Source organism: Mustela nivalis, assembly GCF_964662115.1.
Source record: "Mustela nivalis genome assembly, chromosome: 13".
NCBI classification, from domain to species: Eukaryota; Metazoa; Chordata; class Mammalia; order Carnivora; family Mustelidae; genus Mustela; species Mustela nivalis.
Genome location: NC_139032.1, coordinates 7,753,311 through 8,041,668, shown reverse-complemented (window position 1 = coordinate 8,041,668; position 288,358 = coordinate 7,753,311). Strand labels below are relative to the sequence as shown.

Here is a 288,358-nt window from a genome sequence, read left to right as displayed (position 1 = left end):
AACAAGTATTGCCTGGGTCCCTGTTCTCTGTTCTGGGTCCTTTCTAACACGGAGTAAGGCAGACAAGGGTCTGGTCCAGGGAAGATCACATTCTCCTGGGAAAATTGATGGCAAACCAGTCAACGAGCAAGAGCTATAAAAGAAAGAAACCAGGGCATGTAACCAGCAGTGACCAAAGCCGGGGGTCAGTATTTGATAAGGAAGGCCCCTGTGGGGAGACCATGTTTGGGTTGAGGTGCGAATTGCAAGAAAGGAAGGGAAAGGCTTCCAGAAAGACTAAGCAGTACGTTCAAAGACCCAGGGTCTGGACACCCGGGGTGCCTCCAGAATGGGAAGGTCACAGTGACAAGGTCAAGACAGGGATTCTGATCAGGGAATCAGGTTCACAGGTTGACCACGTAAAGACTTGCGTGGCCCCATGAAGAGCAGCGTCTCATTTTAAAGATCACGGGGAACAAGAGCAGAGGGCATGAGTTTCTTTGTTTATTTATTTTTTTAAAAAAGATTTTGTTTCTTTATTTGACAGAGAGAGAGATCACAAGTAAGCAGAGAGGCAGGCAGAGAGAGAGAGGGGGAAGCAGGCTCCCCACTGAGCAGAGAGCCCGATGTGGGGCTCGATCCCAGGACTCTGAGATCATGACCTGAGCCGAAGGCAGAGGCTTAACCCCCTGAGCCACCCAGGCGCCCCAAGCTGCTTTATTTCTTAAGCAGATTTTCAGCGGATGGAATAGTTAGTGATCTCGCTTACGAAGTTATCGGAGATGAGATCAAGTGTAAGAGCCAGAGGTAAATATTGGAGGCTCAGGGCCGGCTTGGTCTCGGTGGCAACTACTCCGTTCTGCCCCACGGAAGCAGCCATAACTGACACGAGAACCGAAGGAGTGTTGCTGGATTCCACTAGAAGTTTTTTTCTAACAAAACAGGAGGTGGGCCAGATTTGACCCAAGGGGACAGCTTGCAGACAGCTAGATTGGGTGATGGGAAAGGCAGCTGAGCGCCCCCAGTTGGGAGGTGGCTTCTGTTCTGTGGGAGCTGAGAATTCTAAGACACAAGGCCACGGGCACTGAAAGGGGAGGGGGCAGCACGACGTCAGCCACACAGCTTTTATGTGTCCTGATTTTGCAAGGGCTGGTCCAGTGAGAGCATGTGTGTGCACCTGTCCATGGTCCAGGTGACGGCCTGGCGTGGTTGGTTTCATGAAATCCGAAACTTAATAATTCTGGAGTCTTCTTTAAAGGGAATAAACATAAAATTACAAATACAAAATTAGGGACAGCGCCCTGAAAAGAAAAAACCCAAAAAACAAAAAACCTGTGCGAGCGACAGGCCCTGAAGCTTGTGCTTCTTTAGCTTCAGGGCAAATCCACCTCGCCTGTTTTTATCCCCTGAGCTCTTAGCAACAATCGAAGCCTCATTATTTTAAGTCAGATTGTTTCCAAAAAAGCCTCCTTTAGTGACATCTGGTGCATGACGAATATACTTTGAAACACTCAGAATCCTAAAGATGAAAGAGCTCCCTGCTTTGGGTCTACTGGGGGGTCCTGCTGTGTCCGAACAGTCGCTATGGGGTGCAGGTGCACCTGCCCAGCCCTGTCCTTGTCCTCAAGGACACACACAGCGGCAACTCGGCGCACCACGCTGCTGGCTTGGGAGGCTGACGTCCTCCTTCCGTCTTTCCTCCTGTATTTCCAAGACTGATCCTGGAAACGCAAAGAGTATATGCTGGTGCTTTAGGAAATGAAAGGAAACCCGTTAGGGACTAGATTTCTTCCATATCCAAGGATTTCACGTGTGAGACTCAGTGCCTTCTCTTGATTCCATGAATCTTTATCAGGAAAATACTTTGATCGATGCCTGTAGTGGGAATGAAGCCTCCAGCACACCCAAGTTGGAGTGCAACGGCCCTGTGGGGGTGGGGGATGGGTGCAGTTTGCCCGATGGCTGACGAGAGGGACAAGGCCCACGTGTTGAGTGGAAGGCAATGTCCAGTGGAAGGACATTTCTCTGCAAGTGTTCTCCCTCTGAAAGCCACTCTATCCTTTCCCGATCACACAACCTGACACTTGAATCCACAGAAGGAAAGGGAGGAAGACAGGAAGAGAGGAGGAGGCAGAGAGGACACGGTGTTCTCCATGTGCCTGGATTCCTTTGGAGAAGGGAGAAGTAGCCGGGCTCCCCAGCTGGAACGTGGAGGAGGGCCTTGGAGGCGCCTGAAGGGTAAACAAAGCAGGTAAGGAAAATGGAAGCCATGGAAACTTCCAGAAAATGGGGAAAGCTTTAGATGGCCACACAAGTCCTGGGGTGCAAGTTGGTTCCAAAGGTAGCCACGTCCATGAAGTATGGAGGGGCTCCACCTCCGGCTTTAGTGACCACAGGCGTGGCGTGCGTCCCGTGGAGTCGCTGTGCGGAGTGGCAGCCCCTAGCAGCCCAGAATGCTCTCCAGGGCACAGGAGTAACCCCTGGAGACCCTTGGAGCTCTTGGGGGACTTGGCAAGGGGTCGAGTGTCTTGTGAATAGGTGCATCCTTGCAAATCCATGAGAGTAGGTATAAATGTACTGTGGCCTCACTAGAGACCTCAGGAGAATGCTCTTAGGGACATTTTGGGGCTGCTGTAGGTTACGTTTTTGTCTCCTGCTCTTGACTATGAAGTCACTGAGGTCAGGAACCGTGGTCTCATCCATTTTTATAATTCTTCCCGTCCCTAAGCACTCTTAGTCCTTCCTTCCCAGGGCCGAGCACGGCTCCTGGCCTGTACGGTGTTCGCTCCATGATTAAATGTGTAATGAACACACGAATAAAGAATGCGCTAATAAAACACTCTCACGCAGAAGCCCACGTTGGCCCACATCACCCTTCATACCTGAGCAACTCCACCTTCCTCCCTGGGCTTTTGGTCCCTATCTGTCTGCCACGAGAGAAATTAATGGTACTATCTTTGCATCGCTCAGACTGACATTCAGAATTCCAGAATGGCGGGGCTGGAAAGGGCCTCCCACTTGGAGTCCAAAGCTTTCCATGAGGTCTGAGCTCCTTAAAAGAAAACCCGAGGCCAAGTTCAGTAAACTTCCATTCCTCTGAAATCCAAACAGCCAGGAAACGCCAGTGACTAGAATCTTTTATAAAGGCTAAGCCGTATTTTTATCTTTAAGACATTTTTTTATCTTTAATTTTATCTTTTTTTTTTTAATTTTTTTTTTTTTTATTTGACAGAGAGAAATCACAAGTAGATGGAGAGGCAGGCAGAGAGAGAGAGAGGGAAGCAGGCTCCCTGCTGAGCAGAGAGCCCGATGCGGGACTCGATCCCAGGACCCTGAGATCATGACCTGAGCCGAAGGCAGCGGCTTAACCCACTGAGCCACCCAGGTGCCCCTTTAATTTTATCTTTTTATCTCCTGCGTGCAAAGGTCTTAATGGGATGTTAAATCCTTTATCTTATGTTACCCCACCGAATTTTCACTCTCTTTTTAGCTCACGCGTGCCCCCATTTTATAAAGATGACATTACTAGCCCTGAACCCTTTGGCTGGCCCAGGGAGCCAGGGTTCAAGGCTGTCTGCAGAGTCTACGTTTAGAGCGCTGTCCACCACGCGGTGGGAAGCTTACCTTTCCGTGCACAACCAGTAATGGGCGAGCTGGTGCGCAGTATCTCCCCGATGAGAAACACAGCGGCCAGCTTCTCTCCGACAGCCCCAGTGCTATGCGGTAAAACGAGGCACAAGTCCCCACCGCGAGTCCACTGATTTCTCCTGCCTTGTGACAGGCTCTGAATCCTGTGTTAATCTCGGGTAAGAAGCATGCTTTTGTTCCCCACGGCCGCTGTAAGAAGTTACCACAAACTTAGAGTCTGGGAAGTGTGGAAGTTCTGGAAGCCGAAAGTCTGAAAGTGAGTCTTAAAATCAAGGTGTCCGCGGGACTCATTCCTTTTGGAATCTCCAAGGGGAGTCCATTCCTTTCCCTTTGGACTTCCGGAGGCTGTTAGCGTTCCTAAGCTCGTGGCCCCATCTCACCGATCTCGGTGCCCAGCCCCGCATTGCCTCCTCCGGCCTCTGGTGTGTCCCGCGTCCTTTCATAGTGGCCCCTGGACGACGGGGTAATCCAGGATCATCTTCCCAGTGCAAGGTACTTACTGGAGCCACACCTGCCACGGGCCTTTTGCCACTTTCACAGAAGGTTCTGAGGATTAGCCCCCAGCCATCGCCGGGGGACAAGGAGAATTGCGTTGTCCCCACATACCGGGCTCTGTATTTTCAGAATAAAGATTTCAAAATGTTTCCTAAGGGATTTCTCTGGGACGAGAATGGGAGGGCTATGTGCACGAGGCCTGCACTGCCCGCAAGGGGAACCAGGGATCTAGCATCTGGGGTGTGGATGTCCTCGCACACCTGTCCCTCCGAGTCTCCGAGTTTGGAGCAGAGGTGCTAATAGCAGACGGTGTCCGCCCACAGGGACCGCATTCCTGAGTCCTGGCCATTGGGGAGTGCCAGCTGTCCGTATCTATGCGGTATGATCAGACACGGAGATCTGTTAGGTCCGTTATTAAACGAAACGAGACTGAGACAAAGTGAAATTATTTAAAGCTTTATTTTATGATAAGTATTAGAAGTTAGACTGATCGGCCAGGGGAATGAGATTGAAACAAAGCTAAAGTTATGCCAAGCTTCATTCTATGCCAAGCACTAGAAGTCAGACCTGACCGGCCAGGGCCATCTCCAAAGAGAGCGACCACCCCCAGCTTATAGGCTCAAAATTGACTGACTGACCCATCAGGGCTACCTCCGAAGAGGGCGATCCCTCCGCATCTTACAGACTACCTTTTAGAGAGCAAATGCCTGGCCACACACAGGTGGCCAATGAGACTGTAACACACAGAGAAAGTTGCACAGTCATGTTAGGTCACACCCAGGTGGCCAGTTGAATTACAGTTTACCCTATAGTAGCTGTTTGAAATCACTTGTTATTCTGGTCAGAGTTGGCGCTCAAGGTTGGAGCCCAAAAGGTGGAGTTTACATTCTTTGGTGGTTAGGGAGACAGTATACAGTGTACTTTTACTGATTGGAGGTCTCCACCTGGCCTGACTCGTCCTTGCATTCTGGGCTCTGTTATCAGGAACTGGCTGACCGTATTTTACCGGTTTCCCAGACTTGCTTCTAAGTAAGTTCATGGGGGGGCGGGCAGGGTCAGTTTAAGTTTTACTGCACAAACAACAAATGGCTTTTTAACCAAGATGGAGTCGCTCTGGCTAAATAGGTCCTTACAGTATCAACCTGGGTGGGGCAGAATTGGGGTCTCAGCTTAAGAACTTTGGCCATCCCTGCCCTAGGATTTGAATCTGAGCACGTCCAGGGGGCCGGGGTCGGAGGGCTGACCTACCAGGGGCTTCTCTGCCTGCAGAACCCAGGAGCCCACTGGACAAGGTTCAGCCCAATGGTGGCTGGAAACTGTGGGAGCCGCATGCTCGGAACATCAGAAGTGGAACAGCTTTGGGGGACAGGAGCCACATCTGTCACTCTGATCACTCCCTGCACCAGCCCCATGGACTCGAGGCCAATGAAATTAACCCGTGAGGACAAGCTAAAATCCTGGGGACGTCCCGAACACAGGGAGGCCTTCACAGACGGGGCAGCCGGGGTGCTTGCGGGTTCCGGCTGCAGAAGGAAGCGGCTCGGGCACCCTTTGTAATGGCCTGAGCTGGCAGTTAGTGGGAGAAGGAACAACCGTGAGACCCACCTTAGGATTCCCCCTAGGACTAGTGGAGGGATGAAGGGCTTTGACGGTGAGCCGAGGCCCCTGGAATTTTGAGTTGCACAAAGGCAGAGAACCCCTGAGGCAAAATGACGTTTGAAAATATTAATGGCAGTCTTCATTTCCCTGCTGCTGTCTGCTCCCCCACCGCGCCGTGCCGTTCTCTGTTTCAAGCCAAGTTTAAGGTGTTCCTTGCCAAGGAGAGTTACTGCAAAAACAGGAGGGGAAAAAAAAAAAAAAAAAGCTTGGAGTTCCAAAAGCCTAGCCTTGAGGGGACTTAAGGCATAAACAATAGATTTGGGCTAATTAATACCTGGTAAGTTAAGGGGAGGCATCTTACCTCTAGAGTAGCTCCTGATTCCTGGAATTTATGGGGGAGGGTGGGAGGAAGATGGATGCATTGGGCTGCCCCGTCACTAGCCTGGGGGTGTGGGAGAACCTCCAGTTCTTTGGGAAAGCTCAAGAACAAAGAGACTTTGCCCCTCCCTGCCCTGAGTAGCAGCTGAGGGCAAAAGGCCAGGCCCCAGAAAAGTGGCCGCCTGTGTGCTATGTTGAGGTTCCTGGGGTCTCACACAGCCTCGCCGGTGCTGGGGTCCCCGAATGGCCCCTGCCGCCCAGGGAAGCTTAGCTGTAGCTGACGCCCCCCAGGGAAGCTTAGCCATAGCTGACAGAGCTGCACCCAGAGGCCTTTCTGTGGGGCTGAGGGGCGGCCCAGTGACTGCTGTGACGGGAACCCGAACGTCTCAGCAGATGTCGGCCCAGAGACGACGCTCCTTCCCCGGGATCCCGTTCACCCCTCTCTCCCGCTCCCCCAGGGCCTCAGGGAAAAGGAAACTCCCCCAATAGACCATGGTGGACTTTATACTCTTCTAGCAGAAAGGGGACTCGAAATAAATCAGATGATGTGGTAGAAAAATAAAGAACATCACATGGAGCGCGCATGTGAATTAAGGACTGAACTTGGCCTTCTCTCCTTAACTGTGGATTCCTGTACTGGTGGCCCTGAAGTCTCTGGCTTAGGCAAGGGTCATCTTGACAAGGCGAAAGTTTCAGTCCCTCGTGTAGGGAAGTGGGTTTTTCCTGGGAGATGTCCTCTCTCCGATTACCAGCGCTCCGTGCTGCTCTCCCGTGTGAAGTTCCTCTCCCCGAGGGTCTGAGAATCTCACATACAATTTCATTTTTTACTTACCTATTGTATTGTTCATGATAGGGAAGAAATCAGAGAGGAAGAAATCTGCTTCCTTTCCTGATGACAGGGGTGGGGGGCGGAGGGTGGTCAGAGAAGATTCTGTACTATTGTGCATCTTGTAAATTTAACGATTTGGAGCTGCCTTGGGATAATCTGGGTCAGAGGTCATCTGTGCTGTTTGACGTCTCGGAAAATAGGTTAAAGCAACAGAGGCTGTTTAGAGAAAGCTTAGGTTAGTTTTTGAAGGCCTTGTGTGAAATTTTGCACATACCTCAGATAAAAGAGAATAGTGGACTGCGTTCCCACATTCCCACCGCCCAGATTTGATAAACATTCTGCCAATCTGAAAATACACTTTTTAAAAAAAAGATTTTATTTATTTATTTAACACAGAGAGACACAGTGAGAGAGGGACCAGAGGCAGGGGGAGTGGGAGAGAGAGAAGCAGGCTCCCCACTGAGCAGGGATCCTGATGCGGGGCTCGATCCCAGGACCTCGGAATCATGACTTCAGCCGAGGGCAGATGCTTAACGACTGAGCCACCCAGGCACCCCTGAAAATATATTTTTTTAAAAAACAGGAAACATTTCATTTTAAAAGTGAGGCAATGCTGGCCCAGGGGACACAGGTCACTGACCTGCTCACTTAGCTGAAGTAAGTAAACTTGTGCACTGATCAGTATTCAGTAGCGCTAATATTCCGCAGCTCAGCCATCCGGGGAAATGGGAGGTGGTCCACTAGGCTTGAGTTGGCGTCACTCCTCTGAGAAGCCTCAGGGTTAAAGCTGGTCACGTACACGGCAGCCCAGGGTGGGCGCTCAGCTCAGCTCAGGCAGGGAGGCCCCTGCGAGGCAGCATTTAAGGGACCTCCACGTCAAGGTCATGTGTGCACACAGCGGCTCAGCCTCTCACTCACCTCCTACCCCTTCCCCGGGGCTGCCGTTGGTGTGCTCCGACTCTGTTCTGACTCATGTTAACGCCAGCAACTGCAGACTTGCTTCCAAAAGGCCTTCCTCATGGGCTCACGCTCCTCTGAGCGCTGAGGGAGAGCGGGGCCTTGTCCCTCAGATGCCTTCAACGCTTGTTAATTCACCGGACGCCCCTTGTCCCCCGTGAGCCAGAAACAGGGCTGGCCGCTGGGAGGCGGGTGAATCGAGAGTCTTGCCCCTGAGGGCACCTTAGCCTGGAAGGGGCTTTCTGAGGGGTTCGTCTGTCTACTTCGGCGTGGAGTGGTGGGTTCCAACCAGGCTTCAGTTAAACCCAGGGACCGCCTGTGGCTGAACGGCTAAGGCTGTCTTTAGTCTGACTCTGGAGGATGCTAGATGGGCAGTCGCGGCTTCTCATCCCCGTATGGTTTCCCCACAGGTGTTCTCGCTTGATTCTCGAAGCCATTCTATGAGGTGGGTCTTTAGTGACAGTATCTCTTTAGAACTACAGAAATAGTGCTTAGCCGTAGTCCTTAGCTAATTCTCTAGAAATTCAGCAGCAATAAGTTCCTGTTGTGATTTGAACCCTTGTGCCTTGTGCCTTATGGTAAATTCTCTCAGAACACACCCACACACCCAGGCAGGGGGTTTTTTAAGTGCATAAGCAGTTCTTTGCTTTAAGAAGTAAGGATGACTCTGTGTGGGTCGAGATGGGTAAGTTATGCTAGAGTAACAACCACAAGGCAAAGGGCCCTCTAGGTGACAGAGGAAGGTTGAGAGCTTGGGGGTTTGGGAGGGACGTGCTATAAACAGCTCCCAGGGCAGTGAAAGGGCCCTGAGGCCAGCTCACAGACACCCCCACCTCCCAGCCTACCCCTCTGCTCTTCCCTAGCTGCCGTCAGGGTCAGGAAGGCAGCCTCATCCATGTGCTTTCGAAAGCCTGCGTGTCCCCTGAGTCATCTCTGCTTCCTTTCCTGATGACAGAGAGCTTGTGTGACAGCCTCGGAAGCCTCAGAGAAAGGCTCCCACCCGGCCCCTCTGGTCTCCCTGCAGAGCTGATTTCAGCCGCTCAGCAGGACCTGGGCAGAAGGAGGGCCGAACGGGAAGTGTCTTTCCAGGACAGGAAGGACATCGGGCTTTCAGATCTGAAAGTGAATCCAGTTCCCTCCTAGTGTCACTACTGAGCCCTGAGTAGGGGGTCACAGTCTAGGTCTTCCTTGGGCTGGGTGTGTGAGAAGGTCCGCATGTTCACCACGGGCGTCAAGCCCAGGTGTTTGCTGGCTCTGGGTGACACTGGACACGAAGCCACAGGAGCAGCCAGTGGACCTGGAGGGTCCACAATTCTAATGCGTCCCATGTTGACCGCACTGTCTGGCGTGCCCTAGGGGTTAAAAACACATAGATATTCTGTAACTTTTTGTTTGTTTTTGTTTTCATTATGTTTAGTTAGTCAGAATATAGCACATCATTAGTTTTTGATGTAGGGTTCAGTGATTCATTGGTGGCACGGAACACCCCGTGCTCATCACCACAGATGCCCTCCGTAGTGCCCATGCCCCAGTCACCCCATCCCTCCTGCCCTGCCGCCTCTGTAGCCCTCAGATTGCTCCCCACAGTCCAGAGCCTCTCACGGGTTGTCTCCCTCTGATTTCTTCTCGTTCGGTTTTCCCTCCCTTCCTCCGTAGTCCTCCGTGCTATTCCTTATGTTCCACATACGCGTGAGATCATGTGATAATTGCCTTTCTCTACTTGTCTTATTTCACTTGGCAGAATCCCCTCCAGTTCCATCCACGCCGATGCAAAAGTTGGACATTCATCCTTTCTGATGGCTGCGTAATATTCCATTGTGTACGTGGACCACATCTTCTTTATCCATTCCTCTGTTGAAGGGCATCTCAGCTTCAGGAATCCTATACATTTAAAAATGTATCACAGTGGCACGCCTGGGTGGCTCAGTGGGTTAAAGCCTCTGCCTTTGGCTCAGGTCATGATCCCAGGGTCCTGGGATTGAGCTCCGAATCAGGTTCTCTGCTCAGCAGGGAGCCTGCTTCCCTTCCTCTCTCTCTGCCTGCCTCTCTGCCTGCTTGTGATCTCTGTCTGTCAAATAAATAAAATCTTTAAAAAAATGTATCACAGATATGCACATTGTACATAAATTAAAAAAAAATTCTAACTATTTATTTATTTATTTTAGAGACAGAGAGTGTGAGAGTGCATGAGCAAGACAGCAAGCTTGGGGAGGCCCGGAAGGAGAGGGAGAGGCGAATCCTCAAGCAGACTCCCCACTGAGCACAGAGCCCGACGTGGGGCTCATTCCCAGGGCACTGAGATCAGGAGTCAGTCGTCCAACCGAGAGCCACCCAGGGCCCCCTGCATGTTTAAAATGACAATATTTACTGCTATTTTTGTTATCTTATGATATTTTTTCATTTTACTTTAACATGCAGAAGCCTTAAAATTGGAAATTGGCCTTTGATGGCATCAGAATGTTTTGCCCAGACATCTTACTTTTGTAGGAGACCTGGTCCCAAGAATAGGGTATTGTTTCATAAGCTACTGATTTACTCAGGTTCTAGACTCCATGCACCTTCCCCAAGCCACATCAAGACATCACTTCTATGCTGTGTCTGCCACCGCAGACTGACTTTGAGGCATTTGAGGAAACTGTCTGAGTTTTTATGACTCTAAAAATTGTTCGTGGCTCCGAATCATATGTCACCAAGGAAATGCAAATGACAACAAGATACCACCGCACGCCTAGCAGAATGGCCAAAATCCAGAACACTGCCAGCACCCAATGCTGGAGACGATGTGGAGCATCAGACATTCTCATCTGGAGCCCGTTTGGAACCCAGTTTGGCACCCTCTCATGCAACGAAGCATACTCTTACCATACGACCCAGCCATCGTGCTCTTTGGTAGCCACCCAAAGGAGGTGAAAACTTAGGTCCACACAAAAACTTGCCTCTGAATGTTGGTAGCAGCTTGATACACGCTGCCAAAATGTGGAAGCAACCAGGACATGGGTGAATCGATCCATAAACTGTGGTCCGTCCAGACGACGGGGTATGGATGACTCAGTGCCAGAAACAATGAGGTATCACGCCATGGGAAGACACGGAGGGTCCTTACCCGCGTATTACTAAGTGAAAGAAGCCGATTTGGAAATGCTCCCTGCTGTAGGATTCCAACTCCGATATGGTGGAAGAGATAGAAACTTTGGTGACTGCCGGGGGTGGAGGGGACGGGCAGAGAGCAGGCAGGATACCGAGGATTTTGAGGGCAGTGACGATACTCTGTGATATTATAATGCCAGAGGTACATCATTACATCTGTCCAGACCCTCAGAACATACGACACCAAGAGTGACCCATTACATATGCTCTGGACCGTGGGGGTTGGGGATGCATGCCCGTAGGTTCACCTGGGGTGAAGAATGCACAGTCTTGGCAGGTGATGCGCGTAATGGGGGAGGCTGAGTATCTGTGCGGGCAGGGATATACAGGGGACCTCTGTACCTCCCTCTCCGTTTTGTTGTTGACCTGAAACTGCTCTTTAAAAAAGTCTTAAAAAGTAAAATGTAAAAAAAAAAAAATCCTATTCATCTCATAGGTGCAGATAATGGACCCAGGATGCCTTTGCATTTAAATTATCTGGATAATTGCCTCAGTTTCCCTATAAATCACAGTAAATAAATCAGTTATAGAAGTGTGTGTATCACCATATATATATATATCACCATATGCTATTTGATAACATGTTCTGATACTTTAGAAATCATACTTAAAATCAACTTCAATTCTTTTTAAACAATGCACTGTAGGCTACAAGGATACGAGCATCTCTCATGCTTTCTCTTACATCCCATCCATTTTCCAGCCAACATCTGCATTGTTGGATTGTTTCACTTTGGAACATGTGCTTTGTTGGTTCAGCTTAGGGTTCGTGGATCTAAACACCAGCCCAGCCACCCTGTGATGAATGCAGGGTCCCTACACGGTAACTGTGCTGGTCCCTGGGGCTGGTCAACAGCGTTTCCCAGCACTTCACGTCTGTCACATTCCATCTTCCCTGGGATGGGTGAGGGGGAGGGTCATGGGTCACTCCAGCTAAGGAATTGTAAGTCTTTGTAAGGTCAGGGCACTCAACTCGTGCTGTAAAATGGGGCTTTCTTCCCTTTGTCTGGAAAACTAGTGACCTTCCAGATTACGGCTGATCTGTCCATTTGGGTCCTGGAATCAGGATGACCCAGAGTTGGGTCATGAGAGAGAAATAAACTTTGGTTATTTAAGCCCCTGGGGTCTTTTTCTTCCCATAGTGTAGCCAAGTCCAACTTGACTGAGAGAGACTAGACTGTACGTCTTAGAGAAAGTGTTTTAAACTAACTAGGTTGGTCTCCAGTCTGACAAGAGGATACCATATTAAATTCTTTTCATATGTTTTTATCTCTATCACAATCAAGAGAATCATATGACAGCACACCAATGCTAACATGGGTACCAATGATCCTATTTCTGTCTACATGAACACATCCCATCAATACACAAAACAAGCATTTTGCTTATTTTATTTATCTATCTATCTATTTATTTATTTATTTTTTAAAGATTTCACCCATTTATTTGACAGAGAGCGATCACAAGTAGGCAGAGAGGCAGGCAGAGAGAGAGAGAGGAGAAAGCAGGCTCCCTGCCGAGCAGAGAGCCCGATGCGGGGCTCAATCCCAGGACCCTGAGATCATGACCTGAGCCGAATTCAGAGGCCTCAACCCACTGAGCCACCCAGGCGTCCCGCATTTTGCTTATTTTAAACTGCATGCCTCAGTTTCCCAAGATAGGATATGAAAAGTTTTATGGGAGAAAGTGAGTCATTTTGAATCTGGGCCCCTCCTCTGTAACCAGAGAAGCAAGTCAACCATCTTACATCAACTTTGGCTTATAAGAAGAGCAGATTTTACTGTGCAAAATAATCTCACAGTGTAGGATGAAGTTTGAGGTCTTTCTGGCTGATGACGTCAACTGTCCTCATTCTTAATCAGCTTAAGGAACGTTTTAAGAAGCACATCAGGAATTCGGAAGAAAAGGAGTGTGGAGACTCAGACAGACTTTGGATCGCATTGCCACTCCCGAGCTGACTGCTGTGTGAACTTGGGCAATGGGCATAGTCCTTCTGTCCCTGATCTGACGGCTCTACATGGGATGATAACTTGGCATGGTGGTTAAAAGAGAGAATGCAGATAAAGTGCTCAGCACACAGGGTGTTTAGCAAACAGCGTGTTTAATCAGTGGTGGTAGCTGTTTTTGTTGTGACTGTTATTTGGCAGGTTTGTGAAATGGAAGCAGCTCTAAGGTAGAAAAATCATTTGGAGAGAAGAAAGGAATAGCGCCTCGGTCACATCTAGACCTGCTTGCTATGGAATGATTGAGATATCCAATATCAACATCGGGCTGGGTAACAGCAATACAATTTTCTGCAGTGAAATTGCTTGTTTCAGCCAGAGGGTGGGAAAAAAATAGAATGAAGCTGTGCTTCCTTCTCTGTGGAATCCAGGGCAACATGTACTTTGTCGCAGCCCAAAGGAGAAAGAGGTGGTGTATGGTCAGAGAGGAAAGCCCGCAGAATTCCAAAACAGGTGGCATTCAGGGAGACGTCTGGCCTTCTCGCTTCCCAACTGTAGGAAGTGGAAGAAGATCCTTATTCTCTCTCGGTCTCAGGGCCCCTCAGCTGTGAAATAAGGCAGTAGGCTACTGTTACTACCCAGACAGATGAGATCACTGAGGCACAGAGGCACTAAAACCCCCTTCCAGTAAGTGGTAGGGCAAGACTTTGAGACTGGGAAGTTTCCAGAGCCAGTGCTCTTAACTGTTGCCTCTCGTGATGGCACAGGTTGCTCCAAACATCTCCTGTACAGAAGCTCTTCCAGAATGATCACATCTCTTCTATCAAGCAAAACACATCCTGTCCCCCACAAGTTCCCCACATCCACCAGGATGCTGTCGAAGGTCATTTCCTTTAAGAAATGTTCTTATATGCCCTGAGTTTCCTCATTTTCCTTTTCTCTTGAGCCCCTAAGGTACTAACCAAGCCTCTGAGGAGATCTATTCCCTACTATAAGGAGCTCAAGTTTTTAAGAGTTAAAATCATTCTAAATATTGAACCCAGAGCACGGGTGTGGTATTATAAATCAGCCCACCCCATTACATTTGGATAAAGACACTCTTAGGCCCAACAACTGAGGTGGCGTTTCCAGTTTGATGTGGCACCTGACAGAAAGTTCTGGGAACTCTGGAATGAGGAGATGCTCATGCTGTTTCAAAAGCTCCCAGGGTGCCCGTGAAGGTGGTGATGAGTTATTTTTGAAATTGTTAGAGCCTGGAAGGAGCCATGACTAATTGGCGGCTCTCCGATGCTTTTGATCGGAGTTCTACCCCCTTAATGTTCACGTCAGAAGCTCTGATTGGCACTTGACTGGATTTATGGAACATAAAGGATCAGTGGCATTGAGAATTAGAGAGTGACAGTGCTTCAGCAGCATGCTTCCAGGACGGGTCTCACGTGCCCAGCATCCCAGATGAAGGGCAGGACAGTAGCTATGGCTCAGAGTTGGTTTGCTTATCCACTCCTTGCTTCACTAGCCTCATAGCCTGGCCAGGATTTAACTGATTTTGCTACGTCCTTAGTGTCTTAGTCTACTCCAGCTGCTGTAAGAAAATATCACAGACCGGGTAGCTTAAACAATAGAATTTTATTTCTTGTGGTCTGGAGGCTGAGAAGCTCAAATCAAGGCACCAGCAGACTCAGGTCCTGGTGAGAGCTCTTTGCCTGGTCTGCCCAGTGGCCTCGTGATGGAGAGAGAGCGAGAAAGAGAGAAAGAGAGAAAGCAGTAGTGTTCGTCCCTCCGTTCTCCAGACACTAGTCCCATCATGGGATCTCCACCTTCTCGGTCTCATCCAAACCCAGTCACCTCCTAAAGGTCCCGCCTCCTAATACCCTCACATTGGGAGTTAGGGTTTCTACCTACGTATTTTGGGGGGATGCAAACACTCCGTCCATCACACTAAGTCCTTATGGATCCTTCTTGAAAATCGGGACCATCAGTGGAATCATGGTGGTTTTCCTCTTTTCCCCTATCTCCTGCTCCGTGAGTTCCGTTCCCATCGCTTCTCTGTCCGGCTCTTGCCCTGAAAGGCCAACCCCAGCAGACTGCTTGCTCTCTGGATTCGAGCTGATTTGGCCAATGAAAAGAGCAGACGGAGGAGGGAGAAAAACAATGCATCTATTCCACCATGATTTCCCAATGTGTGGAAATCTTTCCACATCCATCTCATTCTTTTTAGGGTCAGCGTAATATTCCACTCAATGAGGGACTCAAAATTTACATAGACTCTCCTTCGTTGGTAGGAACTTTTTAGTGGTATTGTTGTATACAAACTATGGTGCAAAGGATACCTGTTAGAAAATTATTTGCACGTATAGGAGAGTATTTCTGCAGAGTGGGACCCTAAAGTAGAATTGTGGGGTCAAGGGGCATATATACATTTAAGACACAACAGATTTGTCAGCATTTACCCACCCATTGACCGTATGCAAGACTGCCAGTTTTCTCAACCCTCATCGTTGCTATATATTGTCAGGTTTTGAATTTCTGCAAATGTGATGGGGATAGAAAAAGACAGCTCATTATAGTTTTAATTTGCATTTCTCTAAATACCAGTAATGCTGAATATTTTTTCATGTGTTTATTGGATTTTTGCTTTTCTTTTGTAAATTGTGTGTTCATATCTCAAGCCCATAAACCGGGGTATTTGTCTTTTTCAAATCGTAGGAGCTCGTTATGGATGTTGGATATACATCTTTTGTTTGTTATAAGTGTTGCAAATATCCCTGTTTGTTGCTTGTCTTTTTAACTTAGTTTATGGTGTCTTTCATCACTTAGAAGTTATGACTTCTTATGTGATCAAATCTATCAGCTGTTTCCTTGTGAGCTGTGAAGTCATTGGGCCTGACTTCTGGAAATCTGGGGCATTATACTAGGGTACCCTCAAGTAGGAGTCTGGATGTTGCCTTGAACTGAGATATCTATGGTTTATTTTTTAACTTTTATACTAATAGTGGTGTATTTTTGCTTGGGGAAAAAAAAAATACGACACAGATGGAAAACCAAGACTGAGGACACTAATGCTTGGTCCTACCAACTCAAAAATATACAAAGAATGGTCTCATAGCTGACAGTCTCATTAAAAACACACATGGAGTTCTCAGTGAATATAAAATTTTAATAAGGAAGACCAAAAGGCCAGTGTGAGTGAAGTGTGGTGTGTGTGTGTGTATGTGTGTGTGTAGACATCTATTTCTTAAAAAGGAAGCCCTTACTGTGTGCCCCGCGGAAGTGCATCGGGGAGCGACTGCTGAAAAATGATCAGCCAGTATAAGATGCTATTATTTATTTTATTATTCTTATTAGAAAGCAGGAAACTGTAGCTCAACGATCATTTTCAAAGGTCAGGCAACTGGTAAGTGGCATAAGCAGAAATGAAACCCAGGTATGCTGCCAAACCTAATGCCTTTCTCATGCTTGTACACAGACGTTTACACAGTCAAGGTGTGGGGGAGGTGTTTGTGCCTGCAAGTGTGTGTGTGTATGTGGGGTGGTGCTTTTTGTTTTGGTCTCTGTGTTTTGTCTGTAGGTGTAATGTGACAGTGTGTGTGTCTCCGTGTTTGTCTAGATGTGTGCATGTGTGTATGGAAAGAAAAAGGCCAGCCTGGAGGCTGGAGACTGGGAAAGTGTTGAGGTCACAGTTAGAGCCCTAAGGCAGCTGTAGGCACAACTCCTTTCTCTTGGGAGGTCCGTCCTTTTCCCTTGAAGCCCATACCTTCACAGAAATGTCCAGCACAGTGTTTGCCCAAATATTTGGCTATCATAGCCTAGCTGACAGACAAAATTGACCACCACAGAGAGGGAACTCTATTTTATCAAATGCATTTGAAGCATGTAGTGTACGATTTTCTTCTCTGTTGATATGCTTAATTTTATTGTTATATTTTTGAATATTAGACTCTCCTGGCATTTCTAAGGGTTTTCACACACTAGATTTCCAAATATTTTAAAAGATTCAAAATAGGGGCACCTGGGTGGCTCAGTTGGCTAAGCGTCTGCCTCTCAGGTCATGATCCCGGAGTCCTGGGATCGAGTCCCACGTCGTGCTGCCTACTCAGCAGGGAGTCTGCTCCTCCCTCTCCCTCTGCTGCTCCCACTGCTTGTGCTCTTTCTCTCTGTCAAATAAATAAAATCTTAAAAAAAAAAAAGATTCAAAATAACAAGGTTTGGCATGGACATTGGAGCATGGGTGTAAGTGGCAAGTCTTTTTAGAGAGCAATTTGACAGGATCGATAGAAATTTTATATTTCTCTTCTGACCTGTCAGTTTCATTTTTCCCCCTTTGTATCTCTGAGAACACATTTTCATGTAAACAAAGAAGCATGTGCAAAGCGGCTCATTATAACATGGTATATAAAGTAAAAAATTGGGGTGGGGTTATGGACATTGGGGAGGGTATGTGCTATGGTGAGTGCTGTGAAGTGTGTAAACCTGGCAATTCGCAGACCTGTACCCCTGGGGATAAAAATATATTATATGGTTATAAAAAATAAAAAAAATTAAAAAATAAACTTTAAAACTTTAAAAAATAATAATAAATAAGTGTTGTTTGTCCAAACAAACAAACAAACAAACAAACAAAACAAATTGAAAGCAACCAAAATACCACTAGGAGGGGAATAAATGAACCACGAAACATCTAAGAAACACTGCTGGCCGTCAGAAAGAATCTGTTAGGTCTGTGCTTGTGTACCAGCTTAGAAACCTCTGACCTGGGGAGCTTAAAATTCAAGTAAGTGGGGCACCTGGGTAGCTCATGTGGTTGAGTGGCTCAGATCATGATCTCAGGGTCCTGGGGCGGAACCTCGCCTCAGGCTCTGTGCTCAGCAAGGAGTCTGCTTGACGATCTCTATCTTTCTCTCTCTCTGTCTGCTCCTCTCCCAACTCATGCTCTCTCTTTCTCTCAAATAAATAAATCTTTAAGAAATAAAAATAAAATTAAAGCAAGCTTCAGAACAAGCACAAAATGACATCACTCATATTTAAGAAAACAAATTTTCCTATGTTCATTATGATATAAACACAAAGAAAATACTTTCAGGCATACCTGTCACACTGGTAATAATGGTTACCACTGGAAGAGTGTCAGGAATGATTGCTATTTATCTGTACAGGTTGCAATAGAAAGAAGCATTTTTTAGCAACTTATTTTTGTATTATGAAGTACTAATGGAAAGTACTAATATATTATTTGTATTTATTTTTTTAAGATTTTATTTATTTATTTTTCAGAGGGAGAGCGAGAGCGAGCACAGGCAGACAGAGTGGAAGGCAGAGTCAGAGGGAGAAGCAGACTCCCCGTGGAGCAAGGAGCCCGATGTGGGACTCGATCCCAGGACGCTGGGATCATGACCTGAGCCGAAGGCAGCTGCTTAACCAACTGAGCCACCCAGGCGTCCCTTATTCGTATTTTTTTTAAAGATTTTATTTATTTATTTGACAGAGAGAGATCACAGGTAGGCAGAGAGGCAGGCAGAGAGAGAGGAGGAAGCAGGCTCCCTGCTGAGCAAAGAGCCCGATTCGGGGCTCGATTCCACGACCCTGGGATCATGACCTGAGCCGAAGGTAGAGGCTTTAACCCACTGAGCCACCCAGGCACCCCTATTTTTTTAATTTTAATTTTTTCAAATTTTGTTTCAGTGTTCCAGAATTCATTGTTTTTGCACCACAACCAGTGCTCCTTGCAGTCATGCCCTCCACAATACCCACCACCAGGCTCACCCCCCCACATCCCCCAAATCCTCAGTTTTTCTCTTAGAGTCCACAGTCTCTCATGGTTCATCTCCCCCTCCAATTTCCCCCAACTCACTTCTCTCCATCTCCCCATGTCCTCCATGTTATTTATTATGGTCCAAAAATAAGGGAAACCATATGATAATTAACTTTCTCTGCTTGACTTATTTCACTCAGTATAATCTCCTCCAGTCCTGTCCATGTTGATACAAAAGTTGGGTATTCATCCTTTCTGATGGAGGCATAATACTTCATAGTGTATGTAAGGTTTTATAGGTGAGATAAACACTACACTAGGCGAGGTAGGCACAAGGTAAGATTTATTAAAGGTGCCTTCCGGCGAGGTTCCGTGGCTCCGGAGAGGAGAGTCAGGGAAGTCGCTCCAGGAGGGGGTCGAGTGGGTCTTTTATATGGGTTAAGATAGGGCATAGGTTCACAGCCATATAAGGTACGGTATTTGGGGATTGGATGGTTGGGGGAGTCCTGATGTTCCGGTTTCTTGCATAGGTATTGGGTTACTTGTGGAGATGTGACCTGGGCATACATCATTATGGCGAGAGAGTCAAGGGTTAGGAAAGGGAGGGGGGGCCTGGAAGATGGAGGCCTGGCGGTCATTTCTATTGTTTCTCCTGCATTCCCAGAGCCACCAACCCAACAGTGTATATGAACCACATCTTCCTTATCCATTCGTCTGTTGAAGGCCATCTTGGTTCTTTTGACAGTTTGGCGCCGTGGCCATTGCTATGAACACTGGGGTACAGATGGCCCTTCTTTTCACGACATCTGTATCTTTGGGGTAAATACCCAGTAGTGCAATTGCAGGGTCATAGGGAAGCTCTATTTTTAATATCTTAAGGAATCTCCGCACTGTTTTCCAAAATGGTTGCACCAACTTGCATTCCCACCAACAGTGTAAGAGGGTTCCCCTTTCTCCACATCCGCTCCAACACACTTTGTTTACTGTCTTGTTAATTTTGGCCATTCTAACTGGTATAAGGTGGTATCTCAATGTGGTTTTGATTTGCATCCACCGATGGCTAACGATGAACATTTTTTCATGTGTCTGTTAGCCATTTGTATGTCTTAATTGGAGAAGTGTCTGTTCATGTCTTCTGCCCATTTTTTGATGTGATTATCTGTTTTATGTGTGTTGAGTTTGAGGAGTTCTTTATAGATCTTGGATATCAGCCCTTTGTAGTGTCATTTGCGAATATCTTCTCTCATTCGTTGGGTTGCCTCTTTGTTTTGTTGACTGTTTCCTTTGCTTTGCAGAAGCTTTTGATCTTGATGAAGTCCCAAAAATTCATTTTTGCTTTCATTTCCTTTGCCTTTGGAGACATATCTTGAAAGAAGTTGCCTGTGGCTGATGTCAAAGAGGTTATTGCCTATGTTCTCCTCTAGGATTCTGATGGATTCTTGCCTCACGTTGAGGTCTTTTATCCATTTCCAATTTATCTTTGTATATGGTGTAAAAGAATGGTCGAGTTTCATTCTTCTACATAGCTGTCCAATTTTCCCAGCACCATTTATTGAAGAGACTGTCTTTTTTCCACTGTGTATTTTCTCCTGCTTTGCCGAGGATTATTTGCCCATAGAGTTGAGGGTCCATATCTGGGCTCTCTACTCTGTTCCACTAGTCTATGTGTCTGTTTTTATGCCAGTACCATGTTGTCTTGGTGATCACAGCTTCGTAGTAAAGGCTTGAAATCAGGCAACATGATGCCCCCAGTTTTGTTTTTCTTTTTCAACATTTCCTTAGCAATTCAGAGTCTCTTCTGATTCCATACAAATTTTAGGATTTTTTGCTCCAGCTCTTTGAAAAATGTCGGTGGAATTTTGATCCGAATGGCATTGAAAGTATAGATTGCTCTAGGCAGTATAGACATTTTAACAATGTTTATTCTTCCAATCCATGAACATGGAATGGTCTTCCATCTTTTTGTGTTTTCTCCAATTTCTTTGATGAATGTTCTGTAGCTCCTTGAGTACAGATCCTTTATCTCTTTGGTTAGGTTTATTCCCAGGTATCTTATGGTTCTTGGTGCTATAGTAAATGGAATCAATTCTCTAATTTCCTTTTCTGTGTTTTCATTATTAGTGTATAAGAAAACTCTAAACTTCCAAAACTGAATCGAGGAAATTAACAACCTGAATAGGCCAATATCTCGCAACGAGATTGAAGCAATGATCAAAAAATCTCCCAAAAAACAAGAGTCCAGGACCTGACAGGTCCCTGGTGGATTCTACCAAACATTCAAAGAGGAAATAATACCTATTCTTCTGAAGCCGTTTCAAAAAATTGAAGCAGAAGGAAAACTCCCAGACTCTTTTTATGAAGCCATCATTACCCTGATCCCCAAACCAGGCAAAGACCCCATCAAAAAGGAGAATTTCAGACCAATATCTCTGATGAATATGGATGCTTAGATTCTCAACAAGATCCTAGCTAATAGGATCCAATAGCACATTAAAAAGATTATCCACCATGACCAGGTGGGATTTATCCCTGGGATGCAAGGGTGGTTCAACATTCACAAATCAATCAATGGGATAGAACAAATCAATAAGAGAAGAGAGAAGAACCATATGGTCCTCCCAATTGATGCAGAAAAAGCATTTGACAGATACAGCATCCATTCCTGATTAAAATGCTTAAAAGTATAGGGATAGAGGGAACATTCCTTAACTTCATCAAATCTATCTATGAAAAACCCACAGCGAATATCATCCTCAACAGGGAAAAGCTGACAGCCTTCCCTTTGAGATCAGGAACATGACAAGGATGCCCACTCTCACCACTCTTGTTCAACATAGTATTAGAAGTCCTAGCAACAGCATTCAGACAACAAAGAGAAATAAAAGGTATCCAAACTGGCAGAGAAGAAGTCAAACTCTCTCTCTTTACAGATGACATAATACTTTACATGGAAAATCCAAGAAACTCCATCCCCAAACTACTAGAACTCATACAATAATTCAGTAATGTGGCAGGATACAAAATCAATGCTCAGAAATCAGTTCCTTTCTTATTTGTATTTTTTTACAATAAAAAGTATTGTAAAATACTTTTTCACACACATATACATGCACACAATAGAAAGTACTAATTTTTTTACAATAGAAAGTACTAATATATTATTTGTATAATTTCAGTTTAATGTGAAAAGTTTTAGATTTACAAAATATACTTTATCTCAAATATTTCATTGCTAATATTAGAAATTGGTTTTGAATCTCAGCATGTGTATCTTAAAAGATAAATTACACATTACTAAGTAGTTGATGTAACATTTGAAATTTATATTGAAAAATTAAATACTGAACTCTCACAATATTATTTTAATCTGCAACATGCAATGTCTAATCTCAAGACAAAAAGTGAATGTATTTTATATTAAGTCAGATAATGGTGCTTTGATAAGAATCTTCTACAGTTTGGATAGCACAAGTAGTAATGAGGTCTAATTTTAGTTCGCAAGATAGTAATTTTAAAAACCAAGATATATTATTCTTTCATAAAATATTAGCTCTGTTGCTAAACTATTCCCTACATACTGGGCATTGTCCCTCAGTATTTCACAGTAATAACCAAGGGGAGAGAAAAAGTAATAACAATATGATTTAATAAACACAGTTTCATATAAAAAACTAACAAACAAGTGGAAATATTTCTTTATAATTTCATTAGAGAAACTAAAATGTGCTCTAGGCAATCAAAAGCTGAAAATTATCTCCTGATACTTTTATTACACTGATCAATAACATATATAACCTTCATGAGAAGCTTTCTTGGTTTCGAGAAAAAAATAAAATAATGATGTAATAAAACCTCACATTTATTTTTATTCTTACGGATGAATTTAACTTTTTTTTTTTTTTTAATATTAGAAAGGAGAAAAAAAAAACTGCCTTGCTTTATGATTGGGAACACCTTTCTCAAGAGAAAAAACTATACCCAACCAGCTAGAACCCTGGCCCTTCTACAGTAACCGAAGCCCAACGGGAAGGAAGGCTCTCTTGAGACAGAGCACAATGTCCTCGTGTCTTCCTGGTTCCCAGTGTGTACCTCCGTCTGTCCTTCCCACTCGATTCTCTCAGCCTGGGACTCCCTTATAACCTCCCCTTTTATGACCCATCATTCAAACACCCAGGGTGGAGCCGGCTTTGTGGTCATCTGCACTCCGTGCTCTGTGCTTGCCATCAGGCTCTTGGCGTCCTGAACCCTTGTATCGTTGGGCTTGTGTTTTGTACAGGAAGCCTGATGGGACCGTGGAGCGCGCGCGTGAGGCAGGCAGCAGGCGTGTCTCCCTCCCTTGTTGCACCATTGGCTCCTGGTGTTCAAGAGGTTTCATGAGCACAGAATTCTGGTGGGCCCAGGATGTAAGACAGTTCAAGGGGAGGTCAAGGTCAGGATGCCATCTCTGCGACCAAGAGAGAAGCCTTGGAGAAGCCACATACTCTGCTCTAACCGGAACTCATTTCAACACAGAAAGACAGCAGTGGTGTCCTGAAACATGGGGACAACGAAGGAATGCTGGCATACCCTTGCTCACGCATGCCACCGTGCCACGGTGCCCACCTGTATCGTATCAACCAACCAGTTGAGCTGAAAATAATTTATGGCATATTGAAAAGCTGAAGGTAGAATGAGGGCGTATCATGAAGCGGAATTAGGGGCGCCTGGGGGCTTAGTCAATGAGCCTCAGACTCTTGATGTCAGCTCAGGTCGTGGTCTTGGGATCCTGAGATTCCGCCCCACATTGGGCTCCGTGCTCAGCGGGGAGTCTCCTTGGGCTTCTCTCCCTCTCTCTCTGTCTCTCCCTCTGCTCTCTCTCCCAATAAGTAAATCCTTCCAAAAAGAAGTGAAATTAAGAGAGTCCTGTTAAGTAACTGTTCTGTGCAGTATTTCCAGTGTCCTGGTAAGAATGGGAAGTGTTCACCTGTATGAGCTCCAAAATATGAGTTGTGTACGTGGGTCGTTCCGCATGGTATTTAGATGCTCTTAAACTTGCATTTAAAACTGGCCATTGGGGCGCCTGGGTGGCTCAGTGGGTTAAGCCGCTGCCTTCGGCTCAGGTCATGATCTCGGGGTCCTGGGATCGAGTCCCACATCGGGCTCTCTGCTCAGCAGGGAGCCTGCTTCCCTCTCTCTCTCTCTGCCTGCCTCTCCATCTACTTGTGATTTCTCTCTGTCAAATAAATAAATAAAATCTTTAAAAAAAAATAAAATAAAATAAAATAAATAAAACTGGCCATTGCACAAGATAAAGATGAATGCTAAAATTCATACACATCATTTAATTTGGGTATTTTTCTTTACCTAGAATGTCATCAAATAGCAAGTAAAAAAAACACCATAACAAGTTGAGAGACTGAGAAAGAAAGGGAAAAGCTTTATATTTTAGTACTATTAGTGTCACGCTTTTCCTAATTTTGGTAAAAAGGACCACAGATTTTCACTGTGCATTGGACCCTGCAAATCATGTAGCTCGCTCTAGTTCAGATGCCTCTTCTGCACGAAAGGTGTCTTTGGTTTCTACCACTGCCCTTTCAAAGTGATTTGTTCCTTGCCTTTCGCTTCCAATTATTTTTGAACTTGTATTTAGCACTCTATTTTGCTCATGCTGTTTGGAATTATGATGTACCTTCCTGGTAGCTACCGCTAGCAAGGTATAATTTCCTCCCAATGTCACCTTTGGGCCACTTACATCAGAATCGTCTGGGAGTGGTTGGGGCTTGGGGGCTCTCCTAACAAGCTCTGCCTCAGATTGAGGGACCACTGGTGTGGGGCACAGGGTCTCCAAGCGTGGTGTGAGGACCAGCAGCACCAGCCTCACCTGGGATCTTATTAGAAACACAAATGAGTGGGCTCCCACATGTGTCTGGGGCAGGGGCCCAGCTCTCTAGAGGGTTCTGCCGTCCAGGGACGACTGATGGAGCAGGCAGGAACACGAGCTCTGGGGCAGCTGCACTGGGGCTTGAACTTGGCTGAATGGACTTTTGAGCAAGTTCCCTCTCCCCAGGATAGGCTGAGAACCTGAAACCAGGGGAGGAAACTTGTAATACTTGCAAAGGCCCTATAAAAAGTTCTCTCTTTGTTTAGAAACCATACTTTCTGCCTTTGATGCTATTGTTGAAGAACAAAGAGAAATCTGATCTGAATGCATTGAGAGGTTTCTCATTAGATATTCACACCCCTCCACCCTTCCACCCCCAGGGTTCCCCCGGGGGGAACAGGAGAAGGAATGGGGCTAGGTCTTGCTGCAGAGCTGACTGTGGGAGGGGAAACCCTCTCAGAGGTCAGCACCCAAGGAACCACAGAGGGAGCTGATCCTGCTCAAAGACACTGAAGCCCCGAGGAAATGTCACATCTGAATGTTGCGTGCACGGCGTTTATTACGAGACAAAACAAACAGTGTGACTCTTCCGACTAAATTTTATCTACCAGAACCCGGGAAATTCTATGTCATTGCGACACAAGAGAAACTATACTTTTACCCAGATTGGAGAGAGAACCCAAATTTTGATAAGCTGTAAGAACTTTTTTCCAGCACTTGATTTAATCAAGTGGTTAAAACTAAAACATAACGAAGAAGAATACAGAAATCCTAAGCTCCGAATGGTCTCTCTATGATTATTTGTTTATGTGTACGGCGGGGTGTTGTGTAATTATAGGTTTATTGTTTTAGTTGGTGATTACCATACCAAAGTAAAATTCCAGTATCGGTAATGTGATATTTGTTTTGCATAACATTAAAATACTAGTGTTGATCCTGGCATTTTTATATTTTTTAATGTATTTAGAGTTCTTGAAATAAAAAGTAAAACCAAATACTTAATATGTAACAATTAAACAATTAAATATACTCTGAACAAGTAAAAATATGAATTTTAAAAGTATGCATATTAAAAATACATTGATACTGGGGCGCCTGAGTGGCTCAGTTGTTAAGTGTCTGTCTTTGGCTCAGGTCGGGCTCCCCCTTCGTGGGAAGCCTGCTTCTCCCTCTCCCACTCCCCCTGCTTGTATGCCCTCTCTTGCTCTCTCTCTTTCTGTGTCAAATAAATGAAAAATCTTAAAAAAAAATAGATATTCCAAAAATCACTTGTTAGCAATACAATTAATACCGCAATGCTCAAAAATGCTATATAAAAAGAAAAACTTTATTATTTTTCTTAAAGATTTTATTTATTTATTTGACAGACAGAGACCACAAGTAGGCAGAGAGAGAGAGAGGAGGAAGCAGGCTCCCTGCAGAGCAGAGAGCCCGACGCGGGGCTCGATCCCAAGACCCCTGGGATCATGACCCGAGCCGAAGGCAGAGGCCTTAACCCACTGAGCCACCCAGGCGCCCCTAAAAAGAAAAACTTAAAAAAAAAAACTTTATCAACCATTATTACTAAAAAGTTAAGCTCACATTAAAAATATACAGCATTGGGCGCCTGGGTGGCTCAGTGGGTTAAAGCCTCTGCCTTCAGCTCAGGTCATGATCTCAGGGTCCTGGGATCGAGTCCCGCATCGGGCTCTCTGCTCAGCAGGGAGCCTGCTTCCTCCTCTCTCTCTCTCTCTGCCTGCCTCTCTGCCTACTGGTGATCTCTGTCTGTCAAATAAATAAATAAAATCTTAAAATATATATATAGTATTTATTTGGAGACCGATCTTTCCAGCTATAGCTACTCTTTGATACTTTGGCAGGGAGGACGGGTAAAGGTAAAGTTAGTTATAAGCTGGTTCCAAATATTTTCCTCTGACTTAACATGCTCACAGAATGTTACCTCTTGTTGACAGCTCTCAGCAGGTATTTTTGGAAAGCTTTTTCTTCTGCAGAAATTGCAACCTTTTTATTGATAACAAGCTATAGCTTCCTCTCAAAGATAGCCCGGCCAGCAAGCCTTTGACTCTTCTGGCTCTTCTGGTCTCATCACGTGTGGGCAGAGTATCTGATGTGGACCCACGTGCATCAGTTTCAGTTTAGTCATGTTTGTTTTGCACTTTCGCAGAAAGCCTTTGAACTAGAGAGTAAGTGATGTTCTTTGCAGTGGAGGCTTGACTTGCCTGATTGTTTTCATTCTCCTCTTGAGGATTACAGAAGCATAGATGAACGCTTTCTAAGTGAGTAGAGCTTTGTTGGATTCGAACCTTTAACGCAGCAAATAACTCTCAGTAGATCTCACGTTGTAAAGACATCATATTTCGGAATTAAATATATATATTATTGCTCCGGGAAAAATACAAGTGTTTCAATACTTCTGAAACAGGCCCTGCCGGTATTTACCTGGATGACACAATGATCACAACACGCTTGCTCACACGCAAACACCGACTCGTTTTTAGTAAAGTTCTGGTTCATTTCACAGTCATTTCATGAAGTTGTAGGTTCAGCATGAGATACGGGAAGAGAGAGCATCTTCTTCTGAAACCAGGAAAGTTCCCATGATGTCCAGCCTCAAAGACAGACTTGATTATGTCACAAACTGAAAACTCCAACGCACCCACTTGGGACTCAGGCACATGCTGGAATGCTCATTACGGCCGCCGCTGGCCTTGGGGCGCCTATGAAGTGTCCCAAAGGCCCATTGCAGGTAAAACACATGGCATGATTCTCCCACCGGCCCACTTGGAGCCCCTATGCCGGCTGAGAAGTGGCCCGGGCCAGCAGAACTCAAATCAGCTCTGCACCCTGAGGAGTCTCAGTTCCACTCCCAGCATGGCTGTCCGGACAGCCAAGGTCAATGTGATTAGGCAACTCTACAGATTGAGTTAGGAGACCCCGTGACTCAGCAATGCTCAGAGAGGGAGAAGACCGAAGGGGAGTTTTGTAAGGGGATCCTGACAGGGCCCGCATCTGTCCCTCTCCCTCCTAAAGCAAACATGAAATTTTAAGAGAAAACCAAACATAGTTCTCCAGACTCCTTTCCTTTTATTTAAATTCCCCCAACCGTGGAACCCGGACAGTTGCCCCCTCCAGCGTGGCCCGATTTTCAGTGGCTCTCTGGCCAATGGCGGACGGGTCCAGCATTGCCTCTTTCCAGAAACTCAGATGAGCTAGGGTAATCTCTGGCAGCTGAGGAACCTGGGGAAGTTGCTTTTTCAGCAGATCAAATCAAAAGCAGATGCAGAGAGCAAGATCATGGCTCAGAGGCCTGGCGATTCTCCATGACCTGCTTTCTCTTGGGAGGCTGGAACCCATCCAGAATCGCACACCTCCCTGCTTCCTGGCAGCTGTGTCTCTGTACGGGATTGTCCAGATTGAACTGTTGGCGTCTTGTGCGTCTAAAAACAGCATGCAGCACAAGGAAAAGAAATTGGAGTCCATTTGAGATGTTCTTTAATGAACATTTGTGTATATTTCTATGTCAGGCATCCTATTAGAAACCAAATAGAATAAAAATCTAAGCATCCAAGAAGCCGCTCCTGCAGAAATGTAAATATTCACACGGCCACGATGTGACCAGCATGTGGCTAACACATGAGAACACAAATGGGAGGCAAGGCTTTAGGACCCACCAAGGAAGGTGACCTGAGCTGGGTCTTAGGAGGTAAGCAGACCTCATCAGGTACTCACAGGAAAAAGCCATCTACATCGGGAAATGGATAAGGACACAGAGAGGGAACCAGAAAGACCATGGTTGTGGCCAGAAATCACCAGGAGGCACCAGGTGGGTGGGTGGACGAGTTAAGCCGGTGAGGCCTGACTTGAAATAAGGTAAGTCTCTCTTACCAAGGGCAAGGGCCAAGCCTGTTCTCTATTTCTAGGAATCACTAGATTCCCAGCCGGGGAGGGCAGGGACAGCTTATGTTTTAGAGAGTTTGGCTAGCCAGTGGCACAGGAGAATGGGAAAAGTGGAGGCAGAGAAGGTAGGCTAGGACACCTTTGAAAAAGGAAAACGGAGGGACATCTGGGTGCCTCGGTTGAGCATCCGACTCTTGGTTTGGGCTCAGGTCGCCATCTCAGGGGTTAAGAGATCGAGTCCCGGGCCAGGTTCCCAGTAAGTGTAGATGCGCTGCCTCTGCCCCTGCCTCGTTCTTAAGTGCACACATGCACACTCTACCTCTCTTGAATCAATTTTATTTTTTTAAGGAAGAGTGGAGATGGGGTGGTGTGCTTAAGGGGGAAGAGTATCAAGGAGGGTATTGTTTGCAGATGGAGGAGATCTGAGCATGTTGTAGGCTGAAGGTGAGCTGCCTTTGGCAGTTGGGCGGCAGATAATACAGGAGAGAACAGAGATAATCCAGAAGGGAGATTCCTGGCCGTGCCTGGCCCAGCACCCGATTCTCTGTGGAGTAGCTGTGCGCTGTGTGTCCGTGTCGGTCGTTTGGTAAAAGAATACACTGTATGCTCATGGTCAGTATAACACAACGCAGTAACATGGACAGAGCCGGAGCCATTTGAGAAATGCCTTCATCTCAAGGTCGACAGAAGGACATCGACTCACATGGCCCAGCAGCAGAGAGTAAAAGGGTGGATTCGACGCGATCATATCATAGAACAGTCAAGTCACCAGGAAACCAAAGTGCTGTGAGGGGGGTAGAGCGAGAGGGCAGGCAGGCAGGAGAGAGCTGAAAATGACAGTCGGGGGGCGGGGCAGAGGATAAACCAGGACTGAAGAGTCCCTGCTTGTGACGGGAGAATCATGACATGGGGTTTTGACCAGTTCACGAGTCCTGGGCTCCCCTAGCGACCCGGAAGGCTGGGAATCAATGCCAGCTGTAGCCATAGCGTAAGAGGCTGGAAATGCATGTGGCCTTTGGGAACGGCGTGCGGCATCTCTGGGTCTCTTGGGTCACCCCACGGTAAGCTGCCTGTCCCTCTTTTCCACTTGGCCGGCCACCACTCATAACTGCAAAGAAGAAGGCCTGGCCCTGAGATCCTTGGCTCCACCAGGATCTGTCTTCACCGTCCATCAATCTCGTCTTGCCTCCTCAATAACGAATAAACACAGCGCTATGTGCACGGGTTGAGCAGTGTTTCCCTCTCCCCAGCGACAGGTGGGGACAGCGACGCGCACAGCTGTCCTCGCTTTCCAGACTCCTCTGGAAAGCGTGTTCAGAGCCCGGCTCAGTGCCGTTCAGATTTTAAGTTACACAAGAGTCACCTGGGAACCCTGCCGGAAACGCGAGCTCGGAGTCCGCAGGTGCGGTGTGTGGAGCCGGGATTCCGGATCTCCAACGAGGCCTCAGCTGATACAGCGCCTGTGGCCCGAGAACCACGGCTCGCGTATAAGGGCCTGGGCGCCGCCCCTCGGTCTGCAGGGCCAGACCCCGGGTAAAATGTCGGAGATGTGGGGCCTGCTCTGCCGCTCGGGAGGCTCGCGGTGAAGCTGTCCTTGGCTCCGTTCAGCGCCCCCGTGGCCTTGGCGACAGTGTTTCTGACCACAGTCATTGGAGCCTGGGCTCGTGGAAGTCGGTAAGTAGGACTTCTCCTTCGTAACTGCACAGAGAAGGCAGGGCGGGCTCGTGGGTTCACCCACTTGGGCAGAGACGAGTAGTCAAGCCCGCAGAGAAATCAGATTTCCAAATGACTTTTGCTTATGACCTGATTTACGTTTTCGCCAAGAATGGGGGACACGAGCTCCTTTCCTGATCCGGCCCTGCCTCCTCGCCGAACTCTGCTTGGGGGGAAGAAACCATACAACTTGAGTAGACTTTCCTGAACTGGCCGAACAGGGCAAGAGACAAGTTTCCTAGAATGTTGACACTTCAGTTCTGCCCAAGGGGGTTCTTTTTATCACCTGCATGTGTCACTTGAGTTTGACAAATAGCAGGAGAGGAGAGACTGGCATCGGAAAGTGCTTATCACGTCGTGCAATGCTACACTTACGCCTGCACAGTGGGCTCTGCTAAGAAGCGAGTTTTATGTCCCGTCCTGTCGTGTCGGTTCCGTTCAGCGCCACAAACAGGCACAGGGTGTCCATGTAGCGGGCGTCACCGGGCTGGGAGCAGAGCACACGGGGCTAAAGAGAAATGGCTGGTGTCACAGGGGACAGTCCCTGCTGTGGGAGACAGGCAAACAGAGGGAGCGCGTCTATGCGGCGTTGTCGGAACAACGGTTAAGGAGTGTGTTGGGGGCACCTGCGAGGTGTCCTTAATCAGCCTGGAGGTCAAGGTAGTGAGCGCCGAGCTTCTCTGAATGGATAAAACCTGACCCGAATTTGGTAGCTTGAGCAGGAAGTCAGTAGGTGAAGAAGCTTTAAAAAGGTGAGTTTTGGATACTGTTCGTTGGCTCTTGCTGGGTTTTCTCTCTGGGCACTCACTACAATAGTCTGCCCCATCCCCTTGAATCTGAGTGTGGCCATACATTGAGCTCGAGCTGATGGAAGGTGAAGCGGACGGCTGAGTGTCCCTTCTGGCTCGGAACTGTAAATGCCAGGGTGTGGCTCGTCATTTCCCCCTTTACGGCTAAGGAAACCAGGGAAACTTACATTCGGATGAAACTTCCTTCGGTCAAGGTTCTTGAATGACCGCAAGGAGCAGAGGTAAATCTCTTTTGAAAGCCATGGAATTTCACTAGTTGGCATGGTAGCACAAGCGAGTCTGTCCCGGCTGACACAGAGGGGCGTTCTGGGCAGGGAATCGGACTGACGAAGGCTCCGAGACCTCGAAGATCTTCCATCTGGGAGTGGGAAGGGTTAGCAACACCCGCGTAGGTGTCAGGGTGGGGGGTATCGGGCAGTGCTTGACCTCCTTGGGGTCAAGCTTGGTTGATGGAAGTAAAAGTCTCACCAGGTGAGCCCTTGAGTTTCCTTTCTAACTGTCGACTTTGACTTTACAACACGGAATGCATGATGGTTCCCTCTGAGAACACTTTTGGCCAAAATCCCGTGTGTGGTTGGATTTCTTGCTCTGGAGAGGCACGGCTTTTTGGTGTAACCTGTGTGAGAGCACTAACCACTGTATGGAACGTTTCTTTTTCTCCAGTAGACCATTTCTGGGTGGCAGTAAAGACTTTAACTGTAATCCCAAGATCCTGTGCAGTGCCCAGTAGTGTTAGAAGTGTTGGGACCAACGAAAACACCCAGCCTCTTCATGGGAACCTCCGCTGATCCTGCCCGCCCCCTGTCTCCCAGTTCATCCAAGCCATGCCTATGGCTAGTTCCCCTTCAGCCTCCCCGCTTGAGGACAGCCAACCCCAGAGCCTTTGGCTCCTGTTGCGTCTCCCAGGCACTGAAGCCCATGTTGCAGGCTACTGAAAAGGTGGTTCTGGGGGGCAGACACTCTGACTGAGCTGTGGAGTGGGCCACCCGCGGTTGGGAAGTCTTTGTATTGCGCAGCCAGTAGGAAGTGCATGGTTCATGTCTTCTGCTGTTAATGACCTTGCAAAGACTTTGTATGAAACAGTCTTGTTTTAAGAAGTTCTACCTGGAAATTTTCTTTTTTTAAAAGAATTATTTATTTATTTGACAGAAATCACAAGGAGGCAGAGAGGCAGGCAGAGAGAGGGGGTAGAAGCAGGCTCCCTGCTGAGCAGAGAGCCTGATGTGGGGCTCGATCCCAGGACCCTGAGATCATGACCTGAGCCGAAGGCAGAGGCCTTAACCCACTGAGCCACCCAGGCGCCCTCTACCTGGAAATTCTTGACATTGCCCTGGGATTTCTAAAATGAGTGTCTAAGTGAAGAATCAGCCCAGAAACAAAACTGAAGTCTGTGACAAGGATTCAGTCAATAGAACCTTGTCCGAAGAACTAAGGGACTTGGGAGAGGACGGGAGGTTGCTGAAGGGTGGCTGGGGAAGCACCCGCCGTTGGAGGGGGAGGGCAGAGGGGGTATGGCTGAGCGTTCCCCGAACCCGGAGCACGGCATGCAGAGCAATTGCATAAATGCTGGGGCTTCAAAATCCCAAAGTACCTCTTGCTGAGGACCTCTTTCCAAGGCCGGAAAAGTGGATTGTGTCCTCTCAGTTGCCAATCGGTCTTTCTGAGGGCATGAGCTCTAGAGTCCTGGCTCGCGTTTCAGTCGGCTGCACAAAGCAGGCCACGGCAAGGAACCCGCCCTATCTGATGCTCTGTGCCATGGTCATGAGCGTATCTGGCCTTGGCCTTTGTTCTCACTGATGGCCCCATGAAGGCCAAGGGGAACTAGGCACCGAGGTCAAGGGGACAAAAAGACAAGTGCTGTGCAGCAGGCAGGTCTGGGATGTGGCTGCTGGTCTGTTGACCCCTCCACGGAGCTATCTGTAAAGCAGGAGCATGGTGACCCTCGTCGCAGTGGTGTGGGAGTGACTGACGGAGGCTGTCACCGCTCCTCACTCCTGACGCTCTTTCCCTGCAGGTTCCCAATGAGACTAGAGTTACAGACCATTATTGGAAGGAGAGTTATAATTTGAAATGTTAATTAGACTCTGCCTCTAAAGTGTTGCACGGTAAACACTCGCAGAAGAGCTCCCTTTTGAACAGAGGAGAAAGATGAAAATTCCATTTTCCTGCCTGGGGTAGGGAGGTGCCACCGGCAGGGAGACTGGCGAGGGGGCTGGGGGCCAAGTTCCGGGGATCGGGCAGGGGATGGGGTTCACGTCCGAGGGTGTGGAGCAGAGTGCACTGGGGGTCGTAGAGCCCTGATGTCCCCAGCCAGCAGCCCGTCGGGTCCACGTGGTACATGGGCGGGGTCATCCCAGGTCCCTGTCTCCGACCCCATGCATCACACAGCGCCGAGGACTGTCCTTCCCCCTTTACTTGACATGGCAGACAAGAACCCAGTGGTAGCGTTTGAAGCCACAAGTGCTCAGGGAGGCTCAGTGGCCTGGATGCTCCCGGAAGATGGGTGTTCAGGGTTGCCATGGTGATATGGGCCTCTGGGACTAGGGCAGCAAAGGAGCTGAGGCTACCGGGCCACAGAGCAATGCAGGGGGAGGGGGACCAGGATGACGAGGCCAGCTTGCTGTGCTGGCCCTGACTGGGGTCCGCGCTGCCTCCATCGTGAGTGACGACTGGGGATGTGGCCGCCAGGAGCCGGAGGACCAGCCAGGGACGCTGCTGGCTTATCCGGCGCAGGGCCTGGGCCTTTCACTGCAGGGTCAGCTTCGAGAAGCTGACGGCTGCGAGGCTGTGGTGGGCCACTTTGAGGGCAAAGGGGAGGTGGAGGAATATTTCTGGGACATCGGAGTTCCTGGGACCAGCGTGAAGCTGGTTTGCTGTTTCAAGAACCCCTTCTCCCTCTGTCCCAGAAAACCCCAGAAGGAAAGACCTTGCTGATGGGTTACGGGCCCATGGATGGCATATCTGTGACCCCCCTGAGTCCCAGGGTGCTCAGGCTACTGAAAATGCCAGAAGAATACATTGGCCAGAACACTGGGCTCAGTACCTACAAGTACCCCATGCAAGACGGTGCCACCCTGCTCTCCAGGAACATCAGGAGGGCCATGAGCGAGGCCAAGACCAGCCCAGAAGACTGGAAGTATGGGTTCCCTAGAGTCTAGGGCATGGCCAGCATGTTCCCTTTCATGCCCTGCAACCTGCAGGTGACCTTGGGCTGCCCCTGAGGCTCAACCCCAATGCCAGGGCGCTGGGCCCATGGCTGGGGCAGCACCAAGGGGACCTTGCTGGGCTCTGACTTGGCCAACTCTCAGCCCCATCTGGGTGGAGGCAAAGTGCAGTTACCTGTTTTTGGGGGGAGAGATCCTTAAATATCATTGTTCTTATGCACACAAAAGAATGATTAAAAATCAACATGCATTATTTATCTCTAACTGGTGTTTGAGAGACGTGGACATCTCCCTCTCCAAGTAGGTTTACCTTTCGTGCCTCTTTTATGTTAATAATTGATAAAACTCTCTGCTCATAGACAAACCTTCAGTACGACTACAGTAAAGGACCCTTCATTTTCCTGCTCTAAAGAATTGGTTTTACTTGGTGTAACTCCCCGGTTTTCCAGCAAAGCCGTAACTTTTGTTCACTTCATACCATGGGCAGAGACCCACAGCACACTCTGCACTTACCAGGTACTCAGTAAATATTAAATTAGTGACCAGTCTTCTACTCCCGAGTATGATCTGCCCTTCGATTGAATCAAAGAGTGCTCAACTCGAATGTTAACACTGAGGCGGGGTTGGGAGGGAAGGAGAGGCTGAAAGCATAGGTTGAGTAATTTTGCCCATCTTCCAAATTGTAGCAAGTCAGAAATGCAAAGTTTCTAAGCAGAGCTGTGAATGTCCTTCGGGATTTGATCGCTGAGATTCCTCTGCTGCGTTTATAATTCCTTTTCTCTCCAAGCAGCTCAGGACCTGATGTGGCTATTGACAATCGGCCATTGGTAGAGAAGTTCCCCGGGAGAAGGCTGAACGGCCTCTGCGAGTAATTGGACCCCATGTCCCCCTTCCAGATTTGCTTGTCTTCATGGTGGCACACGGTCAAGACAGAGGATTCTGGAACTTGGTTGAGACCTGGGCAGCCCTTGCCAGCCCTGGGGGCCTGTCCTGGGGTGGGCCCTGGGTGTCTTAGATGCCCAGGAGAGGGCATGAATGTTCATCTAGTACCAGCTCTGCCCCAGTACCTCCAGCTACTTATTTCCTGTCCTCGTCTCTTGAGCAACCCCATGAGGGAATAATAAGTGTTATCTATTGAGGGTTTACCCTGGGCCCAGCCCAAGAAAGGTCATTATCCCAGCACATTGTTGAAACAACCCAGGAGGTATTATTATATGCATTTCAGAGGTCAAGTGTTTAGGGTTAAATATATTGCCCAAAGTCACAGCTTCTGAGAGGTAGGACCAGAATTTAAAAGCACTTACTCTAATTTCAGAGTTTTTTTATTTATTTTTTTGCTCAGAATAGAAAAGCCTTTTTCTGACTTTATAAGTAATGTATGCTGATGACAAAAAAAAAAAAAAAAAACCAAAAAACCCAACACGGAAATACTCTGAAATACTTAATTTTTGAACAGGTAATCTATTCACCTAAAAAAGCAAGAACTGTTACACGGCATCGCTGTTACTACCCTGTGACTCCTCTGGAAGGGTTTTCAGGCCTGCACCGATCTATTTCTCTTCGCACTCAAGGAAGCCTGTGCACGTGATCTCAGGCCTGGCTCCCCCTTCCCAACTTAACCCTAATTAGTGCTTCTTGACAAATCATAGCGTGAGACTCCCCCCCCCCCCTTTTTTTTTTTAAAGAGTTGCACTGTTTCCACTTTATTTCTAAAAATGAATTCGATAACTAACCAGATCTCCATTAGAGGATTTTTCAGTTTTTTGCTCTTGCACACAGTGTCGAAATAAGCCGTGGGACACGGGAGGGTCTGTTTATCTCCGGGTTCTGGTGTGTCTCTGGGGTGGATTGCTCAATCAAAGGTCAAGGTGGATTCTGCCCACTTGCCCTCCGTGGGTGGGGCCGGTTTGTCCTTGCCCCAGCAGAAGGCATGGTGTCTGTTTCCCCAAAACCTCGCCAATGGTTCTTATCAAGTTTTCAGATTTTGTGTCACTCTGCTAGACGAAAATTGCCGCGTCTGGCTAGTTTGACTTGCTCATCCTGAGACGAAGCTGAGCGTGTCTTCCTGTCGAGAAGGTCCTTACATGTCCTTCCTAGTGATGAACTAGGCCTCCCTTGGGTCCATTTTTTTCTATCGCGTACTCTTTCCTACATAACAGTTGGCCCCGTGATGGGACTTGCAAGTCCTTTTCCTGGCTTCTCTCTTGTCCTTTGACCTGAGCTATGATGTTTTTCTTGTTAAGAAATTGCTTTTTCAGGAGTCCGGTTCACCAGTCTCCGGGAATTTTTGAGTTCTCATTAGATCCTGGTGTTTCAGTTCTCCCCTGTTTCTGTCTAATTGTGACTTCAGGGTTTGCATTATGTCTTCTCTCGATTTGGAAAAAAATCCCAGAGTGGAGGCTGAAGTGAGCCTCTGGTAGATGTCTGGGGAGTAACCAATCCCGTGTCCTTTCGTTGAATCATTTCATGGCTGCGGTGCTTCCTCTATCACCCTTTCAAGTCTGCACATGTGGGTCTGTATAGGTCTTTTGTTTTTGTTTTTTACTTTTATTCTATTCTACCCACCTGTCTATTCACATATTACCGTACTGTTTTAATAACTGAAACTTTTAAATATGTTTGAACATCAAACTTCTTTTTCAGAGTCTTCCTGGTTATTCCGTCTGCTGTTTCCATAGGAAGTTTCGAATCCCATTATGTAACTGTTGATCTTTTTTAAAACTACGCTTGTAGGTATTGGGGTATATATACTGAACTTGCAAATGAGGGTTTGGAAAAGTCACCTCTCAGTCATGGTGTGTTTTCATATTTAAAGTGTTTTTTAGTCTTGAGAAGTATAGTGAAGTTTCTATTCTGTGGCTCCTACATGGTATTATTTTAATGCCTAATTTGGTTGGTATATTCATGTAGCTTTATCTATGTGGTTGTTGCATATATTATATATTATGTACTGCATACATAATATATATGTTGCATACATATTATATATTATATAATTTATACTATAGTATATTTATATTATACATATAGATATAAAGATATATTTATCTGTGTCTATATATTTTATATAATATATACATATTATATATTATATAATGTATACTATAGTATAATCTATACTATATAGTATAGATTATATAAAAAGATTATAGTATAATCTATACCATATAGTATAGTATAATCTGTATTTTAATATAGATTAGTAAATATTATATATTAATATTATATATTATATAATTAGTATATATTAGTATTAATATAGTATAATCTGTACTATAGTATAGATTATAAAATAGATTATAAATTATATGAAAGATTATATATAGGATAATCTATGCTATAGTATAGATTATATATGTATATAATATATATACACACACAGATATAGTATATGTGAAAACTAATGTATCTATTTTATATCCCTAAAGTGTTTATGAATCTCTTCCTGGTTATGGTAGCTTTTCAGTTGTTTTTGGTTTGCCAAATATATAGTCCTCCCAACTGCAAATATTTTTTCATGCTACTTTCCAATTTGTAGAATTAGGATAATAACTTTCTGTTACCTAGTTTTATTGGCCATTACTTTCTCGCACAACATCAAATGCTATTTCCAACTCTGATGGTGATGTTTCTAGTGCTTCCCACTAAGCAGAATGCTAGCTTTGGAATTCTGGTAGGAGGATTTTTTTATCTTGTTAGAGTTATTTATCTAACACTATTGTGATTGCAATTTTTAAAAATTAAGAATGGATATCAAATTTTGTCTGGTTTCACTTAATACTTTGATTTCCTTCTATAATCTCGAGCATGGGGGTTCTGTCACTGACTTTTAAAAAATGGGATTTTTGTCATATACACTTAAATGTAGTTTGTCTTTCTCACTATACGATACTTTGTAGAATTCTTCCCAAGTTACCCTGCTGTGGATCAAGCTCCCAGTTTTAATTGGTGCATAATATTCTGTGGTTTGGATATTTCCCACTTATTCAGCCAGTCCTCTATGGCAGGCGTCCACTTTCACTTCACTGTAAACAGACAGACAGTAATCATCCTTGTAAGTATAGTTTCAAGTGAGGGGCCCTTTAATTTCTAAGGACGATATTCCCAGGGATGGGAGTGCGGAGCTGAAGGTTACGTATAATTTTATTTTAATAGCCACTCTGCTATCTGCTCAAGATCTCAGAGCTAGAGCTGGTATTCAGTGAGGGCTCTCTGACTCCAAATCTCATTAAGCCAGACTGCCGCACACACCAGAACAATCTAAAGCAGATCCTGTAAAATTACAGTGCCTGTCACGAGATTCCCGCTCTTTCGTCTAGTGGATGATATGCCAGCATCAGAAGCCTCAAGGAAGAGAATCCTGACCCCGCAAGCATTTGTCCTTGTGCGGCTTGGGACATTAGATGGGCCTTAGGATTCTATGACCTTAGACAGGGTGATCTCTGTTTTGTCCCTCTGAGGTGTCCCTTTTTTCATCTCAGAAATGGGAATAGTGGTCCCTGATGCAGTTATAAGGTTAGAGCCCATGGCCTCCAGAGCCCATAGCAAGGTTCTGGGATTTTCCTGAAGGGTCATTGAAGCTGAGGCCCAAGCCCAGTCTTTTCTCTGTATGCTTTGAAGTTGTCTAGGCTGGCAGGACAGGGGTAGCAGACAGTGTCGCTGCTGCTCACCCCTTGGACTCTTGGGCCAGGGGCAGCCTTTGGAGTTGTGACCAGTGTGAGAATTTACAGACTCACAGGACCATATGGCACTACCCTCAAGTTCTGGGGTCAGAATTCCAAAATCCATCTCAGCCAGCTAAAGTAAGGGATGGGCAGGACTGCTTCCTTCTGGAGACTCTGGAGGAGGAACTGTGCATTTATCTTTCCCAGCTTCTAGAAGCTGCCTGCATTCTCCAGCTTGTGACTTTCTGCCTCCCTGTTCAGGTGCATTGCTCCAACCTTCGGTAGCATGGACACATCACCTTCCATGCCTCTATGGCCTCTGTATAAGGCTTTATGTCTATCCATCTAAGGATATTTATGGTCCATTGGGCCTGCCCCAATAATCCAGGATAATCTGACCATTTCAGGGTTCATCCCTTTATTTTTTTATTTTTTTTTAAAGATTTTTATTTATTTATTTGACAGAGAGAAATCACAAGTAGTCGGAGAGGCAGGCAGAGAGAGAGAGAGAAGCAGGCTCCCTGCCGAGCAGAGAGCCCGATGCGGGACTCGATCCCAGGACCCTGAGATCATGACCTGAGCCGAAGGCAGCGGCTTAACCCACTGAGCCACCCAGGCGCCCAGGGTTCATCCCTTTAATCACATATATAAAGTCTCATTGCCATACAAAGTACCTGAGTCACAGGCATGGGAGATTGGGACTTGGACATCTCTAGAGGGGTGCATTGCTCTGCCTGGGACAGATGCCACTTACGGAACCCGTAGCACCAGCGCATCCACTTCCTGATCTGTGCAGATTCATCCTGATGCTGGAGGGGACCTGGTTTGTTCATCTACCATTTCTGCTTCCCTAAGCATGTCATTCTGGATAAGCCCCCTTCTCATAGAGCAAAGACAGGATCCCTTTTGTTGTACATGAGATGGGCAAAGCCTACCTTAGACTTGGTCGTTTTGCTCATCATGTTCTCTGGGTGTGTCTCCAAAGAGCCAGCTCTGTAAGGAAGAGTTGGAGGAAACGGTCTGGGGAATGAACCATCTGCCTTAGATCAGGTGTGTCTTCCAGGCTGGGTCTGATTATCTTCCGATGTTGCGATTCCTGGTCTATCTCACCCAGTAGGTTGGTGTGTTCACTCTCTTCTCTTTTTCCTCACCTTGACATTATATTAGTCTGATAGAGTTGCTGTAATAAGACAGCACAGACTGAGGGGTATAAACAACAACAGGTTGTTTTCTTACAGTGCTGGGCGCTCAAAGTCTAAGATCAAGGTGTTGACAGGTTTGGTGTCTCCTGAGATCTCTCTTCTTGGCTCATGGATGGCTGCTTTCTCAGTGTGTCACATCGTGAGACATGAACACTTAGCTCTGTATTTGTGCACCCCTGGTATCTCTCTTTCTATGTGCTTGTCTCCTCTTAGAGGGGTGCTAGTCCGTACTGAAGTAGATCCCAACCTAAAGACCTCATTTTAACTTAATGACTTCTTGAAAAAGGCCTTCTCTCCAAATGCAGTGACACTCGGAATGATTGGGAGTTAAAACTTCAACATCTGGATTTTAGGGGGACACAGTTCAGTCCATAATTAGACAAAGCCAGAGAACATGTTCATTGGGCTAAGCCATTGAGGGTATAGATTAATGCAGTTGGGCATGTCTTAGAATACATTTTGGTTCCTACAAAGATAAACATCATTTTCTTCAAGTAGAAAAGCCACAAGACACGTTGATAGCAGAAGAGTTGAAAGATGCGTAATGGAATAATGGTGGGCGTTCCCAATACTACACCTCCCGTAGGGTAGCTTCATCAGGAGGCCATTTTAGGGTAACTGCATGTGGACAACATTAAGGAAAACTCTGGAAGTTGTTGGATTCTGAAGTAAATGTGTAACCATGAAACTGTTAAAACCCACACACACACACACAAAACACTCAGTGCTCTGCCCTAGATTTCATGCTGTGTCAGATCACATCTTGGGAAGCACTGAATGCTTGATACTATAAGAGGCAAAAGTCTGGAAAGAAGATGGTCCTTCCCCTCAGCTTCTGACGCCAGAAATGACCACACTTCAATCCTGGACAACAGAAGTATTTTCATTTCCAACTCCTTGAAACTGATTAAGGAGCAAGGAGAAAGTGAGAGAAATGAAACAAAGTTCTTAAAATCATAAAGGAAAAGAACTTGGGCTTCAAGAGAGTTTCTAGAAAAACCGAACCAAGGCATAGAGGGATGTGTCTCACGTAATTTCCATAGTGCAGTTAAAACAACCTAGATGTGAAGAACAACAACCTAGGAGCGTGAAGAGCTAAATTTATATAACCTAGATGTGGGCACCTGGGTGGCTCCATCAGATAAGTGTCCAATGCTTGGTTTCGGCTCAGGTCAAGATCTCGGCATGAGATTGAGCCTTGCATCAGGCTCTGCGCTCAGTGTGGAGTCTGCCTGTCCTGCTCCCCTCCACAAAATGTTTCATCCCCCAACCATGCACAAACATGCTTGCTTGTGGGCACCTGGGTGGCTCTCTCTCTCTCTCTCAAAATCTAAAATAATAATAATAATAACCAAGGTGTGCCAGCCAAGTGTAGGCACCTGGAGGATAGGAAGCCCACAGGTGGGATGAGGAGGGTATATGTCCCCTGAAGAACTTTGCAAGTAGACAAAGAGTTACCTAGGGAGGGGCAGGTGTTAGTGTTAGCACCCTGGCCCTTGCTTTACCCCTAGGGAAGAAGGCTCCTGTTTCTTTCCTGGCCTTGGAGCTTGTTTGGGTTGGTGGAGGTGGACATGGGTGCAGGGAGAGAGCCTCAGGGAGAGATCAAAGTATGTAGAGAGAGTAAGGAGCGCAAGAGGAAGCTACATCTCCGCCCTAGCCCTCTGGCACATGGCGAAATCATCTTACAGGCTGATCTTAATTAGAACTCTGTATCTTGAGGAAGCACCTGAATACGATTTCCAAAAACCATCACCTTTTCCGAATGACCTTCTTTTCATGGGCTCTCCCCAAACAAGTTTCCATGCATTTATGATGAGACTAAAGAAACTTCTTATTTTCCTTCCTTCTCCCGGTGAATTTCAGCTTTTCCACGATGTCTTTGGTCTTGTTTCCCGTGGCCCTTCTCCCTGCAGAAGGGTGTATACCTGTGCAGATGTGTAAGAAATGAAGAAAAATTAATCAACTGGCAAGAGGATTGGAGGGCAAGCTGTGAAGGAGCGTGAAGAGCTAAATTTATATAACCTAGAAAAAGACGACTCTGGAGAAACGTGATGAAGTTAGACTTCACAGAAGCAATATAAATGAAGGGAGGGAATTGTTCCTAGTCTCAGAAGATGGCGGGACAGAAGGGCTGGCCCCAAGCCAAGGCCATGCAAGGAGTCCTGATGGATGATGGGGGCTGGAGACCAGAAGGTGCTCCTGATGTGGGAACCAGGACCCCACACTTCCATTGCATGTCCAAAGGACATGGCATCTGGCAATGTCAGATGGTCATCTGGGTGGCTCCCAATGGATGTTTCCCTCCTAGAGCCCCCACAACCACCCCCCCAGTTGGGAAAGGCTCCTGCTCTGCTAGGCCCAGTGGGGTCAGGGAGACCGGATTTTTTTTTTTTTCTTCTTTGTCTCCAATGTGGACAAACTTCCTCTGGAAGTAAGTTTAAGGAACCAAACTTCCCTCCCTAAATACAGAGATAATTGCAAGCGTAACACTCTAGTGACTTGCGTTCCTTTTTATATTCTATCTTGCTCCGTTTAATTTTTGATCAATGACAGCTATTTTAATGCCTGTGAAGTTCTTCGTCTAGCCAAAAAAGGAGGACAACTCTTTTTATTCTGAGCTTGATAGCGTGGATGTCTGCTGACGGATCAAAGGGGTTCAAGGCTGCCGGCGCCTGCACCCGTGGAGGGGTAAATGGAAGGAAGGGGGTCGAGGTTCCACTTATTACTCGGCCATCACATTCGTTATCAATGGTGGCTGGGATACTACGATTTACACGAAGAAATACACGTTGGGTCTTCATCTCAGTTTCTGGCGTAAAGCTCTAAAAAACCTTTGGAATTTCCTGAGTAATAAGAAAAATGGGTTTCTGTGAGGTGGAAGGGGCCGACTTTGGGTGTCCACCTGGGGAGGGAGATGGGTGTCTGGAAGTCCCAACCATGTGATAAAAGGGCTGGAGCTTGTAATCCGAACTCCAGCCCAGGGAGGTGTGAGCGGCTAGAGGTTGAGTCAATAGCCAATGGCCAGTGAATTAACCAGTCGTGCCTATGTAATCGAGCCTCTGCGAAAAACCCAGAAGAACCGAGTTTTGGACGTCTTCCATGTTGGGTGAGGTTGCGTGGGACGAGGTGCTGAGAGAGTAGCAGAGGGCAGGGAAGCTGTGAACTCTTCCTCCTACACCTTGCTCTCTGCGTCTCTTCTACCTGGCAGTTCTTGATTGATCTTTTTCCAATAAACTTTTGATTCAGTAACTGAAACCATTTCTGAGTTCAGTGAGCCATTCTAGCAAACTAGGAAGGGGTCATGGGAACCTCTGGCATAGAGCCCGTCCAGTTGGAGATACAGGTAACGTCATGGACGTGGGATTGGTTGGAGTGGGGGGTCATGGGAACCTCCAATCGAAAGTAGGTTAGCTAGAAGCACAGATAAAACCTTGGCTTATGAAGTAGGTGTAGGGGCTGGGGCACTGTGGCCGGACTAAGCACTTTCCTGTGGAATCTGATGGTGTCTCTGGGTCAAGAGTGTCAGAATTGAGTACTGGATAGTTGGTGCTGTGTGGGGAAGCCGCCCTCAGAGAATTGCTTGCTGGTGTGGGGAATACTCACTAGATTTGGTACCAGAACCTTTTTCATGGCATAACTGAGTACTACAAACTTAGTGACTCAAAACAACTCCGATTACTTTATAGTTTCTGTGGGTCAGGAATCCGAGTGTGGCTTAGCGTGGGTCTTCCGCTGCTGGGTTTCTCCACAGCTGCAATCAAGGGGTTAGCCCAGGATCTTATAGGAGGTTATGACCTAGGTTTGGGTTGGACCACAACAAGGCTTGACTGAGGGCCTCAGGATCCATTTCCAAGTTCATTCAGTGGTTGTTGGCAGGACTCCGTTTCTCATAAGTTGTTGGGCTGAGGACTTGAGTTTCTTGCTGGCTGGTGGTCAGATATCACCCTCCAATGCTTGCTACATTCAACTCTTTACCTTGGCAGCTTGGTTAAAAGTGAATAAGCCAAGAAGTCAAGAGGATGACAGGCCAGCAAGAGCGAGAGTGTGAGGTCGACTAAAGTCAGTCTCGTATAACCTAGTCTGGGAAGTGAGAGCCCGTCATTTTTCCAGCTTTCTGTGTCCTAGAAGGAAGTCCCTAGGTCGAGCTGCCACACGAAGAACATAGATTATACAAGGAGTGGACAGCAGGACGGTAGGAACCATTGGGCACCATTTTAGAAGGCTTTCTAGAGCAGCACTAACCAGATAAGTGACCTTGGGCTTTAGTACCTTACTCTGTTTAATATCCTAATAAAAGGAAGGATTTCAAGGTGGCCTAACCCAATTAGGGTGGCAAATTGAACTGCCTGCCGGAGCCTGGTGGGTCAGGGTCATCTGTAAAATGGGTGCCACGTGAGATGGTGAATACCGGTGAGAGGGGACTCCTGTCCAGCTCTACTTGTTCTGCTCGGTCTGTGTGGGGAAGCCTCAGGGGGGACCTTAAAGGGCCTTTCTTTGTCCAGGGGGCAATCCACATCTCCCATTTGGGCTTTTGATTCAAAATGTTGGACGCTGAGATTATGGCTTTCTCTTGCATTTAAATAACGCTGCGATTGCCTGAGGATCATAGGTTATCACTCAGAGAGAAAGAGAGCCGAGTGAGGACCCTACCGCATACTCTAGAAGTCTCACTAAGACCATTCCAGCACCCAACGAATGTTGTGGTCCATTTGGTCTCTGGAGTGGTTGGTTTTTGCCAAGCTCTGCTGGGTTCCCGAGACGCTGATGGGAAGTCCTGTTGTTCATGGCGTTTATATATTGCTCCTTCAGGCTTACACCTGGCTAGCCGTGTGACCATTATGGAGTTGGCTTATAATAAGACACCAAAACAGCCTTGTACTTTTGATACAGTCTTTTCAGAATTTCTCATTTGATAGCAACCTAGAGATCCGGTTTTAGAAAGGGAATGTGTTCTGTTCTTTTCATCAAGCCTTCACGGGCCCACGTCCAAAGTCCTCCTAGGAACCCCCCAGCTATTACTGAATCACCAAATCCAGGATAAAGAGAGCTTACCTGGAATACATAATTAATTTCACATCTAAGAGACTTACATTCTTTTCCTCCTGTACTACTCAAAACATGTGAAAAACGCACCTTTCTCCTACCCGAAGCTGTTCTAAAACCAGGTGTTATTTACAAAGCTGCTTCTTTGTCATTACATAGCCTATTCCCCCAAAAGAGCATTTGCATATTGAAAATTACACAGGAAATTGCCTGATCTCTCTACTGCGTGTCCGTCAAGGAATCCAAAGTACTGCTTTGCTATGATCCGCGCAGAGGAAAAAAGTGATGTGTATTTATTCATCCGAGAGTCATGTAATCAGTAATTCTTTCTATAAACCCAAAAGGCAGTTCAAACAGCATCTACTCAGATTGGAGACCAATTAAATAATTATCAAAAGCATCAGGAAGACAGCAAGGGCGAGCCTCGGAAGAGCACACGGAATCTGGCAGGGAAACATAATTGCCGTTTTGAATTTTTCCCTTCCTCGCCCTCTATTAAATCATGCTTTCCGTTGACCTCTGCATATCAGATGGACTAGGGCAGCTCATTTTTTTTTTTTAAGGTACCAACCTCCCTGAGCACAAAGGAGCTTCCCGGGATTTTGCAGGCTTAGGAGATAGATGGATTGATTGGATTTTTTCCCCCAGCCTAAGCCGCCAGGCGATTCAAACTGTAAAATTGAGCATTGGGGGCGGGACCGGGTGCCTTCTGCATTCTGGCTGCCTGGGCCTGAGGAGTTCCCGCCTTTGAACTCTGGCCAGCGTTACCTGCCTAGCCAGGCTGATGGCACAGTAATCTCCAGGACCTTTAGGTAGAATGGTAAATATCCTGTTTTCCATGGATTTGTTTCTTCTCCATCATTTTTCTTGGTTCTGTTTCCACCCTGCTCAGAGAAGCAAGGTCAGGAAAAATCTGAACCAGCACCTTCTGAAAACGCACTGGCAGCCGCTGCCTCCAGCCCACGCACCTCGCTGGGGAGCCCGATGGGGCTGCCCCCGAGGGCTGGCCATTATCTCAAAACTCCGCCTCAACGAGGCAGGAGCAAGGCAGTGTGCCGTCATCCCCGGCGTACAAGGCCCCGGCATTCACCCTTGCTGCAGAAACAATAGGTCAGCAAATGGCCCTATTCAGAGTGGGTTTGGAACTCATCCTCTGTGTCCGAAAACGGGAGCTCTCCGGGGTGGCCCCACACAAAGGCTGCAAATGACAAAGGCGCCAAAGCAGATACTGAATAATGGAGTGGGAACAAATAGCATTCCCGGGCTTCGTCTTCTTGTGTGTGTCTCCCCCAAATAGTGCCTCATTCTTTCCACATCATTTTCACTTTCAGCCATTCCTCTTTTTATGTCCGAGGGACGCGTGAGAGGGGCATCTGGGCTGGTTTCCGCTTGGTGTTTTCTGCCCTTGGAACTGCAGCGGGCCTCTTCTGTCGCTTTGCCGAATGGCGACCTATGTCCCTTCGGCCCTGTGTGGCAGAGACGGCTGTATTTTAATGCTGAGTGCAGGTGGCTGGCGGGAAGTTTACAGGACAGTTCAGAATCCAAATGCAGATGATGTGGGCTTGTCAGAGGTGGCCTGGCCCTTGAGCTTGAACACCAAGTCCTTGGTGTATAATTTGCATTAAAATGAGGTCAGCAATGGAGGAGAAAGTCTGTGTATATAAAGACACACCTCTCACCCCTCACCTCTGTACACATGAGAGGGAAGTAAAGCCACCAGCTGGGAGGTCCTGCCTTGTCTGGAAGCCAGGAGGAGTGACACCGGCCTTTCGAATAACCTGCATGCATAGAATAACCCGAGACCTTGTCAACATGCGGACAAATTACTCCCCAACGGGTCATGTAATACTGAATGAAGCCTGCTCTTCGGAGAGACTCACCGTATTATCTTGCCTGATCCTCTTAATTACCATGAGATGGGTTCTTTAATTATCCATTTCTTACTTGAAATGAAGCAGGCACAAATAGCTTGAACTGTTCAAGGACGTAGAGATAAGCCTGGGGGAGCAGGCCTGGGACCCCAGGAAAAGTTGCTCCAAACCTAACAACCAGAGGGCTTCATCAGCTGGATCTAGAAAGCGTTGTGTATTAACAGAAAATTGAGGGACACCTGGGTGGCTCAGTGGGTTAAAGCCTCTGCCTTCAGCTCAGGTCATGATCTCAGGTCCTGGGATTGAGCTCTGCACCGGGCTCTCTGCTTGGCGGGGAACCTGCTTCCCCCTCTTTCTCTGCCTGCTTCTCTACCTACTTGTGATCTCGGTCTGTCAAATAAAGAAAAGAAAATAAAATTGAAAACAAGAGGTAGAACATACAGATTTCTTTTCTTTCTTTCTTTAAAATTTTTAAAAATCCCTCTCTGGTGATAAAAGGCTGGAAGTAGCCATTCAAGGGTTGGTATAACCATGCCCCATCATCAGGGACAGGATTCCTTTGGAACTTGTGTCCTTGTTTTGTGCCTATCTTTAGTCCATGAAGTTCGCTTCATGGTGCAGAAATATTTTTCGGACCTCTACCATTGTATCTAATTCCAGGAAGCAAACGTGTCGTTGGCGGGAACTTAGTCATAGATGCGCACTGAAGTGTACTAGGGAGTATACAAGCTTGAAGCAGGGTATCTTGTCTCTTTGAATAAAACTTAAATTTCATCTTCAAAGAAAGGAAGACGGACTCCTGGAATGTAACCAGCAGAATATGCCAGAGGTCCCAGTCAGCCTTAACTTAAGATTTTGATACAGCAGCCTTGACGTTGTGCCTTCGTCCTGACTGACCACAGTCCATTTGCATCTTCGATTATCTTAGGCACCACGGAGCCTCCTGGGAATACTTCCTACCATGTCTACAGCTGAGCTTCAGACCCAAACCACCTGGCATCCCACTGGTCAGGGCAGGGTTAGGTGTGGAGGACTTCAGAAGCATCTCAGAAAATGGTTAACCTCCTGTGAAACTTCACTAAGAGGATGGAATCTTCCAGTCTGACTGTGAGGTGAGTTCGACTGACTGATGTTTGGCAGCTGCAGGTGAGATCCTCTCTGACCATTCCCTCTGTGGGCTTGTCCACCCTGGAGATGAAGAGGTGTTTGTATACAAAATCAAGTCACTGTTATTAACCTGCATATCATGTCTAGACACAAGCAACTGTTCTGGGAGCTCCCGTGGACTGTACCATGGAGGGAGGAAGGTATTTCTCCTTACTGTTATTTTTAAGTCATTGTTGACTGAATTGTTGATGACCTAATGGCGGCCAGGACGGGTGAGGAGCCAGGGGTGGCAGCCAGACAAGGCAGCATGATGGAGCTTGGAAGGATGGAAAGGAGGGTGATGTTAAGTGATGGATGGTGAATAAGCCTGGATGCTCTTCCAAGTCCGGGGCGGTCGGGTTCTCTTCATGGAAATGGAAATACGGGTCCGAGTATTGGAATAAGGAACCTTCAGATTTAACTGTTCATTCCTCTGTTCATAAGCCGGCGGGATATTTGGGTTATGCTAAGTTCTTAACAGGTTTCAGCTGAGATTTAGGTTTTGTCCAAACACCAGATTCTGAGCCCGGACATCCAACTCGAGTGAAATTAACCTCCCCTCTTCTTCCCTTCTAATTTCCCTGCTCAACTTCATCCAAAGGTTGCCCATAGAGGGAAAAAATAAAGGACTGAAAGAGGAAAGGATGGGGGCAGTGAAAGGGAAAGAAATAAGACAAACTCTTAAAAATCATCATCTTCTGTAGAATCTGGTGAGGACAACAGCAGGAAAAGTCATGGTGCTTATTTTCAAAATGGGTGACTCTGTGGCTTGTATGCTGTTGGGCTGGTAGTGTTGGCACACATTCATTCCTACGTGTCAGTTAGCAATGTTGCAACATGTATTAGGACGTCTAGCCAATCGCATTTCACCTTGAGATGCTGCCATGTCAAGGGTTTGATGGCAGCGAGCACTGTGGATAAAGAGCACTGACTTAGCAGAATGAGGTCCTGACTCTCGGCTCTTGCTCCCATCCGCTAATTCTCTGCGGAAGCAGCACCTCTTCCTATCCTGTTTAGCTCATCAGGACATGGTGAGGATCAGGTAGGAAGATCAGGTGAAAGTGTTGCATAAACTTAGAAGTTTCATGAAAATGTAAGTCACATGTAGCAGAGGCTTGAAGCCCCAGGATAAATGCAGGGAAGCCAGATTCCTTCAATAAAGTGGGACTTCACCAGGTAATCATTTTCGCTGCAGACTGTTGACGAGGGCTATCAGCAGAAAGGGACAGAGTAGGATTTCTCACTAAGCCACGTTCTGAGAGAAATGCAGCATTTGGGGGTAAAGGTGACCATATGGATTTCAGGTCTGACAAAGTGTTCCCCAGATCATGCCCTCTGTCCATCATAGGATGCAGCATTTCAAAGACCCTCCCCTAACCATATTGTACAGGACATCTCTACAACATGCATATACACACACCTAGGTTTCTGATTCTGAGAATGGGAAATTAAGTGGTTTGAACCAAAACTTCAGGCAAAACCATATTTTTAAAAATCTTTGAAGCATTAAACAGCTCATAAGATCTAAAGGAAATGAAACTTTAAAAACCGAGAGCCTGAGACTTGAAACCACTCTTATTTTCTGGTCATTTATAAAAGCTTCCCTCACATCAAAGGGGTCAGAATTTAAGGCTACATCTCTGTTGGACCCCAAAAGGAAAACTCCCAGGGTACGTGTGAACCAGGAGTACCTACCAGAGGATTGGAGGTCCTAATGCCTTGATGCTAGACATCAGGAGAAAGGGGAGACCGTGTCCACGACTTTGTGGCCATAGCCACCCATGCACAGATCTGCTTGAGAGGCAGAGGGGGAGAGCTTACACCGCCAGGTAAATCCATAGGACCTCAAGTCATGAACTTGGTTTAACATGATTGATGACTGATAAAAGTGAAAAGAATCCACTTTAAAAGCAAGCACTGTCCTTCTAGGCCTCAAAAAATTCTCCATAAACCTAAAGGCAATTAACATTACACAATCAGAAATACTCAAAAATTGGGGACTAAGGCTCTGTAAGCGACAATCAGGAAACAGAAAATGAAACAGATCCCAAATGATACTGAAATTGAGACTGTCATTTTAAATATTTCAATTTTAAAATACCGATTATAAAAGGACTATGATCACGATGCATAAATTAGGGGCACCTGGGTGACTCAGTTAGTTAAGTGCTTGACTCTTGATTTGGGCTCAGGTCACTATCTCAGGGTCTCGAGTTTGAGTCCTGTGTTCAGCTCCATGCTGAGCGGAGGGCCTGCCTAAGGTTCTCGCTCTCCCCCTCTGCCTCTCACCCCGCCACTAGTGTGCATTTGCTCTCTCAAAAACAACAACAGGGGCGCCTGGGTGGCTCAGTGGGTTAAAGCCTCTGCCTTCCGCTCAGGGTCATGATCTCAGGGTCCTGGGATCGAGCCCCTTATTGGGCTCTCTACTCAGCAGGGAGCCTGCTTCCCCCTCTCTCTCTGCCTGTCTCTCTGCTTACTGGTGATATTGTCTGTCAAATAAATAAAATCTTAAAAAAACAACAACAACAAAAAACCCTGTATATATCAAAAGATAAACTTTGTAGAAATGACTGTAAAGAATTCTGAGCTACAAAAAGAGACCTATTATGTTAAGAAAAAAAAATACCACACAAATAGACCTTTTACAAATACTTATTGATAGAGTGAACAAAAAATAAACCCTTAATTGATGGGTGAAAAATCAGAGCTGAAAAAAATAGCTGTGAAGTTACCCAGAATGCAGTGGGGGTGGGGGGGAGGAAACTATGAAACCAAGTTAAAAAAAAACATGAAGGACAAAGTGAGAAAATTTAACCTATGCTTCATCCCTTCTAGGAGAAAAGGGATATAGTGTGGTCAGTCAACTCTTAGACCTAACTGGATAATTTCCTTAAATGGTGACACTACTCTGCAGTTTTGCACGGCCTGACAAATCCAAGAATGAGCATAAAAGAATGCTCTACTTAATATGTCCTATAGAAACTGCAGAAATCCAAAGACAAAGAGAAGCTCTTAAATCAACCAGAGCGGGTGGGAATAAATCCTCTTCAAAGGAGCGACATTTAAGGGCAATAATGAAGTTGAAGGTCAGCGCAGTACCTTTAATGAAGAGAGCATCTCTCCAACCTGCAACAATAAACAACAAATGAATCTTTTTTTTTTAAGATTTTATTTATTTATTTGACAGCGATCACAAGTAGGCAGAGAGGCAGGCAGAGAGAGAGAGGAGGAAGCAGGCTCCCTACTGAGCAGAGAGCCTGATGCGGGGCTCGATCCAGGACCCTGGGATCATGACCTGAGCGGAAGGTAGAGGCTTTAACCCACTGAGCCACCCAGGCACCCCAACAAATGAATCTTTGAAGAAGAAGAGTAGTAGAAGTACTTTTAAGCAAATGAAACTGAGGTAGTTTGCCCTTCAAAGACTCTCAGCAGGGGAAATTTTAAAATTGTTTAGTTTTAATGAGGTGTGGTTGACCTAGAATGTGTGCGTTTTAAGGTGCGCAGTGTGTTGGGTTGATAAACTTTTATGTTGCAACTTGGTTACCTCCATAGCCTTGGCTAACGACTTGGTCTTGTCACATCATTACCGTGTCTTTTTTCATGGGAAGAGCATTTAAGGATCGAGTCTCCTGGCAACTTTGAAGTTTAATATACAGTGTTGACTGTTCCTTACGCTGTGCGTGCGATCTCCAGAGCGGACTTACCCCCGCTGTAAGTTCGTGCCCTTCACAACTCCCTAATTCTCCCACTTCCAGCCTCTGGTAATCACCATTTGATTCTTTGTTTTTGTGAATTTAGCCTCGTAGAGGTTTCGCATGTGAAACATCAAACATTATTCATCTTTCTTTGTCGTATTCCACTTGCCATAATGTTTGCAGTTTCCATCTGTGTTGTTGCAAATGGGAGTATATTCTTTCTCGTGATTGCATAATACTCTATTGGTGTTTGCATAAATACCGCATCTTCTTAACTGTTCATTTGCTGTTTGACACGTGTTTCTGTGTCTTGGCTATTATTAATAATGCTGCAATGAACATGGGTATACCGGTAACTCTTTAAGATACCAACTTCAGTTTCTTTATATATATATTTGTGTGTATACACACACACACACACACACACACACACACACACAGGAGTGAGGTTGCTGGGTCACATGGTAGTTCATTTTTAATTTTTTTTTAGGGGCCTACCTTGTTTTTCATAATGGCTATACCTTTTTATTTTGATTTTGATTTTTATTGAAGACTAGGTGACACAGTGTTTCATTAGTTTCAGGTATACAACATACTGATTTGACAATGCTATACTTTATGCTGTGTTCACTGCAAACATAGCTATCCTCTGTCATATACAACACTGTTAGAATACTGTTGACTCTTTCCTATGCTGCACCTTTCATTTCCGTGATTTATTAATTCCGTAACTGTAATTTATTATTTCCGTAACTAATTCCGTAACTGTAAGTCTGTACCTGCCCCTCCCCTTTACCTATTTTGCAACCTCCCCCCCACTGTCAATCGCCAGTTTGTTCTCTGCCTTTTTAGACCTGTATCTGCTTTTTGCTGTTTTTGGGGTTTTCTTCTTTTGCACATCTAAGTAATATTATCCAGTATTTGTGTTCCTTTGTCTGACTTATTTCCCTTAGCATAACTCCCGCGAGGTCCATCTCTGGTGTCACAGATGGCAAGATCGCAGTCTTTTTTATGGCCGAGTAATATTCTGTTTCTGTATGGATATGTACATGTACCACATCTTCTTTGCCCATTTATGCGTTTGTGGACACTTAGGCTGCTCCCACATCTTGGCTGTTGGAAATAGTGCTGCCGTAAATGGGGGGGGTGCCTTATCTTTTCAAATTAGTGGTTTTGTTTTCTACGGGTGAATAGTGGAATTACTGGACTAGATGGTGCTTCTATTTTCTAATTTTTGAGGAACCTCCATACTCTTTTCCATAGTGGCTGCACCATTTTGCATTCCCACCAATAGTAGTGGAGGATTCCTTTTTCTCCACATCCTTGCTAACCTTGTTATTTTTTCTCTTCTCGAGTCTGGCCATTCTGACAGGTGTAAGGTGACATCTCCTTGTGGTTTTGATTTGTATTTCTCTGTCATTAGTGATGTCGAACATCTTTTCATGTGTCTGTTGGCCATCTGGATGTCTTTTTTTGGAAGAACATCTATTCTGGTCCTCTATTTTTTAATCAAATTAGTTTTTGGTGGTGTTGTATAGGTTCTTTATATATATTGGATATTAATCCCTTGTCAGATACATCATTTGCAAATATCTTCTTCCACTCAGTAGGTGGCTTTTTTATTTTGTTGATTTTTTTCTCTTTTGCTGTGCAGAAGCTTTTTGTTGTGATGTTCCCCAACAGTTTGTTTGCTTTTGGTGTCTTTCCCTGGGGAGACCTATCTAGAAAATTGGTTGCTAATGCAAATGTGAAAGAGATGATTGCATGTATTTTCTTCTAGAAGTTTCATGGTTTTAGTCTCATGTGTAGGTCTCTAAAATCTACTTTTGAGTTTATATAAAAGTCCTACAGTCTCATTCTTTTGTATGAAGCTGCCATTTCCCCAGCATCATTTATTGAACAGACTGTCTTTTCCCCATTGTATATTCCTGCCTCTTTAGTGGCAGGTTAATTGACCATATAAACATCAGTTTATTCTGTGCTCTCTATTCTGTTCCACTGATCTGTGTGTCAGGTAGTTTGTACAGTATAGCTTTGTAATGTCGTCTTGAAATATGGGATTGTGATACCTTCAGCTTTGCTCTCTCTCAAGATTGCTTTCACCATTCAGGGTCTTTTGTGGTCTTTTAGTATTTGTTCCAGTTCTGTGAAAAAAAAAATGTTGTTGTTATTTTGATTGAGATTTCATTAGATCTCTAGATCACCTTGGGTAATACGGACTTTTTAAACAACAGTAATTATCCCACTTCATGAACATGGAAAATATTTCCATTAGTTTATGTCATTTTTAATTTCTTTCATCAATGTTTTAAAGTTTTCAGAGCATAGATCTTTCACCTCCTTGGTTAAGTTTATTTCTAGGAATTTTATTCATCTTGGTGCAACTGTAAATGGGATTGTTAATTTCTCTTTTTGCTACTTTGCTATTAGTATACAGAAACAAATTTCTGTGTATTAATTTCATATCCAGCAACTGCATTAATTCATTTATTCTAATCCTATCTTAGGGAACTCTTCGGATTTTTTTTTTCAATGTGTGATATCATGTCATCTGCAAATAGTGACAGTTTAAGTTCTTCCTTACCCATTTGGATGCCTTTCATTTCTTTCTCCTTTCCTAGAGCTGTGGCTAGCACATCAGTACCATTTTGTGTAAAAGTAGAGAGAGTTGTACCATTTACATTTCATCCAAAATGTATAAAGTTTCTCTTGTACCACAATCTCACCAATATTTATCTTGCCTTTTTGATAATAGCTTTACTAACAAGTGTGAAACATTGTCTCCATATGGTTTTGGTTTAGGTTTTCCTGATAATCAGTGATATTGAGCATCTTTCACATACTTCTTTTTCCCCCCACGTTCTTCAAACATGCTTACTGGCCATTAGTATGTCTTCTTCTGGAAGATATTTATTCATGTCCTTTGCCTATTTTTAAAGAAGATTATTTGCTTTTTGCTATTGGATTGTATGTGTTCTTTATATATTTAGATACTAATGTCTTATACGTTTTGTGATTATTTTCCTCCCCTTCCGTGCATTGCTTTTCAGTTTGTTGTTTTCATTGTCACACAGAAGTTCTTTAGTTTAATGTAGTCCCCTTTATTTGTCTTTTTCTTGCCTCTCCTTGGTGTCTTACACAAGAAATAAATCATTGCCAAGACGAATGTCAGGATATTTTTCTTTACATTTTCTTCTTGGAGTTCTGTGGTTTCAGGTTTTACATTGCATTCGTTGATCTGTTTCAAAGTTTTTGTGAATAATGTAAGACAGGAGTCATTTTTATTCTTTTCATTGTAGGCATTTAATTTTCCCAACACCATTTATTGAAGAGACTATCCTTTCCGCATGGTGTGTTCTGGCAACTTTGTCAAAAATCAGTTGACTGGATATGCATGGGTTTATGTTTGGGCTATTTTGTTCCACTGGTCTGATGCGTATGGTGATGCCAGGACAAATACTGTTTTGATTACTGTAGTTTTGTAATATAGCTTGAAATCAGGTAGTCTTCAGGTTCATTTTTCTCCCCTTCGGATCGTTTTTGGCTATTGGGGTCTCTTGTGGTTCCAAAAAAAAGTTTAAGGTTTTTTCTATTTTTATAAAAGTACCATTAGGACTTTGATTGGGATTGCATTGACTCTGTAGATCACTTTTGGTAATGAGGATATTTTCACAATACTATTTTTTTTTTTTTCAGCCGAAGACCATGTGATACCTTTCCAATTATTTGTATCTTCTTCAATGTCTTCCATCAATATCCTCTGGTGTTTAGTATACAGGTCTTAAACCTCTTAGGAACAAACTTAACTAAAGTATTTTATTGATTTTAATTCTTTTGTAAATTGAGTTGTTTTCTTAATTTCTCTTTCAAATTGTTCCTTGTTGCTGTGTAGAAAAGCAACCAATTTGTATATGTTGATTTCTATATCCTGCAATTTTCCTTTTTCTAACAATTTTTTCAGTGGAGAATTTAGAGTTTTCTATATATAAGATTATGTTATTTGCAAACAGATAATTTCACATCATCCTTTCTGATAGAGATGCCTTTTATTTCTGGCTAAGACCTCTACTAATTGTTCTGGCTAAGACCTCTAGTACTGTGGGCAGTAGAAATGGCAAGAGGGGGCATCCTGTCTTGTTTCTGATCTCTGAGAAAGGATTTTACCTTTTCACCATTGAGTATGATGTTAGCTGTGGGCTTGTCATATATGGTCTTTATTATACTGTGGAACATTCCTTCTATACCCAATTTGTTGAGTGTTTTTATCATGGAAGGATGTTGTATTTTGTCAAATGTTTTTATGCATCTGTTGTGATGATCCACATGCTTTTTATCTTTCATCATATCTATCGATGTGACATCACATTTGTTGACTTGTGTACATTGAACCATCCTTGCATCCTAGGGATAAATCTCCATCACGGTGAATGAATGATCCTTTTATTGTGTTGTTAAATACAATTTACTGTTTTCCTGAGAATTTTAGCATCCATGTTAGAAATATTGGCATGTAATTTTCTTTTTTTGCAGTGCCCTTCTCTGGCTTTGATAATAGGATAATGTTGGCCTTAAAAAATTAGTTTTGGAGTGTTTTATCATAAGATTTTTTGGAAGAGTTTGAGGGGAATTGGTATTCATTTTTCCTTAAGTGTTTGGTAGAATACCCCAGTGAAGCCATCTGGTCCTGGACTTCTTTGGGAGGTTCTTGGTTACTAATTCAATTTGCTTATTTATAATTGTTCTTTTCAGATTTTCTATTTCTCTTGACCCCCAGCAAGGATGGGTCAGGGCCACAACCTGGGTCTCTGGGGGTGGGACTCAGAGCAGCAGGGGCTGCCCTGGTAACTGTGGGACTAGTCCCAACCTGGGACCATGGATGAGGCTCAGAGCACTAGTATTTTTAGTCCCATGAATGGTAAGGTGCACCGGTGTCCTGATAGTGAAGGGCAGATCATGGGAGCAAGTGAGGTCCTTGAGGGCAGATCTCATGACAACTATAGTTATAGCCTCAGGAGTGTGTGTAGCTGGTAGAACTCCAGGGTAACTCCATCAGCTGGGGTCATTGTAAACTTCTGTAATAAATGATGTAAACAGCCACAGTGGTGAGGCTTACCGTGTTCTCTTGCTCTGCTTTTCCGCATGGGGTAAATTCCTCTGAGGAGTACCCTCCTGCTGCCCAGCTACCCTTGGCTGGGGGATGGAGTGACCCAGGTAATAGGCTTCCTATATTTTTCATGTTGGTTTGATCTCCACGTGGTTTTTGCTGATCCTTTCTTGTAGTCCAGAGATATTCCTGAGCTAATTCTTTCAGTTTCTAGTAGATTTATTGTTTTCATTTTTTTGTGTGTGGGGGAGACAGACATTGGGATTTCCTAGTCCTCTCCATCCTGCGCAAAAGTTAAACTTCTGACAGAAGGAAATCGATATAACATTTGAAGTGTAAAATGCAAGAAATAAAAAGATAACGCAGAGCAAAGAAATGGTAAAATATATGATAGAACGTAAAGGAGCACAGATTAGATAAAAGAACAAGACTGTGTCTTTAAAATTAAGAAAAAAAAAACAGGTACAAGTAAAATATAAGCAACAATAGCATATGCAGGAAGAGTGAAAAAAAAAACAGGATTTAAATAGTGTAAGTTCTTCACAGATTTTGTGAGTGGAATAGTGGTATTAACCTCAATCGTTAATGTTACCGTTTAATATTTGCAATAATCACATAAAGTGGAGAAGCAGAACATAAAACTGCCATTCTAGCAAATGGAAAAATAAGGAGAATGAGAAAAAAGGAATAAAGGCTGTGAGATTAAAAACTAACTACAGAATAGGCCAAAATAAAATAGAAACCACAAAATAAAATGGAAGACTTAAAACAAGTGCATAAGTAATTACATTAATGTAAGTGAACCAAATTCTCCAGTTAGTAGACAAAGATGGTGGGCTGGATAGAAAATGAAATAACAATAAAATGTAACCATATGTTTATAAGCCGCATACATAAAATAAACAGAGGAAATTAAAGAATATACAAATACTAACCAGTGTAGTTGACTTGGTTTCTTCTGTGTTAAATTTCAAGACAAAAGATACTCATAGAGATAAGTTCTTTCAAAGGGATCAAATCACCAGAAGGCTATTCTCTATTGTTTTAAATGTGTCTTTACATAATAATTTATCTTCAAAATATGTAAAGCAAAAGGTGACAGAATTACAAGAAGAAATAACAATAATCATAGTGAGAGTTTTTTTATTACATCTCTTTTAAGAACTAAAGGAAAAGCAGACCAAAACCTTTGTGATGATATAAAAGATTTAAATAAGATGATTAACAAGTTTGATTGACTAAACTTGATTTACTAAACTTCCACATAACCCTATAGCCAATACATGAAAAATAAAATTCTTTTTGATGTTCACTTTTTTTTTTTTTTGAAGATCTTATTTATTTATTTGAGAGGGAACAAGAGTGTGAGCAAGCGAGGGCGCAGGAGCAGGGGGAGGGGCAAAGGACTAGAGAGAAGCAAAATCCCCACCAAAGAGGGAGTCCCATACCGGGATCAATCTGAGGACCCAGAGATCATGACCTGAGCTGGAGGCAGATGCTTAACTGACTGAGCTACCAGCATCCCATGGAGTACACATGGATTTTACACAAAACTTGACCATGTCCTGGACAAGGGAGTTCTCAACACATTTTTTAAGGATAAAATTATACACACCATGTTCTATGACACATAGTAACTAATTTAGAAATTCATAGCAAGAAGATAATTAAATCCTTATTAATTTATAAATTAAGAATTCTCCTTCCAAATAATCAAAGAACAAATCATAAAAAATGGAAACAGTTCTAATTGAACAACAATAATGGCTTTATTTTGTATCTGTAAGGGGGTAGACCTAGCAGCGTTGGAAATTTATAATGTAAAAAATTTATAATGTAAACACTTAGAAAAAAATTAAGGCTTCAAATTAATGAGATAAGCCTTTATGTGAAAAATATCAGAATAAGAGCTAAATACTCAAGACAGGAATCAAGCTAGATCATAAAGTAACTTAGAAAACATGCAAAATGGAGACTTTACACAGTTGAACACTGATTTTTCTACAGATTAATAAAATTGAGAGACTTCAGGCAAGATTAAGAAAAAGATGTGAATACCACAAGAAATAAAATTGATATTCTACAGGTTTTGCAAACATTTGAAAATGTAATAAGGGAATACTGTAATTAACTTGAATAAACTGGAAAATTTTGATAAAGGGATGAAATCCTTTAAAAATTTATCACAGCAGACTTAAGGAGAGATAGAAAATCTGAACAGTCCTACAACCATTAATTAAAAGGAATCAGAAGTCATAAATCTTCCTCCAAATAAAACCATTGGTGAGTTCTCCCACAAATCTAAGGAAAAAACAATTCTAATTTTACACAAGTTCTTTGGGAGAATAGAAAAAGAAGGAACAGGGGCGCCTGGGTGGCTCAGGGGGTAAAACCTCTGCCTTCAGCTCAGGTCATGATCTCAGGGTTCTGGGATCGAGCCCTGCATCGGCCTCTCTGTTCAGCGGGGGAAGTGGGAGCCTGCTTCCCCCTCTCTGCCTGCCTCTCTGCCTACTTGTGATCTCTCTCTCTCTGTCAAATAAATAAAATCTTAAAAAAAAAAAAAAGAAAAGAAAAGAAAGAAAGAAAAGGAACAGGGGTGTCTGAGTGGCTCAGTCAGTTAAATGTCAGCCTTACACGCAGGGCATGATCTCAGGCCCATAGTACTTGAAGACAATTTCTGTTTTTCCACAGGACCATCTTTCATGTACATAGTGGTCATATACACATGGGTGTGTTTTCTAGGTTATCTCTCTAGTCCCATTAGCATGTCTGTATATCTTCACATCTGATATTAAGTCTTCATTATAAAATAGGTTGTGAAAACCAGTGTTCCCACCTTGTTCTTCTGTAAGTAACGTGGACCAATTGGCTGGAGTGTGAACTGGCACAAACCCTTTGGAAAGTACTTTGGAATGGTCTTTATGATGAATTGAAAATAACATGTGTTAGGATTCAGCACATCTGCTCCACATACACCAACAGTAACTCAGGAGGTGTGGATGGGAATGTCCATCATACCATGACTCACTACATTAAAGTAAGTCAATTTTTCATAAGCCGTTGAAGGAATAAATTGTGTTCTGTCCATACACTGGGAGTATAATTCGATAATGAACAAACTACAGCTAAATGCAACAACACGAATTAGTCTTGCAGATCAATGTTGAGCAAAAGAGCACAAGAAACATCTTGTAGTATGATTCTATTCTTATGAAGTTCAAACCAGGCATCAATGAATTATATACTTCATCAGTATTAAGGTTCTAAAATTATTAGATTTTTTTTTAAAAAATCACGATCCCAAAAGGCAGGGTAGTGGTTACTAATAGGGTTGTGAGTGGGAGAGGTGTAGAGGAGTCTTCCAGAGTCCTGGCAATGCCCTTTTCCTTGACTTAGGGGTTAGCGGACTTGATCTGTAAAGGGGTAGATAGTGATTATTTAAGGATTTATAGGCCAAATGCCTTCTGTCACAACTACTTCACTCCACCATTAGAACCTGCAAGTAGATGCAGACGGTATCTGATAAATCGGGCCTAGAAGAGTTCTAATAAAGCTTTATTTGTTGGCCAACTGAACTTCATTATAAAAAAATGTATTTGAAAAAAATAAATAAAAGGCAGGTTAGATTTGGTCAGTGGGTTCTATTTGCCAACCCTTGTTCTAGAAGGTAGTTTCACAGATGTTTGCTATACATTTCCCTGTTCCACTCTGTTTATGTATTTATGTATTGATTGATTGATTGGTATGTATGTCCTATTTCACAAAAAGAAGGATTCAGACCCAAGAGAGATGTTTGGCTCAGGAGTTCAGCTTTAGGGCTGTGGATCCAGAAAGGCTTACCCGCTTGACAATGTATTGGACCTTGGACAGCGTATCCAGTAATGTACGCCTGTGAGACTAGGGTCATGGTAATAACTACATGATGTGTTTGAGTAGCTGAGATGGTGAGGTTAGGGGTCTAGTAGAGTTGCCAGCATACAGTGGGTGGTCAGTAATTTCTCTTTCACGATCATTAAAGCATTAGCCATGATTACCAAGACTTTAAAGAAGTTCTCATTACTATTTTCAAAAATTATCTCCTAGGGAAGGAATTTATGAAAGAATAGGAACTGTACATAATCTTCTCTATACATAGTATGGAAATCACAAGTAAACATCCCAAGTAAAAATAGTATGCTGCCTACTATTTCTTGGAAAGCACTTTCCCTTAGCACACTTCGGGTGCTCAACAGAGGACTCGTAAAAGATTATTTTTAAATGTGTTCCAAATGTAAATTATAAGAAGAAAAAAATAGTGTGAAGGAAAGAGTTCATTCCAGATTCCTAGACTAGAATGACTGCGCTTTATACTTCAAGGAAGTCTTAATGAAGGAATGAAAACCTGATTTTGTCTGTAAAAGGGTAGATGGAGATTTTCACATTCTAAGTTCTAGAAACTGGGTAAGTTATCCTGCATGACCAAAGAGACTATGCAACTGGAATTAAGCTAAGGGTTTTGAGATGGGGAGATTTTCGTGCATTATCCAGTGTTCTTACTATAACAAAAGCATCCTCAGAGTCCTTAAACGAGAAAGAAGGAGGCAGGCATGTAAGTAAGATTGGAAGTTACAATGCTCTGGCTTTAAAGACATCTAGTGGGGTCACAAGCCAAGGAATGTAGGCCTTGAGATGCTGGAAAAGGCCAAGGCAAGAAGTGGATTCTCCACTAGACCTTAAAGAAAGACAGATCTGCCTCCCTGGAACTTTAGCCTGGAGAACCCATTGCAGACCTCCAACCTCCAGAACTCTAAATCTAAAAACTTGTATTGGTTGAAGCGGCAAAGTTTGTGTAATTTGCTAGAACAGCCCTTGGAACATTAGTACAAGTGTCACGTGGATAGAGGATCTGAGTGAACCAAAGGCCACTCCTTAAAGTCCTTCCATGTATCTTCGTTAAAGAGTTCTAACTTAGTGACGTCCTGGGGTTACAAAGACGAATTGATATGTCCTCAGTCCCCAAAGAGCTTACAGAGCAGTAGCGTTGGAGACGGTCACCCGTGTTTCTGCGTGTCTTGTGAGCAGGGGCATGGGTTGTTTTTGGTCAAGACTTTGTGTAAAGAAAATCTGTCTGTGTGGAGAATAGTGTCGGAAGACAGAATGTCTACACCCAGAGCACGGCTTCAGCGCAGACAGGCTTAGAATCCAGTATACAAAGATTCAAGGTTTTCTAAGCCCATGGTTCCTCTATTAAAAGGCAACCCACTGTGGGTGAAAGTATCATGGGGCCCACTTCGTGTTGCCCGCTGAGGCCTGGGACTCGAAAACCAGCTCGACGAAATGTGGGTGGTCTGCCTGCTGCTATGTCTGTGAGTAATCAGTGGTCCTTTGTCTCTGACCCAGGGGGTTTGTGTTTTCTTGGCATTGATGAAACCAAAATGGGTTAACTTGCTGGATTACAAATAAGGTCAAGTCTCAGACCTTCACAGCTACTGACAAGTAGTAAACAATAACGTACAGATCTCTATGATCACCATGGGTCAGGATCTACTAAGTATATTTATAATGGGAATGGAAAAGGGACGCCATATCTGTCAGATACTAACTACTCTGCTGGTACTTTACAGATGCTAGTTGAGTTTTCACAACGTTCTGTGAGAGACTGACCACCATCTTACTGGCCATCCACATGTCAGATGGGATAACTTAGTTGCTTATGATTCAGATAAAATTCACTCCCCACATCTCAAATGCCTCTCTCACTACATGTCCTTAAGAAAATTCAACGTCCCCAGAAGACTGCAGAGCTGTGGCTCTAAAAGGAAGTGATTTCTCCCTCACCCCATTTGGAAGTGACTGAAAACATGATTGTGGTCACAATTTGGAGTAGGGATATTATTGGCATCTAGTGGCTAGAGGCCAGAAATATTGCTACAGAGCCTACAAGTAAAGTCCCCGCCCCCCAAATAATTATCCAGTTTAGAATGTCAGCGGTGCTGAGGTTAAAAAGCCCTGCCCTTGAGTATAATTGTCTCTGACTCTGGTTTCCTACTTTCATTGGTATCTTTTGCTCTGTTCTTTATCCATTGGTTTCTTAATTCTACCTTGGGATATATATCCAAATGTCCAAGGTCCCACTAGTGAGAAGTTATGGCATATAGGAGAAATTTTACTAAGTATTTGTAGGTCTGGGGAGAGGGCGTAAAATCACATTGCATAGCAGATGAGCTCAATTGCATATAACACAGCCCTATTAAATCCTTTCAGCCACGATACCACTGAGGGTCTGTCCTTATGCAACCACTTTTCCTCTCACCGTCCTGCTGACTCCGGTCATCATATACTCCCCTTCCTAGATCGTTGCAAGGAACTCCAGATTCCTCTCACTCTGTTCTATAGACAGTCATTTAATTCCTGTGAGCTTCTACATTGACATTCACCTCCAGGCCTTCCTGGACCTACACTAGTGGTTTCCAAATGTGAGCAAGGATCAAAGTCCCCCAGGATCTTATCATGATATAACTTGTTGGACCTGGAGTCTGTAGACATGGATGAGAACTGCATTTCTTACATATCCCCAGTTCCCAGGTGGTGAGGCTGTCACTGGTCTGGGAACAATACTTTTAGAACCACTACATATTAAAAAAAAAAAAAAATCCAAACCAAAGAGTCATTGATTTCTGTAGCAGGATGAAGGGCCTACAGAAGCCCTGAGATGAATGTGTTTCCTTTACCTCCTCGGCCCACTTTAGAAAGTCGTGTCATTCTGTATAATATTCTCCATCCTCCTCAGTTACACAGAATTGGCATTTGAGGCTCAGGGAGGTTAAGTAACAATGATCAGGAGACTGACCAGAACCAAGCAAGGTCTGTCTGATTGGGAAGCCCTTGCCTGTGTAAGCAGTAGTCCGAGGGAAGCAAGCAACAGAGCCTCCCTTAGGATCAAGAATAATCTGTTCAGTGGTTTGAGGCAGGCTTTGTAGGGAAAATTCACAAAGATAACCCAGGAATGCACTTAAAGTTAGTTCATATACCAGCAATCATGATGTGAACCCTGACTTCCAGGTTTTATGATGAATAATTCCTTAGGACAAGAATGAGACAGATGCCCTCAGTTGGCTGGCACTTGCCCAGAAGTTCTGAGGTGGTCCCCTGTGACAGCCCATAGATAGACACAGAACATGGGCAAGTGTCATGTGTAGGCTTAGCTGGCCTCCCATGGCTAAAATTCCTCCAAAACCTTTGGGTTTTGAGCATAAGCGACCTTCAAAATGAAGACTGAACAAATCACAGGACCTCAGGACACTATATATCATTTTCAGAGAAAATAGCCTCCTGATGTTTCTCCTACTCGTCCGCCTAAGAAAAACAAAGTTAAGTTTGTTGTTTGGGTCCCTGGAGCAATTCAGCCTAATCCCAGCTGGGAAATAACTCAGGACAGAGTAGTTCTTGGAAAGTACTGCTTTCGAGTCGGTCTGATGTGCTGCTTTGGATTTCTTTCATCTATGGTCTCGACAGGTTTCTACATCAAAGTGATCTCCTATGCAATTCTGACTGCCAAGATAAAAATCAATTCCTGTCATCATGAAAAAGTCTATTTAATTATTAAATGGGCAGAAAGTAAAACAGCACAGAGGTGCTTGATTATCTTACTCAAGGACTAATAACTGATAATTCATACACAGTACAGAATTTCATTCTTTTTGATGAAAGTAGTGTTCTGAAGGTACTTGTTCTACTTGTCCAGGTGCGAGTTTGGATGGGGACTTGATACTTCATGGAGTCAAAATTCTAGAAACAAAGGAGACACGCTGGTTCTCCTAATGCCCGAAATATAAATTATCCAAAACCACAATCACCAATATAAGGTGTTATCTTCTCTGAAGGTTGGTTATAGTCTGGGTTGTTCAGTCAATATGCTGACCCCATGTTTGACCAGCCAGTGCAACCAAAGCAGAGGACTGAAATAAAGATGGTCCCGAGGCAAGAAAGGTCTGAGAAAAGAAGTGGGAAAAATTTTAAAAAAAGAAAGAAAAAAAGAAAAAAGAAAGGCATGGAGTATGAGAAATTTAGAGCTTAGGATAGGGGTGGGATATACTCATTTCCTAGAACTGCTGAATCAAAGTACCACAAGCTTGAAAGCTTGAACAACAGAAATGTATAGTCTTGTGGTTTGGGAGGCTGGAAGTCTGAAATCAAGATGTTAGCAGGGTAGGTTTCCTCAGCTGTGAAGGAAGGTTCTCTTCCATGTCCCTCTCCTAGGAAGTTTCTCTTCCATGTCCCTCTCCTAGCTTCTGGTAGCCTCAGGCATTCCTTGACACAAGAAGATGGTGTTCTTTCTTGTATCCAAGTTTCTGCTTTTATGAAGACACTAGGTCTATTAAATTAAGGCCCACCCTAGTGACCCGATTTTCACTTCATTACCTCTCCTAGACCCTATCTTCGAATAAGGTCACATTCCGAGGCACTGGGGGTTATGTAGTCAGTGTATCTTCTTTGTGGGTGTGAGTGGTGTGGTGGACACAGTTCAACAATTGTGACTAGGAGAAAGGAAGATTGGGAAGAGGCACTCGATGGGGAAAGAGACTGAAAAATGAGCAAGACAAATGGGTGAAATAATGAAGAAAGAGTGATTTCCTTACCAGCTGTGCCATCCAGGTGCTTGGTAACCCCTGGCGAACCACTGACATTTGGGGCCGCTGGTAACCCAGGTCCAGCCATGGTATAGTGTAGAGCCTGGCTTCCCCTTGGGAACTTGGAACTCTATTAAAACAGTAGTGCGAACTCCATTTCCTAGTGGCTTAAGGGACAGGATTCTCATTTTAAAAAGCCAATAATGAAAATGTTATGAAGAATTTTCTAGGACTTGGGTTGTAAAGCTTTTGACCTCTAGAGATTTGGGTTCTGTTCTGCATGTAGGACACAAGGAAACACAGCTAAATGGGATAAATGGTGCCATTCTTCCACCAGTCTAGTCTTCACAAGTGAAAGTATAACCCAGACTGACAGCTCTTCAATATTAATAGGTCCCATCACCTCCGATATGACAGCTAGATAAATTGAAGAGAAATCTCAGATTTCAAATTACTGCTTCCTGGCTCACCAACGTTCAAACACATGACGAACGTGGGGGAAATTCCATAGGAAAAGCATATTTATTTTTAACATGCATTTGAAATTGTTTAAAGGGTTAGAAAGCTGAGAGCCAGAGCTGGAATAGTGGAACTATAGAGCTGGAGAGACTTTCTCTGTAGGTCATATACAAAATGCACAAGAAAGAGCACCTACCAAGAAGCTAGTAAGACTTCTAGATATTTTCCTGCAAAAAACTACATACCATATAGTTATGCAATTCTACTTTGTACAAAGAGAGATCATGCTATGTGAGTTGTTTTCCTATGCCCATTTCAGAAAGTTTGAACAACAGCTAGAATAGAAAGGAGTAGAAACTTACTCACTTAATGTATGTGCCAAGGACAGCTAGTAGGAACACTGGGTATACTTTCCAGCCGTCTTTCTCTAGTCACATATGTTTGGTTTGTTTTAATGTTGGTCCCCTTGACTGCTATCAGCCAGGTACCTCTATCACCCACAAATCTTGATAGATCTGTTAAACCTCAGCGTGGCTTGGGCTCCTTTTTTAAGATCTCTAGATGTGCCCCTTATTCTTGAGAAAAAGGGGTAACTTTCAAACTGACCGTGATCCCAGTGAGGACTTTGGGACCAACCCCTTCTTCCCATTCCTCCAATCTTTCTGCAACCATCGATGGCCTCCCTGAATCCAAGAGCCTTTCAGAGAATGGGGCATTTGCCACCTTTTCATCTCTTAGACTTGTTTAGGTATTTTGTTGGTCTGTCTTTTAATCAGATGAAAGCAAAGAGTATGTAGTTACACTTCCAGGTAGATCAGAAGTAGAATTTCTTGCTGGAAAGTAAGGTGTTGGTTTTTAGTGACATTTCAGAAGCAGATGTCTTTTCAAGCCTCTTTTCACACACCCAGAATTATCTTGAATTTTCCATACCTCATTTCACATGCACCCACACATCCTCATAGGCCCTGCCACTAAAGTGTTTAAGCTACATTAAATAATTCATGTTTATTGCCAGAAAAATGTTGTTTTAAAAAATATTAATTATTTAAAGATTATGAAATAATTTATTACTTAAAATGAATTTTAAAACCCCTTATTTAAACACTCATTATTTTTAATAGAAATCACCCGTAATCCTACTTCCTAGGGATAACCATTGTTAATATTTTGGTATATCCTACAGGATTCTATGCACGTAGACACTTTTTTGTCATAATGCATACGTGCTATCCATTGCTATATAGTTTTTTGTCCTGTATGGGGAATGCTCCCATTTCAATAGAAACTTTAAAATGCATTCAAAAACCCCAACCCTAAACATTAGCATTTCTTTCATCAGTGTATTCCCATCTGGATGAACTTGATTTAGCTGTTTGAGGGAACGCATCTTAGCTATTAGCTAAGACTCTGGAGTTGCCCGTTAAGATTTCAAAGACTTCAGTAGATTTTCCCTTCCATCTCCCAGCCACAGACTCCCAGCTACGAAAATGATATTTCATTTTTGTCTTCTGTGTACTGTTTCCTTGCCCCTTTTACTAGCTAAGCAAAGGGTTTTTTGCCTTTACAGAGGTCCCATTGAACTCCCAGTTCTAAAAGGGACTCTCCCCCTCTTCCTGCAAGGTCACGGAATAATCAGAAGCCGGACTTGGCCTGATTTCTCAGGAGCTGATAAAAGAGAGATGAGACTTCTCATCTTTTATCTACTTCATGCCTCAACAGATTTTCCTGAGCACCTACAAAGTTCAGGCTTCGGTTCAGATGCTGAGCTGCCACAGTTCCCAAGACCCCGACTAGCCTGGTGCCGTCAGTCTGAAAGGCCGCGCTGCTTATCCAGTTGTAAGCGCCTTAAAAACAAGATCAGCATCTGTTCCATCTCGGGGCTGTTCCAGCAGCTCCTAGGAAAGGGCCTTTGCACACTAGTAACTTAATACTGGAGCTATTTGTCAAATGAAGGAACAAAAGTAAATTGCTTCAGAGAGTAAATGAGTTTGGCCACAATCTTTGCAGATTTATTTCCTTGAAAGAGGGCAATCCAGTCCTAGTAAAACATATGAATATCTCTAGGAGGAATAATATAAAAACACCTCTAGCTATTCATAGGTTAGTGGGAATCAATTTTCCAACAATCTTCGAAATTTGAACCAGGACAGGAAAAGGAGGCAACATCCGCTTTGGATCATCGAGGGTTGCTTGGGACAGACGTGGGAGTAGTTTGGGGCCACCGGGGAGTAAAGCATGGTTCCTGGGAGGACCGAAGTGAAGGGTCGGAAAGCTTAGAGGCCAAACGTTTCTTATCTGCCAGTTATATTCTCAAAGAAAAAGGCACCCAACCCGGAGAACAATAGTAAGAGAGCCTGTAACTACGCAAGGAACAAATCCTATACCTTGTCCCATTTGAGATTCAGGAAGCAAAGATAAAATGAGGTCCCTTTCCCTAGTGTCCCACTGCAGAGAAAGATCCTGGCTTGCACACGTGTGTCCTCATACGGATTGACTTTCAGGTTTACGGAAGGTAACCCAGTGGGAAATTATCCTTCAAGCCATATTTAGCTCCGTGAATTTGGGGTTTTGTGAAAGCCGGAATGTTCTCAAACTCAGAAATCTAAGCAGTGGAGGTAAAAACCACAGCTTGGAGATAAGGGGAAATGTGACATCCTTGTAAATAAGTCCCATAATCTCTCCTCATTGAGATCCTGTTTGTTAATCACTCGCGTAAACCTTAATGGAAAGCAGATGCGGAATCAATTTGCAAGAATTGGCGTTCATTATAAAAATCTATAAAGGTATTTTTACTATAGCGACAAAAACACAACGATAGACTCTAAATCTTTTTTTAAAATTTGGAGCAGAATTGGCGTGAGAAAAGAGCGCGGAAAGAACTAGCTAGACCACATTTCATGTAGGATCTGGTAAATTTCCACCCGCCCTCCTGACTTGCCAACTTGGAAGTTGGGTGCCTTAGGTTTTATTTTTCTTTGGGAAGCTTTTGATTGTCTTTGGCCTTGTGACTTAATCTCAGCATCTGGAAGCAAACAAAATAAGGGAAGAAAAAGACCATTTCAAATTTTCTGACAGCACGCGTGCACGTATATGTACACAAACACTGACGGAGAAGACTATGCAAACATTTAATCTTGCACTTATTAAGTTGTCTTAGTATAGTTTAAGTAAGGTATCTATTTAGAGAAACGGACTAACTTTTTAAGATTCAAGTTTAATTACTTCATTTCCCTACTTAAATCTTCTAGGGATCCCCCATTGGCTCTGGATTAACGTTTAGATTCTTGGCGTGTTCTATCCTTTATAATCCACTTGTTAGCCTGTTCGCCCAGGCAACTCCCACCCCCAGCACGCGCCCTGGCTGCCCTTCTTTTCCTGCCGTGAATAGCACCTCCTCTGCAAAGTCTCCCCTGAATTGCCCTATGGGGCCAAGCGCCTCTCCTGTAAATCCCCCCATGACCCTCTCTCCGCATCGTTCTCTTATTTCATAGTCTCAGTCCTCATGTCAGTCCTCAGTAAACTGTGCTCGGAGGGCACAGATGCTGTCTGTATCAGCCCTGTGGTCCTAGGACATAGCCTAACCCAGCGTAAGTTCAAAATAATTTCTTGTTAAAATGAACAGGATCGCACGTATTAAAGCCGTATTGGATGTGGGTGGCTAAAAGCCACTTAAGTGGAATGGAAGTCGGACGACTCTGCCGACGTGGGCAGACGTCCATGTGGACGGGCAACCTGTTGGCATGAAGGAAACCCGCTCTGGAGTTGAGCAGGGCTGGCCACCAGCTGGAAGCAGAACTAAGAGCTTCCATTTCCTTGTGCTTCTTCTCTCGAGTCTGGTCTGGCTCTCGCCCTCTGCTCCCTGTGCCATCTCCCATCTGAGCACACATGCATCCATGGACATGGACATGCCCGCACAGGAATAGTCACCTGACTCCGTGACTAACTCTCTGCTTAAGTGGGGAAAGAATTCAGAGACTGGCTCCTGTGGAAAGCTGGCTCTGGTCAGGGGATGCAGATGTCTCAACACCTTCAAGTGTTGAGCAGTAGATGTGACCATGTGAAGAACATTCAAACCCAGATTAAAAAACAACAACCACAATCTTGGTGGCTCCTTGTATTTCAGTGATTACTTTACTGGTTGGAGATCTCTGTCTTAGCCCCTGGGTAACCTCCTACAGCAGTTCCAGGGAACACTGGCTAAAACCTCAGATCACAAATGACAAGTATTTTTAGTCCAAATGTAGTAACAGAGAAGAATAGACCTTGGCATAAACATAGTTGGAAGGATGTGTCTTCTGCATCTAAAATGACCCTATATGGATGGTGTTGACACAACATGGATGCAGACACACAACACTACTGAGGTCAAGGTGTCTAGGACCATGTTGTAGGTTCACTGGTCCTGGATCTCTATTTTGTTTGTTCTTGGCTCTCCATTTCTGTTCATTTATGGAGGACCAATATGAACCAAGCATGGGCCACATATTGGGCTGGAGAAGCAAACAGACATGATTGCTCTCCTCAAGGACTTACAGGGCAGTAGAGAAAGACAGGTATCTGTATCCAAAAAAAAAAAAAAAAAAAAAAAAAAAAGTGTACTGGAATGTTACAGGGAGTAATGGGGTCTGCAGAAGAGGGTAGTCATTCCTGCCTGGGGGACATCTGAGCAGGTCTCCCCAAAGGGGTAATTCTTGAGTTGAATCTTTGTAGATGATTGAATGGTATTTCCTAGGGAGACAGGAGGCACAGAGAGAGAAACTTTAATATAATTACTTAAGCATGAAACTGGCTTAGAAGAGTGTGGGATTATAAGTAGTTCTGTAGGGTTTGAGAAAGAAAGACAGAAAGACTGGAAAAGCAGGCAGAATCCAGGTTATGGGGGCCTTAGAAATCTGGTTAAAAATTGGAACTCTATTGTGTAAGAAAAAAATAGAGTATTTGAGGGTATAGCAGGATAATTTATTATGATTAACTTGCATTTTCCTTTTATAACTACTCACCACACCCCACTTTTCTTTCCCCAAGTTAGCCTGAGCTTTTCTCTTTGCTTACCCTGGGGCGTTGGCAGGGCTAGAAGGAGAAGCTTCTGGAAGAACAGCATTCTTACTTTTGTATGTATAAACTCATGTCTTGGATGAGATTGTGCTCAGTATCCTGGGTGGGGAGGGAAAGAGTCCCCTCTGGCCGGGAAGGTGATACAGCCTGGACTTCTCTGTTGTTGGCTTCTGGGACTACTCTAGGGAAAAAGAACCTCCATGAAGTACTCTGAATTTCCTGCCAGCTGTAACAATAGGGGCTTAGAATTGGATTGAATTAGATTTTTAAAAATGTGATATTTCTCAAACCACCCAAGTCTGTGAAGTAACATTTATGGAATAAAACCACAAAGGGTTTTAAGAGGGAAAATAACCTCACGAGCCTTGCATGATGGAAGGATAATGTTCGAGAGAATTGATCTAATATCTGTGAACTTTATTGCAATTGGAGAATCCAATTTTTCCATAAACTAGCAAAAAAGGGACAAAGAACAGAAGGTGCACAAAGAAAACAAAACATGATTCTTCTAGAAAAGTCCACCCTTCTCTGATAGAGCAAGCACATCCTAAAGACTGTGCGCAGGAGCAAGAGATCAGAGATGGAGGCCAGCCCTCGGCATGCCCTCAGCAGCTCAGAAAATGCCACCGTCCTGCAGCGCAATTCATTTTAACCTTCAAGTTTTGTGCATCCAGTAAAATGCATTGTGAATTGTTGGTCACAATGTCCAAGCTCTCAGTAAAAGGATGAATAAGTTCTGGTATCTAATGCACAACGTGGTGACTCTAGTGACTAATACTGTATTGTATTCTGGAAAGTTGCTAAGAGAGTAGACCTTGAGTATATTCAGATATTGGCATTACCTGTCAATATCTGAAAACAAAAACAAAACCGAAAGGTATGGGGAGGTGTTGGACATTAACATGATCGTGGTAATCATTTCACAATGTATATCTATAGGAAATCATCACATTCAATGCCCTAAATATATATATATATATATTTAGGGCATTGAATATATATATATATATTTGTCAGTTATAGTTCCATAGAGCTAGAAAAACAAAATTAAAAATAAAGGGTTTTTTAATGTTCATATTTCTTTTTTTTTATTTTATTTTTTCAGTGTTCCAAGATTCATTGTTTATGCATCACACCCAGTGCTCCATGCAATCTGTGCCCTCCTGAATACCCACCACCAGGCTCATCCAACCCCCCACCTCCCTCCGCTCCAAAACCCTCAGTCTGTTTCTCAGAGTCCACAGTCTCTCACGGTTCATCTCTTCCTCTGATTTCACCCAACTCCCTTTTCCTCCAAAAATAAATCTTTGTTTTATACCTACATATATTCATATCTATCAATCTGTATAGCTATGAAAGTTTCAGATGGGATCATAGATCTAAGAAAAGAATCTCAGTATTATTGGGTCCATGTTCTTGCTTTCAGTCATAAAGTATTGTTTCTTTTTTTTTTTTTAAGATTTTATTTATTTATTTGACAGAGATCACAAGTAGGCAGAGAGGCAGGCAGAGCGAAAGGAGGAAGCAGGCTCCCCGCTGAGCAAAGAACCCAATGCGTGCTCGATCCCAGAACCCCGAGATCATGACCTGAGCTGAAGGCAGAGCCTTTAACCCACTGAGCCACCTAGGTGCCCTGTTACTTCTATTTTAGATACAAAAATCTCCAAGTCAAAGATTAAATTCATTCACCGAAGCATTCATTCAATGAAAGTGGCCTGAGCCCCACCGTATTCTAGACGCTCTACTAAGAACTGCCTTGAGGAAGTCTAGGAGGGGAAACCAGTAGGTAAAAATTGATAATATGTAGATAGAGACGTTTGATTAGTCCTCAACACTTGTACATTTCCTTTGGAATGTCTGCCCTCTGCAATGACCCCATTTCTCTGAGAATTCTCCTTTTTCTCTCCTCTCAATATTGATCCTCGGCAGATGTGTTTTGCAACTTAACCCAACACTCTGGTTTTAATTGTGTCTGGTGTGGTTGCTGGACTAGGGCGGAGCGATTCAATTCTCTCCTCAGGGAATTGAGATCTGGCTTGGGAGTGTCTTTGTCTGATCTTGTCTCTCAGGTCAGAGATAGTTTTGGTAAATTATGTATTTCTTTGAATTCCATCAAAACTTTCTAAATTATTCATGCAACGTTTAGAATGACTTACCTTTTTAATATCTGCATCATCTACAGTGATAGACATGTCCATTCTTGATACCGGTAGTTTGTGCCATATTTCTTTTTTTGTCTAGTCTGGTCATGCTAGAGGTTTCTCAATAAGCTTTTCAATAAACAAGTGTTTGGCTTTGTTAATCCTCTCTATTTTGTCTTGTTTCTAGTTCATTAAATTCTGCCTGATCTTTGATTTCCCTCTATGTTCTCTAAGTTTACTTTATGGTTCTTTTTTCTCATGTCTTGAGAGAGATGCTTTGCTCATTAATTTTTAACCTACCTTCTTTTCTACTAGGAGTGTTTAAAGCTATAAATTTCTAAGTGCCGCTGAAATTGCATCCCATATGGCTTGACTATTTTGTTATAGTTAAGTTGAAAATGTTTCTAATATCTGTTCAGATTTCTATGTTGACCTCTGGGCTATTGAGAAGAGGTATTTTTAAATTTCCAAACACGTAGAAAAATTTCTAAGTATCTTTTTGTTACCACTAGCTTTATTGTACTATGGTTAGAAGATATGGTTTTGATCTCTTGAAATTAGTGAAGAGATGTCCAGAATATGACTAATTGTTGTGAATATTCCATGCTTGCTTAGAATAAATGTATATTCTGCAATTCCTAGCACAACATTGTGTAAGTATCCCTCAAGTCAAATTTGTTCATTGTGGTGTTCAAATATTCTGTATACTTATAGCTTTGTTTTTTTTGTTGTTGGTTTGTGTTTTGTTTGTTTCTGTGTCCCATTAGTTCCTGATAGAGGCGTGTTAATATCTCCTAGTATAATTGTGGATTTGCTTATTTCTCCTCAGAAGACTTTTGGTTTTTAATATTTTGATGCTACATTACTATGTACATGTATGTTCTAAAATGTTATATCCTCTTGGAAGATTGAACTTGTGTTATGCAGAGATTCCTAACTCCAGTAATTCTTTTTGCCTTATTTTGGTTTTTGAGTTTATTTTGCCTCATCTTAATATACATATACTTTTCTCTTCTGATTCATGGTAGCATGATAGATCTTTATTCTTTTACTTTTTAACCTTTATCCTTTTATTTGGGGTATCTTATTTTTAAAAAGATGCTTAGATTTTTGTTTTACAAATGTAGTGTGTTGTCTTTTTTTTTTTTTTCTTCGTTTACTTGACAGAGAGAGAGATCACAAGCAAGCAGAGAGGTAGATAGAGAGAGGGGGAAGCAGGTTCCCTGCTGAGCAGAGAGCCCCTTGTGGGTCTTAATCCCAGGACCCTGAGACCATGACCTGAGCCACCCAGGTGCCCCTGTAGTATATTATCTTTTAACTAGAATACTTGATTCATTTATGATACAATTATTCATGTGTTTGGATATTCTGTCATATTTGGCATTGTCTCTGCCATTTTGTTATTTTTGTCTCTATCTCCTTTTTCTTTTGCTTTAAGTATTTTTTTTCTTATTCTCTTTGTCCCTCTATTTGTTTACAAGTTATACACTCTGTCTATTCATTTAATGGTTAACCTACAAATAACATACAGATTGAGCTTCTCAAAGCTATCTTTCACCAATACCATTATAACCTCCCTTACATGTTCTTAGAGTTTTTTTAACTCTATTAACTACTACAATGCTCTGACTGAAATGTCATTTAGAGTCAGTATTTGTTTAGATTTCCCACATATTACTACTTCTTCCCTCCTTGCACCTTAAACATTCTAGTTCAGATCACTTTCTTTATGAGCATGGTATCTCCCCTGCCAGGTAAGTATCAGATCACTTTCTTTTAAATCTAATGACCGTCCTTTAAAATACCCTTTAGTGAAGATCTGGTAGTGGCATGCTTTGCGTGCTTGTTTCTTGAAATAGTGCATAGTCTCATGATTGGAACCTATTTGGATTGGTAGAGAATTCTAGGTTGAACTTGAGTCTTTCTCAACACCTTCAAGGCATCACTCCAGTATATTCTAGCATTCATTTTTACTGTTGAGATATCACCTGTTGGTCTGTTACCATATAATTTTTCTGTGGCAGCTGTTAGATTTTTTTCCTTTGTCTTTACCGTTTTACAGATTTTCTATTCTGTGTCTTTGTATAGATTGCTTTTTGTGTATCCTTCTTGGGATTTATTGGGCTTCATGGGAAAAACAACAAAACTGTATCACTTGTGGAAAGTGTTCTATTTGTTAAACCTTTAAATATTGCCACTACCAAGCTCTTTTTCCTTACCTCCATGAAATCTAATTATATGTATGTATTTATACAATGTGTATGTTAAATATATATTTATAAAAATATTTTAAAGCTTTATTAGAGAGTGTGCATGCACATGTGTGTAGGGGGAGGGGCAAAGAGGGGGGAAGAGAAGAGAGACAGAGAGAGGAGGAGGACTCTCTGCTGAGCAGGGAGCCAGATGTGGGGCTCAGTCTCATGACCCTGAGATCATGAGCTAAGATGAAATCAAGAGTTGACACTTAACCAACTGAGCCACCCAAGTGCCCCAATTATAAATATATATTTTAGAACTTGTTATTCTGCTCTTTAAGTCCTTTAATTCACTTTGATTTTTCCATTTTATATTCGGTGTTGCATAGCATATATATTTTTTGAGAATTCAAGTTCATTAACTGTAGCCAAATTAATTTTCTATAAACTTGACTTTTTAAATTTAAATGATTCTATTTTTCATTTTTAGAATCACTGTGGTTTGAAAACAAGATCTGCTTTTTTATATTCCTCAGTTTCTTGTTTCCTATAGATATTTTAAACTTTGTCTTTTATGATGTAAAAATAGTAGGCCTAATTACAAAAATTCTATTTGTAATAATGCCAGTATCTGAAATACTTGAATTCTTTGGCTGCCGATGTATTTATTCCTGAAAACTTATTTCCCTGTGTGCTTAAAACTCTTTTCTCGGGACACCTGGGTGGCTCAGTTGGTTGGACAACTGCTTTTGGCTCGGGTCATGATCCCAGAGTCCCGGGATTGAGTCCCGCATCGGGCTCCCAGCTCCACGGAGAGTCTGTTTCTCCCTCTGACCTTCTCCTCGCTCATGCTCTCTCTCACTGCCTCTCTCTCAAATAAATAAATAAAATCTTAAAAAAAAAAAAACTTTTCTCTTTGTTGTATATTTTCCTTGGAATGATTGTTTCTGGGAATTCTTTGAGAATTGTGGTAAAGATACAATCCTCTGGACCAAATTTGCTTTTCCTTGGCCATAAATGCACAAGTACAACCAGTTTAGGGTTCCCTTAATAGTATTTTTGAAAGACTAGTGGTCGGTGATGATTTTGGGTTCTCTTGGTGATTTGGGGGTTGCAAATTCACACGAGGTGGTTCATTTGCCGCTGCTCTTCCATTGGAAGTGTAGCCGTGTCGGGGTGGTCCAGCCTTCGGGGAGTTGCTCTTGGACTTGCTACCTTGGGAAAGTCTGGGCTGTATCTTCTACCCCCTATCCATATGATCCCATGAATACTTAGTCCTGTGTTTATGAGATCTGATGAACCACCTCAAGGCAGAGCAATTTGCGTGTTCCTCTTGAATCTACGAGTTCCAACCTTAACTTACATTTAGTACTGATAAAATCTCTTTTTTCCATTTTTTCCCTCTTCGTTTATTTTCAGAAAGTATATTTTCTATATATTAGCATTCATTTTAGTTGTCAGCATTCAAAGCATTAACCCAGATCCCAAGCCAAATGTGTTACCAGTGAGAAAAGTTCCACTTTTACCTTGCAAATCTAATTTAGCTGTTTAGTCCTTGAAGGTCTTTCTTTTTTTTTTTTTTTTAGAATTCCAGGGTGCAATTATTTCCCAAATCATTTCAGATATTTACTATTTATTAATTTGTTACTTGTTACTTTCACTTTGTTGTGGTGGGTGTTCAGTAACGTTTTCACGTTTATTACTACATTCTCTGCTTGATTATGTTAAATATTTTTTCTTTGTCTTTGTTACTGCAGCATAACATAGCTTTTCCTGATTGATTCAAGACTAAATGGTGAAGCTTATTTTTCACTAACTTTTTACACAGCCTAGCACAAGACCTGGCACGTTAAGTGTAAATTGTTGAGTCAGATTTTAAACCTTGTGGTGACAGTGTAAAGAGGGGGTCTCTCTGAGTTTCCATGAGATGTGGTTGGAATCCCCAATGTGTTCCATCCACCTTTCCAGTTGAAGAGAGGGAGAAATATATTTGACTGGGTCATAAATGAAAATCCCTTTGTTTGGTACAAAGCCCATTGGGAAAAGCAATGCAAAGAGTCTTTTTTTTTTTTTTCCTTTGGTGGGTAACCTGCTACTATACACTAGATATTCTGTTGGCCTAGGAGGAATGATGCTAGGTAAGAGAAGAGGCAAGTTTTATCTTTTTGGTTTTTTAGCTCGAAAGGATTAGGAGGCCTCTCTGACTGTTCAATTATGTCCTTGGGAAACACTTGGGCATTCGTTCACTCCGCTCTATTCCCCACAAGTAATCTATCTCAGAAAGAGTGTTTTATTTTCAGAGAATATGAGGCCATTCTTGTTCTATGAAGTAAGATGACTGGATTTACCAGAAGAAAGTCCTATTCTGGTCATACAGGTATTTCATGGTTTGTTTGTTTTTTTTAAGGTGAAAAATCTGCATTATTTATTTCCAGATATAGAGACACTTGAGAGCAGGAGAGGGCACCATTATCAATTACACCAGGATAAATGGTGTGAACACCTTACAAATCACAACCTTCACAAAAGCAAATTTCGTAGCATAGAATCAAAGCATTCCGTGCTTTGTTCCATAAGGAGCCAACTGGCTGAGGGACTGAAGAGCCAAGGGAAGGAAATTTCATCCCTTGATACCTCTGAAACGGGTAACATTTTTCCATTAGCTTGGTTATCATTGAGTTTTTTAACATATAGTCCCGGTGAGGTCTTTGATACATTTGTACAAACTATTTGGCTGGTATGAAAAGCCCACTCTTGCCCAGCATTCCCTTACTTCAAGACCAAGATTAAATGTCACTTCCTCTGGAAAGGCTTCTCTAACATACACTAGATATAGTGAGTCTTTGGCAACTGGTTTTCCCCCATGCAGTGTAAACACTTGGGCATGGCACCTAAAACATTACATTCTAATTCCCCAGTTATGTCTGCTTTCCCCCATGGGCTGCTCAAGGGCAAAAACCCCACAAAAACCAGAATATAACCCAACACATGTCATTTTCTCTTTCTAAGAAAAACTTTTTTGGTCTTAAAGTAACTCCTCAGTAAATTATTGCAAGTGTGAACCCAGAGAACTATTTATTTAGGAACAGATTATGCTTAGAAGGCCTTCCCAGCTTGAACATGAGCTAAAAGAAATAAAAAGGATGAACTAGTTTGCCAGCTGTTTCCTGGTTCGTAAGGGAAGAAATATAGAGTGATTCTGAGCTGGGGATGAGGGACAAACAGAACACCGTTCCTTCATTTTAATTACAGTTGGCTGTGGTGCCATTTAAAGATGGAGCTCACAAGGCTGTACCTTCTAGAAGCTGTGTTTATTCCTTAAGGGAAAACAAAGTATCACAGTAATCTTTAAGGGATTTTTAAAAGACTTTTGTGGTATAGCTTCTAGGTATAAAACTGAGTGCATGCTCCAAGTAGTAATTACAGAAGTTGGAGATACAGAAAAGTCATCTGGTCAACTCTCCCAGCACAGCAGGCATTTTTATTAGGTCCTGTCCCTTCCCAGAAGTAGACAGAACTCTGAGCAGATCCGAGTAAAGGGCTTTGGATGCGTAAGGCAGATACGTGGCTCCTAATGCTAAATGGCCTTTGTGAGGGATCGGGAACTTCCCAATGTTAACTGAGCAGAATTCTCCAAGCCAGGAGTTGAGGCTGAAGCTGAAGCTTGAACTAGTGAGAGGTCATATATATTTAGGCAAAAGAGAGAGCTCCCTATTTTGGGCCAAGAAGTGGTGGGTAAAACATACAAGAGCCTTCTGAAGCTGTTTTGCAAAATGTGAGAGGACAGGGCAGTTCTCACGATCCGAGGTGAGGTCTACCAAGGATAGCGTGGGCGCCGAGACTCGCAGGGTTATTACTTTGGGTTCTAATTCTCGGCTGACATCTGAGTGGGGTAGAAGCATTAAACATCTGTATTTCTTCCCAGGGCTAGAGATTTCCTAGCACTAAGGGGCAGGGAAGCGTCTCAGTGACCGTGGGAGGTGGTGGCCGAAGGAGATGGCACAGGAGGGGTGTCCGACATCTCTCCCTGTGCTGAGTTGGCCTCCACCCCTACCATCTCCTCTCTTCCGTCCACACGTCTGTCCTGGGCCACCATTCAGCTCATGGCACTGTGCCAAGCAGTGCAGCGCTAACAGCAAAAATGGCAGCCTTGACTTTCAGCATCTCCCAGTCTCTGGGGAAGGCAGCTACAAAAGCAGACCATCCTCCTCCACGGCCGTGGGTGTGCTACTGGAAATGTGTACAAGACGTTGTGGGAATATGGAGGAGGGAGTGGCTAATTCTGTATGCTTAATTATGGAGGAATTGAAGTTTGGAGAAGCCTTCACCTCTGGCTCCCCCTTAGAGACCCCAACCCTTTTGGTGTGGTCTATTGGGGTCTCCAATATGTACGTGTTTTTCAGCCCCAGATGCCGTAACAGTACCATATGCAAATACCCTAGACTACATGGTAGAACAATCACTATAGATTCTATTGTTCTTACAAACAACAGAAATTTATTTCTCATAGATCTGTAGGCTGGGGCGTTCAGGATCCTGGCACCAGTAGTTTTGGTTGTTGATAAGGGCTTCCTGGTTCATAGACTGCTCTTTTCCCTGTGTTTTCACAAGGCAAAAGGGGCAGAGCCTATCTCTGTGGTGTCTTGTAGGAGTACACTCGTCTGCCCCAGAGGCCCCACCTTCTAAAACCATCATCTCAGACAGTAACCTTTCAATGTATGCATTTTGAGGGGACACAAACACACTCAGTCAGTGTGTCTGCACTAGTCCAGTTTCACTACCCATGATGCTGACACAACCCCTTTACTGGGCTCAGCTTGTCCAGCCTGTCAGCTCAAACTGTGTTCTCAGTTTGTCCCCTGATTCCCCCATTGGAATGCTCCACTCCTCTCTACTAATCCTGAATCTCATCTGTCCACGATCAGCTTACATCACACCTCTTCCATGAAGCCTTCTTTGATGACTCCAGCCTCTGGTGCTCTCCTCATTCTGGACCCACGGTTTGGAATTCTACTTTGACACTTGGCTTTATCCTGCATTGTGACACCTCTCATGTTGTTCTGTAGCTCTTCTGTTATCGAGTTGAGTAGAAAAGACACATACTGTCTTTTCTACTCAACTATTTGATGCCTTGAGCATCAAATAGTAGAAGACATTATCTAACATTCCATATAAGCTGTAGTGAAGGGTAAGACACTATACTCAGTAAATATTTTTTGAGTGAATGAATGGAAAATGTAGGCATTTTGTCTCTTAGGGGAGATTCAGGATGAAACTTTTTTTTTTTTTTTAATTAAAGTCCCCGGGTTGAATATGAAGAGTCTCCCTTCCCTGTGACTACTAACTGAGCGATGACGTATTTCCCCGAAGGGCGTATACCCATTCATCCATCCATCAAATATTTACTTGGGAGTTTACTGCGAACCACTTCTTCATTCCTCCGAAATGAATGCAGCCCCAGAGCTGAAGTCTAAATGGAAAGGACCAGCACGTAAGTGCAAGCAAAGGAGTAGAGTAGTCTAGAGCTTAGGGAGCCCAATGTAACTCCACACCGTACAGTTCTTAGATCCAAGTGAGGAGCCCTCAACATTGGTCAATTATTGTAGTCCGTGGTGCCCCCTTTTGGCAGCCTTGACCTGATTGCCTTGGGACCTTGGGTATTGGAACATATCTTTACTCCACAGTTTGCAGATGATTTCATTGATACCTTGGTAGGAGGTAGGTTAAGAGTTCTTGATGGAAAGGACGTTTCCTTCAGAGTTCTTAAAGCACCGGCCAGGCATTTGTAGCTCTCAGTGTGTGTAGAGTGGTTGCCGTTTCTGATCTTTCCTATTTTTACATGTGTCCTTTACCTCCCCCCATTGGCTCTAGTTTTTAGGACCCTCTCTTTGTCTCCGGTATCCACGACAGTGTACTTTGACACATTTTATTGTTTTTAAGTCATGACTTTAAATCAATTAAAATTTTGATTTTTAAAAAATACTTAATAGGAAAAAAAAAAATTAAAGGGGCACCCGGATGGAGACGCCTGGGTGGCTCCGTTGGTTCAGCAGCTGCCTTCGGCTCAGGTCATGATCCCAGTGTCCTGGGATCGAGTCCCGCATCAGGCTCCTTGCTCCACAGGGAGCCTGCTTCTCCCTCTGCCACTCTGTCTTCCTGTGCCCTCTCACTCTCTCACTCTCTGACAAATAAATAAACTCTTAAAAAAAAAAAAAGAGGTGGGGGGGCACGTGGGTGGCTCAGTGGGTTAAAACCTCTGCCTTTGGCTTGGGTCATGATCCCAGCGTCCTGGGATCGAGCCCCACATCGGGCTGTCTGCTCAGCACGGAGCCTGCTTCCTCCAATCTCTCTGCCTGCCTCTCTGCCTACTCTTTCTCTGTCAAATAAATAAAATCTTAAAAAAAAAAAATAACAGGCCTTCAGAATTGAGATTCATGTTCTTATTTTGTTCTGTTTTTTGAAGAACTTTCCCCTCCCTTTTTTCTCTTCTCTTTCTGGAATTTGCGTCCGCTAGCGGTCCGACTGGAGCCGCTTCTCTAGTTTTCCACCCCTCCCTTCCCATTTTCCTCCTGTCTCTCTGCTCGTGTCCTACTTGCTGAGGTTTCTTTAACTTTGTCTTCGATCATCTTCCTGGAGGCTTTCTGTTACCTCTTCTCTGATTTTCTACTTCTTGCCTCTTGCTTTGAATGTTTTCTTTTCCTAAATAGCATCTCATGGTTTCCTTCCTTCAAACCGGTCTCTCATTGATTTCTCTAAGAAGACTTGTTAACATTTTCCTGAACGTTTCTTGTAGGCCCTTTCTTTGGTTTAGTTGGGGGTCACTCTCCCATTTTCAGAAGTTGCCCTAAATATGGTCCATCTGTGGCCACGGATATGGTGAGAGGGAGAAGAATGGGTGATCTGTCCGCACAGGTGGGCTGGCGGATGGCAGGCAGCTAGTACGGTAAAGCACCCAGTTAGGGATCCAGTAACTTCCCTGGTGAATTGCATGCAAATATCAGTGGACGTTTTCCCTTAAGCTAGGGTATCCGCAGTCTGAGATAGCAGAAGGAAAGGATGTGGGAATCTTCCCATTCACTGTGTGGTCTAGTGAAGTGCTATGTTTTCAGCAGATCTTCTACTGTTTTCTGTGCCTGATGTGTTCCAGTGCAGAGCGCCTCCTGTTCCTGTCCAAGTCGGCCAGCAGCTCTGAGTTAGGGGCGGGGAAGGTGTCTGGGTGCTGCTTGCTTCTAAGCAGACTGAACGCTCCCAACCCCAGTGTCTTATGAGACCCCCGGGTGCCCCTAAGTCCAGGCCTTTCCAGATTTTTGCAGCTTCAATCAGTTTCTCCCCCCGCAGGTTTTCTGGGTGACGCAGTCACTGTTACCAGTTGCTTTTACTGTCTCCTGCAGTTTTTCAAAATCTGTCCACGGCTGTCATGCCCTGTTCTCTTTTCCTTCATACTTTAGGGACTTTCTTCCTTTTTCTCTTACTATCACTGGGGGGACTTTCCTGGATAGAGTTGAGCTAGACTTGTAATGTGGCATGTAACTGACCACCCTTGTCCTGTCGGTGACACTCAACATTTCTCCTCCTGACTGTCTGGATAGGTCGCACTCACCCTTTTTTTTCCACCCACACCCAGTGCTGTGGGGCGGTGGTGTCTGATTTAGCAAGTAAAAATACAGGATGTCCAGTGGAATTTGAACTACAGATAATCAAATACTGCCTAGAACATACGTAAACTAAAAACAAAATGAAACAATTCATTGTTTTCCTGAAATTCAAATGTACTTGGTCGTCTTCTATTCGATTTGGTAGCCCTGCTAGGAAAGAAGCTTCTCCCTCTGTGCTTTGGCCCTGTAGAACCCAGTCCTTCTGTCTAACCACTTGGCTGACACCCCAGGAACCTTCCTTCTGCTTCCACAGAGACCAGTCCTCGACCTCTGCGTGTTCAGGCCTCCCCTGCCCTCCTGAAACAAGGTAGCTAAAATGTGTTCTTTCTCTCTGTTGCCCATAGTCATCTAAAGGGTCTGGATTTTAGCCTCAGAGCTTGGCAGAATTGCCAAATATTTTTTAACAGAGAAGGGACATGATCAGATTTGGATTAAAAATGATTAAAAAAATAATGCTACAGCTTAGAAGGTGACAAGCCTGAGGAGCAGGGAGACCTTCGGGTCACTGTTGCAGTGAGTAATTGAAGCAAGAAAAATCCGGCCTCCTGAACCGGGGCAGGACACGTGAGCGTGCAGGAGAGAGATGTGGGGAATATTAAGGAGGTGGAAACTGCTGGCCTGGGAAATTGAAAACTGCGGTGACGGAAGGGAGGTGTCGGAGAGACACGTTTGCTGGGTTGCTGGCTTAGGCAAATGATGGGGTGTAGAGCCTTTCAGGAAGAAAAGAAATTCAGGAGAACAGATTTCGGGGAGGAGTTTGCTTTGAATTCTCTCCTAAATGGTTCTCATTTACACAGAGGGGGAGAGGGTTTTCTTCTGGGCATCATGAATGTGTTTGGCCTGGTCCCAAACTCCAGCAAAAAGAAACCACAAGGATGTATCCAGCTAAGGGAAGTCATTTGCAAACCGCCGCTCCTACCCAGGCTGTGAGCTCAGTGGCCAGAGGAAGGCCCCCCATTTCCCAGCTACGAGCAGGAGAGGGACCTTCTCTAGGACGGTCCCAGCCTTCCCACCGGGGGTGACAGCTGTTGGCAACTGTCAGCTCCGCCACATGGGGAAAGAGGCTGTTCTCATTTTGCTCCAGCCCACGGTGACCCCCAGAAATGGTAGGGCTGTTCCGTACTCAGCCGGAGCTCCAGTGACCTATCCTGGACTGAGGCCTGATCACACTGGGCAGTGGGGGTGGGGGTGGACACAGACCTTCTCGTGGGTCCGTTTTCTTACCTTTCAGCATCCTTCGCCTCACCCGCTCTCTGAACTTGCCGAGCCCCTCGAAGACACCCCGTCCCCTTCCTGCACTGCCACCTCTGCCTGGAATTATTGAGTCACGTATCAGCTGCCATCAGCCCGTGTCCCTTCCCGAGGCAGGAGCAATCCTAAGGACTCCTGGGTCATTGTTAATTTCTTTGGCTCACTTGGAACCTTATTATGGAATTGAGTTGGTTGCGAGTTTAGCATTAACTTGAATGCCAGCTCTTGGCCCTGTTCACGGTCCGGGCAATGAAGGCCGTGCTATCTCTGTTAAGCTAATGAGGCAGGGGAAAGCACGGACTGGCAGGTGCGGCCCGTCCTTCATCCCTGGAGTGTCTGCGTTGCCTGGGCAACTTCTCCCACAACTGTAAATGGCAGTGTCTTGCTTTTCAACATTCTTCCCTCCGTGTGTTCATAAATCCGCTGGCCTCTCCTCTTTATTCTCTCAAAGAATGTGTAGAATGAACTTGAACAAATCGTTGTCATTGTAGCAATTCAAGACCTGGCCTCTCTTTCCATTTCTACTGCTGCTGGGTTTTGTTGTTGTTGTTGGGTTTTTTTTTTTTTTTTTTTTTTTTTTTTGGTTTGGTTCTGTTTTCACAAATGAAAGCATGGTTTTGCACGAGAAATTACTAGCCCAAACCAGCACACTGCCATCGGGCCCAGGAAAAGGAAGGTGGCTTGTTGGAGGAGAGATTGTTAAACTTTGGGGCTGGGGGGAGGTGGTGCTGAGATTGCGATTTCCAACTGAATAACTGGATCCCTTGAGAAACAGAGAAAGGGTTTGCTAACCTGCAGCATCATGAATTCAAATAAGCATTCTTGTGTCTCGGTGTGCCTTACTAGATTGTTAAACTCAAGTTGAAGGACAGGGAAATAATAAGTAACAGTAATAGGGGAATAATCCACAGGATAGTTTTTTTGTTGTTGTTTTGTTTTGTTTTTTAATGGAGAGAGTTGGACACAGGACTTGATGGAAACAGCGGGAGACCCTGTTTTGATTCTAAGAAGAAACCGTCATTAGCCATGTGAGCTTGCCGTTGGCTTTAACCGGACTGTTGGGCTGGCAGGAAGGGCTACTAAAGATGGCGAAAGTCCCCGCCACAAGACCTGAGCTCAGACAAGAGAACAAAGGACCAAGCAGGAATCTGAGACCCCCGCCCCGGGCTCCTGTGGACCAATGGGATCCCGATGAGCAGGAGGGATACCCAAATAAGGGAAACTTACCCAAAGACCCCTGAGCTTTCCCCAAGACCCCTTAAAAGCCCCCTCCTCCCTGCCTTGGGCACGACTTCCCCCACTCTGCTTTCCAGAGTTGCGGAACCTCGCCCGAGGGTGCCCACCTCCTCCCGGTGCAACTTTCTCGGCTCCCCTTCACCTGGGCCCTGAAACTTCGCCGGAGAGAACCTTTAATAAACCTTGCCTTACACCCACTTCGCCTGGTGTGTTTATTTCGTCGGAAAACCGTACACGGACCACCTTCCATAAGTAATCACGGATTATAATGAATTAAATGCAGTGTTCACATTCTTAATGCGCACGCACACACACGCTCCAGGGTGGCCTGAAGCTCGCCCGGTGGTTTCCAAGCAGTACCAGTCGGCTGTGGTTAAGAATCTGGTCTCTAGAGTAAAAAGCTGAGAAGCAAGTCCCAGATTTGTAATCTGCTAAAGGATTTGGGAGAAATTATTCAGTCTTGGAGCCTCTGTGTGCTCCTCTGAAAAGTGGGGATGATGGAAAGAGAAGAAGCCAGGAGGTCCTCGGCAGGTGCCTGGCCCAGCCGGCTACCGCGTCATTATTTTGGGGAGACTTGCTCATGTCCCTTGCATTTCTCTGGTTTTGCCCCTGAATTGCAGTAGCGCGGTCCCATTTCCTGTTTGCTCATGGGAAATGCTTCCTACGTCTCTGCCCCCTTGTTTGGTTGTTGCTGGCCAGGCACAAAGCCTCTGGGCTCTGGGTGTGCAGAGGAGGCTTGTTTATTGGCCAGGAGGCTGCAGAGAGGACTCCCCTTGAGGACTGTGTCAGCTAATGAGATCTCTGTTTAACTGTGGCTGTGAGCTCTCCTGGCACTTGGGGGGTGGGGCAGAGCAGAAACACCTTGCACGACAATTAGCTTTTCACAACCATTAGCAATTTGTAGTCATTAGCACCAGTGGAAACGTTGCAAACAACACTCAGGATGCAAATACCACTCCGAGCTGGAACAGGGCTTCTGAGCAGCCTTCAGTTCCCAGCGAGTCCGGGGGGGTGGTCTGAGAGGGTGATGCCCCCTGTTCTCGCCCACACTGGCAAAGGGCTATGTGACCCAAAGTGCCTCTGTCCCTCGCCATCGCACCTCTGAAAACGGCACCACCAAGCTCATGATTCGTTTCCGGGAAGCACAGATCTTTCAGAAGAATAGCCCAGAAGACGTAGTGCATAATAAAGCAATTCGGAATGCTTGCGCAGACCACGGGATCTAAACTGGAATGATGGCATGAATAATTGAAATGCAATCTGAATGAAACCCCAGTGCAGGGCAGTGATATAGCCCCAAAGCTGTGCAGAGCAACACTGCTAAATTGTGGAAACATCCGTACATCTGAAATGCCCCATAGTAGGGTTGGGTTAAATATTTGTGCTATACCTATAAACAGAGTATAATACAGCCTTTCAAAATACTATCCTGGAATTCAAATGGTCGATCAGAGGAAAAAGGCTAGAAAAGAGTATGAACGTATTTTCTTTCCTTATGAGAATGATACACGCCTTCTCAAGTAGGCGGAGTTGTTCTTGGGTGCTGGGAATGATAGTGGATGGGTTTTAATTTTCATTCCGTTGCTGTTGTATTTCATGCTATTTTTCCAAAATAACTACGTATTTGTGAGCCATCCTTTGGAATCGGAGAAAGTAAGAGAAAGAGCCGAGTGAGGAAGGAGGCGCTGCCTGGCTAAGCAGATTTAACAAAATGCAAACATAGGAAGTAAACAGCTTATTGAAATGCAATAGATGGACAGAAAAACTATGCAGATAAGAAGTTCACAGCTTGACTTTTCACAAAGAGTATAAACTCAGCTGCAGAATGAGGCTCAAATACAGTGATGGTCCTGCTGGTTACTTCCCAGCCATGACTCTGGATGGCAAATGCGTGGGGGAGGAGATGAGCTAACAGGGAGTCAGTGGGCCAAGCTGGCGAATAGGAAACCATTGATGGGAACTCTGGGAGGGAAGGTGGTGGGTCTCCTTTTATAGAAGCAGTCACTGAGCTGAAGGGAATAAGCGTAACTTGAATCCCCACGGCTGCTAAGTGGAGAAGCTGAGATTTGTTCCCAGGCAGTCAGGCTCTGGAAGGAGTGCCTCTCCAAGAAGGAAAAATATCCCTGAGCCACTAGCTGCAGGCCGGGGCCTCCCTAAAAGTTCAGTGACTAGACAATAGGAGACAGGGCAGGGAAGGTTTTGCAAGGGAGGCTGGGGAGGCTCCCAGGTTAGGAAAGAGCAATAGAAAAACCAGTTCCTGGCAGTGTCTACAAAGGGTAGACACCAGCAGGGAAATTAGTAAGTCTGTGTGTGTGCACTTAGGGTCCATGTAGAACTAAAAGGTGCCCTTGGGGGCTAATGGACCCAAGATGCTGAGCACAAGAGCTCTGGCCTTGGTCGGAAATCACAGCTGAGTGGGAGAGTGGGGTCCGATTTGTATTATCTCTGCATTTGTTGATTCATAGGGAAGCTGGGCACTACTTATATTCCCCTTCACCTAGAAAAGCACCCTATACCCCCCCCCCCCGATCTTGACCCAGTTATCAGACTTGTTTCCCCTGTGAAATAACCGTTCTGCCTGAACCATGCAGAGGGTGTGTTCTGGGCAAGGGGGCACCTCTGGAGCGTAGATGGTAAATATTGAGAACTTTGGGTGATGACGGCAGAGTCCCCTCCCCAGAGAAACTCAGCTGGGGAAGACCAAGTTGGGAAGGTTTTGTGGACACCATTTTGTCAAAGGCACGTGCTTAGGAATTTGATTTTCTTAATTAATTCAGGGGTAACCCTGAGCGGGGGCTCGCATACTCCATGCTAAACTTAGCCCTGGATATGCTACTTTGTCAATACTTGTAGTTAGGCTGTAACGTGCTGTCTTCTCCCTGCTCCGGTTTTCAAGGACAGGGGTTCTGTAGTCTTTCATCTCTACATCCCCAGCCCAGCATAAAGTGCCTGGCAGGTGAGCGATGGTACTTCCAGATTATGAAACACGTGTCCTACATTTCCTAGGACAATGCCAGTTTAAATACTCTGTTGATGGTGTCTGCTGATTCAAGCTCAGGAACCTTGATTGCCCCTAGAGCCAAGTCCAACCATGGCTGAAGGGAACTGCCGAATTCTCAGGAAATGTTTTCATTAGTAGCCACAAGACCAGTAGTGTTTTGTAGTTCTTCTCAACAAAGAGCTTCTTTCTTTGGCTCCAGTGAAGAATCAGAGACAAACGAAGGAGTCCCTGGCAGGGAAGCAAGAGTCTTATTAAACCTAAAATTGAACTTGAACTTCATGCTTGACCAACTTCAGAAGTTTTTTCATTTTTTATTTGAGTATAGTTGACAGGCAATGCTACATTAGTTTCAGGTGTACAACATAGCGAATCAACACGTTTGTCTCGTGCTGTGCTCCCCACAAGTATGGCTGCCACCTGTCACCATACAACCCAATTATAGTACCACTGGCTTTATTTCCTATGCTCTGCATTTCATCCGCATGACTTACACATTCCATAACTGGAAGCCCATGTCTCCTCCGACTCCCCCACCCTGACGCATTTTGTCTGCCTCTTTATCCAACTCCCCTCTGGCAACCCATCAGTTTATTCTCTGCATTTAGGGGTCTACTTGTGCTTTTTATTTGTTCATTGTTTTGGTTAGATTCCACGGATGAATGAAATCCTATGATATTTGCCTTTCTCTCCGATTTATCTCACTTAGCGTAATGCCCTCTAGGTCCATGTGTGCTGTCGCAATGGGCAAGATCTCTTTTTTTATGGCTGTGCAATATTACGTTGTGTGTGCATGCGAATGGGCATGTGTGGGCATGCACACGTACTTCAGATGTTTTTATCACCTAAACACCTTTTCAACACTTGTTGATCCTTACCAAGGGCCAGGATCATATTCAATGTTAAAAGCACAAAAGTTAGAGAAAGCATCCACAGATATGGAATACAAAAATTGCAACATGAGTTGACCAGTGTTTATATCACATAAAATGTGATTGGTTGCAAGAAGCAGAAAAGAAATAGTGGCTAAAATAATAGAAAATTTTAATCACCTCACAAATTATAAAAGTCAAGAAGACACTGGTTCCAAATTGGTTCAACACTTTAATGATATAATCTAAAACCCGATGTTCCATCTCTTCACTTTTATCCTGTGCCTTTGGCCTGTTGTCTCGTGATCACGAAATGGTTGCTGTAGCCCCAAGTATCCTGTTTCCATGCAATTACATCCAAGTAAAGCAGGAAGGAACTTGCTGTTACTCTTTGTAGAAAACACAAATCTTTGAGAAGAATCCACCCATAGTCCCTTTAGTTTCATTGGTCAGAATTGGGTCACATGCCCACTCCCAAGTCAGTCACGTAGAGAGAGGAATGAGATCGCCATGTTTGGCACAAGCCAATTATGTTTCACTCTCTTAGGCTAAGGGAAGGGTTCCATCTCCTGTGAGCATGTCACCACCCCTTAGAAGTGGGGATTCTATAATGTGAGGAAGATAAAAGAGAAGGTAACCAATTCTCAGGATAGAGCTGTGATAGGTCAACATACCTATTTTCTCTGATTGGTTGACCTGTCTGCAGCTCTGAATCCCTTCCCTAGAGTAAGGCCAACAGTTCAAGGCTACTAGAAAACCATGACCTTTCATCAACACTCCCTGGGTCTGACCACACCAGTGGAGGGAGTAAAATATCCTGGCAGACTGCTCTTTGGCCCAGTCCTTGAGTTCGCCTAACCTTAAGCTTTCATAATCTCTACCAACTTTTTAAAAAGGCAGCTTGTTGATGGGAGTGGGAGCTTGGAATGCTGGAGGGGAAGGGTGAAAGTCGGGTCAACAACGGAGATTGAAGTGCATTTTCTTCCACAGACACAGAGCTCCCTTCAGGACTCTGAACTCCAGTGACTTCTGAGTGGGAAGGAGGGGAAAGCATTGAGAGACCGCCAGGATTAGCCTGGCTACAGATGGAGCTCCAAGTCTGACAGGAAAGATGAGTAGGTTTTCTCCTCCAAGAGCGCCGTGTTCTGTTTTCTACATGTATGTAACAGAGAACTAAGGAGTGGTCTTAAGTTTGGGGAAGAAAGTTAAGTGATTATAAGAGATATTTTTGAAGGGTGTGACTTTGGCCAACACATCCATTGGCCTTGGTTCTGCGAGGCAGCGTAGATTTACTAGTCCTACAACACCACGCAATCCAGTAGGACCCGTAATATGATGTAATGTAATACAGTGTGATCCAGCAAAGCAAAGCAGTACAATATAATAACAATAACTCAAGTTGATTGAGCACTCATTGTGTAATAGACATGATACAATGTACTTTCCCTGCATGACTCCTTAAAATCATATTCACGGTGTGCGTGTTCCATTATGACCCAGAGGTTGGTAACTTGCCCAAAGCCACTTCATGAGATCCTGGACTCAGGACTCCGCGGCCCAGGGCTGTCGGCTTCCAGAACCCTCCTCCTCCTTCTGCCACTTCACTGTCTTCTGCCTCCAGTTTGCCTCTTTCCTACCAGGGTGTGAAGGAATGTTATGGTGACAATGCCAGGTGGTGGCAACAGACAAGATTGAGAGAGTTTAAGTGAAAAATAGCTCATTTGGGCTCTGGATGGGGAACAAATGTTCGGCTGGCTAGAGAAATAAAAGAAATAACACCTAAAAGTTATTTTCATTCTGCCCAAATGTTCGGAGAACAAAATAGTTAAAGGTTTCTTGTTATACACAGTTCAGGAGAGTCAAGAACAGAAGAGGAAATGCTGTACTGATCGGAATTAAATAAACAGATAAACTTTTTTCAGCACAGAAATCATGCAAATGTATGTGTGTGTCTCCACAGTCATTCTCTCCCTAGATGGTCTGTGCATTTACTCATTAACTCAAGCACTCACTTCATTCATTCATTCATTCATTCATTCATCTAGTCATCTGCCTGATGTTTATTTCAACTCCTCCAGGCACCCCTACCAAAAAGGATAATGAATGTTTAAGACTTAAGAAACAAACAAAACCAGAAACAAACAAACAAACAAACATGCAGCCTCCTAATTTAGATGGGATGGAATTGAGAGATGGGGACTTTCCCCTTGAGATCTACTTCCAGCTCTCCATTACTGGGCGTGGATGTCTGCTATGAACAGACTTCCTCCATCCTCTGGCATGACACTGCCCTACTGTAGGGAGTTGCCTGTCCCTGATTTATGATTGGGACACTGTGAAGAACAGAGGACATTAGATACGATGTCTCTCTGTCTGATTAGAGCAAATCCTGGTTCAGGGACCTCCTGTGAGTTTCCATAGGATCTTGAAGACCTCAGTTTCCAGAAACCAATCAACACAGGTTGGTCCCTTTAAAAATTTCCCTCCCACATGTGGAGGGCACTGGGCTATGGGGAAGATGCATGCCTGCGGATTCCCTAATCCCATTCAGGAACTACCCACTGCAACTGGATGGCTGAGAGCCACTTCCCTGATCTTGCCTTTTGGCTTGACTCACAAATCCTGATGAGTGTCTCATCTTTCCGAGCATTTCTCTGTATACTGAAAAACCAACAACCATCATTCTTGACGGCTCTAGAATTGTCCACAACTTTATATGGACCCTTTAGGGTTCCTGTTACACAAAGTTCCCAGAATAAGACACTCCCTCCACCTTTCGCAAACCACCTGGAGCTGTTCCAGATCACAGAAGATGATCTATGTCAAAAATGGCTCACCGTGGTGATGGTAAAAGCCCTAAGCATGTTTCCACATGTGAGGCAGTCCTTCTCTGTAAGGGCTATCCACTTCCAATGATGTTCCAGAAAAAAATGTATACTAGTTTGATGGAAAGGACAGTGCAATGAAATTGAACCCCACCCCAGACACAGACCACCACCACCAAAGCCTGGATATTTGTTCCTGCCCTTGTCTATGCTCACATCTTCTCCACTAAATAAATAGTTCAGACGAAGATAAGGCCTTGGGTCCTGTCAAGCTTGGACAATCTATGGCTTCCCAAGGACTTTGTGTATTTCCTGCTTTGGCAGTTTGCATGCAGAAGTAGACTTCAGAGGCTCAGCACACCCTAATGTTCACTCGAGTGGCGAGTGTATTCAGTCTTGGTGGTACACATCTACCCAGCATCTCCGACTCTCGGAGGACGGGGGGTGGCTGGCATTCTGAGCCTAGTCCTGGGGAATTTGCAGCAGCCACTTTATCAAAGGACTCTCTGATCTCTGTGGGAGCCAGTGTGACCTCTTGGCAGAGGGGAGCCTGGGGAAGAAGGCCCATGAGGGCCGCAGCCTGGGCAGAGTGCTCCGGGAGCCCCCCGTCTCAAGCATCTGTAATAGAGAGAGGGGAACAGTTAGTCCTAGTGCGTTTATTTGCAATCCTAAGTCCTATTTGATCTTAGAAACTTGGAGGGCAGTAGGATCTGGAAGTGCTAATGCCCAGAGGCTATGCACGGTAGTGGAAAGAGAACTGGCTTTGGAGTCAGGAGTTGTTTGATTTTCGGTTCTGCCCTGACCAGCTACGTGACTAGGAGCAGGTCTCCTTACCCCGCTGACTGTGGCTTTACTTGTCTGTGCAATGACCAGAATTAGGTCTTCCCTGGTGTTCTCATAGGGCCGGTCTTGGTTGGTTACTTTTCCTGCACACAGTGTACAACCCCCCAGAGACGTCTCTGTCATGATCTGAGGACAATATTAGGGCAGAATAATGATAAAATTAATAATTAGTTTCTACAGCAAATACAACATTAATAACTATTGTTACCAGCTGTTAAACTCTTCACATGTACCAGACACTCTGTTAAGGACTGTGGAAACATTATTTCATTGCCCGAGGTCATATGGTTGTGGTAAATCTTGTGGCAGGGCCCAACACAGACATCCTGACTTCGGAGCCAAAATCTTAACCCGTGCGTGTTTCATCCCTCGTGACCAACCAGCCAGATTTCTCTGTAGTCCTGGCCTGCAGAAACTGAGAGATGTGCTCTCCACTGACATTAATAAGTGCACAAAACCAGTTAATCAAACTGTGTTGCAAACACAGCAACTTTAGACTATCACATGTTAAAAGACATTTTATGGAGCAGAATTAATAGGAGAAAAATGTACTCCTGTGTTCACGGGTAGTTAGACCATTGCTTCCTGACGCTAGCAAAGCTCTTTCTCAGGCTTGAGCATCTAGCCAGCCATCTACGCTCCCCCCTCATCCCTTCAAGAAATAGTTCACAAGCACCTGTTTTGTTCTAAGCCCCCAAGCAGTGGTCGGAGCCAGTGGTGAATGAGGGTGAATGTGCTCTCCAGGACCATTCCAGAGGAAGATATCGATAAGTATAAATTAGAGCTGTGACAACGGATTTCCTGTGATGGGACAAGGGCAGGGTACTAGGGACAGACAGAAAATACAAAGCTACCACGGTCTGAGATGATCAGGGAAACCTTCCCAGAAAGGGGGACAGCTAAGTGGAGGTAGAGTCGAACTGCTGGGAAGGAGGGAAGGTACAGCCCACATGGAAGTGTCTGGAAGATGGCTGGGAGGCCAGAGAGGTAAGACCCCATCAAGGAGCCAAAGGACATTCAGGATGGCTGAGGAACAGGGTCCAAAGACCAGCAGGTGAGACCCGAAAAGGAGGACCATATATCCTTGGTTTGAACTTCCCTGTAGTCACAGAGAAGCGATTCAAGCTGTGGGGTTGCGAGGGGGGGGGGGGGATGTGGGTCAGAATGTGATTGGTGTGTTTGGAAGGTGAATCTGAACACAGCCTGGAGAATGCTTTGTTCCACAGAGACAGCGAGAGAGGGAGCACAAGCAGGGGGAGTGGGAGAGGGAGAAGCAGGCTTCCCGCCAAGTAGGGAGCCCGATGTGGGGCTCGAGCCCACGATCCTGGGATCTTGATCTGAGCTAGCTGAAGGTGGACGCTTAACACCTGAGCGCCCCCCCCCCCCGCCCCGGCATCCCTGGAGAGTGGTTTAGTAAGAGGCAAAGGATGAGGGCAGCTTACAGAAGATACAGCCCTGCAGAATTTATTTGGAATAATTTAGCTAGAAGATGAAGATGACTCAGCCTGGAGTTCTGGCAGTGGGGACAGGGAGAACTAGATGCTGCAAAGAACGTTTAGTGAGGTGTTGTGACAACGAGGTTCAAGGAAGGTGTGGTGACGCAGGGCGTGGCCTCCGGGTTGCTGTGTGTGTTGCGCGGCGGTCCCTTAGTCCCTGACAATGAGGGCTGATCTGTTCTGGGGTAGGTTGTTTCTGGTTGAGATGAACTGGCTTTGTGTCTCCAGACTTCTGAATCCACATCTCATGCTTCCTGGCATCCCTCATCTCTTCTTTTGCCCCATGTTTTTTTTCATCTTTCTGCATATTAAATGGGGCAGTGTGAGCCTCTGTGTCAAACCCCAGGACTTTCAGTGGCTCATCCAAATAGGAGTTTCCTTCTTGTCCCGTGGGATTCTTTGCAGGCGAGCCAGTGGCTTTCCTCCACATGCGGGTTCAGAAAACAGACCTCCTTCCATGGCGTGGCTTTGCCATTCCCTAGGATCCCAGTGTCCTTAGCATCCATCTAGTAGAGGAGGCAAGAGAGAGTGGAGAAAGTAACCTTGCTGCTTAAAACCGTAATTTTTGTGTCTATAGTGAAAACTGGTCACATTTAGCTTCTACTGGTTGACAGTTGCCGATCATGGGGATGATACAGATATTTCATTGTTCTGGTCTAGACACTGATGGAGGGGGACACCCCTGTAAGATACAAACAAAAGGGAAAGAATGGCTCATGAGCTTTCCATCACAGGTCAAGCCATGACCGTTGTGTTGTCACTGAGCAAAGGGCACCTAACAGAGATGGAAGGTCTGGGTTCAAGTTCTGGCTGCATGGGTAACTTAAAGATGACTTGGGCAAGGCACTTAGCCTCTCTAGACCTCCGTTTTCTCATCACGAAAACACATGGACTGGGCTAGACCTGTGTCGCTCAAAGTTTGTTCTGTAGAACTTTAGCTCCATGAAGTTCTCTGGAGGAAAAAACTTTATTGGTCCAAAAGGTTTGAGAAATCCTGTGAACTTGGAAACTTTCCTGGAGGATAGACACGGCTCATAGACATATTGAAAGGTCTGGGAAGTCCTGTGCTAAGGAACCTCGTTCAGCTTTCTGTACGTTGACGTTTCCTAACTTTGAGACGTGGAATTTTCATATCCAGGTGTTAATTTCTTCACTTAACATTGTACCACTCATCAGCGGGCCTGTAGCACCGAGAGGCTTGGACTGAAGTCGGCAGAATGAGCTCTCTCAGTAACTAAGCCTCCACAAGGTAAAAAGAAGAAGTTGGCAACTGTGCTTAGAAGGCAGGTACCTTTCATGTGTCAAGAATCTATGAGGAAATGGACTCTGCACCATGCCCAAATGTCCCTTTTCTGTCATGGTAGATGTCCTACAAATTCCCAGGGACCAACCCCTGGGCAGTGGAGCTCCTGGATAGAATGAGATTTGGTGCTGCCTGTGAGCCTCTGCCCAGACTCCTCCACTCTTCCACATGGACCCCTCTCCTCTAAACCTATAGTGAAGGTCCTCGATGCTCCGAAGCCCCGCAGATCAAAAAAGGTCTTTGCCACGTGTGGGGTGATGATGATTCTGCAGGGAGATTAGCTTCCTAATCAAGACGGGGCAAGAACAGTGAGCTGGAAATTCCTTCTGGAGCCAGGGCGCTGGTGGAAATGCCGTCCCTTCCTGTCTTGAGTCACGGGAGACTGGGTGATTTGTCTCTCCACCTCTTCACTCTACAACCCACTTTAACTCGCCTGGAGCTGTAGAACTGGTTCCAGAAAGCTGATGGCTTTCCCCTCAAACATCCGTGTTTCTCTTTTTCTAAGGCTGAAGGATTTCTTCAGCAGAAGCTGGTTCTGTAGCAGGCAGATGCTGCCCGCAAGTGTAGGAGAGTTGACTCCTCCAGACCAGTCCCCAACTAAAAGGACATGTGAGCTGGCGCATTCATGCCTCAGTCTCCCTATCCTTCTGTGGGTCAATTTTGAGGTATATCATACATGTCTCTGCTGAGCATGCTCCTGAGATCGGGCCCCCGTTGCCCATCTTAGGCAACCTGTGTTTCATTATTCCTTTTATTGGTTTTCTTCCTTTTGTGTCTTTCTCCAGTTAGTCCCTTATGTTCTTGCTGGAATTACTAGTCAGGTAAACTACCTGAACCCAAGCTCGTATCTCAGAATTTCCTTTGGAGGGACTCTGTAGTAAGAAAAAAACCAAAACCTTTTCATGGGATGCACCTTAGCTGGCTGCTCTAAAATTCAATGGTCACTTATTTGACCACTTGCAGTGACCAAGTCCTGGGTGAGTCCTCATTTTACCAGAAAGACAGAGAAGGGTGGGGGGCATTTTTACCACATTCTGACTTTACCTCTACATCTAAAGAAGTATTTTGGTTCAAGACTAAAAATGGTCTCTACGTCCTGAACCTTTTTTTTTTTTTTTCTTCCAGAGAAGACCAAAGCATTGGGGAATTGTGAGCTGGTTTCTTGGACCTTTTAATACCTTAAAATAGGAATGAACATATTTTATACAAGTTAAACATGTTCAAATTATCTTTTATATCTAACAGCTTTATTGAGCTATAATTCATTTAACCATATGACTCACCTCTCTTTAAAGTACAGAATTCAATGATTTTTAGTATATTCACCAAGTTGTATAATCATAATCAATTTTATTTTTTCTAAGTAGGCTCCAGGACCACTGTGGGGCTCAAACTCAGGATCCTGAGCTAAGAGTTACATACTCTGCTGACTGAGCTGGCCAGGCACCCCCATAGCCAGTTTTAGAACATTTTTATTCTATTTTTTTAAAGATTTTTATGTATTTATTTGTCAGAGAGAGAAAGAGAAAGAGCAAGCACAAGGAGGGGGAGTGGCAGGCAGAGGGAGAAACAGGCTCCCTGCTGAGCAAGGAACTCACTGTGGGACTCAGTCCCAAGACACCGGGACCATGATCTGAGCCAAAGGCTGATGTTTAACCGACTGAGCCACCCAGGTGCCCCAAGAACATTCTTATCATGTATAAAAGAAACTCCATACCCATTAGCAGTCTTCCTGTTTACCCCCAACTCCCCAACCTGCAGCAACCACAAAAGTACTTTCTGTGACTTCAGATTTGCCTGAACTGGACAGTTTGTATAAAGAGAATCACACAATATGTGGTCTTTTGTGACTGGCTTCTTTCATTTGGCAAAATGTTTTCAAGGTTCTTCATGGTGTAGTATGTATAGTACACCATTCTTGTTTGTGGCTGAATAGTATTCCATGGTGTGGTGACACCACATTTCTTCCTTTCATTTATTCATTCATTCATTCATCAGTTTATGGACATTTAGAATCATTCCACTTTTGGGATATTAGGAATGACACTGCCATGAACATTCATGTGCAAGTTATTGTATGAACATGTGCTTTCATTTTTCTTGATGGCATATACATAGGAATCACATTTCTGGGCAATACCACAACTGTTTAACATGTCTACAAAGGGCCACACTATTTTCCAAAAGGACTGTACCGTGCTACGTTCCCCTGAGCAACATATGAAGGTCCTAATTTCATCCACAATTTTTATAACAGCCATCCTTGTGGATATTAAGCGGTGTCTCATTGTAGTTTTGATTTTCATTTCCCTGATGACTAAGGATGTCAAGTATATTCTCATACACTTAGTGATCACTTGCCCAACTTCTTAGGGGAAATGTCTATTCAAATCCTTTGTGTAGTCTTCAACTCTTTTTTAAGAAATTACTGAGTTCTAAGGCTCTTTATCACTTATCAAATATACACCTTGAAAATATTTTCTCTATGGATTGTCCTCTAACTCTCTTAGTGGTAGTCTTCATGGTATAGCACAAATCTTTAAATTTTGGTGAAATCTGATTTATCCGTTTTTGTTGTTGCTTGGTCTTTTAGCTATGGATAACCATTGACTAATCCAAGGTCATAAAAATATCTGCCTATGATTTTTTTCTAAGTGTTTTCTACTTTTACGTGTTTCATTTATGTTGTTACATTTGGTGTGAATTAATTTATATATATATAGATAGATATATATCTATATATATAGTGAGTTTAGAGGGTCCAACTTCATTCTTCAGCTTATGAATATCCAATTGTCCCAAAAACATTTGTTGAAAAGAAAATTCTTTCTTCCACTGAATGTCTTACTACCCTTGTTGAAATAACTGACCATAGGTGTGAGACTAAAATCTCAATTCTCAATTCTATTCACTTGCTCTGTAAGTTTATCTATATACTGGGGTCACACTGTCTTGATTCTTTTAACTTTGTAGTTAATTTGAAAATTGGAAAGTAGAAGTCCTCCAGGTTTATTCCTCTTCAGGGTTGTTTTGGCTATTCAAAGGTCCCTTAAATTTTAGGAACAGCTTGTCAATTTCTATAAAAAAGCCAGTTTGAATTTGACAGGGATTGTGTTGAATCTATATTCCGTTTGAGGAGTATCATTACATTAATAATATTGAATTTTCTGCTGCATGAACACACGGTATTTTAATTTCTTTCAGCAGTATTTTGTAGATTTCAGGGTACAATTTTTGGAGTTATTTTGTGAAACTTACTCCTAAGTATTTTATTCATCTTGATGCTATTGTAAGTGAAATTATTTTCTTAATTGCATTTTTGGATTTATTCCTTACTCTTTATAGAAACACAATTGATTTTTGTGTATTGATCTTAGAGCCTACAACCTCGCTGAACACATTTACTAGTTCTAAGAGTTTTTAGTTGCTTCCTTAGGATTTTCAATATACACGATGATGTCCTCTGTAAACAGAGGTAGCTTTGCTTCTTCATTTACAATCTGATCACTTTTTTTCTCATTTTATTGTCTAATTGTCCTAGCTAGAATTTAACTTATTTCCTGACACTATTACGTTGAAGCGGTATGCGCACTTGTCCTTGTCTTCTTCCTGCTATTAGGGGGGAAGCATTCAGATTTTTTCTTTTAAGGATGATGAAACATGGACTATGTTTGGCTCACCATGAATGAATTGGAAATGCTAGACATGCCTTGGTTTAATGCAGAAGAAGGGATTCCAGGACTTTGAGAGACTAGAATGCTAGAACGGATTTCCGTGTAAGACTTACTCAGCCTCACTGGGAGGGCCCGTAAGCTAGACCTTTCCCCAGTATCGTGAGGAGTAAATGTGTGAGGGGAGCCGAGTGATCACTGTTCTCTGTACGCCTGACCTCCCAGTGGACACTCTGGTCACCAACTGGAGAAACCAACATGCAGTGGGGACAGCTGGATCCCAGGTGGCAGGGGCTCGCCCACCAAAGGCCACGTGGAACGGGTATCATAATGAACAGCCAAGTCGAAGAAGCCATCATGGCGAAACAGTCATAATGAACTAGAAGTAAAATTATATAGGAAGCCTACTAAATTCTTATCTAGTATGAGCAGAAAATTTTTAAATCAAATGAACAACAGAGTTTTACCTGAATCTTAAAAACAGAGTCATGGCCCCTCAGTCAGTTCCCGGACTTGAACCAACTTATAGAGCCATAGCTCGTTACATGGGGGAAGGAGGACTGTGTCCCTTTAAGGAAAGACCTCAGTACACTTCCAGAACTTTATACTGTTCATCTTTCTCCTAGTTTTCCTAATGGGATCTACAGTCTTTTACCAGAGTAACTGTATATTGGGGAAAAGGAAATAATCAGACCCTTTGGGGATTGCTGGACACTGGCTCGGAACTAAGTCCCAGAGACCCAACATCTGTGAATGTGGCCCAACATGCCGTGGAGGGGTTAATGGAGGTCAACTGATCAATGGTTTTAGCTCAGGCCCATCTCTCAGTGGATCGCGAACCTCCTGGGGTGATTTTTCCAGTAAAAGAATGCATAGTTGGAATAGGCTTACTTAACAGCTGGCAGAATTTTCCTGTTCATTTCCTATCACTCTGGGTTTTTCATAGGTTTTCTTTTTCAGATTGAGGATGTTCCTTTATAGCCCATGTTAGTTAGTTGTTTCTGTCATGAAGGGAATCTTTTATTTTTGTTAAATGCTTTTTTCAGCAACTATTGAGATGATCATGTGTTTGTGTCATTTATTTTTATTAATACATGCATTCATCATTTTTGCGTTTGAACCAATCTTATATTCTTGGGAAAAATCCCACTTGGTTATGATGTATAACCCTTTTTATATCTTGATCATGATTTATAATGTTTAATATGTTGCTTGATTTTGGTTTTTTAGTATTTAATGACTTTTATACCTCTATAAATAAGAGATACTGATCGATAGCTTTCTTGTGATCTTTGGTTTTGGTATCAAGGTAATACTGACCTCATAAGATGAGTTGAGAAGTATTCCTTCTACTTTTGAAGAGTTTGTGAAGTATTAGTACTGATTCTTTTAAAATGTTTTGTAGAATTTTTACAGAAGCTATCTGGTCCTGGACTTTTCTTTGTGTTAAGTTATAGATCTATTCATATTTTCTATTGCCTCTTAAATCACTTTTTAGTAGCTTGTTTCTCTCTAGGAATTCCTCCAGTTTATCTGGATTATCTGTTTTGTTGGGATACATTTGTCCATAGTTTATCCTTGTATTTTTTTTTTAAATTTTAGTAATCAGTTTTGTTCCCTCTTTGATCCTGATTTTAGTAATGTCAGTCTTCTCTCTTTTTTGTTAGTCTAGCTGGAAGGTTCTATTGATTTTTTTTTTCAAACAAGCTTTTGGATTTGTTGACCTTTTTTCTATTTTTCTATTCTCTATTTCATTAACTGTACTGTAATCTTTATTTATTGATTTATTTATTTTGGGCTTGCTTTAAAGTTAATGTGTCTTCTTTTTCCAGTGTTTTAATGTGGAAGGTTAGTTTATTGATTAGAGATTTTTTTAAAACATAGGCTATATATTTCCCTCTCAGTACTGCTTTAACTGCACCCCATAGGTTTTTCTATATTGTATGTTAATTTCTATTCATTTCAAAGTATTATGTAATTTCTTTTGTGGTTTCTTCTTTGGCTTGAGAGTGTGTTGTTTCATATCAATGTATTTCTGAATTCTCTAAATTTCTTTCTGCTATCGACTTCTAAGTTAATTCCATTGTGGAGATGATCAGTTCTATGATTTCAGTCCTCTTGTTGTACTGCCTACTATATGGTCTGTCATGGGGAATGTCTCAAGTGCACTTGCATAGCTACATTTTATTTGCTTTATTTGCATCTCCATTATTACTCCTGATTTGATAAGATATTGTCCTCTTTCCTTTACTTCTAAAGCATAGTTTCCATTAGTTCTTTGAACATATTATGGTGGCTGCTGTGAACTTAAGTCTGACATCTCAGCCCTCCCAGAGAGTACTTTTTTTGCCTGTTTGTCCCCACTCCCTGTCTTGGTCATGTTGTCCTGCTTCTTGACATGTCTAATAATTTTGTTGTTGAAAACCAAACATTTGTGATAGTATATTGTAGTGATACAGGTTTTTCTTCTCCCAGGTTTGTTATTGTTATTTGCTTGTTTATTTGTTTAGTAACTTGACTGGAGTGCTTTCGTGAAATCTGTTTCCTCTGTAGCACGAAGTCTCTGATGTCATTCTTGAGAAAGTGCAACCTTGGCCATGGGCACAGTCTCCCTTGGATGACTGGGTTTAGCAGGGCTGTCTTTGGCTGTCTATTTTCCTGATATCTCTGCTAAACCTTTTGTGTCTGTTGGAATCACAACCATCTGTTAGGCTCCACTGATTTGGAGTGGAATACTCTAATTGGCTGAATACTCTATGGTTTTTGATAATGTCCTAATACATAAAGTGTTCCATAGTCTGATCCAATTACATCTGTACCCTTTTATAGAGCTAGTCTTTAAGATTTTTTCCACACTTCAGGGAAGCACATCTTAGTAGTTACTTATTTACCTAGTTGTCTCTGGTAGTCTAGCTCGCCTCTAATTTTTTCTTGATTTCATAGAGTCATCAAACTTCACTTAATTGTCTACACCAAAATCTCCATTGTTCTCTGAGAATCCCTTAGGATTAAACTTGCCTACATTCTATTCCAAATAAATGAAGTTTGTCTGGAAAGAGTTTCTACAGCTTTTATTCTTTTGCCCTGCCTCTCCTTATGCAAAAATCTCAGAGTCGGTGTTTTGGATGTGGGAGCGAGGACAAAGACCCACTTCTTTCAGATTACCATTTTTGCTCTAATGAGCGGGGCACTGGGCTGGAGTGGTAGCTTCTGGTCTTCCCAGCTTGTCTCTTCCAGTGTGGAATATCCTCTGTATGAGCAAACTGTGGTGATGGTAACTGGCTCCAGTGTTACAAGCCATCTTGACCTAGAGTAGAACCTGTGGGGCTAAGAGTGGGGTTACAGGGAGGAAGGGCACCCCTGACATCTTGGTCACCCTTGCTTATAAATTAGCCTCTGAAGCAGGCAGCTAGGAGAGGATGAGAAATGTTGGCACTTGTTTATCCCAGGGAGATAGAGCACTTGACTGGTAGCTTGGGGGAGAGGGAATCCTCTTTGTAATGGAACTTCCAGCAAGCTGTGGTGGGAGCGAAGGGGCAAGGGAAGGAGCAGATCATGACTCAGTTGATAGAGGCTCTCTCTGTTCTTACCAAGATTTATTAGATTTTCTTGAATAAATGTTTCCTCATCTATTGTGTTACCTTGGGCAATTTATAAAGACTTTAAATTGCTGTTGGCATTTTAAAATAATTTTTACAAGGTGAAGTTGTTTTATTAGGGAGTGAGTCTGCAAGGCTCCTCACTCTGCCATTCCTGAAGTCCTATCTCTCTAACTATCTTTAGATGAAACTTATTAGGGTAAAGAAAACAAAGTAGTATAAAAATAAGAACAAACCTGAAGTCCAACTAATTTGGCTATTAGTGGTAATTATTATTTACAGATGGATTATTTGTAGCTCGTTAACTGAAAGCTTGATTCTTTTCCATTGTAACTCAATCAAAAAAATTACATGCTGAGTGATAAAACTCTACTGCCATTTGACTTCCTAAATAAGTTCCAAGATTTGGATGCCAAATTCCAATAGAACATTAAATAACCACTCTAGAAGATTGAAGAATGGGTGGTTGTATGTGTTCGCTCTGATGGAGATATTTCATTATCTTAAATGTCAGTGTGGTTATCTACTCAGAGTCTGGATGGATTTCAGCCTGTCTTCTTTGCTCCATCTCTCGTGTTTGCAGAACTGACACAGTAGGAACTTCTTTTTCTTATGGAACGCATGGTCTTTGATTTAATTAACCAAGAAAGACTTATGGAGTATCCACTGCCTGGAAAGTCACTGTGTGAGGAGACACAGATAACTCAACAAACATACAAGATACTTGTGTCCAAGAGGATAATCATCACTCAGGTAATAGTCTCTAAACACATGAAAAAATAACTTGTGGCATAAGACAGTATAGTTCGAAGATATGTGAATAGTACAGAGGTGTTCAGAGGAGGGTCTGGCACGTTAGGGTGAAAGTTCTATGTTTTAGTTAAAACAGGGACTTAAAATAGCAATATACATCTTTTCCTTTTTCTGATAGGTCAGTTGGGGGAGGGCTCCATAGGGTAAGCCTTGACTCTGCTCCATGAAGTATTAGCTTGCGAGAAGTCAGTGGTTGCTGCTGATTAACTGAGGACGGGTGGATTTGCTTCCAGAATGGCTCCCTCATGGAACTAGTCAATTGGTACTGGCTTTGGGTGAGCCGCTCCACTGGAGCTCTTGGTTTCTCTCCAGGAAAGTTCTAGAACAAGGGCAAAGAAAATGAGGACTTTCAAAGGTCACGGGAATTACCTACCCCAAATCCAAAAATGTTAGAGTTTTGGTGGAAGGAACCACATTGCAAAAAGATGAGGATAGGGGCAGAATGCAGGAGGTTCATCTTCTAGCCCAGAAAGCAAACTGTGAAGGCAGGAGAGAAATTGGTTGGTAGCCAGAGAGACCTTTCAATCAATAAAGTCCATTCAGTCTTTCAAGTTAAGAGAGATCAAATTATCATAGGAAGCAGAAGAGAAAGAAAAAGAAAAGAAAAGTGCTCTGCATGTGGCTTGTCTTAGATTTGGTTTGTAATCGTATTGCGTTTGAATAATGTACCTGGAATTACTAAGGAATTTCTTGGATTCTCTTAGGGTCTTGTTTAGGTGCTCCCGTGACCCAGGAATGGACAGTCTGCAATTTTTTTTTAAGATTTTATTTATTTATTTGACAGAGATCACAAGTAGGCAGAGAGAGAGAGAGAGAGAGAGAGAGAGAGAGAGAGAGAAGCAGGCTCCCTGCTGAGCAGAGAGCCTGATGTAGGGTCGATCCCAGGATGCTGAGATCATGACCTGAGCGTAAGGCAGAGGCGTAACCCACTGAGCCACCCAGACACTCCAGGACAGTCTGAGATTTTTGAAGCATTTTTGTAACATGACGTCTTTAGATAACCTGAATCTAGGTACTTCCTAGCTCCTTGGATAATAGTCTTCTTTGCAGATGAAGAGAAGGGTGGATACTTCCTGGGCTCAAGCAAAGTAAAACAGGGCCGAGGTGGGACAGATAAAATATGGTGCCGAGTGGAAATTTGCATAGGAATCGTAAAAATCTTCTCCTAGTATCTGTGTGGCTTTATTCATAATCACCTCTTGGCAGCCAACGCTGTCTGAGCCTGGAAGACCATGAAGGACTGTGCTGATTGTCAGGGGCGGTTAGAAGGGTTATCGGCTGTTGGCATTTGAGGGGTCTCATTGCTGTGGTTGAAGGCAAGAGATGGCAAGGAGGCAACTCGGAGCTTCTATTGAGAACAGTAGTCTATGGAAACAATGGTTTCCGAGGACAAGTGCTGCTGCTGAGAGCTCCTGCTACGGAAAGCTCCCGGGCATAGAGTTCAAGGGGAACAACTTCAACTCCTAACGATGAGCACTGATGGGAGCAAATTCAGTCGGGCTTTTCCTAAAGACACTGCTACCTTGACTGGCAAGGTCAGTAAATACCTCTCTGAGCTGCTGAGAGGAAGCTCTCTAGGGAGTTACATTCAAAAACAGGGAACATTCTTTGGAGGCCAGTGATGACTCCGTCTGCCCTCCTAGCGGACACTGATCTTGGCACTGATGGGAAGAATAGGTTGACTCCCAGTGAAGGTCAAGTGAAGGACAGGTAGTGCAGTAGAAAGAGCAAGAGCCTTGGAGCCCGTCCGAGACAGGCGGGTGTGTCTGTAGCTCTGGTACTTGCTAGTTTGTGCTCCTTGATAATTTGTTTCGGTTTCCTGGTATGTAACATTACAAAAATTCCTATCAGGATGTTGGAGAGAGGGCTGGATGAGAGAAGATGTTTAACAGAGCCTGTTCTGTTGCTGGTACTCCAAATGTGGTCATAGTACTCTTGTCTGTCTGGATCCATGTGAGATGAAGGTCTAGCCATTTACCGAGTCCTTGAATTCTATCCTGCTTTTTACATTCCTATGGAAATAATCTGGGAGGCACTCGTTTGGGAACGCTATTAAATAGAGGACTGGAGGCAGATCCCATGACTCTGATAACCTTCACGCTGTTACACGCATGCGGACTTGGCAACTGATCCGAGAAATGTCCTGTGTTCAGGGACCAGCATGCCTGTCTGGTGTCTTTCTAATGTTCACTCCAAGACTCACCACCATCAAACTGTTCAAAGGATCAGAGTCACAAAAGATTCTGTTTCTGGAAAAAGTTTTCAACATGTTCGCTTCGCCTTATGTATAAAAGATGGAAGCCTCGCTTCTCTTTTACAAACCCACTGCTTGATTAATTTCTCCTTGCCCGGATCTGCGGTTCATAGCTGGGTGCTTTGGGGATCACTTTGCAATTCAAAATCTTAGCTTTCCAGAGACACTTTTTGATTTGATGTTCCAGGTGGCTGGGACGAAATGGACATTAAGTGATTGCTCATGGCTTTGAAAGGTCATGATCTGCTTCATGCGGGCTGGAGACTGGTAGTCTGCACCTGAACTTTAAGCCTCATATTTTTCTGATTATGGACATAAATCATGTGACATTGGCAAGTAGCTCGCTCTCATGCATATCCAATGTTCAATTAAGGCAGGACTCAGAGCTGATGAGCACTTCTGTGGCTGGCATTTCGGAGGTGTGTTTATTTCCTTTCTCCCTTAAATCTCACATCAAAGGAATTTGAACAATGAGGCTGGTGGGCCAAAGGGAAGCCAATTCCTCATTTTACATGTAATCATTTGGACATTTAGAGCCCCCAGGATGTGTCATTCCTTCACATCTCAAATTTTGCACATAATCCTTTTACTTTAGGATAAAATAATGGGCACAATTTAAGAAAATACTGCAAGAATTATGGATGTGAGCATTTAAAGTCTTGTACAGTAAAAATCCATAAAGCTAATAATATATTGTTTTTGGTGTAGCATCAGATCATTGATCTAATAAGGAACCGTTTTGAACATCCTAAACTATTATTTTCATCTAGTGTTGGGCACAGATAAAAATGCTTTATAATTGAAGTTTTGCCCACATATACTGCATCTTTAATACGCTCAGGGCCAATGAAGCAGATTCACATGTTTAACGGACGTTTAAGGGTCTATTTTGCGTGAAGCCTTGAACTAGCATTTGGAAGATTTTATGTATTTTAGACAGAGATGGCAAGCATGAGCCAGGGGAGGGGTAGAGGGAGAGGGAGAACCTCAAGCAGACTCCACGTGCCGAGCGTGGAACAGATGTGGGGCTTGATTCCAGGACCTCGAGCTCATGACCTGAGCTGACACCAAGAGTCAGACGCTTCACCAACTGAACCACCCAAGTGCCCCTTGAACAGGATTTTAAAGGGTATCTTTATAGGGCTGCCTGGGTGACTCAGTGGGTTAAGCCTCTGCCTTCGGCTCAGGCTCCTGGGATCAAGCCCCGCATCGGGCTCTCTGCTCAGTGGGGAGCCTGCTTCCTCCTCTCTCTCTGCCTGCCTCTCTGCCTGCTGGCAACTTCTCTCTTTCTGTCAAATAAATAAATAAAACTCTTTAAAAAAAAAAAGGGTATCATTCTAGGCAAATGTAGAGACAACAAATTTTATACCCATAAATTATATGCATAAAATAATTACAGACTGTTATTTGTGTTATCAAGGAACTAATCTGCAGGGATGGTGAATTTTGTGAGGTGATCGCCTTTAGATTGAAAAGTCAAGGAAGGATGCCATAGGACTTACGTACAGGGATATTGAAGTGAGGCCTAGAATGAGAAGCCACCTGTTCGGAGTGTAGCAGGAAAGGTGTATTAGGCAGAGGAGAGTAAGTACGAAATCCCCGCAAGGGAGTTTGGAAGGTTCTGGAAACATGGTGTGAGTGGAGAAGCATGAGCAAGGGGAGTCGAAAAACACCAAGTGGGTTTTCTGGTGATTCCTAGTGAAGATGTGAAGAAGATGGGCTCAGGGAGCAACTGCTGGGGCAGAGAGAAGCAGCACATGACAAACCAGGGCATGACTTCTTGGCTTTTTAGTTGCAAACCCCACATCTGTTCTGCTCTTCTAAGTATAGGGAGATGAGGGAAAAGATGGACCAAGGATGCCAAAGTCATTGGGTGTTTTGTAGTCATGGCAGGCATGGATTCACTTTATGCTTTCTTACCAATGAATTGATCCATGAGTCCTGACAAAGTTCTAGTACAGTAAGAATGAGGGAAAAAAATACGGCAAATGAAAGTAGAAGTTAGTATTCTTTGAAAAGGTAGAACATAAAATTGTACTAGTAATGCTGGTTGATCTTCCTCAAGCTCATTGACTGCTGGATCTGCTGGGGACCTAGTTAGTTAGGTAGATAGTTAGTAGGTTCCTTACTGAGCATGGGTGGAGCCCAGCCTTGAGCTTGAAGTGCGATCAAGACCTGAGCTGAAATCAAGAGTGGGACGCTTAACCAACTGAGCGCCCCAGGCGCCCCTGTTGGGGACCTTTTAGTTCCTACATGTTTCATTTTGTTGGGAAAACACAAGGCATTGTCTTACCTAGGACTTCAGGTTTCTGTATTCTGTAGTGTTTTGTCTCAGTTTTGAAGTAAAATCATAATTCTGAGACATAGCAGATGCTTCTAGAACTGGGTATCATCCTAACTGGAAAAGACCACCCCCGAAGAGGAGAAGCGTAGTGTTATCCCCTGACTTGCTTAACATCAGCGCTACTGAGAATCTTAACTGGGGTCAGAGGGGGTGGGACACTGGTATTTGCAGACTTAGTAGCACTGGCAAGAGGTAGTACCAGTGGTAGAGATAAGGGCTGTCCGACTGGCAAGCTCATGACCAACCACTAGTTAAGGGCATACAGTGCAACCCCTACCTTCCCTTGTGGTCTTAAAGAGCCCCTCCACTATGGTTAACAGAAGGCAGATGGGGCTGAAAACCAGGGACCTCACTGTGAGTCAGACTGCAAGAAGGCTCGATCCGCAAACCTCACTAGATCTCAGGTACTAACGCAGGGAACCGACAGGGAATGAATGGGCTGCGGACCTCTTGATGGAAGAAATGGAGACCTCCACATTGTCGAAAATCCCTTTTGAATTCTCCATGCCTTCAGAAGTGGCCCATTATTTCTTGCCTTCAAAAAATATTACCGATATTTCCTTGAGGCAGATGCCTTATGAAATGATTAACTTTCCTTCCTCCGGATTTGTCCCCTACTCTCTTGAGGACATCTTGGGCAACAGCTAGGATCAACTCACAGAGCTTCCCAACCCGTAAAATACTGTTGCGAGATGTAAAATAAGACACATGAGTGTTGTAGTTTTATGTTGCTGTTGTAACAAGTTACCACACATTTGCAAATTTAAGGGAAACAAATTTATTATCTGGCATTTCTCAGGTCGGAAGTCCTGGGACGGTCTCACGAGGTTAAAATCAAGGTGTCGGCAGGGCTGCATCCTCCTTGGAGGCTCTGGGACGCATCCGTTTCCTTGGTTTTTTCCAGCTCCTAGTGACCCCCTGCGCTGTTTGGCTCACGGTTCTGTCTCCCGCTGTCCACACCAGCAGTGGTCCTTCTCCCGTCACGCCCCTGTGATCTTCTCTCGTGCCTCCCTCTTCTGCCTATTAGGACTCTTACTGTGTTGGACCCACACCAGTAAGCCAGCCTACGCTCCCTATTCTAAAGTGAGCTAACCAGCAACCTTCATTCCCTCTGCAACCGTAATTCCTCTTTGCCACATAACCTAGCAAGTTCACAGGTTTCGGGGATCAGGATTAGGCGTTTTGGAGAGAGAGTTATTCAGCCTACTATAAAATAAAAGGACACTAAAATTAGTATCCGATATAGAGCAAATGCTTAGAAAACATTTACGATTCCCTGTTTCTAATCCTTGGGCTTCCGTTTTCAGGTGGAAAAACCACAGCCCTCTGAATCAGGCATCGCAAGCCTAGTGCTCTCCCCTGTGCTTAGAAAGATTCTTCTCTCCTGCTTCCTTCTCTGACGTCCCCAGACTGTCATTTCCCTCCAGTTCCTAAGTCACCACCATCAGCAGATGATTTTGTTGTCTACTTTGAACAAAAAAACTGAAGCCATCTGGGTTTGAACTACCTTAAGCCCCGGTGCACCCACCCAAAGATTGACCTAACCCTGCTCCCACGCTGGGATCTTTCCCGACTGCCACGGAGGATGCAGCTTCTCCGTCCATATTCTCACTGCCCCTGTTGGCTTTAGGACGATGCTCCCATCCTCTCTTCTCTCTATTGGGGACCGTTACGCCCTCCTTGAGTTGCTGTCTGTAACCTTTTGCTTTACCACAAGACACTGTGGCACTGGTCTCTGCTGGTTCCACGGCTACCTCTCTTATCACTTCTTGATTCCCTTCAAATCTCTCCTTCCTCCACATCCCCCTCAGTTTGTGGAATATTCCAGATCCTGTCCTTGGTCCCTGCGGCTCTCATGTCATCGTAGGGAAAGGCCCTGTGTTCTCCATCTGATGTATGACGCTCCCCATTTGCATCTTCCAAGAAGACTCAGCAATTTCAGGAAGCCTTCCGGTGGTCTCTTGTCTGTGCTTTTCCTCTGAGTTTTATGAACATCTATATCCAAGAATTTACATCATAATATATTGAAACCCTATCTTAGCCAGTCTGCCTTCCCTGTGATACTGTGTGATACATGTGGATAAAAATTTTAGTGATCTTTCATTCTCTAGTGCCAACTACAGAGGCTGGCACACAATTATCAGACCTGATACAAGTCTGATAGTTGTGTATTTTGAATAGAATCATAGAAAAATTAGGGCAAGTTTATAAAGTCCTGGAAACTCTTCTGCCAAGTGAAATAACTTATTTCCTAATCAGAGTTACTGGTATCATTTTGCCTTGGCAGATAGACACAAAAAAGCAAAACAAAAAGAATTTTTTTTTGGTTTAGGCTGATTAGTGTACAGCCATAAACAATACGGCATGAAGTAACTTTTCAAATACCAATTTCCAATTTCTGCATTCAGAGTGCTTTCCATGCTCAACCCACTTGGGGAAACTGCACTTGTGGAAATGATCTTAGCTTTCTGCAGTGCTCCTGGGGCTCCGAACGTCCGTCCGGTGGCTTTTCGTGATGGATGGCTGATGAAAAACCCTCAAAGACCCGAACTGAGGTCAGACACACAATACTTACTGGAGCCTCCACCTTAGATAGGTCCTTTTAAGGACAATGCAATCTGGTAACTTCGTTCTTCAAGTCTCTATTTAGGTCAGGAAATCACAGAGAGCAGATACATTTTTCTTTTTTCCCTGACCTTTTCCTCTGACCTCTGCTGTAAAATGGTCAGGCTCCCTGGGAACAGTGGCCCTGTTTTCCTTGTAAGGGATGCAGGTTTGATGGGTGGATAAAGTGATATATTTGCATGCTGAATATAATTTTGCAAAGTCCCTGGGCTTGGCCAAGGTCGCACAAACAAGGCAAGACACTTGGAATAAATGGCGGCTGCTTTAGCCACTTTTCAAATCTGGGAAAACCTGAGTTAAGAAACGGCTTTCAGTCGAATTCGTTTGCGGTTCCACGTAACTCTGCACTGGGCCTTCCTTTTCTCCATCAGACATACTGAGTAATCCGTCTCTGGAGATATAGGAGGTTTCAGATAATGGAAACATATTTAGGTCACCTGCGGGGTAACTCATGGGTTGTTCTCTAACGTAGCATCGCAGGATGGGAATTGTCCCAGCTTTCTTGGTCCAGACAGGAAACACTCAATAAAAATCGGGTGAGGGGCACCTGAGTGGCTCGGTGGGTTAGAGCCTCTGCCTTCGGCAAAGGTCGTGATCCCGGCGTCCTGGGATCGAGCCCCGCATTGGGCTCTCTGCTCAGCAGCGTGCCTGCTTCCCCCTCTCTCTCTCTGCCTGCCTCTCTGCCTACTTGTGATCTCTCTCTGTCAAATAAATAAAAATCTTTTAAAAAAAAATCGGGTGAAATAAATCCAGGTCAGACAGTGTCCCTGATGCTGGGATGCAAAGATGACTAAGACACATTTCTACCCGGGAGGCGTTCACAATGGAGCAGGAAGAAAAAAAAAAAAAATCCAAGAAGCTAACAAAAGGGGATAATAAAATACGCTGGTAGCAAAGTGTCATGGGGATCTAGCAAAGGGTAAGATGAGTCGGGGGAGGATTCCCAGAAAAGGTGGCGTCCTCAAGACCCAGCAGGCAGAGAGGCCAGGGGAGACAGGAGAGGGGGGTTAGGAAGCGCGTATGGGGTGGCGTGGAGTGAGGGCGCGGAGTGTCTTCGTGGAGCTTGGCGTGGCTTAGTTTGGATGAAGCAGGAAGATGCGTAAAGGAGAGCAATAAATCAGGTCTAGAGAAGCAGATTGAGGTTGGGTTGTGAAAAGCATCATAAATCATACAAAAGAGTTTGAATTTCATTTTCCCCTCTGAAAATTCCATTTTTTAAAGTTCCAGGTGGCCTGGAAGACTGGGTATCCCCAGAGGCTTTTGGGGGGTGTGTGAGTTCTCTTGGACGTTCAGAGGGCTTCTCCCAGAATACCTATTCGGCTTTTAGTTAGAGGTGGAAAGGCGGCGTCTGGAGCAGATAGAACGGGGCCCTGTTGTGAGAGAGAGCACGGGTAGGACCTTCCTGAGACACACACACCATCCATCTCTCAGACAAATGAGGTTAAACCAAATTAAACAGCATACCTGGGCCAAACAGTTCTGCCGCCTCCCCTGACAGATATTACTAGCGTGTTTTCCTGTGAGACGAGATGGGCCTGCACTGAGGATTGTGATAGGAAATGGTCTGATGAGACATTTATGTGCTTCCTCTGAAAAGAGGGATTGTCTTGATCTCAGAGGCGATGGGAGTGTTGTAATTGATTACGTGTCCTTCTTTGTCACAAACACTAGGACACATAGACCACATTTGTGGCTCCCCTGAAAAGGAGGGCCCTTAGGGTATGCGTTCTTGGGTAATAACTGAACTCAGGATTTTTTTTTTTTTTTTTTAAACTTCTGTTTGTATTCCCTTTGCTTCGTCTACTTCTTTGGTCCTACTGCCAGTTGTGTAAGCTCTCTCCGATCTTCTCGGGAAGAAGAGCTGGATTGAGAGAGACATCAGTGCACACCACTGAGCACTGTGCTTGGCATACCACAGCCCAAACAAGGGCTTTTTGTTACTGTGGTTTTAATCAATCCTATCTCCTCCATTGTACAGTAGCTTTGACAGAAATGGAAAGCTAGCATATATAATGGATAGAAATGATTTCCAAAATTTTTGGTCACCATCTTAAATCCCATGAAGCACACAGAGAGGTAGAAAAGTACACGTTGAACAATAAGCAATTGCAAGTCTCCCATCTTGTGCTGGGAGAGGGAGGAGCAGTACGTCAAAAAGAATGGTAAATGGAGTTTCTTTTTTTTTTTTTTTAAGATTTTATTTATTTATTTGACAGAGAGAAATCACAAGTAGATGGAGAGGCAGGCAGAGAGAGAGAGAGAGGGAAGCAGGCTCCCTGCTGAGCAGAGAGCCCGATGCGGGACTCGATCCCAGGACACTGAGATCATGACCTGAGCCGAAGGCAGCGGCTTAACCCACTGAGCCACCCAGGCGCCCCGTAAATGGAGTTTCTAATCTAATTAGGGAGCTAGGAGAACCCTGGAGGGCTCAGGATCCTCATCTGTAAAATGGGGATAATAACAAAACTGACTTTGTGGAGTCATTGTAAGGACTGTGACTTTGTCTATGTCTGCTACGAATGCTGCCCGGCACGGACGTGCTCCATGACTGTTAGCAGCGGCTTTGAAAATTCAGACAAGAGGGAAATCACTGCCAGCTGAAGTCATCCAGGAAGGCTTCCCAGAAGAGGTGGGATTTGAATTAGACTTGGTTGGATGGAGGGAATTCACCTAGGCAGAGAGGAGCAAGGAGGTGGGTTGTTTGGGGAGCTCTGTTTAAAGAGGCGGGTGGTGGGGGGCGTTATCCAGTGAGGAAGAGACCCCAGGAAAGCAGAGAATCAGGGATGGGGGCTACTGGGGATAAGCATGCAAAGGGCCCTCTTGTGCCCTTGTGGGGCGCTAATGTCCTGGCTTACAGTCAGCCTTCCCTAACCACCCCCGGAAGGAAAATCGAGGCTCTTCTCCGAAAGACACTTTGCGCACGCCTCTGAATCTTTCATCCATCTTGTAGCCAATAGGAAAATTCCCTCAGGGTGTGGTTATTAGAGGGGATTACAGAAACCCTGACCACCCCCCCACTACATTCCTACACGCGGACTCCAAAAGCCACGATTCTATTTCGGGCAGTCAAGCGCTTAGGAAGAAAAGTGCAGGATAATGTGAAATGAGACGGTGGCAGCAGCCTTCCCATCTGTGCAGACACGGACAGGCTTTTATTACAGAATGTGAGAGAGAAACTCGGTGAGTCCCTGCATGGGTGACTGGACGGGCTCCGGCGTGGGGCACCCAGAAAGCACCCAAGATGGCTGTGGCCCTCTCCGAGACCGGCGTCGCCAGCCTCCGCTCCTCCATGGTCTGTTTCAAGAGAAGAAAATCTAATTTTAAACGCGTCCTCTAGTCTGGTATTTCTAGACTCTTACAGTTTTAGAGGGGGAAAGCTGAAAGATTCATTTAGATAATTTATCTTTGTACCAAGAAGAACTGCGGTGTTGAGCCGCAGCAGTGAAACGTGCATCAGGAGAGCCGAGGGAAGGTGTGATTGCTGCGGGGGGACCACAAACCCATAAACCCCCCTCTGGGGACAGAAGCCGCACAAACTGAAGGATGAGGGTACAGAGTAAGGGTGACATCGCACTTAGCGTTATTTGTTTATTTATACCCTGACGCATTCCAGAAGGACTTGAGCCTGCTGAAATTCAAGTTGAGAAGCCCAACTCTCTGACACCATTGAACTTCACATTTGTTAAAGCAAAAGCTAGACCCTCTACAGAAGTTTTTTCATTAAAAAAAAAAAAAAAAAATTCTTTTCTGCCGTGAGACACCGTCCCAAGTTGGGAAAGAGAGCATGAATCAATGCAATGCACTGGAATCATTCCCCATTTCTGTCACTGTTCTCCGCACCACATAGAGACGCGTTTCACGGAGGGAACTTCTCTACATTAAAATGTTGATTGGGGTATAAGATACAGACAGATGCCCAAATAATTAACACACAGCTGTATAGATTTTCACGGTGTGAAAGTGTCCGTGCAGTCAGCCTTCAGATCAAGAGGCAGAACATTCCTGGGCTCCCAGAGGCATCTGTTACCCTGTACCTTTGAGGGTAACTACTTCCAAGATTTCTAACCCCGCAGAGGACTGCTTTTGAGCTAACACAAACAGCCTCATTCATCGTTTACTCTTTTGTAAACTCTTACACTCAACGTGTTTTGTAGCTTCATTCACAAACTTCATTCGTTCCTTCTCATAGCTGCATAGGATTTATGTATTGAAAACGCGGTCATTGACCCAACTTCTGTGGTGAACAGGCTGTTGGGGTTCTTTCCGGTTTGGGACTAACTCATTTAATGCCGATGTGAACATTCCTGTGGATGTCTTCTGTGTGTTGAGATTATACCAGGAGCGAAAGTGCTGGGAGCTTATTTGAGTGTTGGTCCTTCATTGGAAAGTGTGAATGGAGGCTAGACACTGGAATGAAACCACGGAAGAACCCAGTCCTTGTTTGCAAGGACCTCACCATCCAGTGAAGGACAGACCTGAACTGGCACACAGTCTAGGATGTTGGTAGGGGGCATGGGCCAGAGCACCTGGGATGGAGGGGGAGACCGGTGAGGTGGGAGTCAGGAAGCCTTCCCAAAGGGAATGACACTCAAAGTGACTTCGGAAGCATGAAAAGGTATCAAAGGAGGGACAAAGTGGAGAAGGCAAGAGAAGCACATGTGGAAAAAGAGACAAGTGTGGAAGTAGGTCAAGTCCAGAGATGGTGTGTTAGAGCAATAGAGGAAGGTCAGAAATGTTTGGTGAAGGTCAAGGCCAACTAGACAAGTTGGGGGCACCAAGGACCTTGCTTTCCATCTATGGAATATATACATTCTCCTGCATGTGATGGGAAGCTGAAGTGGAATCTAGGGACATGTTGGGGCAAGATCAGTTCATTCAGGTGGCCGTGTGGAGACAGGACTGGAGAAGGGCCTGGAAGCTGAAAAGGGGAAGGGAGTGTGGTATCTTAGCAGACGGAAGCTAGGTGATTTTTTGAAGTCTGGTTTTGGCCACTAGCCAGACCAAGAATCTCGATGGCTTCTAATGGAACATGGAGGTTGTGCAGGGGGGAGGGCTGTGTGTGGGTGCCAAGTTTCAACGTGCAGAAACCACACAGAGTAATTGAAACGGAAAGCTTTTGGGGCCAGGAGGCCCCCTGCTGACACCCAGGCTGGTGTAGGCAAGGAGCCCTCTGCTTGTGAGTGGGGAGGCAAAGCATATGTGTGAGGAATCCACGCCAGAAAGCGAGAGCAGTACAGTGTGGGTCCGCCACAGCAGTGCCCATGTCTCCTTGCTCTCCGCCCCCTCTGCAGACCCAGACAGAATGTGGAGTGGAGACAGACACGTCCCTATCTCGCCCGGCTTCCTGACAGACTCAGGAGAGGAGTCTAGAAAAGTCTCCTAGCTCCTCTGATTGAAATCATAAATTCAGTAGTTATATTTTATGCAAACTTAGCGGATACAGTGGCCGGGATGGAGCCCAGAAATTCGGTGTTGGGACTCTGAATGGGTACTTGACGTGGCACGAGAGATGTACAGAATGAAACATCATGGGAAAATCCTTCCTTCTAGTGTACAATTGATACTGTACTAGGAAATAGGAAAAATTCATAAAAGCAGAAAACATTAGCCTCATATTCCACTGACCGAAGAAAAGCACAGTTGATTTTTAGTCCTTCCTCCTCCCTGCCTCCCTTGCTTTCACGCACACATTTCTATAGACTTGTAATCAGGTTCCCTTCATTTATGCCATCTATGGCATTATCTCCGATCGCTTAAAAATTTGATGACCACAATTTTCCCTTGACTAAAAAAATAAAATTTAATGGCAAAACCTACAGAAAATACCCTGTAAAAAAGGAAAAAAAAAATCCCCAAGTTCCTACCACCCATTCTTAATTCTTGGTCTCTGTCTTGGCATTGGGCTCTTGTCTATAATTTAAATTTAGTAAAATTATTGCTTTATATTAACTTCAATTTTGCAACTTTTAAATTATTACCTATGTATTAGGAATATCTTTCCTAACCGTATTCCACTGAATAGCACCAGAATTTATTGGAATGACTCCTAAGTTGTTTCCAAATTTTTTAAAAATATAAACAGTGCTGCACTTATGCAATTTTTAAGAATATACACTCTTTGTGTGGAATTGCTGAGCCAAAAAAAAAAAATCTCACTTTTTAAGACTTTGGCTACATATTACCAAATACCTATCTAGAAAGTAAGTGAGCAAAGCAGTGCTCATTTGCCCATAACTTCACCAATATTAGGCGCTGTCATCTTAAAAAATTTTTTTCTTTATTGCTAATGAAGTTAAATATTTATGTATTTGTGATACTTTTTTTTTTTCCTTTTGTAAACTATCCATTCAAAACCTCATTTTTCTACTGACATAGTTCTGTCATGTGGGTATGTTATTATTTATGGAAGCATTCTCTATCAAAAAGGGAAAAGCCCAGTATAAGGAGTCCAAGCCAAAGAGGAGACAGATTACTTCATGGGTGTACAACAATGCGGCAAAATCTCACTGCCCTCCATCCCTTCTGGAGAGTTCCACGTTTTCTGTGTTGGGCTACTTATGAAATATTCCAATGATACCAAGTATTACTTTAATGTAGAAATTAGCCTTTATTATAGCAGTTAGGTAAACAACCAGTAGTCTGAGAACAGATGTCCATAAAGGCAAAATAGACTGAATTTCTGCTGTTAGTGTATTAAGGTGTCTTTTTGTATTTAATACGAAATACAAAGTAAGCTAGGAATCATGTCTCACCACATGCTCTCAAATGCAGGCTATTTATCCTTCTCAAACACGCACACAGGATTCTGGAGGTCTGAGGCTGAAGGCTGTGTCCTCTGATGCTCAGACATACATATACGAGAGGAAACAGAAGTAGGAACGTTGAGGAATCATGAGGTCAGAGATGCTTGTGTTAACTCCCTTGCCTTGTTCTTTGGGGATCATCTTCTGGCACCATTTAGCATGAAACTCCAAGAGATTGGGGGGAAAATTTTTAGAAATTATCCTTGGTTTTAGATCAAATGTCTCCATGGTTTTTAGGGGTGGGGAAAATTTCACTAACACACACCTGAGATCAGTGTAGTGAAAATGTGAATGTATATATACGAGTGTAGGTATTTGGTGCTCAGGAATAAGAGGGTTTTAAACCTACTTGATCATTCCAGAAATCTTGGTGTTTTGTTTTGTTTAACACATACTCACTCTTGACCACCAGCCGAAGCATCTGGGTAAAACCAAAAGACTATTTTCATGTACTTCTCAGGGGATTCTGATGCTCAGACAGATTAGTTTTCTGGTCTCCATTTGCGGATGTGTCCCCTACTCTAATGATTATTTTGTTCTGTGTTATCTGTTGTCTCTACTGGCTCTTCAGTTAGTGTTTGCTTCAGTGTTCTGCTTTTCCTACGAGGAATCTACCAGATTATGTGCCAGATTCAGTGGGCTGCTTCTGTGTGAGGTCTCAGGACTTTTCTTACTTCTGAACAATTCAAAGCTGTTTCACGGAAAGCATTGCCCTGTTTGCACTTTTGTTTTTGAAATCCTATTTCAGAAGCTAAATTCAAACTTCTACTTTAATCCTTTATATCTCTAAACCTGTCATTTTGATTTCATAGTTGTTTGTCTTTCTCTGCCACACTCTGGGTAATTTCCTCAGATGTATCTTCCATATCATCACTTTTCTCTTTAACTGTGCCTATCCACCCTCAAAGGTGGTCATTGCTGAATGTTATTCACAGTGTTTCATTTTGAATTGTTCTACTGGATTGTCATCACTGCCAATTCTTTTCCTGTTGTTTTTTTTTTTTTTTTTTTTCCAGGAGGGCTTTTTATTTCTCCCTTTATCTCCTTCATGATTGTAAATGTACTTAAATTTATAGTTAGCTTTAGACTGTTAGGTTATCTCATATTCTTGTGGTGCTGTTCTTCCAACATGTATCTGTCGATTCTCCCGTTTTGTGGACCACTTCCTTGATTTGGTCTTGGTGAGCGTTTTTTCAGTTAGGATATAGCCTCCCTGTGGAATGCTTGGGTACTTTAAGAAGTGGCAGTAATCCTTCAGAGAAGTCTTACATTTGATTCTTCGGTGACATCTAGGAGTTTTACTGGTGAGAAATATTTATGGTCTCTACATTAATATCTTCATTTGGGGTGCCCCTGCTTGAGGAGGGTCTAAAATTTGCATGCTACACCTATGCATAGAAGAGATTTTTTAAATTGCCATTTATTGTGGCAAATTTTCCCCACCCAGATATCTGATCAGTGAGAAATTTGCCAGTAGCTTTAGTAAGTGAACAATACTTTCCCGTCCCTTAATGGAGTGGGGGCAGGTCTTCCTTGGTTGTAGCTTTATGTGTCAATTTCAGTTCCAACTCTTTACTTTCCTTATGCCCAACGGCCATGTGTAAAAAACCCCAGCCCATAGCTGTTAAGTTCTGTGGTCATGTCTTACAGCCTCTCTTCTGGCCTCGACCTCTGTACTTACCACATCGGTTATGAGGTTCTTCTTTGTTTTTAGCACATTAAGAGATCTGTGTCTCCATTTCTTGGTCTCTCTCTCCTTCCCTTTCTTCCCTGCCAATATGTAAAACAGTTGCATTCGATTTCACCCAGCATGCTCCTGTGTCTGTAGCACACAGAAGTTAGGAAAGCCGTGTTTAGTACATGGAATTGGAAAGCATTTGGTTTGGAGACCACCAACGAGTGCAGTAGAGGATATAGGACTTGGAAACAGGAACCAGAGTTGGAACTATGGCTTCACCCCTTTCTGAGTAAATTGGGCTGAGTCATTTAAATCCTCTCTGAGCTTTAGTAGGAAAATAGGGATAGCACTACTGGTGATCTTCCTTCCATGGTCTTCCTTTACGCTCTAAATTCTCTCGTGTTTCAATGGTTGCCATTTCCTCCATCCTCCATTCCTACAAAAGCTGGGGAAGACTGCAAGTTTCTCATTAAACGCTTTCCTTTAAAAACAGCTAATGGTGGTGGTTGACTGAATGATCTTACTACTCTTCCTTTCACCAATGAATTTCCACATACCAATGGACTGAGAAAAACTCTGGTTAAAAAAAGGAACCCAAACTGGAAAGAAATGATGAATTCCATTTCCTAAGAAGTTTGCAAGGGGGTCAGAGAGGGGTGGACTTTGCTCCCCCTTCTCGCCACACTCTCTCTCCCTGGAGTGCAAGTGAGTGAAACCGTATATTGGTTTAGAGGTTCTGCTTGAGTAAAGGTTTAAGAGCCAATAAATCCGTCAGAGTAGATCTCAGGCTGAGCTAAGGTGAATAGCCTCACAGTAATTTTTCCAGAGCCTCAGGGTACTAGGCAGCAGAAGCAGAGAGGTCGCCGATGCCTGCTCACCCCCCTGCCCAGGAGCAGAGACATCAGCCCACAGATATAGGAGAAGCTTTTCCCAGAGAGTTGTGTTTACTGCGTGGTAAAAATCCCTTGTCAAACAGCAGAGCACTCAGATTTAAAAAGTAATTAGAGAAAAAAACAGAGGCACATAAAACTCACATGTCCTCTCCGTGACTCTGGGGGTCTGCAGACCCCCGGTGATCATTGCTCTTCAGCGTGGACGGCAGCCTGATGGTTATTGCCTGAGACATTCAGTATACACATCCTTTGTTTCTGCTTTCCACTTACAGAAATGTAAGCTGTAGACAAACACCAGAGCACTAGGTTGTCCAGGGTGGCCAAGTTTCCTATGTTTTATACTTCATTTTGAACACTGAAAAATCTAGGAGATTGTAAAAATCTTAGCAGGATACATTATACAATGGAATGTACCATAGGTATTCCATATACTTGTTTGGAAAGGTGCCTCGGAGTATGAACTTGGAAGCCAGGCTGTGTGAGCGCCCGTGACTGTGTGTGGCTGTGTGACCCTGCGCAAACAGCTTCTTGACGCTGTGACTCAGTTTGCTCATACAGACAACCAGGATCACAGGAATCCCTGAGCCATAGGGTTGTTGAGAGTGTCCAACGGAGTTCATCTGTGAAGAGCTTGTAACAATGGCAGACTGACTCATTGTCAAGTTCTGAGCTATTATAAGGTTAAGTATACCTGTTTGGGTCTGGGCATTATACTTGGGTTTGAGGTGAGAGCGAACTTTCAGTTTTCATTTTCTACCACTTGGACTGGTTACTGTGTATACAACACTTTCATTAAGAAAAAACATTATTCAAAAGTGCATGGGATAGGAAGACAGTTGTTCTGAAAGTCTGGCTTCTAACGGGGACTTGAAACATTCATGCTTACTGAGGGCCATATACTGAATGCATTAGGAACGGATTCCTGCGAGCAGTCCCTTATATTTAATCCCCCACATCTGTAGTACATCTTACACTCAGCAAAATATTTTTATATTCATGAGTTCATTTAATCCAACTAACTGGATTATTTATGAATTCACTTAATCCCTGGGAAGTGCATGTTCCTATGTATTATTCCAAACAGATGGGAGTTAGTGAGAATGGTGGTTGTTCTAATGCTCCTCTGCTCATGGCACAGCTGGACAGGCAACAAAATTGAAGTGGGAGCAGAGAGCTCCTGGTTAACAGAAACCGATGAAAAGCCCAGTTTCCCCAGACAAAGCTCTTTCCACCAAACCATAATCACCCTGTGGATTTACAATTCCATCCTATGCATGAACACTATTAAGTCTGCGGTTTGGCAAGAAGGTGGGTTTCTAGTGGGTCAACAGGAAAGAAGGGCCAAAAAGAAAGTTCTCAAAGTTGATAAACCAAGGATAAAGATGACCAATGACCAATGACAGAACGCATCATTGGCTTCTGGTCACAGAAGCCTCAAGTGGGATAATGCTGACAAGGTAAAACCCTAGAATAAGAAAATAAACTGCTCAAAGTGATGGAACCAACAGTATAATTAAAAATAGTAGCTATGGGCTGTAGTAGGGGTCATTAAGACAATGAACACATTTGAAGCGATAGGCCAGATCGCCTGTTATCTACATGATCTCTGGCAAGTTGCCTTTCTCTCTGGTTTTCTCACTTCTAAAGTGCCTTTAATCCACCTAAGTTGAGCGATAAGGTCATTGCTCTTAAGGAATTTACATTCTGGCAGGCGCAATGAACAGACAATAAACACATAAAAATGTACCAGATAGTGGTAAGTGTTATCCACAGAATTAAAATAGGCTGAGGGGAAAGATGATGATTGGGTACCCAAGATTCGGGGGAGGCTGGGGAAAGATGCTCTGAGGAGGTAACATTTTGGATGAGAACACAAGGAAGACTAAGCCATATATGAATGACCAGAACTCTTTCTAGGCAGAAGAGCTAGTATAAAGACTCCAGAGAGGGAATGTGCTTGGGGTTGTGAGAAACCAGCAAGAGGATGGACGGTGATTTAGACACAGAGATTTTGGAAGATTTTAAACCAATTTATGATCTGAGAAAAAGCTTACTATCATTGTTATGGGCAAGACTGGACACAAAAATACCAGGTAAGAAGCCTGTGTAGTAGTCCAGGAGAAACAGAATGTCTTTGTCTAAGGCGAGAGTCCTAGAAATGCAAAGAAGTGGACAGATTCAAGGTGTTTGTTGGAGTAGGAGCAATACCGTGCCTATAAATGGCTTTTGTGAGTTGAGTGAAAGAGAAGAATCGAGGAGAACTGTCAGATTTGTGGCTTGAACAACTGGTTGGATGTTGGCATCATTTTCCAAAATGGGAAGAAAGAGGTGTATAAGGGACAGTTAGTGTGTGTGTGCCGATGGCGTTACCTCAAAAGTTCGGTACTGGTCATGCCAAACAAGTGACACTGTTAAGCCGGAAACTAGAGTCAGGGTCCAAGGGATATAACACAGTGAGTGGTAAGAATCTGGGAGTGATGTGCACAAAACTCTGGGCTGGATGGCATCCCCTGGAGAGACTTGGTAGAGAAGAGAAGGGGGGAGTTCAGGATCCCAAATCAGTCTTCCATCAGAGGTCAAGTTGAGTACAGGGACCAGAGAAGGAAGTAGCATCTAGGGAAGCTTCAAGAAGCAGGAAACAACCCAGTGTAAGGCCAGGAAATCAAGAGTTGGATTCCATGTAAAGGAAATCATGGATAAGGTCCAGGTATATCCACAACCATTATGTTTCTATAGCACTTAAGGGCTTGGGAAGGAGCCCTTAACAATAAGTTTGCCAAGATGTCTAGAGAGTTCCATCCAAAGTCGATAGACAGGACTTCTCATACATAGAAAATCTGAAGCACGCTCATCAGGAAGATAAATAAACACGCAGTCTTAGCAGAGTCACTGCAACAAGGAGATTAATCTACTTCAAGATAAATGTAATAATCTTAATAAGTGGAATGGATCTAAATGCAATAATTACACGTTGTAAGGAAACAAGAATTACATGTAAGTTGGCATCAGTCCAGAAGTCGACTTTATCCGTAGCTATCACAGAAGTATTAGAGTTTTCCACTCCATAGTTGATGTTTGGGTTTGTGGCACAGATTGAACAGTAATTCTTTTTGCTAGAACTATCTTCATTTAGGAAGACTGTGATGCTGATTAGGGGTAGAAAGAGGAGAGCCCTGAGGACAGGGGTCATCAGGAACCAAACTGCTCTCCATTAACATGTCTAAGAATTTAGCAGTGGGGCCAGAAAAGGAGAAGACACAGTGGCTAAGCGACGGGGCAGGGATATAGAGTCCACGTTGCAGAAAGAGCAGGGTGGGTTTTAGGAACCCCCACATCAAACACTGAAATTCAATATAATGTCCACAAAGGAAAAAAATCTTTATCCAATTACTGGGCAGTTGGCAAGCCATGTCCAACTACACAGACCTTGCAGTCAGCATTTATGTGTTTGACTGTTAAAATCTTAAGAGAAAGCTGAGAATTACTTGACATTTGAAGAAAGCCTCCAACATAAAAGCAAGGGACCTCAAAACAAGAAAGGAAGAGCGGAAACTCAGAAGGAAAGTCTAATTAGGCTGTCCTTAAGGACCTCACAGAGGTAAGTTAGTTATTCCCCAAACAAGGTCAGGAGGCTAGTAGGCTGAGATTATTATTAAGATAAGAAAGCATTCTTAGAAATTTAAATAGGAGAGCTAAAATTACGTAAAAAATTCAGAAAAAATAGAGGAAACCAGAAGGCCAAACCAGGGGGCCCAACATCCAACCAATAGGGTTTGGAAGAGAAAAGTCAAGGAACTTTTCTGGACAAGGGTATTTTCTGGACCCGAAGGACAGCGGAGCACCCAGCACAGTGCACAGAAGACCCACCATCATTTTAAGTTTCAATAACAGAAAAAATACGGGTCACATCTAAAGGATTGAGAGTAAGAATAGCTGTGAACACTGTACCCAGGGCTCTCTAGGCAGAATGCAAACTTTTTTTTTTTTTTATTTAAGACCTAAAAAGTCGGAGAAGCCTTCTAAAGGATGGCTCCCCTCAAAGCTCTAAGGTAAACCAAGAAAGAAGGAATGCTACCCAGAAAACCAGGAATCCATCCAGGAGAGAGAGAAGGAAATACCCCGGATGAGTAGGACCAGTGGGTGGAGGGGTGGACAGCACGCGAGCCAGGCGAACCCAGGTGACAGGATGCACAGCAGAGAGAGCCTTCCAAAATGTTTCCAACTGACTACCTGGTGGATTTGCCGGTGTAGAAAGTTACACCAAGGGTGGTGTTTCTTGAGCTTGGGAGGGGGGCTGCAACGGTCCTGCTACCAGTCCTGCCTGCCATGGAGGGTCTCACCAGGCTAGTCAGTTACCCTCTGTGCTGCACACTTCCCCGTGATGAAATGGATCCATAAGGTACCTACCTCACCGAGCCCCTGTGAAAATTAAGTCAGTTATTATACTTAATGGTCTGAAAACAAACAAAAAAAAACAATGCTTTTGAGTATTACGCTATTGGAGGCACTGGAAAGACTTAGCACGTATGGAGAAATCTAGGCATTTTTTTAAAAAATGGCCAAATTCTCAGCTCTAGGGAAAAGAATAACTGGACAAGAAGGGAAACATGGTAATAGGCTCCTTGGCTCCACAGTGACCACTCCCCTGTCAGATGATACAGATGTTGCGATTGTCATGTGACAAATCAGAAGGACGGTAAATAGAGGAGACATTATCTACCATAACAGAACATGAGCAGAGGTAGCATTCTATTTAGAATATGGAAATAAATTTTAAAATGAAGGGCTAAATATGTGTACATGGCTCCTCAAAGAACAGAATATGGTTAACTATGGCCAGTGGTGACAAATAATGAATAAAGTTTTAAAAAAATTTTAAAAGGCAGCGGAGCATCAGGTGCTTTTATAGTCATTCCAGAGCTCTGACTTCTGACAGGGGCCTCAAGGTTAGGTTCCGTGGGCCTAAACACTGAGTTTGCATGGCTGGGGAACAATCCGAGAGAAAAGCTATCCTCTGTGAGCATTTCATTCCACAGTCCCGGGACATGAGTCTCTCTTACCCTGGAAAAACTTTTTTTTTTTCTATCTGGAAAGGGGCCTGCTGGGGCAACTTAGCCTTAAAAAAATAATGGGGGAGAACCTTTCTTTTTGATGTCCACCACCCAGGACATGGGTTAAGTTTGGCTTGATACTACAGCCATTCCTTTAATAATAATAAATTTTGGTTAGAAATCCTATTTTCTAAAAGTCATGACAAGGATGAGATTTAAAGGCCTATGACTGACATAGGGATAAGCATCCCTGTCATGTTCTGAAATTAAATAGATCAAAGGCATTGTGCCAAAGACCAGGCTGCAGAATGAGAGAGAAGGCATACAGGTTGTCCACACAAGGATGGAATTTAAAGGCGCCCTGATTTTGTCTGAGTTCCATCTGATGTTTCAAAGGTAAGGCAAGCTCTGAGTGCCCTCATTGTGGTCCCCTAAGTATCTATGCTGGCTGGTACTTTCCAATCTCAGTGACCATCTCTGGGATTTGCTTCCATCCCCGGCTGGGCTGCGTTGTGGTACTCGGCCCCCACACTGCCTTTAAGGGCTGAGTAAAACCCCAAGATTAGCCAGCAAGGAGGAAGTCCCTTTATTAGGCCTCTTCCTGTCCAGGGGACAGGTGTGTTTGGATTTCAATGAACAAACTGAAATTTCCACAGCTGAGCCAAAGACCACTGTTCCAGAACCCCAGAGGGAGACCTGGGGGTCTGGTGTTTTGTACTGTATCTTGGCAACACTTCTTGGTGCTGCTGGCCCATAGCAGAGGCCCTGCTTCGTTGTGATGGGCCTTGAGGCAATCATATTTCCAGCTGTGTCAAGAAGAAGCCATGGGATAAAGGCTTGAGAACCCCTTGCTTAGGTCACAGACATACCAAGGCACCCCCTAAAAATGAAATCCCACTCAAAATATGTGAACACACATTTTACAGCAGCCATGTGAGATGACGATTTTTTTTAAGAAGCAAAATCCAGACGGATAATTTTTTTTTAAGACCATCTGAAGTGCTGAGTCAGTGGCCTTGGATAAATAATACCATGGATTTTGGTGCTTTCAACAATAAGCAGGAGGGCTGAGATTTGGTTTTTTAATTCCTTTAAGCCTTTCCCCATAAACCCGATGCATTACAGCCATTTTTTGTAGAAAGAATTTTAGTTTACTTTCTTACCTTTCCATTCCTGCGCTAGTGCTATGGTAAAAAAGAAAAGGAGATTGAGTATGGGAACAAATATTTAGGAAGTGGCCATCATGTGGGCACGTTAGTATTCCAGCACAATGCCCAGCACAGAAGCAATTTTAAATATGAAGAGACTGAAGCTTAGTTGAAAATATGTCTCAGATCACAAGGCTAACGAGCAGTGAAGGTGAGATTAGAATGAGGCTTTCCTGAATCTGAAATGGATGCTCTTTCTGTTAGACCACATTCCTTCTCATAAATCCCAAGCACAGAGCATTGTTTTCTCTTCTGCAACTGCTGCTAACAAGGATGTTGCAATCCATCGATTCACGGAAGTCATGTAAGACAGTCCCGTCATTTCCAACTGTGTGAGTGAATGCACTTGTCTCTACTTTATCAATTAAGGTTCCTGCTGCGACATGTTTCTCTATCTTGCCAAGTATTTAAAAATCTCCATTATGCATTGCTTCTCACCTTGCCCAGTGAAAGTTGGCAGGCACTGTTATCCTCACTTAATAACTCCAGTTACCCAGGGAGTAGCCTGGATTAGAAACGATGATACCCAAAGCTCACGGATAAGCACTCTGAGTCTCCTGTCTAGACTCCATGAATAATTCAGAGGTCTGTTTGGTGGAAATCCAGTTAGGAGTCCGGCAGATAGGATGGCTTCGGAGCTGTGGCATCTGGAACACTATTCCTGCCTCACTTTCCTCCTAGCTCTCTGACTGCTTCTCTTTAGAGGCAATCGTCTCATTCCCCCATCCTTTAAGAGTCGGTGTAACACGGGGTTCTGGTCCCAGCCCTCTCCTTGGTTATTCTCGTTGTTCATTAAGCCAAAAAGTAGGGGGGCTCCCGTTACTTGTGCAAGTCAGCTGCCTTGTTGGCATTCTGGTCCAGTTCTGGCTCTTTCCCTGTTCTGTTCTGTATTCTAGGTTCCCTTGCCCTCTAGCATCTGGTTACTTTCAGCTTTTGGGTGGAATGGTGTAAAACTGGAAGGAGAGAAAGGAAGAAAAACCAGATGCTTTGTCCATTCTGTCTGCCCCACTTTCCTATGGAGCTTCGGGTCCTGGACCCCAACCGGTGACCTCACCCGGCAGCCCCTCCGTGTGGTTCGGTGACCTCGCCCGGGCAGCCTCTTCCGTGTGGTTCTAGCTCCTGCCAGACGGTGTCCCCCCTCCGTCCACGGTCCCTCCAGCCCCAGGGGTGACGACAGCCTCCAGGTGTCCGTGATCTGTGGGTTACCTCATTGCTCCCTGCTTGGCTTTCCAGCTTTCCTCGTCCCTTCTGTACTAAATCCCATCTGCTGGCCAGAGGTAGAGGACTGTGTTCCTGGCTTTATCTTCTGGAACAAACCTGACATGTTGGCAGGAAAGGCCTTTGTCATAAAAGATACCGGAGAGATCAAAGAATTTCTGAAAGGACAAAAGGAGGAGAGGTTCTGAGAATATAAGGGAAAGAGCAGTGCTCAGAAACATCCCAGGGAACTGCTCAGTGAAGCCGTGCTCTACGCATGGCGGGGGGGGGGGGGACCATGGCGGGGAGGGAGGCACCACGTGTGCCACCAATGCTGGATGCTAAAAACTCCCACTCACTACTACTGTCTGTCCCCAGAATCCAGTCTGGGCATTTCCTCCTCCATGAAACGGGCTTCCCATTTAAGGGAGCGGATTGGATGTGTCTAATTAGCACAGTACAGGTCACGTCCCCACTGGTGGCTCCAAGTGTACATGACCTTTTCAGTTCCTATCAGGAGCGATGGGCACTTTACAGGCAGCAGGATCATTCAAATATAAGATAAGGATTTGGATGCTCCGTGCCCATTTCAGTCTGGATAGCCATTTAGGCAATGATCCCAATGGAAGTGGTTTATTTGGGAAAAGGTGGGGGGGGGTCCCCTGCAATCACTGGTAAGGAAGTGGGGCAAGTAAGAGAAGGCAAGTCAGCCATTGTAGGGTAAATTATCAATCGAGTTTTCTTCATGGGGTAACTAGAACTCATTCCTCAGAGGGCAGAGGATGAGGAGCCACGGCGGGGGCGGGGGGGAGGACTTAGTTCCCCTGCACTCGGCAGCTCCCTCCCTCTGGTGTGGCCTGAGTGGCCCGTGCTAGCCAGAGAAGACCAGCAGGCAGGTAAGTGCAGGGTTTGGCTGTTGGAAGTTGGACAAGCGGGAGATGGACAGGTAAGGGAGAGAGGATAAGGCAGGGAGTGAGCTGCACCTGCTCTAGGGCATAGGGCCAGTAGCAAAGGTCCACTAGGAACTGCTAAGCTGTGAATGTGCACTAGTGAACTAGAGAGAAGTGTTCCTGGCCTCCCTAAGCAGGTGGTGTTGAGACACGTGAACAGGCACGTAGGGTGAGGGCAGGAATAGGGCAGCCCAGCGAGCCAGGCCTCGACTACCGGCCTCTGCGACCCAGGAGGATGGGGACAGCCCCCCCTACTCATTTTTTAATCCCCACTGCTGAGGATGGTCACTATTCAAGGTATGTTTTCTGACCCAATAGCGAACTGTTGGGCACAGCTTTGGGATGTTATGTTCATGTCTATTTCCTCATTATAACCCAAGGCAGGTGTGTCCCCATTTTGCAGGGAAGAAAGTGTAGGCGCTCATAACGACTCCTGTCTCAGCCTTGAAGGATTTTCTCCTAAAGGTTCACCTACCCAGGGCACCCCATTGCCAAGCCTGGGCTCTCCCTCGGGCAACTCTTCCTTGTCCATTCTCCTGAGCAGCATTCATTAGGAGTCGGAGCAAAGTCTGTTTAGTGCTGGATGCCCAGCACCGAGGCTGCTGCTGACACGTTCCAAATGTGTAAACCTCATTGACACTGATTATTTTCTGCATGGCTTGAGTCAGTGACTAAGGCTTAGAGCCGTGGAGTGACCAGACAGGTCCCGAATCTAAAAGCTGGTAATACCGAGGCTTGAACTGGGGTCTGACCCTCTAGTATCTATCTCTCGTGCTTTGCTGAGCCTTCCACAACTTACCTGTCTGTGGCAACTAGAAGATTTAAGTTGGCTGGAAGACTGCTATTTTAAGGTCCAAATCATTGGGCAGGAAATATTTAAGAGCTTGCTATCAGCATCACCATGGGGGATGACCGAGCCCAACAGGAGACTTACAGCAAGAAGAATGTTCATAGAGGACCAGGCCCCATTCTCAAAGCCTGGGCTGAACGGAAAAACCTTTCCCATTCCCTGTGGATGGACATTGTAAGTTTTGGAACTTAATCTCTAGGTAGAAGTAAAATTGTTCGCTCCAGCACCAATAACCAATTTACCTTATTATCTTACTAAACCAAAATAATTTTAAAATGTTAGAAATGAAGTCTTTGAAGGAACATGAAAGATCTATCCAGTACCTTAAGACGCGGTGGGAGAGTCCTGTCAAACTGCCAGCTGTCGGTCATTCCCAGAGCCGCGTTCAAAACAAAGAGGAAGGGGGGACACGTCTTCTGTCTCAGCTGTCATGTTCTTATTCTCCCGTTTTTGCAACATCATTAAGGGTTCTCCATCCGTCGGGCGCGCCCTCTCCCTGTTTCTGCAGTTCTAATATGGCCCAGAAACCGCACAGAACTAGTAACTAGTAGCAGGGGAAGGAGTGGGAGGTGAGAGTTAGAACGGACGGGAAATGTTACGGGAGAGGTTTTCAGATATTACGATGTACACATCCTGATTTTAGCATGCGAAGGTGTGGCCCCCAAGAAAGTCCTAGAGTTGAAAAGAACATGCCAATGAGATATGAAATCTTCAAGTGATACTAATGAAAAGCCTATATACATTGTGTCCCAATGAGATTATCAGGCGTAAATACAATCGCGAACAACAAAAAGAGGCTTCACACAAATTACAACTCAGAGTCGGTAAGTACATGTTTACATTCCTTAGAAGCATGGGAAAGTATTTGGATTGGTTTCTGAAAAACTACTAAATTGAAAAACTAGTCGCCAATAAAGATGACATGTATCATCGGGTGCTTTGCTTTGATAATGTGCACTTCCTTGGTAAACACTGAACTAGGATCTAATTTCTACTTTATCTCTTTTTCTTCTGAAAAAAAAAAAAAAAAAAAAAAAAACAGAATATGCCTGTGCCCCACAGCTTTTAAATGGACATCCAAACAACTAACCAGATGAATAGTTAATCAGTCATTCCTTGGGCTGGATCACTCATTCAGAAGCTCCAAGGTGAACACTGGGTTGTATTTCACCTGGTTCTCACCAGTTCATAGGTTCCAGCAATCCTGCCTCAGTTCACCAACGGGGTTCCGATGGCAACCAGAAGCAAACCCCCCTTGTCAAAGATAGCCCAGCGAGAATCAAGTGCAAGACAAATTAAGAGAGGGTATGAAAGAGGGTGCCTGGGTGGCTCAGTGGGTTAAAGCCTCTGCTTTCGGCTCAGGTCAAGATCCCAGGGTCCTGGGATCGAGCCCCGCATCGGGCTCTCTGCTCAGCGAGGAGCCTGCTTCCCCCTCTCTCTTTTCCTGCCTCTCTGCCTCTCTGTGATCTCTGTCAAATAAATAAAATCTTTAAAAAAAAAAAAAAAGAGGGTATAAAAGAGAAAATATGTGGCTGATACTGTGGTCCCATCTTCTGAGCCCTAATCAGTCTCAGAGCCAGATGCAACCTCGGAATCTATCTTAACGCATTTCTCCAAAAAGCCACTCCAGACAATAGGAGACAGAACATAAGATAGAGTTCTTTGCCTCCATCGCTGAAGACTGAATATTTCAAGCCACCGATACCTCCCATGGATATTGGATCTGATCCTGGTTACACCGATCTATTCCCATCTGTGAGTGTGCCAACAGCTAAGGCATTTGTGCCTTTCTTATGTTCCTTCTACCTGGAGATATCTTTTATCTACTCTTCTACTGGTGGAAACCTTTTAAAAAAGATTTCATTTATTTACATGTGAGTGAGCAAGTCCAAGTCAGGGGAGCGGCAGAGGGAGAAGCAGACTTACCGCTGAGCAGGGAGCCTGGCGCGGGGCTGAATCCCAGGACCCCAGGATCATGACCTGAGCCGAGGCAGATGCCCAACCAACCGAGTCACCCAGGCGCCCTGGAAACCTTATTTATTCTTTGTGGCTCTATCCAGTAATTGCCACTGTAGTTTGTAATTGTTTATTTCATGAGTTCCAGCTGGAGGGGCCTGGGAAATCTAAAAAAAATCTAGAAAGTAATGACCATCATTACCAGCATTACACTGAATATTTAAATATAAAAAAAAAAAATTCAGCCCAAACACAAAGCTCAAGGGGGAAAGGATGAGATTTATGAACTAGAATGCCTTTCCCCATCTCTTTTTCAAAGCTGTAGCTTCTACTACAAAGTGAGTCAATATATAAAATTGCAGTGTATTCCTGAGTTTCTACTGTAAAATGTTTACCAAGGATAGAAATGGAATCGTAACACTGTTTTGCCCCGAGCCACAGGAACCTCTATTCAAGGCAAACGTCACAAAAAATTTCAGGAGTTAGCAAATGTTCTAGGTTAATCGTTCCCAAGGCTGGGCTGATTCCCAGGATCCGAAGGGGAACCCCTAAAGAGTCTATATTCCTTGGGCTCCTGTTGGCCTGCATCTTCGGGAAGCAGAAGTGAGCCCCAAGAATGAGCTGTATAAAAGCTGTTGAAGTGAAGAACCACCAGACAGACTGTCTGAGCTCAGGATTATCAGCAAATATTCCTTACAAGGATATGTCAAGGAACAGAAATATCTGGAGACACAATATTTGAATTCCATTGAAGCAGGGACAATATTGGCAGTCAGTTTACTCATTTTGCTCTTTTGGCACCACCATTATGGGAGGAAAAGGACTGCTCAAAATTTTAACAAATTTCTGAGAACCAAAATATCGTCTTAAATGTCCCACGGTTGTCTTCAGCCTGAACAAGAAAGTATTTGGGGACAGAACTTTGTTCAAATTCAGTTTGATTTATCCAGCCATGGAGAGTCAATTGCGGAAAGAGCTTGGCTTTTGAGACTTCTGCTACACAGTGACCTCATCTTCTGAAATAAGGCAAGAACTTGGATATGTTCAAAGAAGTACAAACTTCCAGCAATATCATCTCTACAAATGAGAATCCCTGAACATGTAATTTACAACTGGTTTGGGAAGACCAATTCATACCATAAAGACTCAAATCTAGTAGACTGCCTTAATTGGGTATTTTCTGACAGTACTCTAAGTGCTACTCTATAGGTAATCCATACATCTTTGGTATTTTTCTGTTACTATGTTCTATTTATGCATGCTCCAGTGGGAACCAAGGGACATTGTGGATGCAAATGAATGAACGGACTCAAACCCTAATAAGTTTAGGAGGAAAGCACTGGACTTCTGAGCACCATATTAAGTTCACCATGGCCTGGTAGATCCTGTGGCTGGCATGAAATGAGGACACCTATATGCATTAAGAGGAATAGCTAAGATTTCTTTGAAAAACATTCATTTTCATGAATCTCCTTTCTGTGCTCTTCGTTTGCATTTGAGAAGTAAGCTTAGAGACAAAAATACAGACTCGGAGTCCAACCCAACAAAGGTAGAGTCCCACCATCTCTGTAAGGAGTTCATCTGCTTTGCAGTTAAGACAAATCTGACAGTTGACATGGAAATTAATTTAAAAACCATGGCCGCGCTAGGCATGGGGAACACAATGCTAACATCTGCTGGGTTTCCCACGTAAGGATTTACATCTTTTACAAAGCATTCCTTTTGGTGTTAAGGTGCAGTACTCACATTCCACTGGGCAATGGAGACCGTCTGCCTAACTTCCATGTTTTCTCTGCAGCTGGGGGTGCTGATGACATCGAAAAGGAGAGAAGTTCTTGGAGCAGGTTGTCTTTTCCGAAAATGGCCCCCTCAGTATCCCAGTTCCACGCACTCTTGCCAACCAAGAGAGGTAGAGTCTCATTTTCCGTTTCTTGGCCTGGGTGATGCTTCGTGACCACCCTAAGAGAATGTGGAGAGAAGATGTTGTGGGACTTCTAAGGTTAGGGCATAAAAGTTGATAGAGCTTGGACCTGGCTCTCTTCTGGGACACTCACCTTCGGGAGACAAGCCGCCACCTGGAGGGGCCACAGGGAGGTACTGCAGCCACAGCCCCACGGCAGCCCCCGCCCACACCCAGCATCCACTGTCTTCTACCTCTTCAGTCCACCTGAAGCCAGGTACACTGGCTTCAGTAGAAGGGACACAATGTTCTCCCCCCATGCTCCACCCAAACTGCAAACCTGTGAGCGAAATAAACACAATCACCGGCTTAAGCTAGTGTGGGGTGGTTTTCTTCCGACAGCAAGGGGGATGCTTATCTTCTGCCAATAGTTTAAGTCGCTTCTCACCAGGAAAACAACTGAACAGTTTGATTCACAAATCGGGGATACAGGGCTGTCTCCTAACAACTGGCTCGCATCCCCTCGCCATTTGGCCCCTCTTGGGCCCAGATCATGGGAAAGCGATGCTTGTTGCACTTGGACACTATAAATTCTTTAAAACTTACAAAATGCATCCTAATGAAAACTGCATCTTACAGATTTTCAGTAAAAAGGAAAGAGGAATGCCCTCTTTCTGAGGTGACTGTAACCAAACCCAGTGTGCATTCAGACCCTTCTCCACACACACCCCTGAGTACATCTTAGACTTCCCCTGTAGGTCATGAGTTGTTACAGCAAGCCCAGCGACACTAATTAGGATCAAGATAGGACTGTAATGATGGCTGCCGGTTTCTATGTGCAGGCAATGAGGAACACGGGTAGCTTGAAACCGGCTATGGTGGGAGTATTGACACTCTGAATTTTCATATTTACACTAGCAAAAATGAAAAATCAGAGCTTCTGTTTGGGGGAAAACCAGTTCTTAAATTTACCATCAGGGCTCATATTTCTCTTTGCTTATGAGTACCTCGCCAGCACCTAGGCCAGTGTCCAGCATGCAGCCGGCTCTCAGTAAATGTTTGCTGGTTGAATGAACGAGTGCTCTAATCACAGGCTCAGACCATATCCCAGCTGATGTGCTTCTAAAACGAATGTGACCCACCAGTTTCACACACGAGGATGCTTCTGAAAGGCTACTTCTAATTATTCTTTGTTTTCAGGCATTTCCTTATTTGGATAATTACTCTCTCTGTGGGTGACCAGAGCCAGGGACACAGCTGAAGTGTGCAATTCACAGCGAGGCACAATTCCCCAACAGTCAACCTATTATGGCGAAAATTAATTCTAAACCTCAGCAACCAAAAAGTGCCATCCTTCTCATCTCTGTTACCAGCTTCTGTCATACTCAGATTTTTTTTTTCAGCAGTGACCTAGTCAAGAAAAAAAATAAAAAGAACATACAGAGATGTGCACATGGACTGTGGGTATGTGTGCATGTGCGTGTGGCATAGGTAGATCTTTTGGGAGAAATCTACATATATAATAAATATCTTCCTTAAATAGAAATGGTGGGAGGGCTGGTGGGAGATGGGGAAGAAAGTGTGAATAATGAAGTATAAAAAGGAGAGCAATCCAGGCCTTATCTGTCGGAGGATGGAGATCAGATCTGTAACATGGTTGCCTCCAAAATTAACTACTCAGATACATAGAAGCAACACACGAACTTTCAGCCTAAAGACCCAAGGCAGTGTGGTAATGATCACCCCAAACAGCAAGACTATGGACATTATTTAACCATCATAACGTGCTCCAGGTTTCGGGTCACGGACAATAATTATGATTTGAAGAATGATAAATGTCTACATGGCACTTCCCCAAAATCCATCTCTGTTTAAAAGGCAAATGCTTTCCAAAGCGGATTTATCTTTTCAATTAACCTTCTTGTGGGTTCCAAGAAGATCTTTGGGGGCAGGCTGGATATGAAGAGATGAAGGACAGTGGTATTGGTATTGATTTGCTCACCAATCAAAGGCTGACCCCTTCCAATGTTGGGCTAACAAATGGGTATCTACTTGAATTCTTTCTTCTTTCCTTTTTTTTTTTTCTTTTGAGATTCCAGGAAATGATAGGAATCTTAGTTCTGTTCTTACGAAAAAAAACTCATTAAGGTATTAGAAATACTGGTGTGGCTTTGGTGGAAGTCATACATTACCTCTGGAAAATGGATATTCTCTGATTGCTTTTGAGACTTATCAGTAATTTTCACCACTAAAAATGCAGCCGTCATTCTGGTAGAATTTCCAAAAGCCAAGGCTCTGTAGAAATCCACGGAAGTCAGGAAAAGCTTTGTTTCCCCCTGTAGAAATCCAAAAGGATGAATCTAAGGAGATGTCTAAGAAAATGTCTAGCATTACAAAGCCTTTTCACATCAGCAAAATAAATTAACTTGCCAAGAAATCTTAAATAAAAGAGTAGAAAAATCAAAGCAGGGCACAATGTGGAAGTCCAATGATGAGTCAGTATTAGAAAACCTCTTAGTAGAATTCACTAAATTAGAAGTCAAAAGAGAAAATCAACTTTTTCCTCCTCCTCGTTCTGGCCCCTTCTCCCAACCCTTCCTGGAAGCCATTAGCTGGATCCCAAAGGAAGTGGGAATGTGTTGGAACTTGAGTGGCATGAACATGCCTCGCGTGGGGAGAGGGCAGTGGAGGTGGACCAAGGACTGGTTTCACCCGAGGGTTCGATCACACGGGTAATGGTCTTCAAGATAATCAGAGAGCGGGTTTTTTACTCCTAGGAAGGGAATTAAGAACGTGGAAAAGGGAAAGCATTAGAATAACCTGCAGCCAACCTGGAGTAAAGTGTCACTGTAGACTCCGGGTTTTCCACAGATGGATGGGTGCGCGGACAAATACGAGAATCACATGGACCATAATTGTACACAAAAGCATACACACGTTTCTCTAGCTCAGTCCACTAAAGGGCTCGGACGCACTGATCCCCAAGAGTATCAACATGCCAGGACCACGGGGGGACTCTGGCCGGAGTGGAGAATCAACAGCCACGTCGGAGATGGGCCCATTTTATTCTCTGATATTCAGACAAAGCTTGGAATGCTGTGCGTGGTTAGGAGAGGCACACTAAAAGCACAGATTCCTGGGGTAGTCCAGAGCGTGCCATCATGGACAGTTAAAGGAGATGAGGAGATTTACTCTACTGAAAGAATGAAGGGCGATACAAAAGTGCTCTTCACAGTTCCACCTGGCGGTCAAGAGAGAGAGATCAGGTTCCGTATCTCAGGGTTCCCAAAAATAGAATGAGGACCGATGCACAGAGATTTCCCAGAGAGCATCTAGGGACAAGAAAAACTGTTCCAACAATTAGACTCACTCCACAGAGGAGGAGGACGCGAAGCACAAAGAAGGCTCTAGGTCTTTCCTCCGACGCTTCCAAGGACTCCCCCACGGCTGTGGCACTGCAAATTCCAGCCATGGTAAAGAACTGCACGGAACGGACCCTGTAGACCTTGCAACTCCACGCGAGGTCCATGGACCAGCGGCACTGACATCACCCGGAAGCTGGATAAAAATACAGATTGTTGCTCCCACCCCCTAGACCTAAGGGATTAGAACTGGCATCTTCAGAAGATCCCTGCATGAGTCACATGCGGAGAGTGGGAAGCAAACCTGGAAGATGTCTTCTCACTCTCCAGCTTCTCCATCCACTTGGGTTTGCACCGTCTCCTTTCGCCAGTCCTCTTTCACCTTGCATGACCTACTCAATATCCTTTTAATCATTCGTTACTGACGGCAGAAGACCTGAGGGTGATTTGGGATAGAACGGCTATAAGGAGCTTCCAAGTTAACATCATCAGATAAATGATTATGCCGTTGGCCCTTGAACAACACCGAGGTGGAGGGCACCAATTCTCAACAGTCAAAAATTCACATACAACTTCCGACTCCCCCAAACTTCACCGATAGCCTGCTGACTGGAATCCTGACTGATCATAGAGTCAACACAGATTTTATATGTTATATGTTTTATATTAAAAGCAAATACATTTACAGTGCTGTCCTGTCTGAAAAAGAACTGCATCTAAGTGGGCTAGTGCAGTTCAAACCTGTGTTGTTCAAAGGTCAACGGTATTCCTTATTGGTGAGAATTTGGGGGTGGGAAATAGTCCCACTGGAGGTCAGTGATCAACGGGGGTGAACGCAGTCACGTATACTCTCCTCGGACCCAATGAATGAGAAATATCAAAAACTCTCACCTTCCTCTAGGACTCTCATTCATTAGGTCTACACTCTAGGGAGCAATTTCAGACTATACCCCCTCTCTAGGACTATGTGCAGAAGGGAAAATGGCATCCCGCCTTCCCCGCAGCATATGTACATGCATTAGTCCTATCTTCCAGGGTGGTCTTATTCTTGTAGAGACATAAACTTCCAGCTGGTAACAGCTGATAGCCCAAAAATTCAAACAAAGAGTGGAGACCTAACCAGCCCTCCCATGTAAGACTCCCATATAAGACCAGGGCATTTAACGACGACCAGATGTTAAGTGGCGGGACACGAGGCCTCACCTCTCAGGCAGCTTCATTATCGTCCAGTCCCCAACTCCTAATGCCTTAGGCTGGGGAATGACCGGCTGCCTTCCAAGGCCCCTCCCCAACACCACACTTTTCCTTGCTTTCCTGGTTCCTCAATCCAGAATATCCTCAAGATGTGTCCTTACCTGGAAGACCTCTGCTCCACCGCTGAGACTCCGCTTGGGCGTATCCGCTCCTCCAGGCAGCATTCCTGCACCCCAGCCTGGATGACATGCTGCCCCGCTGGTCCCCACAGCACCGTGAATCACTGGAGACATCACCGGAGACCACTGCTGTCCAATAGAAATAGAACAGGAGTCACATAAATTTACATTTTCGAGTAGTGCAGTTTTTAAAAATTATAGGGAACAGGTGAATATATATATTTTGGGGGGGTAAGGAAAGTAAGGAAGAAGTTGAATGGTAACTATTTCTAGGTGGCATGACACTTTACACAGAAAACCCTAAAGACGCCACTAAGAAACTACTAAAATAACTCTATAAAGTTGTAGGATACAAATACCTAGAAATCAGTTGCATTTCTGTACATTAATAAGGAAGTAGCAGAGTGAAATTAAGAAAACAATCCCATTTACAATTGCAACACCAAAATAGAATACCTAGGAATAAATTTAACCAAGGAGATGAAAGACCTATACTCTGAAAGTTATAAAACACTGATGAAAAATGTAGGATGACACAAACAAGTGGCTATTCCATGCCCATGGATGGGAAGAACCAATATTCCCTTCTGCACATAGTCCTAGGGAGCAGATAGCAGCCTACAATTGCTCACTATCATACAGACCTAATGAATGAGAGTCCTAGAGGAAGGTGAGAGCTTTTGATATGTTCTCATTCATTGGGTCCAAGTAGAGTATATACAACGGCATTCACACGTTTAGCTATTAGGGACCTCCAATGGGTTTGGGTAGTCCATACTTCCCAAAATAATTTACAGATTCAGGGCAATCCCTAACAAAATACCAATAGCATTTTTCACACAACTAGAACAAATAATACTAAGATTTGTATGGAACAAAAAAGACCCCAAATAGCCAAACCAATCTTACAAAGAACAAATCTAGAGGTACCGCAATCCCAGGTTTCAAGATACACTACAAAGTTCTGAAAGTATCAATACAGTATGGTACTGGCACAAAAACAGACACATAGACACATAGATCAATGGAACAGAATAAAGAGCCCAGAAATAGACCCACTATTATAGGGTCAATTAATCTACAACAAAGGAGGGAAGAATAGAAAATGAGGAAAAGACAGTCTCTTCAATAAATGGTGCTTGGAAAACTGGACAGCTACATGCAAAAAATGAAACTAGATCACTTTGTTATACACCCACACAAAAAAACCCCGCAAACCTGAAAATGTATTAAAGACCTAAATGTGAGACTTGAGACAATAAACCTCCTAGAAGAAAACAAAGGTGGTCATCTTTTTGACACTGGCCTTAGCAACATTTTTCTAGATATGTATCCTCAGGCAAGAGAAAGAAAAACAAAGATGAACTATTGGGACTATACCAAAATAAAAAGCTTTTGTAGAGTAAGGGAGACCATTAACAAAACAGAAAGATTAACTACTCAAAGGGTGAAGTTATTTGCAAATGATATATCTGGTAAGGGTTAATATCCAAAATATAAGAATTATACAACTCAGCACCAAAAAAAGCAAATAATCTGATTAAAAATGGACAGAAGATATGAAGAGACATGGTTCCATAGAGGACATACAGATGATCACTAGAGGCATGAAAAGATGCTCAATACCACTCATCATCAGGGAAATGCAAATCAAAACCACAAGGTATCACCTTCTATCTGTCAGAATGGCTAGAATTTAAAATGGCAGGAAACACCAAGTGCTGGTGAGGACAGGTAGAAAAAGGAACACTTGTGCTCTGTGGTTGGGGATGTAAACTGGTGCAGCCACTGGGGAAAACAATATAGAGATTCCTCCAAAAATTAAAATAAAAGCACCATATGATCCCATAATTCCACTCCTGGGTATTTACCCAGAAAAAAGAAAACACTGAATTGAAAGGTTGTATGTTTACTGCAGCATTATTTACAATAGCCAAGAGAAAGAAGCAATCCAAGTGTCTGCTGATTAACGGCTGAAGAAAATGTAGTGTGTGTGTGTGTGTGTGTGTGTGTGTGTGTGTGTGTGTAGCAATAATATGGATGGTCCAAAAGGGTATTATCCTAAGTGAAATAAGCCAGAGAGAGAGAAATACCATGATTTCAGTTGTATGTGGAATCCACAAAAAAGGGAACGAAGAACTGAAACAGACCCATAAATAGAACAAATGGATGGTTTCCAGAGGGCAGGGCGGGAGGGCGATGGGCAGAATGGGTGCAGGGGAGTGGGAGGTTCAGGCTTCTGGTTACGGAGTGCATATGTCACAGGGATAAAGGTGCAGCACAGGGAACAGAGTCAGTGGTATTGTGAGTGTGTCCTACAGGGACGGACAGAAGCTGCATGTGGGGTGAGCATGGCATAACACACGGACTTGCTGAATCACTATGTCGTGTACCTGAAACAAATGCAGCATCATGTGTCAACTACATCTCAAGTAAAAAACAATTATTATGTTGTATTTAACCCAGTATACCCAGAATGTCATCATTTCAACAGGTAATCAATGCCATGCTGGCTATTATTAGATATTTTACGTTTTCTTAAATATCCAATGTGTATTTTACATAGAGAACACATCTCAACTTAGTCGTAGGAGCGACACGTGGCTAGCGGTGACCAGCTGGTCGGTCCTGCCAGCCCAGCCTTCAATTAGAAGAATGTGGGGCACTTGGGTGGCTCTGGCAGTTGAACATCTGACACTGGTTGTGGCTCAGGTCATCTCAGGGCTGTGAGGTCGAGCCCCTCATGAGGTTCAGCGCTGGGTGTGGAGCCTGCTTAAGATTTTAAGATTCTCTCTCCCTCTATCCCTCCCCCTCGCACGCATGCTCTATCTCCAAAAAAAATCAACAAATAAAAATAAAAACCTGACATCATCTACTCACAGGTTTGCCTTCCCTGCTAGAAGGCAGGCTACCCAAGGGCAAGGTCAACATGTCAGACTCCTCCGTGTCCCCTCAGTGCGCGGCAGGTTCTGAGCGCTAAGGGAATGCTCGCTCACCTCACGTACCTGAGGGTATTGTGAGAGGAGGTGGAATTCTGGCAGCTTTGCTCAGACGAAGAGCCGCTGACCTGTACTTCTGATAACTGTGATAGTAATAATAGCTAATATCTTGGTCTTGGACCACGTGCCGTGCTCTTTCGGGCGTTCCCTCCCTCGGTCCCCACGACGCCGCCGCGAGCGATGTACCGTTATGGCTTCCACTCTCTGCGTAAAGAAACTTGCCCCCAATCATGCAGCTGCTAAGTGGACGAATGAAGACTTATGGAAATCGTTCTAGAAAAACAAAAGGACAACGTCCCTACACACACACACACACACACACACACACACGCACTAAATACGAAGCTGAAAAGTAACTGTAATTGCGGATGTGCTAAGCCTGCCCTGGTAGGTTAGCCTTCTCCGGACTCTCCTCTACCAACCCCCAAGCATCTTTTCTGGGGCTCAGTCACCTGCTGACTGTGGCCTGAGCCAGGGCAGACCTTTCTCCAAAGGCTTTGAACCAGCCCTTCCTGTCTTGGAATTGAATATCTTCCACATTTGTCTTCGGACTTGTGTGCATTCTGCCTGTCTTGTCAAACCGGCAGAGCTTTTCAGCAAGGACTTTAGTGAACAGAGTTACCTCTTTCAGTGCCTCATCTTCTCCTGGGATACGGAGGGACAGAGGGGCATAAACTGCTTCCTTTCTCCTGCTGTCCCCAGAAAGTCCTGCAGCCACGCTACTGTAGCCTGTGGCGGGGGAAGCAATGCTCGCTGCTTTGTTGTGTTTAAGGCAACTAGGCTGAACTTCCTTAAGAAAAACAATGCAGGGGCGCCTGGGTGGCTCAGTCGGTCAAGGATCTGCCTTCAGCTCAGGTCATGATCTCAGGGTCCTGGGATCCAGCCCCACATCAGGCTCTCTGCTCAGCACAGGGAGCCTGTTCCTTCCTCTGTCCCTCCTGCCTCATGCTCTCTCTCACTCTCCAAGTAAATAAATAAAATCTTAAAAGAAAAAAAAAAGATGCAGATTTCAAATCTGGGGCGATGGGGGGTACGGATGGGTGGTGAGGTGTACAAAAATTCCATTATCTCTAAGCCACAGGAGCCAGAACCACATCTGGCAAAGGAAATAAAGCTGGAGAGGCAAGGAAAGCCTAGATTAGGAGAAGCCTCGGAAACAGGCAGCATCATTCGGACTTCACGGGGTGGGAAATGAAGAACCCTCGGGGGTTTCTGAGCCTGGGAGTGATGTGATGAAAACAGTGATTAAGGAAGATGAAATGCGAGCAGGACAAATGCAGGGGAAGGGCTGCCATCGGAGAGGAGGCGGGCATCCAGCCCGGGAGGTGCCGGGAGCAAGACAGAAAGCCAGCCTATTCCGGAAGGAATCCACGGTCCCGTAGAAATTAACATCTGCCCGCCCCGAAGTCACTTTACGACCAGCTCACTACCCTTTTTTTTTTTCTTTCCTTCTTTTTATGACCTTACTATATTTGGGAAGGCAAAAATAAACCGGAGAGGAGCTGAACAGTTTCATTAAACTGATCATAAAATTTCATCTCTGTGGACAGAATGGTTTAACTGTGAGTGTACCCCGCTGAGCAAACGGGCTTCGCTGTGAGCACGGGGAACCGTCTGTGGGGGCAGAAATGATGCCCAGAAAAAACGTCTATTAAGTCCTAACTCACAGAATAAACAAGCAGGATGAAAACAGAATTTTTTAGAGCAGCCTCAGGTGGAAGGAGCCCATAGGACAGGACAGACATGGCCGTCCCCACGGTGGCCACCCCAGCTGCAGCGTGTCCGGACCTCACTGACAGCCCCCTGTCCCTGTCAGCTCCCACGGTGGCAGAGGGACAGACCAACTCGCAGGTGGCCAGCCCTGCTTGCCCGAGCCCTCGCCCCTCAACTGCCACGTTCTTTGGTTCTGGCTACAAGTTTAAATGGCCCCGAGCCTCCAAAATCATTTTCATTCAAGTTTAGATCTGGAAAGAGCCTTGGAGAGCATCTAAACCCATAGTTTAAGAATATTTTCAACCTGCACACCTTTTTTTTTGGTCCTTTGGCGAAATAAATGTAATGGAAATACAGTGGAGAAATATTACCATGGACTCCTGCGGAAGGAACTGCGGGGGGAGCCCAGATTCCATCTCCTCCTTCTGTCCTCTTCCCTGCCCTACCCCCCCACCCCCAACTTCCACACTTTGTGGTCGACCCTGAAATCTTTCCCAGGACCCCGAGGGCTGATGAGAAAGCAGTCTGCAAAATACTGGAGTCTAGTATTTTTGTTTTGTTTTGGTATCTTGTGACAGATGAAAAATTAAAGCCCAGAAACTCAAAAGAGGACTTTCATTTCCAGCTACAGGACACGCGAAATGACCTAAGAGCCTCCTTTCTTAGCTAGAATGCTAACTAAAGGGAACTAGCCATGTCCATGCTTAACATGACCTCACGAAGACTCACAAAGAATGCCTCAAATTTGAAACTGGGTATAACCTATGACCCAGCGATTGCATGTGTCCCAGAACAGTGTTTACCCAACGCCTCACAGAGATGGCTCAGAGGATCCCTTCAGTACGCTGTAACCAATACATTTTCTTTTAAGCCACACGAAACTGGATCATAACTGAATAGAAAAGATGGGCACTATTTTGAGAACCTTCCCCATATATGTACACACACACACACACACACACACACACAGTGTAACCCATGGGCTGGGCGACCATGAAAGGTATATCTTTCATGGTGGGTATAGACAAAACAGTCTGAAAAAATGCCATCTAAGAGAAATGTTGGCACATTAGAATAGGAAATATATAAGAACATTCACTGAAACCTTGTTTATCATAGTACAAAATAAGAAGCAGCCAAATTGTTCATCAACAAGAGGATCGACAAAGCACACGGCAGGCTGTCCGTGCAGCATGATGTCACAGAGCAGTTAAAACGAATGGACCAGAGCAATGTTGCTGAAATCTAAGCTCAATGGGAAAAAACCAAAAAAAAAAAAAAAAAAAAAACCCTCAAAAAAACAAAACACATACACACAAAACAGCAAGTGGCAGAACGTAAAAAGTGTTTCCATTTACTTTCAAGTTCTAAAATTTTGAAGTTTTAAAACAGAATGGCAGCACCCATGGCTTACAGATGCGGGTGTCCAGAGAAAGCAGGAAGGTTCGAGCAGTGTTTGTCTCTGGGCTGGGAGGCCGGGAAACAGGATCCAGGAGTCGTCTGCCAAGTCCTCCGCTACTCTGCAGGGAGCTGGTCGAAACGTTAGGATTGTTGCCTAGAACGCACTCCATGGCGGCACTCAGTTGTGTTTGCCTTATTTTTTGTGTTGTTGATTTTTAAAAAATGTACATGTAAGTCATATGCACTCACCGAGACCAGATGGCCGATTGGTAGCGCGGTCTGGAAGAAATCCAAGGCAGAACCCTGTCGGATTCCCAAACCGGTCGTCTTCCCACACGGCTCCCAGTTCACGATCTGCTTGTAATGAGGAATCGGCATCCTTTGGGTCCTAATGGTACGAGTTTATTTTTACCTGAGGGATACTGTTCCCCACAGCCCCCCGAGGCCACATCTGCTCTGGCCAGAAATAGCGCGAAGCCCACTCGCTCTCGGAGGTTGAGCTGTTGCTTCACAGTTTGTGTCTTGGCTCTGTTTTCCAGCCTTGCTCGTGCACTGCAAAAAAGAAGGAAAAAAAAAAAAAGTGCTGAGCCGCTGAAAGGTCAGGAGAGAGATGATCTAAACAAAAAAGTAGAGGCTGGGAAAGAAGGAGAGAGAGAGAGAGAATCCACTTTCTCCAGGGACTACACCCATTCTCAGGAAGCAATCAAGTTCAAGTCAGAGTATCACCGAGAAACCATAAAGCAAACGTTGGGTGTATTTTAGACGACAAGACCCCACTGAATTTGTAGCCTTTCTGTAGCCTTTAAGCACAAATACAAAATACACAACCTAATGGGAGTGGGTTCATTAACTTTTTTCCTAGTCTACAAAAGCCGGACGAAGGATGCCTTGCTATGGACTACAGGACGGGAGGCAGAGATTTATTGTGCTTTGGAAAAGTTCAGGGCAGTGGCTTTTATCACCGGATCTTTTGTACTCTTCAAGTTACATAAGAGGCTCTTCTCTTTTTTCTGTAGGCATAACTTGCAGGCAAGATGTAGCCTCTCGGGTGGGCCAGCCAAAGCCTTCTGCTGTTGGAGGGGAGACGGTGACAGAGAAGAAGATGCCCTTGTAGTAGAGGGTCTGCGAGAGCTCAGTCTCCGGAGTCAAGCTGTGAATTGCTCATGAGTGTATACTCCTCACCCTGGGATGCCTACCCGTCATCAGGAGCAGTGAACAGATCTTCTCTGCACCGCCGGAGAAAACTCGCTTCTGTGACTGGATTCCTTCCGTTGTGTGGAGAGCCAACGAAGCAGCCGCTGACATTTGTTGACTGCTTCCTCTTCTAAGAGCTTTACCTCTTCTAGTCTGCAGCCACCGTCCCAGGAAGATACTACAGCTAGCCCCATTTTACAGATAAGAACACTAAGACAGCACAAGGTTCAGTGATCGAGGTCTCAGGTCACTCAGAGTCCGTGCTGGAGCCAGGAGTTGGACAGAGCCAGGTGGTTCTAATGGCCTGGACTTTCTGTGCCATTGTGTCCCAGAGGTGGCAATTAAAGTAAGTAGATGGCAGCCCCAGTTACGATAGGCTCTATGGGAACTCTGCCTCGGATACAGGGGCTCTAAGAGGGAAGTATTCACATGCCAAGGCAAGAGTGTTTGCTAAAAATCAGAATCCTTTCCCCTAGAGGCCCTAGTACCCGAGGACACCTGCTCCTAGCAACCGAGCACATGGCTCCTAGCACCCAAGGACCCTGCTTCTAGCACCTGAGGGCACTGCTCCTAGCACCCGAGGACACCTGCTGCGGATCCCACCCTGCCTAAGTTACAGCTAACTTCTGCTCTGCCCCTAAATCCCCAGAGGACAAAAGTGGAGACGGACTTGGGCATGCTCTCGGATAAAAACCGGGAGGCCTGAGCTTGAGTTCAGTTTTGCCACTTACTAAACGGATTCATGTCTTTCACTACCCTTGTCTGAAATGAGAACAGTGAATGCCTCTCCCAGAGGAACAGTGATTCAACCCGGACGGAGCAACAGAGAACTTTATACACATGGGTGACATGTGAGTTTTTTTCTTTGCTCCATAAGTCAAGGCAGCACGTCACAGCAGAACGCGGTCAACATCCGAGAAAGCTCCATGTGCCTCCCAAAGAGCCTCGCTCTGTAGCATGAGGACGAACCTTGGCCGGCTCATTCCTCCCCCCCCCTCCGCCCCATCTATAAGAGGAGGCGTATTAATCACCGGAGTGTCTCCCAATTTTGAAATTTTGTGTTTGGTTTGGTCCCAGATCCAAGAGAAGTGAACCAGGCTTTCACAAGGGTAGTTTGGGTATTTCCAGGCCGGCTTGCTCTCCTATGGTGAACACCCATCCAGGGTCCCATTCATGACACAGGACCCGAGAGGCAGTCTCCCCGCCCAGGGATAGGATATAATGCCAGTGCTTCTAACTGCAACCCCCCCCCCCGCCACGTGCCACCCCACCCCCAAGTTCAAGACTTAGAGACAAGAGAGCTGGATTCTCTGCTGGGACTAGGTGAGCACCTGCTTCGGCAGGCAGCCAGCTGGAAGTCAGGTGGGGCCTAACACTTTTGTTCTGGGTAACGCCAGGTCCATGAGGGAACGCAGGGCAGGAGGACTTCTGGGGAGTTTCTAGCCCTGTGACCTCTTGTGACCGCTTCACTGATCACTATCACTTGAGACGATGTCAGATACGACCAGTCATGACAGGCTGGGAGCCACAGCCACGCGCCCGGCCGGCCTTCCTGCCTCTCTGCATTGGCCCCGCCACAGGAGAGCAGGTCACGTGTGGGGACTACCCGCCCCAGCCGTCCCACTCCCAGGGCCCTCACAGCCCGAAGGAGAGGACAGGAAACATCCCCTGTGCGGCAGGAAGCCTCGTCAGCACCTCGAGCTACATCACCATGAGCCAAGTGGCCGGAACGGTCACAAGATGAGCACGGGCGCCCGCCCCCAGCCCCTTGCCATGGACGCCCATTAATGATTCATTCTGTGTCTCTAGCAGAAGACTTCCTGCCTGGGGCTCTGCGCCACCGTCCCTCCCGGGAGGCCTGGGCCTCGTCTCTCCCACCTGGCTCCCTTCTGCAACTCAAGGCTCATGTCAACTGTCACGATCTCAGGCCACCTACACACCTCCCAGAACTCTCCATCACAACGCTCCCTTCCTGTCGCATATGGAACTTCTCACCATCTCCGATTATCCCCTTCATTAATTATTGTTCCTTGCCTCCGGTCCCTGTAGGGAAGTGAGAGCCGGCATCTTCTCTGTCTTCCCCAGTCTATCCCCAGCACCAGAAAAAAAACAAAAATATCCAGCAGCTAATAAGGGATCCATACAGTTAGTACAATTAGTTCATTAAAGAGTTAACTCTACCCAGAACAGGTGTGTACCGGCACAGAGACAGCTTGGTGAGCTCCCAAGGCTCCGAGCTGGCCTTCATAGACACTTCTGGATACCTCCCCATTAAAGATCTGACACTCCCTCTCTCATCATCAGGGCTGGCTCCTGACATCTACTCTTACACTACGTAACTTTTCGCCCAGAAATGATTTTGAGTGATTTCAACTACCAGGGTCTCATTCTTCTCAAATAAGTACAAGTCAGGAGGTGTTTGGTCCAGGGTCGGGGTGGCCACTCAACCAAAGAAGGACCTTGCTCATTCTCCTGTGCACCTTCTGTTACTAGCACACAGCTTTCTACAGGTGCCTGTCATGCCACAGTCCCAACATGGCTGCTGTGTCACCGGGCATCACGTCTGAACGCCAGAGAAGGGGCAAAGCAAAGGAAGAAAGAGCCATGTCCCACGATTCTGTCATTCCTTTTTATTGGGAAGACAACAGCTTTCCTAGCATCTGTACTCAGCCTCCTTCTATTTCTAGCTTCTGCGTTAATCCGGGGTCACATGGCCGCTCTGAGACCAGTTACTGACAACGGGAAATTGGGTTACTGTGACCAGTTCAGTCACAATTCATCCCGGGGGGCTGAAGAGAGGACCAGCTTTCCTTGAGATCAAGGTACTGCCACTCTCTCCTGAACAAACACATGTGTCCTATCTAAATGGACGAGAGTGGACCCTTACCCCAAACAAGAGCGGAGACTCACAGAGACAGACTTACAGACAGATCCCTCAAACTGTCATCTTCTGAACTTTCTTAAGACTTGGCTGTTCCCATTGTTTAAATTCCACTGCATGCTCAAACATCTACCCAAAGTATCTTTTTTTTCTTCAGCTAGCTCAAGATGGTTCCTGTCATAAAACCAGAAGGTCTTTGTTCAAGGAACCTGTGACTACAGCCTCATGCAAAGCGGGTCAGGCTGCTGCTGGGAGTCTGACAGTCCATTTGCATCTTCCTCAGCAGTGACATGGCCCTTTGCACCCAACACTCAGCTCCTCCCGAGGTGACCCAAACACTTAGACATTATGTCATCAGCCTGACAACCTCCTCCTCCCCCTCTCCACCTTCAGACAGCATCTGCTGCGGTCCCAAGTGTCCAGGGAGACCTCCTGGTTCCTTAGGGGCCACCTGATGGCAGAGGGATCCAGAGCTATTCAGTACCACCCACTCTCACCCATGGAGGAGCAGAGATGTCACATCACAAATCCACGATGAAGGCCAAAACCACTTCCTGCCTTTTCACCTTGTCCCAATACTTCTTTTCTTTCAGAAGCCATCTGATTATCCAGGACACACACACACACACACACACACACACACAGAGTCATCAACACCCTCACAATTAATAAAGAACCTCATGAGCAAAAAGCCTGGCCAGCCCAGCATACTGTTCCCTCCCTGCCAGTGGCCACAAGGAATCTTTTGTGAGTGATTCTAAGGACGGTCACACAAGTGTCCATAGGGATATCTCTGCAGAGCTGGGGCTCAGCCATCTATGAACTTGATCTCATTTCTTTTCCAGTATACACATTGTTCTTCCATATCTCTCTTCAACTTATGCAGATTTTAGACAGCACTTCTCAAAATGTGTTGCCTGCCACTTACAGGTTTTACAGAAATAAATGGGTCCATGCTCAGATGACTTGATGAGCACCTGATTAAAGAAAGTCAGATAGATGGCTTTGTCGTGGCAGGACATGGTGCGAGGCTTCAATATTGCAGCCTGCACGATGAGTAGCTAAAGAGAGATGGACTGTGTGGCATCTTCCAAATTCGTTTTACCACTGAACCTTTTTTCCTTGGCACACATTGAACGGCTGGTGATGCCTCGGGAAATGCTAAGAAGCAGAGGGATCCAGGGGGCACATCCTAGATTTGGGGGGGGGGCACTACCTCTTTTCAGTGCCAAGAGGCATTTCCTGTGACTTAGTTAAGTTGGCCTCGTCCAGACCTACGTGGACCGCCAGTGAGTGTGCTGGGTGGTTGGGATGGCCCTTGAGTCCATTGTGTCTACACCCCAGTTGCTGCCCCGGGTAAGAGGCACGTTGGTCTTGGAAAGAGCGTACTTGAGCGGATGATGTTTTGATGTTTTTTTCTCTGATCCTCAGGTTTTCCACCTTCAAAATGAGCATGGTGGGCTCCACCAGAACAGGGAGCACGAGATCCTTACCAAAAAGTCCAACTCTCTGTTATTTGTCTTCTGTTCCAACTTTTAATGAAAGCGATTTTCATTAATGCATCGGTGAACAAGCCACCTTGACCTTGGTGACATGGCACATGAACTAACAACTCTAAGCCTTTTTTTTTAAAATTTATCTTATTTAGATCTGCCTTCTCTAAAAGATCACTTGGAATAACATGACAAAAATGTCTTCCTACAAATGTGAAAACATTTTCTCTCAGATATCTCACACCATTGTGGCCGCCTCATAACCTTTAGATGTTTTAAACATCTCTACACTGACAAGATGATTTTTAGAATTAAATCTAAAATGCAGGATTTGGGCACTGGTTCTGCCAAAGCCTCATCGCAGAACATCTAGAAGGGACCCTTGCTTCCGTGGAAGTCTTTGTCCCGGGGACAGAGAGCTCCACATCAAAGAGGAAAACAATTGGACAAACACGTTTCTCATCACAGTGTGATAGTATCAGCCGCAGTTTATGAGACAAGTCCGGGAGAAATTCATCTCTCACTCAAAAGTTTCAACATTACCGGCCACATAATAATAAAAAATGTGTTGCTTACCTCCAAGCTGATTTTATTTTCAGGCTATGTTAATAAGAATCCTTACTCCCCTGAACTTACCTAGACTGGATATTCTTCTAAACTGATTTGAAATGTCTGAGAAATTGGAGGTTCTGACCCACCTCTGTACCCCATGTCCACGAAAAAGAACATCTTCTCTGCAGCGATGAGAGTATGGATGTTAAAAGGCACATGGTGCAGGAAGGGAAAACATAAGCAAGTGCATTGGAAGACCAAGGTTCTAGGCAGTATTTGGGCAGCTCTTGTGATGGGCTGTCTTGTAATCCCCCCCAAATTCGCACGTTGGAGCCCTAACACTGGTACCTTAGAATGTGATTTCACTTTGGAAATAGGGTTTTTAGGGAGGTAATCAAGTTAAAATGAGGTCATTGGGATTAATCCAATATGGCGGTGTACTTGTAAGAAGGGAACATTCAGACACAGATACACCTAGTGGGAAGATGATGCGAATGAACGTGGGGAGAAGACAGCCATGGACAAGTCCAGGAGGACACTGGGAACAGATTCGTCCCTCCCTGTCCTCAGAAGAAATCGATCCTGCCAACACCTGGATTTTGGACTCTAGCCTCCAGAACTCAGAGACAATACATTCCTGTCATTGATGCCACTCAGTGTGGGGCCCTCTGTCCCAGCAGCCCCAATACACTAACAGGAGACGTGTTCTCAGGTAGGTCTCCTGCCTGGTATCTCTGGGTCTCGGTTTCCTCAGCTAGAGCATTAGGGGGCAAGTCCCGTGAAAGTGCTTTTTTCAAGGATAAGAGAGAGCCCCTCCCGCCAGCAATCCTGAAATGTAATCCTATACCGTCTTGGGAGAAAAGCTTTCCCTCTCACCTACAGATCGATGGACTGTTACACACAGGCTGAAGCCATCTCTCATCATCCGGTCTGGCCATCCCAAACTTTTTAATTCAGTCATAGCTTTGGAAAGCAAAATAAGGACGAAAGGAGGCTCAAAGTAACTCCAATGAAAGGCAAACTTATAAATGGGAATCTTTTTACAAGACACGCATCATTTGGGAAAACCAGGTTTTGAGAAATTCTAGAGGAGCTGTTGGGGGAGGGGGGGGGGAGGTTCACACGAAAAGACCGGTAATAAACGTAATGCTTGGCATGGAAGGAAACATGTCCTAGGCACAATTACTGAGCTTCCGAGTGCTACTACCCTGTTTTATTTCACCAATAAAACAGCTAATAACAATCGCTTTCTACAACATTTATCAGCCTCTCATCAGAATGCATTGTGCTGGTATAAATCCTGGGCTATTGCTGTATGTCCCAAGCCTGGAATACAGCACGAATACCAGACCCATAATGGGTAAGAAGAACATTCTGGCAACTGAAATTGCAATTGCAAATGCTATTAAACAGAACTGATGGCCTAGTTCCCCTTCCCTTTCCCTCACTGAACGTATGCTCTCAGGCCAAAGGATGTACCAAGATAAGCATTCTGTGAAGTGATTGTATCGCTGCTAATGAGGGTGGCCTTCTTAAGCAGCAACTAAATGGCTGGTTTAGCATCCACGATGTTAAAGCAAAAATCAACATATTTGGCCACAAGTCTGGCATTTAAATGAACAGTGCTTGTATTAGTTAGGGTCCCAATGAGATGGCTCGTCCCTACCAGAATCATTCAAATGAGGTTTATTTATTCTGTATAAATAACTTTTCTTTTTAATTTTACAAAGGTATAACCAGGGTATTATTTAAAAAAAAAAAAAAAAGGAATTGTGGGGGCGATAATCCAGGATTAGGAGCCAAAGCACTGTTCCCACCCCCTTGGCACAAGGAGACAGAGGAGCAGTGGTTAACAGAATCTGGAAGGAGGAGGAAGCCATAGAGAGAAGGCTGTCCTGAAAAGAGTAGTAGGATTCTGTCTCAGGAGAGAGCGCAAGACATCTTCCCGAGGAGGAAGTTAGGAGAGTTAAGTATCCTGAGTGACCTCGGTCTCTCCTTCCCTTCAGATTCCCACCAGGGCTCCCCATTTGGTCAAGTCCAACCAGAGACAAAGGGCAGGGTGCCCATGGATGTGGTCCATAGCGTCAGTCTCCAAAGACTGGGGTGAGAGGATCTGGAGGTAGATGAAATTTAGCATAGCATGAAATAACCCAATAGAAGCATTAAGGTATGTGTAAGGTTTACAGAACAGAAACATGTCCGCTCTTGATCACCATCTTATCCCCAGCTACGTCCCTCCAATACCGATCAATTTTCCAATGCTCTGACACTAACCGGTATCCAATAATTCAATCCAGTGCTGACACTACTCAATTGTTAGCACAGACCCCACAAATTAAGGGCTCAGTCCCACAAGAGGCCCCCACTTTAGACATCAGCCACAAATGGGGTCCCCAGGAAACCTAAGCATCTGTCCAACTGACCACAGACTTGGGAGGTCCCTGTGACTCCCACTCAGGTTCAGTAACTCGCTAGAACCACTCATGAAACCACTCTAGTCTCTGTTACAGTTTCAACAGAAAGGCTACCACTCAGCAACAGCCAAATGGAAGAGGTTCCCAGGGCAGTGTACGGAGCGACGGATCGGGGGTGATATCCACAGCTTCTAACCCGCTGAGTGTGTGGCCCTCTCAGCACATCAACGTCTTGACCAACCTGAAAGCTCCATTAGCCTCATTGTTTCAGAGCATTCTGGAAGCTTCATGCCTAACCCATTACTGAATCACTGGCCGCTGATGATGGAATTCAATCTCTGGCTCCTCTCTCCTCCCTGGCTGTTGAAGGCCAGGCCCATTGGTCTAGCCCTCTCCCATGATCGGTTCCTTGTCAACCACCCTGTCCTGAAGCGATCTGAGGACCTGTGTTCAGTCACCTCATTAGTGTACAAAAGACATTCTTAATACTCTTAAAATCGCAAAGATTTTAGGAGCTCTGTGCCAGCCAGGACTGGGGACAAATACCACATACATATTTTATCATGTCACACAGCCACATCTTACCACAGTGTCCGGCGCAGGACAGATAGTTATATTTGCTAATGAATGACGCAGTCCCAGCAAGCCGTTCTAGAGTCAGTCTTCCCTCCCCTCCCCCCTCCTCCCTCTGACCCCTTACCTTCCCTCGCTCCCTTGGGAAGATCCCTTGGGATCTTGGGGATCTTGGGATCTTCCTTCTTCGCTTCCTTGGGATTACTGAATTTTTTAAGCCAAAACTAAACATGGCCTTAAGATTCTCCTTCTCCTTTTTTTGGGTTCCCTAGGAAAGACAAACCCAGACAGGTCTCCAGAATCTTAGGCCATTTCACACCCATGACATCCCAAGTCCTGGGAGACCCCATGGAGAAACATTCACCAAGTCTTCTCAGAGACGGAATCAAACCCACTGATTTATAATCTGTTCCAGTCTCCTTGTTTTCATACCTTTTTTTTTTTACCTTCACAACCAACATATTCTGCTGCCCTGAAGAGGCGCGGGAAGCTAGGGTTGGACATTTGCTGGGGATGCTAGAACATTTTTTGCTTATGTCATATGTTGTGCAACATGCCACTGAAAGGACTTTATACTCTGGAGAGTTTCCCAATGATATGAGTCCCACCTTATGCTTTTAAGATCCCAAGTGATCAGCATTTTACATATCGTAGGGAAAACAGAATTTCTGCCAAGGGAAAACCTGAAACCAAGGATAAAGAGAATGTGGAATGGACTAGAGCTATGTTAAAAGCATTAACAGAAAAAACAAAAGTGAAAAACAGACAGGTCCATTCAGGCCCAATATGCCTTGACAACATGGTGTGAACTTCCAGAGAACGAGGGTTGGGATAAGGGTGTTGAAGTGTTCTATCCACCAGCAGAGTGGGCTCTCCATCTCATGGATGCCTAGGCGTCTCTCCAGTTAGGAACAGCCTTCTGATCTTAACAAGCACGACCCAAACTCCAGGGCCAGACTGAAATCTCAACCAAAACAGTTGCCCAAGGGCTTGATGAAGGCCTCTTAGAGAGGACTTCTAGCCCTGCTCAGACACCCATGGCCCACCTTCCCCTCAAAGTACACCCTGTAACCTGAGCACAAACTACAAATGGGGCTCCTCAGTTTCCTTACCTGAGTGTCCTCTCTGGCCACCATGTCCCAGGGACATGTGACCCCTGTTTGATCAGCAGCAGACCACATCATCACTTCAGGCACTGATAAGAAAATACATCCAAGAAGGGGTTGTGATAGACAGCCTGCGCAAGCTCGCCCGAGACAGACACAGATACTGGAAGGAAGTACCTGAGGCAGGGGTTCTAAACCAGCTGATCCTAAGCGACCTAGGGGGAGGGTTTGCTGGAAACAACCAGTGGGTGTTCTGAAAGAGGGACAGTGAAATCTGGGCCCACCCAAAGAGCACGGAATTCTACCTAGAGGAGGAGCCCAGATGTCTTTAAGGTTACCCACACCCAACATACAGTGGAAAAGAGGCACATTAATCATTTTTCTTTCACTATCTCTAAACAATACTCCCCTGGACTGGGTACAGCGGACTTACGGGGGAAATATTTTCAAAACAGACATGGGCAAGCCCTTCCGTACCCACCCGCCTGCCCCACCGTGGGAGTAACCCACGCATTGTGCAGGAGCTCCCTGCTCGTTCTGTTCCTCCCTCTTCCCTTCTTCCTGACTTCTCCCCGGTTAAGATCCACGGAGCACCAGTTCTCTATCATACTCAATTACTAGAAAGAAATCTATTTGGGTCACATATCTTAATTCCCTGCTGACATACCTTAATGGAATTAATATTTAACAATGCACACTTGACTTAGATCAGAAATGCCTTATAGAGGTTAGCTACTCGAATTTTACACTGTTACACCTCCTGGAAAATCAGTTTCAATCATCTGATATATTACACAACATCCATGACCTAAACCCTTCACAGAACTGCAGGTCTGACAAAAGATGGTCCCTCCCAGCAAAACGGGTCTTTCCAACAGACAATGATAACGACATGATGCAAAGTGCTTGCCCTGGGGTCTCAGCGGCTAGAAAACAAGCCTGTTCTAGCAATAACCGCACATGCTGGCAAGCCTCCTTAGAAATGGCTTGTAAGGCAGTGTTGTCCAATAGAACTCTCTGTGATGATAGATATGTTCATGCTGGGGGCACCTGGGTGGGTCACTGGGTTAAAGCCTCTGCCTTCAGCCCAGCCTCTCAGGGTCCTGGAATCAAGCCCTACATCGGGCTCTCTGCTTAGCTCTTAGAAGAGCCTGCTTCCTCCTCTCTCTGCCTGCTGCTCTGCCTACTTGTGATCTCTTTCCTTCTGTCAAATAAGTAAATAAAATAAAATCTTTAAAAAAAAGAAAAAAAGGGACGCCTGGGTGGCTCAGTTGGTTAAGCAGCTGCCTTCGGCTCAGGTCATGATCCCAGCGTCCTGGGATCGAGTCCCGCATCGGGCTCCTTGCTCGGCAGGGAGCCTGCTTCTCCCTCTGCCTCTGCCTGCCATTCTGTCCGCCTGTATTCGCTCTCTCTCCCTCTCTCTCTGACAAATAAATAAAATCTTTAAAAAAAAAAAAATGTTCACGCTGTCCAGTTCAGCAGCCAATAGGCACGTGCGGCTAGTGAGCACTTTCCATGTGATCGGTGTGGTGGTGGAATACATTTTAAATTTTCTTTCAACTCAACTAATTTACGTTTAAAAAGCCACATGTGGCCAGGGGCTATATTGAGCAGCATGGTTGCAAGGCCACTTGTAAAAATTTAAACTTGTAAGTCATACATATGATAAGACAATACAAAAGTTTTATAGTAGTTTCAACCGAGGAGCAAATGCAATGTTTAAATTTTAAAAGTGCCATTGACTTTCAATAATATCACAGTCGACCCTTGACCAACTCAGAAGTTAGGAGGGCTGAGCTTCCACACTGTCAAAAGTCCTTGAACGACTTCTGAGTTTCCCAAAACTTTACTAGTAAACAGAGCCTTAGTGATCACTGAAAGTCAATTAACACACATTTTGTATGTCATACATCTTATATACTGCATTCTTACAATAAAGCTAGAGAAAAGAGCATGCCCTTAAGAAAATCCAAAGGAAGAGAAAATACATTCACAGTACTTAACTGTAGTTGTTGAAAAACACCCACGTGCAAGTCAACCCGCGCCGTTCTGACCCCTGCAGTTCAAAGATCAGCTGTATTTGCTGAGACGCCTGTGTATCAGCAGCTGACTGTAGAGACTCGGCTGCTCTTAATAAAAAGGAGAAGGCTCAGGTCATCTGTGGAGCAGCCTGAGTTAACTGGACGTGCCCTCTGTCCTGGGATATCCTAGTTACCATTCTGGGAACCAAAAGAAGAACGCCGACTGTCCTCCGACCAGTGCCACTGTACCCTGCATGGATGGCAGGTGGTAACATGTCCTCTCTCTTCAGCTGGGGTCCCGCCCTGTTCCAGCCCCTCCTGGCCAAGAAAGGGCAAGGAGGTGGCTTTACGGTTTGCTTTGTTAACTGACATCTGGAGAGTGGGCTCCCAGTTTAAGGAAGGGCCCACTGGGTTTGCATGGACTGTCAACCTTGGCACTAGGGACATTCTGGGGCCTATAATTCTGTGTTGTTGGAGGCTGTCCTGTGCTTTGGAAGATGTTCCCTAGGATCCCTGGTCTCTACTCCTTCAATGTCAGGAGCACCTCCCAACCATCCCAGCAGTGCCGACCAGCTGTCCTCCAGACACTGTCCCGTGTCCCCTGGGGAGAAAATCACCTCCAACTGGGAACCCCATCCTAGACCATAAGTTCTTGAACTACACCCTACCTAAGAAAGGAAGCCGATCTGAGTTTTCATCTCTAGTGCCCAGATGTGTGTTACTCGATAGACACTCACGCATTACTTAGATGAAAGAATAAAAGGCTATGATTAATTTTTAGCTTTACAGATGCCCCCCTCAGTGCCTACCACAGTGTAGGAACTATGTGTAGGAACAATAAATATTTTCTGGTTGCTTAATATTTTACAGGTTTTAAATTAATTACTTATTAAAATAATTATATATACTTATTTATATAATTAATTATGTATTAATTATATCATTAGTGTATTGTAGATTAAATATTAATTATATATTAATATATAATAGTCTATATTATCTGATATATCATTAATATACATTAATATGGTCATGTAGAAAATATAATAAATAAAATCAACTATAAAAATTAAAAATAAATATTTACAGGCTTTTTAAAAAGCAGAAATTTCGACTAAGAACTATTTCTGTCTTCTGAGAAAGAAAATGATGGGGGGGGAATTACTCTTCCTCATACCTTCAGGCCCAGGAAGCAATTTCCTGGCTTCTTCGGGTTTTCAGCAAACAGAGCAAGTCTAGAAAATACAGCCTCGCTATGTCCAATAGGCACCACGATTGTCTGTGTGTGAGGACAGGTCGCATCACGGGCTCTGTCTCTTCACAGAGGCTGGTCTGGGTGCTGGGGTCAAGAGCGCCGAGGCCAAGAGCATCAAGTCCCTGACTGGAGGAGCCAGTGAGCTCCTGCATCCGATGGGATCCCCCCAGGAACCTCTGCTGCAGGATTTCCTGCAAGAGAAAAACACAAGGCTGGCTGCAGTTCACCGCTCCTGAGCCTTGAACCGGCCCTCCCCACCTCGTGGTGCTTTTACGTCGTGGGTCTCAAGCAGACCCTGGAGAATGCGCCTACCACCCCAGCACCGCCAAACCCGCTGCACCGAAAACCTCAGGGATGTCTCACTTCCATGTACACGAGGCCCAGCGGAGCAGCAGGAAAGGTTCCCCCGCTGAGCACGGATTAGGACAGATGGCGCGCCTGGTACCGTCTGCCCTTCATTCTTTCCTTGGCTGTTTACGGTCCTTGAAGCCTCCTGGAGAAGAATTTTTATTTAATGAAAAATATCACTTTCCAAATTCCGCAGCTCTGGCTGTACGTTTAAAGAGCTGCGGCAGTCAAACCACCAAAATCTTTAGGTCATGCTGCTGTTTAACCAAGGACAAGGTCGGAGCATTGGCTGTAATTAGACAAGAGAGGAGAAGGGAACATCTGCCCTTCCTTTAGGGTCCTCTGCAGGAGGCACATGGGAATCACCGAGGCGGCTCTCTAAGGTCTTCGGGGTTGGGCCACAACCCAGAGGAAATCAGAATCTGAGGGTAGCACCAGGCATTACAAATACTTTTAAATAAATGTTTGATTTTAGAAGCGCTTGAGGTTTATGGAAAAAACTGCAGAGAGACTACAGACGTTCCCCATATACCCCACTCCCCTTTCCCCCTATTATGAACATTTTATAGGAGTATGGCACATTTGTTACAATGAATGCGCTCATATTTCTTAAAGATTTATTTATTTGAGAAAGAGAGAGGGAGAAAGAGAGAGAGAGATCAAGATGGTGCACATGAGTGGGATGAGAGGCAGAGGAAGAGATACTCTTCAGCAGACCCCCACTGAGCACACAACGGGCCCCAGGGCCCGATCCCACGACCCAGAGATCATGACCTGAGCCAAAGTCAAGAGTCGGATGCCTAACCGACTAAGCAGACCAGGGGCGGCCCTAAGGAGCTAATATTGCTACATTATTATTAATGAAAATCCATACTTCATTCATATTTCCTCAGTGTTCCCCTAATTTGCTTTCTGTATCCAGGATCCCCGTCTTCCGAGGCTCTTCTGGGCTGCAAGCGTTTCATAGACTTTCCTTGGTTTCGATTACCTTAATGGCTTTGGGGAGTACTGGCCACATATTTTGTAGTGTGCCCCTCAGCTGGGATTGGTCGGATGTTTTTTTCATGATCAGACTGGGGTTATGTGCTTTTGGGAAGAAGACCATGAGAGGAAGCCATTCTTATCACGTCAGATCAAGGACACATATGTTAACATGACTTGACAGTAGTGAAGTTGACCCTAATCATTTGGCTAAGACAGTGTTTGTCAGGTTTCTCCAGGACAATGTTAGGCTTTTTTCCTTTTGATCTTACTGGACTCTTCCGAAGGAAGTCACCTTGCACAACCCACACTTACGGAATGCAGGGTTATATTCCATTTCCTTGGGGCTTAGGATCTACATGAAATTTTTAGAATTCTTCGATACAGCAAATGTGTCTATTTTCCTCCAATTATTTATATCATATAGATACATTTATTTTCTACTTTGAGTTTCAATCTACTACTAATTTATTCGTGCTGTTTCAGCATTCCAGCTCTGGCTATTAGGAGTTCTTTTAGTTGGCCCTGTGTCTCTTTTTGGTAGTGGTGGTGTTTTTTTGAGCACCTTCTTACTTCTGGGCCTCATAAGATGCTCCATGCTCATCTTAGGTATTTCCTGCCCTAGTCCTAGAATCGGTCATTTATCCAAGTTCTGGTTCCTTCGGTTGGAGAAGGATATTAGAAACCAAGATCTGGGTGCTAGGTGTGCTCACTGCTACAGGGGTGACATTGCTTCTAGAGTCTTTCTGTCAACAGAACAAGGAAATTATATGTGTGCATACTAACCTATGCATAGACACATACCTGTAAGCACTTCTGTATGTAACTATTTGTATCTATATTATGCTAATATGAGTCCATATTGACATCTCCAACTCTAATCCAATTATCACTTGGATGTTTCTAGCCTCTCTTCTTTTCTATAACATCCCACTCCAACAGTGAGAAACTTGGCTCCCACCATTGTCTATACATTTACTTAACTGTGACTTACAGTATGCATGCATAGTGGTATCATAATTATTAACCTGTACCCTCACAGGAAACAAGTTTATCAACTACAGCATGCTTATGTACAGTTCTTTCTGCCTCTAGTCTTACAGACCCCACTCATTTCCAAGGTTACTTAGGTCAGTACATTTTCTCCTCCATACCTTCAGTGAGGTTGTTCAATACATTTGCAATACAGTTACATTGTTTTGTCACAATTCTGCATTTCATCCTGGGATCCTGACCTACTAAATAACTTTTTAAATCTGTGTCAAGTTTGGGGCACCTGGGTGGCTCAGTGGGTTGAGCCTCTGCCTACAGTTCAGTTCATGATCTCAGGGTTGTGGGATCGAGTCCTGCATGGGGCTCTCTGCATGGCAGGGAGCCTGCTTCCCGCCCCACCCCACGCCTGCCTCTCTGCCTACTTGTGATCTCTCTGTCGAATAAAATAAAATGTTTAAAAAAATTTGCATCAAGTTTGCTCTTTGTCCTGTAAAGTTCTATAGGTTTTGACAAATGCATAATATATCTGCCATTATAGTTATCATACAGAATAGTTCTACTGTCTTAAATAATTTTCTGTGCTTCACTTAATCAACCCTTTCCCTGAGCCCCTGGAAACCACTGATCTTTCTACCATTTCTGTAGTTTTGCCTTTTCATGAACATCATGTAATCTGAGTCATAAAATACACAACCTTTTCCTACTGGGTTCTTTCACTTAACAACTTAATATCTCCCATTATGTAGATGTGTACCAGAGCTTACTTATCTATACACCTATTGAAGGACCTCTTGGTTGCTTCTAGTTTGGGAAATCATAAATATTGTTGCTATAAATATTCCTATGTAGGGTTTTTTTTTTGTATGAATATAAGTTTCCAAAACAGTAAATATGTAGTAGTAGTTCAATAACTGAATGATATAGTAAGACTACACCTATCTTTGTAAGAAAGTACCAAAGTATCTTTCAAAGTGTCTATACTATTTGGCATTCCTACCAGCAATGAGCGAGACTACTTTGTTGCTCCATAGCTTTAGCTAACTGATACCTGTTTTTAAATTTTAGCCACTATAATAGACATGTAGTGTTATTTCATTACTGATGAGGGAACAGAAGGCTGGCTGAGGACAAAAGCTGACACCCTGCAACCTTCCCCCACCCCCACTCCTGGGTGGGACATATGTGACATTCTTTAGGAATCTCCCACCTATCTTAATGTTAATACCTTGCTAAGAAGGGAAAAAAAGACCTTGACAATGGCAAGGTCATTGGTATCCAATATCTTAAAGGTCCTCTTAAGCATATGAAAGTTCTATTGAAACCTCCCTTGCCTTACCTCCCCAACCTCATCACACAGAACCTACCACCCCTCACAACCCTGGGGCAGCAGCTCTATCTGCCCACAGGTCCTGTCCCTGTGCTTTAATAAACCACCATTTTGCACCAAAGATGTCTCAAGAATTCTTTCTTGGTCGTCGGCTCCAGCCTCCACCCCAACGAACCTCACTTATATTCTAAAACTTGATCAATTACTGTTTTAACTTGTAATTCCCTCATGACAAATGCTGTTGAGTATCTCTTTACATGCCACAATTTTCCATCTGTATATCTTCTTTGGTGAAGCATTTTGGTGAAGCATCTGTTCAGATCTTTTGCTCATTCAAAAATCTGATTGTTTTCTTATTAAGTTTTAGGAGTTGTTTTTATATTTTCGATTATTGGATATGTGTTTTGGAAATATTTTCTCCCAGTCTGTGGCTTGTCCCTTGGTTCTCTTTCCAGGGTTTAGACAACAGAAGTTTTTAATTTTAACAATGTCTGAATTCTCAATTTTTCTTTAATAAATCATGATTTGTTTCATATACTTACCAACTCATCCTCAAACTCAAGGTCACATAGCTTTTCTCCTATGTCTTAGTCTAACAGTTTAAGTGTTTTGTATATTACATTCAGGTCTATGATCCATTTTGAGTTCATTTTTTTAGAAGTGTAAGGTCCGGGACTAGGTTCATTTTTAAAATTTTATTTTATGTAAGGACTCCGATTGTTCTGGTACGACTTGTTGAAAAGCTTTCTCCATGGCATTGCCTTTGCTCTTTTGTCAAAGATCAGTTGACTGTATTTGTCTGGGTCTTTTCTGGGTTCTCTATTCTGTTCCACTGATCTGTGTGTCTTCTGTCTCACCAATGAACACAGTCTTGATTACTAAAGTCTTGATGACTTGAGTCTTGAAATTTGGTAGTATGAGTCTTCCAATCTTGTTTTTTTTTTTTTTTTCCAGTATTGTGTTGGGTCTTCTTCTTCTTCTTCTTCTTCTTTTTTTTTTAAGCTTTCCAAATGAGTACAATGTATAGCCAATGTAAGAATCAACTGCCTTGAAGGCAGGTGGGAATAGAAGGAAGAGCATGGATTTTAAAGTCCAGCAACTCTTCTTTCAAATTCTTGGTCTGTAGGCAAGCCCTTTGAAATTCTGGAGCTGAATTTCCTTTTCAGGAAATGGAGGATTAAAATGCTTACTGGCAGGGGTTTTTGTTGTTTGTTTGTTTTTATCAAAGCAATTTCTTAGAAAACCCCAGCATTGGGATGAGGAAGCAGCAAGTGACTAGTCAAGATGAATTCCCTTTTCTTTATTTTGAATGCTTTCTAGACTGTTTTCTTTTTTTTTTTTTTTTAAGATTTTATTTATTTATTTGACATAGAGAGAGAGATCACAAGTAGGCAGAGAGTCAGGCAGAGAGAGAGAGAGAAGTAGGTTCCCCACTGAGCAAAGAGCCTGATGCGGGGCTTGATCCCAGGACACTGAGATCATGACCTGAGCCGAAGGCAGCAGCCCAATCCACTGAGCCACCCAGGCGCCCCTGGGCTGTTTTCTTAGTACTTTTAGACCATTTAAATCCAAATAGTATGAGGAGCTGACATAGTTTATTATTATGAAATATCTCCCAATAGATGCATAAACATGTAAGATGGGTTATAATCCAGAGTTTTGCTTCACCTGGAAACTAGCTGCTTAGACTAAAGAAATAGGTCTATTTGACAATCTTTTTTTAGAAGGAAGTGATTCATGTTGAGCCCATGGGGGATTAGTTCTAGTCTCTTTTTTAATGATTTGGGGAAGGGATAGGAATTTACTGACTGCATGGAAACAATAATGAGAATAAGTAATGAATAGCACAAATGACTTAAAAAAAAAAAGAGTGTGAAGACGGTGCCTTTTTTAAGAATACGGTAAACAGGAAAATGACCAGGAAGGACATATTTTTGAAGCAAAAATAGGATCTCTTTATGACTATATACCTTTGTACTTCAAAAAATTGGGTCCATTGTCTCAGTACACATTTACATAAGTGAGATTATTAGGTAAAAAGTATAGTTTCAAGATTTTTGTATCAATGCCTTGTTTTCCAAAAACACATCCTTTTTCGAAAAAAAAGTTTACACACACACACACACACACACACACACACACACACATATTTATATTTATACATACACACACACACACACACACACACACACACACAAGCAAGAAAACAAGGAGACCAAAAGCTAAAACTCAGGAGATGTGGGAAGAGAGGAAGCACAAATGAACTACATTTACCAACTACATTTATGCTCCAAGCTTGCTAGGCATTATACACATTTCATATTTATGACAAATTTAATATCACTCTCACTTCATAGGTAGGAAGTGAAGTCTCCGAGAACTAAAGTAACAGGGCACGAAGCATACAGTTCACACAGCAGAGCCAGGAAACCCAAGTACACGTCGAAACCAGCACTCCAGCCCCATCTCAAACATCATCATACCACACTGCTCTAATTCTTTAATTTCTGAAAAGGAGAAAGAGTGTGAAGATCTCCAAAGTTCCTAGGTATTTTATAAACTGAAACCTAATTTTCTTGTACAGAGGTCCTAAGACTTCTGGTACTGCCTCCTTTAGCCGTGCTGAAAGGAAAGGATTCTTTCATTTCCTGCAGGACACAGACAGGCACGTTTTCACAATGGCCTCCCCAGGACGGTAACCCTCCTCGGGCACCTCTCCAGGAGTCATTAGTGAATCCCAGAGCCCTCCCGCCAGCTCTCGAAAGACCTGGCAGCCCAGCGGCGGCAGCAATAATGAGACTCAGCCACCGTGTAACAGATGCTGGGGCTTCACAGGAGAGAGGGGTCAGTCTCCCTGTGCCTCTCCTTCCTGCTGCAAACATGAAGCCCAACCAAACTGCTCACAATACAACTGATGACAAAACTCAAAGAAAAGAAAATGTCAGGGGTCAGAAGTGGCCACAGAAACCACCGTAGAACCCAATTAAAAGTTGCTGTTTTCCAGCTTTGCTTGTGACAAGTGTTTCTGTGCACATCCCTGCTTCCTTTCCCTGAGGAGAGGCGATGAGACATGAACCAGCGGAGTGGAAAACACTGCCCCAAGAAAGGAGCTGCTGGAGAATTCACAGGAGCAGGTGCAATGCAATTTAAGAGTAATTAAAGATATTTGAAGAGAAAAACAACCCTCTGTCATGTAAAGTAGAAGGAGATGGGGAAAATGGGGCTTAAATTTCAGAGACTTTATTCCTAAGACAGACATCTGGCCGTCTCCTCACAGTCATGCTGGGAATCCCAGGCGGGAGTGTTTTAAAAACCAGTTGTCTAGGGTCTGATGCTCCATTTTGCAAGTCTAGGAACTACAGTTTGTCTACTTCCTCACAGCGACTCAGGCTCTCAGGGGAGTCCATGCTCACTGGTTTAGAAGACCCTAAAACACATACCAGAATGTCAAGGTGTGGTTATTGTTTTTCTTTGTAATATTTGCATTTGTATTCTTTTATTTATGGCCACAGGAAAAGTTTTTTTCCTATTAATTATAATACGGTTGGCGGGAACCATCCTGTATCAGTTAGCTATTGCTGCCTAACAACCATGTCCAAACTCAAAGACTTCAGACAATTAGCATGGGATTTTGCTCACAGATCTAGGGTAGCAGGGCGCTTCTGCTGCCCTGGGAGAGGCTCAGCTGCTCTCTCCTGGACTTCCTCCAGCCGTTGTGCTCCCCTGGTACTTGGGCCACACGTGCTGGCTGATCTAACACAGGGCTAGCATAGTCCGACAATCAGCCCGAGCGCTAAGAGTAAACGGGCCTTGTTTCTTCTCATCATTGAACAAGTTGGCCTGGATGTGTTTCCATCGTAGCTGTGCAACGTTCAGACAGACAGACAGAGAAGGTGAGAGAAAGAAGTATTTAAAGCCTCTTGAGAACCTACGCTTAGAAATGGCACGTCATGGCTTCCAGCACATTCTGTGGGCACAAGTCACAAGCCAGCCTACAGGCCTATATTCAGAGGTTAAGAAAGAGTCTCTAGGTATTGACAAGATGAGTTCCCAAGTCACATACAGGGTACAGGAAAGGTAGTAATTACCACTATTTTGGCATCAACCTTCCATCCCTCCCTCTCTCGGGCTCTTAAAAACTGAATTAATAAGCAGAGTTCACTTGATAAAAATAAAATCCAATACACCTGGACAGTGCTCAGGGGTTATTTCAATCAGGCTCCCAAAGAATCTGATGAACTCTACTTGCTCCAAATCCACAGTGCACCAAACACCAGCTTGTCTCTTGGGCTCCCCTACCCACACACTCTCTCCCACACACCCTAAAGGTCCATGTGGAGGTCACCTCTCCGAGTGGACTCTTTCTGCAGACACCTGCCCCTAAACCCTTCCATGACGCACTGCTTCTCACTGGCCTCAATCTGCTGGTGGCACCTGTTTCCACATAATAGACTTAACTTCCTGTAGCCACTATAGTAACTACTATGTTTGGTTTTTAGTCAATAAAAATTTAATTGCTGTGAAAGTTGCTTCAGGAAGATACAGAGGAAAACATTTTCTCTTTGTCTCCTGCCCCCTTCTCAGGGGCAGAAAGGCAAAATGGCGCTTGTGGAATCTGGAAGAAAAACACTTTCCTTTTTTTTTTTCCCCCTTTCATTAGCAGATACCATAATGACCAGAAATTTATAGCCCTGTGTTTCATAACCAAGTAGAAAAGCCCAAATGTCTATGGGCCACAAAGGTTTACTGCATTCACAGGAACATTTCCTCAAGTATCCCGGAACTGAAACCTAGTTATCTGGCAGAAATCCAAGAAGCCCAAACCCTGTTAGAGTAAATTAGCATTTAGGTATTCAACATGGCTTTGGAATGAGTTTTTCTGTAACGATGAGTTTTCTAGGTTACTGTTTCATTACACAATGCCCTCCTTATGAGAGCCCAAGGGAGAATTTTCTCTCTGATCTCAGAATGGGGGAACAACTGGGCTGCTTCTTAGCACTTGGAATAGTTCTGGAAAATCTATAGGATCTTTTGGTGTGAATTTTAGATAACTTCACACCTGATTTTGTTTTATCTTTTCTAGTTCTATATACTCTGTATTCTGCCTTCTTTACTCAGTGATTCTCATGTTAATTTTTTTTCTTATTTAAGACACTTTTTAAATTTTTTTCCTAAGTAGTCTTCACCACAGCATGGAGCCCAACACAGGGATTGAACTCACAACCCTGAGATCAAGACCTGAGCTGAGATCAAGGGTCAGATGCTTAGCTGACTGGGCTCCCCAGGGGCCCCTACTTAAGATACTTACTAAGCAGATTTAATGGTCTTTTAGAGCCTAAAGAAGCAAACCAATAAACAAACACCAATTTCTCAAGAAAGCTATAGTTTGGGGCACCTGGGTGGCTCAGTGGATTAAGCCTCTGCCTTCGGCTCAACTCATGATCTCAGGGTCCTGGGATCGAGCCCTGCATCAGGCTCTGCTCAGCAGGGAGTCTGCTTCCCCCCTCTCTCTCTGCCTGCCTTTCTGCCTACTTGTGATCTCTGTCTGTCCAATAAATAAATAAAATCTTAAAAAAAAGAAAGCTATAGTTTAATTTTTTGGAATGCTTAAAAAATTCTTTGCTTTTTTCTATCTTGATGGGATTCTTTCTTTTCAATTTCAGATACTATGGCCTGACTTAACCACACTTCTCAATGGTTCAGCATTATCTTTGGTCTAAGAGGACCCTTCTCATTTTCTTTCTTTCTTCCTTTTTATTTCACTGCTCTGCCTCATCTGTCCCAAGGCAACCATTTCAATGTGCTTAATGCAAGCCCCTTCGCTACTGTGTTCTTATACAACATATAGTTTTATAGGCATCAATCCTAATGGTGTGCAACTATAGTTAGAAACCTCCATCTGTTTCTTTTTCATTCAGCCCGTGTTTTAAAGACCCATATATTTTTCTAAGGGTACATCTACTCTCTTGCTTCTCTCTGCAAAAGACCACGAACCCAACACATCTGGCCTCTCCACTCCGCAGACTGCCTCAGACACCCCCCCTGCCTGCTCCCAGCACCACCACACGTATGCTGGGAGCACAACCCTTACACCCAGGATGAACAGTTTTGAGAGTGAAAACGGCGCTATTAGCAATGCCATTAGCTCTGGCAGCCGTGCACTGCAGCTGTCCCAGGCGAGCTGACACGCCTTGTCACCTTCCTCATAGAGGACCCTTATGAACTGTGGGCAAATCCCTTCTTGATAGGCACGCAAGAGTGGACTTGCAGGGTCAGGAAGTATAACGGACCTAAGCTGCTGTTACCCCCAGAGTCCCCTGCAGGATTTCTCGACCACTTTACGCTCCCATCAGCAGTGCGTGAGGGCCCCCATGCCCCCGTGTCTCCAACATTCGGCAGAATCCTGATTTTGCCAGTCTAGTACATGTAAAGGGATACCATGTGGTTAACTTGCATCTTTCCATCAGCCAACGAGTTTAAGTATCTTTTCATGTTCCTGTTAGCTTTTTGTTTTTGTGTTTTTAGGTTTTTGTTTTTTGTTTTTTTTTTTTCCTTTCTGTGAATTTCAATCTCCCTTCTTTGCCCATTTTCCACGGAGGTATTTGTCTTGTTGCTTTGCAGAAGATGGGTACCTTTTCTAACACGAGCACACATCTGCCTTCTTAAACTGCATAAGCAGCCCCACCGTCCTTCCTTGCAGAAGTAGGGTCACATGATGATGAGTATAGGGACTGCTAGGGTTACGAGATGCTATGAAACATGCAGCTGGAGAGATATAAAAGAATTGTAGTGGACTAAGCGGTGCCTCCCCCTCCAAAAAAATTCATATACTGGAGTCCTAACCTTCACCATATTTAAGATGTGGCTTTAAATGAAGTCAGAAGTGTGGGATCCTAACCCCCCTAAGGCTCGTGTCCTTATAATGAGAGAGAGACATCAAGTCGGTGGCACACACAGAAAAGTTTACGTTAGGTGGGCCTCCAAGTCAGATACAGATAAAAATATTAAACTCATTTAAATGGCTTACCTCTTTGGGCACTTGGAAGCATCAAAACTTGCTGATCAACACTTGGAATGCTTTATAAAATTTAACCAGCAGTGTCATTTCCAGGAAACTGTTCGGGATATAGGCTGTTTTCAGAAATCAGGTATTTCTTCCTCTGGGGGGGAAAAAATCAGTGAATTCTTCATCTTCATGATTTCCTTTTTCTTTTCTTTTTTTCTTTTTTTTTTTTAACTTATTTTCTAGAGTAATACCCTTGTCTGGTATCAAGTTTCTTTCTTTCTTTCTTTCTTTCTTTTTTAAGGATTTTTAAAATTTATTTACTTGACAGAGAGATTGAGATCACAAGTAGGCAGAAAGGCAGGCAGAGAGGCAGGCAGAGAGGGGGGTAGGAAGCAGGCTCCCCACTGAGCAGAGAGCCTGATGTGGGGCTCGATCCCAGGACCCCAGGATCATGATCTGAATAGAAAACAGAGGCTTTAACCCACTAAGCCACCCAGGTGCCCCTGGTACCAAGTTTCTTAGAGGAAACTACATGTGGCTCAAACACCTGTGTTGTTCTCAAACACTTTTGGCTCCTGCAACTTACAATGTCCAAAGATACTGGACTTTGGGTCTGTGATGTGTCCTGTCATAGGTCCTATAGAATCATTTCAGGGATACCGCTAGCCATGGTGCTGCTTAGTTGTAGGTTATCAGGAACGCGTCTCATGCGAACACTGTGATCAGTTCCTGCCAACGTGTAAACTGCAGGAGGAATGATTTGCAACAGCTAACGTAATGCCATGTGGCAGCGCTCTATAGAACAGAGCTGATCCTGATGGATATTCCTGGATATCAGACTTCAAATCTCTAAGTTACCAAACCTTCTGCAGAACTCCTTTGAAGTCCTAGTGCACGTCTTGTGTTTCTACAGAAGTTACTAGAACTTGGCCCAACTTCTACTAAACGGCCTCCTCCTCCACCACCACCTCCGCCATCCCCACCCGCACTGCAGAGCTGACTTCTGTCCTGCGGGGGGGTGCACAGCCTTAATCTTCAGACACCTAAAGGACTGTTTACCTGTTCCCCATTGTAGGACTGCTTTTTCCTTCGTATTTCTCCTGGCCATTATATTTCTTTTTCACTGTTATTATCCTGCCTGCTGCTTATAACCTCCAGAGCCACTCTGCTTTCCCTGTCTGCTGCTCCCATTCATAGAGGTTCACCTTGTCTTCTCTTTTCCAGCTCCTTTTCCTGCTGCTTTGCTCATGCTCCCTGGCTTTGGGCTGAGCAGAGCATCCATTCGGTCCCAGGTTGACACTAACAGAGCAGGTCTCCTGCCATCCCCGGAAATCACCTGGCAAAGCTGTGTGTGTGTGTGCATGCATGTGTGTACATGTGTGTATGTGTGTGCATGCATGTGTGTACGTGTGTGTATGTGTGTGCACGCATGTGTGTACGTGTGTGCGCGCATGCATGTGTGTACGTGTGTGCGCGCATGCATGTGTATACGTGTGTGTGCGTGCATGCATGTGTGTACGTGTGTGTGTGTGTGTACACATGTATGTGTTTTCCTGGAGGGAGGACTGCAATCGACCCTACAGATAATCTAGACCCACAACAATTCCCAATTCCCTATGTCCTTGACCCTTTGGCACAGAAGCTGAGAACCTGGAAGTTTTCCATTTGCCAACTTTCTTTGTTTTGATCCATGAGCAGGAAAATGCCCTTTCTTGAATGAAAAGCAAAGTGTCACTAGGAGAAAACCCTTTGCTCCTCATTCTTTCCTCTGATTCTGCCTGGACTGTAACGTAAATCACAGACGGAAGCAGCCAGCAGGCGCACGCGAGGCTGCCAGCCTGGGCATGAAGGCCTGTACCTGAGGTAGAAGGGCAGGAAGTCAGGGCACCGGGGTGGCTCAGTTAGTGAAGCAGCTGCCTTCGACTCAGGCCATGATCGCAGCATCCTGGGACCGAGTCCCACGTCAGGCTCCCTGCTGGGAGTCTGCTTCTCCCTCTGCCTGCCTCTCTCCCTGCTTGTGTTCTCCCTCTCTCTCTCTGGTAAATGAATAAATAAAATCTTTAAAAAAAAAAAAAAAGGAGGGCAGGAGGTGACAACGTTTTAAGTCTCTAGCAGTGTCTCCGCTCCCCCACCCCAGCTGGGGAGAGTCGACCTCCAGACGTATTTCTACATGATATGAAATAAACACACACACGCACACACACACACAATTTTAAAAAGAGGTAAAAATATAAACGGAGGGACGCCTGGGTGGCTCAGCTGGTTAAGCGGCTGCCTTCGGCTCAGGTCATGATCCCAGCGTCCTGGGATCGAGTCCCGCATCGGGCTCCTTGCTCAGCCGGGAGCCTGCTTCTCCCTCTGCCTCTGCCTACCACTCTGTCTGCTTGTGCTCACTCTCGCTCCTCTCTCTCTGACAAATAAATAAATAAATAAAATCTTTAAAAAAAAAAATTGGAAATTCTAGAATCTTCTTCCTGTTCCCTGACTGCTTTGTGTACGGACGCCTGAGAGGCCAGCATCTTACTTCAGGGGCCTCTGCTAAACAACCAAGGCATCGCTATTAACAGAAATCGGCCAAAGTTAAAACGGCCGTGAGGAAGAAAGGGGGAAACGCCGAGAAAAGGATCCTCTGAGATAGGAAGGCAATGTTCAGTCGTTTTCGTTTTCTATGGAAGTGACTGGAAGGACATCCATAGGACGCTAATGGCGGGAGTTTGAACCTTCTGCGTGTTCCTAACTCTCCTCACCCACCGTGTACTAGATTGCCACAAGAAAAACAAGGAAAAAGAAGTGTCATTTCAAGTTTCGCAGACGTTCAATACAGGCCCTCCATCCCTCCCAAAATTGACTTCAGGTGCCCCTGTGGTGGTGCCGAGCGTGTCCGTACACCGCACGGATGGCTCCGTGGTGAGCCCCCACCTGCGAGGACAGCCCGGCAGGCGGGGCGGGAGGGGGCGGGGGGGGGTCGGAATAAGGAACATGAACGCTCTGGGAAGCGTCTCCCTTGGTGGTGAGGCACCCCTCCCCCCTATCAGGGGAGTCTGCCCGTGTCTCGTCCCACTTACCAGCGAAGTGTCTCAATTCCTATCCCGTCATGGAATGATGGGCACTTCGCCCTGGCACGCCTTCTGGTCCAATCCTGCCTTTTCAGAGACAGAAGAGCAAGCTCTGAATGGGAAGGGCATGTCCAAGGTCAAAGAAGACCTGTAGGCAGCACCGTGGGGCTTGGAACCCATTCAACTGCTCGCAGCCCCCATCGCTACCACCCCGACTGCCTCGCTGAGTCCTTCCTGCAGGCTGGGCAGTGCCCCAGCGGGCCATCTGCAGGGTCTCTTACCTTCACGAAAGCCCCATAAGGTAGGGGTGTCTGCCATTGAGGAAGAGGAAAAGATGCCACCGGTTCAAGAAACGAAGACTCAGGTACATCTTGTGCTTTTCCGAGGCTGGAAGGAAGCAGAACCAGGAGGTGAGCCCAGCTCTGTCTAGCCCTTTCTACATCAGCTGACTCAAGACCGGGTCCACACGTGCCCCACAAGTCCCCCAGAGGGGTCCTCAGCTCCTGAAGGCTCAGGAAGTCATTTCGGTGCCACGTCCCTCTCCCCTTCAGTGCAAAGAATCCTTCCTGAACGAGCCTGTTGTCTCAGCAGCTGGTGATATTTGATTTGATTAACACCCTGGGACCTATCACCAGACGTAAAGATGATGCCTAATTAATTGCTTACATTAAAGAGCTGGCACTTCTTACATTCGGTTCACACTTCTGGCTTCAATCATGTTTTCGTTTCAGCAATAATATTTACATGATGAGCAAATAGTCAATTCATACTCCGGCGTGGACCTAAGCTGGGGGTGGGACCTCCCTAAGCAGATGTCCTGGACAGGTGTAGAGAAATGGGCTTTTTTTTTTTTCCCACAGCAAGAGCCATGAGCAAGCTCTTCCGCTTGTTTTACAATAAAAAGTCATGCTCAGATCAACAAATATTCATTGAGCACTGACCTAGTCTGTGTCAGTCATCCCATTTCCAAGTCCCCATGGGGGCCAAAGAAGGGCACTTTACTAAGAAGTCACATTGAACTTAACTCTGTTTTCTTCCCCCTCTTTTTTTTTTCAGTCCAAGATCTAGATGCATTGAGTAAGAAAACAGACTCGACATGAAACGCGTGAAGTTTCGATAGGCATTTGCTGAGGTCTCCCAAGATCTAATCACACAGGAGGGGGGCAGTTTGGGATGTGCAGTGACTCCCGTGATGTGAACGGGGTCACACTGAACTGAGGTGGCACACAGCAAACTGTCCTATGCCGTGTCTTGAATCAGAACATGGAGAATGACACAGAAAGGCAAGACTCTACCTTCTGACAGCAGGAAGTCGGAAGGAATACGGCAGCGTGGATGCCTTCGGATGACAAGTGTTTGACAATGGGCTGAATTCTAACACCGTGAACTTGAGCAGGAAGAAATGCCACAGAACCATGCGCAGCAGCACCACACAGCGGAGACGCGGCTTGGTAGAAAAGGCTTGACCGAGATCAGCCCCAAGCTTGACACAAGGCAACGGTGTGGTGTGCGCCGCACGTCACTGATGCAGCCATCTGTCCTCAGTCGTGAAGCGGCTACCTGGGATCTATGTTACCGAGAAGGGACGTGGACATACCGAAGCGTATTTCAGAGGAGAGACTCGGGGATGGGGACACCTCGAAAACAGACGAAAAAACAGGTAAATCTTTGAAGAAAGAGATGGTTAGTCTGGAGAAGAGCAAAGGAGGTTGATAGGAGAGCGACCACAAGGGCAGCACGTGGACGACAGCGAGGACCCGGGGGTACAGGTCCTGCGGGGTCTACTCCGGAGAGCCACGGTACCTCCAACAGGAGAGACTTGTTGACAGCACACCTGGCTCTGCCCATCAGTTTCCGGTTCACACGCCTACAGAGTTCTCCCAGAAAACTGCACTCCAACAGTAAGACTTCCTTCTTAGTGACACCAACTACTTTCTTTAGGAGAGTTAGTGTCGTGTAAATACATGGTGCTGGTTCTTTCTCTTTTCGGAGAGAACTTATTTTATGGAAGTTGGACACACATCGATCGGTGATTCCCTGGGCCCCCGCTGGAGTTTTATGTTTTACGTACGTTTTTCAGGAGGCGACGGAGAGGAGAATTCTATCTGGCATTCTTTATACAGACCAACACAGATACCACATTACACTGACTAGAAGACACCAATGGTTTTAAGATGCATCGCTATTACCTGCCATTAAGAAAGAGGAAAAGATGCCACCAATTCAGTTAGACCCCAGTCTCCTTCACATCTGACTGCTCTGGGTCACTTTTCAACTCCAAATTGGCCTGTTGTTCCCATTTCCCACATGTTATTTGTGTCTGTGCCATCAAGAGCATCAAGAATGCAGTATTTCTTTAAAAAACACTCCAGTATTTTTTCTAGAATTTTCTTCCGACCAAGTAACACTCGATCTGAAGGTTTGATGTTCTTAACTTTTCTGATCTAAGCAGCCAATGTAGGTTTTTGGACAACAACAAGGATTGGATTCTTTCTTCAAATAGTCCTTAAATTGTCTGCTGACTGAAACTCCAAGGGACACTGTCCAGTAATGCCACCAGGAATAACAAAATCTGTTCTGCATAGAAAATGAACAATAAAAATCCCAAATGGCACCTGGCCAACAGATGCTTGGGATATTAGAATGTGAAGTCTGGGTGTTGGAGAGTAAAATACAGTGATTCAATCTGCCTTCTGGCTTGGGTTATATCCTTTACCTGCTCTAGGGTAGCTGAGTGATAACTTCTCCTAGTTCTTCTTTATGCCACTTAAGAGTCTCCTCAAAAGGAGAGGCTGTCCGTATCTTTCCTTTATGCCCAACTTTTCTACTTTGGAAGTCTTCCTAATCTTTTCATTTCGGCTAGCTTTCCTAGCTGGTGGGAGACAAAGCAAAAATGGGAGGGTCAACCCGGATTTTGCATCACGAAAGAAGGCATGCTTCATCTCTTTTTTTCTGTTTTAAAGATTTTTTAAAAAATCTGTCAGAAAGAGAGAGCAGAAGCAGGGGGAGCTGCAGGCGAACAGGCAGAGGGAGAAGCAGGCTTCCCACTGAGCAAGCAGCCTGATGTGGGACTTGATCCCACAATGCCGGGATCATGACCTGAGCCAAAGGCAGAGGCTCAACTGACTGAGCCACCCAGGCATCCCCATCTCTGTCTTCATGAAGGAGAGCTCTGTGACTGGACCGCACAGAGGTGGTTCTTAGCTCTGGCTGTGAAGCAAAATACTTTGTAAAGATTTTTTTAAACTGTAGATCCCAGTGGATGACCCCAAGACCCACGGACTCAGACTCTCAGGGGTGGGGACAAATCAAGGGAAAGCAGGCACCTGTATTTTTAAAAGAGTTCCATAGGTTGTTGTGTTATGTCACAGAGGCTGTCACCCTTTAGGAGGAGGACGACACCGGGCATTTTCCAGTTCACGCGGGACAATTCTCCTGACACACACGAAAGCAAACGTGCAGCTCTGTGCTGCAGAAAACAATTTCTGCGAGCGGGCCCCGATTTTATCCAAGCTGTCACGGTCACACCATTCTGTACTCAACGTGACTAAACCACAGGGTAGGAAGGATATGGCCACGACTGGGCACGGGATGGCCATGGCAAGAGCACGGCAGGAAACAAAGGACGAGATTTTCTTCCTCTCACCTCTTAGATCCGGGGACCTCTTGGTTATATCCAAGGAAGAATCCGAGAGTCAGTGTCTCCTGTGAATTTCAATTCTTTCTGGGTCTAAAGCCGGGGCTGAAAGCAAGAATGCAAGAGGCGCCAACCATTACTGATCAGTGCTGATGGCTGGAATATACATTCACACTGTCCTTAATGCTTCTGCTTCTGCTACCATGTACTGAACACACTTTATTACCCCATTTACTCCTCACCACCACCTATGAAGTAGGCTGCACTGTCCACCCCCATGACAGAAACAGAGTCAGGTTAAGCAACATAATAAGGGCCAAAGTCAGATCCTACTCCAAAGATGAAGGTCTCTCAGACACTGGTTGTGTTGGAAAGGCAGTGAGGAAAAAATAATATGGAACCGATGGATGGGTAGATGGATAGATCAAGAAATATGTCATAAATACCTAAATACACACAGACACATGAATATAATCGAGTCTATCATATGAGCTAGGGGGTCATTATGTGGCGACTTGTGCTATTTTACTTGTTTGAGAAGGTTTGAAAACAAAGTGTTGGGGTGACATAGAAAAGCAGTGAGAGGATCAAAGTCGTGTCAATCCAACATTCTTCCAAGGATCTGTCTCACGTCTCTATAATTCTGTGTTTTAGAATTTTACATTTAGTTTGACAAGTGTGTACTGAAGCCCCATGATGTCCCAGGCGCCAACACACCTGGACCAGGCCTGGGAGGCTACACTCACGGTCGGTGCTGTGAGCACACAAGACGGAGCCCTTTCGGGTTCACAAGCAACAGCTGACACTAACCCAACCTGCGATCCGAAGCTGGTTCTGATAAAGTGCTGTGGTCCAGGTGGGAAGTGCCGGGGGAACCCAAGGACGGAGAGGTCTGGAAAGGTGCCTGGGAACAGAAGCAATTCGAATGATGCCTTGGAAAAAACAGGGAAGAAGTCAAGAGGTCTGAACTGGGTTTAGTCAAAACACTTCCGACCCCAAACATGTGGGTTCTCCCCCCGACCCCATCCACACAAACACACTAACGAAGTCTCTAGAACCACCTATGTATCTTGCAAGTCCTTGCGCTTCGGACACTATCTGGAGTTAGTCAGAACCCACAGGCTAAGGGCTCAGTCTCCCAAGACTGCCCTTGCTTCAGGGGCCAGCGGAAGGTGGTGTGTTCTTTGTTATCACGCCGGTGGCTCTTGTGAGCACCAGGGACTCATTCTAAGACTTGCGTGCTGGGCTGACACATTCACGTTCTAGAGACTCCTTCGGACTATCTGTGTCTTGGACACCACTGAGCCATTTCTGTTCTGGGGGCTGGCAATCTCCTTGAGCCCCACAGGAAAGTGATGTACCTACTGCTTTCTCCAGGGGCTCGACACAAAGCCTCTTCCCAGAGAAGAAGAGAGAGGCTATCCGCGTCCAAGGGCTTTCTCCACTTTTCCTCTGCCGCACTATCTTCCTTCCCTCCTGCTCACCTCCCCACCCACAGCTGAGATCTCCTGCCCCGCCCGCTGGCTCGACACCTCTCCCCACCTCCCTACTGGACCCCCTGCAAAGCTTCACATCCTACCAGAGGCTAGAAGCTTAGCTCCAGCCCATCTTATAATGACTATGCCAAGTGCTTTTAGGGTCGTGGCTTTTGAAAATTAAAAGCCCTTTTCCACCCTATTTTTTTTTGGTAAAACTCCTTTTTCCCCTGATAGAGTAAATGATGCCTAAATGGGGCTGGGATGGGCTGGGGAGGGAAGGAGGCAGAGGCAACAAGAACTGAGAGCGGAAAAAGCGGTTTATATTTACAAAAAAATTCTGGGGTGCCTCTGTGGCTCAGTGGGTTAAGCCTCTGCCCTTGGTTCGGGTCATGATCTCAGGGTCCTGGGATCGAGCCCCGTATCCGGCTCTTTGCTCAGCAGGGAGCCTGCTTCTCCCTTTCTCTCTGCCTGCTTGTGATCTCTGTCAAATAAATAAATAAAATCTTAAAAAATAAATAAAAAATAACATTCTGTCAGTGTTCTTATCACCACCTTTAAATTTGGTCCATCCCTTGAGCAAAAAGGCAAAGACTTACTCCATAGCCTCCTTCCTGCGCTTGGGTCTCTGAAGAATTTTGCTTCCACGTGACCTGCTCTCGACTAGAGGTTGAATCCCAAGGTGACCCTAATTCCAAAAGAAGATGAATCTCACACCTTGAGAACTGCCTCGGTCTTAGTTACCGCTGAGTCTCTGGAGGTTTTTTCTCAGGAAACACAGCAGACAGAACCCCAAGCTGCTAATCATCAAAGTGTACAACGATTTAGAAATGTAACGACGTCTGTATGTTAATTGTATGGCTGGCGGACCTGCTGTGTAGTTTCTGAACAATTACAACACGAGACCCTTACCGTGGGGCCACGTGCTTCACGGGTTTCCTGTGCCAATAACCACCACAGGGAATTCAGTATTTCCCCCACGGCTACCTGTCCCTGTGCACTTTGGCTCTTGTCCCGTTTCTGAAACTTTCAGTTCGCATCCCTGTGGCATGCCTTCATTGAGATCCTTTCTTCGGTTTTAGTTCTCTGTCTGGTCCATTTGACAGTCTTCTATATCAACCATGAGGCCTAAAGGAAAAATAACTTGTCAGTTAAAGAAAAAAAAAAAAACTGAAGCCAAAAATGCAGATGTTTGAGGAAAATACAAAATATAACTTGATTTTTTTCTCCACCAACTGCCCACCCCAAATGAGGACCTTGGGAGTTTTATTTCTAAAACATAACTCTGTATCAGAAATGCTCCTGGTTTCACGTCAATAAATACCCAGAGGGCCTATCTCTCACCATAAACCCATTCAGGTAAGGGTCAGAGATGTCTCTCCCCATTAAGCAGGGAGAAGTTTTCCCTGTCACAAATTAAAATCCTCCCCTGTGGCTGTAGATTTATCCGTAGACTTGCTCACAACGGTCTTCTTATTAATGGTGATTGGGAACAATAAATCATTTCCTCCCGCTACAAAGGCTGCTCAGATTGGTTCAAAATGGCTAACCTCCTGTTGAAGTGAACCTCCCCTGAGCCGATAATGCAAAGAGTGTAAGGGGAAGGTTTGGAATGGGAGAGAAGCCACGTTTCTAGGATTTAAAGGAAATATTCAGCAGCATGTGGCTTCATTACCTTATACATATTCTTAAACAATACTCAGAAGAAACATTGACCTGACGGGCTTTGAGTTTTTGTTCACCTTTACCCAAAGAGTTAAATATCGACGATTCAAGTGAGCTTTTATTATTGAGTGAAATAACACCAATTCACTACATTATTCGGGAAGTATGTGCGTGCTCAACACCATATCCTCTCCGTCATTCCTTCCCATCAGTGACGGAGGAAGCTTCCTTCTATTTCAAGAACACAAATTTAGGTCATATAATCAATAAATGCTAATACGACGCATATAATATGCATTGACTGGGCTTTGCAGTTCTGAAAACAATAAATCACCATGAGCTGAAGCAGTGATCATTTTAAATAAGATCCGGAAATATATTTATTTATTTTGGTTGTTGGCCAATCACCTCCATTGTCTTCTTGGTACTGGGCAACATACAAGGAAAATTTCTCTCCCAAGGTCCACCTCACAGATAAAGCACATTCTTGGAAAAAAAAAAAAAATTCCCTCAACTGAGCAGACAGTTTCCAAAAAGCACATGCAGTCTTTTAACTCAAGGTAACAGTCAGACCTCTTGGACATTTTTTCAACTCCTCTGAAGAAGCAACAAGAATCCATGTACCTCACTCAGTCGGCCTGACTTAAAGGAGTATGAGACGAGACTCATCCACATGGAGAGTTAAACAATGCAATTTTCCCAGTATACACCCGCTGGGGCAATCAATAACCTGTTCTCAAACCAGCAAATTGGTTTCAAGTATTTGGTTCACCGGTTCCATCCGACAAGCATGAATAAGAGGCCACCTCGCAAGTGAAAGAGAAGGGGGTTAGGAGCCCTGGAAAAATGTGTTCTCATCAGAATTCCTGTGCTTCCCTACTGCACGGATGGTATTTGCAAAACTCTCTGGAAAGAACACTGGGTTTAATTTCAGGCAATCCTCTTTGATGGGATTTTAACAAAAAAAAGCTTTTGCGGAGTACTCTATTTCATTTCATGAAAACAGCTCGCACCATGTAGCTGTTTAGATAACTCCATATTTTCTGGATTTTAGGTTTTTCTTAACATTGCAGCCAGACTATTCTTTCTAAAATAAAACTGATATTCTCTAGAAAGATTTACGTGAAGTAACTCGCCCTTCTGTGCAGCCGTGAGCTCTGGGGATATTGGTCAGAAAACCAGGTCCTTGCAGTAGCAGAATGTCTGTGTCCCTTACTCTCAGACCAGGAGGCTGTGTTTTCTTTTTATTCCCTACCCACTTTCCCATTCCCTGAGCACCATCGACCTTCCTCTTCAGCCATCAATATCCAGCGCCACTTCCACAAACGGACTTCACTCTCCGGCTCTCTGAGGGCTTCTGTAACCATCTTTCTGCCTTTGGAAACTCCTTTCCTTTTCTTCCTCTTAGGATAGAATGCTCATGCAGAAATTCCAGCCCAAAGTACGATCATTTCTTTTTTTTTTTTTTTTAAGATTTTATTTATTTATTTGACAGACAGAGATGACAAGCAGGCAGAGAGGCAGGCAGAGAGAGAGGGGGAAGCAGGCTCCCCGCTGAGTAGAGAGCCTGATGTGGAAGCTCGATCCCAGGACCCCGGGAACATGACCTAAGCTGAAGGCAGAGGCTGAACCCACTGAGCCACCCAGGTGCCACCTCCCCCCCTGCTTTTTTAAGTGGGCTCTACACCCAACATGGGGCTTGAACTCACAACCCTGAGATCAAGAGTCGCATGCTCTGCTGACTAAGCCACCAGGTGCCCTGCCAAAGGACGACTACTTCTGTGTTCTAGAGCAACGAAAGGTCTTTGTCCAGCAGGGTAGGTTGTGTCTTCTGATTAAGTCCACGCAGTTTCAAAGATACATATGCAAAGGGAAAGGAAAGGGGACCTCTCCTAGCTCGTCCTACCAAATGGCTAACGAGCAACTCACTTCCTTGAATGGTCCCCAAGGCTGCCCTCTATTCCTGTCCCGTGCTTACCACCAGAACAGCCAACTGGACAGCACATCTCAGAGTATGTCTGCTTCACTAGTAAGTGGAACCCTCTCCTTCATACTACCCATGTCCCCACAGGACACAAGACACTTAGATTTGGGGACTTAAAACTGTTTTAGAGACACTATGGGTTAAACAGGCCTCTGTGGGCTGCCCTAGGAGTCCTAGGATATTTTATCCACTGATAACCTCAGACTCGTACTTGTAAAGGGATTTTAGCATCATTAATAATATTATTCCTCATGAACCTGGTATCTAAGAAAAACTGCGAGCTACAAACAAATGAATTATAAAACCAATCTTTGAAAAGGAGTATTAAGAAAATTGGAGGCTGGGGCACCTGGGTGGCTCAGTGGGTTAAGACGCTGCCTTCGGCTCAGGTCATGATCTCAGGGTCCTGGGATCGAGTCCCGCATCGGGCTCTCTGCTCAGTGGGGAGCCTGCTTCCTCCTCTCTCTCTGCCTGCCTCTCTGCTTACTTGTGATCTCTCTCTGTCAAATAAATACATAAAATCTTTAAAATGCAAACTATTAAAAAAAAAAAAGAAAATGGAGGCTGCTTTTTTTTGGGGGGGGTAGATTGTTTGCTTTTTCTTTCATTCACCTTTTCACATAGTTATTCATTCATTAAATATTTGTTGATCATCCTCTTAGGGGCTGGGAGTAAAACAACAGTCTGAGGCAGACGTTTCCGGTCCCTGTGGAGCTTACAGCCCCGAAGAGTAGAAAGGCAACCAAATACGGAGAAAAAGGAAAGGAAAACTGTGTACCTAGGCCACGCGGTAGAAAGGATGGGCGTACAGTGCTCTGCTAGGATTAACTGGTCTAGTCAGAGAAGCCAAGGAGAGCCGGCTAAAGTGGCAGAAATGAAGGTTCCAGTAGAGGTAGAAGGTTCCAGTACCTTCCAGTAAAGGTTCCAGTGTGTGTGCGCACACCCGGTGTGTGCAAAGGCCCAGCAGCAGAGGAAGCTTGGAGGGGTGAGGGAATGAGAAGAAGGTCACCCAGAAGCATGGATGGGGAGAGGATGGGCGCAGATGACGCTGGACACGGGACGGCGGCTGGGCCGGACAGGATTTATGGGCCAGAGCAAAAGAAAGCCTCCGCAAGTCTTTCCTGGAAGAGGTGACACAGTGGGCACTTCTAGAAGACCACCCTGGCCCCAGTGCAGAGAAACGCGTGGCAAGAGTGGCTTCCCACAGTCCACTTAGAGAAGGTCACTGCAGGACACCTCATGAGAATGAATGAATGACCGCTCCGAGTGGACAGAGGCGCCACAGACAGGATTTGGCCGTGGGCTGGACAGGAGGGTGGAAGCTGAGGCGGCGCGGAGGGACGGCTGGATTTCTTACGCATCTTTTTTGAACGATTTGGTTTATCGTCGACTTGTGTCGACGATTTTACTCCCTCTGCGCTCCTGCTTCACCCCGAAGGGAAAATTCCCCACTACTTCAAAACCAACGATGCACAAAGGCCCCCAGCATGATTCTGCCAAGCCCCTCGGATTATTCTGAATACATACAATGCATGATCATTTTCATTTACAGGTTTTTGGGCGGGCGTCAGTTTACAACTCTTTTTTTTTTATTATTAAAAGATTTTATTTATTTATTTGACAGACAGAGATCACAAGTAGGCAGAGAGGCAGGCAGAGAGAGAGAGGGGAGAAAGCAGGCTCCCTGCTGAGCAGAGAGCCCGACGCGGGGCTCGATCCAAGGACCCTGAGATCATGACGTGAGCCGAAGGCAGCGGCTCAACCCACTGAGCCACCCAGGCGCCCGTCAGTTTACAATTCTTAAACTAAGTTTGGTTTCTCCTCCTTCTCCAGTTTTTCCACAAGGAAAATGAAATGAGAAACCTGAAATTTTGATAGAGTAACGGAAGACTTTCAGCCACGAATAATTGAAACCGACCCAAACCAACTTCAATACAAAAACGGGATTTACTAGAATAGCACAAGGGTGTCTCAAGGAACTGAATGGGAAACGCAACCAAGGTTATAGGCAGGCTAACTCCTTCCACAATTTCTCTCCATGTTCTGTCTGCTCTTCTCTGTAGGGTGGCTTCAGTCTTTGAGTTTGCAATTCTAGCTTTCTCCCAACTCCCGTCTGGACGACGGCTCTGCGGCAGCCCCTGTATTTATATACGTTGGGTGTAGCCACTGACACTGACCCTCAGTCCCACAGTGTGTCCATTCCAAATCTCAAGGATGGAAATTTAGCCCGCTATGGTCAGGTGAACCAGGGCTGGGGGTGCGTGGGTGGGTGCAGGAATTCCGGAAAGAAACAGCCAGTGCTACTTCTGGGTTCCCAGAGAAGGGAGAATTGTTAGGGACTTGGCAGACACCCCACGTAGAGGAGGGAAACAATAGCTCTTTTGCTTCAATAAACATGTATTAAGCTCCAACTAGGTCCCATGGTCCGTCTAGGCCCACGGATACAAAAACAAGTGCACTGAATTCCACCTTTCAGCAGCGTAACGCCCAGCACTGCCTGTGAACACCTTAGCCTCTACTGATCTGCAGTCAACGACCTATTGCACATCCCTAAAAACCCAAGATATACTACATAGAGCTCACACAGATGGTACTCACACCGTGGAGTCAACATTTGGCGCTCATCTTGCACCATAATAACACATTTGCAGACAAGGAAGCAGAGATTCGGAATTTTGTTTCCACTTGCTGACACATGCCAACAAACGAGCAGGAAAAAACCATAAAACTTGTAATGCAGATAACAGTGGCAGCTCTATTTTCCATCGTTCATCCATCTTCAGAGTACACGGTATCTATCTCTACGTTCTTCAGTAGAAAAATGCTCACTGAAGATCGACAGCACGTCCACCGCGTTACCAGAGAGGCCCAGGCAGCAGGAGCAGGCAGCACAGCTGACTTGGAGACGGAGACCTGCAAGCTGGGCACACGTACACCAGCTGTGTGATCTGGGGAGGGCTGTGCACCCGTAAAGTGAGGTTCACACCTACCTCCCAGTGTCCGTGTCCAGGAGCGGGAACGAAAAGGAAGAAGATGTTAGGGAGACCTGTAGGCTGTAAGCTTCCTGCGTTCCCCAACGTGAGCATGGCCTACCCTTGCAGACTTAGCTGTGCATCATCTTTCCTTTCCGAACAAATCAGAAAGAAGCAGCTACCTAGCTATTGTATTGTATTAACTGTCGCCTACAAAAAGAAAAGGGAATGTGATTTCATTCAGCTTCCTTATCCAGCACAATTTTCCTTCCGTCCTATTGCCTCACGAACTCTCTTCTTATGTTTCCTTTTTATGGCGAGCTTAAACTCAGATTAGAGGCCGTTCTAGAAAGCTTCCATCTCTTCAATTTCTCTTATCTTCGTCCTCTGCCAGATTTTATTTTTGCATTTTCAGATTTTACTAAATCTCCATTCATTTGTATGAGCATCGCTGTCCATTTAAAATGCTGGAGGCATGTTCGCTTTATCTAGACTACAGGCATTTTAAATCAACGGTATTGTTTTTGAGTTTCCTCTTGCTGTCTCAGTATGATGCCAAATGTGCAACGATGTACAGGTGATATTAAGCTACTTTCATTTTAATAAGTAATCAAAGCATCATAAAAAATACTTCTTATTTTCAGAATTCCTTCCTTTATTATTTGAAATCTGCATTCCCAATGGTGGGGATATTGCCCCAGACAGATGAAATTGGTTCTCAGGGGACAAAAAAATTCTTGGATATCACAGTGGGTGTGGCCTGCAACCCCTCAATCCTATTGGACTTCATGGCTACACAGCATACCTGTAGTATTAAAATATCATGGTGGGAGGAGGTAATTAGGTTTAAAAAAAAGTGTCTAAAAAGACACTTTAGTAAGAAAATAATGAAAACGAGTTTTTTTAAATTGAGGAATATGATTTAGAACTAACCTATACTTGCATAGTATAGAGTTTACAGAAGAGTTAAATACAGACTTCCATTTGATCTCCACAAACACCAGGTGAATTGAACGGTATTAACTTTTTTTCCAGACATACTAATTGATCATCAGAAACTACTTCCTAACTGTGTGACTTCGGTGTCATCAGACTGTATGCCAAGTGGGGGGTTCCCTTTCTCCCTCTTCCTCCTCTGTTCCTTCCCACACTTGCATGTACACTCTCGTGTGTGTGTGTGTGTGTGTGTGTGTGTGTGTGTGTGTGTGTATATATATATATATATATATATATATAATCTTTAAAAGATTATATAAAAAGATTTTATATATATATGAAATCTTAAAAAAAGAGATCAGTTGAGTGTATAAAGGTAAGGGTTTAAGGGGTAGAAAAAAATTTATGTTACATGCGGTCCCTAAATTCAAACTGCTTACAGACTAATAAAAAAGGAATAGCATGTCCGCAGATAATAGGAGACAAGACCAGTGGTACTCAAAAGTCATTCTTTAAGACCGACTAACAATCTTTTCCAAATTTTCAAGGATAATCAAATTCAGAGACAGAATTTAAAGTTCTTTGCCTTTATATTTTCCCCTGAATCTTAAATAACTGCTTCTGCTTGTTCTCAGTTAGACTATAAAAAGATAACATAGGAACAAATGAATGGACAGCCAATAAATATTTGAGGCGAAATTCAGGTACTGAGTAGCTGAAAGTACTTACACTTGGTGAGACAGGTAGTCACACTCGTGTTTTTTTCATGACTTCCAAATACTCTGACCGCTAAATGATGCTGAACTAGATTGAATTCCAGAGTGGGTCCTGCCTCTGATTTTTCTTTAAAAACCATCAACTGCCATGTTGCAGAAGCCCCTTACGGTACCAGTGGGTTTCAGAATGAATGAATGAGTACGATGAACCAAGTGTTAAGTATCTGAAGAAGAATAAGGAAGACAAGTGACATGAGAGTTGAGAGAGAGAGAGATGCCAGGCTGAGCTAGAGAGGCCGACGAGCTGGTGGCTCACCAAACAATTGCTCCTTTTTTTCCCTGGGCACACAAGTTAGACATTTCCCAGCATGCCTCACATTTAAGGGTGGAAATATGATTGATTCACTTCCAAGACAATGTGGGAGGAGGACAGAAAACCACTCCTGGACTGGGCCACAAACCCTGCAGCAGAGGGGAGCAGATTCTGAAGCCCTGGACGTGGGCAGAGCTATGAGAGAGAAGAAGCCGGAGTCCTTGAAACACTGGCTGAGGCACAACTGTCCAACTAGGAACACTGCATTGCACTGTTAATGAGCAAGAAAAAGTATACTATGTTAAGTTTCTGGCACTGGGGCGCTGTTACATTTGTTAGCTACCCTGACTAACACATTTGAGTCAACCTGAAACCACCCAAGTGCTCAGAACCAACCACAACACAATTTTCCAGAATAAAACCTTTTTCAGAGAAGCTGCTTCACAAAATCCCTGATACTGCCATTAATGTTTTGCCTCTAGAGACAACAGTACTACTTTATTAGGACAAAGGTGGGTATATGAATAATACTCCTAAGATCACATCTGAACTAAGATACGTGATACGTAAGATACGTAAGATACGTAAGATAGGTGAAACAAAAACCTTCCCATGAACCAAATGGGCTTACAAAGGTCTCCATTTCTACATGCCTTTTACTACTACAAGGGTCACGCTTGTTTTCACCCTAGGCAGGAGATAAACATTAGCATGGGAAAATATGGCAAGGACAAAAATTCACCTGTGAAAAAATATGGATGGTGGAAGCCCCGCAGACCTGCAGACCTGAGGTCTTCGCCTTGGATCCCACCATGTCCCATCTCTTGCCATCCCATGTCCAGTTAATGTTTACTGAGCACCCAGTGTGTGTGTGTGAGAGCCTGTGCTTGCCGCTGGAGATAGAAAAGTGGAGGGGGCAGCCACTGTATTTAGCAAACAGCCTGTTCAAGAGACAAGTGCACACATCTATAGCGTAAAATAGATATTTCTAGTCGATCCAAACAGGACATAGTGGGGACCCTGAAGAGTAATTGCTCGCCTCTCCCTGGGATGATTTCCACCTTACATCCCCCAGAGCTACCCGTGAAGGGACGTCTTCTTGACTTTGCTCCAGTTACATAAATGAACAGCTTTTACTGAAACTAGCCGATTATCCAGATGTGAAAATAGAATAAAAATGTGGAGATCCCCTTATCAAGAATGTGAGAACATACCACCCATTTACATACATTCGCAGTCAACATCTGCTAATGCTATGTAATATTAGAAAAATCAAGAAGTCATGCAATATTAAATTTGAAAGAATATAAATTTACCTCCCCTACCCCACTGCTCCCCCATGGTCAATTAAGGTCTTGGGGGAAATCCTTTGAAACTATGCAAATCCCTTTCTTCCTCTAGCTTTGCCTACGCTGGTGGTCCATTTGCAACAGTGATCCCTGTGGGGGTTCCCTGTGGGGGTGGGGATTCTCTCTGTCCTTCATTCTTTGCACACTTATTGGAGTTCTACTGCAAACGAGAGCTGTCACTTCTCCTCCACACACGGTCCACCCTCGTTATTCACAGATTATGAATCTGAGAATACACCTTCAGGCTACAATTTATACTCACGGCACTTTCTTGGTCCCTTGTGGACAGAGGCAGAGCCGGGACAAACCTGAAAGGCGTGCTCCCCTGCTGAGGTCCAGCAAGGCGACACTCTGCCTCCTCCGGTCAGCTCTCCTGCCGTAAACAGGTGTCCTTCGCTTTATCGATTTCGTGCCCCACTTTTCACATTTTTGTGCTTTTGGTTGGTGATTTCCCTGTTTAAAATGTCCCTCCAGCATAGTGCTGACATGCTGTCCAATGTCCTAAAAGGTACGATGTGCCTTACGGAGAAAACGTGTGTGTCAATTCCGGCAGGAGTGATGGCGCTGCTGGCTGTGAGCTCAGTGTTAATGAATCAACAAACTAAAGAGAGTCTTTAAACAGAAATTAAAATAAAAGCAGGTTATGTGTGGATCAACTGATAAAAAGGTTTGGACCCAAGGCTTGCAGGAACCCAAACCTATATTTCCCATAAGAGCGATGGCTCGGTAATTCAAGTTCAGAGGCTGCTTTTATGGAATGTAACTAGTGAGAATAATGAGACTTGACTGTGTCTGTTTGATTATTCGTGTCATTCTTAACTCATGGATATTATTTTCCGGGTTATAATCTACTGTCAACCTAATCTATTTGGTGCTCAAATTGTTCCTCCTTGGTTACTGGTACAGTAACTTTATAGTGGAAAAGTGCAGTGGCCATCCTGACCAGCTGGCCAGTACCACCATCACCAACAACAATACACACTGACATCACACGTGCTTCGACCTGATGCACTGAGAAGGATGAGGAGCCATTTCTGTGCTGTTCTTGATGGGGTGCGTGACTTCCGTCCGGTCATAAGATTCCAGACAGGCTTGAAAGGAGCAGCGTGGAGTAAACGACATTAATCTGTATTCTTTGCAGCCGTCAAGCTTACCAAAGTCAAGGAAAGACTGAGGAACTGTTGCAGAGTACCGGAGATCAGAGAGAAAGGGCAGCTAAATGCGATACGGATTCCAGCTCCTGCCCCAGCGAAGGGACGGGAGTTGGAAATTTCCAAGTGAAGTTCAAGTGGCGTCTTTAGTTCATGGCGCTATACCAGTGTTAATTTCCTGGTTATGATAACTATGTTACAGTATACAAAATGTTAATAATAAGGCATACCAGGACAGGGACATACAGAAATTCTCTGTACTATTCTTGCAATTTTTCTGTAAGTCTAAAAGCAATTCAAAATTGTGACCACCGAATGGTCCGGCATACCCCTGGATGTGGAAGTTGTAGGAAAGGAGAGGCGACTCCACTGTAAATACTGTGGATGTTGGGCAGTGTTCATTCTTCCAGGGTTTTCTGAATCCAAAACCTTTGGGGAACAGTGAATAAATAAACATCTTCTACTTTAAGTTATTATAGAAGCTTTGGCTATGCCCAGGCAGGGGACTTCCCTTTCAGCTGTTGACTTTGGACAAACCATAAACTCAGTTTTCTCATCTGTAAAAGGAAGAGGCTGAAATGAATCATCTTACTTTCTAGCTCATATATGTTACAGCACAACATCTACTGTTCTAAATTAACCTTGTTATTAGCACCTGAAATCAGGTAGTGCAAAAATACCCTTTAGGATGCTTATTTATTCTGCTTTCTTAATAACTGACAGTAGTGCTGACATTTCATAAGAAATCCAGGAATCAAATGACAGTAGTTTTTAGGAATTCTGCAGCACTGCCCCCTGAAGCTCATTTAGAAAATAGATACTTGATGGGCTCACAAACAATATAAATACATCTAAAGAATCAGGACTGTGCAGCCCTTTAAAATGTGTAAGTCTCTCACCATTATGAGGAAAAGCAGATTTATAAAATTTGCACATGTATAATGACTTCAGATAACATTTTCCACACAAACATTTTTAGATGGAGATGAGGTGGAACTCCTAATTATACTCTGGTACAGTATTATTTCAGAGGACATAAATCACTGATAGAAGAAAAATGCACCTTCTATACTGATAAAATACCACAGAACAGCCGAATTTCATATGCATTGAATCCACCCTCTACAATGAAGGAAATCATAATTCTGTCAGATGTTGCTAAGTCGGCTGGGAACTTCAACTTCTGCCCGTTTCATGGTTAATACCATTGGGGAAATACCAGGAGAGCGAAATGAGAGAGAAAGCCATGAGTCTGGTATCCATGGTGCTGGTCGCTCTGCCAGAGGGACCGAAGGCGTGAGTGGACAGGTTGAACGTGAATCCTCTGTGGGTTCAGGAAATAAGCTCCTTTCTTCCTTTCCTCACCTGATAAATTCATCAGTTAGTTCAGAACAGTGAGAAATGAGGAAAATGACAAGAAGGGAGTTCAGTTCACTGCACTTTATACAGGTAATAGTCCTCACCCCATTGTATAGAAGGCAAAATGGTACTTGGTTAAGAAATTAAAATGTATGTATTTTGAACCATCATTAATACACATTTAATTACTTTTTGAAAGAAAACTCACCAGGTTTTTACAAGTCGATCTTATATATGTTACAGCACAACATCTACTGTTGTAAATTAACCTTGTTAATTTTTTTTTAAGAGAAAGAGAGCACAGGTGAGCAGGGGAGGGTAGAGTAGAGGGGTAGAAGGAGGGAGAGAGACGAGCTTAAGCAGGCTCCACACTCAGTACAGAGCCTGAGGTGGGGCTTGATCTCACCACCCCGAGATCATGACCTAAGTCAAAATCAAGAGCTGGATGCTTTGGGGTGCCTGGGTGGTTCAGTGGGTTAAAGCCTCTGCCTTCGGCTCAGTCATGATCCCAAGGTCCTGGGTTCGAGCCCTGCATTGGGCTCTCTGCTCAGGGGGGAGCCTGCTTCCTCCCACCCCCTGCGTGCCTCTCTGCCTAACTGTGATCTCTGTCAAATAAATAAATAAAATCTTAAAAAAAAAAAAAGAGTTGGATGCTTAACCGACTGACCCAAGCACCTCAATCAATTCAATGTAAATAATGAGCTCTAATATCAACAAAGCAGAACGGTAACCAGAATAGCATCACTATCATGCTATTAATTAGCACTAATATCACAGCATTAATATCACGCCATTAATATCCTGGGCTGCCATCAGCTTGTTTTCTTCCTCATTTACCTGGTCAAGCAATTTCATTCTCTGGGCCCTAGTTCCGCATCTTTAACATGAAAACAATGAAAATCATGCTGCATAGAGCTGTTGAGAAGATTAAATGAAATAAAATACACAAAATGTTTAGCGCAGTATCTAGCACGTAGTAAGGACTCCATAAACACAGACTACGATGAAGACATCAAAGAAACACCACAGAGTAGGAAGTGTTGGCCCTGCGTGGTAGGACTGAAGGTGATTATCTTTTCCTTTATCAGTATTCTTTGTTTTGGCTAGATTTCCTAAAATGGACACATATTCTATAATCAAGAAACAGGTTGTTTTAAAAAACAAAGTAAGAACTGTAAATTCGCATCTATATTCCTTTACGTCCTTCTTTCTTTTCCATAACTGGTTATCTAGTGATTTCTGACCTGGGAAGAAAGGAGGGGTACGGACAGCTCAGATTCACTTGACCCAAGTTACGCTGGGCTCGCAAGGAGTCTTCGAGAACGGAAATGAAAAATGATCCGAGCACAGGGGAAGTTGGGGAGCATAGGAGGGAGACGTCCAGGCAGTGGCAGAACTTGGAGAGAGAGAAGCAGGAGAGAAAGAACGGAGAGAAGAGGCATGGCTGAAGCTCTCATGGACCAGGGAGGTTGCCAACAAAGCATGACGAGAAAGGACCGGATATTGAGTGTGGAGTGTGACGTCAGGAACTTGCCATGGCAATTTTTTACATCGACTCAATATCTGAAAAAGAACCTATAATTAGAGTTTACTGTGGTGAATGGCTCTTGCCACGCCACTCGGTCACCGTTCTCAATGGTTTTTTCCCAGCCCTGCCCACAAGTTCATCATTATCTCTACCTCATTCAAAAAAGTTGTGAAGAGACTTCTGACAGCAATAAGGATCCACACAACCAACGGATTCGATAAGAGACTTTCTGTTCCCACTTTCTACTCTTAATTAAAGAGCTACTATTCTTGGTGTTACCTATACAACTGCAAAACTCACACTCCATGGAAAGAATGGCCAAAACCTCACGTAAGCCCCCAGGGGACACTACATAGCAACCTCCACAATGCTCTTAGACGGTGAATGTTTTAAACAAAATATGATGCTACCTCCCTACCTACTGCTCATCACTGGGGTGTATGCTCTGGGGTTGGGAGGGGGGGAACTAAGGTATTTATTCCTATGCAACCACACATCATACCGCCACACAGTCTTCTTGAAGAGTCAGTTACCACCGTGGTGAAAGGTACATCCTGTGGCCATGCGAGAAAGTCAGATCGGCAGAATTGCCGGGGATGGGCTCCATGGCTTGGTTTCATTTACTCCAGGAACCAGATGGCTGTGCATCCAGTCCGGGGAGAGTCGGGGGAGACAGATGTGAGGGATGAGCTATGTGGAGGGTCGCAAACAGAACCACAAACGCAATTTAGTTCCACTGACTTCTATTTTTATGAATGGCTACAGACTATTTACCGGTAAATTATGAAGTGAATCATTAAGAGTTATTCAATGTGTTATTAGTAAACTACACTTAGTGTATCGCCAGAGTTTACTAAGGATTTATTCTATATCCTTCTACCGTGGCGTCGTGCCCAGCAACGCTTGCCAATGTTCAAAAGCTCCCACTGGGCAGGCCCCACATAGAAACCGGATTCCTGTAAATTTTTAGAAAGGATCTTTAGGGAGGAGCCTCCCCACTATCGATCTGAGGTGGTCAGGTTTTTAATTACTGTTAATTTTCCTTTTTTAATGATTAATTGCTCTTAGTTTAGCATCTTCATTATGAATTGAGTTGGTTGTGGACTGCTCAGTAAACAACTAGAGTATGAGACTTTACTTTAGTCCAGACCCAGTGCTAAGACATTTATAGGCTCACTTATTGCCTTTAATACCCCTCTGAGGCAGGAATATTCTTGTCCTCACTTTACAATGAGGAACCTCAGGAACTTACACAGAGGGGCTAGAAAATTTGCCTGAGGTCAACGATCTTTACTTTAGATTGAGGGTCAGCTAACCTTTTCCCAGAAAGGGCCAGATGGTAAATATTTTAGGCTTCATCAGCCATTTTCTACTCCACAGTGCTACTGGAGCCTGAAAGCAGCCATGGATGCTAAGTCAACAAAGAGGCATGGCTGTGTCCCAATAAAACTTTATTTACAAAAATGGGCATCACACACAATTTGGTTTATGGGCCATAGTTAAACGGACTCTCGCTTTAGAACCCTCGCTGTTAACCTCTGGGTCATTAACATTTACCCTCTTAACTTCTAGTGGAACACGTATGCGGATTCGGAGACCAAAACATTCTAACAGCTCTATGGGACATGAAGGCATCGCAATTCAGGTACTTATCACCTGTGTCCTTACCGATAAAGATGTAAAATATATGTCTGTACAGCAGTATACTCATTATTTTTGTTTTTTTTAATTTGCAACATAGGATCAAAGTGAGAATAAATTGATTATTTAAACTCATATTGCAATATTCTACGATGTAAAATCTATACATAAGCTTGTCAATTGATTTTAAAGTACGTATACAGTCCACATATTTGGGGTCCCATTGCTTTATATAATCTAGTTGGACTACATGAAGTAGGGCGGCCAAGGGATCTTTGGTGTTACCTAGGATGGCTATAGTCCAAAAACATTTTTTTTTTTTTAAGATTTTATCCATTAGACAGAGATCACAAGTAGGGAGAGAGAGGCAGGAAGAGAGAGAGGAAGAGAGCAGAGAGCCCGATGTGGGACTCGATCCCAGGACCCTGAGATCATGACCCGAGCCAAAGGCAGAGGCTTAACCCACTGAGCCACCCAGGTGCCCCCAAAAAACTTTTGAGAGGGTCCCACTCTATAGAACCAAGGGAAGCTTCTGAGGCCCCATTATGTCTGGAAAGAGATCTCAAATGGCAGCAGTTAAGGAATGAAGACATTTTATCGTTTTCAGCAACAGTCTCACACAGTGGTTCCTGTTATAAACTGAACTGTGTTTCTCCCAAATTCATATGTTGAAGCCTAAGCTCCCCATGTAGACTGCATTTGGAGATAGAACCTGTATGCACTACATCAAAAACTAATGATGTACTTTATGGAGACTAACATAACATTGAAAAAAAAAAAAAGAAACTTTATGTATTAAATAAGGTTACATGAGGTCGTAATGGTGGGGTCCTGATCTGATTGGCCTGATGTGCTTATAAGAAGAGGAAGGGTCACCAGAGCTTTTCTCGCTCTCTTTCTCGGTGCACACACAGAAGAGTCCATGTGAGGACACAGCAAGAAGATAGCCATCGGCAACCACAAAGAAGGAACTTATCAGAAACCACCCCTACTGGCCAGGACTTCCAGCCTCCAGAACTGTGAGAAAATAAATGTGTGTGGTTTAAGCCAGTCTGGGGTTCTTTGTTATAGCAGCCTGAGCTGACTCATATAGTTCCCAACGGTAACTATTTTACGAACTTCAGCAAGACATCAGCTGTATATTCACTATCTCTTGATTGAGATTATAAATACATATATACCCACAAATAAATGGATATGATGACTTCAGAGATATCCCTATGTTACTATTCATAACAGTATGTAAATATCTCTGGGGGAAATATGTTTTGTCTTTAACATGTCAAACACTTTACAACAGTAACTCCCTGTTGACCACCCTGCCATCCTTGGTCTTCCAGAAGAAAATCATCTATTTATAGTCCCTTTTAAGTCTGGCTAAATTTGCACTACCCTGGGTTTGGTCCCTTTCCCCCAGCTGCCCCATGACTGAGGGTGTGGCACACATGGAATAAAATATACCAGATACAGTTTAAGAAAATGATCTAATTGCAAGAATCCAAGAGCCAGCACAGATCTAAGGCCAGGGAAGGGTCATGGCAGCAGTGGGACTGAACGCTGACCTTCTGCCCTGTAACTAATCATACATCAGTCTTATTTGCCTTAGACTGAAAGCTTAGTGGGAAGAACCAACATCTTCAACTTAAAGTTCTTTTTTATCCCAGGGCACCTGGGTGGCTCAGTCATTATGCATCTGTCTTCAGCTCAGGTCATGATCCCAGGGTCCTGGATCGAGTCCGACATCAGGCATCTGCTCAGTGGGAAGCCTGCTTCCCCCTCTCCTACTCCCCCTGCTTGTGTTCCCTCTCTTGTTGTGTCTCTCTGTCAAATAAATAAATAAAATCTTTAAAAATTAATAGATAAGTATTAAAAAGATAAAATTCTTTCTATATCTCTTCTGAAATTTATCATTGTAAGGACATAACTGATATTGTTGAAAAAGGGGTCTAGATGGGGGGTTTCAACCCTGGCTCATCATCTAAGACTATGGGCACCTAACCCCACTCAGAGCTTCTCTGAGGGATAGACTCTGAGAAATCATGATGTCACTGCACTCCCCGCACCCCGCTACCAGCGATCTGGTTCAGCTATCTTGACCCCATTTCTCAGATTTGCATTTGACCATTGTACCCGATGACTATAACCAATGGCCTCCATTAATGGCCACCCAAATCCTTGCCCTTTGCTTATGACTCTGTAGCACCCTGCCACTCTGAGATCACCCAAGTGTCACTCTTTGACCAACAGAATTTTAGCAAATTTGATGTAAGCAAAGGCTTGGAAAAGTGTTTCCCCTTCTTCCCTCAGTCTCTGCCACTGCAAGGAGGACATCCCAGGCTGGTCTGCTGGCATGATAAGAGAGGCACATGGAAGGAAGCCAAGCCATTCCAGACAACGCTGGTCTAGACCATCTAGGTCACCCAGTGATCTGCAGACTTTGGAGAAATAACAAATGGTTATTATTTTAAGCCCCCTAAGGACCAGGCTGGTATGTTCTACAACATGGCCAACTGATACAACTGTGGTGCACAGTGACCAGGGGGACAGAGCATCTAAACAGAAGGCTAATACTGATAGTGTCAGAGACCCTGGCAGAACTTTTCAATTTACATTCTACAGGATGGCAGTGAAAAGAAAAGGGGATTTTCCAAGGTCAGATGTCTGGGAAATGCTAGGTAAAAGTTCAGGTTAGCTGTTTCTTTGCTGCAGAAGCCTTTAATATGAGGCATGGAAAATCTTGTAAGCAGCGTTTCCAAACTTATTTGAGCATGGAAACATCTCTGTCCCTCGCCCCCATGCTGAGCATCACACAAAATGACTATCCCGTGAAACATATTTTAGACATTTAAGGCAACTTTGTCTTCATCTTGCTTCCATGATGTTCCAGAGGGGAGAACAGCACTTAAAGCAAAAGAGTTACACAGACAGACTTCACAGAGACTCCATGAAGTCAAGCAAAGACTTGTCAACTTTAAGGGTCATTCGAAGACGGACTTGCCTGCCTTGGAAAGCAATAGCTCTAAACCCTAAGTCTGAAAGCATCCAAAGAGAGAGAAACATGAGGTTTTGAGACTTTTTTGTGTGTGACAGCTAGTTACTTTTATTGATATTCTTATTCAATAACATGATGAAAAACTGAGATTACCTCTTTCTGTGTAAAGTAGTATAATGGTAAATTTTATGTGTCGACTTGGCTGGTTATGGTGCCCAGTTGTTTGGTCAAACACTAGCCTAAACATTGCTATGAAGGAATTTTGCAGATGTGATTGATATTTACAATCAGCAGACGTTAAGTAAAGCAGATGTGTCTCCACCCTGTGGTCTCAGCCAATCAGAGTCCTTGTCTCTCTCTGTCTCCCTCTCTCCTTACACACTCAGACACACATGTGCACACACACACACTCTTGGTCTATTTCTCCGTAAATACAAGTAGATATCAAACATCCTTTGCAATTGATCACTATCCTAGATTAAAAATATCCCCTAAAAGACCTACTCTTGCTGCATCCTAATACTTGTCCTGGGTAGATCAAAATGCTACATTTCCCATTTGTTCCTCTGAGGACTCTTCTGGGCAGTCAGCTGAGAGGAGAGCTTAGCTGCATTATGCAGTGATAGTCTGGAGGTGACATTTCTAAAATTCTTTTTAAGAGGGGCCGGTTTTATGAGTCACCTTGGGTGGCATAGTAATTTTGTTGCTGTGTAATGTCTGTGAGGAACTCACAGTCCCTTCTGAGCCATAGTGACCCAACTTGGCAGGGTCCCAGCCCCTATTTATGGCCTGAAATATGGGGGAAGAGGTCACAGGAGGTGGTTCTCTCTTGTGGAATTGAGTCAGACAGATGATAACACTCCAGGGTCAGGGTTAACGCGAAGCTTGATTTACTGCATCATCTTCTCTGAATGATTTCCTGGGAGCGTCAATGAACGACTACAAAGCCCGTGTTGATATCCAATACTTAATCATTTAGGGAAAAAACTAAACAAAATAAAACCCCAAAACCAAGTAAACAAAAGCAAGAAGAGACTGGAGAAGGCTGGTAAGAAAGATGACTTTACAATAGGAGAAATAAGTAAGGAAGAGACCATGTACAGTCCAGTGGCTGTGGGAATTCAGAGCTGGAACTAGCAACTTCCTAGGTCAGATGCCCTGTTCATGTCTTGTCTGAAGACTTCTCGCACTGTAGCAATGGCCATCCAGAACGAGTTCCTTGAGGACAGATTCTTGTACCCAACATTCTTGCATTTCCTGTACCTGGGTCAATGCCTGGTACAAAGCAGGAACTTAGAGAATGTTCACTGAGTGAAAGCACTAGTAGAGACACACAAAGCACTTAGCATCCTCATAGCTCGAGTACCCAGTCAGCATTCTTTCTACTCTGACCATTGAACTTTAGCAAGCCCGGGACCCAGCGCCCGAGAGTATTTCTTTCTAAACTTGTCCTGACATATACGTGCAGCTTTTGAGTTCTTAACTCATCTTTCAGACTGGGGTCTTCTAATTATGTATGCGTATCTAGTATTTCACTAAGGCTGCCATCACGAAGCACCGTGGGAGTGGGGGTGGGGACAGGGAATGTTGAAACAATAGCAACACATTTCCTCACCGTCCTGGTGGCTAGGAAGCTGACAGAGAATCAAAATATCAACGGGGTAGATTTCTACTGAGGCCTCTTTTTGGCTTGTCTGTTCTCCCTGGGCCCTCACATGGTCTCCCTTCCGTGCCTGCCTGTGCTCTAATTTCCCTTTTTAACGATGACACCAATCATATTGGATTAGGGCCCAGCCCAATGACCTCATTTAACTTAATTACCTTTTTAAAGGTCCTATCCCTAAATATAGTAATGTTCTGAGATACTGGGGGTCTTCAACATACGAATGGGGGCGACACAAAGAAATATATGTACACACACATAACATACATACATAATACACATCCACGTATTTTCATTATTTTAATGTCAAGAAGGGAAAGTCTTCACATCTATCTTCAGTGAGAGAGATCATCTCTCTCACTGTAAACCCTCCTCACTATGTACAGGAGGCGAACTAAGGCTATGCTTTATCTCTGCTCTAACAGGTAATTAAATCACCTTCAGACTAACTTATCGATTTCTTTTTCATTTATCTCAAGTTTTTATTTCTCCTTTCAGAATTCTTGAAAGCTGAAAGACACAGGAACACAAGAGACTAGCTGTGGCCCACTGAGAGGTCACTAGAACCTAAGCCCCTTTGAGAACACACTGTTGTGTCTGTGTGTTGCCAACACAGAACGCATTCCAGGGCATGTAGTAGATGTTCGAAAAATACATGGTTAAAATGGTGAATACAGGAAAAAGAACCTCATGCTCGGTTCCTGTTTTCAAGTTCCAGAATCACATTTCCCCCTAAGCAATACTCCCATTATGCTGACTCATATTGAGCCCATTGTATCCTTACTTTTTTAAAACCACATTTATGTATAACGACTCATTTCCTGGAGTTTAACAGACTCATGTTGACCGTTGTCTACATTAAAATACAAGCTAAAGTCTTCAGAATTTAACTTCCACATAAACAAAAACCAATGGCATCAACCCACGAGACAGTCAGTGTTGTCCGTTTAGACCCCAACCCCACTGAGGCAGACACAAGCAGCCGTGCGTGTCCTCTTCCTTTCCATCACTGAGGCAGTGTATTCAAGGGGCACATACCTGCTGGGGTCATCTTGACTCATGACTTTGCCTTTGCCTTGGCCCAGGTGGCATCATCAAGAGGAAAAGGGGGCCACTTAGCTAATCTGCAGGGCCCCTCCTTGTCTAACACTAGCTGGGCATTCAACTGATAGGCCAGGAATCCAGCGATAAAAATACCCTGTGGCTGAAAATAGAACATCTAACATTCTGTATCTAGGACTGGACCTGCCAGTAGCTTTTTGACTTGGACCCCGAATGAATGACTCGGATCTGTCTTCTGGTTGGAGACCCAGACTCAATGCATTCTAGTTCATTTTATGACCTGGTGATGCATCTAGGTTGGGTTGAGGAAATCAATAACAGCCACTAGAACACAAAGACAAATCAGCAAGTTTCCTCCCTGTTAATTCAGAATAGAATGGTCACAGAAACAGAAAACTAGCCTCCATAATCTCCATAATGAGACTGAAGGGTGCTGACTGGTAGATGTGTGGATGGGCCATGGCTGAGCTCCTTGACAAATGTCATCATCCTCTCTCAAACCACTGGTAACCTAACGACTCTGCTCTGCCAATGAACATTCATGGCAAGTCCTGGAATGCCACTGCCCAGCACTTGCTGGTACTGTCACAGGGCTCCACGTCACTACATGGGGCTCAAAGTATGATACAATAAACACTGAACCAGGAGTCAGAAAGGATCAAATGCAAAAACTGAGCTCCACAGTGACCACATTCTTTAAGCAACATACCAAGCTTGCCTTTGCAGTCTATTTACGAAATCAGAATACCAGCACCTAACACCTAAGTGTTGTAAGGATCCAATAAGATAAGGAATCAGTCAATCATTCAGTCAACGAGTATTTAGTTGGGGCATACTAGGTGCCAGGCATCATTGTAGGACCTTAGGATATTCCTATAAACAAATCCTGGTGGGTTTGTATTTTAACAGGGAGGGAGACAGACAAAAACTAATGCTCACATACACGGGTAGGACAAGGAGAGAAAACTAGTAATATAGTTTAGAGGCTCTGATTTCAGATAAGATGGTCAGGTGGAGCTTCTCCAATGAGAGGACATATGCACAAAGCTCAGAACCTGGTATAGGACTGAGACATGCACATAGCAGAGGTACAGCAAGTGCAAGAGCCCTGAGGCAGGGATAAGCTTGGTGTGTTGGAAGTGGCACACAGAGGCCAGTGTAGGTGAAGCAGAATGAGCAAGGGGGAAATGGTAGAAGATAAGGTCAAAAAGGTGGCCCATATATCAGGTAGGGCCTTGTATCCAGTGAGTGAGCATTTGGATATCATTCTGTCAGAGGAAGCAGATTTGAGCAGGATGGCGATACGAGTACGTCTGTGTTTAAGGACCACCCTGGCTGCTGTATTCAAAGAGACTAGTCGATGACACTAGAATCAGGGAGACCACGGCAGGGAACTATGGCAGTGTGTAGGCGAAGAAGAGCAGAGACCTGGGCTAGAGTGACGGGGGTAGAGGATACGTTTTTCAGGTGGAGCCACTGGGATTGGCTAATAGGTTAGATGTGGATATGAGATAAAGTGTGTGGTATGCGGTATTATTCAGGCATGCTGATTGGGGAGTGCTACAGGGAAGTCTCCTCAACAGGAAGAGAGTCAGATTACATCTAGGCATTAACTCTCAAATCAGAGCAGAAGGCCTCACAACCAAGATCTGCAGCATCACCTTCCCAAGACAATCCAGTATCACTGCCAGCAAGATGAGCCCAGACTTCGGAACTTCTAAATATGGCTAACGAAGAGATGTGTCAGCCAAATGTTTCTCAAAATGAAATCATATATAAAAAGAGAATTAGAGAGTCAGAAGCTACCTGTGTCTTCATAAACACTGTCCAGACAATGGGGAGCCTTTGCCAAAGGATGTAAATTATGATGTTCCCATTGGCCAAGAGATGTACTGTAGGGATTGATACAAGGAACTGTGGCCAACTGACTTGGAGTATCCTGGACTTTTGGCCAGATTAGCCTCATTGTGGCGATGAATGTTGATTGCGTGGTAAGTATGACAGGCAGTAAGAAGGGAACTTTGGCGATCGAGTCCAGGAAATGGCTGCTATCCGGAGAGAACGCACTAAGACAAAGGGCAGACAAATCGGGAAATCATTGTTCCTTGGCCCGGGTGAGAGAATTGTGGTTAGAGGGAAGTCCTCTCTTCTACTTAACCCCTGATTTGTACTAGCACCTTTAAATTAAAGGGTAATAAGACTTGTCATGCACAGACATGCTTGGATAAGAAAGCACTGTGATAAATTTCTTTGAACCACGGTACAAGGTTGGTGTGAAAGAGAGCCTGATGGATTGTTTTCAATGACTGAAAAAGCAACACTAAATTTTGTTAGCTCTTGCATAATTCAGTTTAAAAGAAAGTGTTCCTCAAAAATGGCATGCCACTGCCTGACCCTGAAACATACTTTTTAGAAGGATTTATTAAGATATGAGATCAGGTTTTGGAGAACACACCATTCCATCCCTATCAAAATACCAATGACACTTTATACAGACCTAGAACAAAGATTCCTAAACTTGGCAGAGAGCCACAAAAGATCTGAAATAGCCAAAGCAATCTTGAGAAAGAGAAACAAATCTGGAGGTACTATGCTCCCAGATTTCAAATTATACCACCAAGCTATGGTAATCAAAACTGTATGGTACTGGCACAAAAACAGGCACATAGATCAATGGAACAGAATAAAGAGACCAGGGATAAACTCATACTCCTACAGTCAATTCATGTACGATATAGGAGGCAAGAATGTACAATGAGGAAAAGACACTCTCTTCACCAAATGGTATTGGGACAATTGGAAAGCTACATACAAAAGAATATAACAGGACCACCTTCTTAGACCATGTATAAAAATAAACTCAGAATGAATTAAAGACTTAAATGTAAGATCTGCAATCATAAAACTCCTAAAGGAAAATATATTGATATGCTCTTTGACATAGGTCTTGGCATATTTTTTTGGCTCCCTCCCCTCAGGCAAGGACAAGCAAATATAAATGAATGGGACTACATCAAACTAAAAAACATTTGGATAGTAAAGGAAACCATCAATGAAATGAAAAGGCAACCTACTGATTTGGAAAAGATATTTGTAAATGACTGACCTGATAAGAGGTTAACCTCCAAAATAATAGAGAACTCAGACAACTTAATATAAAGAAGAAAAAAATCCAATTAAAAGCTAAGCAGAGGACCTTAATAGACATTTTTTTCCAAAGAAGACACACAGATGGTCAAGAGTCACATGAAAAGATCCTCAACATTGCCAATCATCAGGGAAATGAAAATCAAAACCATAATGAGGTGTCACCTCTATGGGTCAGAATGGCTAGTATCAAAAAGACAAGAAATACCACGCACTGGCAAGGATGTGGAGAAAAGGGAGTCCTCGTGCACTGCTGAGGGGTATGTAAATTGGTGCAGCCCCTGTGGAGAACATATAGCGCTTCCTTAGAACAGTTAAAAATACAACTACACTATGATCCAGCAATCGCACTTCTAGGCATTTATCTAAAGAAAACAAAGACACTGATTCGTAACAATACATGCACCCTCATATTCACTGCAGTGTTATTCACAACAGCCTCGATGTGGAAGTAACCTACATGTCCATCGATAGATGGATGGATACCTAAGGGGTGTACGTATATACTGGAATACTACTCAGCCATGAAAAAGAATGGACTTTTAACCATTTGTGACAACATAGAAAGACCTGGAGGGTAGTACGCTAACTGACGTTAAGTCAGATACAGGAAGACACATACCATATGATTGCACTTATGTGTGGAATCTAAAGTGCAAAACAAATGAACAAACAAAACAAAATGGAAAGAGACTCATGGGTACAGAGAACGAAGTGATGGTCATGAGAAGGGAGGTGGCTGGACAAAGTAGGTGAAGGGGATTGAGACGTACCTTCTTCCAGTCATAAAACTAAAGATACCATGGGGACGTAAGGTAGAGTACAGGGAAGATCGTCAATAATAATGTAAAACTTCGCTATGGTGACAGATGGTCATTAGACGTATGATAGTCATTTCATAATATATAAATAGTGAATTTACGTTGTGTACCTGAAACGAACATAATTCCGTATGTCAATCATACGTCAGTGAAAAGCCGTTGCACGTAAGTGGTATTTCATGTGACTGACTGCAACCTGTGCACACACCGAGATTTAAAATACATTGACAAAAGTAATTCTAAAATAGAGTACTGTACACGCTTTCTCTTACACAGAATACACTGAAGATCCTACATCCTTCTTAATGAATCAGACTCATTACTAAGAACATCAGTAATCATGATGCCCCCAGGAGCCACTGACCGCAGAGTGACATGCTCCTGAACTATGGTCTTTTTAAACTAAAATGCTGAAATAGGTATGTTTTTTTTTTTTTTATCACTCCCTATCAAAGGGCTTAACTTATATGCTTTGCCTGGCTGCTGCTGGTGTATTAAACTGTAGTGGGTGTATGGACTGAACATTGTCCCTGCACAATTCATATGTTGAAATCCTAACCACCAATGGACAGGTATGTGGAAGTGGGGCCTTTGGGAGATCACGAGGTTTAGATACGGACAGGAGGATGGGGCTCTCGGGATGGAATTAGTGCTGTTATAAGACAAGACGCTGGAGAACTCGTGCTCACTCTGCTTTCTCTCTCCCTGCCTCTCTCACCCCTCCCACGCGCACACAGAGGACCGAGAAGATAGGAGGCTGCAAGCCAGGAAGAGGGCTCATAGCAGGAACCAAGTCAACCAGCCTTGATCTTGGACTTCCCAGGCTCCGGAACCATGAGAAACAAACGTCTGTTGTGTAAGCCAACCAGTCCATGGCATTTTGTCACGGTGGCCGAGCTGACTGTGCCACGGGGAGAAGCACATTTCCACTTTGGGTTCATTGCTTCCAATCTGCCAGGAACTGCTTGATCAATTTTTGCTTAAAATAAAAGTTTGAATGTGATCCATGGTGCTATTTCATTTATTTTGACTGCTCAGGTGTCTTCATTATCTACTTTCAAATTCCCAGTTAAGTTTTGGCACTCGGAAGTTCAGTATTTACATTTGTTTCCAAGGCTGCTAATAGCTGAAAATTGGTTTACAAAATTAAAAACACAGGCCATGATTTGGCATGTTTTGTTTTTTCATTTAAGGAAAGCAGGGGAAAAAAGTGTCTAATTGTCCCTCATGCCTGAGTTAGGGGAGATTTTTAAAGCTCTTAAATTCAAAGAGATGAGAATTCCTCTGAGAAACCATGATGAGCTTCTTTCGGAATTTCAGCTTTTCTGGTATAAATGGTTGAAAGATTTGGCAGGGATGAGGGGAGGGTGGGGAGGGTGGCGGGAATAGAAAATGTGTATGCTAGCATTTATTTTATCTCCAAACATAGAGTTAAGATGGTATTTTTAGATGTTTCGGAGTTGGGGCATCTTGGGGGGCCAGGGAGGACTGTTGCTAATGAAATGTCTGAAATAGTAAAAGTGACCAGCAAGCAGCTCAGGTCAAACATATTATTAACTGTGGCCGCAGGATAGGAGAAGCATAAACTGCAAAACACTATTATTTTCAGAGGAAGTAATGTGACTTCTGGCCAGTTTTCACATTTGTGCTGAGTAGTGGGAGCTAGAAGCTTGCAGGGGGTCCCCTGAGCTGTTTTTTTTCTAAGATGTTTAGCAGATGGATTACCCATGTAGGGCCAGGACACTCAACAGAATGGGGTCAAGGGGGCGCCTGGGTGGCTCAGTGAGTTAAAGCCTCTGCCTTCGGCTCAGGTCATGATCCCGGTGTCCTGGGATCGAGCCCCACATCGGGCTCTTTGCTCGGTGGGGAGCCTGCTTTCTCCTCTCTCTCTCTGCCTGCCTCTCTGCCTACTTGTGATCTCTGTCTGTCAAATGAATGAAGAGAATCTTCGGGGGAAAAAAAAAATGGGGTCAAGAAAAACCTGATGAGGAACCTTCTTAGGAGATGAATTTTTTAAGATTATCAGTTGCTAATAAGACCTTGAAGGGGAAAGAAGATGTACTTTGCAAGGAATGACTTGTTATTTCGTGTGCATTTTGTGCCATGTATGCAGGAGGAGGGCTCCAGGATGTAAGAGAGGAAAGGAAATGAGGCTTAGTTAGAAAGCAAATAGACCATTCACTTATGTCATCTTGCACCTCTGGAGCAGAGCCAAGAGTGTCATGTGGGTAATACGTACGACGAATGCAAACATTCTGTGGGCCAGGTGCCAGAATTTGAGGAGCGGCGATTGAAAAATGGAAAAAAAAAAAAAGGGAAGAAAGAAAAGGCTGGGATTCTCTCTCGTCTGTCCGATGAGCACAAGGTCCGACGCGGAAGTACAGAGAGGTGTCTACTCTGTCCTTCAGCAAACTGCATAACCTGGCCAGGCATAGCAGCTCAGACATACTAGGGCAGCTAACAGATGTGTGTGCAAGAAACAGCTACATCTGTGAGACAGTTGGCTAAGCAGGTTTGCCTGATTTATCCCAACAGCCTCCTAAGACATTGCATTATTCTTCTTAATTTATAGATGTGCAAGGCAAAACTCATCAAGTTAAATTCTTTAGCCAAGAATCAAAGAGAGGTTTCTAACTCAGATCTAACTCCACGCTGAATGCTCCCCGCTCCTACTCTAGGAAGACATCTACTGAGCAGAGAGGCTTGGTGATGCCCAGTGCTGGGCTCCAGCGTGGCCTGAAAACAGAGTAAAACCAGCAACAGAATAACAACCCACCTCCCAGTCACTGGTTTCACACCATTCCTTCTATTTCCTACCTTATTCCAGATACCTTCATCCACCCAGGACAGGGACAGCCTCCCTTGGAACATCTGATCATATGTCCATTGTGAACCATCACTGCAAAATATGCATGTATTTGCTCAAAAGCTTTCTGCCTATCACTCACCGCTCAGCTTTTAACCAGCTGTCTGATGGTAGCATCTGAAATGTCAGAGCTTGTTTGCAGGGAATGACAGGGTAATTTCCAGGGAAGCTCAAGTTTACGGACCAGCAAGACCAAATGGATAAAGTGAGATGGAAAAATGTCATATCACACAGTTTTAAAGGTTTTTCAACATTGAAAGGGTTTTTTTTTTTTTAAATACTGACAAGAATCACTGAGTTTCTCATAGATGACATGAGCTTGAGTGGAAATTAATTTCAAAAACCTCTTTCCCATGAAGATTTTGAACAGGATTTTGTTTTCCAGAATTTCTTACTTCAGTTCTTTGATCTCATCTGCCACCTGCGGCGTTTTCGATTCTATTCTACCACACGTCCCAGGGAGTCTGACTTAACCTCGACCAAAAGGTCATGAGGATTCTAGGGGTTTCTGCTTTCCCTGAGTTAGTTGGCCTTCTCGTGTCAATCATGAAGGCTGACAGATAGCACAAGGTCATCTGTCATTGCTTCTCCTAGAGATGTCTTTTGTTCCTTGTCAAAATTATACCTTCCTTGAAAATAAGGACTACGTAGTCTGCACTTCATAGTAGAGCAAAACTCTGTAGGCAGATACACTAACTGCAGTGGCTTTTTAAAAGATACTGGGAATTATGAACATGGTGGGAATTTAGAGGAAACGCAGTGATTAGAACGGTTGAGAAGCCAAAGAGAGCAAAGCACAAGTCAGCAAGAGTAGGCAGTCTCTACTCTCTTTGGGGTCCAGGAGACAATGAGAGAAGTTGTGTACCACAGCCCAGAAGCCAGGACCTTCCAGGAGGAGCCAGAACCACGTAGGAGGCACAGCCATAGTCAGAGACACCAAAAGAAGCAAAAAGACAGGTGAGAAGACCTGACTCCTCTTCACTATTCTTGCCCCCCTATTTTTCACCAGAGCCTCTTTTTGGTTACACCTCCTTGGAAGCCAAAGAGTGAGAGAGCCTGTAGCTGTGACAGAAAAAGGGGCAAAGGCAGAAGGGCTGGGTCAGACAGTAAACAAGCAGAGTGCAGAAACAGTGATCCACAAATTCCTCCTGGTAGATACAGAAATCAATTAAATCATATGTAATCACTGTATATTATAATCCACTTTTCCCTTTTAAAATGATGAATATTAAAAGACTGAGAGACTGTTTAAGAAATGGGTAGAATAGGATTTGCTTCCAGTGATGGTAGACCAGTCCTCCTCCTGGCTTTAATTAAGGTATACAGACACTCGTACACACCTATCATTTATGCTGGAGAACCAGTACAGGAGAGTAAAGATCCCTGATTTGGGTTTTTCCTCTGGGGGCATTTACCAATTCAGGAAGAGGCGGCCAAAAGTCTATGTAGCACTTTCGGCAGTCTCATGGGTATAAAGTAATAAATGTTGGTTTGGGACTTGGTAAGAGAGTCTAGATCACCTCAGTGGGGTGAACCAGAGGAGGCTGGGTCTTGCAGTAACTTCAGCTCAGCTGTGAGTCATCTTTATCTCTAAAGTGGCTTAAAGGGATTCCAGACGTAAGAGCTGCCACACATAGTAGAAGAAAGCATAATCTTCCTTGCAGAACAAAATATCCTAGACACCAAATTATTTCCACAAATGATTTTTCAGTACAATTTCTAAAACATAACAGAATAATTGCAAGACCAGATAACAGCAAGACTCAGCAGAACAAACAGACAATGGAAGTAGACCTACAGCGGATCGAGAAACAGAAAGCTTCTCAGGCATGCACTTTCAGATAACCGTGGTTGCTAAATGTTGATATTTATGAAAACTGTGTGATGGACACTTGTAGGTGCATACACTTTTCCTTGTACGTTAGTCTGTACTGTGCATTTTTCATAGTAAAAATTACAAAGACTCTTAACCAATGCAAAGAGGATCTTAGTTGCCTCTGTGGTCACCACCACAGCAAAAACACACTAAATACCACTGTCTGGGGAACATTACAACATCTCTGTGACATTCATCCAAGTTGGTATGTCATGAACAGCAATGAAACAGAAAAAACATAAAAACAAAACTGCTTACCCTTTCAAGAAAATCAAAGATGAAGTTGTGAATTCAGCAAAGAGGAGAAATTATTTTTAAAGGATATATCAGATTGAAAAATAACTAAGAGCATGTGGGTGGCTCTGTTGGTTAAGTGTCTGGCTTCACCTGAGGTCATGATCCCAGTGTCCTGGTATCTGGTCCACATCAGGTTTCCTGCTCACTGGGGAGCCTGCCCTCTGCCCCTCATACTCACTTGTGCTCTCTCTCAAATAAATAAATAAAATCATCTATTTAAAAAAATTACCATTCTAACCTAAAAAAAAAATAACTAAGTAGAAACTCGAGACTTGAAAAATAAAATAACCAAAATTAAGAGCTCAGTGATCAGTTTAGAATAACCAGTAGAGAGCTGAAGAGACTTCACGAACTAGAACTCATGTGCAAGGTAAGAAAAAAAAAAAAAAAATACTCAGATTGAAGCACACAGGGACAAAAGTTGAAAAAGACTTTTTAAAGATGTTAAGAGGGTAGAAAAACAGAAGTTGGGGTGCCTGGGTGGCTCAGTCAGTTAAATGTACAGCTCTTGATTTTAGCTCAGGTCATGAACTCAGGGCCGTGAAATCAAGCCCCACCTGGGGCCCCATGCTGAGCACAAGCCTCCATAAGAGTCTCTCCCGGGGCACCTGGGTGGGTGACTCAGTGGGTTAAAGCCTCTGCCTTCAGCTCAGGTCATGATTCCAGGGTCCTGGGATCAAGCCCCGCATTGGGCTCTCTGCTCAGCAGGGAGCCTGCTTCCTCCTCTCTCTCTGCCTACTTGTGATCTCTGTCTGTCAAATAAATAAATAAAATCTTTAAGAAAAAAAAAAAAAGAGTCTCTCCCTTCCTCTTCCTCTGCCCCACCTACCCACTCACACGCACTCTCAAAAAAAAAAAAAAAAAAAAAGTAGTAGTGTCTGAGAATTCTCCAAAATGATGAGAAACAACCAACTGCGTGATCAAGAAGTCCCCTGAATGCCAAGTAGGATAAATGAAGACATTTTCATGTAGGGAAATCTTAGTAAAACTGCAGAAAACCAAACAGAAAGGAAAAAAAAAATTTAAGGCAGCTGGAGTTAATTAAAAAAAAAAAATGAAAAAAAATTGCTTTGGAAGAACCAACGAGATCAACATGTTTATCTTCTCAAACATAAAAATGAAAGCCAAATGTCAATGGAATGATTTATTCCAAGTTGCATTTTTAGGGGAAGGAAGGAGGGCCCAGGAGGAGACGGGAGGGGGACTTCTGGGCTGCTGTCACTCTTGTACTTCTTGACCTGGGCGTGCTCGCGTGGAAATTTGCTCTGTGATCAAGCATCATGCTATGTATTTCCATGTCGTCAGCATTTTCCTGCATGCTCTCTAGAAGTTCACAATCCCTTTCAAGGAAAGATTGTGGTACAAAGAATTCTTTCTGATTATTAAATAGTCCTAGAATAAGTGCCCCGTGCACTGGCTTTCTGCATAAGCGAACTGTATTGTACAGTAAAATTTGAGGCTACAGAAGGAAAAGGCTAAATATTTGAGTTTTACGAATCCTACGTATGTGACTACACCACGCCTAACATCTTTCTTCTCATTTGTGATGCCAAAGAAGCCTGGCTTTAATGGACTCATACGTCTGCTAATCACAAATATTCCCATCAACAATATATAAAGGAGGCTTCTGAAGTATTTATCTTTAAAAGCCATTTTCCTTCCCCTTATCCACTGCTTTTTATTAGTTGTCGAGATTTCAATAAATTTAATAAGCAAGGAGGACAGACCAGGTCTTTGAAAATTAACCCGTCATTCGTTGTACTCTCTTAGATGACCGACTTTCCTCTGTCTCATCTGCATGCCATCAACACGAGAGGACTGGAAATGGACTGATGTCATTTACTCTAGTGACAGTCTGGCGGCCAGGCTGTATCCACGCTGCTGTCACACTCCCGAGGGCTCACCATGAAAGCATGAAGAGAGCTAATTGTACATAGTAAGAGTTTTAATTGAGGAGTACGTGACCACTACAGTGAGTTCCACTTCCAGAAGCATCCCAGCTGACATTGTTATAGGGTAGCATAACTGAAAAGAGAGGGACTAATTGGAGCAATTAATTTAAAAAAACACACAATTAGCTTCCATGGTAGGGTTTTCTTTTTCTTTTCTTTTTTTTTTTGGTCCTTAGCTTCATCACTTGAGGCCTGCGAGGATTTTATGGAGTTTTCCCACCCTAGCAGTTGTCTGTGTTGACAATTAACAAGGAGAAACTAGGAAAAGAGGGGCAGAGCTCACAGGGATGGCTTTTGGCTGGTTTCCTCCAAGGCAAGCCAGAACAGAGCCAAGACCAAGAGCCCAAATGAGAACACAGAGTTGGGTCTCCAGGAGAGCCACCAAAGTGAGGAGATTTCTTTCTCCTGCCTCTCCTTCTATAAAAATGTTAGATAACATTACATGCCTACTTCCTGAGAATATGAAGACCTATTAGCGGCTACTGTGTTGGCAGGAAGAATACAGCAGCCCCTTTGCAACTGAGCATGCCCACCACCCCCGCCCCACTCCCAGCCTGACCATGGGGGATTTCAAGGTTTGACAGCTGATTTCTGGAATAAATGCTGATCTCTTTGGCTCCACCTCCGAATGATACGGAGTCAGAACATCTCTAGAAAGACATGAAGCATCAAAAAGGGACATTCTCTTTCACCCACATCCTGCCAGGAGAGCAGAGCCAGCTCTCACCTAGAAATATGCAGAGATGAAACCAGTAAGCCCGGCACACAGGGTAGACCATGGAGGTCCCTTCTGTATATTTAAAATTAAGATGTCAGACAGCAGTTGGCACCTAGTTATCTGGCTGCAAAGGAAGCTGGACATGAATCAGTAAATTAAATGTAAAGATTCTCATTAGTAAGAGCCTTCTCTGGAAAAGGTCACTACAGAATCTCACGTGTCAGTCTGCAAAGGACCTGCCTGGGTTTTCCTCTGCAACCTCTTCCCAGCTACTCTGCGAAGGAAGTAACATTCTACATGGGCTGGCCTCTTCCCATGACCGGTCTGTTCTAGTGAGATGCAGTCAGGACCAGAGTGACAAGGCTATGTGAAAGGTTGCTCCACTGAGCGGGTAATATGAACCCGCTTTCTTTGTGAAAAAGAAAGCTCTTTTTCACAGCTGCTTCCATGGTCTAGTAATGTCACATCTGAAAAAGAAGATCAACTTGATGATTCTTGGTTACAAATAAACCAGTGTCTTTGCTTTGGAATTTTAGTTCAAGCCCAGGATTGTAAATACCTATTTTTGTTGTTGTTGTTGTTACACTTTTACAGATTTATGATGACTTAAGTGTAGAGGCAAAATACTGGCCAGGTCTGTAAATGCCCACACATTTAATAGAAGCATACAGTGAATAGCTAGAAAACAATGCAAAACCTGTCTAAAAGAATCACTTAGCCAAAGATTTGAAATAGGTAAGGTTTGTAATGATTATACAGAGGAAAGAGGTTTGATTTACCGTTATTCCCCCCATTTAATTCAACTCTTGGCTGCTGTAGCAATGATGGAATATTTGATATATTTTTCTTTAACCTCAAACACACTTGTATTTTCCCGGCCACCCCCTAGCTGAACGCACACGCATCCTGTCTACTTGTGTTTGGTAAACACGAACGTCGCACAGCCGCTCAAGAATTTATGGTGCTTCCGTGATTAATGCCAAACGCCAAAAGATTTTAATTGTTTTATATACCCAGCGCTTCAAGCTCACTCTAACAAAACCAATTAAGGCACTTGGCAGAACAGAATAAATAGATGTAACTTCAAATTACATCCATTACCAGAACGGTTTCAATCTTTAAGGATGAGGGAAACTGTGTCAGAATGGGAGTGCCACGGAGGATAGTCAGAGCAAGAGGAACTGCTATATGGCCTTAGAGGTCAACCTCCTCACTCTGCCAGGACAGCAGAAGACAGGAATCCACAAGAAACAATAGCTAACAGGAAGCAGACAACTACCACGTGTGTTTTGTTGGGCCCCAAATCAAAGGGAAAAGCTTGGAGAAGTCAGTATAGAGAAGAATCCCCCCCCACACACCTTCTTTCTATTTGAATTAGCCTACATAGTTTTAGCCTGAAGCCAGCTGACCTCCCAGAGCAGGCAGAAACATAATCAGAGACAGACAACAAAGCGGTGACTTTCCCCAGTTCTCAGTCCAAGAACCGACCCAAACCTCACCATTACCCAGGGAGAAGAGAATAAAAGGGAGGTAACAAGATAGTAAGTATTTATCTCATTTAGGAATGGTCTTGACCTTTATAATCCACCTCTTACATGTATGAACTAGGAAACAGCAAGCTACAGTTAGCGCCTAAAAGTGAGCTTCGCCAATATTTAGGAAGGAATAATAGCTAGGAATGCTTTCAGCAGACAGTAAGAGGAAACCCATCTAACACTGACTCAATTAGAATAGGGTTCCAGTTCAAATATAGCAGAACCTGTGTCTCTGCTACTCTTTTAGGGTCTGGTACCTCATGGTTGCAAGATGGCCACCAGAATCCAGGCATCACATCAGAATTCCAGGCTAGCAGTAAGGGAAAGGGTTTCTACTATCACTGTGCCTTCATTCAGAAAATGAAACTCCTCCCCAAGGCCACTGGCAAGGTTTTGCTTACATGTAATTGGATAAAATTGTGTCACACAGGCCCTTTTGGCTGCAAGTCTATGGGAAAATGAGTATTTGGGAAGTGTGAAAGGAAATTTCCTTCTCAGAGAAGAGGAAAGAGTGAGGCCAGGGCCAAGATAGAAACAAAAAAAATCAGAGACTTTAAGGAGATTATCAGACTTTGAGGTAGGTTCCCTAGAGGTGAGAAGGAAACATTCCCTTCTCTGATTTCTGACACAAGGGAAATTAGTTCAGCAAAGAGCAGAATATTTCACATCAGCGGATCCTCACAGGGCGAGCATAAAGGTTTCCCCGCATTAACACAACCAAAAGCAGAGCCCAGAAATGCCCGGAGCGTCATCAAACTCAATGGGCCAAACTATTCACAGGGTTTTTAAAATATTTTTATCAGGCTACTTAAGAGTCTTCTTTAGTATATTTTATCTACCAAACAACAAATAAGATAGGGAAATAAATGTATCACTAAGACAGAGCAAAAACCCTCACACTGACAATTCCTGCTATCAAAAATGCCAAAATAAATAAAAACGTGAATAAAGATGGAAAGGCAAGACCATTGAAATTTACCACTTCGAAAAGCACCTCAGTGATAGGAAGTACTGCTTAGGTTTTAATGGCTTTGATAACAAAGAGCTTCAACGTCAAATATTTTTCACTGACACAATTAGCAAAGTTCTGAACTTCTTGCATCAACTAGACTCATCCAAGGTCTTCTGAAGTTACAGATACCTTGGCCCCCAAGTCCTAAGAAATTCTGATTTAATTGATCTGGGGTAGATTTCAGACATAGGCCTGTTTTGTTTGTTTGTTTAAGCCTCCTGTGTTGAGTCCAAAGTGAAGCCAGAGTTAAGAAAAATTGGATCAAAAAATAATACTCAATGGCATTAAGGGTATAGTTAAGTCAGAGTGTAGATGAACACCCTTGAGTGGAAAATTAGTATCATCTGTCTAAAATACAATTTGGCAAGATGTCAGATGCCCAAACAAATCAATTCCCTTCCTAAAAACATATCCTAAAGAAATGGGCAGAGAATCAAAGGCTGATATACTGAAATGTTCAAGGCAACATTAGTTATTGATAGTATCCAATAATAGGTACAAGGCACATTTGTGTTAAAACTTTTTCGACGAAAAACTTCAAAGCTAAGACCCCACTAATGGGATGGATATAAAGGTAGAATAAAAGAGCATATATTATGTGTGATTATATGAAAATGTGTGAAAACTATATATATATATAATATATGTTATATTATATATAATATATGTTTTATATAATAATATAATTAATGTTAATATATAATATATATTAATATATTGTATATTATACATATCACATTATATGAAAATGTGTGATTATATGAAAAACACATTCGCACACAGAAAATCCCCACAAAGTAAGTACACAAATTAACAGAGGGTCTTAACAGTCTCACGATGAGATTACATTAGTAGCCCTTTTTTTATACTTTTCTGTATTTTTTCAAACAATCTATGGACACATGATAATTTTACAACGTGGGGGGGAAACATTTCTTGCCAAAGCGTTTGGTTGTAGTATTTGTGGGATGCCCATTTGCTTAGAATATCCAAGTCTGACTGCTGCCATATTTACTGAGTACAGGAGCTTTTACTTTGAAGAAAAACCTTGGTCTTCACCATTAAATGATCAAATAAGTGGGCAAGGAGATACTCAAAACACTTCTTAAAAAAAAGTTTCCATAGCTCATGTATAAAATTAGCTCTTCTATTTTATGAAAAGTATAACTTAATCTTCAAAAATATAATTTTGAAGGAATAAAACTCTATACAGTCAGTATGTATAATGAGATCAGTCCAATTTTCTATCTCGCTGTTGCCAAAGATATTAACCTCCTGGGAGAAATTTAACCGCAACTGCTTCTTAATATGTCAAATATGTTTAGCTAATCCTCAATCCGATAAATAACAGGAAAGCTGCTGTGGCCATTCTTTTATAAAGGTGATCTCCCAGACCTGGGCACTCTTATCGCTTTGCTTTCCTTCTTCTTCTTTTTTTTTTTAATAAAAGATTTCATTTATTTATTTGACAGAGGAGATCACAGGCAGGCAGAGAGAGAGAGGGGGAAGCAGGCTCCCCACTGAGCAGAGAGCCCGATGCAGGGCTCAATCCCAGGACCCTGGGATCATGACCTGAGCCGAAGGCTGAGGCTTAACCCACTGAGCCACCCAGGTGCCCCTGCTTTCCTTCTTAACATTTCTTTTTGTTCTCATGACCCTTTCCCCCAAAAGAGAGGCAGTCCCTTGCCCCTCCCACTGGTGTCTTACAAATACCTGCAGTATTTGTAATACTCAGTTTTGTATCACGGAAGCTCCGGGCTGCCCCAAGCACACTGTGGCACTGGTTTCCAATTTCACGTTTCCCCAGGGAGACAGCTGGCTTCATGTCATGGTTATAAAGTTAATCGCTATTTTGATGACTTGGGGTAATGACTTACATCACCCCCTCCGTGAAACCACTTCAGAAAACGGGCACCAGCTCTGCTGGGTGGGGACAGGGGTCCAGTCTGAGTCACTACGCTGCACGGAGAGACGGCCAGAGCTGCGTTGGCTGACCCAGTAGAAAGCAAAGCTGCCTCAGCTGCTGGCCTTACAGGGCGAGGACGGCTGCTGCTTGCCTGGCAACCTTCCAGAACAGGGAGCCTTCTCAGGGGTCTGGGACAGCCAGATTTGAGCTCCACTGAAAGCCATGAGACTGGAACATGCCAGAGGGAAGAAGCATGTAGTTATCACGGGACACACAGAGGGATCTTAGTGTAGAAGACTGGGTGCAGCCGAACGAGCGCACGCAAGAAACAAGCCGACCTTAAGAGGCCAGTAACAGGGGTGCTCGGGTAGCTCAGCGGGTTAAGCATCTGCCTTCGGCTCAGGCCATGGTCCCCGGGGCTGAGGGTCCTGGGATCGAGTCCTGCATCAGGCTCCCTGCTCAGTGGGGAGTCTGCTTCTCCCTCTGCCTCTGCCCCACGCCCTGCTCATGTTCTCTCTCTCTCAAATAAATAAAATCTTTCAAAAACATACAAATAAATAAATAGATATCTAGACAGATAGACAACAGATAAATAGGGAGCCCACTAATGATTCGAGAGTCTGCATTTGTTGAGGGAGAAGACACCGAGTTGTACATCATATCCTAAGCAGGAAATGAGCTCAGGAAATCCTATAAAACAGGCTGTTCGTCTGTGGGAACTTCTTCTCTGCTCTACACTCTGGCGCTGACCTTGTTCCCCGGGACCCACCTCAGGTCCTGTCTCTGCTTTCAAACGCTTGCCGGTTGACTCCCACTAACTCTGAAACAGCAAAGGGGTGGGCTGACTGGCAACACCCCAAGGGAGGACCCCCTCAGGGTCACACTCTCATGGTGGAGGGAGAGGTGACAGGATGTGGAGAAGCCTGGAAAACAGACCCCCCTTGCTGCCTTGCAAGACTAGTGACCCCCTCCTTCTAGGCCCTCAGCAGCCGCTTCTGTGAAGGGAACCCAAGGCATCCCCATTCCTCTGTCCTCATCCTAGTGGTTGGGGTGACGCAGGGGCTGTAACAGAGAGAGCTAAAGGGACCCCGGAGATCACTGGAGACTTACGTTTCAACGAACAAATCAAGGCCATAGGTCTTCTGTGAAAAGTCACTCATCTCAACTCCATAAACAGTTTACCCCAGCCCCATCTCAACTCTGCCAGAACCCTTCAAATTCAGCAGGGATCTATGACTTTGATCACTGAGAGACTATTAACCATGTTAGAATAACGAACAATTATTGAACATTCACTATGTTCCATGTTAAAAACTCGAAATGGGGGCGCCTGGGTGGCTCAGTGGGTTAAGCGTCTGCCTTCGGCTCAGGTCATGATCTCAGGGTCCTGGGATCGAGCCCCGCTTCGGGCTCTCTGCTCAGTGAGGAGCCTGCTTCCTCCTCTCTCTCTCTCTCTCTACCTGCCTGTCTACTTGTGATTTCTCTCTCTGTGACAAATAAATAAATAAAATCGTTTAAAAAAAAAAAAAACACACTTGAGATGAACTTGGGTCACACCATCGCCATCATCATCATCACCAGACACAGAAACAAGCTCAGGAAAGGGGAAGGTTTCATCCCAGCTGACACGTAATAACAGGTGGATCCAAGGTCAACTCCAGGCAGCCCCATGGCGGAGCTGTGTTTGAACCACTCGCTAGAGGAGGAGGAAGGGAAGGCAGAGGAGGCAGAGGAAGAAGAGTAATCGTGGGTCCCCCACACCTGAGTGCTGATTCTCTGTCCACCTCTGTGCCTAGCAGCTGTCACACACTACCTCTGTTTGTCACAACATCCAAACACATGCGTGTTTCATCTACTCCCATTTTACACACGAGCAAACTAAGGTTCAAAGGGGTTAGATGTGGGGTGCCAAGTAGACAGGCAGGCGGTGAGGCATCCAACTCTTGGTTTCGGCTCAGGTCGTGACCTCGCAGTGCACATGGGGCTCCGTGCTCCGCGGGGAGCAGCCTTAAGATCCTCTCGCGCTTCCTCTGCCCGCCCCCACTTGCAGGAGTCTCCTCTCTCTACCATGATAAACAAATAAAATACAAAAACGAAGGGGTCAGATGATTTGTCTCTGGTCCCCCAGCTAGCGAGGAAGCCAGCCAGCCAGATGCCCAGTGTCACCGGAGCCTCAAATCTTTCCGGTACAAGGAAGAGGCTCGCCGAGAGGTCTGGCCGGGGCTGGGATTCTTCAGCAAGTTCTACTTTCTAGGAAGATGAGGAATGTTTTATTTTGCATCATGTGATGTTTCATTGTATTTGGTTTGCTTCCCTGAAAAAGGCATGAACAGGGGACCACAGAGAGGGCCCTCGAACATGATAATTTATCCCTAAAAAGAGATGCCACGGCAGCACAGAGAAGAAAGTGGATCAATTACTCTTCTTCATGAACCACGAGCTTAGTCACTGGGGAGATACGGAATCAAAAAACACTAAGGATGCTCTATGCAAAAGCAAAGAGTTGTTCCTTAGTAAGGTTATCTTTTCAAAGATTCTAAGTAGAAAATTATTTTTTCCCAATGCAAACACAATCTACAGCCTGAGTTTTGAATCTCAGAGGCCAGTGGGAGCCTATTACCCACCATATTATTTCCCTGGCATTTGATAAAAGTGAGAGATGATGAAAAATCTGGCAGGCTTTATACAAGGCTGATCAATATTTTCTATTCTCCAGGTCATGTAGTGCTACAATTCACCAGCCGAGAGGGTCAGTTAGCTGGATACAGCACGAGAGAGAAAGCCAAACAGGCCCATACGTCAAGGCAAAATGAGAAGGAAAAAATTAATAGAAAAAAGCAGGAAGAAGGCGGCTTAGAAGCGGCACAGCATCAAGCAGCTCGTGAAGCAGCTTTTGAACTGAGCACGACGCGCATGAAGCTGGCAAAGCTAGTGGGCAAGCTCCCCGCGTACACACAGCACCAGCCCAGCCTTATCAGTCTCGCCTCCACGGCACCGCCAACCACCCCAGCGGCTCTGGGAAGCACAGGTGGTGAGTGCCAGGCTCAACCCCACGAGGACACCCAGAAGAGAACCTTGGGACCAGGGCCAATTTCAACAAGCACTCCCTCCCTCGGAGATCCGCACCGATACGCGGCAGGTACCTGGTGATGGGGAAGCTAGGCCCCAGGGTCGCTGACGCTGCTGAACAGCTGGGCCTTGCTTCCTGGGTCCCCTCTTGCCCCTGGGGACTGCCGAGTCGGCAGTCATGCGGCAAGGCTGTGCAGACCCAGGGGAAACGCCACATCTTAGCCTCGTGGATTACCAGCCCCTCGCTCCCTCCCAGCACGCTGTGGTGGGTGAGGTGGGGAGCTTGAATCAGAGCTGGGTTTCTTCAACTCCGTGAAGCAGAGCCTGGGGACAAGTGTACATTTAAGACTATCAGAGCCAAAGCATTACACAACCAGTGGGTCAGGAAATAGCCACGAATCCAGGGCTAGAAAGGTGGACATCTGAATCAAGAGGAAGCCAAGAGAACAAGAAGTAGGTTCCGGGGATGGAAAGGAGTTAGGAGGCTTCACGAAGGATCTAGCCAGGGATACAGATGGGAGGCTAGGGAGACGGAGCTCCCGAACCGGCTCCTGGGCTGCAAATGCTACAGTCTCCTACACCTGATTCTCCCTCCTCCCGTCTCCTACACCTGATTCTCCCTCCTCCAGTCTCCTACACCTGATTCTCCCTCCTCCAGTCTCCTACACTTGATTCTCCCTCCTGAGTCTGCCCATTCCACCTGCTGGTTTTCCCACACAATTTGGGGGAAAGTGGACATGTGTTAAATTTACTGCCGGAATACCCAGAGCCCTATCTAGTGCGCGGCCCCAACTGACGTGTAATAAGCCCGTGACCCGAAGAGGACAGCCTGCTGTGACGCCCCAGGTGACATCATCGTGCAGACCAAGAAGGGCCACTGGGGGAGTGTTGGTCTAATGAAAGACACCGCACATGATAAGGGCTACCTCTAGGACACGCAGGGAAGACTAGGGGACCCGGCATCAAAAGGCACTTTCATTCCTATCCGTAATGTTTTATGCAAACGTGCTGTGAGGAGCACTGGGTGATGCGGAACTAACGAATCGTCGAACACTACATCGGGAACTTATGACATACTATATGCTGGCTACGGAACATAGGAAAACATAAAAAATTTAAAACCCTAAAATTGGGAGCTTAAAAGCTTAATTTTAAATTCTGCATGGCAGACATAAATTGTTATGCTTTTCTACGTTTTTTAATGTCTCAAACTAAAAAGGAGAATCCCCCTCAAAACCAGATGAGAGGGAGGGAAGGCGACGGGGACAGAAGAGAGGGGGTAGGACTAGGGGGGGAATGGGGAGACAGTGGGGCTCTGTAGGAACGGAAGAGCAAGGGGAGACACATTCGTGGTCGAGGACTCTGGGAGGCTAGCGAACCCCGTGGTAAGCGGACACGGAAACCCAGTTCCATAGAGATGCTTACAAGCACCCAAACTAAAGGAAGAATGAAGACGTTCTACAAGCCCTGAATACAGACAGACATTCTTAGAATCCAGGGAAAGACCCAGAGAAGTCCTTCTAGGAACAGCGCTACTCGTGGTCCTGAAGAACCGAAGAGACTGAGCATCCACGGATAAAATCCACGGACATTCACAGAGTAGCGGGGACCATCTGAACTCCCAACGGCCACTCTCAATTCATTCCTAGGATGCAGCATGGCCGCGTTTCTCTCACTTGAGAAGCCAGTAAGAGAGCAGAATTCACTTGACAGCTATATCCTGGGCCAATTTGTCAGGAAATTGGCCTTTTCTATGATGGAGGACCTACCCTGCATTTACATTTCTGAAACAGAAGTATGGGCAGTTAAACATGCCACCTGGTGACAGCCTACCTGTTTTGCTAGACGCACAAAAATCTATTCCCTTTTGGTAAATGAAAGAAGCTGGGTGGTGTGTGTTTTCTTTCCCCCCTAAGACTTTAACAATCACTGGTAAAACTAACAGCTTAAAAATTATTCAATGTTGGAGAGAAGAAACCATTCAAACATGTATTGATTGTTTCCTGTCATTAACTGAATACTGGTAATGGAGGAGGGTTCAAAACTGCAGGCGAACTACAGCCTCTCATTAATCCCAGCTGCTTAATTAAATCAAGTCCAAGGTTCTAATTTTATTGTGTCTTTTCAAATACTTGCATGCATTTATTACAACCGGGAGATTTTAGATGGCTAAAGTCACATCTGGCTGAATCTCCTCAGAAGAAATAGTCTTTTACTACAAAAGAGATTGTCTGAGACAATCTACTGACAGATTCCCTCCCTGTACTTTTTAAGGCTGTCAGAGAACAAAGCCATCATTCACAGCGGGGCTGATTTCTGTAAGCCACACATGATAAAAAGAAGAAAAGGTTAGCCTCTTGGCTTGACACTCACACTTCAGTCCCTGGAGAAGGTGGAATTGTATCACAGCATCTGGCCTGCACAAAACTAACCACGATTTGAGAAAATGTGTTTACAAATCCCTTCCTGGAACAGAAGGTAATTCAAATAAGAAATACAATAAGAAATCTACACGAGGTCGACAAGTGAATGTCAGAACCTAGAGGTCATTCAAGGCAGGACTTTAGCAAATTGGTGGTCGTGTTCAGGCATCAGAAATGTTTTATTTCTGGGAGGGAGAAATGCAGATTTGAACAAGGTGAGTGGCAGATCACCAGGAAGTATCTGCATATATGTTTGCCTAGTTTGAATGTGACCTTGATGTAGTGGAGACAGAGGAGACACTCTTCTCTGTAATCAATAGATGACTTTTCACCCCTTCCCCCTACCAGAAAGAAAAACTCTTGACCATGAAAAAAAAGGACACCTTGACAAGCTTCTTTAAAAGAGAAAAACTTGCCAAGTATTACCCCAGACTATCATGTTACTTGATCCATGTAATGTTCTATTTTTATCTCCTTTTATGAAAAGGCATGATTATATACTTTTTTAAATGCTATAGGAGATGCACGTGTCCCATCTTGAGATACACATGCAATCAGACCCCCAACCTCACATTCGGTGGGGGGCCTCCAGGGGTTGTTAAGTCCTCTAGGGGGCTTATCATTTCACAGTCGTATCTCCTGCTGATTCTCAGTTTCTGCTGAATGCCTCCCCACACCACCCACCCCTCTGGTCCCTCTACTCATCCCCTGTCCATTTAAACAGCTTCTTCTAATTTTCCCGCAGCGTTGTTTACTCCTGGCATGTTGGTACATATCACATTTTTATGGGAGGTCTGAAACCATGGTGGGAATTTTATCACAGCACCGCACATGTCCCAATCATATAAAATATAATAGCTTATTCTGTGCTACTTAGTTCAAACGAAAAGTGACACAGAATTACATGCAAATTCTGATTTTACTAACATGACCCATGATGAAAAAAAGAAAAAGGAAGGAAACTGACGAAAGTGTCAAGAGCGGTCATCTTACGGTAATAACATTATTCATTTTTGTCTCCTCCATCCCCGCCAATTTTCTAGATCTTCTCTGATGCACGTGCACCTCTACCATTCAACCTTCTCTTCTGGCTCCTGTAGCTTTGGATTTCCTTTTCCTATCTGTAGAGAAGCATCATCTCTGCCTCCGCTTATTGACCCGTTTCAAGGCTTGAGCTCTGCACCCACCATCTGCAGAGAAGAATCACATTCCAGGAACTTACGAGAGATGACCTCCCAACTCTTTGCTGCTCAATAGTGTGCAGAAAGTTCAGATGGAGAATTGCCTGGAGGTTCTTTCTTTTCCTTTATAGAATTAAACACGGGCAAAATGCCAACAATGAGGGATGTTCAATAAAGCAGTCCTATATAATTCAGTGGTAGTCACTGTGGGGCATTTGAGGAAATTCATCATCAGAGCTCAGAATAGCCTCTTTTTGAGTACCTTCGAGAATACTTAATTCTGTTCCCAGAGCCAGGGACAAGGGACAGGGGAGCTCTTCCTAAGAAACTGAATTTTCTTTTTTTTAAGCAGGCAACAGAAATTGCCTTAAAAAAAAAATTGAGAGGCAGTGTGCACATGTGCATGTGTGTGCGCGTGCACACGTGCACACACACGCTAGTGGTGGGGGAGGGGCAGAGGGAGAGAGAGAATCTTAAGTAGACTCTCTGCTGAGCAGGGAGCCCCATGTGGGGCTCAATCCCAGGACCCTGAGATCATGATCTGAGCCAAAATCAAGAGCCAGAAGTTTAACCGAGTCATCCAAGCACCCCAGAAACTTCATTTTTAAAAATCACGGAATGACAAGACATTTTCCTCTTTGCCCTGGTCACTGGGAAGCTCAGAGCAAAAATATCCCTTCCACAGGCATATATTTTCTAAGCCTAACTTAAGGCTATTTTTCTGTCCCCTTAGTCCTTATTATATTTCACATCCTTATTTTCCAAATTGTCTTGAAATCTTTATAAAACAGGACAACTGTGAGACAGGCACTTCGCTATAATGTTACAAAGGAACACAAACTTGGCCAGGGCCCAGGAAATGAGGGAAGCATATGATCAGAATTTCCTTGGACTCTTCAGTAAAAAAAAAAAAAAAAAAAAAAAAAAAAAGCCAACATCTTCTTTGGTAAAAAGAATGCTGACAAAAGAAATGAAAGATATTTCTTCGACCTTCAGTATTTTCTCTAAGAATCCTGGGCTGCTTTCTGTCAGAAAGCTGGATCCCTTTAAGAAGTTCTGAGCTAGCAAAATGTCTTCATTAAATACCTTCCAACAGCTCGTCTCCATGGTTTGTCCCAGGAAAACGTGTGCGCAGGAGAGTGCCTGGCTGCCTGCTTTCTATCACCGTAAGCATGCATTAATATGCACTTTGTAGGAAAAGAGTGTGGGTAAGGGAGAATTAGATGAATTTTTGTTCCAGGTCCCTCCCACGCAGAGCAGTAACAGGTCTTAACAGGGCTTGGCTGTGGATAAGTCAATAAAAGGTGACAAACCTGTACATTCAAGGCCACCTCCAGCTGAATAAAGGTTACTGTGTGGCTGTCAGTGCCTCAGTTACTCAGAGGTCCCCTGGGACTCAGTATGAAGTAAGAAGAAAGAACACCCTGACGTGTTCAGGGCTAGACAGATCTAAAGATGCCTGCTTTCATGTTTAAAACATTTCATGCAATACGAACCAGAGCTTGCACGTTTTCCTCCTGAAATGCTTTCTAGAAAAACTCCCATCTCTTTTTGCTGACTACAATTGCACCTTGTCACAAAGCTGTTCTATGTAGCCTCTGTGGTGACCAGTGCCCTTCTCCACAAAAAGAAGACCTCAAGGATGTCTGTATTATCTAACCAACACAGTGAAATAGAATACATTCTCACCATATGTCTGAAACCCTACATCTCACAACTCCTCACCACCAACCTTCAAAGGTGGTCTTTCTTTCATGTTGAAGACCACCATTTTCATGTTGAGGCTGAGACCACTAGTAACTTGTCCAGAGTCTACCAGAGGACAGAAACAGATTTTGAGCCCAGATCTAAGTCCCAATATACACTCTTAAACGTAACTTGATCGGATTCTGCTTGTCGGGAAGCACAGCAAATCTAAATGGTGGTGAGAATGTGAAGAAAATGGAACCCTTATAAGCAACCTACAGATTTGGTGCAATCCCTATCAAAATATCAACAGTGTTTTTCACACAATTCACACAAGTATTCAAACAAAGAATACTAAGATTTGTAGGAACCATAAAAGACTCCAAAGAGGGGTGCCTGGGTGGCTCAGTGGGTTAAAGCCTGTGCCTTCAGCTCAGGTCATGGTCTCAGGGTCCTGGGATCGAGTCCCATATTGGGCTCTCTGCTCAGCGGGGAGCCTGCTTCCCCCACCCTCTGCCTGCCTCTCTGTACTTGTGATCTCTGTCTGTAAATAAATAAATAAAATCTTAAAAAAAAAAAAAAACTCCAAAGAGCCAAAGCAATCTTGAGTAAGATAACCAAACCTAGAACTACTATAATTCCAGATCTTAAGATACACTACAAAGCTCTAGTATCAAAACAGTATGGTACTGGCACAAAAACAGACACATAGATCAATGGAACGGGATAAAGAGCCCAGAAGTAAAGCCACTATTATTGGGTCAATTAATCTACAACAAAGGAGACAAGAAGAGACAATGAGGAAAAGACAGTCTATTCAACAAACGGTGCTGGGAAAACCGGACAGCTACATGCAAAAAATGAATCTGAACCACTTTATATACCATACCAAAAAAAATCCTTAAAATGGATTAAAAACCTAACTGTGGGACTTGGGACCATAAAACTCCCAAAATAAAACAAAGGCAGTCGTCTTCTTGACACCGGCCTTACCAACATTTTTCTAGGTATGCCTCCTCAGGAAAGAGAAAGAAAAACAAAATGAACTATTGGGACTGCACCAAAATAAAAAGCTTTGGCACACCAAGGGGAACCATCAACAAAACAGAAAGGCACTACTGAGTGGAGAAGATATCTGCAAATGATGTATCTGATAAGGGCTTGTATGCAAAATGTAAAAAGAACTTCTGCAACTCAACACCAAAAGACAAATAAGCTGATTAAGAACAGGCAGAGGATCTGAAGAGACACATTTCCACAGAAGACATAGAGATGACATATAAAAGACATACAAACACGTGAACAGATGCTCAACATCACTCATCATCTGGGAAATGCAAATCAAAACCACAACAAGGTATCACCTTCTATCTGTCAGAATGGTTAGAACCAAAAAGGCAAGAAATAGCTAGTTTGGAGAGGACAGGTAGACAAAGGAAGATTTGTGCACTGTTGGCAGGAATGTAAATTGGTGCGGCCACTGGGGAAAACAGCCTAGTGATTCCTCAAAAAAATAAAAATAGAAATAGCATATGATCTAATAACTTTGCTACTGAGTATTTACCCAAAGAAAACAAAAACACTAACTCAAAAAATATATATATGGACACACTTATGTTTATATGGCATATTGCCATATGGTCATATGGCAATTGTCCCAGCAGCCAGATTATGGAAACAACCCAGTGTCCATCAGTAGATGAATAGATAAAGAAGAGGCGGTACATACACACACACACACACACACACACACACACACACGGGAATATTACTCAGCCATAAAGAAGAAAGAGATCATGCCATCTGCACAAACATGAATAACCTACCTCTAAGAGGGTGTTTGGGTCTCTAAGAGCACGTTTTGGTTGGCACAGTGACTGGAGGTGTGTTGCTGGCCTTTAGTGGGAAGGACCAGGAATTCCAGACAAAGCAACGCAGGTGACACATACTAGACATCTAGAAAAATGGCTCACACGATCCCAAGAGCCAAAAATATTCCACCAGGCACCAAGGACTTCTTCCCTGTTTGCAGTGATCTGAGCCTAGATCCTGGTTCTATTTTATATAAAAGCACAATGTATCTGGGTGCTTTTAAAATACACTGTAATTTTGGGGCGCCTGGGTGGCTCAGTGGGTTAAAGCCTCTGCCTTCAGCTCAGGTCATGATCTCAGGGTCCTGGGATCGAGCCCCTCATAGGGCTCTCTGCTCAGCGGGGAGCCTGCTTCCCCTCTCTCTCTCTGCCTCTCTGCCCACTTGTGATCTCTGTCACATAAATAAATAGATAAATCTTTAAAAATACACTGCAATTTCTAGGAACGCAGCTATCACGTACAGTACAAGGAAGACTGTTTATTTGGTTTAGAACATTACTAATTGTGGCTCATCATTCCCAAATATCACATCACTAAGAGCTATGCCCCTTGGGACGGGAGTTTCCAACTCACGATTCCTGTAACGGTCGGCAGACATGCTCATGAAGATTGTGCATGTGCAACATCAGACTGCCACATTGTGTCTGCTGCGGTTGGGTCATATGGCTTTATTACAAATTGCTTTTGATTCCTTTTTCCTTTATGCTACTCTTAGGACGTTACTCCAATTATATTTTGGGGTTATATGCACACCTATGATATAATCTATGATTTCTACTGCATGATAGGGAAGGGGCATTTCAAGATTCAGCAACTGAGAGTTGAGAACCACTCCCCTCTCTCATCAAACACAGTGCAGACTCCTGTCTGGGCCACGGGGATCTTCAGGAGGAGGGCAGGGGGGAGGGAGAGCCTCCTACTCAGTATTGTCCCAGGCAAGGGAGCCCCATGCAACAAGCTTCTCGGGACCCCGACCGCCCTCTTGCTGAATTCATCCACTCAAGCCATTCACTGAAGGCCAGAACCCTTGCTTTTGGAAACAAGGCTCCAGTATATCTGTGTACCCCTAGTGCTTTTAATAGAGGCCTTTCTATACGTCAGTGGTGTATGATCGCCCAGCCCACCCACAAGGCTGACATACAATACGGGAGGGTGTTGAGATTTTGGTTCCCTTTCCCCCTACCAGGAGGGTCACTAAGGCCCTTATGCCGATGGTCTCATCCCTCCCCTTCCCTTATAACTTTAAGTTCTGACTATCAAAACACTGTCAGAGCCAATGTCTCACTGGATCCTGCATGAAAACCAGTGACCATCACTCACATGCACCTTCTCTCTTTGGAGCCAGATGAAAGGCTGTAGGAGATAAGTAAGGTGAAAACTCTCTCCTTACACCAGCCAAACTAAGTGAGGTTCAAGGGCGCCACGCTCAGGAGTCACAGGACCCAGATGCAAACCCCAGTTTCTGAATCCAAATGCCAGCCCTCATCACATCACATAGGAGAGATAAAAATGGAAAATGTTGCAAAGCCATCCCAGGGTCAAAAAAAGTCCCTTCCACAACACTCCTTGGAAAATGTATCCTTTGTTTCTTAAACAAGGCAACAGTCATCCTCTGGACAAGCAGAGGGGGCATTATTTACATTTGGGGTGTATCTTACCACCAGTAGCGTCCAGAAATCCTAACACACACACACACACTGACACAATCTCCTACCGGTTACTCACTCAGTTGCTTATCAGTGGACCGTGTCCAGGTAATTTAAAGTTTTATCAAGGGGTTGCAAATCTCATGTTATCAAACATGGCTGCTATCATGGAGTTATCAAACATGTCTGCTATCATGGAGTTATCAAGCATGGCTGCTATCATGGAGTTATCAAGCATGGCTGCTATCATGGAGTTATCAAACATGGCTGCTATCATGGAGTTATCGAGCATGGCTGCTATCATGGAGTTATCGAGCATGGCTGCTATCATGGAGTTATCGAGCATGGCTGCTATCATGGAGTTATCAAGCATGGCTGCTATCATGGAGTTATCAAACATGGCTGCTATCATGGAGTTATCAAGCATGGCTGCTTACTGTCGGCCACGTTCCTGAACTCAGAGGTCCTATGGAGCCTGGGGAAGAAGAGAAAGTTTTAAGAGGGCCACTTTTTAGTGTTATTCCCCACCAGAGCAGGAGAGCTCTCTGCTCCGAAATCCCACATTGCTCTGGCGAGGGCCATTCTCCCTTTCCCGCACGGAGCATGGGCACCTCGCCATCTCTCTGCATGAGGCATCTCTGCACTCCCGGAGGGCTGGCCGGGTTCTGGCCGAAGGGCTCTCCTGCTCTCAGATCCGTCAGCGCAGGCAGCTCCGTGAGCGGGAATGGCTGTGGGCTTCCAGACGCTGGACGCAGGTGCTCAGGCCATGAACTGGAGCATCTCCAGGCTGCAGGCAGGGGACAGACGTGCTCCCCCAGTGCCCACTCAGCAGAGCTCAGACCTTACGAACGGCGTATGGTCCATGTCATCTAGATCACTGAGCGAGCACCACGGATCGCATTCAGTGGTTACAACGACACGCGGCGGAAGCCTACTGTTAACTTCTTTCCATGAAGCCATTTCAGTGCCATACAGGTCTGTGTCCGGTCCCAGACTCTGCGCTGCCAAGTTACACAGGGATTCCAGTATAAAGTGTCACGTGTAGGAGAGGCCCATGCTATGTGTTCCATAAGGCCAGAACTTTATGAAGGCCTCAGACATGTTGGGTCTGAGCTTAGATCCCGGCGGGGATTTCAGGAGGTCATAGGAAGTATTCCCAGGGTGCAGATTATCCTCATTAACCCCTTAAGGCCCTTTAAATGTGTGCATGTTGCAGACTCCTAGTTGTGTGGGCTCCAGGGTTGTGACCCCCAAAATTACAGGAATGTCGATACAGCTGAAGAGACTGGACAGAGTCCTGAAAGTTTAAGAAGACCAGAAGGAAGGCCAAGCTACAGGGTGACCACAAAGTAATGTTTTATGACCCTCGGCCTTTTCGGGCATAACAGCATGTACATAACGGCAACAATTTCATGTGCCCCTTCCCACGTGATACTAACAACCAAGGTCAACGATAAGCTGTGAGATAAAGCGTGACTGCAGCAGCGGGTTCTGAGTCGGAAGAGGGGGTGATGAGCTCACGGAGACAGGTGGGGGGCAGGAGGCTCCAAGTGTCCCCCGCCTAAAGGGGTTAGCCTTGGGAAGGAAAGACTCTGGTGATTTCTTAGCAAGTGTAATGCGTCCAACAGGGAAAGCTGAGAAGATGAACTTGGCCATCCGATCACAAATAAATGCCACAAGCCAATGCAAATAAATCAGACTCCCAACATACCCTCAAGAAGATTTTTTTTTTTTAATTAAACAAGGGAGTATTTGGGGAGAAAACCACAAAGAGCCCTTCAAAAGCCCAGATAACCACATGAAAAGGCACAGTCGGCTCGCTGCTGGGGTTGTAAACCCAACACACACGCGTGCCAAGTCTAGACGCAGGACAGGTATCTACAGCCGAGACGGGTTTAAATGGCCAGTAACACCGCCTTCCGGAGACACCTCAGTGATTAAGCAAACGAAGATTCTGCCGGAGCAGAAACTCCACGTGACAGGGAACAGACCTGTGAGTGGAAATCAGCAGATTACAGCCTTTTCACATCTGAGTCCAAGGAAACCGGAAGAGGATTGACCTGATTGGTCAAAAGTTCCTGCTTTCTCCTTCAATTTCGAAATAATCCGTGTTATAATATTTCCAATAATTCCTCCGGCGGATCTTCCCCTGAAGCAGACTTGACTTCAGGAAATGCTAAGAGAGCCACAAGGCAGAGTTCCATCTATCTTCATAGTCTGTGTATTATCTCCCATGGGCAGAACCTGCTGAGATTTCTAGAGAGAGTGAGCCAGGAGGCAGGGCCCAGATCAGATCCGGCCGGCGGAGTGAAAAAAAAGGGAAAAGAAGCAACCTGTTGATGTGACTAAAATTCCCTCGCAAAGACAGAAAATAGGACTTTACCTGCCACAAATGATAACTCCTGTTTTTTTTTCTTTTTTCAAGTAATTAAGAGAATTTCTTCTGTACTCTGCCATAAGCCCCTAATCAAAACAACACAGGGAGATGGGATGTTTTTGTTTCTCTTTTTAGTGACTCCCGTCTACGACTCAGGGGTTTTGCCTAAGAGGAGCCAATGATAACACAGATCCTACTTGGTATCTCTTGTTTTGTTCTGTCATTTCGCTTTTGTCTGGCTCCAGAAAAAAAAAAAAAAGTGCTAGATGAACGTCAACTCTAAGAATGGCCATTTGGGAGAAAAGAAGGAGAAACTATAAAAATGTTCAGTGTGCCTTTTTAAAGCCTGTGACGTAGAGTTCATCAAGAGACCTCAGGTACGTGAAGGCATCTTGCCACCTTTAGCATCGATGCCCATCTTTCCATATGTGAGATTTTTAACTCAAACAATCCGAGGACACTGGCTTTAACCCTGAAAGTTGATCTATGCGTGAGTTCCTCCAAACTGCCACACGGGAATTATTCTCCCGAGCGTGGGTCCCCCGTCTCCTCCGGGGAGTAATGATGTCATGTTTGCAGAGTGCTTTGAACCTTCTCCGAAGAAAGGCAGTGTGTGTGCAAAGTCAAGACATTCTTCACACACTATGTAAGACAGAGCCTTCGTTTTTTTCTGTTTCATACTTACAACACTGCCCCTCTAGCCAGGCTACGCTATAAAAGAGAGAGAAGATCTTCCGTGACCTTCACAGATTTTCTCTTGAATGTTCTGAATAGTCTTTATGCCAACCAGCCCTCTCTCCCTCAGCTCTTTGTTCTTTCTTGGCATCTTTGGCAAAGCCAAGAGAGCAAGGAAGAAATGCAAAGAGACAAAACTAAACCACCCTCCACCCACCCTACAGTCACTTCTTCCCAGAAAGTTGCCTCTGAAATTCCCCAAGAGAACCGCAAGAAATGAATTAAAAGATCTGTTTGTATAGTCATTCCAATTCAATGCATAAACATGGCAGGCCTCCTAAGTATTTAAACCATAATTCTTACCCTTCTAGGTGCTTACTTCTGATGGCAGGAAAGGAATACATTTTGATTGCAGAGAAGGAGGTTGGTGATATTGGGGTGTTCGTGTTAAGGAGGTGAAAGGTAAACATTAGATCTAGGGCAAATCTTCTCCCAAACCCCATTATCCCAATTCCTGGATTATCACCCTCTCCATCTCTACCTCTAAAAGACCTCTGATCGGTGCTTCCAAATGGTCTTCCATTATCCTCTCCCCAAAGCAAATCCAAGTCAATTTACGAACAAGCTCTGATTGGGGTCATTAGCCATCAATCATCCTTCCATTTGGGTCAGTAAGCAAGAGGTCCCCCCCGCCCCATCTGTAGAAGAAAGTCCCTCCAAAGGGTGAAGCTTTGTATCTCCTTCACATGCAAGAATTGTCCGTCCAGAAAAATCATTAGATCCAGCCCAGAAATCTGCTGTAATAAACACACCTTCCGAGAGAGCTCCATGTCTCCTGGATCAGGGCAAACCGTTCTTAAGATCTCAAAATAGAATTCTAATCTCTAGGAGGTGCTAATTCTAGTCCCACGGTGGTGGGCACAACCGCAGCTGTGCTTTGTGATCCTATCAGATCAGCTGAAATCCCAATTCATTTATGTTCAAAAAACACACTTTCTCTCCCACACAATTTATTCAAGGGTTCCTTTAAGATGGCAGTGGAAGACCCAGCTTCTGTTGGAAGTGCTTCTCCAAGCACAATGGACTCCCCTTAACTTTTTGATCTGTCTGTCCATTCATTCCCGACTTCTGACTCCAGGAATCATTAAGTGGTCTTTCCTCTCTTAGACGGCAAACTCTGTCATGCCTCATAATTGAGTGGGCACTCGATAAATGAACGCTATAGTGCTCTGAGGGATAATGCACTTCCTATTGGCAGCAAATCCGGGAGAAACTTCCTTAGAAGAAAGCACTGTCAATTACCACTTAACAAGCCTGAATTTTGGCTCCCAGAGAAAAAGCAAACAAAACAGTAACAGCTCACCCCCAACAGCAGCCACATCGCTATCTGGCCCCTGCCCTCCAGTCCCCTGGCAAGTGGCTGGCCCCACAGCAGGTCCTTGTTGGTCGACTGACTCAGAGAGGCTGGAGAACGGCGATACGTCATCCATCACTGATAGGTGGACGTCAGCTGGGTGCCTGACCGTCTGGCTCTGCGGAGCGGCTGACCTCCCGTGGTCTTTGGCTCTCATACAGCTCACACATCGAGCTGGGATCAGAGATGTCAGCCGGCAGCAGGAGGCGCAGAGAGGCCAGGGAGGCCATTCTGGAACACTAGCAGGGGATTTGCTCTTTCCTCTGCCGCGGCCACCCCAACTTCCCTGACTCCCCAGGGGGAGGCCTCTTCCAACCTGATTGCACCGGCCTGCCTTCTCTGCTACCCTGGGCCAGGCCGGAGCTTCACGCTGGACACCGAGTGATCCGCAATTAGAATGAGAGTCACCTCGGAAGTTCACGCCCGGGCCCCATGTCCAAATTGGTTATCAGATTGGTCTAGAGTAGAATTTCAGTGTGGGTATTCTGGAAAGCTCTCCAGGGGATCTGCACGTGCAGGCCCACGGCCTGCCTTCATTCCAACCCTCGGCCCACCCTGCAATCCCTCTGCCTTTTACAGGGGGCGCTGAAGACAACAGCAACAACAAACATCACTTCTGACAATAGTACCTGGCAATTCCTGGCCTTTTTCCTTTTTTTTTTCTTTTTTTTTTTTTTTAGATTTTTATTTATTTATTTGACAGACAGAGATCACAAGTAGGCAGAGAGGCAGGCAGAGAGAGAGGAGGAAGCAGGCTCCCTGCTGAGCAGAGAGCCCGATGCGGGGCTCGATCCCAGGACCCTGAGATCATGACCTGAGCCGAAGGCAGAGGCTTTAACCCACTGAGCCACCCAGGCGCCCCTCCTGGCCTTTTTTTCTATGCCAGGCACTGCTCCAAGCGCTTTACTCATAGGAATGCCCTGAATTCTCATAAGAAGTGGGTGCATTCACCATTCTTATGTTTCAGGTGAAAACACTGAGGCATAGGAAGAGGTTAAACAATTTGCCTGGAACTTCAGAGCCAGTCGGTGATAGAGGCAGGCTTTGAACCCAGGAAGACTGGCTCCAGCACCTTTTCTCTCTCAACCATTCACCTATGCTGCCTCTTCATATTCCAAGCACAAAGGCTTTCAGCAATCACAGAGGGGCCCTGGGATCCTGTATGGACATAATCATCTACTCAGAGAACCGTATTTCTGAATACACACATCTGCTCCCACTACCCCGACCAGAAACCTTTGATGGCTTACTAACTGTTCACAGGATACAAATCCAAGCAATATACAAACACCTTCCTCGATTGCACTGGGCAAACCTTCTGGTATCTCCTCCCACCGTCAGCCACTCTACCCTCCAACAATTCCAAATGACACAGTTCCTTCCCACCATAGGACCCTAACAATAGGCTTGAGAACAAGGACTGCCCCCTCCACACTGCGGATATGGTTGTTATCGGCATTCCCACTCCTCGTGAGTGTGTTTCTGAAACAATTTAGAGATGCTAAGACAAAACCTCCCTCAAGATCAGGGTTGGAAGGAAGCGTCATCATTTAGAAACTCAGCCTTTCAAGGGGGTGACCAGCAGTCTAACATGAACGTACACCAGATCCACAACAAGAAAACATAAACTACACCAACTCTCACCTTCACAAAACTTAAAGCTTAAAAAATGAAATGATCGTGATGAAACAATACATACTTACAGACCCTGCTGCATTACTCACAACTTACAGATTAAAATTCTCACATTCTAACGAGCGTTTCCATTCCGTTGGCTCAGTAGTGCCACAAAGCCCTCACTTCCTTAGCAACCCCTACTGTAAGAGTGTTTTAAATGCTGTAGTACTGCATCCCAAAACCTCCTGTGAATTGCAGTTCCAAATCATGTCCCCAGACCCTACTCGTCATGTACTAGTACACATTACAGAATCCCCTGACTTCTCTCTCAGTCTAGCTCCGGATGTTTCGACTGTGATACCACTGACATTTTGAACCGGACAGATGATTCTTTGTTGTAGGGGCTATCCTGTGTTCTGTAAGCTGTTTGTTTTACAGCAGCCCTGGGCTCTACCCCCTGTAAGTCAGCAGCACCTGGGTCATTCCCCCCACCACGCCCCAGGCAGCACAACTGAAAAACTTCTCCAGACATTGCCAAATGTTCCCCAAGGGCCGCATCACTCCCAGTAGGAACCACAGGTCAGGCCTCATGCTCAACCCCTTTTGGAGTTTCACTCCAGCTGTAAACACTTTCCTGTGTTGGGTCACATTTTTCCCCCTTTCTGAAATTGTTCAAAAGCAAACCTGCAAAAACCGGCCTTGGCCTTGGGATTTCTAGGCGGGTTTTCTTAGAATGTAACCCTCTGTAGGGGTTCCTTTGTACTGAGTCCATAACAAGCATTTGATTTCAGATGAGGTAGGGGTGGGGATGACTTGGCCATGACTCACAAGAAAGCAGCTGTTAGAACAGTCTTCCTGGTACCTGCATTCCTTTTGTGAATGGCCTCCAGGAGGGAGGCGACGGCCATGTAACTTCCACCGGACGGTCATACCTGCAGTTTTGCCTAATGACTTACAGGACGCACCCTACCTCCCTCAAGAGGCCACCTCTCTAAGTCAGTTACTTGTTACGAACAGAAAACTTGGTCCAAATGGACATAGGCAACAAAGAGAATTTACTGGCTCAGGTAAGTGAGAAGTCCTACAGAATCAGCGCTTGCAGAAGCTGACCTCCAACTGGGCTGAAGGTCAAGTTTGGGTGCCATCTCTCTGAATCTCTCAGCCTCTTCTCCAGGAGTCCCCTGGCCTTCAAACTGGCTTCCGTGGTCATGGTACAATCACCATTCAAGTTCTGGTCCAAGGTCCATACATATTGCTTCCAAGATCGTGCCTTTCTAATGAAGCAGAAGTCCTGAGCGTCCTTGTAGCTGCACAGATTTGAATTAATATGCTTGGGGCTGAGGCGTCCCACCCATGGGGCCAGGACAAGGCCAGGGCCTGATGGGTTGAGACCCTCGAATCAATCACAGAGGCTGAAGGAGCTTATGCTAGGGACTTTAGAACTGTGGTTCTCAAAGTGTGTTCCCTGACCAGCGGCTTCAGCACGGTCTGGGGACTTGTAAATAGAGATTTCCACCACCCACCCCAGACGTGCTGAGTCAGGCACTACAGGGTGGGGCCCAGCCACCCTTGTTTGAATAAGGCCTCCAGGCGATTCCCATGGAAGCTGAGGTTTGTGACCAGCTATAGCTGGTTTAGACCATCAAGCCTTCCCCACAAAGTCTGGAGTGGGGTGAATTTCACGCACTTCACGGGGCTGTCACACAGACAGAAAAGGATACAGTGGAGGCCTCAGAAGTTACAAAATCCTTCAAAAGGGGAAAGTTCATTTCACATTTTCCTGTGGCACCGCCATAGGGTAAGCAGAAATTCAAACTAGCAACTGACCGGATGATAACTCCTGCTTCCCTTCCTGGCTGGCAATTGGGGCTTGAGGCAAAGCAGCACCCAACATCACGTGTGCATTTTTTTGTGCGCCCTACCCCACTCACCCCGGAGAAATTGGACAAATACACGAATGCATATTTGAGAAAAGTAAAGCTAGTTGGCTGTTCAAACGGTCTCGAAGAAGGCATTCTCTATGAAAGTTTCTTAGTCATGGCCCATCCTGGGAATCAGCCCGAGGAAGATTACATACGCAGCCCCTTGGGACAGACATGATACCCACTGGGTTACGACCTCCGAGGGAGGAGCTGAGAACCTGCACGTTCCGCAGACATGGCCAGGAAGCCTTATGGATGATGCGGGTTTCTCGAAAACACTATTCTAAGAGATATGTCCAAAGGGCTAGGGAGAAACATCTCACAAAGGAATTCTATGAACATTTCTGAGTGCAAATAACAATTTCTTCGTGTCCCCTCACTACCAGAGCCTCCTAATTGTTCTTCCTCTAGACCAACCTGTTTCCCAACTCCATCATTCTTCATACCACTGCCAGAGTGAATGTTCTCGAATGCACTGGTTATCAGAGCTCCAATCAAAACCCATCACAACCATGGTTTCCTCCAGGGAAGAGAGCTAGATGTGTTCCCAGGGAAGGACTTAGCTAGGTGTTACTGCCAATATTATATTACCTGGAGGCAGCAGTGGGCATATATATACATATATATGTATATATATGTGTGTATATATATATATATATATATATTATTTACAAAAGTAAATTAGCAAAGAGAGACATAACTGTACCAATTATAGTAATGTCAATACAATTCTGTGCCCTGAGATTAAATACATTTTTTTTAAAGTAAAGAAACAGAATATGTCAATATCTCTGGGTATTCAGAGTATGCTTTTAAAAATTCTTTTTCAACGGGGGGCACCTGGGTGGCTCAGTGGGTTAAGCCTCTGCCTTTGATTCAGGTCATGATCTCAGGGTCCTGGGGTCCAGCCTCGCATGGGGCTCTCTGCTCAGTGGGGAGCCTGCTTCCCCTCTCTCTCCACCTGCCTCTCTGCCTGCTTGTCATCTCTCTCTCAAATAAATAAATAAAAACCTTAAAAAAAAATAAAAAATAAAAATTCTTTTTCGAGACACCTGGGTGGCTCAGTTGGTTAAGCATCTGCCTTCAGCTCAGGTCATGATCTCAGGGTCCTGGGATCGAGCCCCACATCAGGCTCCTTGCTCAGCAGAGAGCCTGCTTCTCTCTCTGCCTGACGCTCCCTGTTTGTGCTCTCTAATAAAGAAATAAAATCTTTATAATTTCTTTTTCTCTGCATTTCATAATTACTCCTTTGTGAATCACATGACTTAATAAATATTTCAAAATTTAAAGGAAAGGCCATCTCCAGTCCTCACCACGGCCTACAGGATGAAGGGAAAGTGTTCTCGTGACATCGTACAGGCCTCCGCATAAGCCAGTCCCACTTCTTCTTAGCCTTCTTCCCCACCATTCATCCACTTGACATTCACCCTTGAAGATTTCTGCATCTCTTGCATTTTCCTGGAATACTCTTTGGCCTCTGCTCCCTCTGCTCGCCCCAGTCTTCCTTCCCCATTGACCCAGCACATCGGCCAGGTTAATGCCAGGTAAGGCTAAGCTAACAAAATCCCAGGAGATGAACGCAACACAGATTTACTTTGCATTCACTCTATGTGAAAAGGCTTCACGTTTCTCCTCTGAAGACCCAGGAAGTAAATATTTTAGGCTTTGTGAGCAACATATGATCTTTGCTGCATATTTTTCTTCTTTGTTTAGTTCATTTGTTGCTTTTTGGGTGGGTTGTGGGTTTTTTGGTACAATCTTTTAAAAAACATACAAACCATTCTTATACTCATAGGCCGTCCAAAAACAGGCCACTGGCCGTTTGCTGACCTCTACTCTTTATGACTATTGCCAGATACATGCAGGCAGCGCAGAATTACTCATGAAGTCATTCACACTGGGTCCATGAGACAGTTGTATCTTGCACAATTCTTATCATTAGACAGCAGACAAAAAGCAAGGGTCTCATTCAAGCAATGAAATGCCCCACTCTGTAAATGACACCCTGTGACTTCTCGCAAATACTTGCCCCAAATTCGCCCTTCAGTGGGGCATTTCGACCATAGTGGGGCCAGAAAGTACAACCCTACCAAGTGACCATGACTTGGTCAAAATGATGACTCTACTCAGCTCTGAGTCAACTGCCCTGGGAAGCCTTTTCTGGCACTCTAGTTCCCCAGCCAGATGAGCCACGCTCTCCTATAATCTCACAGAACTTTGAGCATCCCTGGGCTGTGCTCTTTCTCTGCTGACCCCACCAGATCCTGAACTTTCTCCAGTTGGCATCTCCCTATGCCCACTGCAAAGCACAGGCCTACCTCCCAGGGATGCCCGAAGCCTGTTGCCTCCACAAAAAAAATAAACGTGATGGACTGTGGGAGTGAATGCTTGCCTCTGCGTTTACCTGAAGGCGTCTGAATCTAGCACTGTCCACCTTCCTGAGACCAGTTGGTTCAACCACACCCGTCTCCTCTCATGATCAATTTGTTTTGGTTACACAGTTATTTTCTGTATTAAGTTCATTTCTTCTTATAATTGTTTTCTCCTATCACTGCTTTGCAGAGAGCTGGTCCTTGAGGCCACAGAGAGCTCTGACTTTATGTGGCTTAGTTTTGCTCTCGGCTTACAGGTCAGAAGGCAGGCACAGAGAGGCACAGTGATTTTCCTAAGTTACACAGCCAATGAGAGGTCCAGCTAAAAGTTATGGGTTGATTCAACAAAGCTACCAGATTGAACACATAGCCTCAGCTAAGTTCCCCAACAGTTTATTTATATCCCCTTGGAGGAGCAGAAAGCAAAATACATGTTTGTCAACTGTAAGTCTATTGTACCATATCAGGGTTTAGCTTGTAGTACCCATGCATTGATCTCTGAGAAAAAGACTAAACGCAAGCCACACGGACTGTTTATTAACCATGTGCTTTTCCATATGGATTCCACTCACCCCTCTACCACCTTTCCTCATCTGCAGATCTTTCAGAACCCTGAGAATATTGAAGGCAATGTGCCCCAAAGGTTTTACCATCACACCTTAATGCCTGTTAGAACAACACCTACAAGCATTTTCACTACCCAACGGCGTAAGACAAATCCGAATTCAGTTTCACATGCAATATGTGCACGGCTCTGCAGTTGGAACTAAATGTACAATCACGGAGTGGGCAAAACAGCGTTGGGAATGAGTGATAGTGTAACCCTCCACCGACACAGAGTTAAGCCCCTTAATGTTTATCAGTTAGCCATCTTGATGTCCCCTGTCCCCACTAAAATGTATCCTTCAATTTTCCTCCTCTGCAATTTTCCTTTTCTTGCCATCTCCTGGATACAGTAAGTTCCTCATAAACATCCCCTCTGATGGCTAGCCTTGACAGAAGCCTAGCAGCACCAGGGCAAAGAGAATATAATAAGCCGTTCCCACCACGTTCCCACCAAAAGAACACCTCTAGAACATGGTCTTATTGAATCTGGCAAAGTTTGGGTTATTTTCAACCTGAAAATAACTTAAAAAAAAAAGAAAAAGGAAAAGAATAAGAAAATATGTAAACCCTTTATTTAAGATGGAGAAATGGCTCCTTGTGCGCTCCAACTCTCGTTAAGTGCTTAATAAACCACCCGAGACAGTGCACCTCAGCCAGGAGAGAGTGTGCTAGAAAACTAAAGTAAACACACACACAAAACAAATTACAGGCTCAGGTCCTGCAGTGCACAAAACAAGAATCAGTCCTTAATCGGAATCTTGCCCTACTTCCTTTTTTTTCTTAAGCCTTATAATTAAATGTTACAAAGTGTATCCAGAAGAATAAACCTAGGTTCCCCCTCCCCCCCAACAAGAAAAGGTTAAGCTTTTAATTACAGGCCCTCAAACTATCATTTTGCGCAATTAGCAATTAACACTAATCGTTGATGAGTGAATGCAGGGCTGCGCTGGCAATCTCCCTCCTCCTAGCCTGGGTTATTTCAGTCCCGTTCTATCCCAGAGAACAAGCCACACACACACACACACACACACAGACACACACACTCACTCACTCACTCACTCACTCTCTCATTGAAAAACACATTCAATTTTTAGCGAAAATGGCATCTCGGCGTGCGACTGAGACAGGCACCCCGAACCCCACCTCGGAGCAGCCCAAAGGTGTCGAGCCCGTCCGCTCCATCACTTTCAGGTGGAGCTAGGAGGCCTGAGGAAGCCGCGACCTACCAGCCTCACAGGACCGGCCTGCCTTTGGGGGCGCCGGAGAGGGTGGCAGAGAGGGAGAGAGGGAGAGAGGGAGAGGCTCGCTGCCTCGGGAAGCCGCAGGTCCCCCCCGGCCGCCGGCCCCGTTAGCGGGCGGGCGGTGGCAAGAGCAGCGCGAGTTGCATCAGCGCTCGCCGCGGCCGCCGCGGCTCGGCCGGGAGGGGACAGGAGGGACTGTAGGGAGCGCACGGCGGCTGCGGCGGCAGGTTCCCGAGATCAGGAAATTAGGGCAGGCACCGGGGATTGGAGGCGAGGGCGGCGCGCGAGCCAACCAGCGGCCGCCCCGGGCCCCCGTGAGCCCCGGGCGGACGCGCGGAGCCGCCGGGCCCCAGGAGCAGCCCGGGTGGCAGCGGCGGCCGCGGCCACTCACGCCCGCACACACGCACAGTCCCGCAGCCCCGCGCGGGCACCTGGCTGCCCGGAGCTCCCGAGAGCAGCGCGTTGTTGGGGGGGGAAGGAGGGCTGAGGCCGCCGCTCCCCCCACCGCCCCCCTCCCGTCGCTGACCACTCCCCCTCCTGCCCCCTCCTCGCCGCTCACCCCGCGCTCCGGCAGCCGCCAGTGTGGGTGCTCCGCCGCCGGCTCCGCTCTCTTCTGCCTTCTCCTCTGCTCTCGGCTCCCCACCCCCTCTCCCTCCCCCCCCCCCTTCCCCTCTCCTCCCCTACCCTCCCCTCCTCTGCAGCGCCTGCATTATTTTCTGCCGGCAGGCTCCGCTTGCACGGCTGCTGCGGCCCGGGGAGGTGGGTGGGTGGGTGGGTTGGCTGGTGGGGAGGAGATTGTGCAAGTTGTAGGGGAGGGGGTGCCCTCTTCTTCCCTGCTCCCTTTCCCCCTTTCTAACTCCTTCCCTCTCCTCCTCCCCCTCCTCCCTCCCCGCCCCCACCTCCTTCCTCCTTTGCGAAGGGCTGGTAACTTGTTGTGCGGAGCTAGCGAGCGGCGGCGGCGGCGGCGGCACCATCCAGGCGGGCACCATGGGCACGTCCGCGCGCTGGGCGCTCTGGCTGCTGCTCGCGCTGTGCTGGGCGCCCCGGGAAAGCCGCGCCACCGGAGCGGGTGAGTGAGGACGCGCCCCTCCGCCGGCTGTCCGGACCCCGCCGGGGCGCCAGGGGGCCCCGAGGCGCGGGTCTCCTTTTGCCCACCCCCCTCCTAGGAGGCGCCTCTCCGCTCTGCTCGCCTTCTTTCCCTCCCAACCCTGGTGGCGCCTCTGAGCTGACTGTCAGCGCCGCGGCCACGGGGAGCCGGGCTTGGGGGACAGCGGGATTTGGGGTGTCCTAAAGCCTCGCCTGAACTAGTCTTCATTCCCTTACACTCTGTCCCCCAAAGCCGCTGTTTTGCCCTGTTTTTCAGCCCGCTTGGCCAGGGCTCGGGAATGTGGGCTTCGGAGCCTCTGAACAATGGTTCTGTCTGCTCTGCCAGGCGGAGTGTTCGGAAGGAGGCAGAGGGCCGGGTCGGGCCGAGCGGGGCGCGGGAGCCCGGGGCACGCTCCTGGCACTTGAGGGAGGGTGGGAGTGTTCGGTGGTCGAGGGTGGGCGCCCCCGGGGACGCGGGGCGCCGGGTGCGGGTCCCGGCATTGAGTCCCCGGTGACGGTGAGCGGGCGCACGTTCGATGGGCGGCTGCCGGGAGGCTCCAGGGAGCCACTTGAAGTGCGCAGCCTGCGCACCCGGACTGCGACTCCCCGGGCGCCGGTGGTCTCTCTGGAGTAGGGGTTAGAGGACGAGCGCAGTCTCAGCCAGGACTCCCCGCTGGGTGTTTCACCCCTTCTCCCCCCTGCCCCCCTCGCGCCGTGTTTGTAAACCTCTCGGGTCTCCAGTGTAGCTGGGCGGGGGGGAGGGGGGGGAGCGCAAGGAAGACTTAATCAGGTTAGTTTGCTGATCTTCGTTCCCGGTGAGATTTCCTCGAGAGGAATTGAGTCCTAATCTAGTGACTGTGTAATTAGCGTTCATTCCAAACAATAGATCAAAGGGAGTAGCGCGAGAGAGCTGGTGTGTGGCGCTGGGGACTACTGCCGAGGGCCCCGGGTCTGCCGCACTGGGCCCGGGAGCCCCGTGCTCGGCCACTCTCCTCGTGGCCGCCGCACAACTTTCCTGGGCAGAGGACAGGAAGCCCTTCCACAAATTCGGTCCGAGTCCCGGCGCGCCCCTGAAGTGATCTTGACTGGACGCGGCGGGCCCCGCTGGCCAGCTCCGGGGAAGTGGACAGAAGCTGCCCCGATCCGAGCACCCATGCTAGAGTCCTGGCTCCTACCGCCCGCGGCTCAGGAGGCCCGCCTGCCTGCAGTCACGTGGCGCCCGAAGTGAGCCAACTTGAAAGTGTGCGGTCAAGCCCTCTCGGGCCATACCTGGGGGGTTCGAAGCCTCCCAATGCCCCCCCTGCCCTTTGGCTCGGACTGTCCCGAGCGAGCGTGTGAAGCTGGGACGGGCTTTTCTGCCCTCTGCGATTGGCTGGCCGCCCGATCACGTTTGGGTTGGTCACATGGCTCCGCGAACTCAGCATATAGCAGCCCGAGAAGTGGGATCTGTGAGGGAACGCAGAGCACCGGACAGGCTCCCTCGCACTGTCCACCCAAAACCTTTCCCTGACCTGGACTCCCGGAAAAAGGCGGGTCGTGGAGACAGCCTCTGACGGGTAACAAACCTCAGGGCCTGGAAAAGGCCTGCCTACAAGAATTTTCAGACTGGAACATTAATCATTAATAGATGAGCAATACTAACTTATTAAATGATTTCTCGGAATAGTACCATGACTTGTATTATACTTTTCGTGACATTTCAAAAGACTAAGGTATACCAGAAACTCTTGATAACCAACCTTCCTGGAAAGGGTTTTTTGCTGCATGTTTTCTTTTAATGTAACATGTAAAACTTTCCCTTGGAGGTTAACGTTATTCTGTAGAATGCTGCAAATGCCCCTAAACTGCTGAAAGGAGTTAGTTGGCCTTGTATGAGGTAGGTGAGGGTCCCTTTGACTCCCTGTGTCACATGTGAAATATGTGACATGCCATGAATAGTGAAAAACAAAAGCCCACGCAAGACATACATTTTCAAAGGAAAGGGGGCACATCGTTTTTTCCACCAGATAGAATCTGGGATTGGCTGAAGAGGTACTGATCTTACGCCAACCCAGACTGACTCCTCTCTGAAGTTCAAAGCCCCAGGGTGTGTGAGTTGACCTTTTGGTCCTGGTTTTGTATACATCCCTTCTTCTCAACCACCTTCAACACCCCACCCCCCCACCCCACGCCAAATACACTCATGGTACTGGTCTAAAATACTCTAGGACAGGGCAGGAATGTTCTCAGATCCTGACCGAAAACTTCAACCAGGCTAACAAGAGAAGTTGAAATTCAGGAGTGGAGTTGCACTCCTGATTGCAAGTCCTTGGGAATTCTAGTACATTTCTAGTACATTTCCTCCAGCCTAAGGTAGTTAAGATTAGGATGTGGGGTACCACATATTCATTAAAGCCAGAGCCTAGAAGAACAAAGATTTTAGGAGGGCTGTTCAAAAATGGCTAGCAACGAGCAGAAGAGGAGACAGAAACTTCTCTGATTGTGGGGAAAGGTTCATGAAGCTAGTAGGACTAGCTAGCTTAACCCAGAGAGAAGAGAAAATAAACTTAACTCTCATCCCCTTGGAGCAAGGGAAACTGTAACAGTGATCCTAATCCTCATTCAACCATAGAACAAGCTTGGGAGGCAGGATTCTTTATAGGAGGATCATCTGGCAAGTGACAGCTTCCTGAAGTCTGAGCCCCTCCCTCCCTCCCTCCCGTGAATGGGCCTGTTGCTCCCTTCACATGACATTTAGCTAGAATGTCCGTCCTGTGTTGTTTTGATTCTCGGCTTTTGCTGCTTGTGTCCCCAGATTCCTTGTGTGTGTATAAAGGCCAGGATCAGCCGGGCAGCCCAGTGTTGTGACTGTGCCGTGATCAATTGCATACTGAAGCACTTAGCATTTCTAGCAAGGTTAATTACGGCAGTCTCCATGCTTCAAAGCAGCGAGGTCCTGATTTAAGTGTTTCTGCCTTTCATAAAGTTGAATAACCATAAATTCTATTTCACTTGAGCAGTTTAACTACCATTTTAGAAGCAATGAAAAGTAGCTCCAAGCCCCTTCGATTCCAGAATTATCAACCTGGTGAGACTTCACAAGAACTCCCAGAGTAGAACATGGCCATAATCAAGGGAACAGGGAGCTCCCAGATATATGGTGTTGGGTTTCCATCCAAAGGCCGAAAGACTCAGAGCACAGCATACATGTACGGATAACTCATGTTAAATACCTAGACTGTTCTCTATTTCTTACAGAATGTGAATGATGCTGTCCTTTTTGGTAGAAGGATGGATGATCAAGGATAGGCAGTTACCTCTTTGACCTTCAGTCACAGTTAAATTTACTTTGGAAAGCTACCTTCCCATTCTATCCTACGAGAAATCAAATGCCTCCAAGGGCTATGATAAGGTCTGCAATGATGTTTATGATAAATGTACCTGCCTTAGGAGAGCCTCTCAGGGTGGGATGCTCTCCAGACGGTTAATTGATAGACTCAAAATTGCTTATTATGTTCCCTTCTCCTCTACGTCCACCTCAGAAGAATTCTTAGGGCACAACATGGACAGTACATCCAAGACAAAGGGTCCAAAAGTACCTTCTGCACAGGTGATGGGTGGGATGTACCTGTTGAGCAGAAGCAGCCAGGGACAATTTTTTTGTGCCCAGCTAAAGAATTTTTAGCTAGCACATTTGAGGACTGACAGCTTGTTAGCTTTCAGGCTCAGTGTGACTTACCTCTATCAGAATCCTGCTTGATAATTTCACTCTGCATTTTTCAGCTGGAATCTGTGTCTCTTTGCTAAGCTCTTCTGTTGGCTTAGCAATAAAAACTCTAAGTCTGGTTAATACCACCTGGTTAGACACACTAGCCATGCTGCAGGAACTAAAGCAGATGGCAGGTGATACCGTAAAGGTAGCGTACTTCTTCCTTCGTGTGATGTGTCCTAGGAAAGCTTGGGCCTGCTGGTTATTCAGGGGCTCTAAGTTAAGCAAGAACATGCATGCCTCCCAGGTGCCATGATATTAAGGACAGAGATTATGCAAAAAAAAAAAAAAAGTAGGGGGGGCCTTAATGTTTGCTTGGAGAGCCTTTGATGACTTTAAATTTTAGAAATGCTTCAGAGCCGGTGGAGAAGGGGAAGTGTATGCACGCTCTTGCATTAAGAAGTAACTTCGGAGGCAGAAACTTTAAGTTGGGACCACCGGCCGGAGTGGTTGATCTTGCCACCAACTTGGGTTCTGGGTTGGCCCTACTGGCTAGGAGCCTTTATGTATATAGATGTGGTTTGGGGGACTGGAGGGGTGGGGCTTGCAATTTGCCAAGCAAGAGAGATGATAAAACCTTAGTTGATAGACAACATTTGCAAACTACTTCACGCGTTAGATCTCAGTTCTTTCCCCCCCAAACTCTGAGTTAACACAGTTCCTATTTTGTAGACTGCCCCTAATCTCTCCTTTTCCAAAGACGCCTTCCCAAGATCCGAGTTATTAACTGATCTGTAGGTTCACGAAATAGGTGGTAGGTTGATGCCGACATTCCTCATACTTCGGCTTCAAACACTTGACATCCATCTACGGAGCACCTACCCTGTGCCATTCAACACCAGCAGGCATGGTGGTGGGCGTGGGCACAGTGACTAGGGAGTTGGTCCTTTCTTCCATGGCATTCGGTCTAGTGGGGAAGTCAAATCAGGAAATCAGTGCTCCAACTACAGCCTGGCGTAGAAGTTCTGGAGAGGAGTGGACAGACCCAACACTAAAGCCTTAATCATAAAATCACAGAAGAGGCAGCAAAGATAGCAGTTGAAGGTTGCCGGAGTTCCCACCTGCTACCTCTGTTACACAATACGATGCTTCCCAGTTGTCACCAAGAACATAGACTCTAATGCGACAAAGCTAGATACTATCCCATCTCCTCAGATGACCTTACGAAAGTGATCGGATCTGAGCAGCAACAGGTTGTGGCCAACATTCCCAAAGAGCATGAAAGCATGTCCCAAGTGAAATCCAGTTCCCACATATCAAATTTATGACACTGCCAGTTAGCTGCCACTACTGTTCCCTGCGTCCCGGAAGCTTGGTCCTCACAGAAAAATGAGGCTGGCACACCCACACTCACACACTTGCTCTGACAGAGATATGGGAAAGCACACGGGTTTTAAATGACCAAGTGCCGTAAGGATAGTGCACTCCCGTGGGCACAGAGAACTGGACGCTGTAAAGCAGAGTCTTCCAGAGTATTCTAGTTGGTCAGACAACTGGTCACACGCTTCAGGTTCAGAAAAGCTGGAAAGAATGCTTCAGGAACAGTCTAAAATTCAAACCAGCTTTATTACTGAATTACTAAATCCGCTGAGCCATCCAGGAACACTCACGAGTGCCCAAAGACTCTTGAGACATCAGGAACCTGGTCCCAAGCTACAAAGATAAATTCTAGGCCCTTCCTTAGGGGGATCCCCATGTGTAGAAACAGAAGCATGCAGATAGGGCAAGCATCTCTGGACATGGCCACTGTGTGACCAGTGGGAAGAAGCCAGACCACACCTGGTGGGTCAAGAAAGGACTGGAGGGCCTCCCTCAAGGGGAGACATTGGTGCCCACTCCAGTGGAGAAGTACACAGCAGGGACAGGAGCAAACAAGACCAAGCAAGAGTGAGCGCACAGGCCTGGGGATCCCTGCGTGTACTCTAAGCAGATAGCTGGTGGGCACCAACTGGGAAAAGTTGGGGGAAGTCGGTGGGGAACTAGACTCAGCCCTGGGGCCAGCGAGAAGCCTAGACGTGATCCCATCCTTGGCCCTTCAACCCGTTCTAGGTTGCTTGAATTGCCATCTTGATATGGACAGAGAATGTGGCGGCCAGGAGGCAGAAGGACAGGAGACATTTAGGTCAAGTGAGGGATGAAAGCCTGGACAGGGCCAGGGCTTGGTGGCAAAATGCGAGGGGAGAAGAACCCAGGGTCTCTATGGGACCAAGGGTTTAGAGGAAGTGATACAGACCCTCAAGGATAGGGGCTTCTGGCAAAGACAAGACAGATTTTAGAAGAACCTCTTCACCATGCATGCCTGTTAAGGCATCTAGATTTTACCTACCTAATGGGTACAGACGTTCCGTCTCACACTGTCACCATAATGTCTATTGTGGCGATGGGCATGTGGCTTATGGCGCCAGAACTACATATTCCAACCCTGAAATTGACCCAGTCACTTCCATGGTGGGCTGGATCGTAGCCTCCTCACCTTTGGGCAGTGGTTTCAAAGTATGGTCGGAGGCCAGTAGCAGTCAGTACCATCTGGGAATACAGAAAGGCAAGCTTGGGCCCCACTCTGCTCCTGCTGAACCTGAAAATCTGGGAGGAGGGGCCCAGCACAGGTTCTAACAAGCCCTGTGGGGACTCAGGTACAAATGAGAACAGGAGCGCCCCCAACCCAGCACTAGCCATCTACCACCCACAGGAACGAATAACTTGCCAATATGCTCCGACTTGACCAATGTTCCCTAGACTAGAAAGCCAAGCCCTGGCGTCCTTCTAGGAAAAACCCTGCTGAGGACACTCGAGTGGCTTTTTTTTTTTTTTTCCTTATGAAAATGGGGCAGGGAGGGAACACAGCCTTGTCTTTCAATAGTAAGACTGTGTTAGGATAGTATCATCTTGGCAGATGAAACTGCCTAATTCTGGATCGATTTGAACAGACTCTACTACCCAAATTACCAAAAGCAAAAGCGACAGAATATTCCAGCAGGAAGCTGTCCTGAGTTCGAGGTGCTCTAGGCTGCGTGCGTGCTCCGTGCCGAGGCTTCTGGAGCCGGACTGCCCAGGGTTCAATTTTGCTTTCTGCGCAGGCTGGTCTGGGGCAAGAGCTGCGCTACCGCTGTCCATACTCCTCTTTCCTGATACATAAAAGGGGGAAGAGTCGCGCTCAGCGCGGAGAAGTTAGAATTTAGGTGTGAATTGAAGTCTTAGAGGCGTGTTTGGCCAACAATTTTAAGAACGTGTTTACCCAGGGTTCTTAAGATCATCTCACCGATGTCCGTGGAGAAACTGACACGTGAACAGTAAGATTCACTTCTTTCAGTGAATCAGAAGGATGACCCCGAGGGTTGAACAGCTTCTAGCTGGTTCTTCCAAGTGCTTTAGAGGCTGACGGGAGGGCCAGAGCACAGCCTTCGTGCCTGACGGCAGGAGCCGTCTTCCTTCCTCCCTATCAACTCACTAACCTCTCCAGAGAGAAAACCACTCTGCTGACTCGCAGGTCTGCTTGTCCTAAAATGAGTTTTAGCCTATGAATAGAAAGACTGGCATGAAAGCAGCAGCAGTAGTGAGCCTCACTAAAAATAAATGCCCTTGGCGGCCCCGAAGTGGCGAACCAAGTGGACTGAAGAAATTCCTCTAGATAACAGCCTTGTGCTCTGGCAAGGAGAGGGAGAGCCGTCTGACTCCTTGGGCCTGCAGCAGCCGGAGCCTCTCGGTGCAAGTTCAAGTTCAGGTCTGCGCCTGATACCCAGAACCTCCCTGTAGTCTGGGCAGCGGGGAGCCTTCTAGGGAAATGTGTGGCCCACGCTGAAGGCTGGGTGTTTACTAGAAGGTCTATGTAGTTCTCCACTGAAGCTTCCCTGTTGCTCTTCCCCGTTAACCCTTGCAGGGACAGTCAGACAGCAGCAGGCTGACTTCTCTATGCATGTAAACCCCCGAGTTTCTTGGAGCCGGTGACCTGCCAACATGGCTGGGTAGCAGCGCTCACTCCTTAGGTAAGCAAGGCTCCTGGGACAAGGCACCTTGAAGTCAAAAGTTTGCAGCATCGGATTCTCCCCGTGCGAGGGACAGAATTAGCAAGTTAGCCTCTGACACTCCTGGGCCTTCATTCATTACAAATGCCAAAAGTTGTGACGACGTACATAGGTGACGAGGTGCCAGCGACTTCCAAACCACCCCTCCACCAACCCAGAGGGGCAGGGATATTCGTTCTAAGTATTCGAGCTGAAAGAAAACCCAGGTGGAGGCCAACAGTTCGATTTCTCAAAGCGATAGAAAGAACCCTTTCCAAATGCTTACACGAAACCCTAGTCGTGGAACAGAAAGCCTTCCTGGTGGAAACAGGCAAAACACACAGGGTTCCCCACGGTCACAGCCTTTCCTCCCCAACTTTAACCATACTTTTGGTGCTAAAGCATTCCTGTGAAACCCTGTGGCTTTGAGGAACCTGCTAAAAACCACCTTTTCCCCCGACTGTTCACCTTTCTGAGCAGATAGGTCTGGGGATACAGGCTGCCTAGAGCTTCTACTTCTAGGGTCATTTTTTGAAGCATTGGTGGTTTTAGTTTAGTCTAAGAATTAAAAGCACCGGGGCGGGGGTAGGGCAGGTGTCTGGGTGACCAGTCAGCTGAGCGTCCCACTCTTGGTTTCGGCCCAGGTCGTGATCTCAGGGTCATGAGATCAAGCCCCACGTCGGGCTTCAGGCTCAGTGCAGAGTCTGCTTAGAACTCTCTCCCCGGCCTCTCCCCCTGTCCCCCCCTCCTGCTCTCTCTCTAAAATAAGTAAGTCTTGGGGGGAAAAAATACACAAAAGCACCTCGGGCGGAGATGATTTCAAGCTCAGCCTGTTCCCTTTATGAAAGGAGAATGCTGAACCCGAGACCTAACTGTCAGGGATGAAAATAGACTTTGGGTCCACAACCCTGTAATCCCCCAAAGCTCTGGAAACCCAAAGCTTCTTAACTTGTCGGGTGCTATCGGTCCTCCTGGAGGCTCTGTGAAACGGCATTCCCAGTGAGCCCCCGAGGTGTGAGGGAGAATCTTCTTGAAGCTTGGACAGAAGACAAACAGCCCTGCAGTCTGGCTGAGGTCCCAGTACCGGGGCGGGGTGGGGGCGGGGTGGGGGTGGGGGCTCTGGCCACTATGCAAGGTGGGGAGTTCAACCGAACCAGGAGCGCTTTCTGCCCAGGAGCAGTCTGTCATAACAGAGTACTGAGATAACAAGAAACTTGAGGCACAGCCGTCAGGCCTATCATCTTTACTCACTTCTCTTTAAAGAGAGGGTCCTTTAGAAAGGCAGCCGGCCAGACTTAGCCCCTGTGACCCACGCCCCGCTCATCTAGTCAAGGAGAAGCAACATGCAGTATCCTTCCCTTCTCCCGCGCACCCTTCTCCCTGGTAATGCAGAGCCCCGCGTGTGTCCTGGCGAAAACACAGCTTTAAGATAACTGGGCAGAAGGTTTAGGAAAATCGGGCCGAAGTGGCAGTATCTCAGATATGCAAAGGTAGAAATGAAACTCCTTTTTGTTTTACCGTATTGGAATAAACACCAAGAGCATGCTTGTCTCTCTGCCCTGAATCTCTTCAGTATTGACTTGGAAGCACTGCTTCTGGGATTTTAATATCATTTATTATTGCACACAATTAGTTTGCTACAACTAGGTTCAGAGACCCTCTTGGAGATGCTGGTGAGCTGAACGCCAGCCTTATTTTACCTGTGTGCCTGTATTTGATCGCAGGCTGGCTTGAGTGTCTAGGAATATCTGTAGCTTCTGAAGTCAATTTTAAGATCTTCAGTGCCTAACCCTGAAGGGGAAAACCATCATTTGACACCTAGTTTTACACCCCTGTTGAAGCCTGATTATATGCCTACCTTTTGTTTTTTTTAAGATTTTATTTATTTATTTGACAGACAGAGATCACAGGTAGGCAGAGAGGCAGGCAGAGAGAGAGGAGGAAGCAGGCTCCCTGCTGAGCAGAGAGCCCAGTGCAGGGCTTGATCCCAGCACCCTGGGATCATGACCTGAGCTGAAGGCAGAGGCTTAACTCACAGAGCCACCCAGGTGCCCCTGTGCCTACCTTTTTGAGTGTGTTGATATCAGTGTCTGAATTTTTGTCTCTTTTTCACTGAGCAAACTTTGGTACTGAAAACCTTTAAAAATAATTCAGGGCCAAAGATGTAGTGAAAAGAAGGGCCACGTGCACCCCAATGATCATGGCAGCAATGGCCACAGTTGCCAAACTGTGGAAGAGAGTAGCGATGCCCTTCAACAGATGAGTGGATAAGAAAGATGTGGTCCATATACACGATGGACTATTAGGCCTCCATCAGAAAGGAGGAATACCCAACTTTTGAGTCAACGTGGATGGGCTTAGAGGAGATTATGCTGAGTGAAGTAAGTCAAGCAGAGAGAGTCCAGTATTATATGGTTTCACTTATATGTGGAACATAAGGAATAGCACAGAGGACATTAGGAGAAGGAAGGAAAAAGTGAATTGAGGGAAATCAGAAGCGGAAATGAACCATGAGAGACTATGGACTCCGGGAAACAAACTGAGGGTTTCAGAGGGGAGGGAGGTGGGGGGGGGGGTGTGAGCCCGGTGATAGGCATTAAGGAGGGCACGGATTGCATGGAGCACTGGGTGTTACACGCAGACAACGAATCATGGAGCCCTGCATCAAAAACTGCTGATGTACTGATGATGGTGACTAACCTAACACAGTAAAAAAAAAAAATCCGGAGCCTCCTAACCGCAGCCTGACTGTTCTCTCCAACTAGATTTCCATTGATGTTGTCCAACGACAAGTCGCACACTTGCTTCCTTTTACATGAAGTGCTCTAAGTAGGGTCTTAGCACAGCCCTCAAAGGTCGGAGGATAGAGAACTGAAGCCGGGGCCCTGTGCAGCTCGCCCCACACAGAGAACATGGACAAGCTCTTGGGATTACAGTGATGGGTGGGGAGAGGTAGCCGCTTCTCCTATTCAGTTGAACAGGATTAAAGCCAGCTGCTGACATTTCCTGCCAACCTCTACCCTCCTCAATCCCTGATATCTTAAGCCCAGTAAGATACTTGTGGAACGAACAGATGGTATGAAACAGAGGTAAGAAATGCCACCGAAATCTACTACTTTCTATCTGGGTCCCAGCTTCACTGGACTCCTAGGAGCAGAGTGGCGCACACGGTTTACGAAAACACTGCGTTCCCGAGAACGCCACCACCCCCGTATGGCAACCCTGACTTGGACGGCATTCTCATCTCCCTGGGAGTTAGCCACAAAGCACAGGCTGCCCCCAGAGAGCCGGGAGTAGCTGACAGTCGGGAGGCCAACGGGAGTGTTGTGTGCCCAGCACAAGAGTTCCAGCCCGTGCTTGTCACCGGCGCGTCTTTTCTTAAACCAGCTGCTGAAGCCGGGAGACGCCAGGAAGTCGGAAGGCTTTCTGCTGGGAAGGCCTCCCTCTGTCATCTGCAGGAGCTCTGGGGCACCCGAATAGTTGCAGTCTATGTCTGTGAAGCAGCTAGACCCTTGCCTTGTCGCTCAAAGAAATCACCCCCTCCAGATGGGCCCACGTCTGGATGGGAAACACCCGAACGGTAGCTGTCCCGTGACAGGCAAGGACAAAAAACAAAACTACATGCTCCGCTTACAAGGATTCATTCCTGCCACCCTGTGAATGAAACATCCACACGTCGAGCACGGGAACGCAGAGAGTTGGAGGAACAGAATCCGGTCTGGAGCTCTCCCGTGCTTTCATTCCCTTCCGTCGCTAAGAAGGACCTCCCTTGACCTCTCAACTGTCCCTTCTTGATTTTTATCCCCAAGGCGTTTTGTAAGCATATCTTTTTCTAATTAGACCTCAAATTTGAAGACAAGGAGCCAAGCATTTTACCTCTGTTCTGCCCCCTCCTTGTGGCCCCTTGTAAATCTCCCTCAGTTTGCCTGTAATGGGAACATTATCCATGAATGGTATAGAATGTGGCCAAGAAATGCTATGAAAGGATTCAGATTTGGCTGTATTCGAGCTACACTCGTGAGTTCAACCAATGAGGGAATGACATCCCGGGTAGGGGAGTCCCACCCAACTCCCCACGGCCTCTGGGCCATTGAGGTTCCTTCTCTCTTGGTCTGGCTCCATTGGCCCAGAATCACTACTCCAGCCACCACGTGCAGTTTTCAGGAGTCAGTCAGAAAGGAAGGAAGGAAAATGGGCCCCCATCCCTTTGACAATATTTCCCAGAAGGTCTATCTTACCATTCCTACTTATATTCCACTAGCCAGACCTTAGCCTCACGCCTGATTGCAAGAGAGGCTGGGAAATCTAGTCTTCTCCAGATGGCGTTTGCCCCGCTAAGAACTCAATAACCGTCCATCACTGCCCCTGTGCCCGCCCAGCCCTGGTGACTAGAATGCTCTACCCTGCTGAGTCTGCAGTGGTCCCTCCAAGAGGAACCGTATCCACGGGTTTTGGGTAACTTGCATCTCTAACTTTCCACGCTTGCATCCCAGCTTAGCTAAGTGCTCCCTCTTGATTTTAGGAAGAAAAGCCAAATGTGAACCCTCCCAATTCCAGTGCACAAACGGCCGCTGTATTACGTTGCTGTGGAAATGCGACGGGGACGAAGATTGCGCTGACGGCAGTGATGAAAAGAACTGTGGTGAGTAAGGAGCCCGACTGTCCTGGGCCACCTCACGAGGGTGCGCGCACGTCACGGAACGTGATGCTCTTATCTTAGCTTCTCAAATGGGTCACGATTCTGAAAATAAGAGGCCGCTTGTAAGAACTGCCATCAACCCCAGGGTCCCAAGAGTCTATACATCCTGGTCTAGAGCAGTCTGGTTCAGTGTTTGACACGGGACTACCAGCCTGAGCATGGAATGTTGACGATCGAGCGCAGGTCCTTGGAAATGGCAGGACCTCGTTTATCGTAGGTCAGGCAGATGTTCGGTATGGGAAGCTAGGACAGGGATGGGACGACGAGAAGTAGAGACAGAAGCTTACTTAGAACAGACTTTCTATTTTTATAATTCTCAAATAGCCCTGATTCCCCCCCCCCCCCCCCCCCCCCGCCAAAAGAAAGCATCTATTGTAGGCAGAGACTTTTTAAGTCATGAATAGTAAGAAATCCCCTTGGGTTTCAGCAGGTTCCTAAACTCCTGACATAGAAACTCCAGGCCAGGGCAGATCACAGATCAGATAAGGATTTTTAAAAAGCCTCTGCCTACAATAGATGTTAATTCTAAAGCTTTTAGGCAGGGCGGAAGACAATGTTTCCCCAAGAGAACTGGAGTAGACCCTCATGCCCACTGGTACGCACATACCCACACTGATCATAGATCATGGTGAGACATGCCTCACGTTGAGCCACAACAGCTGACAACTACATGTCAACATGGCCTTTAGGTTACCTTGAACACATGCTGAAGGTGATTTTTTATCCTTTTGTTCTATGGTGTAAAAATCCTGAAACAAGACTGTATGGATGTCGGTGACAACATGGTCATTTGCCTTCTAAAGGACGTTATATAAAGATGTCCACTCTATAAACTAGAAATACAGAAGAAAAATAGAAGGTAATGCAGGGAGCTTCAGGTGCCATCTCGTTGTGCCCTCCCCTGCTTCTTCATGTGTCATTACAAACATGGCGGCACTAAGGCATCAGGGCACTTGTCTCATGCGGAGCAACAACATGGGAAAACCCATTGTTCTTAGAGAGTAATTATTCTCGTGTTTCAGAAGCCTGCTTTGGCCATCTGACTACCTTAGTAGCAGCTAACCTGGGTCATCTTAGGGATCATCGCTGGCTCTTCCTAAAATAGTCTCCACATAAATAACTTCTAGACACATGACAGGAGGGTTTGGAAGAGGTAAGAGGGTAAATAGATGTACTCGAAATCCCATGAAATGGGAAAAATTAAATATGTCGTTGGCCAGCACCGGTCTCTGCCTCCTGGGTATGCAGGTAGAGAAGGAGAGTGGGAACGTTGCTCGGGGAAGCTCTGCATGTTTATTTTGAGATGTTCCTCCCTGGAAGGGAAAAGGGGGCCCAGTTGCTTAAAACGCATAAAGCCGCTTAGTATTTTTCCTGTCCGCTGTCTCGATATTGAACTGGGCTATAGTTTCAGTAGAGCTGTTTCTTTCAGGCATGTCAACCAGCATTTTTAGTCAACTGCCGCTTGGAATCCACAAGTCATGTGTTCCCATCAACACCCCCCTGCCCAACTCAAGTCTGTTACAAGCGAGAGGCTCACCAGATTAATGAGTAACGTAGACCCTCTGAGCGGGTAACTGGTAGACCTCTTCCACTGTGACACACCTACGTTTCTATCCATCTCTTAAGGCCCAATTCAAACAGCCTTTCTTGAACCTTCCAGTCTGTGTTCAGAACGGAGAGGGAGGAACTCTGGCAAGTTTCTATCCCTGTTTATCATTAGCATTAGCACTTGGTAGGACAGCCGTCTTGCCTACTCCCGTAACATCTTATACATCCTGAAACCACGTGGTCTCTTTACAATGACTCCCCCCATCCTCTTTCGAGGACCACCACAGGCTGAACTGCCGCAAACTAGCTCCACAGACGCTCCCGCACCTTCCGACAGGCTCAGGAGTGTGCGAGTCTGGATGTCGCTTTCACCATTAATACTGGGGTTTGAGCGTTTCCGTGATTTTTAGAAACAGGTGTGAATCTAAGAGCTAAGGTGGCCTTTCTTGTTTCCTTGGCTACACAATTCATGGGGAAGAATTATCCCTTTTGGATCATCGGGATTTGTCACCACGTCTTTCGAGTTGTCAGAATGGGCTATAATCACTCTATTTCCCTGTTGCGCTGTGTCTGAGGCGAGGGAGAGGGGGGTTTCCCTCTGCAAGTTGTCCCTAGCTCAGACCCCAGACTTGAAGCAATCCCTTTCTAGTTCTTAGCGAACTGTCAGCTTTTAGCTGATTTACCATTATAGAATATTCATTAGGGAAGAAGAGTGAAAACTGGAAATTTAGGCACGTGAGCAAGGAAAAATGCAGCTTGGAAAGGAGAAGCCTAGAACACCCTATGTGGCTGCTTACGGAGACCCTCCCTGCCGTCTCTGACTACTTGGTGGGCAAGTGACCAAGCCACCCAGTTGGTTTAGGAGAGTCCAGATTTATGCCTGTCTTCCTGGCATACTTCTCAGTGTCCGCACTCTGCTGATTGTCCCATTTTGGACAAGTTGCATGGTCACCAGAATCACAGGAGAAAAGGCCTGCCCTTGTTGGAATTAGTAGCACAATGGATACCTTTCTCAGGTGATTTGTCACTCTAGCCCTCATGGGGGGATGTTGGCAGCCCCCACAGCATCTTCTGTGACTTTTAGCTGATGTTAGTCCAACTCTTGGATTCTAAATGTGACCTCGTTTATACCCGGGCTTAAACATTCTCCCTGGGTTGTAAGGTAAGGAGCAACCCCTGTCTTACCATGACTTCCATATCTCCCAACTCTCTCAAATGACCATCTTGCTCCTCTGGAGAAAAACACAAAAACCAAAATATATATATATTTTTTTTTCTAGTGTTTGCCTGGATATTGGCAGTTTAGCACTAACAGGCTCCATTCTGTTGTTGGAGTAAAAGGTGTCAACAGGTAGTTTCATCCCCAGCGGGAATATCAGCCCTTGGGTGCCTATGACTTTAACCCCGCCGATCAACTTTTGTAGTGAAGAAGACGTGTGCCGAGTCAGACTTTGTGTGCAACAATGGCCAGTGCGTCCCCAGCCGGTGGCAGTGTGACGGGGATCCTGACTGCGAAGACGGCTCGGATGAAAACCCGGAACAGTGCCGTGAGTGATTTGCTTTGGACCGTAACTCTCCCAGGCTGTTTCGTGTTTTGTAGCTCTAAGTCTTATTTCATCCAAAACTTGGTTGTAATTCCCCTTGGCCTGCCTTGATGTGTGGGCCAGTGGACTCCAAGGTCAGTCAAGTCATTAACAAGTTGATGAGTGTCTATTAAAGGATATTGTCCCTAGTCTAACGAGACTGACATTCTCTTGGGTAGCTTTGCTATTGAATGTTGAAGACCGAAGCCAGCCGATTTGATTAAGAACTCCTTGACTAGGTGCATAGATTTCAAATATTTGGTAATCATGACTCCAAGCAGATGGTACTCTGGTCCTGGAAGCTAAGTTGAGGTAGGAGGTTCCCCACTTTGGGCCCAGGATAAGCTTTTAGATGTACAGCTTATGTTATATATAACATATATATGTTATATATACATATATATATAACATATAACATTATATGTTATATTAACATATGTGTGTTATATATTACATATATGTTATAACATATATGTTGTGCATACATATATAACATTATATGCTATATATAACATAAGCTGTACATCATACACATACATATATGCATGTGTATATATGTACATATATATGTACACGCATATGTATATACACATATATGTTTATACACACACACAGAGACATATATATATAGCCCATTACTAAAGGGGTAAGGTGGCTAGAAATAGGGTGACATCGTGATTTTTTAACAAACCTCTTACCTCAGGTTATTAAAGTAGGGTAAAGCTTACAGCTTATTCTTAAATAAGAAAAACGTCATAGGTATGACACTGTGTATCTGTGTTCTTAGGCGGATAGCCAGGAAAAGGTCTGTGAGGTCACAGAGGATGAGGATTTGGGACAGGTAAATTAGGATCCTTTGAATGTCATGGTGAAGAAAGTCTTGGAATTCATTTCGAAGCAGTCGAGAGCTGTTGAAACATGAAAAGTGCCAATCTCATGGGAACCAGGTTTAGGTATGGAATAAGGATGACAAAACTCAGTGGAGCAGAAAGGAAGATAAATGCATCAATTTCAGTTTTCGAGGCAAGGAGTCAGAGGAGCGATAAGAACATTGGTCACGGCAGGTCAGATCCCCTCCGGGAAAGCGTGGTTGCCCAGAAACACGGCCCTGAGTTTTAGCTGAGGGTGACCCAGTGAGGTCAGGAACTAGGAGGTCCCTGTTTTGGCAAAGCTCCTGTAGGTCATGAAGAACCTTTAAAGGAATCCAGCCAGGAGGCTTCCCAGGTGTTAGGTCATCTAGCCTTTTGGGAAGTGGCCATTAGGTGACCTTATGTGGTATCTAACAGATCACAAACAAACAAAAAAAGGTCAAGGAGCAGGCCGGCCAATAAACCTAACTGTGCCAAATAAAACAGAAGCCAGAGCTGAGCACGCCACGGAACCTTGAAGGAGGAACGCGGTTGAGGCTCTCTGGGGTCCCGCCGGGCGACACCAGCTGGCGTGGCTTCCACTAGTAGGTCGCATCTCACCCCTTCGCCAGGCCACCGAGGGACAGGTGTGAGCCCGGGCAGGCAGCGCGGGACCAGCTGTGTGGCACGGAGGCGTGGGGGAGGCTCTTTTGAGACTGTATATCATCAACAGATATGAGAACATGCCGCATAAATGAAATCAGCTGTGGCGCCCGGTCCACTCAGTGTGTCCCCGTGTCCTGGCGGTGTGATGGTGAAAATGATTGTGACAGTGGCGAAGATGAAGAGAACTGTGGTAAGAAGACTGCTGTCGAGTGGCTTATCCCCGAGACCCTTTTGCTCAAAGAGAAGGGTGGGCAGGGGGAGACGCTCCCGCGAGTGTGAAGATGCGGTTCCGGTGACTCGCTTTTCAGTGACTTCGCTGTGCGCTCAGCTGCTTGGCCTTCGTTACTGCCCTAAAACTCTGGCAGGAGTCCCCCGGTGACTGGCCACTGCTTGCTCTGGTGTTCCTCCTAGGCAGATAGACGGGAGACGGTAAGTCGTTCAGGGCACTGCCACCCAGAATAGGTCAGTGAAGCCACAGCGGTGTGGCGTCTGTGTCTGCTAGGACAGGGGGACCCGGGCCTTCCTCACATGGGCTCAGCACAGCCAGAAGGGGACTAGGGCCACAAGCTCACGCCGAGGTCTCAAGTGGGTCTGCTTCTTGGAATACATGACCTGAGTAGCCTACGAGGAACTTGGGCTTGCCTCCAAGCTAGATTCTCTTTGAGCCTTTCCGAAGGTTTACCTGGCCCAGAAGCGTTAGCTCTCATCTTGCCAGCGGAGACCCAAAGAAAACCCTGCCCAGCCGATGGTCCTTGATTGGTCTCTTCTTATAGTTCCTGCCTGTAAATACGAGCTCTGTTTCACAGGCTTTCATGTTTCTGTTCCTGGGAAATGTGTAATAAAGTGCCGTGCGTTCCAGGCAAGGCCCTGGGAATTATCTGGGTTGAACAAACATTGCTGTGAGCACTCTTTCAAGCTACCGCCCTTTTATAGGGCTCCCAGAGCGACAGCTCCCAGGGCTGACAAGCACAGGCCTCCCACGGCCGCAGAGTACTAGTGAGCTGACCATGCTTGTACTCCAAACACCAGTCTCGTGTGGAGAAGTCGACTTCCGACGTCAGTACCACTGCACCTAGTCCAATGAGTTTCGGTTCAATCCCAGAATTGAGCTTCATGTATTGGTAAGCCCCAGAGCTGCCAAGTATCTCCCTCCTAAAACTAGACTTTGCTTCCCAAGAGAGTCGTGGTCTCTCCCCGAATTACCAGCAAATCGTGACCTTGATTCATTCGGCAGGAATTTGAGTCCAAGTACAAACTGGCTAGTCGGCCTGGTTTATCATCATTTAGCGGATTGGGCGGTGAAGACAGAGATAGATTCCAGCCCAAGCAGTGACTTTCTAACACTTGAAAATATTTAAGATCTGTTATTCCTGATCCTGGTTTGAGGGACCAACAGAGAAGGAACCACGTATGGTAGCAGAACACAATGGCTGGTGTGCGTTAATCGTGTCCTAATGCTTCTAATGAGTCCACACTTGCCTGCATGCCCCATACGTGGTGTTCTCAGCGGATAACCTGGACGGACGAGCTGTCTGTCCATTTAGAGGTCGCTCGGTCTTTGCCATTGCCATTGCCAATCGCTATCCCTTTAGGAATCTGTTGTGGTTCTCACTTCAAATTAACTTCTAAGCCTTCAGCTGTTCTCTTGGTCCTTTCTTCCCCTTCTTACTTGAGAGCCCCTGCATCTTGTGCATACCGAGGCTGCACGCGAGTACCCCAGGAACTCGGATGCCAACAGGATGCCACCTTAGCTTTTAAGTGAAGCTGGGAGGGCCGGCCAGGGGGCGTGATGAGACCCCGCGCACTGCGCCGTGCGGCGAGGCTCGGGAAGCCGGGACCAGTCCCGCGCGCTCAGCGGGCTCTGCCCTCTCCGCGCTGCAGGCAACATCACGTGCAGCCCCGACGAGTTCACCTGCTCCAGCGGCCGCTGCATCTCCAGGAATTTCGTCTGCAACGGCCAGGACGACTGCAGCGACGGCAGCGACGAGCAGGCGTGCGCGCCCCCGACGTGCGGCGCGCACGAGTTCCGGTGCGGCACCTCGGCCTGCATCCCCCGCAGCTGGCTGTGCGACGACGACGCCGACTGCTCCGACCAGTCCGACGAGTCGCTGGAGCAGTGCGGCCGCCAGCCCGTGATGCACGCCAAGTGCCCGGCCAGCGAGACCCAGTGCGGCTCCGGCGAGTGCATCCACAAGAAGTGGCGCTGCGACGGGGACCCCGACTGCAAAGACGGCAGTGACGAGGTCAACTGTCGTAAGTAGTCTTCTCAGCGGTCCGCTCCGTGCCTGCTGCGGGGGGTCCGCCGGGACCGTGCGGCTGACCCTCCTGCTTCCTCCCCTCGCGCCCACCGCAGCTTCGCGCACCTGCCGCCCGGACCAGTTCGAGTGCGAGGACGGGAGCTGCATCCACGGCAGCCGGCAGTGCAACGGCATCCGGGACTGCGTAGACGGCTCGGACGAGGTCAACTGCAAAAACGGTGAGGGGCTCCTCCTGGGGGGCGGGGGGGGAGTCAGAGGACTGCTGGGGCAGCCCCACCAACGGACTCTTCGCTTCTGTGTTTCTCGTTGTAGTCAATCAGTGCTTGGGCCCCGGCAAGTTCAAGTGCAGAAGTGGGGAGTGCATAGATATCGGTCAAGTATGTAACCAGGAGCAGGACTGCAGGGACTGGAGTGACGAACCCCTGAAAGAATGTCGTAAGTGGAGGGCTCGCCTGGGCACCCAGCGGGGAAGGTTCACCGCATCGCCCCTAGCTAATGCCGTGGGGACCTCCCGCAGGGCCTGGCACACCCCTTCTAAGGAACCGAGTTCCATGGTTGGGCTTCAGAGTGGCGCTGTTATGCCTTCAAAGTTGAAGCAGTCACAAGCTCCCTTTGTAGCTTCACCTCCTTAAAGATAACTGATCAGCTGTAGGACACTGGACTCCTACGGCTCAGCCAGCTGGTAACCTGCCAAGCAGACCAGGTTTACTTTCCCCCTCAAACACTCCGAGATGCGTATCTTAAAAGCAAATTGTTAGACCTTAGGAAAGTCACGGGTTTGACCAGACTATCTAGATAAGTTATTGCAAAAAGCCCAGAGTTTAAACGTTAACAGGGGCAAAAATCGATTTAAAATATGGCATGGGGTAACTCTGGTCCCTTTTTCTCCCAGATGTAAACGAATGCTTGGTTAATAATGGCGGCTGTTCTCACATCTGCAAAGACCTCGTGATAGGCTACGAATGTGATTGCGCCGCTGGGTTTGAACTGATAGATAAGAAAATCTGCGGAGGTGAGTCCGGAAGGGAACCTCAGCCCTGGATGGGGGGCGTGGGGGGAGAAGCCTGGAAAGGACGGTATCTTGCTGTAGGTCATCTAGGCACAAAAGACTAATCCTAATTTCCCTCCTAGATATTGATGAATGCCAAAACCCGGGAATCTGCAGCCAGATTTGCATCAACTTAAAAGGCGGTTACAAGTGTGAATGTAGTCGGGGCTATCAGATGGACCTTGCCACTGGCGTGTGCAAGGCAGTAGGTAAGTGGACTTGGACTGGTTGGTGTTGCTCTGGTCCCTTTAGGAGTAAGCGCTTACGAAGCATACAGCCACTGACCCCAAGAGTCAGCTCAATTACAGAATTAAAATAGTACAGCTCCCCCTGACTTCGGATGGGGTCAGAACCCAATAAACCCATGGTAAGTTGAAAATATCCCAAGTCAAAAATGTAATCAATATACCCAACCTACCAAATACCATGGTTTAGTCAATACACTCAGAACTCTTACATCAGCTTCTAGCTGGGCAATGTCATCTAACACAAAGCCCAGGAAGTATGGAATGTCTCATGTCACTTACCGAGTACCACACTGAAAGGGAGAAGCGGAACGGCTGTATGGGTACCGATGGGTGTCAGCGCATCGGGACTCACGTCTCCGTGATCGTGGGGGCTGCAGGGAGCTTCGGCTCACTGCTACCGCCCAGCATCATGAGAGAAGATCACAAGAGAGGATGGTAGCACGTATCCCTGGCCTGAGCAAAGATCCCAACTCTGAATTCGAAGTGTGCTTCTATACGAACACAAACTGCTTTTGTACCATCATAAAGTTGAAAAATCCTAAATCGAATCATCCCAAGTCTGGGACTGTCTGTTCTTGAGATCAGTGCTACTTACCTCCCAGTGCAGTATCCCAAAAAAAGCATTTCCCCAGACACCTGCCTTGGTCAGTTTCTTTTGCGTATGATACCATGAATGTCTACCAGGTTCACTTGCTTCCTGCTTCCAAAACTTGAATGAAATCCCAGGAAGAAACTTAGGCAACAGCTGCTCAGAGACTGTTCCCGGCTGATCAGCCACCCTACTTTTGAGTGCTGTGACCCCAGGACTGCCTTCTTGAACAGTGGGAGGTGCTTACAGTGCCCCGGGCTAGCCATCTCACACTGCAGCTAGCCATCTCCTCAGGTGTTGGGCCGTGCCTTTCCTTTGTAAGTGCTCCCTCCTGACTTAGAAGGACCTTGCCTTCCTACAGCGACACTAAACAAACCTGACTCCTGTCTTGCAGGCAAAGAGCCAAGTCTGATCTTCACGAATCGAAGAGACATCCGGAAGATTGGCTTGGAGAGGAAGGAATATATCCAACTAGTGGAACAGCTAAGAAACACTGTAGCGCTTGATGCGGACATTGCTGCTCAGAAACTGTTCTGGGCTGATCTAAGTCAGAAGGCCATCTTCAGGTAACTTCAGTTCTCTGCTTAGCGTCTCAGCCTAAGCCTTGGTCTTTGTGAAGGCTTGGAGGAATTTCTAGCTCCACGCTAGCATCTAATTAGCTGGGACTCTTAAATCTGGACACTGATTGATTCCTCAACTATTAAGTTACTCTCAGTTCCTCATTAGAGACTAACAATGGTGTATGGAGTACAAGGTGTCCGTGGCTGTAGGAGCATAAGAAAGGACATCTCACTTAGCAATGTGTCAGTCCTGCTTATCGAGTACCTCCCAGCAACTCAATAATGAACACTGTTATTTAGTATCAGTAAGAAGCATCGTTAAATGGTGTGAGGGGTGAGCTATGGTGTGACTCGAGTTTCTTCTGCACAAAGTTGTTGACCATTTTGTAAACAGCAAGTCCGTTCTCCCGGCTCCGATGGTGTCGAACTCTTAAATGTCCTGTGACCTGTTCTGTTTCAGTGCCTCCATTGATGACAAGGTTGGCAGACATGTTAAAATGATCGACAATGTCTATAATCCTGCAGCCATCGCTGTTGATTGGGTGTACAAAACCATCTACTGGACTGATGTGGCTTCTAAGACTATTTCAGTAGCTACCCTGGATGGAACCAAGAGGAAGTTCCTGTTTAACTCGGACTTGCGGGAGCCCGCCTCCCTCGCTCTAGACCCACTGTCTGGGTGTGTAGTCTGTTTTTTATAGCCTTTCGGTTGCTGTTCCTCCTGGCTGAAATAGTACTGAAACCCCAAGACTTACAGCTCCCCACAACAAAGAATTACCCAGTTCAATATGTCAGCGCTGTCACGGTCAAGTAAGTCCACTCTCTTCCAGACCCCCGGCAGGATGAGCACTGACTGACATTAAGGAAACACGTCTGACTTGACATACACACAGAAGCGGTGTCTGAACCCTTATGGCCACTAGCTTCTCTGCAAGTGATTTTTAATGTTTGTCCAAATGCTTTGCCAAACCTAAGGACTAGCACGCGTTGTGAGGATTTTAGTAGCTCTATTACCTCAACGCTTTCATCTAAACGTCCAAGTCGTCTCAAAGTCCAGTTGAAGTAAATGGATCTCTCTAGCAACATTTCACCAAGAGGCTCCCCTATGTGGGTGCTAAAGGCTATTATAGAAAAGCAGCTTAGGAAGTTGACGGAGGCTCTAGCAATGACACCTGACCCCCAGAATCCTCACGAGAACAGTCAGCCAAGCCCCTCGATAAGGCTTAACATATAGTCAACTTTCAGTCCTCTGAAAGAATTTGCCTTTTAGAAAGGAAATATATAACCCGTGACTTGAGGCTGAAATATAATTCTCACACTTCCATAGATTAATAGTGTTCATAATGAGCTTGTAGATTCTTCGTGTTACCTTTTGTTTATCTGGAATATAATTTAGACCGTTACCTGTTACTGCCGGTCTCCGGAGCTTTCCTGTCGTCCTTTAAATATGTATCTCAGGGTGCCTGGGTGGCTCAGTGGGTTAAGCCTCTGCCTTCAGCTCGGGTCATGATCTCAGGGTTCTGGGATCGAGTCCCACATCAGGCTCTCTGCTCAGCAGGGAGCCTGCTTCCTCCTCTCTCTCTCTCTCTCTCTGCCTGCCTCTCTGCCTATTTGTGGTCTCTGTATGTCAAATAAATAAAATTTTTTAAAAATAAATAAATAAATAAATATGTATCTCAAACTACAAATTTATTCCTTCTAAACCACTGAGGCTTCTTTCTCATTTAATTCTTCCTAGCTTTTTGTACTGGTCAGACTGGGGAGAACCAGCTAAAATAGAAAAAGCAGGAATGAATGGATTTGATAGGCGGCCCCTGGTGACAGTGGACATCCAGTGGCCTAATGGAATTACACTCGGTGAGTCTGTCCTTCCTTCCTTGGCCCCCACCAAGGTGGCCACCACCTAGGCCCACGGTCTCCACACTTTTGCTTCCCTCCATAGTCTACTCTGGACTACAGCCGGTGACAGCTCCTGGGGTTCCTCGATAGCAGGAATTTGGAATGAGAGGACCTGAGCAGTGCAGATCGAATGCTCGGGCTTTCACAAATTAGACGCTCTATCATTACTAGCTTTTCTGTCCACTTGGGCCTAATACGGGACATAAATTCAACAGGTCTTGGGTCTTAAGAACTCTCATCCATCGGGAAGAACAGCACACTCACCTCTCTTAACACTTCTCTAACGTGAGCACCATTTCTTAAGTCAGCTCCTTGGAGAATCTCAGGTGCTCCTTTAATCCCCTAGAAGAAGTGTGGGTCCAGACCCCGCATGCTGCCTCACAAGGTTTGTGGAACCACTTCCCCCACCACTTTAGGAACCCATGCTGGAGAAGGAACCATGAGAATAGAATATTGGATTCCCTGGGTATGTTCAGTGGAAGCCAGGGCAGTGATGGTGTCCCGTGCGCTGACCATTCCTTTCCTCTACAGACCTTATAAAGAGTCGTCTCTACTGGCTTGACTCCAAGTTGCACATGTTGTCCAGTGTGGACTTGAATGGCCAAGATCGCAGGATTGTCCTCAAGTCTCTGGAGTTCCTAGCTCACCCTCTCGCGCTGACCATATTTGAGGTGAGATGTGTGCGTCAGCTCCAAGCATCTATCTCTGGGTTACTAGGGTGCCTCAGGGGAGAACAGGACAGGACAGGTGTGGGACAAGGAGGGATGGGCAGAGGAAGGTGACCCGAAAAACTGCTTCCACTTCAGACATGGGATAAAGTCGATGCTCACTCGAAGAAGCCTGAACTTGCATCTCCAAGTGACATCCAACTTCCCAGACTGATGTGCATTAAGTTTGCGCCATTACATTGCCAGACAGTAAGGATGACCTTAGATACGGACTTGTGTTAATCCCGCTAATCTGGGGGTTCTGTTTTAGGATCGTGTCTACTGGATAGATGGAGAAAATGAAGCAGTCTACGGTGCCAATAAATTCACTGGGTCAGAGCTGGCCACTCTGGTCAACAACCTTAATGATGCCCAAGACATCATTGTGTATCACGAACTCGTGCAGCCGTCAGGTAATGGGGACAAGCACAGCCTCCGTCCATAAGGCCGCTGTAGGGACAGCAGCACGGCCTAGTACCTGCCGGGCTACCAGGAGCTCCTTAATATGTCATCCTGCCCTTCAACAGGACTCTCCCGTCCAGTCCCCTACCTCAAACACATCAAACATGGTGTTTTGTTTGCATTTCTGACTTCCCCATGAAAGAGCTTTCAGAACTTCAGCTCTCCCCACCCCCGGCAGGCAATCTTTTATTCCAGGCTCTTCCATACCTCCTGGGCTTCATTCCCTTGTACGCAGACTCTTGCACTATCCTCCCAAGGAGCTTTGATGCCACAAGCTTTCCCCACCTCCCGCTGATGACACATCTTCTGTGTAGATCCCCAAACCCATCTATCCGGTCACACCAGCTCCTGCTCGAACTACTTGACTGGTTCTTTCTAAAGCAAACCCGTCAGCCTCCCTTTGGCTGGGTTCTGCAAGGCCAAGCGAAGACCGAGGAGGACATGCTCTTCTCCTTCCCCTGAGTCTTCACTCTAAGCTGTGGGTCCTTAATGGGTGCCTCCTGCCTCCTCACCACACCCCTGTTCCAGGCATAATCCCGATGCCGCTTTCCAGAAATTTCTCTGGATCTGCGGTATCCGGAGGGCATGTTGCCCGTCCCTGTATTTCTTCATTGTGCTGAACTTGAAGGTTGCACAGAGGAGACAAGCATCATCTCCCTGGGGACAAGGACTCGTGTCTCCGGCCTCTAGAAGAGGGTTTTATGTACAGTAGGCACCAGAATCCCTCTTTTAAAGGACTTTTCTCTCCAAACAGGTAAAAACTGGTGTGAAGAAGACATGCCCAACGGAGGCTGTGAATACCTGTGCCTGCCAGCCCCACAGATTAACGATCACTCTCCGAAGTACACCTGTTCCTGTCCCAACGGATACAGTCTGGAGGAGAACGGCCGGGAGTGCCATAGTAAGGCTGTTTACTTTTCAGCCACAAGCAGGGCCTAATGACGGACGGGAAAAAAAAAAAAAAAAAAAACTAGCCCAGATGTTAAGAATTCTGCTTTCACCGATGCTTGGAATAGACTTGAGAGCACACCTGCCGTCACTGCCAGCCGGGCTGGTGGCGCCATTCCCTCCCAACTACCTCTCACTCACTGCAGCACTGGGGAGTCGGTAGGGGACCACGGTGTGAACGGGACCAGCCTGATGCATCCCGGTTAGTCCCGCAACAGCCCTGAGCTGGCCAACTTGCAGATCATTGAAGTCTTGATGTTCTCCTCCAGAGCGAGAGAAGCCACGGGTACAGGAGACCTTATGGCCCCCGTGGGCCACACCATCCTAAACCCACACTTAAACCCACCTTGATTTTCATCTTCCGTTCTTAGCTTTTGATTGAGTGGCCAATTAAACACCCCTGTTGTGGGCAAGGAGCTCCTCTGTGAGGTTTTTATTAGCTTAATGCAGCGTCCCTGCAGGGATGAGCTCGGTTTACTGAGAAAGTAATTGCTAAGACCATCTGACAGTAAGACTAATTTGTCTGATACTCAATTGTCGAGAGCATTTCTGGTAACTTCCAGGACGGTGCCAGGAGGGGTAGGCATGGCCGTGCACCTGTTTGAATTGTCAGATTCCACATGCTCACTGTTCGGTCCCACATCTCGTGTGTCTCTGGTTTTGCGTGAAGACTTCCTTTCGGCTCTGACCACGCAACTTAGCTCAGCAGTGATCTGTCTATTTGCCGTGGGGTTGACATAACCTGTCGAGTGGTTTCTCTGGATGAAACAGCTAGCCGCCCTGGAGCCTTGGCCTTAACCAGGTTCTCAGTCTCTATAATTCACGTTCTGCAACTCCTGTGACTTAACAGTGAGACAGAAGGTATCCACACAACAGAAATTTCACCAACTAGTGGACTAGTTCCTGGAAGTACTAGGCCCAGTACTGCACACTGTGAATCTCAACTAACAGCCACACTTTTTGTATTTATTGCTTCAGTAATTCATGCAGCCCTGTAACCACTAGCTCTGCCCCTAGCTAGTAACCTAACCTCAGCTCCAAAGTCTGAAAGTCTGACATTCTTCATCTGACCCGACTTAACGAAGGTTTCTACTAGAAACAGCTGTTCAAGCATGTGACTCTCCAATCCTTCTGGACTGGCTGTGCCTGGTGGGCAAAGCAGTAAGCACTGATCCGCAGTCATGGGTGCCAGGGGCAGGAGGTGCTTGTCCGGATGGGTCCGTTTCTAAGTCTGAATTCATATCCGTCTACATAGATTTCTTTCATTCTCCTGTAGGGATCAATGTGACCACAGCGGTATCTGAGGCCACTGTCCCCCCGAGAGGCACTTCTGCTGCCTGGGCCATCCTTCCTCTCTGTAAGTACCTCCCCACATATCTGGATAGACTTGTGAGATGCCCAGCAGATAGGCATTTCGAATCTATCTAGAGACACTGCTCCCACGGTCACAGTCCGTGACCCTGATTCTGCTCTCTCCCTCCCTAGCCTGGCACAGAGTTGAGTCCAAACCTTGCTCTTTGGTGGCATCCTTGGCACTGTGAGGGGCAGTGATAAACTCTCACATATTACATGAAAGGTGCCGACTACACTCTAGGTCAGGGCGATCAGTCTGACTCAGTACATTCCTTTAGGTAAAGAGCACTCTTTTCTTCCCCTTAGAACGGTGTAGAATGCTTCATACAGAGACAGGCAAATGCTTCAATGCTTTCTTGAGGAGTTATAGGACTTGCAGAGGGTAAATTAAAAATAGGAAAGAATCCTCAAACTCAGGGGACAGAACCTCTAGAGCAGTTACTGGGCATGGGAATTCTAAGGCCTTGTGCTATAATGGCCACTTTGTCCTGGAAGACTGGAGTCCAAGCTTCACTAATATGCTGGGGGTGGGGGAGAGGATGGGGGCAATTTGAAAAGCTCTCCAGAAACTTCTGAAATTTTCATTCAGTTGTCCTGCACTGGGGCCCAGGACTCTATCTACACTCATCCAAATGGACTTTGTTGAGCTTAGCACCAGGCCACAGAATAATACTTGACCACAGGTCTGAACTTGTTTTAAGCTTCTGGCCCATTTATAGTTTAACACCTAGTTATGCTGGCTTCCTACAACATGAAATATTTATTGATGTCAAGTCTCATGGATTCCTGACCATGACCTCATTTTGTATGTTTTGAGACTAGACCCTTGCTTAGTCACCTTCTCACGTTTTCTCAGTGCTCTTGGCAATGGCAGCAGTAGGTGGCTACTTGATGTGGCGAAATTGGCAGCACAAGAACATGAAGAGCATGAACTTTGACAATCCTGTGTACTTGAAGACTACTGAAGAGGACCTGTCAATAGACATTGGGAGACACAGTGCTTCTGTTGGACACACGTACCCAGCAGTAAGTCAGCTTCGGGTCTTGATACACTCTGGCTTGCAGTAGGACTTTCTGGAAAGGAGACTGCTAATTCAAGCTACGGCTTCTTGGGCTAGGAGGAGCCATTAGGATCAGAGAGTCACCAAATAAATCTACTACCCCTGGAGATTAGACAGTCTAGCCTGTTGGGATGAATTGTCAGCCAGTAGATAAGCATCTGTCCCAGAATGACAAGTAAGTCAACCTAAGGTCATCACTATACTGTTGGAGATATTTTTGGTTATAGAAACTATGTGTGAATAATAGGATGAACCAAGTGGCTCCTACTTGGACTGTCAAGTCAGCTTTCTCCTGGACACTTAAAAGTTTGCATATCCTCCTATACAGGGGAGTTGGCTTCAAGTCAGTGTATTGAGCAAGATTCCGTTAGCCATCATTACCAAACGCTTGAAAGTGGCCTATCCTGCCTACTGTAGCTCGCCTCCTTTCGGCAGGAGAGTTAGTCCCTTGTTCTTCAGTTGAAACCCGACTAGAGTATTTGGCCTTCATTCAGGGAACCGTCTGAAAAATTCATGGCCTGCATGTGTCTTTTCCCCAGGATTTAAGATCATTCAGTGGAATGGCAGCATCAGCTCCGCGATTTTCTCTCTCCCCCAAGTAGATACCATTGAATTCAAGTGAAAATGCCTCAGTGACACAACTCAGTACTGCTTTAGATCTGACTTCCCTTCCATGTCTCTTTGGTCTTTGGTTGACCAACTCAAAAGCAAGGTCCATTTGGGAGACTGGAGTTATCATTACCAATGAATGGTCACCAAGCTCATCCTGTACTTTTTCTCTTCCACAGATATCAGTTGTAAGCACAGATGATGACCTAGCTTGACTTCAGAGACGAGTCTTGACCTCTGAGGTCTAAAACCAATAACCCTCCACTTCGAAATGGTAACCGAGCCAGCACCTGAAGTCTTTCTTCCTCCATTCTGGAAGAACATCAAGATGTCTTTACGTGGATCAAGCTTGTATACTTGACCGTTTTTATATTACTTTTGTAAATATTCCTGTCCACATTCTACTTCAGCTTTGGATATGGTTACCAAGTATCTAACCTTGAGTTTCTAGACAGTATTGCCACATCTGGCCAAATATGCACTTTCCCTAGAAAGCCATAGTCCAGCAATGACCCTTGTGCTATAGGTGTACACCATCTGTACAGACACTGTATAGGCCATCTGTAAATATCCCAGAGAACAATCACTATTCTTAAGCACTTTGAAAATATTTCTATGTAAATTATTGTAAACTTTTTCAATGGTTGGGACAATGGCAATAGGATAAAACGGGTTACTAAGATGAAATTGCCAAAAAATTTGTAAACTAATTTTGTACGTATGAATGAAATCTTTGACCTCCGTGGAGGTTAGTAAAGACTGAGTGTTCAAACTACTGTACATTTCTTTTTCAAGTGCTAAAACAATTAAACCAAGCAGCTTAACCATGGTTTCTGCCTATTCCTCCAGGATAAACTTTTGTCGATGGCCTGAGTAGTAGCAAGCATTCTAAATATATGAGCTAGATAATACAGATCAAGTATATGAGCTAGATAATACAGACCTTGATGTTGCATAACTAGGCCTATAAATTGGCTAGTTTCTCTTCGAACCAAGTACTAAAAGAACAAAGTACCATTTAATATTCGCTCCTGAAATATTTATTTTTGGTTAAAGAAGCTAGCTTAGCCTGTACCTAGAATTCCTCTAGGAGGAATTTAGAGGCAAGTTCCTTTTCTGACTCATTTGTTTCCTGACCTAGAAACCTATGCTAAGATTCCTAGTAATTCTGCTTCTTCATTCCTAAGTCTCTGTTTTCCATGTTCTGTCACTATATGTAGCTCCAGGACAGTGGAAATTTCATAGAAATGGAAATATCATGGAAAATCTGTAGTAGCTTCCCATTTTTCAGTCTGGCTGGCATACGATCCTTCTGGGGACAATGTCTGAAACTCTTAGTATGAAGAACAGATAAGAAATCTGGGCAGAAGAAATAGGAACACAGGTCTTTAAATAAGTTTTCCATCAGATTGGCCATTACTGCCTTTCCCTAAAATCTCGGGATGTGAGCAAACAAGAGAAGACATGAGATTTGGAACCCTGGGAAGATGTTTTAATTTCAACGAGAGGGGACAGGGATTCTGCTGTAGATGTGACTCCTCTTGGGACTCACTGACCCATGCAGGATCAAAAGGATGAAGAGATCTTCTGAGTAACTAAATGGTTGGGTGGGTGACTCCTATTCTGCTTGGATGTGGAACGTAAGCAAGGCAGTTGACACCTTGCTTGTGGTTCAGGTGGAAACCAATGATCTTAGAGGAAGTTGCTTCCGCCATATTGTTTCACAGATACCCTGTTGTGATTTTGGTCAAATGGATGAAAGTGAAAGAATAGTCATGGTTTGGGTTTTTTTTTGGGGGGGGGCATGTGCCAGTCGGGCATATAGCTGTGAAGGAAGGACTCTGTGTTGTCCCCATTTTGCTTCCTTTTCAAAAAGTCATGACACTAACCAGGTTGTGGCCTGCTGACACAGGGTATCAGAAGTGCCCGTGTGGTAAGTAGGTTCCCATTCACTGAATCTCAACTCTGAAGGCCATTTGGTTGACTAGTACTTTGACCCTGCTCTGAAACAAAACCCACCTATTTCTTTTTTTAATCGGAGCAACACAAAATTCCCACCTAGGAAGCTTGAAGATAGCAGTGCATTCCCCCATTACAAGGACTGTATAGTATTCATGTCAGGGCCCAAAGCCATAGTTTTTAAGAATAAAAAGCATTATTCTCTACCGTCTTCTCTTAGATTCCAGTCCTGGCTATGTTCTTTTAAGTTCTAGGTCCCACTCTCCAACCTTCAAAGAGTCTCAAGTATTTCCTTCTTTGACCTTGCCCTACACCAAGTAGCTAAGAACAGAAACTCTACCCGAAGAGTTGAAAAAAATCAAGTAACTAGATAGTTCTACTGAAATCAGAATAGGTAATATGACTAGTTAATTCAGCATGTACTAATAGTTCATGATGAACTAGAGGCTTGGGCTTCAGTATCCAAATAATAGCTAGAAGAATCCTACATGAAACATACAGGTGTAAATTGGCTGTATCTTTCGAGTTTACTAGAGAAGATGAGATTTGGTTAAGAGGTAGAATAGGAAGCTTGCCTAACAGTAAGAGAGGGTGTTTGGAGTTAAATGTGTTATACAAAGTCACTGAATGCGGGTCCTCCAGGGACTTTAGGAATTGCTACAAAGTTTGATAAAAGATGAGTAAACAAATTTGTGACACCTGGTAAAGAAATCCAGCGGAGTCCCGGAGTCCAAACTCTTAAGTGACATTTACAAGCTATCTATTTGGCAAAAAAAATCCCAGCTCCCTGGAGAATTCTTACAGCTAAATTAGACCCATGGCATCATCCTCAAGCCTATGGTGTTCTAGTCTTGATGAACAAGGTGAAAAAGAAAGAGAGACTTCAGCTTTGGCATTTACTTACGTTCCTAGTATCTTTGGAAGTCAGGTAGCCCTTTTCCAAAAAAAATAAAGAAATGACAAGACAGGCTTTGAATAGCAAAACTGTAGGACAATTCAAGAACGAACTCTTTAATTTAATACAGAGAAATGGGACAACTGAAGTATACCTTTTAACTGTCCTCACCCCCAAAGCAAAAGATTCTGGGGGAGCCTTCTGTGTCCTGGAGCGTGATTTGAGGAATTTCCTAGAATTCTTACCTAGTGAAGACCCCAAACTGAAGCTGGAATCCTTGATTTCAGCGGCAGGGAAACTCACAAGAGGTATATGCACTTTTGCTCTGATAACTTAGGTCCAAGAATTTAGAATACAACCTGCTCATCTTGATCACTCAATTTGAGCTCCTCGGTTTCATCATCAAGGGTCCAGCCTGACTCTTGGGAAAAATTTGGAATTCTTTGTTCACCATGGACCTAAACTGTGGAGGTTTAAGAATACACAGAAGTAGGAAAGTCTTCAAATATACCTTGTTTCCAAATATAGGGGACGTTTTTGTGCATACACCACCCTTGTCTGCTTTCATAGATCAAAAGCTGAATGAGAGTTATCAGTGGGAGTCCACAATTATGTTAGTAAGAAACAGATGACAGAAAGGTCTCAACTCTCTATTGTCTCTCCCAAATCCATTGAGCATTTCCAAGCCTGGTTCATTTAGGAAAAAAGGATGTAGTAGACTATTGACTGACAGTCTCTCTGTAAACCTTCCACCCAGGGTTGTAGAAACCAGCATCAAACTGGCTAAAGGTGGGGTCAGGCTCTTCAGGGGACCCTAGGCCTGTCGATAGGTTTCTTTTTCATTGTGCTTATGGGGCAAGTGAGATTATCAGCAAGGAAGTTCCCAAGCGTGGACTCTGGTGTCAGGCTTGACGTGGTAGCTTGGGCAAGCTCCTGATCCGCTCAGTAAAAGGACCTGATGGGGACTGTGTTGCCGTGTCGTGGCGAGGGTTAAGGAGAATGTTGACCAGTGCTCACCATGGTGTCTGGCATCTAGTGGGTCCAAAGCAAGTGTTAACTGCTGGAGGTCACTCTCCAGGCCATGCCTCTCTCTGTATTCATTGTGGCACGACCTAGAAACTGGCATGTGACTTTTCCAGTGAGAGTTACAGTAACTTGACTCATTATTGAGCGTAGCGTGCATTAGACCTTGTCCCAAGGGTTTTCCGCTACACCTGTCTGATAGGATCTAAGTGTGACATTCAGGTAGTAACATCACCTTTATATGGTTAAAAAAAAAAAAAAGCTTCAAGGGTTACATGATTCAAACCCTAGACATGTAGCCAGTGTGTTTCTGTCCCAACCTTTAGCTTTACTGCCTGGAACATGGAAACAAATACTTGGTGGCCTACACAGTCTTTGGATGGCAGCTAAAGCACCTCAAATCTCCCTTAATTTTTTAATAGTTTAATAGTGTGCTAAATAAATGCTGGCATGTATTTGATTTGATCTTTACAACAACCCAAATAGGTAAGTGTCTTCATTTTATAGACGTGAAAAGTGAGACCACAGATGGCATGGGGAGTCCAGACCCTACGTGCTCACTGCCGTTACCTCTCAGAAAAGGAGGCAGAGCTGTGTAAAGGTTAAGCTGGACATCACACTACATGGTGGCAGAGTCCCCTTTACTGCCGACGGCAGCGTCCTCCAGCAGTCTCCCTGAGTCTCAGATGCCCTCAATGGCTGGCATCCAATATGGCGGCTCACTGAAAGACTAACACCAGCACTACATCAGGTCGGCGCAGAAGAACGTTGTTGGTTCTGTGCCCATGCCCCGAGATGCCAGAAGTTCCAGAATTGTTTTCCTTGTGAAGTACAAGCAGACTCCTGGATTGCAAAGTAAAAGAAGAAGATCCCCTGATGGAGTTTCTGGACCTGCAACATCCCTCCCGTATATAAAGATATTGGGGAAACAAGCTGTATCATGACCAGTCATCCATCGCAAAGCTCTCCTAAGGAAAGACGTGCCCGAGAAGACGGGGAGAGCTGTGACTTGGGGCAAGTGACAGATGGATCTTAGCTATTCTGGAATCGACCCCTGAGACCTGCTTATCTCGCAACTTACACACACGTGCCGGTGGGGGGGAGAGAATTCTTCGCGCAAAATGACTGGCTTTGAAAAACGACCTGGCCCCTTTTAAAATGTCACTCGATACCAAAATGTGACTTCAGAGCATGCAATGCCTCAGGAGCCCAGAGCATACAACCACATTACCGTGCTCAGGATCTTCAGAATTCTAGAAACATACGTTGGAATGTGTCTAGTCCTGCTGACCTGTAGATAAGCGTTTTTTTTTTTTCATTAATGAACTGTACATGTAACTTAAATAAAAGTTTATTTTTGAGATGACTGCCATAAGCCTTTCCTTTTTCTACACAACTTTTCAAAAAGCTCTTCCTCAAATCTTTTTTCCTCTTTGCAACTGAATCACTGAATCACAGCTCAGTCACCCCTTTCTAGAAAACAGCTCAGGTCACCGAGATCTGGACTCATCGAGACGAAAGGATGGGAGATGTCCCTTTCCTGCCATCCTTACAAGCACAGTTAGTGTCTCGCTAGAGGTAGCCAAAACATCACCCTCCCATGCTCTTCCTTCCCACTCCTCCCATGGAGGGAAGGAAAATCAAAGCTACTATTATCAGGCAATGGGAGGCCAGAGCCTCCTCCCTGCTCCCTGTGGGTGACAGAGTCTAAAACACACTTCCTGGCCAAAGGGAGGAAGCTCCAAAGGCAGGACAAGACAGGCCCAGACAAGCCAGTAAAATCATTTTGATACTTTCCCCTCATCAGTTCTTAAGGGCTTTGTGTTGAAATTCACATAGGAGATTGGGAGAAGGAGAGAAATGAGCTGGGGGAAATCAGAGGGGGAGAGATGAGAGTCGGTGGACTCTGAGAAACAGACTGAGGGTTTTGGAGGGGAGGGGGGTAAGGGTTGGGTGAGCCTGGTGGTGGGTATTAAGGAGGGCACGTACTGCATGGAGCACTGGTGTGGTGCATAAACCACTAACCTTGGAACACTGAAAAAATGAAGTTTAAAAAAAAAAAAGAAGAAGAAGAAGAAATTCACGTAGGAGAAGCCTAAATGTTTGTGAGCCTTAGCAATATCCCCTCTGAAACCTGTCCGAGCCGTAGCCACCACTTGTCGGAACCACGCTGCGTGCTAACGCTTGAGATCGGTGCAGGGAGTCCACAGAAGCAGTGGGAAGAAGGGAAGTTGAGTGAAAGAGAAATTGTGAAAAAAAGGAAGAGAAAAATCTTAGAAAGCTCCAGGGTGAGTCTTCGCTTAATGAGTAGGCAATGATGTGCTTAATGAGTGAAATGGTAGGTGAATACCAGCCATGCAGCCACAGGAAGGCAGTGAACTTGGATGTGTCCCCCTCCTTCTTCATTGGCTGTGATCACAGGGAAGCTGCTTACCACCCAAGCCCTGTCCTCCTATAGAAATTAGAATATCCCCCTGCACAGGGTTCTCATAAGACAGAGAAGCAACATCTATAAAGCCCTTCACTCAACTCCTATCTTCCTCTCTAGTGCCAAAAAGTCATGATTAAAAAAGAAAAAAAGTTAAAATGTTTCATTTATGCCTTCTCGGAGATGTGATTTTAGTCTGCACGCTCCTATTAAATCCCACCTGTCAAGTGCTCCTTCTCCCGTGTCCCCCCGACATGCTAGCATTTGGTGATCTGTTTTTACTCCAAGAAATAAAGAGGAATCCTCCCACACCTGTAAACTTTGCAGGGAGCCTTGTGTGTGCACACCCTCTGCTGAACCAAGGGCAGAGGTTCAAATTCAAGTTCACCAATTATACAGAGAAGTCTCTTTAATCAGTGGACGAGGAAGTTGCTGAACTTCGTACACTCCAGAAGGTCAGGTTAGCATGCTTTTTGGATTCAACATGCTCAGCAAATGTGATGTGCCTATCATCTAGGAAACGGAGAACACTCAATTTTGAATCTGAACATTTAACTAATGTCGTCATCTCTCCTTCAAAGGCATTTTCGCCGACCTGTTGATTGAGGACAGTCCATATTTTTAAACCCAGAGTCCTTCTGGTTTTCTTAAATTCGCCCATTTACATGTGAAGTTTGCTGAGGACTCATTTTTTGAAGCCAAAAGCAAATCTGCCTTTTGGTCTGACCCCAAAAGAAGTGCCCTGGGATTTCCTGAGTACAGATTCTAAACGCTGGTGGAAGGCTTTCTGTAACCAGTTAAAAGCTGGCATTCCTTCTCAGGCACCTGTGCGCGTTCTAGCTGAGCTTCGGGCACAGAACAGACATGTAACATGTCAGACAGTGATAAGAGCTACAATGAAAACCAGAACCAGAGTGAAGGATCGAGCATGGTAGAAGGTGCTGTTTTAGGTGCCGTGATCAAGGAAGCCCTCGAAGGAAGTGACCTGGGCAGAGAACCCGGACCAGAGAGTGTGGGAGTAAGCCCGCTGAGGACGCGGCAGGGGAGGAAGTCTGGAGGCAGAACATGCTTCATTCCTCCATCGCAAAGCAAGGCAGCACATGGCTGGGAGTGGCCGTGGCAGAGAAGGAGGAGAGAGGAGTAAAGACCTAGTCATGTAGCTGTCAAGGGCAGTGGTTGGGATTTAGGACTTTATGGCATGGGACATGTTCAGAGGATTTGGGAGCAACAGAATGACTTCCCGTCTTAAGAGAATCATGCTGACTGCTTTGCTGACGGCAGACTGCAGGGATGCAAGGGTGAAGACGGGGAAATAAATCAGTTGACTGTGGCACAGAGTGGATGACCACGGCTCGGGCTGGGCTGGTGCGGGGGCAAGACAGCGCTTCTTCACCTCTGGCCCGTCATGCCAGGCAGGCGCGTGCCCAAGCATTCTCCAGGGTGGCCAGTGGGTCGGGACAGATGGTCTCCTCATTCAGGAGGACCTCGCTGGTTCCTACCTCGGCTGCGCTCGCCATCTGTAGAGCATCCGTCTGGCTGCCCTCAGACTGGGCAGGGATGCCAGGCGCGAGCCCAGCACTGGTGGGAAAACTCAACACGGCTACTCGGAAGCCAGGAAGAAAGCCAGGCTTCTCTCCCTAACGAAGGAAGTCTGAATCCTGAAGAAAAGAACCTGGACGGTAATTCCCAGTCCACACAAGCGCAAGCCTTCCACTCCTCCAAAGGGAGCTCTTTCCTACCAGGTACACATCTGGGCAGAGTCATTCTGGTGCAGACCTTTGTGCCAGCTCTGAAGTCATGTCCTCTAGAGGCATATTTTCTACCGGCGGCAACACACACACACACACATACCACACACACACACACACACCACACACCACACACACCACACACACCACACACACCACACACACCACACACACCACACACACACACACACACACACACCACACACACCACACACCACACACCACACACCACACACACACCACACACACCACACACACCACACACACACACACACCACACACACACACACCACACACCACACACCACACACACACCACACACACCACACACACCACACACACCACACACACACACACACACACACACCACACACACCACACACCACACACACACACACCACACACACACACACACACCACACACACCACACACACCACACACACACACACACACACACACCACACACACCACACACCACACACCACACACACACCACACACACCACACACACCACACACACCACACACACACACACACCACACACCACACACCACACACCACACACACACCACACACACCACACACACACACACACCACACACACCACACACACACACACACACACCACACACACACACACCACACACCACACACCACACACACACCACACACACACACACACCACACACACCACACACACCACACACACCACACACACCACACACACCACACACACACACACACCACACACACCACACACACCACACACACCACACACACCACACACACCACACACCACACACACACCACACACACACCACACACACCACACACACCACACACACACACACCACACACCACACACACCACACACACCACACACACCACACACACCACACACACACCACACACACACACACCACACACACCACACACACCACACACACCACACACACCACACACCACACACACCACACACACACACACACCACACACACCACACACACCACACACACCACACACACCACACACACCACACACCACACACACCACACACACCACACACACACACACACACACACACCACACACACACACACACCACACACACCACACACACCACACACACCACACACACCACACACACCACACACACCACACATACACCACACACACACACCACACACACCACATATACCACACACACACCACACACACACACACACCACACACCACACACACACACACACACACACCACACACACACACACACACACACAACCTCTATCCAACCACTCTGTATTTCCCATACTCCTTGCGCTCTCCTTAAAGACATCGGAGAATTATCCAAACCATTTCCCCTAAGAAACTTTAGGGTCCTGGGTTCAAAGAGAACCCAAGGTCACAGAGTCCAATAATTGCCTGATTAAGCTGGTCACAGGCCCCAGCTGGGGAAGCAGAAGATGTCTGCCTGAAGTTAGCCAGCGAGAAGACCCCCATTCACCAGACAACACCTAAGTCACCCACAGAGTAACATTCACTCTCTTAGGAAGCCTCGGAATTCAGCAACAGCTTGTGAGCCTTTAGTACTTAAAAAAAAAAAAAAAAAAGAACACTGTTTTGGAAAGTAAAAGCCTCCTAGAACTCAAAAAATTGAGGAAAAGGCTTTTTTTTTTTTTTAAGGAATTAAGAAGTGAGGTAAGGTTCTGAGGGGCACCCATGCATGTCGCAGCATAGAAGCCAAATTAACAAACAGCTTTAAACAGAAAAAGCAGCCTCTTCTCAGATGTCAGCCTCAATACCTGCTTCCACGCAGGAGAGAAAAGCAAGCTTCTGTATCTGGGGATCTAGAGCCTCCTGAGAGAAGGCTGAGGAAGGAGGCTACGTGCGTTTCCCCGCGCTCCTGCCTCCCCTGCAGCGGGCACTGTGTTCTGGCCCTCTGCGAACGGTCTCCATTAGGAGGCAGATAAGATTTCAATGGGCCTAATTAATCGTGCCGGTTTGCCAGAAGTGGCACACCAGCTAGTACAAAATCCCACGTTGGCTCAGAAATCCAAGGAAACTGGGCTGGAAAAAGATTACTTAATACCCAAACCTACTGTAGCTCCTTTTGCCCTGGCGGGAGGGCTGCCCATGGCCCTGGAAGGGAAACCTCTGTACTGCCACAAGAGAAGGAAAACCTTTGGATTTGCCAAGAGAGCGCCGGACTGAGTTTGGGGAGTGGGCTGCAGACGGCCGAATGGTGCCGCACCCCAAGGAGAGAGGGCGAGGGTTGGGGCTGGGGAAGTGCTGGGAAGGAGCAAGGCGGCGCACAGTGGACACTGGGTCTCGAGCTAGTGGATGACAGGCATGTGTCCTCTGAGACAGTGGACCAGTCCCAATCTCTGCACACTCACGGTTTTTTCCTCTCCAGCCCTTTGGTCAAGTGTACGGCACCCCGAGAGCTTTTGATCAAAGTCCCAGAAAGAAGCCCAGTCCTAGGTCTGGACTTGAAATGGCACAACAAGAAAGGGACTTACAGAACAATCTGGAAACTCAACCGGACTAGCTCAGTAGCTGCAAGAGCTCCGATCCAGAGTGTGAGCTCTCGGAACACTATGGCTGGGACAGGACGGTCCACAGGACGGAGAAGGCCAGTTCCAGCCCATACTATCCCGTGCTTAGACGGCAGAGCAACTCCATACCATGTCACGAAAATTGATTAGGTGAGGTCCGGTGGCTTTTTAGATGTTCTGTACCCACCATTCTGCTAGTCAGCCAGTGTAGAGAATTTACTACAGCAACGGCCTGTAGGGCTTGGAGCATTTCAAACTACAGAATCATCTTCCCAAAGTACAAACTGGACAGTGTCACATCCCAACTTAGATGACTTCATTCTGCCTACAGCACAAAAGCCAAGGTCCTTGGACTCAGGCTCAAGACCACCGTGACCAGGTACCTGCTACTCAGTTCTCCTATAGTCTGCCTCCCTGAGCCCAGACTCCATGCTCTGCTAATGCTAAACTGTTAGCAATTCCCCCTCCAACACTGCCCCACCACCAACCTCCCAGCCAGGGCTGCTTCCTACACAAAGCTGTCCCTTTGCCCATACTCAGAGTGTCTCATCTTTCTTGCTTGGCTCTTACTTTTCTTCCAAAATATCTTCAGGTATCACCTCCTCTAGGAAGGCTTCCCTGTCGCCCTAATTTGAGTCATGTGTCTCTTGCCTATCCAGAATTCTAGAACATGCACATCATTATATTAAGATCATCTATATTTTATGTGTGGAGCTTCCTGACTGAATGAAAAACAACTTCTTTAATCCAAGAATTGAGTCTCAGTAAACTTTGTGCCCCACCCCCTCATGCACACACACAAAGTGAAGCACTTTTTAGGGGCTCGAATACGATGTGTTAAACTATGCTGAGACCATGAACGCAGCAGGATTTTGTTGTCAAGCATACCAGACCTTATACCCTCAACTGCACATTGTCTCTTGAAAGAAGTTCCCTTAAGAACTCATTTGTCAGTTTTAATGACGTCCCACACCCCACACCAGCTGGAGGTCCTTTTGTGAATTCACTTTCAGGGAACACAGCTCTTTAAGATTCAGACCATCATAGCAAACCTTACATCTTTGAAAATAGACTTGATATTTTCAAAAAGCAAAAAATCACTGAGTGTTCCGCCAGCGAACAGAGTAATTTAACAGGCCAGTTAATACCATTTTGAGACCCTCCAAGGCTGTCCTCACAAGAAACTCTTAGAGAACGTCCTTGGAGCCAAAGGTACCATCTTTGAAATAAACAGGCAGCCAGCTGAGGGAATTGCACGCGATGAGGTAGCCTGCATCTAGATTCCTATGTACCGCTGAGACTACTTAAAAGTCATCCTGCAACTTGAAAAGCACACCTGTTAACTTCATTTTTATATTCAGAATGGATGTGGAAACGGAGTACCTTACAAAGCATGGCTTTAAGAAGGCTTGATCCCTCTGGAGCGTCCACATGCTCTAGGACAGGAGTTTTAAAGGTTCAAGCTCCAATCTTCATTTTGCCACTTACTCGCCTTAGAATCTTGTAAATTCTCTCCATCTCCCTGCTTTCGCTCCTTCATCTGCAAAATGAGTCCAGGATAACATGTGACTTAGTGATCAGATGGCTGAAAGTCCACATTCCCGAATGTGTGATTGATTAAACGTCTACTCCATCCGGGGACCCTGAAACACACACAGGGGACCGAGATGCAGCCCTGCTCACTTACACGTACAGTTAAGTAGCAAGGCAAAGCCATGCTCAGTGGGCACCAGATCAATGTAGCAGACAGACAATATGCTCGCACAAAAGATGGAAAGATCTTTGCAGACTGTGTTGGTGGGAAAAAGAAGGAACTGTTTCTGTGTTCATCAGAGTAAGTCACGAAAAGTTCTTCACGAAACAGGCCTCTCTTTAAAAGTCTAGCAGAGGGGCACCTGGGTGGCTCAGTGGGTTAAAGCCTCTGCCTTCGGCTCAGGTCATGATCCCAGGGTCCTGGGATCACGCCCAGAGTCAGACTCTGCTCAGCGAGGAGCCTGCTTCCTCCTCTCTCTGCCTGCCTCTGTCTGCTTATGATTTCTGCCTGTCAAATAAATAAATAAAATCTTTTAAAAAAATAAATTAAAAAAACAAAGTCTAGCAGAACCAAAGAATACTCCCAGAAAAAAAAATGCATACTCATGTTTATATTTAATTTCAGAGGATCCTTGATCTCCTTGTGCCTATCTACAGCTTTAAAAAAATGTCCACACCCCCAAATTAGGAATTTCTACATTAGGAATACATTTAATTATATTCACGTTTTCTCGGACTGTCTCCTTTTCCCTAAGATCCTATACATCCATTCTCTGAAATGCCAACAAAATAGTGTATTCATGGACAGAATTAATATCTCACTGAACAGCAGAACACTACAGTTCTTTCTCTATGGGGATGAAATGTTTGGGAGTTTATCTGTGAAATGTTCACCTCCGGGGGTGTAATACTGGCTTGGCCGGTGTTACATACCAGATGTGTGTATTTTGAGTCCTGCAAACTGGTAAGCTCTCATCGCCGTATCCATATTTTCAGTCTGGAGAGGCAATGCGCCATGATGGTAAAAGCGTGGAAGCCAGACTTGAGAGATTTGAATTCCAATCTCTGCTTTGCCATTTACTTCCTTTATAATCCTGGTAAATTCTCTTCATCTGCAAGCCTCCATTTCTTCAACTATAAAATAAGTCAGTGGTAAAATTTGACTTAGTCACTTTCCCATGGATGTTACAGGAACCAGACGGGATAGCAGATGTGTACTATTCAAATGTGAGGTGTTTTGTTTTGTTTTTTGCTCAACCCCTCCCCCCCTCCCCAGGGCTGTTTGAAAAAAAAAAAAAAAAAAAGACTTTTACCTTGTGTACATTTTGCAGGTTCATTTCCCAGAAAGAAATTTTATGGAAATGTGACATCATGGACTTCTGGTTTACAATGAAAATCACTGGACAGGATGTTCTCTGTTTAAAGTAACACCACCCATATTGACAATACTAAGTCATTCACACGGATGTCAAGGGAAAGTCATTCCCTAAGCCATTGAATTTTCCATTGATGTCACCTGTGCGTCCTTCCCAACAGCACAGTCGCTTATTAGAAAGCTGTGGTGCTTTACTAATGGGCATGCGCTGGTTGAGTTGCAACGCAAAAGAAAATGTAGAAGATGTTTTCCTACGACTTAAATCTTGGGGAACATGCCCACTCATGAGCAGGGAAAAGAAACTGCAGAATACAATGGTTTCAGTCTTAAATTCCTGTTGCTAGTTCTGCAGCTTTGTTGCTAAGCTCTTTGGCTGGCGCTGGGCTCGCCTCGCCTCGCCCCGCCCCCGAGCTAAAATGCAACTCCCCCAGCTGCAGTCAGATGATCAAGTTGCAATATTGTTCTTAACTAATCAGTAGGGCAGAAGGGGCTGCGGACACTACCCGGCCTGGAACCAGAGACTGTGCCTGTTCAAAATGATACACGCCCAGTGGGGAGTGGGGGGCGGGGAGCAGGGCAGGGCGGGGTGGGAGCGGCAACCTGACCTAGTCGTGTTATCAGCAAGTCCTTAAGATGTGTTTCTTTACTGACTCCTTAAACCTGTAAAGAAAATCTGAAAGAATTGCTTCCCTTAAAAAAAAAAAATTCAATCACTTAAAAACACTGCCATCTAAATGTGGTCTCCACAGTTCACAAAGCAAGTGTCCAGCCGGGGTGGATTTATTTCATTGAACTGGAAACCCTAGCCACGCAGGGTCATTTCTAAGTGATGACAGTCACAGCCCCCTCAGAGCCTCCTCATCAAAAATAGAATCTTCTAGCCGATTTCCAACAAGTGGGGTCACTTCGCTTTGTGGAGGAGAAATTCCCTCCACTCTGTTAAAGCCTGAGCAAAGCTTTATCTGCAGGAATTTTGGAAGAATTTAATATTGTTTCTGGTACTTATAGCTAGGCCCTCATTGCCAACATACCTCCTGCCCACTGCTACCAGATTCAGCTTTCCCAAAAACACTTTGTAGACATCATTTTTTTTTAACCATGGGAACTTGTGAAGGTTTCAGAGCAAAGACAAAGCCCTTGAACCTGGCATTCAAAGTCCTCCAAATGGCTTTCCCAGTGATTTCTACCAAATATTTAAGAAAGAAATATTTAAGAAATATTTGGTAGAAATCAAATATTTAAGAAAGAATACCATTTCTGCCCAATATCTTCCAGACTATTGAAAAGGAGAGAGTCTTTCCTAACTCATTCCAAGAGACTCTGATACCACAACCAGAGAAAGGCATCACAAGAAAACAGATTAATAGTCCTCATGAACATGGATGTAAAAAAATTCTGAACAAAATGTTAGCCAATCAAACTCAACAATAGAGAGTCAGGACCTCATGGGGTTTACCATAAAGATGCAGGGCTGGTTTAACATGTGAAAATAAATCAATGTAATTTATAATATTAATAGATTAAAAAAGAAAAGCTAGGGGCACCTGGGTGGCTCAGTGGGTTAAAGCCTCTGCTTTCGGCTCAGGTCATGGTCTCGGGGTCCTGGGATCGAGCCCCGCGTCGGGCTCTCTGCTCAGCAGGGAGCCTGCTTTCTCCTCTCCCTCTCTGCCTGCCTCTCTGCCTACTTGTGATCTCTCTCTCTGTTAAATAAATAAATAAAATTTAAAAAAAAGAAAAGAAAAGCTATAGGATTGGTCTAATAGATCCAGACATAGAATTTGACAAAATACATCTGAACCTGGTAAAAACTCTCAGCAAACCAGAAAAAGAACTTCCTCAACCTCATAAAGAACACTTTCCAAATGCTTATAGCTAATAGCACCCTTAGTAATGACAGACTTGAATGCTTTCCCCATAAATAAGGAACAAGATACTTTCTCTCACCATTTCTATTTACCAATATATTGGAGAGTCTAGACAGTACAATAAGGCAAGAAAAAAATGAACAAAATATGCATCCATATTGGAATGGAAGAATTAAACTTTCTTTATTCACAGATAACATGATTATCTGTATAGAAAATCCTATGAAAATTATCATTTAAAAACCCCACTAAGATCAGGAAGTATATTTAGCAAGATACAGTATAAAAATGCAATATACAAATATTAATTGTCTTTGTATACACCGGCAACCATTGGAAATTGAAATTTAAAATGATACTTCTTATATCCTCAAAATTATGAAACACTTGGGGATAAACCTGATGAATATATTAAGATCTAAACACGAGAGTACAGTCTATCTTTATAAAGGTCCCATGTGCACTTAAAAAGACTGTGTATTCTGCTCTTGTTAGGTGGACCATTCCATTTATGTCAGATCGAATTGGTAGATAGTGTTGTTCAAATTTTCTGCATCTTGGCAGATCTTCTGTCTTATCAATGATGGAGAGAAAAATGTGTTGAAATCTCTAAGTGTACACTTCTCTGTTTTTGTTCATGCATTTGATGCTCTGCTTATAGGTAAAATCATCCTGTTCTACAGTGGACAGTGATGATTTGTGGGCATGCATACACAATTGCATCCATGGCCCTGTAGATCACTGTTATGAATGCAGATGGAAAAAAAAATCCAAATCAAATTCTACCAAATCAAATTCAATGATACAGAGGACATAACTCACCGCAACCAAGTCATCATCGTCAAGCTATGTTAGGATAATTTAATATTAAATAACTAATGTGGCATATCAATGAATCAAATGAGACAAGTCTGATGGTTCAAAAAAATTGAGAAGGCATTATGTAAAATTCATCAGGCATTTTTTAAATAAAAATTATTCGAAAACCAGGATTACAAGGCCACATCTTTAATGTGATAAAAACATACAGCAATGGTAAACCAATACCCATATTGTACTTAATGATGAAATAAAATAGAAGCATTCTCTTTAAGGTCAGGAATACAACAAAAATGATCATTTTTTTTCCCCAAAGATGTTTGCAACTTGCTCACTTTCACTCTTCATTTTATATGTCTCCTGGCCCTAGGGTCCTTCAATTTCCTGAGTTCCTGCCAGAGATATTTGCTGCAGGGTATTGGATAATCTTGTCATAGGGCTTGCATCCTACTTCCTAATTTGGCCAAATAATCACGCAAAAACATCTGTGAGCCATACAGATTAAAATATTAGAAGTAAAAATTAAATAGCCAAAATGATTGGGAAAACTATTTCCTTACAGCTGTATGAGATGGAAAAATTCTTTCCAAAAAGACAAATTTTTAGTCTTTATTTCTAAAGAGCTCTGTCCCCTAGAGTATATTATCAACACATCCCTTGTCTTACTACTGAAATGGTTTTGGAGACAGAAATAATTGAGGAAATTCTTTTTTTTTCCCATTAAAACACACAATCCCATTACACACATCTTATAGCCTGCACTTTTTTCAGCCATATGTAATGACCATTTTTCCTACGTAATGTTTGTATAAATCATGATTTTATAGACTTCATAATATGTCATGATGTAGCTGCACCACAGTTTACTTAAACTTGTCCCTACTAATGGGAATTCATTTTGCATTTATTTTTTAAAATTCAGCATCTGAAAGAATATTTCCACCACCTCCCACCCAAACAACACATAAGAAACCCCTCAGACTTTCCTCCAAGTCCAGATGATTTTTCCCCCCTAATCCTGATAGAAATCTGCAAGTTTACACTCTGGAAGTAATAAACCAGAAAGACTGGATAAAAATAAAGTAAACACTTTGGGATTCTATTTTGTCCATTTTAAGAGCTACAATCCTGTTAGTTCCCAGAATGATTCAGCCAGATTTATACTTCTATCTTCATAAACACACAACCAGAATTTGGAGTTTTTGATGTAACCGAGAAAAAAGATCTGCAGTTAGCAATGGTGGGAATTTCCACCAAAAATGACCAGATTCTGGGCCAAATCATGGGTGGGAAAAACCACCAGTCACCGAGCCCTGCTCATGCACAAGGTTTTAATCATCATTTCAGTCTGTTATTCTTAGATAGGAACAAACAGCCAAGGTTCACTCAAAATTATAGAAAAACATTCCACAAAGAAAAATAGACTAAATTAAACAAAGAGAAATAAAAACTTCAGAAGAATGTCCATGGGAAAAAAACAAAACAGAAGGACTTGTCCAAAAAAATCTTTATAATTCATAGCTTGAAGACAAAAGATACTGCATGTATAAAATAAGAACAGGACCCTCTTAAAAGAAACATTCAAAGAATAAGAAAAGCTCTTGAAAGGAAATACTGTAACCAAAATATGGGTACATATGTACTTATTGCCCACTCATTAATTTTTTTGTAGCTGTTTTAATCTCTGTTCCTTTTCTTTCTCGCTCTCTTGTGGTATGATGACTTTCTTTAGTAGTATGCTTGTATTTCTTTTTCTTATTCTTTTGTGTATGTATTACAGGTTTTTGTTTTGCGGTTACCACGAGGCTTACATATAACAACTTGCATGTTTAACCATCTATTCGAAGTTGTTAACATTCTAAACCTCAGTATTTTCACTCTCCCCACCACCACATTTTAGGCTTTAGATGTAACACTTTACAGCTTTGTATCTTCTGTATTCCTTAACTAACTACTGCAATTTAACCTTCACACTAGCTTTGTGACTAATTACCTTCACTATGTATCTACTTTTCCTGTGAGATTTATTCTTTCACATGTTTTGTTGTTACTAATCAGGACCCTTTCCTTTAAGCCTAAAGAGGTCCCTTTAACATTTCTTGTAAGGCTGGTTTGGTGGATGAACTCCTTTAGCTTTTGCTGCTCTCATTGGGTGTGTCCTACTCAGTCTTTGAGTTGACTGATCCTTTCTTTGGCTTCATCTAGTTTGCTGTTGAACCTCTCAAGTGTATATTTAATTACTGAATTATTTCAATAATTTCAGTTACAGTGGCCTTCAGCTATGTGACTTCTATTTGCTACTTTCTTATTTTCCTTCTCTTTGTTGAGGTTCTCACTGTGTTCATCCATTTTTCTCCCTAGTTGAGTGAGCATCCTTAGGACAATTACTTAGAACTCTTTGGGTAAATTACTTATCTTCATTTCATTACAGTTTTATTTTCTGAGGTTTTATCTTATTATTTCACTTGGAACATATTCCAAATATGGTTCTTCATTTTGCTTGACTCTCCTGTGTTGGTTTCTGTACAATATGTGAAGCAACTACCTCTCCCAGTCTTGAAGGAATGGCCTTGTGTGGGATATGAATCTTGCCATTCAACCTTGTCTCAGCAATTTGTTTTTTAACCTTTGTACTTGACCAAGCAACCTATTTTTAATAGCTCCCAGTATTTGAGGATGTACCTACCAAGAAATGTCAGTATAGGATCTCAGCAGTTAAATTTAGGCTGATTGGAAGCCAGACCCTTAAAAGGAGCTTTTAAAGTATGCAAATATATACAATCTTGTGGGACTACAAGCATAAATCCCGCTGGCCACCAGAGCAGGGCAATCTTCAGGGCTCCCTCGGGTAGCAGCACAAAAATTAGAGTTCAAGATAAGTGTATAATCTCTCTTCTGGGAGATACCAGTGAGCTGTAACATGGCAGAAGGAGAGCACCAAGATGGTGCCCATAGTCTACATTCTTTAAGATCAGTACATACCTTTTAATAATTATTTTAAATGTAAAAGGACTGAACTCTCCAATTAAAAACACCAAATGTTTAAAGGGTCAAAAAAAAGCAAAAAACAAAACAAAACAAAAAAAAACAAGACCCACCTTTAGGCTACCCATAAAGACTTAATTTAAATGTAAGGACATAAACAGATTGAAAGTAAAGATACGGAAAAAATTATTCTATGCAAATGAAAACTAAAAGGTAGAGCAGCTATAATTATATCAGACAAAATAGACTTTAAAGCAAAGACTGTACTAAGAAACACAGTTGGGTGTCACATAATAATAAAGGGTCAACAAAGCAGCAGAATGTAACATTCATAATTATGTACACACCCAACAAAGGAGCATTGAAATGTATAAAGCAAATATTAACAGACCTAAAGAGAAACAGAGAAATAGAGAGCAGTGCAAAAATCATAGGAGACTTTAGTATTCTACCTACAAGGGCACCTGTATCTCAGGGTCCTGGAATCAAGCCCCACATCAGGCTCAGTGGGAAGCCAGCTTCTCCCTCTCCTTTCTGTTCATGCTCTCTCTCTCTCAAACTAATTAAAATTTTTCACTTACATCAATGGATAGATAATCCAGACAGAAAAATCAGTAAGAAAACATCAGCCTTAAATGACATATTGGGCTAGAAGGATTTGACAGATATATACAGAATATTCCATCCAGGGGCGCCTGGGTGGCTCAGTGGGTTAAGCCGCTGCCTTCGGCTCAGGTCATGATCCCAGGGTCCTGGGATCGAGTCCCGCATCGGGCTCTCTGCTCGGCAGGGAGCCTGCTTCCTCCTCTCTCTCTCTCTGCCTGCCTCTCTGCCTACCTGTGATCTCTCTCTGTCAAATAAATAAATAAAATCTTTAAAAAAAAATAATATTCCATCCAGAAGGAACA

At 45.0% G+C, this 288,358-nt stretch overlaps 2 protein-coding genes across 4 annotated transcripts; one reads left to right on the top strand and one right to left on the bottom strand.

The window, feature by feature from the left end:
• Positions 1-117,723: 117,723 nt before the first annotated feature.
• Positions 117,724-238,516, bottom strand: LOC309845913 (uncharacterized protein). 2 transcript variants are annotated; one of them, XM_082694424.1, is made up of 21 exons: positions 238,330-238,516; positions 177,695-177,910; positions 176,025-176,211; positions 175,317-175,412; positions 172,966-173,307; positions 171,952-172,057; positions 171,680-171,757; positions 168,636-168,768; positions 157,882-158,150; positions 144,716-145,022; positions 138,340-138,486; positions 137,289-137,420; positions 135,625-135,958; positions 134,765-135,032; positions 133,777-133,962; positions 133,469-133,681; positions 131,693-131,900; positions 130,090-130,276; positions 127,976-128,145; positions 120,652-120,791; positions 117,724-119,709 (listed from the first exon to the last, which is right to left on the bottom strand). In XM_082694424.1, exons 10-12 carry the CDS (start codon positions 144,846-144,848, stop codon positions 137,392-137,394), a joined length of 309 nt encoding a protein of 102 aa, XP_082550550.1. In that variant the 5' UTR covers positions 144,849-145,022; positions 157,882-158,150; positions 168,636-168,768; positions 171,680-171,757; positions 171,952-172,057; positions 172,966-173,307; positions 175,317-175,412; positions 176,025-176,211; positions 177,695-177,910; positions 238,330-238,516; the 3' UTR covers positions 117,724-119,709; positions 120,652-120,791; positions 127,976-128,145; positions 130,090-130,276; positions 131,693-131,900; positions 133,469-133,681; positions 133,777-133,962; positions 134,765-135,032; positions 135,625-135,958; positions 137,289-137,391. The 2 variants fall into 2 exon arrangements, with proteins under 2 accessions (XP_082550550.1, XP_082550551.1); XM_082694425.1 differs by lacking the exon at positions 133,777-133,962.
• A 766-nt stretch (positions 238,517-239,282) lies between these two features.
• On the top strand, positions 239,283-269,094 carry VLDLR (very low density lipoprotein receptor). 2 transcript variants are annotated; one of them, XM_082694394.1, is made up of 18 exons: positions 239,283-239,413; positions 251,702-251,821; positions 254,851-254,973; positions 256,591-256,713; positions 258,405-258,776; positions 258,877-258,999; positions 259,094-259,216; positions 259,674-259,793; positions 259,913-260,038; positions 261,061-261,232; positions 261,687-261,905; positions 262,965-263,083; positions 263,657-263,796; positions 264,104-264,245; positions 265,049-265,195; positions 266,519-266,599; positions 267,452-267,621; positions 268,445-269,094. In XM_082694394.1, the coding sequence occupies exons 1-18, from the start codon at positions 239,332-239,334 to the stop codon at positions 268,478-268,480; spliced, it is 2,538 nt and encodes an 845-aa protein (XP_082550520.1). In that variant the 5' UTR covers positions 239,283-239,331; the 3' UTR covers positions 268,481-269,094. The 2 variants fall into 2 exon arrangements, with proteins under 2 accessions (XP_082550520.1, XP_082550521.1); XM_082694395.1 differs by lacking the exon at positions 256,591-256,713 and having other exon boundaries at positions 239,285-239,413.
• The last annotated feature ends 19,264 nt before the right edge of the window (positions 269,095-288,358 follow it).

Excerpts from the sequence above, each read along its gene's own strand:
- LOC309845913 (XM_082694424.1), bottom strand. The coding sequence starts at position 144,848 with ATGCCGATTCCTCATTACAAGCAGATCGTGAACTGGGAGCCGTGTGGG. Across the intron at positions 138,487-144,715 it reads CGGCCATCTGGTCTCGGTGA|CAGTGGTCTCCGGTGATGTC; the intron begins GTGCATATGACT and ends TCTATTGGACAG. Across the intron at positions 137,421-138,339 it reads GTGGAGCAGAGGTCTTCCAG|GTCTTCTGCCGTCAGTAACG; the intron begins GTAAGGACACAT and ends AATCACCCTCAG.
- VLDLR (XM_082694394.1), top strand. The coding sequence starts at position 239,332 with ATGGGCACGTCCGCGCGCTGGGCGCTCTGGCTGCTGCTCGCGCTGTGC. Across the intron at positions 258,777-258,876 it reads CAGTGACGAGGTCAACTGTC|CTTCGCGCACCTGCCGCCCG; the intron begins GTAAGTAGTCTT and ends CGCCCACCGCAG. Across the intron at positions 260,039-261,060 it reads TGGCGTGTGCAAGGCAGTAG|GCAAAGAGCCAAGTCTGATC; the intron begins GTAAGTGGACTT and ends CCTGTCTTGCAG.